Source organism: Rattus norvegicus, chromosome 11 (genome assembly GCF_021556685.1).
Source record: "Rattus norvegicus strain SHRSP/BbbUtx chromosome 11, alternate assembly SHRSP_T2T, whole genome shotgun sequence".
Lineage (NCBI taxonomy): Eukaryota > Metazoa > Chordata > Mammalia > Rodentia > Muridae > Rattus > Rattus norvegicus.
In genome coordinates this window covers 88,552,884-88,841,241 of record NC_141544.1, presented here as the reverse complement: position 1 = coordinate 88,841,241, position 288,358 = coordinate 88,552,884, and the positions used below count along the sequence as shown (strand labels likewise).

The 288,358-nt window shown below is 39.8% G+C and overlaps 1 protein-coding gene, 1 long non-coding RNA gene and 1 pseudogene across 12 annotated transcripts; 2 read left to right on the top strand and 1 right to left on the bottom strand.

Annotated features, from left to right (window-relative positions):
* Window positions 1-60,206: 60,206 nt before the first annotated feature.
* Window positions 60,207-60,845, top strand: Rtraf-ps1 (RNA transcription, translation and transport factor, pseudogene 1; annotated as a pseudogene).
* A 10,925-nt stretch (window positions 60,846-71,770) lies between these two features.
* On the top strand, window positions 71,771-281,795 carry Tp63 (tumor protein p63). 11 transcript variants are annotated; one of them, NM_019221.4, is given in 14 exon segments: window positions 71,771-71,979; window positions 145,307-145,435; window positions 146,172-146,304; window positions 207,519-207,773; window positions 251,587-251,773; window positions 253,488-253,603; window positions 254,932-255,041; window positions 255,708-255,844; window positions 257,769-257,851; window positions 260,475-260,611; window positions 272,202-272,359; window positions 274,599-274,743; window positions 275,975-276,068; window positions 278,718-281,795. In NM_019221.4, coding segments are annotated over 14 exon segments (2,043 nt in total). In that variant the 5' UTR covers window positions 71,771-71,917; the 3' UTR covers window positions 279,015-281,795.
* Window positions 155,947-185,406, bottom strand: LOC148002663 (uncharacterized). Its single transcript, XR_015633589.1, has 4 exons — window positions 185,196-185,406; window positions 166,310-166,435; window positions 160,528-160,588; window positions 155,947-158,853 (listed from the first exon to the last, which is right to left on the bottom strand). It is a non-coding gene; the product is annotated as an uncharacterized LOC148002663 (long non-coding RNA).
* Window positions 281,796-288,358: the final 6,563 nt, after the last annotated feature.

Below are 288,358 nucleotides of genomic sequence, written 5' to 3'. Positions count from 1 at the left end.
CTTCTTGTGGGAATGAAGTGGCACGCATTCTCTGGAGTGATCTTCAGAGGCGTCCCACTCGTCTCTTGACCTCACTGTTCCACTTCAAGTACTTAAAATAGTACTTAAGAGTGTGTGGAAACAGCTAAATGGATGCTCGCCATATTTTCCTTTTTTATTGGATGTTTTTATTTACATTTCAAATGTTATACCCTTTTCCAGTTTCCTATCCATTAAACCCCCATCCCATCCCTTTCCCCCTTCTTCTATGAGGCTGTTCCCCCAAAACCACCCACCCCTTCCTGTCTCCCTGCCCTGATATCATTTTCTTTATAATATTGAGGCAGTTAAATATGTTGTATACCTAACAGAATTGAATTGGGTAGACTATATGTATGTGTGTGTACGTATGTATGTATATATGCACAATACTAAGCAACCACAAAAAAAGCATCCTAAATCATCATGAAATGCCTTTAATCATATGAAATAATGGTGTGAAAAATGGTAGAATAGAAACTATATTATCTCACCAGATGTGTATGTATGGGTATGTGTATGTACGTATATGTAGATATATATGTATGTACATACATATCCTCTAACCATGGCAACATCAGCTATGTATATGTATATGCATGTACATATACACATAAACATGCATATATACATGCATATGTTTATACATATATACATGTATATGGATGTACATGTATCATTGATAAGATCTTGAAGAATATAATGCTAACGAATATTGTTTCTAGTATTTTAAATGTTTTTGCTCATTTGCATCCCCTTATTCCATACCGAGTGCTCCTTAACCTGCACAGTAGAATTTGAAAGAACAGCAGAGATGGACTCAGTGCTTTGTGAGTTCCACAGCAAAGCGACTCAAAGACTCAGGAGGACACAGATTTTCTGGAATTGCTGTTTCTTTGCTTAGAGAAGATTTGGAAGCAGCTCAACAGGATAAGAATAAGGAGTAGGCTCTCCTGGAGGGAGGTGAATTTCTTGTGTTTGCATTTTTCCTGCCAATTCAAAACTCCAGCAGCCTGCAGGTGGCTGCTCCCTTCTGCCTTGACATGGAAATGAGGAGGGACTTACTCACTTGACTGCTGCTGGGTTTGCTTTCACAAGGGTGTCTTGCACATGCCACCTCACTCCCACTAGAAGAACTGCTGTGACTGGAAACCTCTGTGGAAGCTGTATTTTAACATAAGAACATTGGCTTTGTCAGGCTGTGGAAGTCAGGGGCAAGACCACAGCTTCTCATTTTACCTTGCCTTTCAGAAGGCTTGGGATATCCTGGCCTCTAGAACTTAATCTTCTTATTTGGCATCTTTGTGGGAAAGGTTCAAATCTTCTGACTTCCAAGGTGGAATTTTGACTTTGACACTGTCTCGTATTTCATTATGTCCATGCCTCTGCCTCTGAGAATTTCCTAAAGAAGCTTCCAGCCTTCTGCCTTCAAAGCCACTGCCAACACAGTGGCTATTTCTGGGGTTCAGGGATTGAATCTTGCTGCATGGCAAAATGAGGAGGCTTCTTTTACATTCAGATTTAGGTGTAAAGATTTGGCTGGACTGTACTCTCTACTATGAATAAGACCATCATTCTTCCTTCAAGTGACTACTGACAAAGGCATTATTCAAGGCAATCCCCCCAAGTCTCAATCTGACCACCTATCACCAACTCCAAATGAGCCGAGGACTGTGACGAGAATACAAACAGGAACTAGGTTGCTGATAGCAGAGCCTACAGATGGTAGCGTCTGAGTAACCATGACTGAGTGTAAAGTCTGGAAATGGGGGTATATATGCATTATAACACACATAGAGTGTCAGGAATGACTATAGTTTACAACATTGAGACTGCAGTATCATCCAAGTCTCCATATTTTTACATAAACCCCATGTAGTATAAAATGGTAAGTACTGTAGCAATGGTACAAAACAAGACTTCATACCCAGTGAACATAGATTTATGTGTAATGTAAATGTTAAGAAGACAGATAGACTTCATATATTGAAAGGTTTGTAGAAGGCTATTTCACAAAAGACAATCTAAACTGGAAAAGGGAATATACTTCAATTTTGCTTGAAACTAGAAATCATAAGAGGTTTCTACAAAGTCTAGGTGAGTATTTTCGGGGGAATCTGGGGCCTGGGATACTTTTAACAAGCGAGACCATGGCCCAGCAAGACCATTCTTCTGTCACCATCTGATGGTCACCAAACACATCAGAGCACAGCCAATTTTCAGGTAGATGCCTTATCAGTTAATAGGTCCAGTTAATGGTTTTTGTATTATTTCCTTTGCCAGACTCCATATCCTTATCTTTAAAATATAAATTAAAAAGCAAAATTCTTGACTCAGTTATTTGGTGGGAGGTGAAAAATACTGAAATGTTTTATATTTTAAATTTTGTTTAAATAGAATAGATATTTATTTTTGACACTTACCTTTCTCTCTTTACTGCAAAGTCTTTAAGTCAATAGTTGAGCAAAAGCTAAAGACTGTGTTTTAGAAGCTCCTCAAACCTTGGCAGCACCAGCAAGGAAGTCATTGGCTGACACTGTCTATCAAATACTCCTATGAAAATAAGCCATGGCTTCAATGTTAAAGATCACTCTTGACTTGAGCTCCTACACCTCAGAGGCCCATAAAATTCCATCCCACACATCTAAGAGCAACACACTGAGGAAAAATTTCCATAAATTCTCTGCATGGCTTTTTTTCAGAAAGCATGTCTTAAGAGACTCCTGTTGCCTCCCTCACTTCCTCTCTTGCCTTTATACACATACACATGCAGAGATAACCCATAACCTGTGCTGTTATGACAGATATCATCCGTTTCCTCTTCTAATCAGCTCTCTGTCATCACTTGGCAGACCGTATCAGCATGTTCTGTGATTTCCAGATCTGGTTGGTCCATGAGTGGCTCCAACATGAAGTCAGAATTCAGTGAAAGAGGAGTGAAGTTCTTACGTCTTTGGTTCTTTAGCTCTTGCTAATACATAGCCCCAAGCTCACTGGCTCTTTCTTAAAGTAGCTGCTCTGAAAGTCCCAGCTTTCCCAGGTTCATGTTGTTTCTCTCCCCTAATCTATATTCCCACATTGCATATATATTTGTGTATTTCTATTCCCTCTATATGTACACAAACTATGGAAAAACTAAACTGAATTGTCCTGCTTTCAATGGGACAGCTGTACACTGTTGAAATATTGCTTAAATAGTGGCATGAGCTAAAAAGCAATAACAACAAAAACTGGATTTGTATCATGTAAATATTCATGTTTCTGTCTATAATATGCCATGAGGCTGTCTCCATTAAGGCTTCTGTCTTCCATACCTAAAATAAAGTGGAAGTTTTTGATTGGGCTCCCTTCAACAGCCACCATCTGAAGGTCATAATAATAAAAGGTACCAAAAAGTCCTGTAGACATGCAAGGTTTTGCCAGGATGATCGTTTGCTACAATTTGCATACCTGTGCTTGTCACTGTCATTTCATCAACTGGGACTTTGGCATCTGTGCAGGTGAGAAAGCTTTTGATGTTTGAGTTACTTTGTGATTCCTGGTGGGCGGTGTTTTTGATCACTGCTGTTTTATTTGGAAATGGTATTCACATTAAATTTAGAAATGCCTGATTGTTGGCCTCTGTTGTCCAAATCTGCATGGTTTCAAAAAGGAAACACAGCTTTCTGTTCTCCTAGACAACATCTATTGTCATTCATCAATCAATCAACTGGCTGTCTTGGAACACTTACTGTCACTCACACTGATGCCCGCTTCTCAGTTACCACTGTTTTGACTCTTGGTAGGCAAAGAAAAGCACTCTGTGAAAAGGCAATGACAGGGAAGGCTTGTCCATGGCAGTCCTGATTTGAAGGCATCAGTGATGCTGTCGGCATCCTTCAAAGCAGGGCTGTTAAGTTTGTCATGTTGCAATCCTGAATAAACTTCCCTTGCAGAAGCCTAAATCAGGAAACATGTTTTAATCTTAGGAGGAATATATCTGTTGAGCTCACGAGTAACCTATCAAGACATATTCACCAGCAAAGTTCCACTTTCCTTCCTTACAGTCAAATCTAGTGTTGTTGTTGGTTATTTTGTTTTCTGTCAAGGTTTCTGTGCTGCTTGCTAAAGAAAAGGTTAAATAAGCCATAAAGGTTATAATAGGCATGTAACACACAATACCTTGCATATCCTTGCAATCCCAGTTATCTCCTTTCACCTTAACTGTCACTGTGTGAGTCAGTTATAGTGACACTAGGCACTACATGCTGCATTGTTATAAAGTCATGAATCCTAGTGCATGAGAGGCCATTCTGCTCATCTGTACGTGTTTGCATGCACACTAGAGAGTGGTCCATGCACAGAGTGTGGACTGGCACTCTTCCCTGACTCTAGGACGGGGGAGGATACAAAGATGTCTGAGATACAAGACAGAAACAAAATGGGAAGAATTCCTCAGCCCTCTCTGAAGACATACATCGCCTCATTTCAAATAAAAGCAGTAAAGAGAAGTAAATTCAAACTCTAACTTGGCCATCTGTACACACGAGACACTATAGTACTTTTCAGTGAGAAGTTCTATGTAGTGATCCTCACTGAACAACTGGCATGAAGTTTCTTCTTCCTCAGGTAAGGCCGGTTTGTCTCTTGTGTACTTTTAATCAGTGGCATCCAGATTCATCTTCACACTGACAGTAGATCAGCCTTCCTGAGATCATGTTTGCTTAAGTGACCCGTGCTACAAAAGTTGGTCACAAAATGAAATCAAATCACTGAAGAAATTGTACAGAAATAATTACAGAACACTGTCCTCTTGTGTATGACATGGCTTTTATCATTTTGGAATGAGAGGAGACCCTCATAAAAAAGCATCAACCCAGCCCATACTTTCTTCTATGAATTTGCAGGCCACACTGTGGCATTGTCTCCCTTTATAACATCAAAGGGGAATCTATTTTATTGGTTTTCCATTCATATAGCCCCTACCCAATCTGTCCTCCCCCTGTTTCTATGAGGGTGTTCCCCCTCCCACCAATCCTCCCCTTCCTGGGACATCTAGTCTTGGCAGACCATGGGATTCTCTGCCCATTGGTGACCAACAAGGCCATTCTCTGCTACATTTGCAGCTGGAGTCATGGGTATGTCCATGTGTACTCTTTGGATGGTGGTTTATTCCCTGGGAGCTCTGGTTCTTTGGTATTATTGTTCTTATGGGGTTGCAAACCCCTTCAGCTCCTTTAATCCTTTCTCTAATTCCCCCAATGGGGACCCCGCTCTCAGTTCAATGGTTGGCGGCCAGCGTCTGCCTCTGTATTTGTCATCCTTTGGCAAAGCCTCTCAGGAGACAGCTATATCAGACTATTTATTGTTAACTTGCACTTCTTGGTATCAGCAATATTGTGTAGGTTTGGTGGCTGTATGTATATGGGCTGGATCCCCAAGTGGGGAAATCTCTGGATGACCTTTCATTCAATCTCTGCTCTAAATTTTGTCTCTGTATTTCCTTCTGTGAATACTTTTCTTCTCCCTTCTAAGAAGGATTGAGGTATTTATACTTTGGTCATCCTTCTTCTTGAGCTTCGTGTGGCCTGTGGATTGTATCATTGGGTAATCTGAGCTTTTAGGCTAATATCCACTTATCAGTGAGTGTGTACCATGTGCGGTTTGTTTTGTGTGTGTGTGTGTGTGTGTGTGTGTGTGTGTGTGTGTGTGTGTTACCTCACTCGGGATGATATTTTCTAGTTTCATCCATTTGCCTATGAATTTCATGAGGTCATTGTTTTTAATAGCTGAGTAGTACTCCATTGTGTAGATGTACCACAGTTTCTGTATCCATTCCTCTGTTGAAGGGCATCTGGGTTCTTTCCAGCTTCTGGCTACTAAAAATAAGGCTGCTATGAACATAGTAGAGCATGTGTACTTGTTATATGTTGGAACATCTTTTGGGCATAGTGGTATAACTGGGTGCTCAGGGAGTGTTATCTCCAATTTTCTGAAGAACCTCCAGATGGATTCCCAGAGTGGTTGTATCAGCTTACAATCCCACCAACAATGGAGGAGTGTGCCTCTTTCTCCACATCCTCACCAACATCTGTTGTCACCAGAGTTTTTGATCTTAGCCATGCTGACTGGTGTGAGGTGGAATCTCAGGGTTGTTTTGATTTGCATTTCCCTGATGACTAAGAATGTTGAACATTTCTTTAGGTGCTTCTCAGCCATTTGATATTCCTCAGCTGAGAATTCTTTATTTAGTTCTGTACCCCATTTTTAAATAGGATTATTTGTTTCTGTGGAGTCTGACTTCTTGAGTTCTTTGTATATATCAGATATTAGCCCTCTATCTGATGTAGGATTGGTAAAGATCTTTTCCCAATCTATTGGTTGCCGTTTTGTCCTAATGATAGTGTCCTTTGCCTTACAGAAACTTTGCAATTTTATGAAGTCCCCTTGTTGATTTTTGATTTTAGAGCATAAGCCCATTGGTGTTCTGTTCAGGAAATTTTCCCCAGTGTCCATGTGCTCGAGACTCTTCCCTACTTTTTCTTCTATCAGTATCAGTGTATCTGGTTTTATGTGGAGGTCCTTGATCTATTTGGACTATTTCTATGCCAATTTCACTTTATACACAAGATCCTAGGCTGTAAAATTCTTTAAGAAGTGAATAATTTAAAATGTTGATATAGAATAATGCATCTTAACCAATTAAAGTATTTTTTTTTGGTTCTTTTTTTTTTTTCGGAGCTGGGGACCGAACCCAGGGCCTTGTGCTTCCTAGGTAAGCGCTCTACCACTGAGCTAAATCCCCAGCCCCCAATTAAAGTATTTTTAAGAGGAATAAATTGAGTATGCTGAAAATAAGCTCAAATTTATTTATATGCTTAATTCATAAACATAGGGATGTGTGATCATATAGCATGACTCTCCTAAATAAAGAATAATGCCATAAGATAAAATAGTATTGAGGAAATGAAAAGAATATATAATTGAGAGGAGAAAATGTGTAATATTTCTAAAGATTGAAGTGGTTTCTTATTTATTTTTAAAGAATGATTTTACCATGTCACGTTACTATTGCTTTTGCAGTCTATTAGACCCAGAATTGTTAATTTAATGTCAACCATATTAGTCAATGTCAACCATATTAGTCAATTTACTAAGAACAAAAAACAAAACAAAACAAAACCCAAAAGAACAGAAACAATACGATGAACAGTTGTCAAAATATGCTTTACTATGATAGCTTACAGACAGTTTTCAAACGCCTCAAATAATGGCTGTCACCCAATGGGAAATCCAAGAATTTAATCTTTTTTTGTCCACGAGGTTGGGTGTCTCAGATAGTCTTCAACATATACTGGAATCCAGAAGAAGTAAACTCTAATGCTAGTAAAGGAATTAACTTGCCAGAAAGACACACAGAGAGAATGACAAAGAAAGAGAGAGAGAGAGAGAGAGAGAGAGAGAGAGAGAGAGAGAGAGAGAGAGCAGGCAAAGAGCAAGAACTTGCTCCTTCCATGACTTTTACATTGGCTGCCACCAGACATGTGGCCCAGATTTAAGTTAAGTCTTCCCAATCAAAAGAATACCCCTCACAGGTATACAGAGTAGTGTGGGTTTTGGTTAATACCACATATACAATCAAGTTGACAACCAAGTAGGACAACGTCAATATTTATACTATTATGAAATTTTATACTAATTTATAATTTATAATAATTTATACTATTATGACAATTTCAACCATTCCAAGTTCCTATGAATATTATTGTTCTTGTTATTTTGGCCTCTGTGTATAGCCCGTACATGGAGGGACCTAGTCTCAAAAAAATAAAATCAAACCAAAACAACAGCAAAAATACAAAGACAAAAAACAAACACACCCCAAATACACAAAACAAAAAACCCTAAAACAAACAAGCAAGCAGATATCCACAACAAACCAACCAACCAACCTAAGACGTAAGATGTAGGCTTATAAACTGCCTGACGGCCAGTGCTTCGGAACAGTGTGTTATAAAAGTTTGTTCCCCGGAGTAACATCAACCTTGTCCAGGAACTTGTACAATGTCCGCCACAACCCAGATTTTCTGGTAACATGAGGTAAGTACAAGACTCTTGCCAGGCAAGAGTGTCTACTTTAGTCTAAAGAGCAAGTGATTGCAGCAGTCCTTTGGTCTCTGTAGTGGGGCTGAAGTAGTTAGAAAGCACCAAATGGTTACACACTTGGTTTCATGATTGATTGTCTAAGCATTCTCTCAATGCTTCAGTTGAATCATACTGTGTACAACCAGTGAACAAGTGTACAACTCATCAGAGAGTTAAAATCTGACTTCTAGATACATGCTAAAATGCAGTCAGTGCAGAGGACAGACAATAAGCTGAGGTAGTTTATGACTCATACAGTAGAAAGAAGGATACCTTCACAGGAATAAATTGCATCCCCTTACCCTTCATTTTTAGGCTATTCTCTTGGTATTTGCCCTCCATGGTAACCTTTACTTACTCTCTTGATTTTCATTAGACCGAGGTCAAGCCTCACCTCCCTGGTAAAATACCTCATCCATCCTATGAAACTCCATGAAATCCCAACACAGTCATTTGTAGCAATTTCTTGTCTTGGTGTTATACCACTAATGAGTTTCTCAAGGATCGAATATATGATTCAGTTACATGATGCGTGTTAAGTGTTATAGGGCCTTTTGTAATAAGAAATGTAGAGGGATACTGATGTTGTTAAGTCTGCTATGATGAAGTCAATCAGGAATGTTCTGAATCCAATTAGTATTTCTCTGATGATCGGCACCATGTTTTACCTCTCAGATACTCTAACTCTGTCAAATAGCCCAGCCCTAACGGAAGAAAACAATTAGTTCCACATTTAAGAACAATGAAGCGTCAGTCAGCACTTTAAAGTATCGTTTTAAAGCACACTTTTGCAATCTGGCCCTTAATATCTTTCTACTCCAGATTCTGCCATGTTCCCTGAGCCATAAATTCAGGAGCTTTTCATTTGTGATTGGCTAAACTTATGCATGATAATCTTTCCAAGGAAATGAACAACTTGCTTTAGTCCTTGTACTACATAAGAGAAAGCAGGGCGCCTTGTGGGAATTTTTTAGACCCCAAAGACGGACTTAGTAATAATAATATATTTATTAAGTGACATAGAGCACTGTCAGTATTGCATAGGGCCTCAACCAGGGGACAGCCAATCTAGCCTCAATTCACTCTGCTCTGCCTTTTATGTCAAATGATCCATTAGGCTCTATAATGTGCGAGATACACAGTATGAAACTTTTAGAGGACTCCCAATCCATAAACTCAGAAAGTTATACAAGCTTAATAAAGACATCTTGACATTCCAGTGGTCTTTAGTGAAGCAAAGTGCTTCACAAAGGAACTTGCTGTGATTGTGGACCTATTCATTATTATCTGTATTCTGAGACACTTGTGAAATAATGTCAGAAGGACCCCAAAGCCATGGTAGTTGTTCATTAGGAGATTCGAAGGATACTTGAGGCTGAGAAGACTCTGAGGCCATGATGGCCTGAAGAAAACAGGATTGAACATGAGGAGGGATGGGGGGTATGGCATACTATATCAGTATGTAACCGTAACTCTTACACCATCCACCTCACCTCCACTAGTGACCTTCCCCTGGCTGCGTCTATGATAATACAGGGATCTGAAAGATGATGAAAAACCTCAAGTGTGGATTATAGATGATTTATTATTAATAATTTTTCCAATTAATTAATTAATTAATTAATTATCTTCTCATGTTATATTCTGGTCCAATCCCCAAGTCCCCACCTCTCCTGCCAGTCTCTCCCTTACAAAGACTATCCTCAATACTCTCTCCTCTTCTGCTCTAATAAAGGGGAGGGACCCTTAGGTACCATACCAACCCATCTTGACACATCACTTAAGTGTGATGACTTAAATTTTAAGTAAAAGCCCCAAATATATGATGTGTTAATCAGCAATAACCTAGAAGGCAAATCAGAAGAGAAATATTCTCAGTATATGGATCTGAGTAAAAAACATTTTTTATTTCTTTTATAGGGAAAGAAATTTGAGGAAAGGAACTAAAATGTGAGGTTAGGTAGAGGCCTGGTTAACAGCCCTTGATGTCTGCTCAAGAAAACCAGACATAAACAATATGGGGATGAATACAAATATGAATATCTTTGTGTTGAGTTCTGACATCCATTAGAAATCACTTACCACTAGACAAAATGCTGTCCGGCCAAGCAGCTTTATGAAGCATCACAGTTAGTTTTAGTTGGGGACAAAATGCACATGACTCAAGTGGCAATTCTGACTGAGCTGAAGGCTATGCATGGGCTCAACAATGGAGAAGTGTCCCGAGTCAAGCAAAGGGAAGGTCATACCTGTGATGCTGGCCAAAACAGGGTTCGTATCTCATAAAAGGGACCAATAATCTTCAGAAGCTTTATTTTCAAGCATAATTTGTTTTTTTACTTATGCATAAAAACGTATAACTAATATTTATTAGTTATTAGTGCATACCACATGGTAGTTCAATTCACATGTACACTCTACAGTGTTGAATTCAAAGTAAATGTTTCTTCTCATGTAATTTTCACTTTGTTACAGTGAAAATTACCTTTTTTTCAGACCATAACAAAATATTATGGACAGAGTAACTTATGCCCAACAAATTTATTTCCTACAAGTTTGGAAAAGAGGAAGACTATGGTGAGATTACTGACAAATTTGATGTCTGGTGAGTACCTATTTCCAGCTTAAGAAATGGCATCTTCTACTATACCCACACGATACAATAACACATGAAAGCTCTCTTGGTATCTGTCTTAGTTAGGGTTTTATTGCTGTGAACAGACACCATGATCAATGCAAGTTTTATAAACAACAACATTTAACTGGGGCTGGCTTACAGGTTCAGAGGTTCAGTCCATTATCATCAGGTGAGAGCATGGCAGCATCGAAGCATCCCGGCAGGCATGGTGCAGGAGGAGCTGAGTTCTACATCTTCATCTGAAGGAAGTCAGGAACAGACTAAGCATCCTCAGGCAGCTAGGAGGAGGGTCTCCAAGCCTATCCCACAGTGACACATTTCCTCCAACAAGGCCACACCTTTTAATAGTGCCACTCCCTGGGTCAAACATATGTAAAACATCACAGTACCATTTTATAATTTCACTAATTCAGTCCCTGTAGTATCTCCTTTCATGACCTAGTAACTTCTAGAAAGGACTCATCTTCTATACTGTAGTTTGCAGTAGCATGGTTTTAATATTTGCACATTTAGGAGACATAAAGTATCAGCACATGGCCTGCCTCTACAGTACAAACCCAAGGGGAAGTTGAAGAAAGTAACAGGGTTTGGCTCTTGTCGGTTGGTGGGTTGCTTGCTTGGTTAATTGGTAAATAAACTGCTTACTTTGCAAACATGAAGATTGAATTCAATTCGCAGGACACATACACAAGTCTGGAGTGGTCATGTGCTTCTATAATCGCAGTGTGGAGACACATGAATCTGGAGCTCCTTGGTTATACAGCCTAGCCCAATTGTCATTACACTGTTTATGTGAGACCCTGTTCCATAAACCCAAGTAGACTACACCTGAAGAACACCTAAGATTATACTATGGCCTCCAACATGCATTTGTACATATGTAACCCCCTCCGTGTACACACCAGACCATCTTTATTAAATGCATTTATTAAAGTCAAGATTATAGGACATTATAGAATCAGATATAAAGTAATTATACATACATGACACTAAAGATTAACATGATCATGATCACCAACCTAGAGTAATTATAAAGAAAAGTCAAGTCCACTCAAACCAAAGACTGAATCTGGTGCAGCACCAAGGATATTTTTATTTAACTTCTCAGTGGCCTGCCTCAGGCAGTCAAGAATTCAATGGGTGGTATCACACTAAAGTTGAGAGGTCAAGAAGTATTTTCTGTTTAGAAGTAACTAGAGTTTGGGGAACAACAGGTAAAGTGGCTGTTGAAAGTACATCTGGAAACCCCAAAACTGTTACTAATCCTGTGTGCCTTTAATGTTAATAAGAAGAGCAGCAGAACAATCTGATGAAGAAAGCTAAGGTATGCAAGATTTCATCACAATGAGCTGTGCCCAGGGCCTCTGGGAACTTTCTTTCTGTCTATCCAAGGCCCGGGTACATATCTGGAAATCAAGAACCTCAGTGCCTCAGTCACCCGTCCAGCTCCACACAGGAAATCAGGCCATTTCCTGTATTAAGAATACTTTGCTACAACAAATGCACTCAGATGTGGTATTTTAATTGCTATTAAATAGAACTACTATTTAATTAAAGCAAAGGCTAATTAATTTTCCGAGTCATTGTTTGTGCAAAAGATGCTAAATTCCACTCAAAACCAATTTAACTGAATATCTAATATTCAATTTGGTGCCTGTAGGAGGTCTCTTTTATTTTCATATCTAAATGGATAGTTTTACTAGAAATAACTTAAACTAAAATGTTTAGATTCATTAAATGCTGTCCTGGAGAGTCTTTGGACAACTCATCCAAGTTTGTTCATTCTGTAAGTGGGAAAATGAAACACAGGCAACCAGAAGCAGTTACCCAGGATCCCTCACCCATTCCTGTGCTCATCCTTCTGTTCTCAGAAACATGAGAGCTCTGTGAGTCCTATACCCAGACTACCGGAAGCAACAGAACCAGTAAAGCAGACAATTGACCAGACCAAAGTTATAGATTCACCCCTATAATCTCTTTACTATACCACGGGCCAAACTTCAAGTCCCAGGGTTTATGTGAACCTTTTGTATTGAAAAGTCATGATGTTTCTGAAACATTATGTTTCATTGATGTTAAATATTATGAAGAATTTTTTTCTACAATTGGGGAAAGGTTGACTATTGCAAAAGGTTGACCTTCAATCCTTCTGATGAGTACACTCTGTTCTAAGTGAAGTTCATCATTTCAGACTATCCCCTTTTCAGTCATGTATGGTCTCTACTTCCCAACAGAACTTTAATCTCTCAACATACTTCATAAATGGACTTTCTGGATTCAATTTAGAAACATTCTAAAAACAGCACTTCAACTATTTCTTATGAAGTCTACTCACATATTCGGTGTTTCAATATGACTACCATGATTTCCAAAGGCCCTGAAATTTGACTAATTCACAAGGATTGGAGATCTTGACTTTAACTAATGTTTCTCAAGCAATGAAGGGTGACATAGATTATAGCTAGAAAAAAAGATATTAACACATCCCAGTTTCCACGTCTCTTTAGAATAGAGACAAAAATTCAACCCAACCTTCTGTTTTACAAAAGGACAATGGTCCAGTCACTCCTGATGATATTTTTAGTTTTTTTTCCACTTTACTGAAGGTAAAGACAGGTAGGAATCATGCTTGATGGTTCTCTTTTGCATGCTCCTCTTCTGAAATGTTTTCTTGCTGTGCATTCTTAGAGTTTGTTTTGTTTTGCCCTTGGTTTTTTCTATTAAGAAAGGGTCTGGTTCTAACCCTACAAATCTGACTGAATTCTAATTTAGATTGTCACTTTTTTTTTTCTTTCTGAACTAAGGCCCTGAAGAAACCAATGATGAGCTGTTGTTAAAAGCTTCTAGAAATATCTCTATTAATCCATAAAGGAAGGGAGGCCAGTGTGTTCCTGTTGAGGCTAGCTCAGAGCCAGCATTCTCTTCTCTTGTCATGAACTCAGCCAAGGTGAAGAAACCATCCCTCTCCCGAAATGGCTGTCTCAGTGTAATGTATTCTGAACAGTGAATGAATTATAGGTTGTTCATAAACCCTGCCATGCCCTGGGGAATGAAAGGGGAGTGCCAAATTTTCCCCTTGGTACATGCGTGTCTCCAAAATGAAATGCATGCGTATTGGGCAATTGGCATGTGGAAAATGAAGGTGGGTGAAATGTGTTGATAATGGTTGCATCAAGAGTTTTATGGATTTTTCCTATACCAAGCCTCCCATGTGGTGATTTTCTGAGACTTATTTCAATAATCTCCTTGAATGTATCAGTTTTAGCCTAAAGCTCAGGGGACTCTGTTACTGCTCTGGCAGGGGAAACAGATTTTGATGAATTTCAGGGACAGCCCCAGGAGGAAGTATGACTCCCCAAAAGACCCAAGGGTGATTAATTGCAAAACCCCGGGCTGGGCATCAGAGAGTGAGTCCTGGGTCTGTCTTTAGACAAGCAGGGACAAAGTTGAGAAGGCAAGAACAGTTCTATGGAGTAGTTTAGCCTCAGATAGACACAGCTTTGTGAGGAAAACACTTATTGTGGTGGAATGAGGCTATGAAACTTGTGTTTCTGAGCAACTGTATTAGGAAAGCTTCCATGAGATGAAGCCAGGGTACACAACACTGTGTCATATAGGGATAGGGAAGCCCTCAGTTTCTTTGGCTCCTCTGAAGTAGAATGAGTGGTTTAAGCTCTTCCTTTTTCTTCCCCATGTGCAGAGATCAACGGAATCCATGTAAGCTGTTACACTAAATGGGAGAGTCTCAGACTTTCTGATCGGAAGAAGAACCTATTTGGAGTCTCAGACCCTTTCAGTCAAAAGAATCACTCAACCTTGATCCTCATTTTTCTCATTATAAATAAAAGACACTTGGTATCAACTTCAGGGTATTGCTTAGATATTTAAACACAATATACGGCACTGATTCTTTACCTGTGGGTTATGACCTCCCTTGAGGTTTTTCTATTTCAGATATCCTGCATATCAGATATTTACATTATAATTCACAGCACTAGCAAAATTAAAATTAAGAAGTTGAAACAAAAAATAATTTTATGGTGGGGGAGGGGTCACCACAACATGAGGAACTGTATTAAAAGGTCACAGCATTGGGAAGGCTGAGAACCATTGCTATAAGGGCTACTCATAAAAGAACTCTATTTTTTAATATTAATTTATTCTCTCACATATTACATCCTCACTGCAGTTTTTTCCAGTTTATCCTCTGTCTCTCTGTTCCCTACATCATCCCCTCCCATACACTCTCTTTTCCTGATATCAACCAAATGTGGTATATCAAGTTGCAATAAGATTTCTCATAGTAAGGCTGACTTAGGCAACCAAGTAGCAGGGCAAGGGTCCCAGAAGCAAGAAAAAAGTGTCAAAAGAGCCCCTATTCCCTCTATTAGGAGTCCTACAAAATCATCCAACTACACAACTATAACATATATACAGAGGGCCTATGTTAGACCAATGCAGGACTGTCAGTTTAGTCTCATTGAGTTCCTGTGGGTATAAATTAGTGAGTTGATTCTGTGAGTTTTCTTGTGGTACCCTTGATCCCTCTATCCTCTTCAATCCTTTTTCTCCCTCCTCCCCAGGATTCTTCAAGCTCCACCTAATGTCTGGCTATGCACCTTTACATTCATTTCCATCAGTTACTGAGTGAAGCCTCTTGATGACAATTCTGTTGGGCACCAATCTATGAGCAAAGCAGAATATAATAAGGCATAATTTTATTTATTTGTTTATTTATTTATTTTTAAAATTTAATTTTATATTTTCGTCAATCCTGTTTGATTCTATCATAGGTCTCTGGGTCATTTGGCCTCTGATTTCAAACCTGGTGCAATTGAAACTCACAGGAATCTACTGGTGAGTAACCTTAGCTAAAAGTCCCAGAAAAAGGGGCTACAGAGCCTGAGCTGGCCATCTTCTACAAGGCAAGACTTCCAGTAGAGGCTTTGGTACACCAACCCAGACACAAACCCTTCAACCTACAATTTGTCATGCCAGCATGATAGGTTGGGGGAAACATGGCACAGAAATTGTAGGACTGCCCAGCAATGAGTGGTCTAGCTTTGGACCCATGCTCTGAGAGGGCACAACCCCTGACATAGCATGAAAAACTCTCACAGTTCCTTCATTCTCTGACTATTTTTTGTCATGTTAGCATTTACGGATATTGAACGGTGACTGACGTCAAAGGACAGAAGACAGCAGTTCCCCCACCCTCACAGGAAGGTCTTCTCATAGAGATACATTTCCTTTCCTCTGGACCAAAGTAAGCACTGATGGACTTAATGACCAATAGCACCTCCTCAGACCATGTGCTCTTCATGAGTTATCTCATTTGGTCTCCCATAGACCTCTGTTGAATGGTATATTTGCTCACATTTTACAAGTGAAGACTCAGATTCAGTACTTACTTTCCAGGCAGACACCATTAATAGGTGAGAAAGCCTATTACTCTTAACAACAAACACCTTCTCGATGTGTTAAGTGAAGCAGTTCTGAGATTCCTAAGGATGTAATTCCCAGGAGGTGGCAAAGAGTGGTGAGTGAGGGGTGATTTAGGAAGTCTTTGTGGAGGAGAAGTTGAACTTGATTTTGAAACACATGTAGGGTTTCGGGCCAAGTAAGAATGTGCGAAGCTATTACAGACATAAGAAGTAGAATTGGCAAAATTTCATCAAGATGTAGAGCACAATAAGGAAATTGCCTCTGACAATATGTGGGAAATGTGGGACAGGAGCAGGTGTGGTATAATGTTGCCTTATATCTGTCCAACACATATTCCTGTTAGTGTGTCTGTACATGTGTCTATAAGTATGTATGGAGATGTGTGACAGAATCTATGTATGTATGTGAAAGACAAAGGTCTATCAGAATGTCTTTCTAGACTGTTCTTCATAGAGCAGAGTCTCTCACTGAATCAGTAGGTCATCTAGTAAGTTATGTTAGCTCATCAATGACCCTCAGGGACCTACCTGCTTCTATTGTGTTCCTTCTCAGTTCTGGGTTTTGTTATGTAAGAGATGTTTCCACTGAGAATGCAACACATTTTATTCAGAGCAATTTAACAGTTTTACCAAAGTCCAGCTTAATAAAACAAGGGGTTTTATTGGGTTGACTAGCAAGAGTATGGGATGAGAGATTACTTACAGGAGAAGGGACAATTCAAATCAACTACATTAGTGTAAAACCAACCCCAACAGCATAGTTGGTGACGTACAGAAGCCACAACCCTTGAGCTCTTTGCATGACTGCCAGGCAGATCTACAGGTCTAAGAACCTTCTCGCTGGAACATGGCTTATCGGGGATCCTACAGTTGTTCTGCACTGTTACAGCCTAAGGAAGGGGTCCTGCGAGTCTTGGAAAGTTCAACTGTCCAGCACATGTGCATTTGTTCACTTCCTCATTCCTAGGAGGCTCCCTCTTCCTCTTAGAGGCAGTGCAAACATTTAGGGAAAATTGTTCTCCAGCATGGCGGCAGAGTGTTCATTGTGATAATCAGGCTGTAAGTATCAGAATTCATGGGCATCCTGTTTGTTCACCAGGTACTTCCCCGACTGAGCTGTTTCCCAGATGTTAGGCTTAATATTGTTAGTAATAAATAGCTGTCCTGTTTGTTTTCAAAGCCTGGGGTTTTCCACCATGATTTGGTAGTATAGAAAATGCTGAATGAAACATATATTAAACCCAGAACTCCCAATTACCAATGACAGTGTTCTACACAACTCACACTCCTTAGATACAGATAACGAATGGGTGGAGACCCGTTAGTGTCTGACTTGGAATTCTTAAAAGGAGCCCTCATCTGCTCTCCATTTTCCCTTGAGTTTGCTTCTTGTTGGTCCTCTTCCTTCCTCCCAGCAGCCCCTTTGCCTTCATAACACTATATTTCATTATCTTATTCCTACAACTTCCCTTTCTTTAAATATTCCTCTCTTTCCTTTTCTCATAGTTCCCTATCTACATACTAACATTATGTTTCTATACTAAAATCTATATTTCTCATAGGAAAGAAAACATAATATCTAGTTACATTTATTTATTTTATGTGTGTATGTATGTATGTATGTGTGTATGTGTGTATGTGTGTATGTGTGTATGTATGTATGTATGTATGTATGTATGTATGTATGTATGTATGTATCGCACAGTGTGACGGCTTGTTTGTATGTGCTTGGCTCAGGGAATGGAGGTTTGGCCTTGTTGCAGTAGATGTGGCCTTGTTGGTCTGTCAATCTGAGTGTGGACTTAGCTGCCTGGAAGCTAGTCTTCCATAGCGGCCTTCAGATGAAGATGTAGAACTCTCAGATCCTACTGAACCATGCCTGCCTGGATGCTGCCCTGCTCCCACCTTAATGATAATAGACTGAACCTCTGAACCTGTAAGCCAGCACCAATTAAATACTGACCTTATAAGAGTTGGCTTGGTCATGGTGTCTATTCACAACAGTAAAACACTAACTAACAGTTAACTAATAGGAACTCCGCAGCATTCATGTGGAGGTCAGAGGGAAAGTTGCAGGATTTGGTTTTGTCCTTGTGCCATGCTGATCAAGTTAGACTGTCAGGCTTGGTGGCAAGTACTTTAACCTGCTAAAACATATTTCTGGTCTTCTCTCTCTCTCTCTCTCTCTCTCTCTCTCTCTCTCTCTCTCTCTCTCTGTGTGTGTGTGTGTGTGTGTGTGCATTTATGCATATTCATGTACCATTTCCCTTCCTTATTTTTCTCCTACTGACACACTTTACATTTCCTTCCTCCTTCTTGTGTCATCGTTTTGTGTGTGGCCTATTGTGCCTGAGCAAATATAAGAGGTTATTCTCTGGATTGACAGCAACTTCTCAGTGGATACACCGATGAATAAAAAAAAAAAGAGACACATCTTCATCCAACAAGTTTTAACTGCCAGTAGTTCCTCCGGAAAAGGTGGAGACTTCTGAGCCAACTGTCATCCATGATAAACTGTTGATGGGCCCAGTCTTGTAAGAGCCTTGTGCCAACAATCAGAATTGTAGTGAGTTCATGAGAGCCTCAAATCTGCCGTGTCCAGAAGGCACCTTTTGCTGCATGACTGCCTGACCTTGGTCCTTTTGGGTTTTTCCACTCTCCTGCAACAGTCCTAGAGCCTTGGAACAAATAACAGATCTGTACCATTGGAGCTGAACAATATCATATATAGTCAATTTTTGTGTCTAAGTAAGATTTCTTGTTTGAAAACTTCTGGTCTAAGGATAGACCACTTACTATTTTTTTTAAAGAAAAGGCCAAAGAAGAAAATAATTTGCTGTAAGTTATAAAATATTTTTCTTGAAAGCTCACATAGTGCTGGGGCGTCTAGTACAGAGCACTTTCTCCCATTTCAATATTTGACTTGAGATTTAGAACAAATCTCAGGATTACATCTTGTTCTGGGCTTTCTTTCCATTCATTTTCTCTTTGCTATTCTCTCCTTTCCCTTCCTTCCCCTCCCTCTCCTTTTGTGGGGGCTTTTTCACCTCTACCAAAGTACATGAATAAAAACCCAGAGGCTTAAGTCAGCTAGTTGCCCAACTGACTCTTATTATCCTTTTTATTCTAACCCTAGTTCAGCTATGTGACTTCTTTTCTCTCCTCGTCTTCTTATACCGAAGCCCCTGTAGAAAATTCCCTGACTGACTCTCTCTCAGTGGCAAGTCCTAGACAGAAGTCCAGTCTTCTAATCCTGCCTCAGCTTATTGGCCACTAGCTTTATATTGACACGTGGTGCTTCCCCACAGTACATAGGAGGTTATACCTATACTCTCCCTATGCCTTCCTTTTTCCTTGCAACCGTCCTTCCTTCATCCATCCCTCTTCCATTTTCTTCCTCCCTTTGCTTCCTTTGTCTTACAGACCCAAGGAATTGCAGTGTTCAGCAGCTTTTTGGGTTGCCCTTCACAACAAGGCTGTGTACTCATGCTCCTGTCTCCTGAGATTCCCAGTCTATTTAGTCATTCTTACTCCATAAAGTGAACCTGGTCCCTGCTGAATATTTCTCCAGTTCGCAGCACCTGTAATTTCTCGTTGCTCTCTGAGTCACTCACCCCTCTTTCCTCCTGAGCTCTTTCTAATCTAAGGTCAACATTGTCAAAGCCTCTTTCTACAGTCATACTTCTTCCCCAAGTTCACAGTGCTTGACAGCTTTATCTTGATCTGAAAGCCAAAGTCATCTGTTTGCAACCATCCTGCCAGTATGAAGTTTTTATTTGTACATTAGTTATTCATTTGTTTTTAATTTAGCCATACCATTTTGCTTTAAAAACCAACAACCAATGTCTCTAATCTGTGTTTTGTTTCTCTTCCTCTCACTTTGCCATTCTCTCTTCCTTAGTGATGAAATGCAGACATGATTATTTTTTCCTTTCATCTTTGGAAGTATACAATGTGGGGTTTTTCCTACTTGGAAAATGACCTTGGTACAAAGTATATTATCCTCTGTATGTATCTGTGATTGCTTTCTATAATTTCACCAGTTCATCTCCCAAGTTTCTTTCAAGTCATCAGTAAGTATGTAGAAAAGCTTTTATTTTAGATAATTTACAACCAAGGGAGCAAGGACAGAAATAAAAATGAGCTTCGTGAAACTGAGCTTCCCTGTCTCAGATCAGCTGTTGCCAGCTTCATGTGTTCATGATGTAATTGATAAGTCGGCCTGACGTATTGGCCCACTGGAACTAGGACCTGAAGGTAACGCTACTTTTCTACCACCCAATTTTCACTCCATCGGGACCAGCAACACTCATAAGAACAATAAGAGCAGGTGGCAATCATGTTGTGCACTCACAATTATCACTTCTCCAAACTAATTTTGAGCCTCATGTTCCTCCTCTGAGAAAAGAATTCAAGAACGTTTGAAGAAAGACTATGCCAACTTCCTTCAAATGTTACGAGGGCTCTCAAGGACTGGAAGGATGAACCTGTAGGAGAAATTACAGGGGAGTGCAACTACTCATGAGAGAGTGAGAACTCAGTCTCTGTACTAGGTATCTTGTGAGGAAGTATGTTCCTCCATGATGGCAATGGTCAGACAGAAGTTGGACATCACTTAAAGTGAGTATGAGAGCATCTGAGCCTGGTAAATGGCTAACATTGTCCAGTAATAGACTCAATAATTTGAGATTATAGAATAACAGTAAAACAAAAAAAAAACATCTTTATATGTTTTGGGCACCAGTGATCATGATATCATGAGAGCAAAATCCCAAGTTTGGAAAAAGTCCCTGATAAACTCTTTCTGATGAGGCACAGGCAAAATGGCCAGTGCTGCTTTAGCAGTAAGGTAGAATTCAGTCCTACCAAATCCTGTAGGCTGAATTCTTCCTTCCACCCCCAAATGCCAGGTGAATACAAGCGGCAGGAAACTAGGATGCCAATGTTTGATGCTAAAGATTCATTTTGGTCTTTTCTTTTCAGATGCTCCATACTTCGTTTCCCCCTCTCACTTAGTAGGTACCCAAAGTGAGACAATAGAGAACTATATTCATCGCAGAAACTCTAGCACAAAGGATGCAGCTGCTTTGTGATACCTCTCTCTCTCTCTCTCTCTCTCTCTCTCTCTCTCTCTCTCTGTTGAGGAAAACTGCACAGTGAGTCGTGCCTTAAGACCTAAAACTCAGGGGGAATTGCAGAAGTATTGCTCATTAATTGGTTTTGCAATTTTCCACACTCCCCCTGAAGACATTACTAAGAATCCCACTAATAATAACATATTTTCAAGTTAATTTGTCTTCCTTGGTGAATCAGATCACAAAGCAGATCAGCCCTCATTTATTTACATCTTCCATTCTCCTCCTAAGAGAGGGAGAGAGGGTGGAGGAAGGAAAAGGAAAAGGGAGACGGGAGAGAGAGAGAGAGAGAGAGAGAGAGAGAGAGAGAGAGAGAGAGAGAGAGAGGGAAGGAAGAAGAAGAAGAAGAAGAAGAAGAAGAAGAAGAAGAAGAAGAAGAAGAAGAAGAAGAAGAAGAAGAAGAGAGAGAAGAGAGAAGAGAGGAGAGAGGAGAGAGAGGAGAGAGAGGAGAGAGACAACTTTTTTCTCATGTTTTGAGTTTCCAACTTTGAATTGAATTTAAGGAACTTAAGGCTGAAAAGGTCCTTAAGAGTTTATCTGATTTAGGAGAAAGGATGCTTGAGAATTTGTGGTGATTCAGGGATATGTCCATTATGATGCAAATTGTGCAAAATCCTTTCCAGTGTCTTTGCTAAGATATTTGTTTCCTATCACCAATATGACTAGCACTTGCAGGTTTACACTCAGTACCCCCAAGTATACAAATGTGTGCATCAGAATTAACCTGGTCATCTGGGCAAGCCACAAATATGAGGAGCCAACCACAGACAGGCCTTTAAATTTTTTTCATAGTGTCAGATATGTAGTTACACAACAGAGGTCACCAGAAATTCCTGTGGGAGGGTATGACCATTAGATGTAAAACAAATATCGGAAAAAAGTCAAGAGGAAAGAAAAAGCTCACCTCCTCCATGGGTATTCCGAGACTGATCTCTTGAGCAAATGCCAATGGTAGTTATGTCTTCTGGTGTTTGCCATGTGCATACATGCCGCTTAACTGAAACCTTGTCATGAGTGGAAGGCCACATTGGTAGCATGCTTCTCATGTTTGTGAGCTATTGTTAGTGCAGCCAACTGGATTATAAAGGTGCTTTGTTTCAAAGATGACGTTAATTGAGGTGTCACTGCAGTGTTACAGATGGCTTATAAAAATGTTCATGAAATTGGAAAGCAGTTTCTTGAGATGTTGGCTCATCACCCACCAAACCCTTCCTATTCCATGGCTTTTTCCTTTTTCTTTTTCCTTTTGAATCTGCCTGTGAAGGGTGTACTATCCTAATATCTGTGACTAAAATCCATTGGCTTTGCACCTATTTCATTCATAACTACCTGAGGCAAATGAAACGGTCTTCTTTCATAAAGGCAGTTGCATCTACTGATAAAATAGTCTTATAATAACATAAGTTTGACTAGACGATTTATAGACATGCTGTCCACACCCATAGTTCTAGAATTATCAAACTACTGCTTAGAATGTATGCACATATACATACATACACACATGGATGTATATATGTATATATAATATATACTATATGCTTAAATATGAATGTGAATAAGATTGATACAATATCCCCAAATACCATGAAATATTGTTGTTGAAAGTAAATGCATGGATTCATCTGCTAAGAGCAATACCTGCTCTTACAGAGATCCTGGGTTCAATTCCCAGTGCCCATGTGTTAGCTCGCAATCATCTGCAACTCCACTTGTTCTGTCATCTGCAGGCATTAGGCATGCACATGGTATTCATACATATTTGTAGGTAAAATAGCTGAAAGATTAATAAAAGTGAAGTGCATAGTAAAGTAAGCCTAGACTACAAGAGATTGTTTTCACTTTGTTGATACTTCTGAAAACATAACAGGGAAATACGAATGATATAGCCATGGTAGAGATAGAGGTGATCTAAACAGGATAATAGAGTTAGTTGCAATATACATTTCTCACAAAAAAAAACCCATCAATTTGAAAGCCACTTACCTGTAAAAAGAACTTTGAAGAGCGAAAGAACCAGCTGAGTGGTGACACGCCTGTGGAATGCAGAAGTGAAAGGAGTCTAGGGTCAGAGTGACCGTCTCCTATAACCTTTCCCACTCATTCCTCAAACGTTTGCACTATAGTTCAACAAAAGACACTTTCAAGCCATAATTTCAATCTAGGTCTCCTCAAACAGCCCTGAGACTTTAGTTTCCAGGGTTGGGTCACTGAAGGTAGCACTTACAAAAAAGGAGACTGGTTGGGGAGGTCCTAGGTCACCAAGAGTGTGCCCTTAAAGGAGGTAGGAGGACACCATTATCTTTCCCTATTTCTTCTCATTGTTGACCGGCATGGGAGCAGCTTCCCACACCACATGGTTATTATAACCATGATATGCCATAGGCACCAAAGCAGTAGGGCTTTGTTATAGCAATGGAAAACCGACTTCTACATTCCAATGTAGAGAAGAAAAGTGAGCACCCATCTGGTCATGGACTCTAGTACCTGACTTGCTTCAAACACAAGTTTGATTACAGACTAGTTTCTGCAAACTTAAAGGCAAAACCAGATCATGTATACGCAGATTCTATAGCCACTCAAAAGCTAAGATATACCACAGAGCAAGGTACCATAGCAGCCATATGAACCTAAGAAGTAGACCTGCCTGCCACTGAGGATACGAGCAACAAAACTATGCATAGCATCCACGGCCATGCCCCCATAATCTTTGAATCTGCTAATTTGTCATGGGTCTCCTTTATTTATTCCCCTCTGGAAAGGCAATAAGGTAGTTACTTTTTCAAACACACAAATACACAGTAAAAGGGATAACATAAGAAGAAAATGGAATAAAATCACATAAATATGCAAAATAAGTTCCTAAAGTAGGAAGACACGTAAATGTATGGAAGAAAGGAGAAAAGAAATGGTTATCAGAAATAATTAGCAAAACAAAAATAGTAACTCCTTCTATCAATAACTATATTAATATAAATAGATTATTTTATCAAATCAAAGCTATAGATTGGCTAAATTAAAAAAGAATGAAAATAAATTCAAAGCACACTGGCTTCAACAGACTGACTCACTTTAATTTTAAAGGTGAGATGGAAGCAAAAATTACCACACAAATGGTAATCAAAAGTGAGCAAGCATGGCTATATTTCTATCAGACATCACAGAGTTTAAGCCAAATAGAATAAATAAATAACAAATAAATAAATTAAATAAAAAACCAAATAAGATAATTATATATAGGCACAAATATGTCAAATGCCTTTAAAATTAAAATTATGCATGTGAATGATATTGTGAAAGCAAAATATAATTTCGGGATGTGTCATGTGACACAGACTCACATTGATGATTTGCAGCAGCAAGACCCATGGGAGGACACTTGATGTTTGGAGAGAATAGAAATAGGACTCAAAAGATAGTGATGGATCCCTTGCATAGCTAGCATTGCAATGTTGCCTTGGTTTCCTGTCTTCACTGATCTTCACTTTGTTGAGAGAGGCATGTCAGAGAACTTCTCCTGATGTCTCTCCTGGTTCTGGTCACTCCCGCTGACTTGTGCTGATTTGCCAGAGACCTGGCTGTTTCTGCTGGATTGTGCCATCACTGCTGATTCGTGTTTCGTGTCCTGACAGGACTGAACTAGACTTCTGGAATCCTGACAATGGAGAATGGATTCCCCCCTAAAGAACAGCTTCTAAGATTGTCTTGTCCTATTTACCATCCTTTCTCATCTACCTTTGTATGGCAGGCTACAAGGGGAATCAAAGTATTTGAAAACCCTTACTAAAGTAGGTTTTGAACAATCCAAGCCAACAGGAATGTTAATATAAATGCAAAGAAGAAAACACAACAATACAGTAACAGTAAAGGAGTCCAGTAGCCTACTTCTTAAAATATTTATTGTTAGTATTTTATATGTTTAAGAGTTGCATACATGTATGTAAACCATGTGCATGTCTGCTAGTGTGGAGGACAGAGAGACTGCTGGCTCTTGTGTAACTGGAGTTACTGGGTGGGCAGTATTTTTTTGTGAGATGCCATATTGGAGCTAGGAAGTAAAGCCAGGTCTTCTTCAGAATAGCAAGTGCTCTCAACCACTATTCCATCTCTCCAGTTCTGAACAGCTTACTTTCAGTAATTAATAAGTCACCCAAAGGGTAAAATCAATGACAGGAGATTATAACATGATATACTACAAGTTTATACAACACAATAAATGCTATAACAAATATAACACAAGACATTCTAGCTAGGAGCAGCATTTACTATACTCCATGCTGCCCACTAGAAACGCCATATGTAGGCTATAAAATGAGTTTAAACAAATATAAGATTGTAATAATGTCACCAACTTTTCTACAACACCATATGAAATAATAAGGAAGAAAAATGGATATTATGGAGCTGACAAATAAGTGAAAAATTACACAATATGTTCTTCAACACTCTCAGTTGATAAAGGAGGAAATAAAAATGAAAGAATGATAAAAGATATGTATGAAAGATAATACAAAATATGTGAATGTCTGGACTACAAGAAGACCTTGTCCAATTAGTGAGACTATAGGGAAAATGTTTCCTTGGACAAAAGATGCTGGAAAAGAAACCCAACATTAAAACCCAGGGATTGAGAAAAGGACAGACATGCTAAATCCAAAACCAGTACCAGTTTCAAGTAAACTTTCAAGCCAGCACACCTATTTCATTTGATTTCTTCAAAATAATATAAAAAAAACTATTAGTAGATGCAACACAACATCCCCTTTAAGCAGATTTTTCACCATAAACGAGTGGGATTCATCACTGACAGTCGAGGATTGCTCAGCACATGGAATTAATTAATGCAATAAACAGTATTAACATACTGATGAATAGGATAATATGATAATCTCAATATCCATAAAAACAGCATTTTAGAGCACACAGCATTCTTCATAACAACCACACTGGAAGAGTTCAGCACGGAAAAACATGTAATTCAATGTAATGAAAGTCAATTGTAGAAGGCTCAGTTAAGATGGGCTAATGCTAAAAGCTTTAGACTTTTGTTCTTATATGAAGAATAAAATAAGGATTTGTATACTCATCAATTCTTTTCAGTCTAGTACTGGAAATTCCATCCATAGGTTCTCATCAATTGAGAGCAATTGGCAAGAGATGAAAATATGCTTGTGATCTAGACATAAAAACAAGTTAGGACCTCACCAAAAGTCTGTTACTATTAATTCAGTGAAATTGCAAAATAAAAAATTTAGCATGCAAAATGTTACATTTCTATATGTTAAACAATACAATAAATAATAACAATCATCTCATTCCCAATAGTATCAGAAACTACTTGACAAATGTTAGCGAGGAGGAAGCTAAAAAGCTAAACAATAAAATTCTAAAATATCAATAATAAAATTGAATGTCCTAGGTATGATGGTATATGCCCTTAATAATAGCATTCAGATCTCTGTGGTTTCAAGACCAGCCTGGCCTATATGTCCAGTTTTCAAGTCAGCTAGGGTTACTTGATGAAACATTGTCTATAGGTAAATAAACAATCAAATGAATGAATGGATGGATGGATGGATGGATGGATGGATGGATGGATGGATGGCAGTATAACTGTGCTGTCTTGTGCTGGTCTTTTTTTGTTTTTGTTTTTGTTTTGTTTTGTTTTTGTTGTTGTTATTTTTGTCACTTTGATTTCCAGAAGCTACAGTTTTCTGGGAAGGGGGAATCTTAGCTGAGAAAATGTCTCCACCAGATTGACCTGTAGGCATGTCAGTTCTTGATTTATGATTAATGTGGGAATGGCCAGTCCACTGTGGGAGGGGTCACCCTTGGGAAGGTGGTTCTTGTATAAGAAAGCAGGTTCAGCAAGCCATGGAGAGCAAGACAGTAAGCAGCACTCCTCTGTGGTTAGGCTTTGGTTCCTGCCTCTAGGTTCCTACCTGAGTTCTTGCCCTAACCTCTTTCAGTGATGGACAGTGATGTGGAGGTTTGAGGTGGAGTGAATCCTCTCTGTTCCAATTGCCTTTGGTCATGGTATTGAACCAGAACATTGTAAAGTAAACAGACTCAAGGAAGTAGGAATGCTAAAATGCTTTCACGGTGAAAGAAATGTCTAGATTCAACAGAAGCGCCATCGAATTCCAATAGCATTTTCACAGATGGACAACCATCTTTAAAATGTATATGAAGCCACACCCCTTCAACCAACCTAAGCAAGTGACTGTATTTCCTGACTTCGAGATATGCTACCCAGACCCAGAAACCAAAATCGCATTTCACTGGTGTCAAACTGAGATACAGAACAGCAATGTCAGAAATCAATAAAGGCATCAAAATGGAAAGTTGCTTTGACTCCGGTTGTGGAGATACCTAGTCATGGCTCGTTGGCTTGATGCTTTGGGCTTGACTTGCCATAGTACATCAAAGCAAGAGTATCAGTTAAGACGGTTGACCTCATAGCACAGAACCAAAAAAAGAGGAGAAAACAGAATTTCTCAATCCCTCTGATGGCAGATCCTTCATAAGCTAAGATTTTTTATCAGCCGCTAAGTTTTAAATTTAACTTTTTATAATTTTGAGAACTTCATACATGTATCAAAATGAAATACAATCATGCCTACTTCTCATACCCACCTCCAATTTCTCTTATACAACATGTGCTCCTACCAACTTTATGATTTTTTTTTGATAACTCACTAAGTTCACTCAATGCCACCCAGCCAGAGTACTCACTCTCCTTCTCATGGCTCCAAGACCATTGATAGAAGAGGAGGGAGAAAAAAACTGTAAAAGGTACACGATGGGACAGAGAGCTGTGAAAAGCTGTCTTCTGCATATGACCTTGTTGGTTACAGCACTCGCGAACTCATGATAGCTTTAGTGTCCTGCACAAGATAAGCCAGCCAAATTCCCTGCACAGGTCGGGAGGAATTTTCCATGCCCACCTTTTAACAGGCAGGTGACACCTGCACAGCCATCCCTTTCTGAGGGATGTACTTGTAGGTTCCCTTGCACCAGTCCTTATCACCCTCCCTTTTTCATTAAATGGTTTTTATTCTTTTCTATTTTTTGATTGAAGATAGATTTTTCATATATTCTGATTTTTTAAAATGTTCTGGTATTTATAATTTATTCCTATTATAGTTTTCCCTTTCCCTAACTCCTCTGAAATCTCCCCTCCTCTTTTATCTGAACCCACACCCTTTCTGTCTTTCTTTAGAGAACAAAGAGGCATCTGGAAAATAATAATAAAATAACATGAGGCGAAACAAAATCAGACAAATTAGAATGGAATGAAACAAATGAAAAGAAGAAAAAGAGCCCCTCCCCCCTAAAAAGCAAGTAGCACTGTAGACTCAGAGACACACACATTCACACACAAGAACCCCATAAAAATATAAAACCAGAAGCCATTATATATCTGAAAAGGACCTGTAAGATTAAAAACAAACAAACAAACAAACAAACAAACAAACATACTCACAAACAAAAACCATGACCGTAGTTCCATTATTAACCTCCAATTAGGCCTTCGAGATAGTTTTCTATTGGCCATCCCATGCTGAGCATGGGACCGTCCCTTCAAAGTGGTTTCTTTCCTTAGTGAGACTTGACTAGAGAAAAATAATTTTTCATTTGCCAGTGGAATCAATTGCATCTAGCTTATGAGGTAGGGGTTGGGAATGTGTCCATTTCTCTTGGGGTTGTGACCCATCTGGCCCACACCTATGTTATCCCTATGCATGCTTCTGGAGTCCCTGTGAGTTCATATGTGCATTAGTGCTGCTGTGTTTAGAGGACATATTTCCTGGTTTCCTCTATCCCATCTGGGTCTTAAATGTTTTTCTCTGTCCTCTTTCATAAGGTTCCCTGAGACTTGAGGGGAGCAATTTAAGACATCTCATTTAACTGAGTATTCTAAGTTCTCTTGCGCTCTGCCTGTTGTCTATCAGTCCCTTTTTCCCACAAACTGAAGGAGGGTGCTGCTTCTCTGATGATGGTTGATTGAGGAATTGATTTATTAGTATAGCAGAATGTCATTAGGAGATATGTTATTGCTATATATCTTAGCAAGATAATACAATTTCCTTAGGTTTTACCTAGGTCTCTGGCCTACCAAGTCTTAGGTTCTTGACAACCCATCACTGGTATGGATAGGCTCTATCTCATGGAGAAGACCTTAATTCAAATCACATGTTTGTTGGTTACTCCCATAAGCTTTGTGCCACTGTTGTAATAGTGCATGTTGCAGGGAGGTCACCACTGTGGATTGAAGGGTTTGTAGTTGGGTTGGTGCTTATACTTATTTTTGGGAGCAGGCAGAATAACTTCTAGTATCATGAACCATTGTCTGCAGGTTGGAGGACTCTAGGTAAGTACCAGTTTGATTTCTGCCTATTTAATGGGTTAGGTAGGTATTTGCTTTAGCAACATCACCCTACTATTGTTTGTAGGGAGAGACAAATATTCTTGAAAATAAACTGGGTTATTTGTGAATTTCCATAGGGCCTTTTGGCCAACAACTCTAATAGATGTAATCCATTTCCAGTACTGGAAACTTTGCTTGCTGATGAGATGTCCACTTGGGGCTCCATCTCCCCCATTCTTTGATGATTTCATTTAGATTGCCTTCAGATGTGTATTATTATGGGAAGCATCTACAGAATTAAGTTTCTATATGCCCCTCACATGGCTCTTAGCTTTAGTCATCACTCCCTGTATTCCCTTGTTTATCCCTCCTTCCCTTTTTGCTCATCCCATTCCAGTTCCCATCTTGTCCATTTATAACCATGTGTTCTATTTCCCCTTCATTATCAGATGCATTTCCCCCTCTATCTCCTTCCTTTATACCTAACCTCTGTACTTATACAGATATTAGCTATCTTATCAAAGACTTAACAGGTAATAGCCACATATAAGCAAATTTATACCATATTTTTCTTTCTAGGTCTAGGTCACCTTTCTCTCAGGAAGGTTTTTTGGTAAGTATATCTTCAGCAATTTACCCACAATATTCAGGATTTTTTTTATTAACTGCTAAGTAGTATTCCAGTGCATGAAGAACCATGTTTCTTTATCCCTTCATCCATTGATAGACATCTAGGTTGCTTCCAAATTCATGTTATTTACTGTAAATAGAGTAACAATAGAAATCGTTGAACAAGTCACTCTGTAGCGGATGGATCATCCTTTGGATATAGACCCAAGAGGGTACAGCTGGATTTTAGGGTGCATTTATTCTCAACTTCCTGAGGAACTGCACCACTGACTTCCATAGTGGCTGTACAAGTTTGCACTCCCACCAGCAATGGGAGAGTCTTTTCCTTATTCACATCCTCATCGGCATGAGCTATCATTTGTTTTATTTATCTTGGTCAGCCTGACTTAATAGCATGTAATATCAAAGTAGTTTTGATTTGCCTTTCCTTGCTGGCTAAGTATACAGAAGCATTTCCCCCTTTCAGAGTACTCTGTTTAAAAGTTCATAGCCTATTTTCATTGGATCGGCTTTTGGTTTTTGTTGTTTTTGTTGTTGTTGTTATTTTGGTGTTAAGTTTTTTGAGTTATTTAGATACTATATATATTTACCAGTTTTAGTTAATAAAAAACTTTTCTCATTCTGTAGGCTGTTGCTTTGTCCAATTGATGGTCTCTTTTGCCATATAGAAGCTTTTCTGTTTTGAGAGATTCCATTTCTGAATTGTTTCCAGTGCCTGTTCTGGCTAAGTTCTGTTCAGAACATCTTTTCCTATACTAGTGAATTCAAGACTATTCCCTGCTTTCTCTTCTATGAGGCTCATTGTTTCTAGCCTTATGTGAAGGTTTTTGATCCATTTGGATTTGAGTTTTATGCATGTAATAAGTATGGATCTAGTTCCATTCTTCTACATACAGTCAACCATTTTGATGAGCACCATTTGTTAGAGATTCTATTTTTTATAATATATATTTCTGGATTATTTATAAAAAAACAACCCGGGGCTAGAGGTGTGTGGATTTATGTCAGGTCTTCCATTATGATTCCACTGATGGGTATGTTCGTTTTGGTGCCAGTCCATTGTTGTTCTTATTACTGTAGCCTTAGCAGCCAATGCTACCTCGCTCAGTTTCCTTGTTGTTTTAATATTCAGGAATTTTTTTTTACTGTTCTTGGCTTTTTTCTTAGTTTGTTAGTTTTTTCAATAAGAAGCTGAAAATTGTTCTTTCACAATCTGTAAAGAATTGTGCTGGAATTTTGAGGATTGCATTGTATTGCATTTTGGTAAGATGCCCATTTTTATTGTCCTAATCCTTTCCTTATTCCTGCTTTTAGTGAGAAAGCTTTGAGTTTCCATTTACGTTGATGTCGCTTGTGTAGACTGGGCTTGTGTAAATTGCTTCTCTTATTCTGAGGTATAACTCTTTTTTACTCATAGTATTTTTAGTACTTTTATTGTGAGGGAGTGCTATAATTCATCAAAGGTCTTTTCTGCCTCCAATAAAAGGAGCATGCTTCTTTTTTCTTTCAATTTGTTTATATAGTGGATTACTTTATTAATTTTCTTTTTTTTTGTTTTTTTTTAACTTTTTTTTTTATTTTATTTATTTTTTTTATTAACTTGAGTATTTCTTATATACATTTCAAGTGTTATTCCCTTTCCCGGTTTCCGGGCAAAATCCCCCTCCCCCCTCCCCTTCCTTATGGGTGTTCCCCTCCCAACCCTCCCCCCATTGCCGCCCTCCCCCCATAGTCTAGTTCACTGGGGGTTCTTAGCAGGACCCAGGGCTTCCCCTTCCACTGGTGCTCTTACTAGGATATTCATTGCTACCTATGGGGTCAGAGTCCAGGGTCAGTCCATATATAGTCTTTAGGTAGTGGCTTAGTCCCTGGAAGCTCTGGTTGCTTGACATTGTTGTACTTTTGGGGTCTCGAGCCCCTTCAAGCTCTTCCAGTTCTTTCTCTGATTCCTTCAACGGGGGACCTATTCTCAGCTCAGTGGTTTGCTGCTGGCATTCGCCTCTGTATTTGCTGTATTCTGGCTGTGTCTCTCAGGAGCGATCTACATCCGGCTCCTGTCGGTCTGCACTTCTTTGCTTCATCCATCTTGTCCAATTGGGTGGCTGTATATGTATGGGCCACCTGTGGGGCAGGCTCTGAATGGGTGTTCCTTCAGTCTCTGTTTTAATCTTTGCCTCTCCCTTCCCAGCCAAGGGTATTCTTTTTCCTCATTTAAAGAAGGAGTGAAGCATTCACATTTTGATCATCCGTCTTGAGTTTCGTTTGTTCTAGGGATCTAGGGTAATTCAAGCATTTGGGCTAATAGCCACTTATCAATGAGTGCATATAATACTTTATTAATTTTCATATGTTGAATCATCCCTGAATCTCTGATCAGGGTGGATGACCTATTTGATGTGTTCTTGACTTTGCTTTACATGTATTTTGTTGAGAATTTTTCCATCTATGTTCATAAAGAAAATTGGTCTATAATTCTTTCTTTTTTTGGTTTTTCTTTGGTTTAGGTATCATAGTAATTATGGCCTCATTGGAAAGAATTGGGCAATGTCCTTTGTGTTTCTTTTTTTTTTTTTTTTTTGGTTCTTTTTTTCGGAGCTGGGGACCGAACCCAGGGCCTTGCGCTTCCTAGGTAAGCGCTCTACCACTGAGCTAAATCCCCAGCCCATCCTTTCTGTTTCTATTTTGTGGAATAATGTGAGGACAGTGGGCATTAATTCTTCTTTGAATGTCTGTAGATTGTGAAAAAAAAATATATATATGTAATTTCTTTGGATTTCCTATTCTGGTGGCATACAGGTTTTAGCTACAAACAGTTTGCCATAATGTCACTGGGTAGGAAGAAAGAACAAGCACATTTTCTTGAAAAAGCTCTTGGACCATTAGGGAGTAGTACCAATCCAAACTATGGTAATAGTTAGACAGAAGATCTGAAACTGTAAAACTGAAAGAAGAAAACTTACTAAGTTTTCTTGATAGCTTTTGTAATAAGGTTTTGGATATGAATTCAAAAACTCATCCAACAAAAATAAAAATAAACATAAGGGATAGAGGGTTTTGCATAGAAAAGGAAATAAAAGATAGATCATTTATATGACATGAAAAACACATTTCCAAGCCACATGTTTCCTGAGTTAATTACCCAAAATGCATAAAGAACACAAACAAGTTTATAGCAAGGCAACATTGCCTGACTATAATAGAGGCAAAGGCTCTAAATAGATACTTTTGGGAAGAAGACAAACAATAGGTTAATAGTTACATTAAATAGTGTAACTACATCACCAGTCACAAGGGAAATGTAATGTGAAATTGCAATAATATAGTGCTTCTAGCTGGTAGATAGAATAGCTATTATTAAAATGTAAATGATAATAAGTGTTGGTGATATTGTGAAGGTGGTAACTTTGAATACCTAAAGAGGGAAATGGAATTGTTATAAAAATTGTACAGTGTCCTAAAATATGAAAAGCAAAATTAGTATATGGTCCAGAAAAGACAACTCAGTCTGATACATAGCAATAAGAAATTAAATTGATGATTTGAAGCAATATCTGTACACTTATACTCACTGTGATATTCACACTTATGGACTCAACCTGTGTCTTTAGGAGGATAAATATATACAGAAAATTTGGTACATATAGGTAGAATGGCATGTCATCTACACTTAAGAAATAAGAAAACTTGTCATTTGTCATAATGAAGATGAACCTAGAGGAAATTATGCCAAGTGGAATAAGCCAGGCACAGAAGGACAAATGCTGTCCCATCTCATGTGCACGAGTAATGTACATTTTCATAGCTGAATGCATAGAGGCAGAGAGGATAAGGACAGTTTTCAGGTCTGACATGTTGAGGGAGAATTAAGGGAGATTGGGAAGCAATGGAGGAAGGGTACAGAAGTTTAGTCATGCAAAATGAAGATCTATGCATATATGCATGTGGTGACTGCAGTTCATAACATGTTCTGTGCTTAGAACATGCTAAATAACTAGATCTTATGTGTTCTTAATACAAGGACTCATAGTAAAAAGCTATTTCGGTAAGTTGATATACATAGTCAGTAAATTGATCATCAGGATCATTTTCTACCATATGTTTACCAGACCATACATGTTTACCAGAAACATCATGTTACATACTTTAAGTGAACGTATCACTTATTATGACTTAAGGGATTAGGTTGGAAGGAAAAGTTAGACACTCAAATATCCATAAGTAAATATGTGGTCATTACAATATGTACCAGTAAAAGTAGTATATATGTATTCTATTGTTCTATAATGGTATCAACTTAGTTTTCAATGTACCTGAAATCACTTTAGTATTTTATACTAAATATTTTACCAAAAGTATCATAGAAGTATCAGGTATAAAATATCTCTGTAGAAGTTGTTAGGTGGAAAAATCCTCTCCAAAAGGTACAGAGTTTTCTCAGTGAGAGGAATGGTTGCTTATGAGAGCTAAAGGATAAGATGTTGTTGCTAATCCCCCCACCAGTTAGGTCCACCTGGGGCACAGGCAGTCAAGTTGAATTCCATGTGGCCCCTGACCTCTGACATATGGCCCATAGCTTACCCTGCCATCCCAGAAGACTTTTGGGATCCCAGGAGCATCCAGCTTAGACAATACCACCCAATCTTCTACCTTCTTGGTCCACTTGGGGAACAGACAGCAGACATGAGTAGTTTTCTTTTCCCAGAGATTGATTGTCAGGCTCTTCCTGCCTCCCCAACTGGCATAAGGGACATCAAGCCTACAGCAGGGACAACCAGATGGCTAAAGGACAGTTTAAGAAGACAATTCCCAGAGCAATATGCCACAACCAGAGTCTAGCCATCCTGCTACAGCAAGCTCTGGATATCCTAACACAGCCAAATCACAAGAAAATTGTTCAAATCCAATCTTATAAAGATGATAGAGGCCTTCAAACAGGAAATGAACAAGTATCTTAAAGAAACACAGGGAAATACAATCGAAAAGGTGAAGGAAATGAATAAAACTGTACAGAAAACAGAAAATGAAAATAGAAGCACAAAAGAAAACATACACTGAGGAAATCCTGGAGATAGGAAACCTAGGGAAGAGAATGGGAGCAAGAGATGCATCATCACCAATGGAATCCGAGAGACTGAAGAAAGGTGTTCCTATATGCATAGAAGAAGCTTACAGAGTACCAAACAGATTTGACCGGAAAGGAAAATCCTCCTGCCACAAAATAATCAGAACATAAAATATACAGAACAAAGATAGAATATGAAAAGCTTCAGGGGAAAAAACAAAGCAACATGTAAAAGCAGTCATATCAGAATTATATCTGACTTCTCAACATAGATTCTAAAAGCCAGGAAAGCCTGGACAAATATCTTGAAGACTCAAAGAGACCATATAAATCAGCTCAGGCTACTATACCCAGCAAAACTTTCAATCATGATATATGGAGAGAAAAAGACATCCCATAACCAAGCTAAATTTAAATAATATATATCCACAAATCCAGCCCTACATAAGATTCTAGAAGGAAAACTGCAACCCAAAGAGGCTGACTACACCCAAGAAAACAGGAATAAATAAACTCACACTACCAAGCCAAAGGAAGGGAAACACACACACACACACACACACACACACACACACACACACACACACTAAAGCATCAAAATAACAATAAATAACAATTGCTGGTTATTAATAACTCTCAACATCAATAACCTTAATTCCTCAACTAAAAGAAGACACAGGCTAGAGAATGGATTCAAGAATGAGATTCTTCATTTTGCTGCTTACAAGAAACATCTCAGCAACAAGAATAGATGTTATCTCAGATCAAAGAGCTGGGAACAAGTTTTTTTTTTGAGCAGACTGACCCAAGAAGCAAGCAGGAATAGCCATTATAATATCTAATAAAATAAGCTTTCAAACAAAAGGAATCAAAAGAGATGGGGAAAGAAAAATATTCATTAAAGGAAAAATTCACCAAAAGGACATCTCAATTCTGAACATCTGTTTTATAAAAGCAAGGGCACCCACATTCATAAAGGAAGCATCATTAAAGCTTAACTTACAGATGAAATGCCACACATTAATAATGAGAAACTTCATCAAGACAGAAACTAAACAGAGAAATAATGAAGCTAACAGAGGTTATGAATCAAATAGACCTAACTAATATCTATAGAAACTTTCACCAGAACACCTTTTTCTCTGCTCCTCCCAGAACCTCTGCACCTCTTCAAAATTGACTATTTTGTCAATCAGAAAGCAAGTCTCAACACATAATAACATTGAAATATCTCCTTATATTTTTTCAAATCGCCATGGATTAAAACTGAAATTTAACTTTAGCAGAAACAACAGAAAATCTACAAACTCATGGAAATTGAGCAACAATCTGGAGAATGACCTCTGTGTCAAGGAAGAAAGAAAGAAAACAATTGAAGATGCCCTAGAATTCAAAGAAAATAAAGGGACAACATACTCAAACTTATGGGTTACAATAAAAGTAGTGCTAAGAGAAAAGTTCATAGCTCTAAGTGGCTCCTTAGAGAAACTGGAGAGATCTCACACTATTGACTTAAAAGCACATATGCAAATTCTAGAACAAAAAGAAGCAAAGACACCCAAGAGGAGTACAGAGCAGGAAATAAAACCATAACTGAAATAAGTCTATTAGAAACAAAGAGAACAATACAAAGAATTAATAAAACCAACAGCTGGTTCTTTGAGAAAAATTAATAAAATATACAAACTTTTAGCCAAACTAATTAAAAGATAAACATGGTATCCAAATCAACAAAATAAGAAATGAAAATGAGGATATTACAATGGACCTGAGAAAATTCAAAGGCTCATCTGGTCTTATTTGAAAATCCCGTAGTCCACAAAATTGGAAGATCTAAGTCAAATGGATGATTTTTTCATGATAGATATATCAAAGTTAAATCAAGATTAGGTACACTATGTAAACAGTTCTATAACCCCCAACAAATACAAACTCATTAAAATTTCCCAACCAAAAAAGCCCAATGCCGGATGGTTGTAGCACAGAATTATATAAGACTTTCAAAGAAGAGATAATACCAATACTCCTTAAACTATTCCACAAAATAGAAACAAAAGGAACACTGCCAAACTCATTCTGTGAGGCTACAGTCACCCTGATACCTAAACCACACAGAGACTTGACAAAGGAAGAGAATTTCAGACCAGTATCTCTTATGATCATTGATGTGAAACTGAATTCAAAAATACAACAAAACCATTATCCACAATGATCACATAGGCTTCATGCCAGGGATGCAGGCGGAGGTGTGTGTGCTCAGTATACAAATAACTAGCAAGATAACCCATCATATAAATGAACTGAAACAAAATACCACATAATCATCCTGTTAGATACAGAAAAGCTTTTAACAAAATCCAACACCCCTTCATGTTAACAGTCTTGTAGATGTCAGGGATACAAGGCCCATATCTAAACATACTAAAAGCAACATAGAACAAACCAATAGTTATTATCAAATTAAGTAGAGAGAAATTTAAAGAGATTCTACTAAAATCAGGAGTAACACAAGGCTTCCCACTCTCTTCATATCTATTCAACACAGTTCTTGAAGGTCTAGCTAGAGCAATAAGAAAACTAAAAGAGCCCAAGAGGATACACATTCAAAATGAAGATCTCAAATTATCACTATTTGCAAATGATATGATAGTATACTTAAGGGACCCCAAACATTCCACCAGAGCACTCCTATAGCTGATAAACACCTTAAACAAAGTGGTAAAGTGGCTGGATACAAAATTAACTAAAAAACAATAGTAGCTCTCTTTCATAAAAAACAATACACTGTCTGAGAAGGAAGTAAGGGAAACAACACATAACCATAAATAATAGTAAATTATCTTGGAATTCTAACTAAGTGAAATAACTGTATGACAAGAATTTCAAGTCTCTGAAGAAAGAAACTGAGTATGAAACCAGAAGATGAAAAGATCTCCCATGCTCATGGAGGAAAAATGGCCATCTTACTGAATGAAAGCAATCTATGGATTCAATGCAATTCCCATACAAATTCTAACACAATTCTTTATAGACCTTAAAAGAGCAATTCTCAACTTCATATAGAAAAACAAGAACAACAACAACCACAACAACAACAACAAAAACAAGATAGCTAAAACAACCCTGTACAATAAAAGAACTACTGTAGGAATTGCCATCCCTGACTTTAAAGTATACTACAGAGTAATAGTGATAAAAACTGGATTGTCCTGACCTGCAAAAGGACAGTTTGATCAATGGAATGCATCAAAGACCCTGAAATAAACCCAAATACCTGCAACACTTACTTTTTGACAAAACAAAACAAAAACAAACAAAGGTGGGGGAGTATTTTTTTTTCAATTTTATGCATCTTTTATTTAAATTATGAGTTTCACTCACTTTGATCATCTTTATTAACAGAAATCATTTCCCCTCATTGTTACAGGTCAAAAGGACACAGGGAGGTGGCAGTTAAATACTAGCTTTTTAAGTTTGCTGCTGTTAGACATTAAGAGTATTTTCAATAAATGGTGCTGGTCAAACTCGATGCCTGCGTGTAGAAGAATGCAGTTAGAGCCATATCGTCCCGCTCAAAACTCAAGTCTAGGGATCAAAGACCTCAATATAAAAACACACACATTAAACATGGCAGAAGAGAAAGTGGGAAACTGCATTGAGCACATTGCACAGGAGACAAATTCCGAAGGCACTAAGATCAACAATTAATAAATGGGACCTTGTGAAACAGAGAAGATTCCGCAAGGCTAAGAATACTATCATAAGGAGAAAATGGCAGCCTACAGAATGCAAAAAGATCTTCACCAACTCTATATCTGAAAGAGTACTGATATCCAAAATATATAAATGACTCAACAAGTTAGACATAAACAAACCAAATAAAGCAACTTTCAAAATGAGGTACAGAGCTAAACAGAATTCTCAACAGAGAAATCTCTAATGGCCAAGAAGCACTTAAAGAAATGTTCAACATCATCAGTCATCAGGGAAATGCAAATCAAAACAACTCTGAAATTCCATTCAACTCCAGAATGGCTAAGATCAAAATTTCAAGTGATAATACATGCTGGTGAGGATGTGAAGCAAGGGGATCACTCCTCTATTGCTGATGGGAATGCAAATTAGTACAACTTCGGCAATCAATTTGGTGGTTTGTCGGATAGGTGGAAACAGTTCTACCTTAAGACTCAGCTATTCCACTGTAAGTAAGGTAACCCTGACCCAGAAAAACTCACATGGTATGTGCTCATAAGTAAACATTAGCCACAAAGTACAGGGTAACTATGCTTCAATCTCTAGACCCAAAGAAACAAATTATTAATGAGGGTCCAATTGGGGAAGTGTGAATCTCACTCAGAATGGAAAATAAAATAGACATTGGATGTGGAGGGATGGAGGGAATTGTGTGACAGAGGGGTTGAGGAGGGGACCAATGATAAAGATCAGGTGTTAAGAGAGGAGGGGAAGGAAAGGGCTGAAAGAGATGAGGAAAAACAAGAGGGGCCATCTCTGGGACTAGCAGGGGACCTGGGAAGGGGAAGCTCCTGGGAGTCTATGAGGGTGTCCCAAGCTGAGATGCCTAGCACCAGGGGATATGGAGACTGAAATGGACACCTCCTGTAGCCAGTAGTGACTTCCATTAAAGAGAGGAGGGGATCTACTCACTCATAAAACCTTTGACCCAAAATGCACCCTGTATACAGCATGTGTAGGATAAAGTTGGAGCAGAGATTGAGGGGCAGTCAACCAGGGACTGGCCAAACTTGAGACCCATCCGATGAGAGAGCCAACCTCTGACACTGTTAATGATACTCTGCTATTCTTGGGGACAGGAGCCTAGCATACCTGTCTCCCAAGAAGCTTCATCCAGCAGATGGAAGCAGGCACAGAGACCACCGTTAAACATCAGGGAGAGTTGTGTAGAAGAGTTGGGGATAGGATTGAATAAGCCACAGGGGCCAATGACACCACACGAAGACCTCCAGAATCAAACAACCTGGGCTAATGGGGACTCACAGAGACAGAACCAACAAAGAGCATGTAAGTGCTAGACCTTGGTTCCCTATGCACTTGTAGCAGATGTCCACTTGATATTCATGTGGGTTCCCTAACAATTAGAGCAGGGGTTGTCTCTGACTCCTGACTCCATTGCCTGCCATTGGATCCTCTTCCCCTAGCTGGACTGACTGGTCAGGCCTCAGTGTGAGAGGATCTGCTTAGTCTTCCTGAGACTCGATGTCCATGTGTAGGGTGGTACCCAAGAGGAGCTTCCCCTTATCTGGGGAAAGGGGGAGGGATTTGGGCAGAGAGGAGGAAGGGGGTTGTGCAACTGGGATTAAAGTGAATAAATAAATAAAAATTAAAGGATGCTATTGCTATTGATTGGAAGATACAGAAAGAGCAATCTGGGTAAAACTTGAAAGATTCTTCCCTGCTGACTAGCTTTCAAAGTTCTAGCAACTGATATAAAACCTTCTAGGAGAGAAAAGCCATTAAAGGTCTTACCCAACTGTGAATCTGATGAATCATAAAACCAACCTGTTGGGCAAGATGTACCTACCCACTTGTGCAACAGTGGAAGTGCTACTATAGGGTAGCCAACCACTCTATAGTTGGATTTGAAGCCTGATCCATGGGAGATAATCTATGCTTGAACTGCAAATATAGTCAATAAGTGGTACCTAAAGAGTACATAGACCAGAATTAAAAATTTGATGCTGTTGTTTAAGTAATTGAATATGGTATAAAACTGCCTGTAAAGTATGTATGTTTGACTAATTGACAAAGCTACCCTCAGCCTCAATCTTAGGAGCATCTCTTTGCAACGAAAGACAGTGAATACAGAGCCTTAAGGCTGTCCATGATGCTGACAGTAAGTGATGTATGATGGTTCCGTGGGAAACAATACATTCAGACCACCTTTGGCAAGTATCAAAGAACATTTCAAAAGATGGAATAAGTATAAGATCTGAAGACGTGAGAAAGGGCCATGAAATGCCATTCACTAGACATGACCTGGGGATTGTCATCATGAAATCATAATAGCTCAGGCTATTGGCACTGTGCCTGCACAAAACTGACCCTGTTGATAAGCAGACATGTATGGCGTGAGTCTCTTGGGACCCTTCCCATTCCTGTTGTTCTATTTGCTATTGAGAGAGTTGGAAAGGGATGTGTTGGTGTCATCAGTTTTGTTCTCACTGCTAAGCGCATTAGACTTAAGTAGATAGGCCCCAAGTGATGATCTTGCAGACAACCTAGGTTGAATTCAATGGTCACAAAGCAAAGTAAGTAGGAATATGAGAGGTATTTATAAGAAGTATTGGAGAGGTAGACAGTGATAGGAGAGAGATACGAGAGTAAGAGAGAGATAATATAGTAATTAGTATGAACTATATGTGATTAATAAATAACTATATTTATTATTAAATAAATTAAACTAAAAAAATAAAAATATTTGTATTTGAAATTTCATACTATGAAAGTGTAACTGGCATACACTTTGCTTCTTTTTTGATAATGAAATTTATCCATTGATATATCATTTTTTACCTAGGTTGCTTAGAAACTCAGATCCAAATATGAAGTTAATTCACAGATTCATATGAAAGCTTTAATTATTATGTTCAATTAGTTCATTTTTGTTTGATAACATATTCATAATTTCCATCTAATAAACAATTCATACAAATAACCCCTTTTCTAAGCTATTTAATAGTTGGATAATTAGTTTGGAAGGTAAGTAAAATTTTTATAGAGATTATTAATAAGTCAAATTCCACAGGAATTATTAACATCTGCTTACTAATCTAACCTTGTTTAATTAACGTCTGTTTTCCACAACAGTTTTTTTCATGTTAACCTTCTTGCTGAAGACAATTTAACCATTGAAAGTATATGTTCAAGGCTAAGGTATGTGGATATGAATTTGAGGCCAGCATTGGCTGGACATCAAGACTGAGTTTCAGAAATAAATCAAATATTTGGAGGTATTTAAAATGGAATGATGCACGCATAATTCGAGATCCCCAAGTCTCAAGCAATAAAAGCACAACAAATCCTGAGCTCCAACCTTACGCTGGCATTCTTCATGGAAGGACGTTCCGGCTCGCACACTGGAGACACTACATGTGCCAAGCAGAAAGCAGCATTTCTCCAAGTGGAGCCCTACAAATAACATTCTATTGAAATGTGAGTTTAAAGTTAATGTGAGAAATACAAGCAAAAATTTATGTGAAATAGAAGGTCAGAGACTGAAGATACAACTGAAAAGCTAAGCGTCCATAAAGTCCTGTGGTCACAGAGAATGGAGCTCAACCCCTCCTAATCCTAAAGAAGCCTTCTTTAATTCTCTGATTTTCACAAAGACCCTCAACGATCAAGGCCTTGTACTAAGAGCAAGACCTCCAGGATAGAGACAAGGAAAGGGACTTCACTTGACCAAGTCTCAAAACAGCCCTTCACAGGGTTAAAGTGATGCCTCAACAGAGGATGATGGTAGCGTCATTTTACAAGCTCATTTTTTTTCAATCAAAAATAACTAAGATAAAAATTTAAAAAGACAATACATGGCAAAAGAAAGGGTGGAAGGAAATGTGTATGTGTGTAGATGAAAACAGACTTACAGGTACCCCAAATGGTAGAATTATCGGATATTAAAATTTTAATAAGGCTTATTGTTTTGAAAATATAAAGGGAAGAATAAACAATTTCAGTAGAGATGTAGAAAACTTAATGCTAGCTAGTAAGAAACATCCCAACTGAAGAAGCAAAAAACTGTAATGAAAAAAGAATTAAAAGAATGTGGGACACAATAAAAAAATTACTACCTGGCATAGGTATGGTTTGAGGAAAGAAGGAGAAAAATGCGATGCAAAGAAATATCTGAAGACATTCTGGCCAAATATTTCCCCAAACTGCTGAAAGACAATAAGTGGTAGGTTTAATAGTGCTGTAAACCTCTAGCAAACTCAATAAAAGAAATATCTGATGACCAACCATCAAAGCAAGTTCATGCAACAAAAGATTATTTCAATGGTAGGAAATCTTAACTTGCAACCCTTGAGAGAGAATGGATACTTCCTGGCCAATAATCACTTGCAGCAATACCAAAGCAAATTCTCATAAGATACCAAATCTTGTCTGCTGAGAACCTGAATTGGGCTTAACTGGACTACCAAATCCAGTAGAATAGATCCATCTAGCGTAGTTTATGGTCCACGTCATAAAATTAATAGGAATTTGGAAGAACCAGCCTCGGAAACGGTTTAAGTTACCTGAATGTTTTGGATTGAGAGCCCAAAACAAAAACACAGAACTTCTTGCATCTAGGAGATGAAACTTGGAGCCCTCAGTTTGGTTCTTGCAGAGCTCCAAGTAAAAACAAAACCCCTTTGATCTGGACATAGTGAGGCATGCTTTTAATTACAGTGCTTGGGAGACAGAGGCAAGTGGATCTCTGTGAGATGAGACCAGCCTGCTCTACACAATGAGTGTTAGAACAGCCATCACCACATTGTGAGATGCTGTCTCAAAAAACAAAACTCACTCACTCACTCACTCACTCACTCACTCACTCACTCACTAACTAACTTCACTCTTATAAAGCTTTCCCAAGGTATTCATGCAAAACTGATAAGGGACTGTTCTGGGTGTCACAAGCCTGACCATAGCGGAGTAGAAAATAAGGATAAAACAGGTTAAGCAAAGTCCACACTTACCTGAAAGTCCATCCAGTTCTCAGATCCTTGTTTGTTTTGGCTGCATTTTTTAAAGAGTTATTGATTATTATTTATGTACATTGGCTTTTTGTCTGCATAAATGTCTATGGCCTATGTGCAGGCATGGAGAACAGCATATACTTTGGAACTGGAGTCATAGACAGTTATTAGCTGTCATGTGGGTGCTGGAGTCAAACCCAGGCCCTGTGGAGTAGAAGGCAGTGCTTTTAGCTGCTGGGCTGTTTCTCTGGCCCCAATTCTCAGAATTTGCTGCCATCCAATTTTTTTTGAAATTTGCTTCAGCATTGTCTGCTGCCTCCCACATCAGTTTCTCCTATCTTTCTTTACTTTAGTCTTTGAATGTAGACCACACCTTTCCTCTGTTCTGTTGTTATGCTTTCTGTTCTTGGATCTACCTGCACGTTTCTTCTCTTTGATTAGTTTCTTGTTATTGCCAACCATTTAACAATCCTAATAACACACTGGCATCTAAGTGAGCATGGGCAGCTTAACAATACCTTTGAGCTTCATTGTCTGTAGATTTTCTCTATGGCTTTACCATGACATTGGCCTTGAGCCTACACCCTGATTTCTTAAAAACCTCTCTATTCTCAACAGTTATCCTACTGTAGAAACCAAAGGATCTGTAGAAATACACAGATCACTACACTTTGTTTTCAGAGGGAGGAACATATAAAGTTGAAAGAAGACCAACCACAGTCATAATGGTGCCTTTCAGGAAGTCAGACAGGCAGGTTCCCCCTTAGAAGATACCTTGAGGTGAAACAGATTAAGGAATTGATTAAGAAATAACCTCTAGCCAATTCAACAATGCTAATTCAAATTTTAGTTTCTGATTTGTTCAAGAAAGTTTTCTAGTCTAAGGACAAAGTACTAAATCCAATATCTATTTCTTTAGCAACTTCTTAACTATATGGTTTGAAGGTTTTTCATTTCCCTAATACTGTAAACTCTCTCTCTCTCTCTCTCTCTCTCTCTCTCTCTCTCTCTCTCTCTCTCTCTCTGTGTGTGTGTGTGTGTGTGTGTGTGTGTGTATGTGTGTGTGTGTGTGTGGTGTGTGCGTGTGTGTGTGTGTGTGTGTGTGTGTGTGTGTGTGTGTGTGTGTGTACTTACCATAGGAGGAAATCTGGTGTCCTACTCTTATCACTTTGCCTTATTCCCTTGAGAAAGTTTCTCTCACTGAACCAGGCCAATTGGTTAATTATACCCAAGGTCTTCCTGGCTTCTCCCTGATACTCCTCAGAGCTGGACTTACTGGAGTGTTGCCTTTTATATGGGTGATATGGGTTAGGACCTTATAAGTTGATAGTAAGTGCTTCTAGACACTCTGCAGCTCTACTTCAAATACACTCCCACAATTCTCTGAGACTTTTCTTTTGTTACAACCTTTTCCCTACTTCATAATGAATACTCAGCTCTTCACAAAAACATAACTGAACAGGTTGGAGAACTGCAATCAGGTTAGGTGTGGTTGAAAGATACTGTTTGATAATTGAACCTATCACTTGATAAGAAAAAAAAGAAAAAGCTTCTGGAGCTCTGACTGCAAAGAGACAGCATGGAGATCTAGTAGGCAGCTGAATGCTAAATCTACTTAGTCCCTGCAATTCATGTCTCTCTATACTCTGCCCTACTCTCCTAGATGGTCTGATTGTTAGCTCTAGGACTGTTAAAGCTTCCAACACATGTTAATGGACTTTTGAATGAATTAGCTTTTAGGGACTTCCTAAAGGTAGATTCAATAAGATGCAAAATGTTATCTGTAGAATCTGCTACTTTTGGGACCACCACAAATAACATTTTTTTTAGTTCAATACACATACAAATTTGAATGTACATAAAGAATCAAATATGCCATCTGATACAGCTGTCTTTGCTATACCAGAAGTCTAATTGATGGTCCAATCAATATAACATGTGCTGGAATTTAGGATATCTTGCATCTGTCGCCTTGTGAATAGATATTTTAATTAAAATCTTATGCTTGGGGTTGGGGATTTAGCTCAGTGGTAGAGCACTTGCCTGGCAAGCGCAAGGCCCTAGGTTCGGTCCCCAGCTCCAAAAAAAAAAAAGAAAAAAAGAAAAAAAGCTTATGCTTCATTTTCTACCTAGAGACCCACTGTTTTAATTTTTGTTACTGTGTTTGATGCTATAAGCCTTCCTGTGGTCCAAATTGACTGTCTGCTTTTAAAGATTTTGTCATTATTCTTGAACAATAATCTTATGAATAGTTAGAATGTGTAGCTTATAGAAAGTCCAAGAATTTGGAAGGTAGGAAAAAGGAACCCTTGTATTTAGAATGTATTTCCTTATTCGACTAATGGTAAAAGCCAGATACACTTATCCATTCTTGAGAATATCCAGATGTGGCTTCCCAAAAGGCAAGGACCCACATGTTAGAATGGCATGGCCCAAACTGCTTGTCTTCCTCCAGTCTCCTGCAATGGGACTACAGTAAATCACCGTTTCCATAAACAGGCACATTTGAAATTTACAGACTTCTTTAGAAACCATGAAGAAATATCAAAGCTAAAAGACATAACGAAAGATCTGGAATGTATCATGAATAGAGGGTTAGAGTTTAAGGTTAATTACCTAGCTTTAGAATGTTGCTAGAGCAACTTGTTTAGTTGAGTTAATTCTGCTTTTCCTGTTGTAGACTGTGTTCAAATTCTTATAGTGCATGTTCAGAAATGAAAGGGTCATACTGCTCAAAATCATTTCTTTGACTTCTTCGTCAGTGGCATATTGTAAATGATTGGCAGGCACACTGTAAGGAAGCTCGCAAAACTTGAAATTGCCCTGAGTGTCTCTTCAATAGTCTTATCATGATAAGATTCAATCTACCACAGAAGTCACTGTGTGTGGGATAGTAAAGAGGAGCTCATGTGACACGTTGTTGAGCTGGTTCCAGTTATAGCTCTCTTGGCACCCAAGAGGGGATTTCAGATGACACCTGGAAGCAGGGCACATGAGGAAGTGAACTTCAGTATCTACAGGTATAGCTGTTTATCCCTGCAACCATGGCAAAGTCATGTGAAGGCACACACACACACTTGTGCCTCTGTTTCAGTTAGGCTTTCCCTCATAAAATTAATGTATTTAACCATCATGCAGGAATCTGAATTAAAGTTGCATCCCAAAGAAAACTACAAATGACTTTACACTCTACATCTGCCAGATGAATGCCTTTAGAGACAAAGAACTCTTCCAGACCAGGAACAGGGAGGAATATTACATCTCACAAAAATTTGATTTTCTTTTTTCTTTTAACAGTGGGGGCGGATCATTACCAACCCCGTTTTCCTAGCCTGGGACTTGAACAAAAATTATCACTATAACAAAGGCCAGGCCCAGATCCTCTTTGCCCTAGGAAAGGATTGGCTCTATAGATAAAAGTGCATGTGCACTAGTTTTTGTCTCTTGGCTTTCTATAAATTGGAAGATGGTGGTAGGCAAAGCATGGCATTCAGAACTGTTCCCATGACTTGGCCAAACTCTAAAGAAACCTGTTTTCTTTTGCCAATTTATGCTACTTAATTTCTATTTAGAAAAAAACCCAAAACCTTAAGATGGTGGGATTCTGGATCTAAATCCATAGTGATACCTTCAATCTACCAACTGTTTCACCTCAGAGTGAACTAAGAAACTCTTAGAATCTCTTTTGTCCACTGAAAACACAGGACACAAAACTCCCCAGAATTGGAAAGATGCTTGAGGCGATGGTACAGTACATAACAGAACTAGCTTTAAAATGATAGAGACAACACGTAGTTGCACAGGAAGTTGCGTGTGACCACTGCACATGAAAAGGTGGCTGACACATATGCAACTGTGGAAGAAGAAAATGTCTAATGGATGAAAGAAGCTCAGATACTCCAGGTCTGAAACAGGGATCCCTGTTTCCCAACTGTTTCCTGGGTCTCTTTAGATGGACCGTTGAAGAGAGCATTCCCAGGCCAAAAGAGGCGGGAGGTGCTCAGAGCAAGCCTGCCATGAAATCCCTCAGATCTTTTTTTATGGGTGGGAGTTGTGAAATGCTTTTTGCATCTATAATTAGGGAATGGAGTAGAGCAGATGGCGATCGTGCAGTTATAATTAAAGTATAATGCACAGTAAAATCACCTTGTGCAGCCAATGATGCATCCAAGCCAGAAATATTAACTCTCTTTGAAAGTGCTTTAAGCTGTTTCTTTGGGCTGCAGGGAAAAGCTATTGCATCATGACACTGATCTCACATACTCTTTTTCATACCAGTTCTCTCTGCAAACTTTGGACTGTCCTATATTAAAGTAAATAACTCGTGGAGTTTCTTTAATAAGGAGCAGCATTGTTAAAACAGAGGCACGTGCTCTCTTTAAAGAGCACAGAGCTGGTGTCCTGCATTACTTATCCCCCTGGGTTATCAATTCAAGTACAACTTGTCAGCTGCACTAGCAAACTAGATCAAAGGATAGATAGCAAATGCAAAAAATCCATGGACCAATTGTTAAGCTGAAAACCAGTTATGGATTGTCATACACATACTTACTGGCTTCTATAATGGCAACTGTCCATTTTTTCTTTTTGCTAATTAAATAATAAAGCAGTGGGACCAGCATGAGGCTCTGAGAGGATGGCTATGTCTTATGCCAGCCAGCTCCTTTTCTGTGCCTGTCTTTCTCAACCTTTTGGCTAAGATCAAGTGTGAGGAGACAAAGGAGAACAACAGGCTAATCTAGGCCTTTCTATGTCCTTGTTGCTAATGCTCTTGCCTGCTCGTCTTCTTCCTCCTCCTCTCTGTCTTCCTTCTTCAACGCCTTCCACTCCTCTCTCTCCTCCTTCGAGGTTTGTATTTGACTTGTTTCCATAACTATAATTCTTATAATGATCATAAGGAGCATGGGATTTCTTCCTTTTAAGCCTCTGCTCTAATTTGCTTGTCAAAGGAGGAGAGAAATGGATGGCTCACATGGGTTCTGCTTTCCTTCTACAGAACCCGCTGGACTCTCCACAAGTGCACCAGGTGCTTTTATTGTCTTGGAATTTTATTGTCGTGGACGCTGTCACAGGTCCAAAGAATCACAGTTCTCCAGTCATAGACCTTATTTTTCTAATTCATCATATTACATGTATCTATCCCTCACCCCTTTAGTACATAAAACTCACTTTGTCCCTGAAAGAAAAAAAAATGCACACTGGCACTTGAAATCCCAGTACACTCTGGAAATGAAGTATTTTCTTTCATATTCTTTATTAGGAAAAAGAAAACACAAGTAAAAGTTGTTTTTCTTGCAATGATCAGCTCCCAATGCTAGCATTCTTCTAACATCTATTGACGCCTCATTCAAAAAGGCTGGCAGCTGAATAATAGGGTAGCAGAACACTAGAAAGAAACAAGGCCATTTTCCTCCAAGAAAGAATTTCTAGTTAAGCTGGGTGATGTCACACAGTTCAGGGGCAGAGATCTCTACTCCCCTGGGCTGTCCTTGGATGTCAATTTACCTCCCTGAGTTTCTACTTCTTCATCTGTGAAATGATGAGTAAAAACTAAGGCCTAGATGTCAAGGTGGGGAAAGGAATTAGAACTAAGAACATAATGTTTAAAATAGAGGCCTTTGCTAAGTTCAATCTTCTCTTTAGCTCTGTTGATCTAATTGCTGTCTGTTCATTCTACTAGTCCCTCATTTTTCTTCCCTCCCTTCTCCGTCTAAATCTTTACATACCCAACACATCTGAATGTCTCGTTGGAACAAATTATAAAATAAAATGAGGTCCTGATATTTCCCACACAAGTTCTGATGAATAAGGGAGAAACTTGTGGCTCTTTAAACTTCGTTTAGATACTTAACTGAAGATGATCTCTGGAGACAATGCAAACAAGGTCTTGACATTCACATCTCAAGCTGCAAGTGCTAAGGGCCAGGATTTGACTCCAAAAACATAACAATAGGTTCAGACTGTTTGAGCTGATTGAGTGGGGTGTGGTGAAATTAAGTTTGGGAAATAACAATATGTAACTATGTTGCCCAATTTGGGGGGTGGTGAGAAAATGTCCTACCACCATTATAGTGTTTAAAACTGCAAAATATTCAGATGAGTTTTATGAGATTCTTTCCCTGAAAGTAAATAACTCAAGGTTTTACACACCATTACCTAAGACTCAAGAGAAGTAAATCCTGAGCCGCTTGAGAAGGAACTGGATAGCCCTTTCTTATCTGTACATCTCCTTGGGGGTCTCATTTCCTTTTCGCTTAGTCATGAGATGACCAGATACAGAGGAAGGCTTTTCCCAGAGAGTTTCCCTAGTTATCTTAAGTTCTCCCTTCAGCGTGATACATGTATTTTGAACTGTGAACCTAAACCCTTTCTGTTGTTGTCAAAGTAATACAGAAACAGGAGGAATAATTCATATGTCATTCTGAAAAAAAATACAAGGTTGACATCATTGGGCATGGTATTCTCAATTGCCTTTGATAAATTGCAAACAGGCTGTATCATTTCTGGATATTTTTCTTGAATATCTAAATATCTGATATCTGGAGTGTAAGAGTCTGAGATGCTAATTCACCTCACAACCAATAAAGGGACCTAGGACCTGATTGTGACACCCTGCCTTCTTAGACTAAAGCAGAAAGAAGGGCATTAGCCACTGTAAGACCTAGTGACATCCATAGTCTGCAGTACACTTCATGTTCTTTTTAAAACTTCATATCAAATGTGAAAGTCTTGTGGTGTTCTCTATTCTCAGAAGAGTAAGACAGGAGGATCATAAGCTGCCGTCCATTGAGACACTGTACTACCAATCAGAGAGCCACAGTGACTAACACACTAACACAAAGCCAAAACAAATGACAACAGTCATTCAAGACACAAAGAAAATGCTCTCTCAAATTTACCATGGGAAATGGATCAGTAGGATTCAGGACCTTTTCCTAAATCAAAACCGTTTGAAAGATTTCTGGAAGCTTATTTTTGAGAGGTTAGCAAAACACAAAATGTGTATTTGTAAGACAGTATCCATTGTAACTTCTCTATTGCTACAAATAATAAATTCTCCAACTATGGGAATTTAAAAATGAAGTTTACTCCAGTAAAATGACTAAGCAGGACTTTCAAAAAATAGGCATGAAGTATTCAAAAGTAATAATCTGTTGCTAGGATACAGAGCTATTTTGTATACTTTGAACCACAAAGTTCAAAAGTAGCAAGATATATCTATAAATATAATATACATACAAATATATATATATATACAAGTATGTATATATGTATATTTGAGATAATTCATATGTCCTTTGACAAAATTCAGAAGGAAATGCTATTGGATTCTCAACATCTACTTCAGTAGCACAGTGGTTTCCATCTTGGATATATGGTTCCCAGGGCAAACACAAAGTATATTTGATGCCACAGAGAGTCTCACAAAATTCATAAAATGTTTGGTGGTGGAACTTATTCGATGGCTTGAAAATAGAACTCAGAGCTTCATCTGTTTTCAAAGAAAAGGTAATACATTTGGTGCTTCGATCAAAAGAGGATCTCGACTTATTCAATACATAAAATTCATAGATTATGATATCAAAGGCAATCACTTGACCTATTAATGAAAACCACTTATCAAGGTGATCAGATCTTAGTTACTGATTACAGAGTTTATGATGTTCTGTTTCTGTGTGGCGGCCCATATATATGTCCCTTAGATATGCGTCATGGGGATTCTTTTATGCGCCTCTTGGCAATCTTGAGGCTGGACTTGATAGAATGGCCTCAGGCTAGTGGTTCCTGCGGCTCCTGAGTACTGGCTGGAGTCTTCAGGCAGTGCCTGCCTGCCCCAAGGCCACTGCCACTTGAGTAACAGAAAGGAGTTTTCTGTGTGGAATCATGAAGATATAATAAACTGGAGTTTCTAAGCCCAGAATATCTCCTTCAATCAGAAACAGAACAGAACATTGCCATTAAATCACAATGAATCAAAGTTTTACCAAGCATAATGACCTAAAATTTATATACATCTATAGTTTGGCTGTTCAGTGAATTCATTTGCTCCCTATTTCCAAAGAAATTTAACACAACAGTAGCTTAACTACATTATCAATCACTGCCATAAATTATTGTCCCTGAGGTCTTTTTAATATTCTGTATTCAGACTTTAAGCTATGGTCTAACCAAATGTGTTTGCCAAACCACAAGCCTTCATCAACCTTTCAGAATTGTCCCTAAGCATATTAGAACACCTTTACCTAGAAACAAAGTTGTAGCACATCTACAAGAAAATAAAAAAGGACAACTGCTACTGGAGGAGTCTTTATGACTTTCTTCTGAGAGCCATTCTTCTGCTAACCCTCATGCTTAAGCCTACATTAAGATACTTTTAATAAAATCTTCAACTTGAGCCAAAATGTGTTTTAAAGATGTCCCAAATTTTCTGCCTCTTGGTCTGTTGAATAGTCTTCCTTCTGAGGTTTGAACCATTAGTACAAATTTATTCATGCATTTCTTTGTATTTGCTGGAAAGCAAGCGCTCGGTGGTTAAACTATTCCCTTAACCGAGGAGGTATTCATTTGAGAAACTATAGTTCAGGGAACAAGTGTGGTGGCTCCACGTAACTACTGCTTTTTCCTTTGCTCCTTTTCTGTATTATCTAGTTGAGATCCTGCTAGGATGGTTGATACCTCAGATTTATTATCTTTTCTGATTTAAAAACTGGGAAAAAAATCTCTGACAAAAGCACTAGTTGTAAAAGAGAAGTCACGTTGTTCTGTTTCCATTATTGCTTTAAAACTCCCTTTGGGTGTCTTTCTGTACATAAATGGCAAATACCTTTCGTGTAGCATGAGGAAAATAGCGACTCAAGTGTTCATAATTAAATGCTTTTCTCTTTTTGGAAAATGGTAATATTTAATATCTTGGCAGCTTAGTAAAGCACAAGAAAAATTCAAGGTATAATGTCACCAGTAGGATAAGCATCCTTTGTGTAGCTAATTCTTCCAAATTGAAAAAAAATCCCCTTCCTTCTCCATGCAACAGAAAAGACAGGCCACAGAAAGGCTCAGGAGTAAGTAAAACTAATGATGTTTAGAAATAATGAAACTTACAAGAAGTATGAAGCTCCTGAAACTTACATGATTTACATGGTTGCTCTTCAAGGCCATATAAATAGTAACAAAGTATGGATGGAAAGAGACTCTGCTTAGCCAAGCTGCCTCCATGCAGGTTGCCTATGCACTGTGTATACATGATGTTGGACGCCCCCCATGCACCCACTCAGCTCGCATGAGCGATCATCCAAGTAGAGTGACTTTCTCTATCCCAGCTGCTGCCGAGACCTTCAGACTCCTTTCAGTAACCCCAATAAACTCACTGATTCAGTCAGCCAGAGTTGGACAACTTCATTTCTTTGTTCTGCCATAGGTGTCCTATCTGGGATGAGTAGATGTTTGCTCATGCCTCCCAAAGTAAGGTCACTAAATCGTGTGTCAATGCCACCCACTGATGGCTTTTAACCATCTGTGTTCCTTTGGCATATATTATCCTGTGCTAATAGTACATGGGCAAGTCTACCGATCAAGGGCAACTGAGGACTTCCTTCTCTTTTGTCCTTTGTTTCACCTAGTGTAGGAAACCCAATGCATAGGTTACGTGTGAATGTAGAAGTCTAATCTCCCCTGCTTGCTTTCATCTCTGACCTTACTCCAGTCTCAGGTTAGAAACAAATAGCAGTTAATAGAACTTGACTTTCAAAACATGTGATGGGGGGGTGCGATAGTAGTCATGTCAGCAGAGGCATAGGCTAGAAATGTTACTCCAGTACTGATCTTGATGAACTAGAAGCATTCTAAATCACATGTGTTTGGGAAAGGGTAGGTCACACAGTGTCAGACAGTGAAATGCCAGCTGCAAGAGAAAGGATGTGTCATCCACCTCCTCAGATACTACCTACACGGGGACAGACAATGTAACCCATTGACAAAGCAGGTGAGGTCTTGTAGGACTTGAATTGTTGCCCAAATGCTATCACAGATGCTATCCTACCTCATCCTCCTACCCCTGTTCCTGATGTATAAGCAAGCCAAAATCTTTATTAAAAAATACGTAAATTGGATCCTGTCACACATCTGCTTAGAGCATTCCAAACTGTTTCCATTGGTCTTTGACTAAGCTCTCAGCCTGGTGTATTCTGTCTCCTGAAGAAGTTCTTCCTCTGGTGCCATCTTCCTTCAGTCACCTTGGCCCATGTGAACTCTGCTTTCAACTCATTAACCCAGCCCTGCCCTATCTGATTCCATTCTCCCATCATGCTCTTTCTCCTACTCTTCAGATGAATCCCTCTTTCTCATTGTCAAGATCACCTTTGGAGAAAGGCTGGAATGGTGGCTCAGTGGTTCAGAGTTCTTCCAGAGGTTGTGGGTTCAGTTCCCAGCACCGACATGGAAGCTTACAAGTGCCCGTAACTATAGGTCCAGGGAAGCTGATGTCCTTTTCTGGCCTGTCTGGGTACCAGGCATGCATGTGGTACACAGACAAAACTCTAATATACATAAAATAAAAATGAAAATAAAGTTATAAAAAGCTTTTCCTAGCTATTTGACAAGAAATTCTCATATTTCCTCCCTTCCCTCTCATTTCACATAATTTCTGTCTCACTCCAGGTTCTGAAAATATCATGCTGACATAATTTTATGTATTTACTTTGTCACTGACACTAAAACCTCCACATTGAATTTCTGTGTTTTTATATCTAGTTTCTGGATCCAGCCACCCTGCTTCCTGTCTTAGCCACTGACAGCATATTCATGCCATTGGTCACTGTTAGGACTATGTTGATTTTATTACTTTGGGAGATATTTTTCTTCCTCACAAAGTACATGACCGGATTCACTATTTATAGTTTCTAGAAGATGTTTTTTCTGTTGTATTGATCCACCCTGAGAAGTCCCAAACTCCTGCTGGACATTTGACACCTCCATACACATGCTAAGGCAGTCCAGGCACAGACAAGTCTAACCTTCCAAGAGATAACCACCAGCTCCTGATAGCCGCAGTGGTCTGTGCCTGCAGCCGAGTCTGGTGTTCTAGGAGCTGGAGTGAGAGTCTCAGACCAGCTTTTTGTCATTCTAGTGAACTAATGTGATATGGTTCATATCATATATGGATATGACAGTAAACTAGTCAGCATCAATCAAGGTCCCTCTGGTCTGGGATGGCTCTAGATGAAATAATGTCAGTTTATAATTCTTATGAATACTTACAACAGCGGTGCTACCTCAACCTCCTTACCTCAGCTAAGGTTATTTCTGATGCCTCTTTACCTCTGGATAATACAATTTTTAGGGTTTTTTTGTTTTTGTTTTGTTTTTTGCTTGTTTGGTTTTTGAAACAATCTTGTTTATCTCAGACTCACTGTTTAGCCGAGAGTGATCTTGAGCATATGGTTCTCCTGCCTCTACTTCCCAAGTACTAGGATGATAGGCATGTGACACCACATCTCATTTATGGGATGTACAAGATCAATCCCCAAGATTCATATATGCTATGTAAGTACTTTCCACCCTAAACTACATCCTGTGCCCATAATTTGAGCTTTGATTGCTATCCTGTCTTATAATTTAGATTATGATACCGAGTCACAGAGCAGCAGGACAAAGAAAACAATTATTCCATTGAACTCTTCCCAAAATAACTTAGTACAAACACAAGTAACCCCCTTGTAACATTGTCCTACTGAGATACTCCATGGGAGTTACATGGTTATATCCTTACTCACTGTAACAAGTAAAACTCTCAGAGAGTATAAATCAGTGGCAGGGCACTTGCCTATCATATACAAAGCCATGAATTCAATCCCCAGTACTGATAAGTAGATAAATATTAAAAAGATAAATCCAGGAATGCCCAAACTGCCATACACGTAGTTGGTCATCTTTGGTAGAAGCGTATAGAAGAGCTTTCTCCATCTACTTCATTTGAATTTGGGTAGACAGTGGAATAGGATTCCTGGTGAACTTGATTGCATAGCGGACACATGGGTGACTGCCCAAGCACCTGGCTCTGGTCCTGACAGGCTCAGTCAATCTGGGTATACTATTTGTCTTTTGGTTGACTGACACTGTAGCATCATTATTGTTCAGAAGAACTAAAGTAACTTCTGGTGATGTGCATTTCCACACATTTACTGCTTCACAATCAACTTTTCAGTGTCACCACAAACAGCTTAAACAGAAGACTACATTTTTTGGTATATATTGCTTGGTGTGCCAAGGTCTATATCTTGACTATGCCAATGGGTTTCCTTTGGCTCCATGCTGTTTCTTTTGCCACACTGCACCTGAATCAAACTCTCACTTCACATTTGATCCAGAATGCAATAAATAGCAATTGGTTATGCCATCTCCAGAGGTCAGATGCTAGGCTCTATTTCCTTAATACTGCTAATGCAGGATTCAAGGGTCCCTTTTCCTCCTCCTTCAGGAGGCATATTCTACAAAGTCCTATAGCACGAATTTCTAAAGGTTTTATTAAAGTTCCAGGTTCTGAATCTTCTTAAGGAGTTATCTTCTTTTCAGTGGTTCTCAACCCCTTTGGGGATTTAATTACCCTTTCACAGGAGTCTCCTAAGACCATTGGAAAACACAAATACATCATGATTTATAACAGTATCAAAATTACAGCTTTGAAGTAGTAACAAAAATAATTTTATGGTTAAGGTCAGCACATCATGAAGACTGTATTAAAGGGTCAGAGCATCAGGAAGTTTGAAAACCACAACTCTGTCCTTTGAAGAAAATAGACCTATAGATGTCTTATTGAAACTTCAGGCATAAAAAAACATCTATTTTTCATTATGAGTGATCAGCATGCTGTTGGTGTGAAGTAACATCAGTACATATGGTGTGCCATCCTGTGGGTTGAATGAGCAACTCAGATATTTTGAATGTGTAATATAACAAAGAAGAGAGGAGTTCACATAACCCTCAGGTAAAACTATAAATAAGTTCTGTTACACAATCCCACATGAGTGTGAATTAGTTATGATCTTCCTTTATTGTAAGATTAAACAAAATTGCATTCCTCAAGTCAATGGCTACATAAATTTGAAAACTTGTCAGTCTTCTCTGTCAAATTAGAGAACAACAACAACAACAACAAAAAACAAAAAACAGACCAAACAAAACAAAACAACAAAACTATTCCTCACAGAAGTTTTACTCAGCTTTGGTATTATTGAACTGCCGAGGTGGAAATATAAAACCCTATATACGATCCATCTGATGTATTTGGGGGTCAACAGAGGCATAACAAGGATGCTTTCTGTGCATCTTTTCTACCTTCCTCAGCTATTGTTATGGAAGAGCTAATATCTACCATCACTAGAATATGGTATTGCTTTTCAACTCTAGAGGATTACAAGTGGGGACAAATAAAGAGGTTTCTGCATGGTCTCTTCCTATCTGAAAGCTCTTACTTTAAAAACCAAGATTGTAGTGTGGCATTAACACTGCTAATTTTACTATTCTAACAGGATACTTGGAAACCAGAAAATGACCACTGGGTGGGTCTCTAGATATAGTGAACTAGTTAGACTTTAATCAACATTCTTTTTATTGTGTAGCCACATCGTCTTCGACTCCCAAGGAAGCCCTTTCTTGCCTTAGACCCTCTGTATTCGATGTCATACTTCAAGTAAATGCTATAAACAAGTATAATGACATAATTTGCATTTACAGAAAATGTAAAGCACCTCGTTTACGGATTTCATTTTAAATATTTCAAGACATTGAATATGGAGCCATTTATGTATTAAAAATAGTTTTTAAGAATAGATCCCAGTGCATATCTCTGAGTATCCTTACATATAGATTTCTTTAGAGAAGTCTTGATCAATCATTATGGCATACATTTGTAGAGCACAAATGTATGCCCTACTGAAACCCTCCAACTTAAGCAAGCTATAAGCTTACTTAAAGCATTATGAGGGAGTTTTGGGAAAATATTTTTGTAATATAGTTTTACTGTTCCTGGTGTGAACTTTGTGGTTGAGATCATTGTTTTGCAATGTCAAGTAAAAAATGCCTGCTACACATTTATTACACATTTATTTTCCTTTTTCTAGAGATCAAGAGAATACTTTTTTTTTTAGATTGTGGGTCTAAAAGAATGGGCTTAGGCCAAGAATTGAAGCAAGAAATTGTGTGTTTATTTTTATTCTACATCTCACGGCCTCACATAGTCCACTTTCTTCTATCTGGCATTACATGTTAAGATGGAGTCTTTACTGATAATCATTTATGATATCTTTAAGAATGACGTGTCTTGGCTGGACATGTCTACAACCCCTTGTGGGTCAAACCCATTGGCTGCATCTCTCACCTTTCTTGCTTGTCACTATTATAATTATAGCTTTCTGCTCTCTGGCAGCTAAAGACTATCATTTAATCCTTACCGTTTGAGAGTAGAAATGTGCAACTCCTATGGATAGATAGGAAGAAGCCCCACTTTGATCATGTCTCATATCATTGGGCCTGACCTAAAGGAAAGAGGTAATACTGAAGGTCTTAGTGATACTGCGACTCTACCTTCTGTATTCCTGATGGCTTTGATGGCCCACCCTTCTGACATCCTCCCTACTCCCGTTGGATCTCTTGGCTTCACAGATCAATTTTGGAATGTTCAGTTCACCTCGTTTCTTTATTGCTCTTTTTCTATCTTCTATCAAAACTCACGAAATTCATCTTTACTCAAAATTGGTTACCATCTCCTTTAGACTTCTTTGAGCAAGGTATCTGGACAGTTGACTTGACCTGTCCATGACTGTCCTTACCAGGGTCTTGGAGCCCATGAGAAAATGTACTCAAGTCAGTGAGGTGTATATACTCCTTATTTTCCAGTCCCTTCTGTGAAGTAACCTCAGGATGCAACTTTTGTGATTTTCATATCTTCAATTGGTACATGCTACTAAATACTGCCAACTCCTTAGGTTACTTTGATTCCCTTTATTCTGACTAAATCTCTCTCTCTCTCTATCTCTCTCTCTCTGTCTGTCTCTCTCTCTGTCTCTGTCTCTCTCTCACTCTCTCTGTCTGTCTCTCTGTCTGTCTCTCTCTATCTCTCTGTCTCTGTCTCTATCTCTGTCTCTCTGTCTCTCTCTTTCTGTCTGTCTGTCTCTGTCTGTCTGTCTTTCTCTCTGTCTCTCTCTGTGTCTCTCTCTCTCACACACACACAAACACACACACACACACACACACACACACACAGAGAGAGAGAGAGAGAGAGAGAGAGAGAGAGAGACTCGTTCACTCTTTGTTCTTTTGTAATTTAACTTTAGGTAGGAGGCTAGGACCCAATGGAGGAAACAAAGACACTCGTGGTGTGGATATCCACTGCAGTATTCAGAGATACTTCTGCAGTACCCTTCAGCCTGAGGAAGTCTTAGTTACCACAAGGGCAGAGTGATCCTCTAACAATCTCTGAGAGTTAGGAGATTCTATTCTAAACAAACAAGTACCATTGGAGTCTACTCAACTCTCCCTTTATTTCAGAGTAACAGGTGTGCTCTGCACTGAGCTCACACGTCTCTGTGACTTTAAACACTAGGTACTCAGCCTGCAGCTTCATTTTGTTTGGTTTTGTGAAGAGGCTCTTGACTCTTCGTAAGTGACGAAGAGACCATTTGTCCACTATACTCCAACTTTTAATTGCATACTAGACATATAGGAATACTTGGTCTCTCTCTCTCTCTCTCTCTCTCTCTCTCTCTCTCTCTCTCTCTCTCTCCCCCCTACACCTTCGTAATAACCCCACAACCCTATTGTTTTACCTGTGTCTGAACTTAGACCTTATGAGAGTCTACCTCTTCAATAGATGTCTTCCAAGTCAATACCAGTAAAATACACAGCAATTATGCTCTCCACTTCAACTAGATCTAGGTTCTATCTATATTCTATATACCTCAATAAACAGTCTACATTTTTTGGAGACAGGGTCTTACCTTGGTGATTTATAATTTACTATGTAGAGATCCAGGATGCTAGCATGATTGGAGGTTGGTGGTGGGTGGTCTGTCTTTGAACGCAAGGTCATGGCGTTAGAATACCACAACCCCTTGGCTGACTTCAATTGCAAAGACGATTGCTTAGCTTGAAGATCAGAATATTAGACACTACAAAACCGAAGAAAGGTTAACTTGAGAAGCAACCACAGCAGTGACTGGCCCATGGTCTTCTAATCTCAGACATGTTGATTGTCTTTTCAAGATTCAGAATGAGCAAGAAGCAGTTGCCTGGCTTCTTGTTTTAGCTGCTGGACTTGAATATGGAGCTTATGCTGAAAACCACAAGGAGTTAGTACCTGATAACAGGAGAAATACTGAAAATGCAGCTGAAAGAGCAGAGCCAGTGATCAACCAGGACGTAAATGATGCAGATATTAAGGCTGAGGTAATGACTCTGGCTAACTTCTTTTAGATTTGGTGTCGTAATGATTGCTTGTTAATGCTTAAGGCAATTCACAAATTGGTTCAAGATGTAGTTTCTAAGGCAAATTGAACAAGAGAGGGCTTGCCTCTTGCTTTAGACAATGATATTCTTCCTTTGGCATGGGGAATGTGATTCTTAATGAAGCTGTTCAGATTCTGTAGTTCTTGCATATAGAAGAGCTCAGGGAGCTACAAACAAAACATAATAAAGCCATAAGAGTCATCAGATAATTGTAGTTGATCCAAAGGCCACAGAGTGGAGGAAGTTGGAAGACAAATACTTCAGGGTTTCAGCTTCTTACCTGGTTAGGATGGTGCATCCCATCCCGGCGTGTGTTTGGAAATCAAATATCACATTATAAGAAAGGAATATGAGGAAATGTTCTAGAGATTTGCCACCACTGCTTTTCCCCCTTTAATAAAATGTGTGGAAAGTAGAAAGCAGACAGCAAAAGCCAAACCAAACAAAAACAATAAAACAAAACAAAACAAAAAAACAGGAAGAAACTTGGCAGTTATTCCTGTAAACAAGACCCAACCTGGGGTCATTGCATGGGATCCCTGTAAGGATGCCCTGAGAATCATTTCCACCCCACAGAAGTGGTTTATCAGTCCACCCACCTCCGCGTCTTTGAACAGTGTGCACAGCCCAATTTCAAAATAAGCAGAGTTAACATTCTTGACTCTCAGCCCAAATGTGGGTGCTCACTATGAGCTCATGCCTTCATTTGGAGGCTGGTATTTGTGGGGCTTAGGGTATTGTAGGATCTGTGGATCAGAAAAAGACATGTGCTAGATCCATTTATTAGGGCCCTAAGATGTGAAATGTATATGGAAGCATTTGGAACCTTGCCAGGGGCATGGCAGTGTAGTGGTGATGTTAGGGAAACAGCTGTACTTGAGTTCAGATTCCAGCTCCATTGCTATCTGGGGGGAACAGAATAATTAATGCACACTCCCCAGCCTTTCCATCCCACTTTTCAAGTGGTGACAGTATCCCCAGGGGTTCTTAGCATTCCCTTTAGTAGGCAATGAACATACAGTATTTAGTAAATGACACTGTTTTTGTTTACCTTTATTTTGCAAATATAAAAGAACTGTATACTATCAGGACTACCATGGCCATTTAATTAATATTATTTTCCTGAGTAAATGGTCTTAAGTCTGGGTTTATTATAGGTCAGGATTACTGATGGTTATTAGAGGATATGCTTTTGAGATTGATTCCTACTCTGATTCTTGGTTTTCTCAAGCGAAAGGGAATTGATTCTCCCGCTTGTCTTGGCCACAACTTCACTAAGAGTCACAAGGGTAAAATGAGCTAACATCCTCGAGAGTATCCTGTAAAATATAAACTACAGTAGAGTGTTTTATTATTTTAAAATTATTCTGCTTTCTAGAAATTTTATGTCTCTTTATGTTACCTATCTCTAAATTCTTTTAAACTTTGAATACAAGTAATTTTCAAAAATAGGAATTTATAAATGTTTCTTGTCCTTTGTTATTTTGATTTACTTATTTACATCTCAAATGTTGTCCCCTACCACTGTCCCCACTTCCAACCTTCTTATCCCATCCCTCTCCCCTTTGCCTCTGAGAGGCTAACCTGCACCACCCCCCTAACCAATCTGCCTTCTCTAGGGTATCAAGTCTCTATAGGATTAGGTAAATTCTCTCCCACTAGGGCAATATAAGTCAGTCAGTCCTCTGCTCATATGTGGGGGGAAGGGTGCTAAGACCAGCCCCTGCATGCTCTTTGGTTCCTGTATTAGCCTCCGGGAGCTCCAGAGTCCAGTTTAGTTTACACTGTTAGTTTTTCTATGGGGTTGCCATCTCCCTCAGCTCCTTCTACCCTTCCCCTAACTCTTCCCCCATAGGGGTCCCCGAACTTAGTTAATAGCTGGCTGTAAGTATGTGCATCTGTCTCAGTCAGCTGCTGGTAGAGCCTCTTAGAGGACAGTCATGCTAGGCTCCTGTCTGTCCAACATAGCATTAGTAATAGTGTTAGGGTTTGGTGCCCACCTATGGGATAGATCTCAAGTTGGCCCAGTTACTGGTGAGCCATTCCTTCAGTCTCTGTTTTTTTGTTTTGTTTTGTTTCGTTTTTGTACCTGCATTTCTTTTAGATAAGAACAATTCCGGGTCAAAATTTTGAAGATTGGTTGGTGATCCCATCCCTCTACTGTGGGCCCTGCCTAACTACTAGAGGGGGGCTCTTCAAATTCCATCTCTGTGTTGTTGGGCATTTCAATGAAGGTCACCAACCTTGAGTTCTGGGCTGCTCTCACATCCCAGGTCTCTAGGACTTTCTAGATGTTCCCTCCCCTCCCAAACCCAAGCCCTGGCAACTGCATGTTTCCATTAATTCTCTTGGTCCTCTGGCCTTCTCTGCTCTCTGCCCCATATCTGATCCTACCCCCCTCTTCCCCTCTTCTCTCCCACTCAGGTCCCTCCTTCCATCTGCCTCTGGTGATTATCCCCCTTCTGAGTGAGACTGAAGCATCCTTATTTGGACTTTCCTTCTTGTTTAATTTCTTATGGTCTGTGGATTGTAGCCTGGCTATTCTGTACTTTGTGGCTAATGTCCACATATCAGTGAATACATAGCATGCATGCTTTCCGAGTCTGAGTTATCTCAATATAATATTTTCTAGTTCCATCATTTTGGCTGCCGAATGCATGATGTCCCCATTTTTAATAGCTGAATAGTATTCCACTGTGTAAATGAACCACATTTTCTATATCCATTCTTCAATTGAGGGATATCTGGTTTGCTTCCAGTTTCTGGCTATTGTGAATAAGGTTCCTATGAATATAGTGGAGCATTTGTCCTTGTGGTATGGTGGGCCATCTTTTGGGTATATGTCTAGGAGCAATATGGCTGAGTCTTCAAGTAGAACTATTTCCAATTTTCTGAGGAACCACCAGATTGATTTCTAGAGGGGTCATAACAGTTTGCAATCCCACCCAAAATGGGGAAATAGTCCTCTTTCTCCACGTCCTTGCCAGCAGATGCTGTCACTTGAGTTTTTGATCTTAGCCATTATGATTGGTGTAAGGCGAAATCTCGGAGTCTTCTTGATTTACATTTCCCTGATGACTAAGAATGTTGAACATTTCTCTAAGTGCTTCTTGGACATTCGAGACTCCTCAGTTGAGAATACTCTGTTGAGCTCTGTACCCATTCAATTAAGTTATTTAGTTTGTTGGTGTCTAACTTTGAGTTCTTTATATATTTTGGATATTAGCCCGCTATCAGATGTAGGGCTAGTGAAGATCTTTTCCTAATCTGTAGGCTGCTGATTTATCCTATTGACAGTTTCCTTTGTCTTCCAGAAACTTTTCAGTTTCATGAGGTCATATTTATCAGTTGTTGATCTTAGATCCTGAGTTGTTGGTGTTCTCTTCAGGACTTGTCCCTTTTTTGATAGTTGTCTCTATAGACACATATTGTTTGACAGGACTCCATATACTCGAGACATAATATTACCATGGGCTTCGTAATATACAGATTGTAGCTTATATCTATCTTTCTTCTGGGTAGAAATCACAGCCTTGATGATTCTTCCCCAACCCCCATGCACGCCAAGAACAATACTGAAGCAGCAGGTATAAATGAATGTCCATCTGGAGTGAAGACTTGCCCTGGTGGTCTCTTGGTCTCACAAAGACAATTAAGATTTCTGCATTCTCTTCCTAGCAAACATCTTCATACCTCATAAGTACCTGTCAGGTACCATTTGGCCCAGAAAAAAATTCCAGCAGGCCAAGTGGCCATCATTAAATCAGAGGACGGTGCCATAGCTGTCCCTCCTTATTTGCTCACTCTTAAGGATTTACTTATTTTTAATTTATATGCGTTGCTGTTATGCCTACATGTATGTCTGTATGAGGGCATTGGATCCCTTAGAACTGCAGATACAGACAATAGTAAGTTGCTATGTGGATGCCGGAAACTCAACCAAGACCCTCTGGAAGAGCACACTAGTGATCTTAATCATTTCACTGAGACATCTCTCTCTGGCCCTTTTCAATTGTTTTTTCTTTCATGAACATCTATTAGGACAAAATTTTGTGAGGGAGATGTACCACAAATGCAGTGACAAAAACAGGAGCACCACATACAACATTTGGATAGTTTATCTCTGTGTAAATGGGACATGGAGAATACCAACTTAGTAAGGTATTAAGCTCCGTTCTTTTGGCTACAAAGCTTAACATATATAAAGGGGGGAAAGTCCTTCTCGGGTGCTTTGGGAGACACTTAGACACAAGATTGGCTCTTAGTGATCTGGCTGATATTAGCAGCTTCTAACACATTGATGCATAATAAAGGAGACCTTTAAGAAGTGTTTATGAACTGGCTGTTAAGTAAATGAGCACTCAGTCTGAGAGAATCACTTAAGAACACTGAAATTCATGTCATGTCGTGCAAACTGATAAATATGTTAGACTCAGAAACTAGACGTTTAAGCTCCTTGCTTACACAAAAGGAATGATCCCTTTCAAAGTCTTTCGACCAGATTCATTCTCTCTCTCTCTCTCTCTCTCTCTCTCTCTCTCTCTCTCTCTCTCTCAATCTCTCTCTCTCTCTCTACTTGTCTATGTGTATGCACATGTGTTTGGAGGCTTAGGCATCACTACCATAAGTGCTGTTCATCCCCACCCCTACTCCTCCTTTTTATACTGGATCTCTGGCCTTAAACTCACCCAGTAGACTAGGCTGGCTGCCAGTGAGCCCTACAGATCATCTTGACTCCATCTCTCTCTTATCGGGGTTAGAAACGTCTACATCCATGCTCAACCTTTTACCTTGGTTCTGAGGACCAAACTCAGGACTTCATTACTACCTGACTGAGACATGCAGGCTATAGGCCTGCAATCAGATTTTGCCTAGCCTAGCAAATGCTATACATAACAAAAGCCTAATATATTACTTTGATACAAAGTCTTGTAAAACCTACTTAGGAGATCACAAATTCAAGGCAACATACAGACATGTTGAATATTTCAGAAGAAATTCTCTGATTTTCTTTTATGTTTTTTACCTTTGATGTTTATGCTGAGTTGATTTAAGTACTTACCTATGCATATTTTTATTTTTTCAAATATGATATGCAAAATTATATAGACTGTTTACTGCCTTAATCATTTTTACATGTACAGTTCAGTAGAGCTAAATATAGACACAGTGTCATGTAACTGATCTCAAGGTTTTCATCTTGCAAAACTGAAACCCAATACATGTTAATCAACCACTTCCAAACCACCCCTCCTCCCCAGACTCTGGTAACACCGCAAATGTATTTTGTAATCTCTAAGCATTTTATAATCTCATTTATGTAAGGCAGTGACTTTATATCAGTATATACACACATGGATCAAACATATAAATAGACTTTTAAGAAGTTAATAGCCATAGAGTCTTGGACTCCTGAAGTTGAAAAGAATCTTTCATAAGCTTTTCTTCTATTGTGGCAACTAGAAATTTGACAGACAAACCTAATGTTTGTGACTCCTCACAGGTTTCTCTGTCTATGTCAATCCAAATTAAGATAATCTCTATTTCACGTATTCTTCTCAAAACACTATATCATGTATAATATATGTATAGTTGTTTATTTTTATTATACATACATATATTGATTCATATAATACACATATACTGAATATATGTGTATTAGATAGAAAGATAAATATACATATATGATAATAGAAAACATTTCGAGCTGTAAGTAAATATTGAAGTCACTGATTTTCCTGTACCATTTCGTAGTCCTGATAAAGTAGCCCTCAGATGTCCCTGCCAATCCCTAAAGTGAACACCAGCCTGAGCCTACAGTGACAGCACACAGCACGCTGGAGGAACATGGTCAGCAGCGACTCATTACTCGAGGATGAAATGTAGTATTTAACTATTCACAAGCAAAACTGAAAGCCACTTGAATGGGTCTTTTTGACCACAATCTAAAATGCAGCCTCTTCAAATTGCCCTTGTGTGACTCTTCAAACCCATCCCCTGCCCCTTCTCAGGGTCATGTGGCTGGAGAGGTGAAGATGTGAAAACAGAGTAGAAAGCGACAAATATTTCGCAAGTTCAGATCACACAGAAATATATGATATTATAAATAAACCAGAGGGGAATTTCCCGAGGTCTTGGAAGTTACTGTGAAAGTTTTAAAATGGTCTACTGCTCAAAGCTTTAAATTTGGAGAAAATTCACTGGAGGGATTTTAAAAGCCACACAATTCATGACGGAAGTGGTGTATTGAACCTTGCTTTCATACTGTTTCTGCCAAATCAAGTAAGTGAATCTACTCAGGAGAAAATATCCACAAAAACTAAACTAAGCAACTGGCCTGTCATCTTTCCAAATAACCGTGTCGTGAAGCAACTGAAGGACCTGTTCTCAGTGAGAAAAAGACTAAACAGGGAAATGCGTGAATCAGGATTTTCTGTCACTACGCAGGCATAATTGGCTCAACAGGCAACTTGAAATGGACGCAGAGTAGATATTTTATGGATGTGCATTTTGTGGTTTCTATGGCTGAAGTGTGATTATGTAAGAGATTTCTTCCTTTGGGAAACACAGTGAAACGTGTAGAGGAAAGGCACATCTTGCTTTGGATCTAACAGATGCTTCCGGAAAACAAATCTGGGCAGTACCAAATAAGGACTTCCTGTGTTTCTTTATTTATCTTCCACTCACGTGGACTTTAAGCAAAGGACCGGTGGGAGGGAAGAGCATCCCCCACACAGCTGTTCGGGTATGTCTGGAAGAGAAGCCCACCCACATTGCTTTTGGACACTGGGTGTGACTTCGAGGGTATCAGGTTTGTCTGTTAGGGAACCTGCCAATCTCTTCCCTGCCTAATTGGCTTCTGTGTTTCCTTGCATTCCCCTGAGTCAAAACATCCCCATTTATTGGGATAGACCCCAGAAATGCTTTCTCTTCTAAATAGACCCCAGTCATTAGTTTAGCTATAAATATTTCCATGCAATGGATTGTAGGGCCTGTAAGAAGCTCAAGGTCAGATCAAGAGACCATAGCTATTAGTAATGTATATGCTTCTTCAGTGAATTAGCATTTCCTCATTATCAGCACACATGGATTCTGGTTGTACCTTTACTCTACTCAGATGTCAGCACCTTGCGTTCCATATTCCTTATAATTATTAGAGTCTGATATCTAAGTAGAATAAAAGGAGAACCAGAACTTACGTATACTGATAGTAAGTCCCTCTTCCAAGGCAAGCTTTAGTTTGTCCCTCAATAAGTAGAGACTGTGGTCTGAATGAATTTGGTGCTAAAGAATGTTAAACTCAACTGTTGCTTTGTGGTGTGTGACATTTGGTACGTTGGCCACCTTATATTCTAGAAGGTTCCATTTTGATCCCCATAATCTGAAGTGGTATAGGTCATATTGAACTGTCTAGTAGGATAGAGGCTTAGATCCAGTTGCTCTGAACTCAGCTTCTCTGATAAACAGTGACTACAATCACAAACTACCATGGCTGGGGGAACACACAAGGTCATAAGCTGCTCGTAGTAACATCTGTTTTACACCACCCTACACTTAGAGTTCTTTCCTCAAGTGGTAGAACTCTTTTCCTTTTTTTAATGAGATTCACAATCAAGGCACTAAGGTGTGGTAGAAAGAATTGTTTGACCTGAGGGGGCAGGAATGTGGGCCTGCTTGTTAGCATCTTGGTGAATCGGGTGGGAGCCAAAGGTATGACAACAGGCAAATGGAGTTAGGTGATGAATCTTAAAGCCAGTGGTCCAGAGAATCATTTCCTTCTACTAGGCCTCACCTCCCAAAGGCCCTAAGACCTCTCAAAATGTGTCTTCAAACACATGAGCCTGTGAGCGACAATTTATACCACAGCAGTTGAATGTAATGGTTTAGGATAGGAGATAAAAGTCAGTTCCTGTTATCTAAAGGCACAAGGGAGTCGTGTGATTTTTGAAGGTCACACAGATGAGGTTTGAAAACACCTATGGTGATAAACAAAATATGATCCGAAGCGGAAGAATAATGATAAAAGTTTGCAGCCTAGGCCAGAAAGTGCATAGTTATTAGTTGTTGTGCGATAAACATCGTAGATTTCAGAGAGAATTTCTGTGCTGAATGTCTGAGGCAGGCTGGGCACATTCTTGGCTGCTTGAAGTGGAGAAGGAAGGCATATTTCTTCCTGGGACATTATGTCAAGAACTGTACATATAAAACATTGCCATTTCTCTGAAGTTTTTAATTCTGGCTTCATATGAATCAAGTACATTCACAAGCATCTTTCAGACTTGTAGGTTGGAAAAGTCCTTTGTATACATGTAAGCGACTGCACTATGCATTCTAAGAGACTAAAACTCTCAGAATGCTTTCCAACTGTATCTCAAAAACAAATGTATGCATTGAGGAAGTAACTGGAGTGTCTAGAAGTGGTGAAATCCAGTTATGAAGAGGTATAGTGATTGCAGGGTAATCGCCACTCATGTTCCCAGGTCACATATGTTCATACGCTATGATGTCTTTTGTGATCCTGAGGAGTTTGCTTTTCTCCTCTAAGTCAAGTTAACTGTTTATTCCCACTAAGTAGTAGGAACCAATATCCTGTATAATTATTTCTGTAAAATCAAGTCCCCTGATAATCTGCCTTCGGTACCCAAACCAATATATTATTTTTTATAATAACTGTTGATGTAATGGCATATGCTGTAAATTAGTTTAAACTTAAACCTTTTAAATTAAGTTCTACTTAATTTAACTTTTAAATGAAAATATGCATGAAGAGTGCTTGAGAATTGATTATGTGGACTTCTATGACTTTGGAGCATGATGTAAAATACTTTCACAAGTTCTTTCTTCCTTTCAGCAAGCATTTAATTATAAATACCAGAGGAGAGGTGAGCATAGATCTTACCACTTCAGATCTGGTCCTTGGGCCAACCACCGTGGCATGGTCATGACAGGATTAGAAATGTAACCTCCCCCATCAACCCACCAAAAAAACAAAACAAAACAAAACAAAAATAGCAATAACAAAAATGGGCAATCATCAAGCAGAAAAGGAGAAAAGAATCTTCCAGCTTTGTACTTAGAATTCATGGTCCATTGAAGGAACAGGGAAAGGTTCCGTAGAATTTACTTCAGGACTGTGAAGGAAAGGAAAATGGTGAACTTTGAGACTGAGGAGCTAGGCAGGAAGCAGATGCACTTTCTGTGAAAGATTTTGAACTTCATAATAGAAGTGATGGAGAGTGGGAAAGAAAAGAAATGTAACCTCAAACCCCTCTCTGGAAATAAAGAACCAGATTCTGCATGGACAAGAATTCCAAGTGACTCTCGGGTTTATGAAAATGTAAGACACTCTCCATGTGAAACCATAGTCCCAGTTCTTAATTTTTCACGACTGAGGACTGAACCCAGGACCTTTTGTATACTAAACATGTGCTTTGCCACAAACTCTACCCTTATTCTTGTGTTTTTGGGGACAGCTTAGGCTGCCTGTGTCTAGGAGAGCATCCTTCCTGTGCCTCAGGAGGTTCCTCTTACAACTGGAAGCAGGCAGGTCCTGTGGAATGAAACTCCTCCAAGGCCATAGCTACAGGACATTAGTTATTCTCAATTTAAGAACTTTGCAATCGGGTCATCTGTATTTGCTCAGAGAAGAAAGTCAAACACTTCAATTCCAATGAAGCAAATCTATAATTAATTAGTGAAATGATCTTTGCTTCAAGCTTCACATTTTTTAGAAAAAGCTCTCTGATTTGGCTGGGGCTCAGGCCCCCATGTGTGTGAGTTTCACAATTCACAGATGTTAGACACGCTCAGTCTGAGGAAAGGAAGAGAATGTCAAGTTTTAAATAGCTTCTCCCTGGCTAGAACAACAAATAAAACATCTTTATGAACACATTTTGAACCAGAATTTCTTACAAGAAAATGTCAGATTTCTCTTCAGCTTGTCTCACAACTTTGACATTTTCTGATGTCACTAGTTTGCAGGTGTCTATGACTACGGCATGAATGGAGATATGTACTTAGCATGTCAGCGACATTTGGGCACACGGCTCTATTTCCCTCTTGGACTCTATTCTAATTTAGCTTCTGAATCATATTTCATTCAATTTCTAAATCCACAGAACCAGGATTGGTTTACGGCCTACATTCAGAAAGGAAACAAATTCATCATCATGGAGACTTTGCCTGATAATATATTAATTCTTCACTATATAAACAAATGCCAGATTTTAGAGTAGAGTAAGTCAAGGGAGACTAAGAGCAACTAAAAGTGAGACGTAAGAGAATAAGACAGACTGATAGAGTTTGAGGTCAACTTTATTTTTCCCATTGACGGGCTATCTGAAATAATTCTAAATAAATATCCAAATAATAAAACAATTAAGAAGCATTATGAAAGAAAACATTAACGTATTAACTCCTATTTTAATATCACATTAAAATACTATAACTTACATCTGTATGGATAAAAATCACCACAGGCTATTTTTTTTTAATTTGGAGAAGAAAATATTTCTAAATACATAGGCATTCTCTCTCTCTCTCTCTCTCTCTCTCTCTCTCTCTCTCTCTCTCTCTCTCTCTCTCTCTCTCTCTCGTCGAAACCAAGAGTGAGTTCTAGGTTAAATATAATCAAGGAATTTCCCTGTCTTTGCTATTTGAGATTGTGACCACAACAGGCGGTTGGCTGAAAGGGAGGCTGAAGGGGGGTTGGGAGGGGAAGAAGAGGGGGAAAAAATACTCTCCTAAGCGTCTCTGCCAAACAGTCTAGCCACAGCAGCACTGACAGGAGCTCTCAAATCAAATCAGAATACAGATACAAGGAGATGTTATTCAGTTGGAACAAGGGGGACATTTATTAACTCAGTGACAAGTCCTGGCTCCCGTGATTAAACTCTGATGCCATTCATGCCAGCACCCAATCACGGACAAGACCAGAAGTTCAGAGATGCCTACAAATTGCCAACAAGTGTGGCCACTCTATGTCAAGGGCTCTAAAACTGTGGCAGAGAGGAAGAACAGCTTTACAGAGGATGCCCAGCTGGTAAGAGCTGACTGTTTATGATGCTCCGGTCACTTGAAGACGCTGATTGGCTGAAAGGAAGAAATGCTCCGCCTCTTAGCAAATCTGTGTAAAGGGGGGAAGTGTCTAAACTTCTATGTCTGATGGCATTTGACCCTATTGCTTTCAGCCTCCTGGCTATATACCTAGATATTCTCAGGTGTATATGTATATTTTATAGAATTGTTCCCCATCTGTTGGTATCAAAGAGAGTTGAAGGAAATGAATTTTGAAACTTCACGGTGTGCTACCCTACAGTACTGCCCTGACCCTTACATCCAGCGGTGAGTTTAAATCAGACCTGACGTCTGTCAAAACTGAACTGGTGTGCCTGTGTATTCTGAGTGTTTCTGCTGTTTACTAAAGAAGCCCTCCTTGTTTAGTGGGCATAATGATACTACTTTGGACTTTGTGTGGACTTAAAGTGGTTTATAGACATCTTTTCTACAGTTACCTTATACTTTATTGAGTTACTAAGTGACAAAGTTTGAAGGCATCCATTTTTAAAAATTTGTCACACTACTGGACGAGAGAGAGAGAGAGAGAGAGAGAGAGAGAGAGAGAGAGAGAGAGAGAGAGAGAAGATGAGATAGGAGTTGGGAGATGTAGGTTGGAGGAGGGGGGGATGAGATTAATCATTATCAGAGAATTAATTAAAACGGTACTTAAAATATGTCACACCATTTTAAGATGTTAAAAAGTATTAAAATGTACCAGTTGCCATGCTCAGTCCCCACCCACCCAAGAAAAAAGAAATTTCATTGGGCAGGGATATAATAATGTATTGAGCAATCTTCAAGTCAACGAACACTGGAAATTTTGATTTATATCTTAAAACTAGATAGCCATTGTTATGTGCAACAGATTGTGGCTTGTCATTTTAGCTCTAAAGAATATTTTCTTTTTGATTTGTTTCAAAACAAACATCATCTTTTGACAAATACGACTTCTAAAACCTGTGATGAAACTGGATTTTTTTTTTTGTGTTTGTAGAAAAATATTTACCTAGCACTGAGAAGGAATATTAGCGAGAGTTCACAATAGTGTGCCTCTGTCAGGGGAAGAGACTGTTTCAAATTAGAGTTTGCTATTTTTAAACTGGTAAATGAAATCTGAAGAGTGTTTCCCGTGTAAAGTTATGGGAAACATTCACACCACACAAAGCACTGTGATGTTGTTAATTTAATGGCATGAGATTTGAAGGTGGAATTTGGTACTTTGTAAGACTTATGAGAGAGATCTAGAGTGTTGAAAACGGCAGGGTGAGAAAGGGGTTAAACTGACGCTTGCCACCTGTGCCTGTTGGAGGCTCACACTAAAATCTGAGTCCCAGTGCTGGGCAGGACCGGGTTACCATAGCATTGCCTTGGATTGTGAAAGGCTATTTATTTCTATCAGTATAATTCACCCTCTTGTCGGGATGACTCTTTCTCTTTTTGTGAGGTTTTCTGGTTGGAAAAACAGAAGAGAAAAGATACATGAAATGGGGAATACAGAAAGAGAAGATAGACTACAACCTCAAAGGAGAGAGACCCAGCCAGAGACAGAGAGATTGTTAATATCTCCCAGGTTGAAATGTGAAATGTAAATAGTCTCTTAACTCCTCAGTTGTTTTCTCTACAAGCATCAGTCTTAGCAAAAACAAATGGACCCAGAATCTATCTTCTCGGATGACCTAAACATTAAATTTATCTGGAGCTGGAGACAGGAATGACAACAAAGCAGAATGCCCAACTTTGAGTTCTCAAAGACCGTCCAGCAATCAGAGAAATCACTCATTCCATTCAGTAGCTTCTAGACTCATGTATCTAAGAACGGAGCTGTGAGTCAGCAGTCGCCTTTACCATGTTCCCTCCTGGGCCTCTTCTGAAGGCTGTGCTGGATTCAGAGTATGGACTAGTGAGCCCCTTCCCTCCTTCACACATCCTTCTGCAGGCATGTGTGCTGGTGGGTGGGGCACATCCATACATACAAGCAAAGAAATGGTTTTTCATGTATCCCTAAAGACCTGTCGCACATGGTTAAACAGAACCTAAGTTCTCAGAACACTGAGAGATTCAAAATAATCAAAGTCTCTTTAAACGATTTGAAATTTTAGAGTGCCTTTATTTCAATAGCTTTCCCAACTTGGGAGAAGGCGCAAGAATGTGTATAGAGCTGTGAGACTCGATTGACACAGTCTTGGAAGATTTATAAGAATATTTTTCTTAGGCTAAAATGTTTCCTCATTTATTATAAAAACAACCATAAAATAACATAGAAAGGACTATGTATACTAAGCCTCCTCTTGTAAGGTATATGTGTACAAAAGTTTATGAGAATACATGTGTGGTGGATCATGCTTGTAATCCCAGCACTCAAGAGGCTGAGGCAGGAGGATTGCATATTCTGGGCCAGCTACAGAGATCCTGTCTGAGAAGAAAAAAATTCCATTGCGTTCATTATTGAAATCTGATTAACTCTATAACACTTACGTATTTGATATTCAATGAGTCCTTAAATATCTTAACTTTTACACTAGATTAGTTTCCCACAGGTTACTCTTCTTAATGAATAAACAAGGAAGTGAAATGTTACAGGGGTGAGAGGAAATGGGGGAGGGGAAAATAAAATAAAACTATATTGCATGAATATGTTTCTTCAATAAAAAGAAGAAAACTGTATATGAACACAAGAGCCCAGCACTGCTCGCTTCGCTGTCCAATGGGTGAATAGTGTGAGTTGATTATTCTAAGCAGACAACTCTGGTAGTTCTCAGTTTACAGAATCTATTTTAAGAAAGACCAAATTTAATCATTCCACAATCATCGTCATCTACATACTTACACTTGTCTTTCCTGACCTTGTCTTTGAGAGAAGCTCAAAGAAGACTTTAGTTGTTAGTGTTGTATTAAAGAAGGACAGGATAGGTTGATATTTTTCACACTCTGCTATGATAACTCATGAATTTCCTTTTCTTATATAGAATAGAGTCAACAGCATGTATTATGGCTAACTGATGAATACTAATGCCAGCCAAAAAGGGACAGTTGAAATATACATTTCAAAGTAACCTATACTATAATCTATAGTACTTTGAAGTATAAAGATTTCACCCACTTTTTCTTTCCTTCCACCTGAACATATTGACATATTATGGATGTGATTGTGTTCTGAATCAATACTAATTTACTTCAGTCTTTGCAAAAGCTCTTCAGAAAAGAAGAAAGGCATTTATGTCCATGCAGCTTTGTGTTTGGCGAAATTCGCAATTACACAAAACAAGAAAGGATGGCTAAAAGTTACAAACTCCGTCATTCGATTCCCAATCCAATTCTAACAAAGATAATAGAGCAAGAATAAATGGTGCAAAATCAGCAAAGAAGTCAGTGGGTTAATTTCCTAATAAACAAAGCGTATGCACAGTAAGTCTATTTGCTCTATTTAGCCAAATACTCAAAGCAAATGTAGTAATCAATATGTAAACTCAAAGTTGATATTTATGATATAAATTGTGTCCTTTACACGAGTTTCTCTTAGCATCTGGTTTGCTAAGCACACTTTGAATCCATTCTGGGATGCATTCGATTCTTTTGAAATACCATTTCAAAATATAAGCCTGTGAAAAATTAAAATAAATAAAAAGATGTCATTTTGAAATAATGTGATAATTGAAGTAAAAAAACTAAAAGTGGATAACATTACAATGTGATCCATTTATACAATATTTATATTCTTTCTGTCAGCCTCTCTTTAAAGGCAGTTCATGGTGCTGGAACATCAATAGACTGTTTCTCATATAAGTGAGTTTTTGGTTTATTTGTTTGTTTTTGCTTAAAGGTCGGTTTTGTTAACTCTGCTTTATTAATAGATCGTAAGTGGAAGGGTGGTGACAGAACACATACAGAGGAAGACCATTTCTTTTGTGTGAGAAAACTCACATAAAAAGCAGAAACATGTCTCACACGGCCATCATCATCTGGTCTGTTCCCGCACTGGCACCCTTCTTACTCTGTGACCAGGAAAGCTGGCTTCCAAGGATGGCACTGACCGTTCCTCTGCCCTCTGCTTTTGTATTGATGTCAGATAATGGGAACATCAGGAAGAGAGTCAGCTCACCGAGAGTGAACTTAGACTATACTTTCTCTGGTGGACTTCTTGTCGAGCTTCCTACTAAGGCATGCAGGCCTAGTAAGAAGAGCTTCCCACAGACTCACGTTTTGAAGCAACTGCCGTCGCCTTTTTCTTTAATGTTCCCTATAATGAGCACTTGTAGACATTGCTAATTCCAAGGAGTCACAACAGTGCCATTATTTCTAATTACAGCTAGAATTAAAAACACAGATTAAAAACTCTTTGTGTGTTAGGAAGACTGCCTAAATAAATAGTACATAATACAATTTCTAGTGTTGGATAACAAATGTATGTGTATCTTTTGATGGGGAAATCAGACTTGGGCTTCTCTAATGACTATGTTTATCTTGCTGACGGTCTGTAAGAAGTACAACACATCGAAGTGAGCTCATATTGTCCACGTTCAGTTCTTATACGAAGCGAGCCCTAGGACAGGAACAAATAGATTACATCCCTTCAATTAAAGGAATATCAACTTAGAATTTATCTATATGGCCTAATATACACATCAGGTGTAATCATGAAGTACTTCAGGTTCCTAACCCAATGCTAATATAATTCTCTGTGTTACTTCTGGCACATTTGAATGTTCTGGGGACATGGAAATTTATCAACAAAGTGCATGAAAGATCTGGTTCACAGTTTCACCTTTAAGAGCATCTTATTATATGATTGTCATGAATTTCTTAAGCTGACACCTCTAATCTATAGTTCGCACATAAGCCACTTCGACTTGAAAATGCACCTCCTTCCTGCTCGGCTCTCTTCTGCTTTTTTGTGTCTAGTGAGCTAGACTGCTCTTGTCCCACAAACATGTGTGTTTTCACCGTGGACACTATTCAATGTACAGTAACAAACAAGGACATTCTACTTTACATACCATTCTCCTCCTTATCGTGTGTAAATTAAAACAAGAATCATTACAGGTCTCAACATTGTCTCATCTCTCTGAAGGTTTACACTTTAGAATTAAGTACTACGGACCTTAAAGGGGCTGAGTTGCCCGTCCCCAGCAACACACTAGCAAAGACAAGATGGAAATGTAAAAAGCTCCCATTCAAATTCAAGGCTCCGGATCAAAAATCACATTTATCAATAACAAGGTCATATTATTAGATTCATATAAGACCTTATAAGACTGGTCTCTCAGTGTATCTGATCCACTTGGAAGGTGGCAGTATGATGGCATCTATAAGAAGCTACATCTTATGTGAATAGACTATATTATATGACCAAAGGGAATAAGACAGCTACTAATTAAGGATTCCAATTAGCCAACTTTGAAAGAGAGCCTAATTTGGATTACCTATGGGCATACAGTGTGATCATGAGAGTCTTTAAAGTAGAAAAGTGAAAGTGATACAATATGAAAAAGATAACATAGCACAGCTACCTTACGGCTTTGAAGATGGATGAGTCATGGGGCAAGATAGACGGGCAGCTTCTGCAGGCTAGAAACATAAAGAAACAAATTCTTCTGCAGAGGGGACTGAGCTCTGCCAACACTGTGGATTTCAGCCGATATATAAGGCTTCTGACCCCCCAAACTAGAACATATAAAATTTGTGTTGCTTTCCAGCACTAAGTTTGGGGTAACTCGTTACAACAGCTGTAAGAAATGAATCTACCAACTGCCAGATATTTATCCTCAAAAAATAGAAACAAAAAAACAAACAAACAAAAAAACCTTTGTCTTGGTTTGGTATATTTGACCAATAAGTAGTCAGTCTCCTTATGTCAGTGTTTATGCTGCAGAGTCGGGGAGGTAGAAGCTAAATGAGATGCGTCCCATTCCCAGATTTCGGGGTACCTGTGTGGAAACAGCACAAGAATAACCTCGTTATTCTTGCATTATTAATAACAACAGTTAAACATGTGCTTAAGGGCAGATGAGTGGCTGTCGGGGGTCAGAACTGGAAGCAGCCATCTGAGAGAACCACCAAACTGGAGTAGTGACTTTTGTTAACCGTGTTGGTTAAGAGTTCCCAATTTGTTTTATGTGAAGTCAGAATTGACTTTTTGACAGTACCATTGTCTGAGGCCCCCATGTAGATTCAGGAGACATGGGGATGTTATATGCTTACTTCTAATTTTCCCAAGTATGGAGAGAAACGTCCCATCCATAATTGGTGGCTGTGATGGCTAGGTTTGGCTGGAGTCTTGAAATTGGTTAATATGCCAAAATGATTTGACTTGCCTAGTTATCGGGTCACCCTTGAAGTCACAGCTCTAGCGCTTCCTGTGTTCTGAGGCTCCTCACTCGTTTGAGATTTGAGATAGAGAAATTGAGCAAGCATTAAAGGAATGCAAAATCGGAATTTCTATCAAGTACTTCAGATGCCTCTCTTGTTTGCGCACCACGACCTTAGTGAAAGAACCTGAGACCCAGTTCCCCCTGAAGATGCATATAGCCTGGGATAAATCTTCCCCGAGCAGTACTGCATGGTCTTACTTTACTTAAAAGGCAAAAATGGATGTAAGATTAAAGTGACTATTGCAGTCTGTGAGGCAGGACAAGAAAGCAGAGTTTCTGATTAGCTGTTTTGAAGCTCAAATTTGTCTCGACAGGGCTTCCAGCTCCTTTAAAGGGTTCACAAGGATAGTCCTCCAGCAACAGTGATGGATGGATAAAGCACTGTAATTATGATCAAAGGCCACCAGCTCCTGCCTGGGTAATTACGCATTTCCCGGCTTCTGAGAGTCACTTTGTTCCATTCAAAAGAAGATGAGAAACGGACACAAGTGATGTGTGCTTATTGGTTAGTCAAGGTTTTGGAAATGACAGTTATTAAATTTTTTTTACCTTAAGCCATAAGAATTGGGGTAATAATTTAGATGGGAAAAACTAATTATGATTTCATTCTAATGTTTACTGGTATTATTTACCTTCTCCATTCTCAGTTATCTCTCTTTTTAATTATAAATTTGACTTTCTGAAGATGAGACCTGAAGCCAGTAATGCTGAGAAACAAGAATCTGAGGACCCACGTTTTCCTGCCACTTTCAAATCTCCATTACCTCTTGGAATTTTTATTTCAAATGACCAAATACAATTTGCCAGGTCCAACAGCAAACTCCCATTCTCAAATTCCATTAACTCGTTGCATCTCTTATAATTGAAGGCAAAATTAGTGGCACTAAAATAGTAAGTCTGAGAAAGCCTCTTAAGTCAAGAACTATGGAAGAGAAAGAAGCGTGATAATTTAATCGGCCCCATATTTACCCACAGTAGTTTTTTAACATAAGCTTCTTATTACATGTTTAATAACATGGGGTGCAATAAATGATCAAACAATACAAATTGATCATGAAGGAACATTGCGATACAGATATTAGTTTTTAATACTACATAGTGTGCTGCACCTGTAATTTGTTGATTATTTTTAATTAGCTTGGAATTTCATCAGTGTGGTCAGGTTTTAGACCATCATTTAAAATAGCAAATGTAAAATCCTTTATTTTAAAATAAGCATTGGCATTTCTTTCTTCTCATCTTATCCTAGTTCACAGATACTTTTCTATTTTCCTGACCAAGTTGAACAGTGTCATGTACTTCTTAATTACAAGTTAGAGTATACAAATAAGTTTTCAGAGAGAGGCCCTGCTTTCTTCCAGTTTTTCTAGGACATTGTGCCCATCTCTTAATATGAAAACAGTAAGAAGCATGGTTCTTTTTATAACTTGTTTTTCTTCAGCCAATGAATGAAAATGCATTATCTGATAGTATTTCTTTTTTTCCAACTAAACTGTTAGCAACCACAAGACTGCTAGTAAAAATGAAGAATGAATAACATCTTGACTGAAGAATCTAAATGAATGAATTGTTGTGGTTGAGTGTGCTTTTCTTTTGTATCCTATAGAGGCTGTTGTGAGTTCTGTTGTGATTTCTCATTACCTAGGGTTATGAATAAATGGCTTGCCGTCAGTTGGGACTGACATATACACTGACACTATCCAGTATTGTACAGTTAGAGTGAAAACCTCCTGTGCTTCTCTGCCGTTGAGTACTTCTGGTAGATGAGGTCTTACTTAAGTTTTATATATATATAAATACCTTAAACTTTAATACTTAATACTTAAATACTTTAAGATATATATATACATACATGCATACACACACATATATAGATATAGATATACCTTAAACTCTACAAAAGAGAAGACTAAAACCTTTTCTATTTGCCCTCATTTCTCCTTTATGACCTTTGCTTAAGTTAATGATTTTTTTAAAATTACTTTGATGATACAAGAAGTATATTAAATAGCTTATAATGTCATAATAATGTTTAATCAGTTCAAGCTCTAATTTGCAAATATAAAACTGCACCCATTTCTTAAGCTAAAGAAAAGAATTATAAGAACATATCAAAACTAAAAATGGAGAAATGAAACTAAAATAATTATATGTTCTTTGGTTTTTATAAAGGATTTTTTTCAACTCTGGATTGCTAACTACATTTTCAAGGAGATTTGTAAATAATAAATATTTAAGTGGGCTGATAAACCTTGTGAGGTTGTAAGAAATGGAACGAAGGAAACACAAGATACCATGAACACCTCAATTTCATTACAAAGTACAAAGGTATTTAATAATGTTTAGTAAGTATGTAGTAAGTGCTAGATTCATAAAATAGGAAGACTTTAAGAGCTCAGAATCTTATTTCTTATTGATTAGAAACATTACGAATACTTTCTACTTGGTAGTTAACTTTACACTTCTAATTTAAGATCCTGCCTCAGGATCCTTCCTATCAATGCAGCTTGATACTTTTATTGTTATTATTTTATAACATTACTACTGATTTAAATTTTATTATATATTTTGATTTTACTCACAATGTAACCTGCTTAGGGTAGACCAGTTGGACATATATATGTATTCTCCTGATCTCTACTACTTTATATTTTGTGTGGTCAGTGCTCCTGCCTAACTTTTCCTCTAGACTCTACTTACCCAAGGCCTGGTGGAGTCCCAGACTTGTCTATTCACTTAAAGATGGAGGCATGTTTTCAGTGTGCTGGTAACAGCTAGATGTGTGAGGAATCGGTATGGTGTACAAATGAGATCTCTTGGAGCTGGAGAAGCAAGAGAGCTGTTTTTAAAAAGTATTTCAGGATGATCATCAAATGAAGGAAATTGTAGTTCGAAAGACTTGGATGAATCCACTGTGAAATGGGAAAGAGGCTGAGTAGGGTTGACTTGTCTATATAAACTTATGACAGTTACCTGAAAATCTAATAACTCTTCTATCTTTTGAGAGGAGATAGACTTTTAAGATTGCTCCGCACAGTGCTAGGAATTGAAACCAGGACCTTGTGCATGCTGGGTAAGCACTCTAATACTAAGCTGGAGGACGTGGCCCACACCCCCAGAGACTATGAATTTTAAGGAATAATTTTCACTTAATACCACAGAGCCAAAATTGAGGGAAATTATTTCTGCCTAGAGAATAAAAGTTTTTATCTGAATAAGAGAGACCTCCCACACAGGGCTTCAATTTTCAAAGCCAGGAATTACTTAGTTTGGAAGCATGGGGCTGATTACATTAGAGGCCCTTCTTTTAATTGATTTTAATGCAATAATTTTTCTCCCTATCAATCCCCAAATCCTTACTTCAGCCTCTGAAATATGCTGAGTTCTACATACTCTAAACCCTATCAGGTTAATTTCACTCCCCCATTTTCTCCTTATCAATATGCTGTCCCCCCCCCCAGTATAATAATTTAACTGAGCCCAACAACCAGAAAAAAGTGGTTTCAGGTTTATTCCAGAAAAACTGCACGTTTTCTGGATCTCACAAATCACATTCTCGTACTGAAGCTTATGGCAAAATAAGAAACTTTAAAAAGCATTTTTCTGTGTTGAGGCTTTTTTCCCTTTTCAAACTTTTTCTTCTGATAACACCCCCCCAACACTTTTTAACCATTCTACTGCTTCTTCAGCTCCAAAGGTCTTATCCCTATTCCATTCCTACTACTGTAAGATCCAGCTTTTCCGGCAACCCGGAAAAACACCTTCATCTCAATGAAACAGACAAGGCTGGACTCCTCCCCAGGTGATGGATGAGTAAAGTATAGAGGGAAAGTTAGGGAGGCTTTCAAATCAATTAAAATAATAAGAACGGTGTGCTTTGCGGGAAGAGAACATGTTGCCCCAAGACTTGGGATCCTTATAGCGTATTCTGGACATTAAATACAGCCAAGCTGATATGAGCCTTTAGAGGCAAAATTGTATTCCTTTCCAACAGCTTTGCATACACACTGAACATAGGTGTTCTTATGGAAGGGAAACCTGAATTACTTTTAGTTTGAATTTCTTTCATGGACAGTGAGGTTGAACGTTTTATCATGGAGTTATCCCCCACCCGTGTTCTGTCTTTCACAATGTGTTATTTCATCCTTCTGCTTCTGGTGCATTATTTGATTTCTTGTTATTTGGTTATTTTAGTTCATTGAATGTGCTAGGTATTAATCTTCTGGTAGATATATAGATATCAAAGATTTCCTCATAGGCTATAGATTAACTCTTTACTAAATAAACTATGTTTTGAGAGAAGCTTTTTATTTTACAAAATCCCATTTGTCAATTTCTGCCTTCACTTTCTAAGCAACAAGAACTCGATTCAAAAAAAATGCAGACTTGCATATTACTTTAGTATTAAATCACTTTGCCTCAAGTGTATATTAGATATACAAGTTTTCTACTGTGGGAAGCATCTCTTACTTATAAAATCATATCAATTTCAAATAAGGATACTTTGTCTCCCTTTTTTTTTTGTCAATTTGTATCCCTTTTATTTTCCTCTCAGGGGGTATGGCTTTTAGCTAAGACCTCAAGGACCATACTGATTAGAAATAAAGGGAGAAGATACTCAGAATTATTCCAGATTTTAGTGAAAATATTCAGCTTTCTACCACTTATTATAATTTTGGTTAGAGTTGTGCTGTGTAAAGTCTGTAGGTTGGGACTATTTCCATGAAGGTATGCTGGTTTTGCTAATAGCTTTTCCTAAATCTGGTAAAGTGTTAAGCAATTACTGTCTTTTAGTCCACTTGTATGACAGAACATTTATTGAATTACACATATACTGGTATCTTTGGAATGAAGAGTGTTGCATTGGGTGAATTATCTTTTGGATGCATTCTTGAATTTAGCTTAAAAGTCTTTTATTAAGAATATTTGCCTTCATATGCATAAAATAAATCAATAATTTTCATCTTGTGTGTGACTTTCTATACTTTTGAAACCAAGGCTTCACAAAGGAGTTCAGTAGTCTTCCAATATCCTTATTTTATGGAATAGTCTGAAAAGAATTCGTGTTGTTACCTCTTTACATGTCTGGGCCTGCGCCTTTTAGCAGATTATTATTATCACCGCTTCAAGAATCTTGCCTGTTTTAGATCTCTTTAAGTTGTTTTTCTCATGATGGTTTAATTTTGATATGCATCTAGAAACTCAAACATTTCTTTTAGACTTTCCAGCTTAGTGGAATCAAAGATTTTAAGGTATGTCCTCATGGTTTTCTGAATTCCACTGGTATGGATTATGTTTCCCCTGTGCCACTAATTTGGTTGAGCCTTCCCTTTTTAGGAGTTTGGCTAAGGGCCTGTATGTCTTTTGAAAACACAGCAGCAACAACAACAATGACAAAAACCAGGCCTTTGTTTTGTTGATTCTTTGTATTGTTTTGTTCTTGTCTGTTTGTTTCTATTACATCAATTTTGGTCCTGAAATTAATTATTTCTTTCCATCTACTAATTAAGGTTTTGGTTTGTCTTTGTTTTCCCAATGCCTTAGAATATGGAGTTATTATTTGAGATACCTCAGATTTTTTAGTAAAGGGGCTTATGGTTATAAACACCCCTCGTGGCTCTATTCTCATAATATTTCATATGTTTGGGGTTGTTGTGTTTTCATTTTCATTGAACTCTAGGAGTCTGTGTTTATTTACTTCTTGATTTCTTTGACTTTTTCGTCACTGAGTGGCATCTTGTTGAATCTCCTATGTGACGTATGAATCTGCTATATAATTGTCCTACAGAACATAAATTATTTCAGTTTTCCTGTATTTAAGGTTTATGCTGCACATGGTTATATGATCTGTTTTACAAAATGTCAAATGAGTTACTGAGAAGAATGTGTTTCTTGAGTGTTTGGCTGAAATGTCCTATAGGTGTCTGATAGGTCCATTTGATCTATGATATAATTTATCTCAAATGTGCCACTATTTTTCTTCTGTTTTTACCTTGTTGTTAGTAGTGGTTAGGAATCCGGGCACTGAGATAAGCCAATACGATTATGGAGAATTAATCTCTGCCTTTACATATAGCCATCATTACTTTAGGAAGCAGGAACCCTCGTGTTCAGTGCTTATATGTTTAAAATCATAATATCTTCTTACTGTGTTGTTTCTTCCGTAATGGTCACTAGTGAATTTGCACAAAGTGAAGTTTATCAGGTACTAGGAGAAGACATCTGCTGAGCTCCTGGTTCCACGCACTGCGATACCATTTGTATTTTTTATTCTCAGCCTACATCCCTCTTTCTTGATGTGGTATGTTGCTCAGAGAAAATGCATGGAGGCACTCTGTTTTTAAAAATTATCTGCTGGTCTATGTCTATTGATTGGTACGTTGAGATAATTAATATTCTGGGTTAGTAATGAAAAATATATATTAGTTTCTATTATTTTCCCGATTCTATAGTGTTTGGTATTTTCTTTTTTTTTTCTTTTCCTTAACTGCTCTTCTAATATTGATTATTAGTTCCTGTATTCTCCTGGGTGTGGTTCTCTCTGACTGAAGTTTCCCTTCAAGGATTGTCTTTTGAGCTGTCTTAGTAACGAAAAATTTCTCCAACCTCTTTTTAGCATGGAAACAGGTTGTCTTTCTTTAATTGGGACAGGCAGTTTTTCTCTATACAGTGGTGTAGATTGGTAAGTACTATCTTTCAGAGTATGAACTATAACTTCCCAAGTCGCACTGGCTTTTAAAGTTTCTGTTAAGATATCAACTGTTATTCTGGTGAGCTTGCCTTTGTATGTGACTTGATGTTACTCCTGTATCTGTCAATATGTTTTTTTTGTTTGGTATATTTAGCATTTTTAATTATAATATAATATGAGGAAATTATTTTCCAGTCTTAACTGTTTAGTTGCATTGGAATGACTTTTTTTTATTTTTCTACCATTGTTCCCTCAGGCATTTTTTTACCCATGACATATTGCTGCATATCACATTAAAATAACAAATGTAAAATGTAAGAAAGTTGGGCCCTGATCTATTGACATTAGTTTCTGCATAATAACAAAAATAAATCTTGTGAAATATAGTTTAACATGGAAGTGAGAAAGGTGAATGAATCTGTTTTTGAGATTAGACATGGTATCTTGGTGTTTATTTATTTATTTATTTGTTTATTTATTTATTTTTGGTATAGTTAGGTTGCCACATCAAAATAAGTAGTAAGAGTATAGTAGGAATGTTGAACACTGGGGAAAGCTTGAGTTCGAAATGGGCTTCTCCAGTCACAAGGGAATGCCATGGTTGTCACTGCCCAAATAATGTTATTCAGTTTTAACCACTGATAATCTTGAAATGAAACTGCCAGGCTAAGTAACTAATGTGACTTTGACAGAATCATCTTATAGATTCCTTTGCTGAATAGAGGCAGTGTGTACATAATAGTCTTTATCTGAAGCTTTCTCACCTTCAAGAACTCAAAGAGCTCTGACAAATAGATTCCAATTTCTTTGCTACCCTTCAGGTGGGTATTATCACACACACAATGGTAATGACTGTGACCCAGACAGTAACATCAAGGTTTGAGTCCTTCAGTTTAAGGTGTTAGACTCACAATGGCTTTCCTGTTATTCCTGTCTTTGCTTTGCTGAGTCAAGTCTTAAAACTGTAGGCTTCACTGAAACACCAGGTATTTCTAAAATTGTGAAAAATCTGTGTGAAGGTAATACATATTTTACGTTTCTGATTTTGATGAGGAACAGTTTTCCAAAGTTATTAACAAAAGCCATACGTTAGTAACTTTACCTGGAGACAGCCCAACTCAGCAGGCCTTCCTATGGTACACATGTTACACACTATGGTCTAGAGGCCTTGGACCATTTTCTTGGAAAACCTTTGAAAACACTATATAACTTATTCTTATGGGCACGGGGGATATCTCTCTGGAATTTTAACACCTTTCATTTCATTTACATCATCTTCCAATCTAGCTGGTCATTGTGTATTATGATGTCTATCTCAGGAGGCCCTTTTAAGGGACAAAATCTGATTCCAAATAATACTGGCTGAATATGGCACAATGCAAATATGTCTGACAGCTATGTATTTTGATCTTGTTCACTGATCTAACTAGAGCTGATACTCTGAAGCAGGCCATAGCCTTACATATACAAACTGGATCTGCAGTAGAGACCCTATAATCTGAATCTACGGCCTTTTTGGTATTGTTCTACCATGACTGGTTATCAATATTTCCATTAACTCAACTAGCACTTCCTTCTTTTTGCTGGATTAATATATTTGCAGACTTGATCCTAGATATGAACTGTTGTCATTCTGTCTCTTTGATGTCTTAGTCAGATCCACAAAGAATCACTTAAAAAGGACAACCAATCTTATCGTTGGTCCTAAGTTACCATAATTATATATATCATCATGATGAGCTCTCTTCTAAAATCTTCATTAAATTCTAATCCACAAAACTGCTTAATTTAGACTGACAGAATCAGAACAAGATATTTTTTCTTTAAAGTCACGTCACTGTCCACCACTCTACTTTTGCATCACAGCACTCCAGCGTTCGGAATGTTTCTGTTTCCCCGCCATGAAACTATACCTTTTGGCCTTGTATGCCAGCCAAGCTTTTGTAAGCTCTAATAATGAAACAAAACTCTTTCCAGGTTTAATATCTTTTTAGTTTTGTTTTGTTTTGTCCAAGCATGTTTAGTTTCTTGTTTGTTGTTCTAAAATCTTTTATTGTTGTTGCTCTAATATCTTTATATTTTTATGGGACTAGATATCAGTAACTTCTTATGCTTTGTCATTTTGCCACCAGAACATTTTGTTAAGGAGAAGCATCTCAAGCTTTTCCTGTAGTTCTTTGTGCTTGAGAGAGAAATTCTTGAATTTCAATGATTCTTCCAAAAGGGTGGAAGAGATTAAAGACTCGAACCAGTGGCTCCTCTGCTGCGTGTTTATGCTCTTCAGAGTAAATGCTATCTACCCAGTCATCCTATTGAGTTGTGACAGAATTTTGTTCCTATTAGCTAAAACTGGGAAATTGTGTCCTATTTTCCAGTAACATATTTTAAGTATGAAACTTAGAGTTAACTCCTAAACTATGGAAAATAAATACTTGGCTAAAATAATATTAACATTATATTTCTTTATAGTCTTCCTTCCAAACACTCAAAATGACAGGTGATGTGGCAAAATGAAAAATACAGATTAGTAAACTGAAATGGATGTGAAAGAGAATAGTGTGTTTTCTTCTATGTGTTATAGTTCAATAAAATCAGTTTAATTTTAGCTTAAATAAATATTTTGTTCTCTGGCTTTGCTGTTAGAGTGCTAACAATTTTGTCTCACTATGCCAAAAATTCAATAAAAGATAGAAGCTATAAAAACTTTTAATTTATTTTAAAAAATATCTCTGCATAAATTCATTTCGAAAATGCTTTTTGGTAGAAGAGATACACTATTGATTACCTTGCGTTTCTTGGGTATTCCAATGTCATAAAAGGTATGTTCTAGAAATCTCTTAGTATCAGTAAAACAAGTTAAATAAATGATCAGCAGAGTAAACTGAAAGATAGGGTGCGCCACAGTCTTTCCTGTATCTACTGCTGACCTTTGACTTAGAAATCTTGTGACTTCCTGTAAACCAAAATATCCTTCCCTGGGCTTTCCATACAACATCCCTGGGCTCAATCCCTCTCTCCCAAGACAGACCATCCTACTTCTCACTGTCATGCCCTCAGTGAATTCCATGTTCATCTTCGCCAGCTGGAAGGGATTTTAATCTAAGAGTCAGTGTGAAGGAGCCAGATTTTAGCTTTCACATTTTATTTGTAATGCTTGAGTGGGGAGATCATGTATGCATTCTTGTGGTTCTAAAAGCTATAATCCATTAGTCTCTTCTGTAGTGATATCAGTCCCTGCATAAGAACAGGAGACAATGCTTAGTGTCCCACAGGTTTGGGACACTGAAAAGGATGTTTCTGATTCTCTTTTAAGTACTTTTAGCTTATAGGAACAAAGTGTAAATGGATGCAGTGTAAAAATCTTTGGAAGTCATTTAGAGACAGTAGCAGTTTAGCCTCCAGGTTGTTCTTCTCTGTCTTACAAAAAGAAACAAGTAGAAAAATAATCATCAGCTTTTCTTAGACCCAGCAACTACCGACTTTTGTATTTGAAGTATTCATTATTTGGAGCCAAAGTTAGTGCCTCTGACTAATGTTTGCAAATATAAGTATCTGTATTTGAAAACTTCTTTCCAGCTCTGTTTCACAGTAACCCTAGTTAAAAGTGGAGTCCAGAAGGTGTGCAAAGCAGCTGTGAAACACAGAGTTCATACTACCTTCATCCTGGTTCATCAACAGAGGATATCCCCGAAGAGTAGATTTAGAGAAATACAATCCCAGCACATCGTAGAGGCCACAACCTGAACTTCTAGTGTTGATGTTATCCTCTGAAGTCATAGAGCCCAGCTGCATTAGAATGAGCTAAGTGTCTTTACCAGGCCTGGGTATTTTATTTTATTCTTTCTTTCACCCATAACTTACTTCAATAATAAGATTCCTGTATTTTTCAAATACAATATTAGATTCTTTGGCTATAAAAACAAACATTAGTGATCATCTTTTGAATGTCTTGTTTGTTTACAGCTTAATTCATCTTCAGAACAGTTAAATGACCTAAAACAAAGATTCAACTAAAGGAGAGGTCAAGACACAGGCTAACACTCTGTATAGCTTTGAACTTCAAACTTACTTAGACCTAACTAACTTCTAAGACTTCTCTACCCTACCATAACATTTGGCCTTAGAAGATATAGGGTTGAGGGCATGTAAACAGCAACCATGGTCAAGTACTCAGAATTACTGGTCATGCAGCCTGACACCAATTATTGAAGGATGATGTCATTAATAGGCCCTTTTAAAGTTAGACTTATGAAATGCGCAACCCTCATTATTCTTTTTCCTTTCATTCCTTCTCAATCTCTCTCTTTCTTTCTTTTTCTCCCACTTTTTCTCTCTTTCTCTCTCCAAAACCAGTTTTGAAAGATAAAAATCATTGACCAATAATGAAAAATTCTGATCCTATGTCTTACTGACAATGCCATTTTTTCATATAAATTTCCTCTCTCGTGTTCAAGTTTTAATAAAATACAATAAGAAGAACATTTATTCCTTATTTTTATTTCATGAAATAATTTGACAATTCTAGGTTGTTTAGTTTTTATTTAAACATTAAGTATACCAATATTTCATGGCCTTTTATAGTGAATGCGATGTATTTATTTTTCCAATGCCTAAAGAAACTTTAATCCTTTACATGTGTATATAGCTTAAAAATATACATTTCTCTAGAGCAGAAGGGGTTAACTGGTGGAGATACAGGTGCTCTGGTGCTAGGATATGTAGCTTAGCACTACAGTTCAAAATCAGTTTTGAAATCTAGTCATTATTTTAAAAATAAGCTATATTTGACTTAAAATAATAAAACAAAGTATTTATAATCCAAACTTATGTCTTTTATACTCTGCATTCAATGATAACATTTTCATGATTTAAAATTGGCCACGGTTGGGATATTTATAAGCTAGATGCTTGCAAATGACACAATTCAGAGATCTTTCCCCTAGGGATGAAGTTGTTAAGGGTGACCTCCAGAAAAGGAGAACACAATGGGTGTTGATCTGTGAGAACTACCCACAGCCTGCCTTGGTTGGAGGCTATTGCCTTCCATTTATGATTAGAAGGCTGATTCTGTACTGGTCCGGTTTGAGCTTGGGATACTGTGTGTGAACTCTCAAGTGGGGTACAGTCTCAGTAATTGAAAGGTGAAGCAAATGTCCTGTGACAGCCATTGTAATTTTTGGGTTTTTGCAACTGGCAGGCCTTCCTGAGGAACAAAGTCAACATGCTGAGGATGGTGGAGGAGGAAGCTGAAAAGAAAGAACTCGGGCTCCTGGTCATGCGACTGAATTAACTAACTCTAGAATCACACTTCAGGCATTTTGTCATGTGAAAGACATATTTTAAAGCCACATTTAATTGGGGTGTATATTTCTTGTAGCTGAAGGTAACCTGACTAATATCCCAATTACCCTTTTATAGATAAAAGTCAGATAATTTCTACAGCCAGGGCAGTTAGGAAAGTTCACATAAGGTCTTATTAGCACTTCTATTTTCAAAGCTGCTCTTTTATTTTTAATCTTAAGTACAACTTTGAATTAATTATAGCTTCCAGTATATGAAAGTGTTATTTGAACCTAAGTCCTTTATGTGAAATGCAACTAGAAAGGAACTCTTTAAAGAGTATGAACAATCTGACTGTGTGTTCATATAATTATGGACACTGAAGACCATGTTGAATACTTAATATAGAACATAAAATAAATAGAACTCTCTTTAGCAGAGGAAGTTATGCTACAATTCGGCCTTGGAAATGTGTGCAGAGTCCATTAATTTTGGAGGTTGTTAATACCATATTTATAAAATATATCATCAGTAAGTATATATCCAGTTAGAAACAGATGAGTCACATTTAATTAAACATTATCACTATAATTCCTTGGAAATTCTAGAAGTTATAGAAGCAATGTAAAATACCTTAATATATTATTATCATACGATTCTTTAACACAGAAACGTCACGCTGTTGAGGAGAAAGAGTCATGGACTGCAAGTCCATGACCCTGAAGAGTGTTACAGGAGGCTTACAGCAACTAGGTCAAAAACAGTAACTGTTGGTGCTATTCTTGAGGAACTGAGAACTGTGGGGGAGATGATTGTTGCAAACATGAGGTTGTACATTCTAGCAAAATATACAACATTTGAAGTGTTCAAAGTCAACCTCCATCCTGAATTTAAGTACTATTCTAATGATAAGAGGCAAGAAAATATAGGTGAGGCTGGTTATATATCATACATTATCATGTGTATTAATAACATATAATATAGGTGAGAGAGATGGATATATATCACTGAACAACATTCATATATATGAATATATATACATATGAGTGTATATATATGTATATATGCATATAACAACAATGAATAAAAGGTGTCATGAATTTGAAAGGTAACAGGAAGGGGTGTATAGGTTGGCTTGGATGAATGAAATGGGAATTAAAATGATGTAACTATATTATGATCAAAAAATTAATATATGTATCATATATATATTCATATATATGAATATTGTTCAATGATTAAGTAAACTATAAAAATAGCATGATATTAGCTGATATATTGGCTCATTTGGCTGATGAGATGCTAGCTCACAGACGAAAAACTTCTTGGTACAACTGAATTATGAATTGTTCTGTGTTAATGAAACCTAGATGGGACCCTTCCCAATGACATGAGCATGGTACCATCTTTGGTCTCTGTAAAGTGTTTTCATGTACCCACATCTTCAAAAAATCATGTACATTTGCAAAGACAGGGATTCACTGTGTTTGAAGGACAATAGAGGGATATATGTTTATGACCATAATTTAATTAGTCATTTAATATTGGACTCAATTATTTTAGAAGCTGTTTTTACATCTTGCAGAAGATTCTGAATCTTAAAAATAAGGCAACCTAGGGGTGAGTCTCAAGATTATTTCCAACATCCTGACTAAGTTCCCTAAGCTGTGAGAAAGAAAGTCAGAATACACACAGAGCTCAACATAAACACTAACGTTACTTCAAAAAATGAGAACTTCATTGGGACACGTTAGCATTACTGCAGGGTGCTAAATTTTCTTGGCTATCTTTAACATGGGGAGCACCAACTCCTCTTGTGGAAATTCTCAAAGGCAAGCTTTAAGCTTTAATGATTACCTGTAGCATGGCCCTCACTCTAGAACCAGAGTCAGCAAACCATGGCCTGTGGGTCAAAACTAGACAGACACCTGGTGTTTTGGTAATTAAAGCTTTATTAGAGCATACTCATGCCCATTCATTTATGAACTGTCTACACAGTGTTTGGCACTGCAAAGACAGAGCAGGGAGATGCAAGGGTGTATATGGATAGAAGAATACAAAATATTTCTTACGACTCTTTAGAGAAAATAAAACAAACATGCTGGCCTCTGCTCAATTATAAGGTCCTGATCTTCTTCAGGACTCTGCTGAATGCTTGGGCATACTAAATTTTTCTACTCTGGCTGCATTGGAACATCATGGTCTCCCAGAACTGTGGAATCTTGTCTCTATTTTCTCAAGTCTCTAATGTATGCTTATTATTTGATTCTAATATTTTTTTCTTTTCTTTTTTTTTTTTTCCGGAGCTGGGGACCGAACCCAGGGCCTTGCACTTGCTAGGCAAGCGCTCTACCGCTGAGCTAAATCCCCAACCCCTGATTCTAATATTTTTTTCTTGTGATCAGCAAGTTCAGCTCATATAAAGACACTTAACTTGAATCAGTTAAGACCTTAGGACAAACTCTGGCTATGGTAACTCACTGTATATGGGTGCTACGAACCAAAATCTGTTCCTGGAAGAGCAACACATGCTCTTAACTACTGAGCATTTTCTCAGTCTTGTGTTTTGAAAGCTAACATGAAAAATACATGTTATTGTCAAATATTCATTTAATGTTCATTAACGATTGATTACATTCTGGGCTATAAAAGCTTCACTATACTTGCAAATATTGAAATCATAAAAATTATGTTCTTTGACAAAATGCTCTATGTTATACAGTAGAATGATGTGATTTTTTTAAAGCTCCCCAAATATTTGGACTGTAACAATAGTTTTATAAATAATGTGGATGAAGAAAGAAATCATGAAAGAAAATATGTTGAAGAAACAGAAGATGGAAGGGGACAGATATTTGAGGGTGTGGCCCATATAACAGTGAGGACAGGGCCATGTTAAATATCTGTACAAGGAAAAGGAAGGCTTGTAAAAAGTTGTAAATTCTGACATTAGAATACTGCTAAGAGCAAATTAAGGATTCAATAAGCAAAATAAGCAAAATTAAATGATAAGGAAAATGGATGTTAGAGAAATCAAACAATCAGTGTCTGAGCTTTTAAGTAGAATTAAGAAAATTGGTTAAAACTAATTAATGGGAAAAATATAAAATTGAGCATCAGGGTAAGAGTAGAACTAATATGAACTACATATAATACTGACAGAACATATCAGCCAGATGATAATTCTGTGACATCATGAAAACCTTTATGTCATGAAAGCAAACAATCTACATAAAATAGGCACTCATGAAAAGGTAACTTACAAAATACAACTTACCAAAAGTCACACAGAGAAGTAAAAGTTAGAATTATGGGGCTGGGGGTTTAGCTCAGTGGTAGAGCGCTTGCCTAGCAAGCGCAAGGCCCTGGGTTCGGTCCCCAGCTCCGAAAAAAGAAAAAAGAAAAAAGAAAAAAAATTATCTAAATTTACTAAATGCATTTATTTCTTAATAAAACCTTTTGACCCAGAAAACATCAGGCCCCGATACATTAGTACTTCTATTGGAAACCTTAATCAAGAACTGGCGTGTCAAGTTTATGTGAATCGTTTCAAAATATACAAGAAAGAACATTCACCAACTCATTTTCGTAAGCCAGTGAGGCCCCGATTCCAAAAGTAGCGTGCTATTCCTTCTTGCTTTCTCCTGCTGTGTATAACCACTGGGGCCAGAAGCCCGTTGGAGAGGGAAGGGTTTAGTTTAGATTATCTGGGGAAATCAGGCAGGAGCTCTAGGAAGCAACCCGGGGCAGAGACCATAGTGGAGAGCTGCTCCTTGGATCGTTCCTCAGGGTTTGCTCAGCTCGCTTTCTAATATCTGTCAGGACAACCAGCCTAGGAGGAGGACCACCCACAGCAGGCTGGACTCTCCAGCATCAATTACTGACCAAGGAAGTTGTAGAGGAAAAGGTTTATTTCAGCTTACAGGCCCCAGTCCCAGTCAACCCTAGAGGGGAGTCAGGAACTTGAGGCAGGAAATTGCAACTCCAGGAAGAAAAACTGCTTGCTGGCTTGTTCCTCATAGCTTGCTCATGGGTAGGACCCATAGTGAGCTGAAGTCTCCCACATTAGTCATTAATTAAGAAAATACTCTTGTAGATTTGCCTATAAGCCGATTCCTCTGCACAGATATGTAGAGGTTGTGTCAAGGAGACAAACACACACACGCACACACGCACACACAGACACACACAGACTTGAGAACCAGAACTGGTAGATGAGGTGGGTCTGGAAAGTATGATGGTCAAGAGGGCAACTTTCAGGAACTGGCTTTACCATGTGACTTTGGAGATCAAACCCAGCTTGCTGCCCTTGAAGGCAGAAGTCTAACATCTGACAAAGTCCCTGGTCTCACTGCCTCCTTCTTTTACTTAGAGGTTAGGGAGTCTCCTGGAACTTGAGCTCTTTCTGCCTCTTTGCCTCGGAAGTGCTGAGATTACAGGCTTTTACCACCGTGCCCAGATCATATCACACAATTTAAGGCAGGATGCGTTCACTGCCTGTTAGCCACTTTGAAGGAATAGAAATCGAATGTCTTTCCACAGTCACTTTTCTCCAACATTTCTGGAGCCATGAATATACTCATCCAAAACAACTCCTATGATTTGATTCTAAATGTCCCCACGTGCTCGTGTATTTGAATAATCCAGTTGGTGGCATTCTTTTGGGAGGTTTGGGGACATGGGGTCTAACTGACAGGCATATGCCACTGAGGACAGATCACTGAGGGTTACAGCCTTGTCTCAGGCTTCCAGTGCAGTCTCTGTCCCGTGGTCTATCAAACAGTGAGATGTAACAGCTGCCACCTCTCACTACCCCAGCCCCCAACACACACAATGAAATCATTCTGCTTGCCTGCCCCACTATTCTATGAAACAAATAAAACCGACGATAACCTACTGCTGTCAGATATTTTGTGACAGAAAATTGAAAAGTAACTGAAAATGGAAAATGATAAGAAAAAGTCATTTTTGAAGGCTAACTGATAACATGTGTGTTGACTGAATCTTTGCCCCACTTCTGCCCATTCCTCCATTTCTGACTGTTAACATTTTTATCTTCCTTCCCTCACAGTGGAGCTCAACCTTCCTAATGCTGGGACCCTCAGATACAGTTCCTCGGGTTTTGGTGACCCCCAGTGATAAAATTCTTTCCTTGCACTTCATAATTGTAAATTTGCTACGATCATGAATTGTAATGTTGATATCCACCATGTAGGCTATGTGATATGCAACCCTGAGTTAGCATCTTTATTTCCCAACTTTCTGCACATTGTTTCAAGTTCTGAGTCCTTTTTAATGGTGGCTAACATATTTATAACAATATGTGCATAGCGTCTTTCTCATTGATTCTCCCCTAATGGACAGAGACTTATCTTGATTCCATAGCTATTGATAGGTACTGAATACCAGAGCGCAGAAGTCCCCACAGATGCATCTGTGGTTCCTTTTTACTTTGCATACATAACCAGACCTCAGTTGCTAGACCTCCATCCCATGCTAGTTTAATGTGTCACTTCTTGGGGCACCTCCGCCCTGGTGTCCAGAATGGCTGTCATAATTTACATCTCCCTGTGTGCAGGCCTTCTCTTTTTTACATATCTTTTCCAAAATTTACTATTGTGCATTTTCCCTGTTAGGCTGTCAGCTGGGTGAGGAGATTTTGGTTAAGGAACACTTGTAAATTTTCTACTGAGAAATGTTTATTTAAGACCTGTGTCCATATTTTCAACCAGTTATTTTTTTCATTTCATTTTGTTTTGTTCTTTGCTATTGAATTATTTTACCCGAGTGTGTGATGTGGTGTGTGTGTGTGTGTGTGTGTGTGTGTGTGTGTGTGTGTGTGTGTGCATTTGTTCATTTGTATGAGTGTGGTCGAGCATAAGGATGTGTCAGAGGACAACTGGAGATGTTGGTTTTCACCTTTCTCCATGTGGCACAGCATCTGTTGTTTGTCACTGCAGTACATGACAGGCTAGCTGTTCCACGGGCCTGTGAACATGGCATGGCATGGCAATGGCATATTATCTCCTCCCAACTCCCCATAAGAGCACTGGGATTGGAGACGCAGCATCTTATGCCAAGCTTTTATATTATGAGAATTCAAACTCAGGTCCTCATCCTTGCATAGCAAGCACTTACCCACTGAGCCATCTCCCCAGACTGAATTGGCATAATGTCCCACTGTGGGTTAAAAATGCAGGAAGGCCCCAGCCATGCTCCTTAAAAATGCAAAGAAATAAAAGAAGCTTGAATCTGAAAGGAATAAATAAAACCATTTATTTTTTTAAGATATTTTAAGATATTAGCATTATGCTAATAATTCCAAAGATATTTAAAAAATAAGTAAATATAGTGAGAACTTGATATTTTGGAGTAGAATTACATAAATGCTGCAAAAAATCTAGTGAAACAAATATAAGATCATGAAAGGCATAATACCCGTGACCAAGAGAAGAGCATTTGATAGTAGACTATCTTCTGATGATACAAATGTCGACACATTCGTTAGAGAGGGAAAGCTCTTCAACCTAATAAAGACTCATAATTATGCAAGTACGTGCACTTTTTACGTGACATGTTGGCGACCCATTGAAATCTTTTTCTTTAAGATTGGAACCGGAGAAGGAGGACAACCTTTCTAGGTCTATTTGAATTTTCTTCTCCATCCTTCAGATGTCTCTGCATTCCTCTGCCGATTAAGAATTTGATCATCATGTACATCAGTGAGCATCTCATAGGTCGTGAACTTGAATTTATTTCAGCTTCCTCTGGACAGCCATGTTTTCTTCATGAATAAGAACTATTCTATGTTTTTAAATTTTATTTTTATGTGTTTTTTTTAATGTGCATTGGCATCTTTCCTGAAGGTACGTCTGTGTGAGAGTGTTGGATTCCCTTGAAGTAGAGTGACAAAGATTAGTAGGCTGCCTTGTGGATGCTGGGTAATAAACCCAGGTCCTCTGGAAAAGGCGCTAGCAGTCTTAACTGCTGAGACGTCCCTCAAGCTTTGAACTGTCCTGTCTGTAAATAAAAAAAAAAATGATTTCTTTGCTTCTGTCTTAGGACTTTAGGATTCATGCTCCGGCTGCATCTGGGTTTCTATTCTGCTGAAGAGTTTTTGTCCATAACAAACTCGTTGACATTCTCATTTTATGGTCATGTGTGGTATTTTTTTTAATGTGCTCTTGTATTTACTTTTTTAAAGTTCTACTGAGAATTTTTAACTCATTTTAAGCAGTACATATCTATCCGTCCTCTTTCCCCCTCCTCCTCTCTCGCCGTCTCTCCCTTCCCTCCTCCCACCCTTCCTTCATCAGATGCTGGCATATTGTTGGATTCCTTACATGGTATCAAGTTTTGGGATGGTTTATGAGCCCTGGAATTCTTATGGGTGGATATACTGTTGCATAAGTAAGCCCCTCTTACGTATAAAGTTTATGCATTATCTTTAGCTAGAAAATCGTTTTACTATTCAGTCTAGCCAGGGAGTGTAAATAGGCAGGTATACACAGTTCTGTGTTGGGCTTGTTACTGAGATCTTCAGTAGATGTGCCTGATGCTTGTGTGATGAAAGGACCAGGCTTGTTATGGTGTCTACAGGCATTCTGCTAGATTCTGACTTTTCACTGGCAGATCTAGAGGCTTAGACCCCACAGCAAGGCTTCTATCTTAGTTTTATAATGCCTGGCCTGGAGCTTTGGTCCACTGGAGAGGACTGGTGATGTCTGTGAATATGTGCTATACTGAGGCATGAGTTCAAGGGCATTCAGCCTACAGTTAGTCCTCTAGCATAACTTGTATAGCCAACATAGTACCAATTAGGATTGGAACCTCTCTTTCAAGAGCCCATGTTCTAAGATCCAGGAGCTATGTAAACCTAGGATGTGTTAGGACAGGTCTAATACTTAGGTCCCCAAACCAATTGAAGATTCCCTTTCCCTTATGTGCATGGTAGAACTTTCCACAATGGCCTGCCTGTGTCTGACAAATGGGTGACACTGGTATTGATGAAATTCCCCTTCTGCGCTCTCAGGTGCCTTGTTCTAGATTTGTTCTGCATTTAGCTGCTATACTCCCTTACCTGGATCTTTTTCTCTCTTGGAAAATGCTTTTCTATGTGAATAGCTGTTTGCATTGTGAAAGAGTGAGACCTGGACTCTCCTGTTTTGGCACTTTGCTGATGTTATGTTTATTAACATGAATTTTAAAGTTTGTAATTAGGTAAGAAAATACTAAATATTTGGTAAGAAATACTTTTTTATTTTGTTCCTAGAATTTTAGGGTTTAAAAGAGAACAGGAGAAATAAATGGCCTAGAAAACAACTGAAAAGGAAAAGTGAGATATCTGCTTATTGGATAGTAAAACATATTACATTTTATGATAATAAAAATTATAAAGTAGTCTGAGTACAAGAATAGATAATCCCCCAAATTGGTGAGATACCATAGGAACCCAAAGAGTGAATTCTTAACCTTGGTGCTGCCTGAGGGCTGAGGAGGGATAATTAGTGCTCAGTGTCAATGAGAAGAAAAAAACCAAAGGAAGAAAATAAAGCCTAGTAGCTCTGTGTAGACTTTTATCAAACTTGAAATGTTCACTAAGCAGAAAGAGAAATGGGCAAGCCATAAAAATGAGACCAATAGGTTTGGTTTGCAAAATTCTCTCTGCCTCCTGTAGATTATGGATTATTAAAATTCTCTATATATTAATTAATGCTGGAAATTAATATGGCAACAATTATTCCTTAACTAGCTCCCCCTCCCCAAATCAGAGACTTTTAGTATTTCAAAGTCTTAGGTCTTCCTTAGCTAGGCAGACTCACAGCAAGCTCATCTAAGTTAATCCCATCCAGCCAGGTGGACAGCTAGACTTCCCAGGTCTGTAGCCATGTCTGTCTTCTCTCACAACTCCAAGCAAAAGGCATTTTCTCTTTCTTCTTCCCCATATTCCATTCTCCCTCTCAAAAAGTCCCACCCTTCACTTCCTGGAGGCTAATTGGCCATCATTGTTTTTATTAAAGCCAATCAAAGAATGCCTTAGGATGGTGAGGACAGATAGAAACACATGTTCACACAATGTACCCAAACAGCCTAGAATTTGAAATAATACCATCATGTAGAAATTAAAAAGCATACTGGAAAAATATCTCAGTCCATGATAGAGGGCCAATATGTTCCAACATATATTTGAACACACCAATGTAAAGCATAAGATCTCAGGTCCCAAGAAAATTCACAAAGACCCTTAATGAGTAATTCCTCCAAGAAAGAATGCAGTTGTCAAAAGCATATACAGAACACTCAATTTTGCCAATAATTGAAGAGAGCAAAATTAAAAGCAACCTGTCATTTTCTGATAGATAAATTGGTACCTTTATTTTCTCTTTGTACTGTTAATAGCCACTGCTGTGTAGAGTTATAGAATTTTAAATTGTTACATCATCCCAAATAGAAATAGGGTGGTAACATTTTGCAAAAGGAAAAACATTCACTCATGGGGTGAGGGATGAACTTTCTTGGCACATACCCAGCCTTGAGTTGCTCCTCCCCCAACAAATTGATTGTTTAGAAGTTTTATTTCCTGGAATCTGCCTTAAAGATGGGAAATGGTTTAGACTGTTTGCGGTGTTGTTCACGGAAGCATTATTTATAAAGACAAGGACGACCCAAGAAAATCAATGTTAAAGTAACATCTGTGGCTTTTAGTCAACCCGTTTGACTCTTCTACTCTGAAATCTCCTATTCAAAATATCCGCAGACAACAATCCTACCTTTGTGCAGATGGTCTCTACTTGGAAGTGGCCCTTTACTCCCTTACCTCAAGATGAAGAACCTGAAACTATGTCCTGCTTTGACTAAGCCTCTTTAAAGGAGTAAGCTGGAGTCTTTGCAAGCCTGGAGACTGAATGACCCTTCGGTAAATGATACTATGGCGCAATTAAATTCACCACATTAGGCCCTTTCCATGTACCATTTTCCATTTTAGCTTCGCAAAAATATAGTCCCTACTGTCCAGATGTGAACATTGAATTAACATTTTAATTGCCTATGTAGATTGTCTTAGTCAGGGTTTGTATTCCTGCACAAAGCATCATGACCAAGAAGCAAGTTCAGAGGAAAGAGTTTATTCACTCTTCCACATTGCTGTTCATCACCAAAGGAAGTCAGGACAGGAACTCACACAGGGCAGGAACCTGGAGTCAGGAGCTAATACAGAGGCCATGGAGGGGTCCTGCTTACTGGATTGCTTCCCTGGCTTGCTCAGCTTGCTTTCTTATAGAACGCAGGGCTACCAGACCAGGGTTAGCACCACCGAACCATGATCACTCATTGAGAAAATGTCTTACAGCTACATCTCATGGAGACATTTCCTCAAGGGAGGCTCCTTTGTATCAAGTTGACACACAAAATCAGCCAGTATACTAGTAAATGGTAAATATGAAATATTAGGCCAGATTTGTATTAGTCTATGAATAAAACACTTAATGATCACAAGGATAGTGCCTAAAAGAAGAACAGTGCCTAACTTGTATTAGAAGACCCTGTGCTAGAGTCAGCAGTGTTTTATATGTATCTCCTCAGGTAAGCCTAGCAACAATTCCATGAGGAAGACACCATTACTCTCCCCATGCACAAAGAGGAGACAGGTATGGAACCCCTGTATAAGACACCCAAGGCCTAAGTCCTATAAGTGTTAGAGAACAAATGAAGCCATAACAATTATTCTTTTTCTGACATGTGGCACCTTCACGGCAGATGTGATGGTTTTGTAGCATGTTATAACATGTACTTCATTTATTCATTCCTTTTTGGAAACAAACCTTTGTTAGCCCAGTTGCTGAAGTACAAGATACCAGAGCAGCAGACACACAGTAGGCATCAGGAACAAATGCCATTTCTAAAACCCAAGGGCTCTATTTCTTTCTGAGTTTCCGGTGAGTCAGTCCCAGCCCCTATCGTATTCCACACATTGAATGTCTCACTACAGAGCAGAAAGATCTGCGTTTCCAGACAAAGCCAACATGATGACCTCACCTGCTGTTCCTTTGTTGGGCACTGGTCTCCTCTTTAGGCTTACACATGACGTCATTGTGGTAGCCTGCCAGCCTGACCCCTGCTCACTGCTTTTGAATTTGTAGAATTTCTCTCTTGAATGACCCGGAGTACCAACAGCTCAGCACCTGTTCTCAACGTGGTAGAGGGTACAGTGCTCTCACCAGAAGGGTATCTGCAGAATGCAGACATGTTACCTAGGATGAAAAATGGGCCACACAACGTTTTACATTCAAAACTGGAAGGTTCGATTGCATCTCAGTCATTTATAGCCTCAGCAATCGCCTGGAGACAGTTGGAGGAAATATCACTATGACGACAATATGGGTGTAACCAACAAACAAAAATACACGGCATCACAGAGACCGTGTAAAGTTTGTGTTACTTGATTTCCCAGAAGAAACTTTTCTTGCATCCTTTATTCTTTTCTGCAATAAGTCAGTATTCGCTCGAGAACTCCAGTAGGCCAGGTGCTGTCTTATATGCAGAAATAGTGAGTTCATCTTGATAAGTTCATTGTATCAAAATACTTATGATCCTACCGGGAGAAGAGATGATGGATTCCAAAGCATGTAATAAATATTGTAATGACCAGATAGACAGAATACTCTGAGGGTGAAGCTTATAGAGGTACTGATTCTACATTGCAAAGGTTTAAGAACTTAGAAAGAGAATATTAGAAATGAACCATTTCATGCAGATATAGTGATGTGAACAAAGCAGACTATTTGAGAACTGTGGGTCCACTAATGTGTCTGGAAGTAAGGGTAAAATGTGAGACAAGATTAAACTGGCATCATATGTATGAAGTATTAAACTATGAATTTCTTGGTATTCACTATTATCTCCTTTCAGGAAGAAAAAATCTATACGTGTATGTAAAAAAAAAACTTAATAATGCTAATTATGAGAAGGATAGAGGCATAGATAAAAGTGTAACTCATGTTCCACACTGTAATTTGTGCCTTTTACATTTTTACATATATTTTCTGAGAGAGAGAGAGAGAGAGAGAGAGAGAGAGAGAGAGAGAGAGGGAGGGAGAGAGAGAGAGAGAGAGAGAGAGAGAGAGAGAACTAGACAAACAAATGTGACATAGACTAATATAGTAAACAAAAGCATGACACCAAAAGTGTGACAGATCCCAGGGAAAGTAGAAACAGGAATATCCAAATGGGCTCAGGTGAAAATTCTGACATTTCCCCCTAAACATATGTCATTATTTTAGATGTGGCCAATTAAAAAACTAACAGAATCAGCAGTTGATTATCCCATTACTTAGGACCCTTTTTAAAGGTGAGTAGATTATAAGGAAATGAACAGAGGAATGGTTGGATGGGAGGTGTTCATGCTTAGAAGAGTTGATATTGGAAAGACCCAGTCAATGAGCAAGAGATAACTGATTTTCAGTTTCTTTGTAGGATTAACTTCTTGTTTTTGCCTCACTCTGTTTTGAAAAGTTCCCCAATTTTCTTTTTCGGTCATCAAGAAGGAATGTTCTTGATATTTGCTCTTGCCCCAGGTTTTGTTCCCTCAGGCCTGACTTCCAGGTTCCCTGGCTCCCCAGGCTTCCTGGATCACACACTCTCTTTCCTAAGGCCAGGCTGGTTTCTTAGCTCCTTTGCAATCCTGTAGGAGTTGCTCTGCCAGAGTGCCCACTTCCTATGAACTCCTATGGAGTATGGGTGTCTTACAGACTTCTACAACTGGCTTACAGTCAGTCTCCATAAACATGTATTCAATGGAAGAAAAGAAGGGTAGGAAGGAAAATACAGGAAAAGAAAGTGCTTTCTCAGATAGCTTTTCTACAGAATAGGAAATATGGTGCAAATGTTTTAAGCTATACCTTTGCATTCACCTCATCCTTAAAGGGCAGAAAGTGGACTCAACCTTCAAATAGTTCAGTGGTTCTCACTCTTCATAATGCTAAGAACCCTGAGTATAGTTCTTATTATTGCAGTGTCTCCCAAACATAAACTTATTTTTGTTTCTACTTCATAGTAATTCTGCTACTGTTATGAATCATAACATAAAAACCAGATGTATTAGAGAAACCCTGTGAAAAGGTCATTCATCCCCAAAGGGATCAAGACCCACAAGTTGAGAACTGCTGAAATATTTGTTCTTCAGAAAGCCTGACACCAGAGTTTACTGACTTTCTAGATAAGAGGGCACAACATATGTGAAAAATATTGCTGAGAAGTTTACTCAGGGGAAGAGTTGAGTTGGGTTTTTAAGTAGTGAAAGGGAAGGTACAAGGACAATAGAACAATAAAGAAGTTTGTGTATGAATGTGAGCACAGTTGAGCTGTGTCTCTTGCATATGGTCAGGAAGGAGTTCGGATCAGTAAAATCTGGAGTGCTAGAATCTTGCAAAGAGGAAGCAGTGATCCTTTATGGGTGTAATTTACTTGGACTCAACCTTTATGAAACAATGGAGAGTTCCTATTTCCAAGGCTAGTGTTCACACAAGAGCAAAGCTTTTCTTGGACTAGTACAAGTGTTTTCTTTCAAAGATGTGAAAGTTAAACAAAGAGTTCAAAAGCTCTTGCCTGATCTGATCAATCTAATTCCTGTATCAGAAATCAACTCCTAGTTTATCACTGACTCCAGTCTGTTGCATGAGTGAATGACCACCTCCCGGATAGCCCCCTGGATGAAGTCTTTATGTATTTTCTACTTATACTTGTAAAAGAAATGCATATTTTAAACGAAGGTCACAATGTCTCTTCTGAGAAATACTGATTCATAATTATTGATGCTATTATAGAATAGCAAAGAAATCTGTTAGTGAGGTCACTATGAGGAAACCCCTGAATGAGATGCCCTTTGATTGGCATCTAATGCTAAAATCATACTAGAGACAAACCCTGAGTTTTGTGCTCCTGCTACCCCTAGCTTCTTCACCACAAACATCTTAAGACCAGTCTTTGACCAGCAGTGCTTGTGAATGTAGCATACATGTAAAACAATACAAGTTTAAAAACTCAATGAGGATGAAAAACAGTTGGATATCTACTAAGAAGGGTCATTAACAAGGCAAGATTCTGATGAGGTTCTGTACTTCTTTTTTGTTTCAAAGAAACCCTTATTATCTCTAGAGAAGCCAAATAAATCAAAACAAACAAACAACAAAAAATCTCCACTGTCAGTTTGCCTCATGTGCTATATAGTTCAGTAATTCCAATGGAGTTAAGGCAAGGCAGTTATTCCAAAGATATAGCAAGGAAGCTCAGTCAGGCTATTTAACTAGATCAGAGAGCTTCTCTCCTCAAACAGAAGCAGTTCCAGAAACAGCCACATCTCCTGTTGGGGTGAGCCAGCCTCACCTCAAAGTACAATGGTATAGGTTGGAATGAAAGGAATTAGTTACCAGGGCTTCCTTCGTGTCTGGCAAAATGGGTATTGATGCCACTGATCACCTTTCCATAACCTCAAAGACATTGTCTACATGTTCCAGTATGACTCTAACCATGACAAGTTCAATGGCACAGTCAAGGCTGAGAATGGGAAGCTCACCTCCATCTTCCAGAAGCAAGATCCTGCGAATATCAAATGGGCTGATGGTGGTGCCAAGTGTGTTTTGGAGTCTATTGATCTCTTTACCACTGTAGAGAAGACCAGAGTCCACTTGAAAGGTCGAACCAAAGGTGTCATTATCTCAGTCCCTCCGCTGATGCCCCCATGTTTGTGATGGGCATGAACTATGAAAAGTATGACAGTTCACTGAAGATTATCAGCAATGCTTCCTGAAAAATCAACTGCTTAGTCTCTGTGGCCAAGGTCAACCATGACAGCATTGGCATTGAGGAAAGATTCATGACCACAGTCCATGCTATCACTGCCACCCAGAAGACTGTGGTTGGCCCCTCTGATATGATGACCAGGAGACATTATCTCTCCATCCGCTGGTGCTACCTAGGCTGTGGGCAAGATCATCTGAGAGTTGAACAGAGAGCTCACTGGCATGGCCTTCCATGTTCCTTGCCCCAATGTGTTTGTTGTGGATCTGACATGCCACCTGGAGAAAGCTGCTGAATATAGCCACGTCAGAAAGGTAGTGAATCAGGCTTCAGCCAGCCCACTGAAGAGTATCGTGGGCTACACTGAAGACCCGATTGTCTCCTGGGACTTTAACAGTAACAAGCACTCTTCTACCTTTGATACTGGGGCTGGTATTACACTTGACAACTTTGCAAATCTCATTTCCAGCTATGACAATGTATATGCCTATAGCAACAGGGTGGTGGACGTCATGGCCTCTGTGGCCTCCAAGGAATAAGAAGCTGGACCACCTACTGCAACAAGGACATGAAAGAGAGAGAGAGAGAGAGAGAGAGAGAGAGAGAGAGAGAGAGAGAGAGAGAGAGAGAGAGTTGCTGAGGAGTCCTTGTCCCAAGACACTGAGCATCTCCTTTGAATTTTCAGCTCAGAACCCCTGAATAAGGAGAGGGTTTTAAGGAGCCCTAATCTTTTGAATACCATCAATAAAGTTACTAACTGCATCCCAGAAAGGAAAACTAAAAATCAGGAGAGCTGTATTTCAAGAGGGATCTTTGAGTTAAGAAAGCTGCACTAAGCCTTATTTATAATAGCCAGAAGCTAGAAAGAACCCAGATGCCCTTCAACAGAGGAATGGATACAGAAAATGTGGTACATCTACACAATGGAATATTACTCAGCTATCAAAAACAATGACTTTATGAAATTCGTAGGCAAATGGTTGGAACTGGAAAATATCATCCTGAGTAAGGTAACCCAATCACAGAAAAACACACATGGTATGTACTCATTGATAAGTGGCTATTAGCCCAAATGCTTGAATTACCCTAGATGCCTAGAACAAATGAAACTCAAGACGGATGATCAAAATGTGAATGCTTCACTCTTTCTTTAAAAGGGGAGCAAGAATACCCTTGGCAGGGAATAGAGAGACAAAGATTAAAACAGACACAGAAGGAACACCCATTCAGAGCCTGCCTCACATGTGGCCCATACATATACAGCCATCCAATTAGACAAGATGGATGAAGCAAAGAAGTGCAGGCCGACAGGAGCCGGATGTAGATAGCTCCTGAGAGACACAGCCAGAATACAGCAAACACAGGGGCGTGTGCCAGCAGCAAACCACTGAACTGAGAACAGGACCCCCGTTGAAGGAATCAGAGAAAGAACTGGAAGAGTTTGAAGGGGCTCGAGACCCCATATGAACAACAATGCCAAGCAACCAGAGCTTCCAGGGACTAAGCCACTACCTAAAGACTATACATGGACTGACCCTGGACTCTGACCTCATAGGTAGCAATGAATATCCTAGTAAGAGCACCAGTGGAAGGGGAAGCCCTGGGTCCTGCTAAGACTGAACCCCCAGTGAACTAGATTGTTGGGGAGAGGGCGGCAATGGGGGGAGGATGGGGAGGGGAACACCGATAAGAAAGGGGAGTGGGGAGGGGGATGTTTGCCCGGAAACCGGGAAAGGGAATAACACTCAAAATGTATATAAGAAACACTCAAGTTAATAAAAAAAAAAGAAAGAAAGAAAGAAAGAAAGAAAGAAAGAAAGAAAGAAAGAAAGAAAGAAAGAAAGAAAGAAAGAAAGAAAGCTGCACTAAAAGTAAAGTCTTCGGAATCAGAATCCTACTGAGCCTGTCCATGTCCCCTCTCTCACAGACACATGTGGGCAGTGAGTAACTTGAGACCTTAAAGAAGATATAATTTGACCCAGTCTTCCACTGTCAGGTCCCAAACTTCATTGCTACAGGCAAAAGTGAGTAGAGGCTGTGATTCTTCCCTAAGATCTGGCAGATTTATTCCAGTGCTTTTGTGCCTGGGGAAAGGTCCTCCAGGACAAACAGATGCTTCTTCCTTAAGAGGATGCAGTTCACCAGCACTTCTGACACTTGACAGCCTTGGCCACCCCGCCCCTGTCCTGAAAACAGCTGTTCCTTGTCCTCCGGCTCTGAAACTACTTCCTGCCTCATTCTCTTTCAGAATCTCTGAGACCTTATCAGTGTGCTTTACTGCAAGAAGAGATGTGACTGCTGATAGGGTTCAGGCCTCAAAGGTTTATGGCCAGTGGCCTTGGGAAGGAAACTGATGGAAAACCTGATAGCCAAAGAATTACAGTGTGTGCATCCTCACATGCTATGCCCTAGGACTTAGTCCTGAGCGCTAGGCTCTCCTGCCTATGTAGGTGTGTTGAGTAGGAGAGTTCCGCTTCAAAAAAGTCAGTCTACTTCTGACTGCTTATTGCAGAGGCTGACATTGAATTACACATCTTACTCTTCCTTGACTTAAGAATCTTCATACACCAGAGCTAATGGGTGTTGACTGACAATCTGCTTCTCGCTCGCTTTTAACTACAGACACTAAGTGTTAAATAGTGGAATAGATCCTTTAAATCACAACACCAGGCATCTCACTTGGCCAAGAACATGCATGAAGTAATATCAACCTGTTCTGCAACAAAAATTCTCTATCTGCACTTGTTCTGTCAATAATTCCTAGGTGTTTGTGGATCAGATGTGTGTGGTGACATCCCCAAAGTGTACGCCAGTTGGGTACATCCTGGGACCTGAGTTAATTTAAATCCTTTTCTGGGTCTCAGATTGTTCATCTCTAACTCAGAAGAGGGGGTTAGGAAAGATCCTTTTATGGTTTTCTGCAGTTTGAATGTTCTTAAAAAATATATTCCCCTAATGAAAATTGTGTTCGCTGTATCAAGCAGAGACATAGCTGTAGATTTGCAAATGGCTGGAAATTATAGTTTCTTCATGCGTGCGTCTTAGTCACCATCTGTAAGAGGAAAGCATGCCTCTCACTGAGAAGGCTGAGTATCCGTCCTGCCTCCCCAGTGTGCAGAGCGGCAGTCATTTCTGCTTGGGGCATCTCCCTGTGTGCTGCTGCCCTTGTCCTCTGGGCTTTTATTGCCATTTGCTGTATAAACAAGTCGATGTCTCAATTAGATGTCTGAGAAACAATGCAGCACTGTACCAAGAACAGAACCATTTGAATAGGTCATTACATCACCTAGCCGGACATGCTTGGATTCAAGGTGGCACAGAGTGTGGGCAGTTAAGGTTACCTTGGATAATGACTGAGCTTAAAGTATGGGATCTCCAACCCTTCCTTTTCTGCCTCATCTCACGCACGTTACGCTGTTAGTATTGGCTTTGAAAGCAGCTGTTGTCTCACCGTGGACTAACTCCAAGGCTTATCATCTAATGGGGGTGTAGTAGCAGTGACTACCTCATGAGCTCCCCTGAATTCCTTTCTGCATGAGCACCATCTTGTAGGGACCTCTACAAACGCATAATGCTTTGGGAAGATGGATTTTGCATTTTGTTTGTGTGCTTATGTGTTTTCCTTTGCACATTGACATCACTGTTTCTCTTTCTGGTTTGTTTCTTTGTCCCTTCTTTCCCTTCCAGGTCCTTTCATCATTTCTCCCTCATCATCGTTCCTCCTCTTCCTCTCCTTCCGTTCCATTTCAATGAAGGTTTCACTTTGGAAAGGGGCGTGATGTACCTTGTCACTCAATAGACTCTGACCAGGCTGTAAGAGTGGAATCAGAGCTGGAAACCCAGCCATGCAGAAGACACTTGTCACCTCAGAGCAGCGGAGGCAGAGGCAGCAAGGCAATTCGGAGAGTGTAGACTGAGATTCCATCTCAGAGTAGAATGCATCTTTGAGAGGGACTGGCCTATGACCTGGCTTTGAAGCAGCAGAACCTTCATTTTAAATGAATATATAATGTAATATCTTTTGGGGTTCAATAACCCATTCTTTCCTCTTTTCATCCTATTTCCTTACTTTCTTTTAACTCAATCAGAGGGAATGGTCAATCCTTCCTTTAAGACAGCAGTTATGGGTTAATACTCCAAAGGAGACATTACAGAGTAGTTAATGATATCTTTTTATTTATTGGTATATATGTAGGGTGATTGCGTGCATGCGTGCGTGCATACATGTGTGCGTGTGTGCGTGCGTGTGTGTGTGTGTGTGTGTGTGTGTGTGTGTGTGTGATGTGAATGCTTGTTATGTGTATGAATGCCAACATGGGCATGGCAAGGTACATGTTGGGATGTCAGAGGACAACCTTCAGGGTCTCTCTGTAGCTACATAACCCAGGCTGGCTGGCCCATGAACTTCTACACATTCTTCTGACTTCACACTCCTCTTCTCACAGGGATGTGTGGGGATTAGAGATGTCATTGTATTCAGCTTCTATGGGAGTTCTGGCAATCCAAACTCAGGCCTTCCGACTTGCAAAGCAATCACTTTTATACACAGAACCATCTCACCAGCTATCTTGTTACATTTTCAAAGCTTGATATGTCTGACTTTCCAAGCCAGCTGTACTCTTTAATGAGCTATGAGACCATATACTGATTACTCTTTCATTTTCTGTATCTATAAAGAGGCTAATAATAGATTGCGTTCTTTGAGGACTAAGTATGCTAATGTATGTGATGTTCTTAAAAGAGTATCAGCATGTAGTAAATTATATAAATGTTATTATTTATAGCTTCATATTTCTTTGTACTTTATTTTTTACAGTGCAATAAAAGTCTACTGATTTTCATTGAAATTATCACTTAAAGTAGTTTTTAGACATAAATGAATACTTATTTCCATTTTTACTTAGAGGACCATCATATTATGAAATGTAAAGTAGCAGCTACCATGCCTATCTCACATAAATTATATCAGAATAAAGAGGAATGACTGATACACACAGTGATGAGTTCCTCTTGATTGCCAAGTTGACCGGAATGAAAAATAGCTCTATTAAGAAAGCTTACCTCTGTGTATGTTTGCGAGCACACTTGTAAGAGCAGCCATACTTGGTGGGCAGCAGCATGTCATAGGCAAGGTGCCCAGACATAGAAAGGGAGAGAGCTCATCAGCACAGACATTCTCACTCTGCTTCCTGGACAAAGCAATGTGAGCTGCCTTGCATCATGATGCCATGCTTACCATATAGCTGTAAGCACACAACAGTACAATGGACATCATGACCCCTGCTTACACAGAGCCTACTCTTGTGAATATGAGAAGCCAGTAGTGCTGTCAACTCTTCATGTAACACGATAAGCCTCTCCTCTAGCCAAAGCGAGCCCAGTTACTTCCTCATTTTAAGACTCCAGTAACCCCTCGGAGCTGCTCTTAATCCATTTATTTTGCTGATGAAAATCCTAAGACCATTTCAAATTTGCTTTGTATTACCAAATCAACCAGTCACCTTCTACGTGTTAGTATGCTACCTGGTACAATATTTTATTAATTTTCTGTAAACAGTTTGAATTAAAAATCAAAATAATAAGTTCATACCTGGAGCTGAGTACTTAACTGCTTGCTAGGGCATATGTTTGGTATGTCTGAGGCTCTGGGTTCAGTGACAAGGAAGAGAGACATATCCTTACTATTTTGTGTTCGAGTTAGAGATGCACCAAGAGGCAAGATTCAGATGACTCTAATGTATTGGAGTTTAATACAAGTACTATCAGTTTATTATTAATTGTCAAATGTCTCTACAAAGTTAAAAGGCAAAGAGTCCAGAATGAATTAACATTAAGAAAATCAGACTCACCTGTACTCAATAAATTGATAGCTGGTACAAAATGAGAGCACGAATGTATGTATAAAAAAACAAGACCCCAGCATTTGTGAAACTGTAATAATGAGTGTTCTGATATCAAACTATTCATAGCAACTTTGATTTTTGTTGAAAGTAGTTTCTGTATTATTTTGAATTAATTATTTCTTGGACTTAAAAAGTATAAAGGAAGCCTTCCCATTTAAATAGTAACATGATATTGCTAGTAATTATTTACACGAACGTTTACCAACTCAGACTTTTAGTTACTAAAGTTAGGTAGGCTTTGACTCCGTTTTGTTTGAGAAACAAAGCTTATGTGTGGTGGTGAGGATTCACTTGTCCGATTGGATTGCAGCACTGGTAGATAAATTATCCTGTACATTTTAGAGGCCTTCACCGTTTAATCTGCGTTGGACACTTGAAGTGCCTGCAGAGAGCCTGGTAATTGGTGAATCCATGGGTTGTGCAATAGCTGGAGGGGAAATGCCTTCCCAGAGGCTTCGAAGTAGGATTCTTTTGATTTTTTTTTTTAATTGAGGTTGTTAAATCATGCTGGTAAGGCAGCCTGTGCTGAGCAGGAAGAGTAACAGGATGGGTTGCTTTCTTTTCATATGGCCCCATGTGGAGTAACTCAAATATGAAAATATGGTGCCTTTCTTTGGAGATGTAGTTCAACTGGTCTTTACTGAATGTCTCTCTATGAAGAAGGCCAATATTACTGCCTCATCTGGGTTCTCACCATAGTACTGTCTCCTAAGCACTAATTGTTGGCCCAGAATATATTTAAGAAACAGAAAAAAAACATGGCGAAAGAAAACACAGCACAGAGCATATTTCCAACTGAAGTTCAGTAACTCCAAAATCAGATAGGTAGATAGACAGACGCCGTACAAGAATGTGCCACTGACATTCAAAACCATGGACTCCTGGACCTGGGCAGTTATGGTACAGTAAGTTGACAATGCCTCTGACAGGAGCCTAGCCTGGCTGTCCTCTGAGAGGCTGTACCAGGAGCTGACTGAGACAGCTGCAGGTATATGTAAGGCCAAGCACTGAACAGAGGTTGGAGACCGGTATGGAAGACTTAGGGGAAGAATTGAAGGAACTGAAGGGGATGGCAACCCCACAGGAAGACCAACAGTGTCAACTAACAGAGATCCCTGGGAGCTCTGAGCCAGGAACTAAAAAGCATACATGGGCTGGTCCCTATCCTTTCTCCCCCAACACATTTGTAGCAGAGGACTGCTTTGACCTCAGTGGGAGAGGATGTGTCTAATCCTGTAGAGACTTAATGCCCCAGGGAATGTGGAGGGTTTGAGATGAGGTGAGGTAGGGTGTGGGGGTTGGGGAACACCCTCTCAGAGGCAAAGGGGAGGACGGAGGAGGTAAAGAACTCTGGAGGGGTGGACCAGGAAGGGGGTAGGATAACATTTGGAATTTAAATAAATAAATAATTAAAAACTATACATCACAATGTGAAAAGTAAATATTGGACTGTTGGTACAAACTGAAAGCAATATTATTGTGAAAAATAAAAATAAAAACTATATTTGGAAACTGAAATAAAAAAAAAAACAGATGTCAATCTCTCCTTACATGTTCAGGTGAAATCTTCCATTTTTATCCTGTACTGACATGTGCTCTACCAGAGAGAAGTGAGGTGCAGAACTAGAAACAGGTGGCTAGATGTTTGGGTCCCTACTTCTTAAAGTTGAGATTGTGAGCTCCTCTAAATTCTCAGAATTCTCCATGGGTAAATTTTGGAATGATTAAAATGAGGGTAAATCAAAATATTCTGTGCTGGGAACATAGGAAGCCTTGGTCATATCCATCTCTGTCAAATCTTGACAGACACTTCACAGAAATGCTGTCAATATGTAAGATTAATATGTAATATGTAATATGTCTGATTATTATGACCTGTGCAAACAGGAACTTTGTGGCCTATGAGGGACTTCCATGCTTCCTAAAACAAAATATTTTAAAAGTAAAGAATTAGAATTATCTTTAATAACAAGATAAACGTAGAGACTATTCTCTTTTCACATTAGCTGATAGAAGTCACATAACTAAGTTCTTATTATTAATAACTTTAAGTCTAACTCCCTTTCTCTCCTGCTACCAGCCTGCTACTCCAGCAAGTTTTCCAAACTTTCTAGAACCCTGTTCCTAAGTAGGAAAAGGAGAAGGCGCATTATACCGACCTTGTAGTCAGTGTCAATATTAACCAATCAAGTATTGATGGAGCCTTTCGAGGCAAGCATACAATAAGTCTTAGTCAATGATGTTGCTAGCTCTTCTTATTGGCCATCATTATAATTTTTACAGTTTTTCTTAGATCACATTCCAAGAAAACCATTGACTTCAGAGTTGTCTGCCCAATTTGTAATCTTTAATACCCAAAAATGTTTTTAAAAAATCTATTTCTGTCAGGCTATGAGGCTTGTAGAGATTCCTCTGTGGGAATTCTGGAGTGCCACAATAGATGGAAAAAATTACGGAGGAAATGGAAGTGAGACATAAACGTCATGAGTAAGAAGCCAGAGGAACTGCCTGAGCATTCAAAACCCTCCTTCAAGAGCCTAGAGGTGAGGATGCTGGAGAGCAGAGTTGAAGGGAGGCCAGAGTGAGATGTTCTTTTAAAGCTTGAAAGACATTGGAGCCAGATGCAGAGCTAAGCCCCAAGGGCAAAGAAGGAGAGCTAGACCTGCAATTGCCCACGTTGAACTCTATCCCCCATTTCTAGTCTTAACGCAGCTTTGGCTGGGTGACGCCTTGTTCTGTGTTCTGCTTTGTACAAGCAGGATGATAACGCATGCCACATGTTGCTTCCAGGAAGGCTGGTTGGAGGTACTTCTCGATTGGAGGTAACATTGCTTTGATTCATTTTTTCTAGCTTTTATTTCTTTTCCCAGGTAAATGAAGACATACCCCACCCTCCATACACAGCATATTCTTAGCAAGCTGAGTTTGTAGCTTTTACGGAAGTCTGGAATTTCCAAAGGCATGTGTATTACCTCCAATCGCCTAAGACATCCTTTATAAAGAACAATGGATTCACTCTGGGGGCCATTTTGACTATTAGTCCCACTGTAGGGTTCTTGGTTCTGGAGTGAACTGCATCAGTGGCTTAGTGACTAAGCTTCTAGGTAGCTTTTGCTGTTTTGGAAATATCTTGGGGTGGGGGGGGTTGTTCCATATTTTAGTTGAATGTGACCCATCAGACAGAAATGACAGGGGATATTTATTGAATTAATCTCAACTTTCCAAAGTTAATTTGAAACCAGCTTTCCTTTAAAGCTCAAATGATTGAGACTTGAAATTCTTGGTGGTAACCGTGGTAGATGTTCTCTGCAACTTCAAGGCTTTAAGGAGGGTTTTACTTGCCCTCACGGATTCCCCCTCCATTGTTTCTTGACCAGTTTGGGGTGACGTTGATTGGTAAGTCACCTCTTCCCTGAGGCCTGGAATTCTTCCCTCATTCAAAGACTAAGAATCTCAGTTCATTATTCAAAGTATTCTCTGCCTGGTTCTCAAGGCTACCAGCCAAGGATTTGATGGGTAAGGCATGTGCCACAAGAAAGAAGTGTGAGCCTTTCCATGGGGCAAGCCCTGCAGCTGGTTGCCATAGCTACTGGACTGTTTTAAACACGGCGATGAAGCAAGAAGGAGGACAAGAGAGAAAATCTTGCCTCTATTATTTGAAAGCTAATCTTTGGAATTAGTAGCGCTTTCGGTGTTCTCTTCCACAAAGTGACTGAAACGAATTCTACCTTGGACTATTGTTAACAGTGTAAGAAATGATACCTGTTGAAGAGCAAGAAACTAAAGCATACACTATCAGCAGGCAGCATGCGTTGACCATTGTGCTACATGCACAGTTCACATCCATTCATACCTCTAGAGTAGATGCCATCATCACTTCCAATTTGAGGGGAAACTTAGGTTAGGTGAACTCTTACTCCCAGACCGCTGGTGAGGGCTACAGCAGAAGTAGCATACCAGCATCCATAACCTGCATCCAGAAACTCAGCTTGCTGGTGTGGAGTTTTGGATGTCAGACCAAAGTCTGCCCACAGGAACAGTAAAAGAAGATGCAAATAGCTGCCAGTGAGGCTGAGGCACGAGTAAAGGAATGGAGATGTGCCTGAAAGAAGAGAGAGAGGCAGAGACCTTGAGGATTTTCAAAAAAGTAGCTCTCATACTCCGGGATCTTTGTACTGACTCAGAGAATGGCTGTGAGGCACACCAACACTCAATAGGTGTGCGAATCATTGCCAGGGCTTCGTGAAGGAATTTAGAGCATTGCCCTTCCTGTAATGAGAAGAAACCAGAGCTCAGAAGTGGTTAAGACTGACTTATCCAGAGCCACACTTTCTGAGCGGTCAAGCACAAGTCCCTTATACACTGGCCAACTGCTTTTGTCCCCCCAAGATCTCTAAGAATACCTCACTCACTGGATGGTACCTGACACCATCTCACATATGAATTCAAAGACTTTCCTGGTCCCTGTCCCAGAGAACAGTGAGTTCACATATGGATCACCAACCTACAGGGAAGCAATTCTACTCTTTATCCACATTTTATGTTCCCAGTAGCCTACTTGTCTATCTAAAATAATTGATAGAAATGGAAATATCAGAAAGCCCAGGTATATTAGAAATATCATACATATATGGACAGTATTTGGCAGGACATTTATTTAGGGAAATATATCTAAGGTGGAATAGTTGTATATGTCTGCATGGGTGTGCATGCATGTGTGTTTGCACTTATGAGAGGCTGCATATGTGTTGTGTATTTGTGTGTGTGTGTGTGTGTGTGTGTGTGTGTGTACGTATGTGTTTATAAGATTCTGTGTGTGTTCTGCTCATACTCAAAGGGTGTTAAGGGCATATTGATGCACGCTATTTTTCATGCAAGAATGTTCTTTTTTGGGCTGGGGATTTAGCTCAGTGGTAGAGCGCTTGCCTAGGAAGCGCAAGGGCCTGGGTTCGGTCCCCAGCTCCGAAAAAAAAGAACCAAAAAAAAAAAAAAGAATGTTCTTTTTTTCTTGTTCTCCACACAATATTGAATTACCTTTTCAACCTCCGGTTTCCACTGCTTCCCTTGCGAAGCCACCCATAGCTTACAAAGTAGTTCCCCAGCTTTCTAGACAGCCTACCACTCAGATAACATCTCCTTATTGTTCAGAGCTCGGTTTAAATGTCACCATCTCAGGGAAACATACTTTGATACGAGGTTTAGGCCCCTAATAGATGCTGTCTTTGTCCCTTCTATTTTTCTCTTCATGCACTTGTCACAGTTCCACGATGGTAATTGCTATGCTTGACTGACGTGAAATCTGTCTCCCTCAAGCTGAAGAAAAGACAAGACTCTTTGTCCAAGCTTTCTTTACTCGGGGCCTAGTGCAGCACAAAGCCAACCTTGGTTATATTCCTGCACTGACTGAGCAGCTGTCGCTATGAGCTCTGTGCGGCTCTCACACTGCTGAAATGTCTGCTGAATTCCGCTCTTTTAGAGTTTAGCAAACTGTTGGCAAACTTGGAGGTGCCAGAAAAAAAAAGTTCGAATGAGTAAAAAGTGTAAAATCTCTCACCCATGGAAGTTTTGTAAATTCTAATAAATCCAGTCAGCCAGCTAGAAAGATTCATATTTTCTTATCACTTCTTTCTCCTCGAGAGGCAGAATATAAATTCCCAGAAATGTAGTGCTCCATATTTATAAAATGTTATGACTTTAAAATTATGTCTACTCAGTCATATAACTTCCCTCACGTATTGTCCAGACACACATAATGTTTCTTTACACACTATCATCCTTCACTCAATGTCTGGGGAAAGATATTCCAGTGCCCTAGTATTATGAGAAGACAGGAGGTGTAGACATAAAAGGTTGGAGCTTCCTGAGAATGACTTACCTTCTCAGCAACTTCTTCTAGAATGATCCTTCAGGAAAATTGAGAATCTGCTTCCCTATGTGTTAAGTAGTTTTAAAATGAAATCTACCTCAGAGAGTAAACAGAAACGGTCACTAGAATAGCATAGAGTAGTTTTCAGTGTGTGTTAAGTTTGAACAGAAACCAACAACAAAGAGGATTTTGTTATTTCAGGGTCTCAATAAAATATTCTCACAATAGCACAACTCTTACTAATGAAAGGATTTATGGCTGGGAGACCGCTCATCAGAAGACCATGTCCACAGAAGGCAAAAGGCTATACTTCAATTTCCAATACCCATAAATAGCCACATAAACAAATAAGATAAAATATTACTATGGGCTTTTTCATACTGTGATGAAAGAAAAGCAGAAGCTATGACATAGATTTGTAAGTCTTGACCAACATTAAAGTGTTACTTTCTGCATGCATTAATCAAAATTGCACTAAAAATCTCATTTTTCCTTGAATTAATTACATACCACAAAATCTTAATTTTAAGTATAGATATAAAGACTATATGAATGGCATAATCACTTCCAGTTGGATTCCTATATCTGGAAACAGCCATCCATGCATGGCTGGGAATGGGACAGAGAGGATAAAGAAACCAGGGACTTCTGTTTATCGCTGACACTGGGCTCTTGGACATTGCATCTTCCGATGGGGAGACAGTTATCTGGGCTATGACATCTGTCCTTTACTTTGCTTGACCGCTTTTGCTTCCAGTGCAGACTAGGACTGCATCTAGTGGACTAAATTGTCTACTAGAAAGCGGACAACTTAAATGAGTACATGCAGATGCTATTCATGACGTCAGTGGCTAAAGAAACACAGGTGAATTAGACAAGATGCACACTGAAGCCCCTTGACCTCTGGGAACCCAAGAACCTAACAATTTGATTTTTGACAAAACATTTGAATTGTGTAGCAATGTTTGTGAAAAAGAGTTATATTCCTACCCAAACTATACACATTCTGATTCAGTGTGTCTGGGGCACAGCCCTTGCACTGGTAATAGTTGCTTTGGCCTTCCAGGTGATTCTAATAGAAGAATTAAATAATTACGCACAGTAGATAAATAATTATGTCATTTCTCACCCACAGCCCTTTTTCTGTCTGTGCCATGGAAATTTGAAGGTTGACACTTTAAGTGCCTACTATAGTTGGGAAAATGGTTAGAAATATGTAAACTTACATGTAGATTTAAAAGAAAGTCATATACCATACCGTATCCAATTTCATAGAAATGTCTTTCTGGATGTTTCTTCTTTTTCCAATTGAAAAAAGTCAGGTTTTTTTCCTCTTTAGGCCACTTGGTGGATGATATGTAATGCATGCTATTCTGGTACATGGAATTGTATCTTGGTTCCTAGCTATCCTGCTTGCCAACCATGGGCATGGCTCACATTCCCATGTGAAGGTAGAAACTGAGGGGGGCAGTAAAAGGTGCAGTGTCCTTAAACACGTGCTCATTGCAGGATACAATTCTCCTTGGAAGAAGCATTGTCTCGTGGGTGTAATCGGTATGTAGCCTTTAGTTCCCAACTGATAGAAGAGACCACCAGTTCACACCTGAAAGGAGAGCTGACCCCCTGTCCTCAGAAATTGATCATGTTAAGAAGAACATAGTTGTCCCCTGTGGATTGGGAAGCAGTTCTCTAACAGAAGCTGGAATACTTCATGGCAGTGGAAGAGCCCAGATAGTGATCAAAACTGACTGCCATTTGATCCACTTTCTGTAAAGGCACCATCTTCTTCCCCCTTACCCACACAACATCTTAGCTACTGAGAAAGCCTCAAGTCTCCATGCCAAACTATAAAATGCCATGAATGGCTTTTCTTTCCTCTCAGCACCCCCAACCCCATGCTTTCTCCTATACCTACTATCACACAAAGGAACCATAATAAAAAAGCATTAATCCTTTGCAGAACACAAAAGAAATCAAAATAATAGTGGACAAAGCTTGTCCTTGTAGCCTGCTCATAATTATATTGTTTTGTTCTGCTGTGGTCCGTAATTTGTTGTGTTCTGAACATGACTTCTGTCTTTCGCCTGTGGTTTCTCTGTCTCTCCAGTCAATCAGCTCCCATAGTCACTAGATCCTATATACCTAGCTAGGTTGAAAAAAAAGACAAAAAAAAAACAAACAAACAAACAAAAAAAAAACAAAAAACAAAAAAAAAAGACACAACAGAAAGACAAGCTCTGAAGCCACAAGGCCATGTGCTATGAGCAACTTTGCTGGGTACCAACAGCCAGACAGGAACTTGGAATATTCTTAAACTCAGCAGTGCTCACTCCGAAACCCTTACCCACAAATGGAAGTCACCACACACCCAGAAGGAAAGATCTCAGTTGAACTGCTTAATGTGCTCTCTGGGAATAGAACCCTTCATATGTGTAACTGTCCCTTTTATTCTTCAAATCACAGTTCTTGAAGTAGCTCTCTTGCTAGGTCTTTCATAGGACATTGACAGTACTTATCCATATTAAACGTTTTAACTTTACTGACAATTATTACGAACATTGATTGCATTTTAGAAGTATGTAATCATATGTAATAGATATACCACATTAGCTAAAAAGGTAGCTTTTTTAAAAAAAAAAAAAAAAACCTACTTTCTCATTCAGGCATATTAAACACTTCTATTTACCTGTTTCTCTCCAAAGCAAGATGCTGTCATGCTGTGTATCTGTAATCAGAGACAGAAAAAAAGGGCACATTGCTTAAGTGCATTACAAGTACATTTTCTGAATTTACCAGTGCGATCATTTTAATCCTACATTTAATATCATCTTGTATGGATTTATCTGAATATATTAAGCCAGTATTCTAAAATCAATATTTGATGTTCAGTCTCAGAGAGTTAAATCCATTTTGTTATTGTTAATACATATATAGCCATCTAAGTACAAATGTATACTTTGTGGTTTTTAAAGATTTGCTTTTGTAGATAATCCCACGTTTGCTGTGTCAGAGGATAAAAATGTATTTATAACTATATAATAATGACATTTTTGCTCTTTTACATATTTTATAACATTTCATTTAGCAAGAAATTAGCTCGTTATCCTAGGAAATAATTGCCTTTGAATTAACATATAAATATTAATATTAATACCTTAAGTACCAGAATCATTATCATAATAAATTTAAAATCAGGAAGAAAAACTTAGAACCTATATTTAAAATTTTAAAATGGTCTCGTATCAAAGAAAGGAGTGAAGTCAGTTGATTAGGCGAGCCATGTTTATTAGGAAAAAGGATGGGTTCTAGCAATAGCTTATCTTGACTCCAAGTTGACAGTTAAACCACAAAATTTCCATGTGTCCCAGCTTTTCAGCTGCCAATCAGTTTAGCAATATGAAATTATGGCCCAGAAGATTCTTTCAATGAAAGACCAAGGAAGTCTTTCAGCTTGTTTTTTTTTTTTTATTCATAAAGGAGTAGCTCTGAAAGTCATCATGGCATTGCTCTTGGCTTCCAATCAATGTTATGTTGTTTTCCTGGTACCTCTATGTGAATTTCACATCACACTGCTTTATAATAGCCACTGTGAATTATCTGGTGTGTATGCACAATTGCTGTGTTAAAATGTTTAATAGTACAAACATTGGTGATAATTATCTGTGGGTTGTTTAATATTTGTGTCTTAGGCGATAAGTTTCTTCCGTGTATTGTTTTGTTCATTCCTAAAAGCCATTGCGAAATATTCTGCCAAGCTGATATTACCAGTCTCCAGTTTTGTAAATAAAATTGTTGCTTTTGAGGACCTGGAGGTGCTACTCATGAAGGGAGCCCTCATAGAGTAGGGGGCTCCCTCCTAGACCACCTCAGATTAGACACAAATCATATTCAAAAACCTGTCTTCATAGTGAGATCTTGTATTAAGCAGGGAAGAAAAGTTAAAATATCTGCTGTCTGATGGAGGGAAAAAACCCAGCAGCAAATGACCTTGTGGGTGTAATTTTTAAGAGGTGAAAAGGTGGTGGTGGGGGAGAGATCTGTGTTAAAATAGGCTCGAATGCCTATTCGATTGGGTAAGTTAATAGTTGAGCCAAAGAAGGCTTTGGATTGCTGGACTTCAAAACTTTAATGGCTGGACCTTGGCTCTCAACCTCAGGAGGAAGAAATGGCCAAGCAAAGGAATAGACGTTGGTGGCTAGCTTCAGGGATGGAATCTAATGGTTTCTTAGCAAAGCAGAGGAGGTGAGAGACAGAGAGAGGGAAGGGAAGGCCAGGCAGAGCCACGCAAACTGCTCAGAGTACCTTCAACTCCTGTGCTTTGTAAGCTATCGATGGAAAGCCTAGGTCTGTTCGATTCCAGGTTTCATTTTCTCGTCTTTCTGGTGGCAAAGAATTATATGTAGAAATCAGAAATCACCAGTTGGGTGGAATGCACACATGAAAATGGGAAATACCTACATGACTGGTATTTTTAAAGAAGGACCAGACCAACTAGGTAGCTAGAGAGATGGACATTTGTAGACCTCACAGTTTTCATCAGAGGAAGCATATTCCACTGACACCTCGATATTGAACCTCCAGCTTCCACGGCGGGGAGAAAACTAGTTTCTGTTGGGTTTATCAACCAGTCTATCATATTGTTTAAATTATAGCTACAGCAAACAGATATAACTACCATTATCTTTCTCTTAATGGCAAGGTATCTACCCTGGAAACTCTTCACTGATCTGGGGAAAGCGTCAGATCAAAATCAATAGCAACTCTTTTTCGTGTCTCCTCAATGTGCCTATCTATACAACCTTCCTTTGATCCTTCCTGAAACCTATTTTATGGTTAGCAAATATTCACGCTCTTTTTCCTGCATGGAGGGTTGTGGGTCTCTGCTACAATATTCTTGATCATGTGATCTAGTTTAGCGAGTGAGATGTTAGTAGAAAGAGAAGAAGCAGAACTGTGTCTTCAGGCTAATTTTACCTCCCTTGACTTCGAATTTCCATCTTAGAAAAGACCCTTGGTGAGCTAAATTGACCACATCCTGTTGTTCCAAGAAGAAGCCCAACGTACAGCAGATTCTTAGATGTGCAAAGTAAAATTTTGTTCCTCTGTGTTCCTTATATTTGAGTTACATATTGGGTTTTGTATGGAAGCAATATCATTTTAATATATGATCAGTATACTAAATTCTATTCTGTCATATCGATTTACCTGTAATATTTGCATCAGATTGTACAACTAACCTTTCCTTCAGTATAGGTTGTTAGATTTGGGAAGAACCTTCCATGTTGACTCTCCCCTAAGTATTTCCTATATCCTGGAGCTTAATTTGAAGATGCATTAAAAAGTTTCAAAAATAAATACATAAGAAGGGCTTATGTAAGCGTACTCTTGATTCAAAAATAAATTTTAACTGTTTTTTAATTCAGGTTTCTAATATTAATATTAGCTATAATACAGATGATGTTTGCTCAACTAATACACTTTCTGGCTGCACGGGAACAAAGCACACAGAAGCGTCTATCTACGAATAAATCCCAGAGTTTCATAAGGTAAAAAAGACCCGTGCTCCTTGCAGTGGGCTCTGGTTTAGTCGTCCTGTTACACTGTGTTTTATCCTGTCTCAAAGGCATCCATGGCTGTTTTCATGTTTTTCCTCTTTGTTTTCTGAGCTGCCAAGTTGCTTTCCTGATCTGGATCAACAGATTGGAAAATAGACTTAAGGCAGGCGTGACAATATCTAGTGCTTGGGAAGTGTTTACCAACATTGACTTCAAATGACTGTGTACTATCTTTCCACTTCACATTTGGAGCAAACATTTTTTTTTTTTTTGCCAGTTGTCGTTCTCATGAGGAATATATCCACTTACAGGAAACAACCTGTTGTTTTGAACAAAAATATACAAGAAGGCACAATCTATCTTTTTAATTTTTTCCTTTTGTCAGCTAAAGCTTGATTTTTTTTTGTTACTGTTCTGTCATCCATATGCTTTATTCTGAAACGTAAACTCTGATGGCGTACAATAGCATTCGATGTGGGCGGTAAATTTCACCTCTGTCCCAAATAACTTCCGCTTTACAGGTAAAATCTCAAAAGTGTGGCATGCCCGCATTTCTAGCAACACATAAGAAACCCAGAAAATATGTTGGCTTATCATAGCAAACAAGTCATGGATGGACGCACGTGTAAATGAAGTGTCCTAAGTTTTATTTAGAGTGATTGGTTGTGTGGGGTAGATGCCTGTGTCATGTCATGGTGTCTGTAGGGAGGCCACAGGAAAATGTGGGGCATTTAGCTCTCTTCCTTCACCATGTGGAACCTGAGGATTGATCAGGCCTAGTGCCAAGGGTCTTTGCCTCTAAGCCATCTTGCCAGCTCTGTAAGTGTACTTGAATAGAATAACCAGAGGCTTATATTCTCTAGGAACCTGGTGCTCTGAAAATCAGGATCCCCTTACTGAAACCTTCATTGTTTACTATTCCTTCAGGCTCTATAGACTAGAAAAAAAAAAAGAAACAGAAGGAGAACTTTCTAATTCCATAATTCTTACATATAATTCCGCCTTATAGATATGTTCATAACCACAGACAGCTCATGTTGGACCTTCTAGTAGAAAGCTTTACATTGTATGTAAGTGACTTTAGCAGGTCAATGTTTTTGTCTACGGTTCCTATAGAAAGCAATCTGCATGCACCCTCGGAATAAGTTACTATAACCTGCCCATGTAGTTATATAGACTTCACCTTTCCATTTAAGATCTAATAGCTTGCTGCATGATGTATGTGTTTTATGTTAACGTTTATATTTATGTCAACAGAAACATATTTCCTAAATATTTAAGGCAATAATTAATCTTACTTTGATTGAAAAGAAGAGGAATCAGTCTTATTTATTTCTGAGCTGGGATCTTGCTATGTAGCTCAGATTGGCCTAAACTTGTCCCCTTTGCTCTGAGACTCCCGAATGCTAAAATTACAAGTATGAGGAGTCATGCTCCTTTAAAAAACTATGTATAGGCTTGTGTGTCTGAGGCCAGCAGAAGCATCAGAATGCCTAGAGCTGGACTTACAGATATTTATGAGCTGCTGGACAAACCTCGATCCTCTAGAATCATAAGTTTTCTTCAACAGCTGAGCCATCTCTCCAGCCCCACTGGTTCTTAGGAAGGGTTGTGAAGAAAATGTCTGTGTGCTTTCTTTGAGAAATACAGACGCTTTTAAAAGCATGTTTTCCCGAATGAATGTTTCTCTGGATTATCGTTCTCTCCTCTGAGTTATAATTCTAAAATGGACACACTTAAGAGAGGAGGAGGTGCCTGTGTGAGCTATTTTCCAGAGGAACAGCTACTTTAAGGAATGGCATACCAAGTACTGTGGTTCTCTTTTAGGTGCAGGTCTTACAATTTAGCCTTGTTCTCACTTCCTTTCTCACATATATGTATCTGTAAATGTGTTGAGTCACTTGACACAAAGACAAAATAAGATAGTTACTTAGTAATAGATGTCCCCTAAAATACCCCACATGTTATAGGACATCCAGTTATCGAGTATTTGTCCTACTTTTCAAGGTAAGCTTTTCTTTCTTCTTTTCTTTTTCCTTTCCTTTCTTTTTCTCTTTTCTTTTTGAAAAGTAGATTTAGAATATACACTTGTTTCATAGAGATCTGTGTTAGGGGAAGGGCTAACTGACAAGAGAAAATACACCCTGAGTATCCTTGCATGTAGATTTGGGGTGGTTACTATCTCTATGTTATTAAAGGAATGAAGTAACTCGTTTGAATTCTGAGACCAATTCATGACCAAGCTAGGATCTGAATCAAGCTACAAACTTCAGCTGAACAGGACCCCAGAAAAGTTTCTCAGCTTTCAATCTGCTGCTGTGGAAACTACTGTTTGCAGCTATAATAGGAAAGGGTGGAGCTAATTTAATTAAGATAAATGATTTATAACATTAACCAAAGAGCATCCTTTTTAGCTCCTTGCAATGTTTCCATTTCACTTTTAGCTGCTGGTTTGTATCATTTCTTATTTTATCTTCCTGGTCCATCCAACTGTAGTTCTGGGACTTGCAAAAATATACTTGCTAAAGATGAGTGTAAGGGCAAGGCGTACTTCCGCCTTTGCCTGGTTTTTTTATGTGATTGACTGAAATGTTCAGAGTGCCTGGTTCTCCTTGGGCTGCAGGAAGGTAAAGGAAGGAGGGTGGCTTGACAGAGTTAGGGAAATTCCAGAGGATGGGGGTTGCCAGATTTCTGGCTGGCTCTGAATTGCCAAGCTCCACCTCCTGCTCTCTGTGCACAGCTGTGGGCTTCATTAAATTGTGATGTCTACAAATCACATCTGCGTTAAACTGCAGAGCAGGGGGAATTCCTGAAGGCGGGCTGATGCCAAGTTCCTGGAGTTTTAACAGCACTCTGATCAGACTGCCTGCTTCTCCTCGGAAACTATAAATAAGTCCAATATTAAGAGTGTTTTCATCAATTGTTGTGTCTACCCATTCACTGGGAGAGTTTGAAATATGTATGAAGACCAATGACTGTGCCCCTCTCTACTGCACTGCGGTGTATGTCACGTGTCATCAGATAATAGAATTGATAGAGCTAATGATCATTCCATGGGGTGAAGAACATCACTTAATCCTAGAAACACAGGTTTGTTTTGTTTTTTTCTCGCCCCGATTTGATTTTCAAAAATGGTCCTGTGGAATTTAGGACCAAGGATCTAGTTTCTTCTCTGCTTGGGCAGGGTAATTCAACCAGCATGTGCATTTTATTCATCATATGGAGGATTTCTATGTGCAAGGGCTGCATTAATAGTGTCAGGAGAAGTGAGACAAGACTGATGGTCATGAGCAGAGGCAGGGGGATGCCCGCTATGAAGAGGATATCCTCGAGTTGACATAGGGATGCAGTGGCTATTATAAAATAAGGCTGCTGTGAACATACTGAACCACGTGTCCTTGTTATATGTTGGAACATTTTTTGGGTATATGCCCAGTAGTGGTATAGCTGGGTCCTCAGGTAGTACTATGTCAGATTTTCTGAGGAACCTTCAGACTATTTTCCAGAGTGGTTGTGCCAGCTTGCAATCCCACCAACAATGGAGGAGTGTTCCTCTTTCTCCACATCCTTGGCAGCATCTGCTGTCACCTGAGTTTTTGATCTTAGCCATCTGACTGGTGCGAGGTGGAATCTCAGGGTTGTTTTGATTTGCATTTCCCTGATGACTAAGGATGTTGAACATTTCTTTAGGTGCTTCTCAGCCATTCGGTATTCCTCAGCTGAGAATTCTCTGTTTAGCTCTGTTTCCCATTTTTAATGGGGTTATTAGGTTCTCTGGAGTCTAACTTTTTGAGTTCTTTGTATATATTAGATATTGGCCCTCTGTCAGATGTAAGATTGGTAAAGATCTTTTCCCAATCTGTTGGTGGCCATTTTGTCCTATTGACAGTGTCCTTTGCTGTATAGAAGCTTTGTAATTTTATGAGGTTCCCATTTGTCTTTTGTTGATCTAAGAGCATAGCATAAGCCATTGGTGTTCTGTTCGGGAAATTTTCCCCTGTGCCCATGTGTTCGAGGCTCTTCCCCATTTTCTCTTCTATTAGTTTCAGTGTATCTGCTTTTATGTGGAGGTCCTTGATACACTTGAGATTTGTACAAGGAGGTAAGACTGGATCTATTTGCATTCTTCTTCATGCTGACCTCTAGTTTAACAAGCACCATTTGTTGACAATGCTGTCTTTTTTCCACTGGATGGTTTTAGCTCCTTTGTCAAAGATCAAGTGACCATAAGTGTATGGGTTCATTTCTGGGTCTTCAATTCTATTCTATTGCTCTACCTGCCTGTCTCTGTACGAATACAATGAAGTTTTTATCACTATTACTCTGTAATACAGCTTGAGGTCAGTCAGAAACTGGAAAGAACTCAGATGTCCTTCAGTGGAGGAATGGATGCAGAAAATGTGGTAAATTTACACAATGGTGTACTGCTCAGCTATTAAAAACAATGACTTCATGAAATACTTAGGCAAATGGAAGGAATTAGAAAATATCATTCCGAGTGAGGTAACCCAGTCACAAAAGAACAGATATAGTATGCACTCACTGATAAGTGGATAATTAGCCCAAAAGCTCAGAATACCAAAGATACAATCAACAGATCATATAAAACTCAAGAAGAAGGGAGACCAAAGTGTGGATGCTTCAGTCCTTAGAAGGGCAGACAAAATACTCCAGGGAGAAAATATGAAGACAAAGTGTGGAGCAGAGACTGAAGGAAAGTCCATCCAGAGACTGACCCACTTGGGCATCCATCCCATATACAGACACCAAACCCAGACACTATTTTAGATGCCAAGAAGTGTTTGCTGACAGGAGCCTGATATAACTGTCTCCTGAGGCTCTGCCAGAGCCTGACAAATACAGAGGTGAATGCTCATAGCCAACCATTGAACTGAGCATAGTGTCCCCAATAGAGGAGTTAAGAGAAAGGACTGAAGGAGTTGATGGCGTTTGCAACCCATAGGAAGAACAACAATATCAACCAACCAGACCCCCAGAGCTCCCAGGGACCTTTAGCCAAGCAAAGATTACATATGGAGGGACCCAGGGGTCCAGTCACATGTGTAGGAGAGGATGGCCTTGTCAGACATCAATGGGAGAAGAGGTCCTTGGTCCTGTGTAGGCTCAATGCCCCAGTGTAGTGGAATGCCAGGGCAGAGAGGCAGGAGTGCGTGGATGGGTGGGGCAGCACCCTCATAAAAGCAGTGGGAGGGAGGGTGGCATAGGGTGTTTCTGGAGGAGAAACCAGGAATGGGGGTAACATTTGAAACATAAATAAAGAAAATATCCAACAATAAAAGGATGCAGGAGAGAGAGAGAGAGAGAGAGAGAGAGAGAGAGAGAGAGAGAGAGAGAGAGAGAGAGTGAATCACTCCTGATAGGAGAGAAGGAGAGAAGGTTCAAAAAGGAAATAACCATGGGTCCAGGCTTTGAAAGATGGGTAGTTGAAAAGAACTATATATGGGGACTGCAGGAGAAGATGAAACAGAGGTACCAAGAAAAAAGATGTTCTACAGACCGTTGAAAATGTGTGTTCCTCGTGTTGAAATTGTGCTGTGATCACTAGACATCCACCATTCTTTCACTTGTAAAATTTAAAAAAGTAAATAGCTTGCTTCCCTCCCATTGGGTATATCTTTGGTGACATTGGCTAGATTCTTACACTGATTTTGAAAAATGGAAGTGAGAGCCAGGTGGTTGGAAGCTCTCCTGATGGTGCTGGTGGGTGGACATGGAAGAGTGGTTTCAGAAGAACCATAGACATGAGAATCCATAGGTAATGGGAGAATCAATGAAGAGAGAGTGTCTGGAGGGTCTGCCCCCTCTGGAGAGTTTTAGGAAGCAGTATGGAAAAGGAAAACAGAGTAGTTCAAACCGGCATGTTTTATTCAGCACATACCCTCCACAAACACCATCATAGGCAGTGGCAGTTCCTGGGGCACAGCATGCTTCCTCTGTTTCAAGCTACGAGGAAGGCCAGCATATAAATATACAAGTACTGTGTGAAACAAAATCCAGTATGAGCCCCACAGTAGTGTAGAGAAAGATCTATTTTTTGACTGGAAAGGAACAAGAAATATTCTTGGAACACTCTAAAGTCAGATGAGACTTAACCAAGTTATTGCTGCTCATCTTCTGCCATGCAGAGCACTGTCACAAAATACAGCAAGGCAATTTTCCTTCTCTCAGTTTTGGAACATGGGAAGACTGAGGTCAAAATCATAGAATAGCCTGGTTAGCAATATCCTTTTTTAGATGGCAGTTTTCTGACATGTCCTCACAGTGGAGAGACAAGGCAGCTCTTTGCAACCTCTTTTTGAGAGTACACCACACGCGTGCGCGCGCGCACACACACACACACACACACACACAGACACACACACACTCAAACATATACACATCCACACATACATGCAGTAGTACACACATCATGCAATAGTGCTCTGTCTCCATGATTTCATTACGTCCCCAAAGCCCACCCTCATCACACCATCAGCTTGGATGTTAGATTTCAGAATATAAATTTAGAGGGGCATCGACATTCAGACCACACTAATAATTAAATGGGGAAGGTTGTTTTTAGTTGAAGGAGAGACTGAACTACTACTTCACAAATGAAGGTAAGGATAGGAGTAAGAGTTCCTGACGAGCTCAGATTAGTTCTTCAAGTGTCTGCACAGTAACACCGACAGGTTTGGATTTCCAATTTAATAAAGAAACATCTCAAGCACAGGGTTGCTCTGAATAGGCTTACGTAAATGCTGGTTGTCAGGGGGTTGGCTCTTTGTATCTTTAAGCTCAATAAAGAGATAGCTTTGCCACAGGATAGAGTATGTGAGGATCAGACATCCTGGGCATGGAACTTAAGGATCAGCTATGAACTGAGATGAGCAAAGCTGACCGTACGTGCTTCTCCAGCAAGCTTCCCTTCATCTCCCCTTTGGGCCACATAGAGATGTCTATTAGTCCCGTGTTCCTGATACTCACCACACTGCCTAGCAAGTAATGGCTATTCAGTAAATGTTTCGATGAATAATCAGATGAAAAACCAAGTTGTTTCAATAATGGGATGAACCTGTTTTAGTGCTTGAGTCATCCACACACAGCAGGAGAGAAAGCCAAACTTTGATGGCTTCCCTTTGATTATACAATTCTTGATAAATAATGAGTTTCCTTCAAGATCACTTTACCCAATCTTTGGGGAACTGCGTTAAACATCCTGATTGTTCTGATCTGGGTTTCACTTTCAGAAACTGAATCTTCACACCTCCCTAATTTATTTGCTCTTTGAGGTGTGAAGAAAAAAAATCAGTAAGTGAAGCTTGAAGACTAATAATTTTTAAACACCTTTGCCAAAAAAAATTGTTTTCTTACAAATGCTACAGTTGAATAATTGAATCACAAATTAACATTTATAACTACTAGTCTCAATCAATTACCCCCCAACAGTTTACTGAGTATATATTTTCTGGAATTTTTTATACTTTTTGTAATTTTAATTTTTATTGTTAAGTGATTGATTATGAAATGTTAGGCATTTACAGATATGTACATATATACATATATATATATATATTATATAGTGTCAAGCAAGCCAATAATGTAATTATCAGTTATGCTATTTTGATTGTTTGGGTGTGTGTGTGTGTGTGTGTGTGTGTGTGTGTGTGTACTCAAATGCATATATATGGTTGGGAGGCTACATGTTTTAGGTATGCGTACATGTATATGGAAGTCAGACTCAACCATTGCTCAGTTTCTTTCCATCTTCTTTCTTAAGATAGACTCTCATTAGTCTAAAGCTTGCCAAGTAGAGCAGGCTGGCTGCCCATGGAGTGCCTTCACATATTTCTATGTCCCATAGATCTGGGATTAGTAATGTATACCACTATACTTAGATATTTTGTACAGCTTCTGGGGATCAAATTGGTTCTCACGCTTAGTCAGCAAACACTTTACCAACTGAGATATCACTAAAGGTTCCATTCCAACTCTTAATCTTTTATAACATTGAAAATTGGTGGTTAGCACTAGGCAAACCAGGGGAACCCAAAAGAGAATGGAGGGAGGATTCTGGGAGCCAGAGGGGTTGAAGACGCCGTGAGTACATGTCCCACAGAATCAAACAAGTAGGGCTCATAGGGGCTCACAGAGAGTGACAATCACAGAAGCAGTCTGAATCTGAACTAGGTTCCATGTTCATTATGGTTGCATAGCTTGGTGTTCTTGTGTGACTCCTAAAAGCAGGAATGGAGGTGTCTTTGAGTCCTTTGCTTGCTCTTGGGACCCTTTCCCTCCTACTGAGTTGCCTTAGTCAGCCTTGTTATGAGAGTTTGCCTCTTCTTATTGTAATTTTTAGGCCAAGTTTTAGGCCTGGGAGGCCTGCTTCTATCTATCTATCTATCTATCTATCTATCTATCTATCTATCATCTATCTATCATCTATCCATTCATTTACTTATTTTGGAGAAATGGAGGGGCGGTGGTTCTAAGGTAGCAGGGAGATAGAGGGGATCTGGGAGGAGTAAAGCTAGGGGAAACTAGTCAGGATGTAATGTATGTAAAGAATTAAATAAAAAAAGAAAAGAAAATTTGAAATTAGATAATATCAGATCAATTAGACATCTTTTCTCATTTGTTAATGATGATAAAGGTGGTCAAAGTTTGGTTTTATATGGTTTTCAAGGCATAATTTTTGCATATTAATAGTTCCTGGTTAACATAAATATGTGTGAAACCTAACAACATTTTAGATAAGTTTGGGCTTCCAAATCTGCAAATTACATGCATTACCACCTTGTTATGATGTGAAGGTGAATTAAGGGCACCAGAGAACCAGTATTGTATTAGAACCAGTATTGCGACACTGATGTTGTAGCATGTTACATCACGGAACATCTGGAGAAGATGCTGTTCCAATGATTTCTGCCTTTAAGCTTCACCTTCAGCTATCTTGACTTGTGACCTGTGGGAAGGTGATCATGTGCTCAGAACTCCTTCCTAATGCTGGTGCTGTCTTTGTCCTGAAAGCTGCCAAGACTTTGGGAAAGGGTTGGGATCGTCCCAGAAGCAGTTCCTTCAAGTGGTCCTGTCTCACTGGCCATGCATAGAAGATAGAAGAGAACAATCCAGGAATATTAACACCACATGAACAGGAGAGAAATAACGTTTGGTAAAAGTTTGTTAAGAAGTGCTTATAGTCCACTGCCTGGAGATTTTCTCTCGGCACATCTTTGAGATGTTTGACAAAGAGTTGAGTCTGAACAGCTTCTCTCTCCAGAACTCCCTTGCTGGGATGCACCTGTCTTAAGAGAGTTCTCTTGGTGGGACAACATTCCTACTTATTTTCACAGCTTCCAAGGATCTCTGAAAACTTAGAACTCCCTGACTTCTTGGGAGAAGTTGAAAAAGTCAGATAAATGACTAACAAAGTCTAGCACTAACACATACATGAGTATGATGGTGGGACAGGGCTAGAGTTACAGCACTTATGTTTTGTAATTGAGTTTTACACTTGATCTTAATCAAAATACTGAGACATGACTAAGTGCAGTGCAATCTAAGTGTGAAAGATGATGGCTGTGAACATTTTTCTGATCTTCTGCGGGATGAAGATCTTGGGAATGGCTTACCTGTTTCGCTATGAAAGGACTGTTTTTCTTCTTGGAGGAAATACATTTTGATAAACACAAGACCTATTAGGTGTATTCACGTCAGCAAACTGTGAGTATAATTGCACACTGGTCTTAATACCAAAGGCCTCTGCATAGTTAGAACCAGGCCACAGCTAGTGAGTCTGGAACCACAACTGTGGTTTGTGGGACAGCTACCACGATCTATAAATCTGATACTAGAAATTAGAGAAGCTAGTCCTGTGACCAAGTGAAAACACAATAAAGATTTCTCTAGTCCCAAATGGTAACAAGAAAAGTGGCAGTCCCCAAGCACCAGAGGGAGTGACCTGTCCACAGAAACCAGAATCAGGGCTGTTTTTTATGGAAGTGAGTGGACTTGTTCTTCAGGAATCTAGGTCGCTTCTGACCCGCACAGCTTTCTGTCACCCCTAGAAGGATGTCATCTGTTTACAGACTGACCCGCAGCCATCTGAGAAGCTGAACTCTGTCCTCAATGAATTCCAGGTCTACCCTACATCCCAGTGATGTCATGGACCTGCCTTTCCTAGCCCTTATGGCTACTTTTACATCTACTTATCAGCAATCTTTTTATACTATGAAATACCATTTATTAGCATTATAGCACACCAACCGGCCCACATATCTAATCCCTCCTTTATACTTTAAACCATTCTATGAATGTTATGCTTCTATTTTAGAGCTAATATATTTCTTTGAAAGTCTGACTACAAATATGTTTCGTTTTCTTGCCCCATCCATGGCTGTCACAGCTTCTAACCCGTGGCTCCCTAAGCAAGGAGCAGTTTCTGGAGCTATAAGTTTGTGGACCCTTGTTTAAGACAGCCTTCCATTCTTCAGCAAATTTGCTCTGACGGTCTTTTTATATGGTACTACGTGTCTAGTTTTTTTTTCCCATAAAGTAAAAAAGCAACAAAAACAACCACAACACCTTTCTCGAAATGTAGATAAATGCCTTTAATACTGAAACGCTTTGAACTGTGGAGAGCCCTTGACTGGAACGAGCGTGTCACATTACTGGGATTGCATTTATGCTGTGGGGGGCGGGGGGGAGACCTTTTGGGATGTTCCTGTGTTCTATGTCTGGAGACTACTAGAGACTCATACAATGCTTTTCTTTCTTTTGTTCTTTCTCCTTCCCATTCAGCCAGACATGATACATTCCTCACTGCTTCAGAAAGTTCTGATCCAAATCACCACTCCCCAGCATACAAACCCCACCAATTTCTCATATTATCCCCACCGGTTTTCTCAGAGCCCTAATGTCAGTTGAAGGACATTAAGCTAAACTTCCCCTTACTAAGTGTGTCCTTCATCTGGTCTCTCCTTTGTTCTCCAATACAGAAGTCAAAGGATCTTGATCACTGGAAGACTATCAAAACCCATAAACACCCCTGGCTTTAACTTTTTATACCATCGAATACTGTCTTTATTATCACTGTTGGCTTTTGTTAATTTATTTGCAAGTAGGGGGAAAAAGCATTCATGTGCAGTTTGCATGGCTGAGAGGTCGCACTGTTTCCAGTCTCATGTGGGCAGTGCCTCTCTCAGGCTTGTAGACCTCCCCACCTGAACCTCTTCACAGAGGCAAGCAAACAGAAAGTTCTCCGCAGCTGAGGTTTTCACAGTTAATTACCCAGTGTGCGTCAGTGGGCGGCTGAAAGGAGAGGATGGAGTGCACAGCTCAGGCTCCTTGAGCCCATTCATAAACTCGTCTGCAGAAGGTGAGATACCCCAAACTGAAAAAGGAGCTGCGGTCACAAGGAATTGTCATTGCTGTGCCCTGGAAGGTTTTCGTGGAGACTCAGGTTTTGCTCACAAAACAGGAGCGCTAGCTCTCGGTAGAGCAGGCAAGGGGAAAACCTTGCCAGGCTTTTGTCCAGCAGGTGTTAGGAATTGCCTGTTGTTAGCAGATCAGAAACAGCTTTTGGAATAGTGAGGGATGATGGGTTGTAGGCCTTAAAATATCAGAATAATGGAATAGGGAAGAGATGGCCGTTGTTTACTAATCCTATAACCTTTACACGAGGCGATGTCCTTTAACGAGGCACAGGGATTCCCATGATCCTCGCGTCAGCCGGAGCACACTGAGACAGAAAACGTGGTCTGGCACTGTCCAGGGTGGTGCCTAGATAGGAACTTGAGGCAGTCCCCATGAGCAGCCAGAGGTTGGTGGGAAGAGGATAAAGACAGGGCAGTGCTGTGACAGGCCTTAGACATTCAATTATGACTTCTTTTCTTCAAGCTGCTTCTGTGCGGCTGAGAAGCTTGTGTGTGTCTATTTCACATGCCCAGAGTCCCCTCTCCAGAGGAAGGTTGGCCCACCTGCCAGACTGATTCTGGTCTGATTCCCTCTGTTTGAAATCACCACAGCTGAGGAACAATGCTTCTCAACCATCCCGCATCCTAGCACTGCTTGAGGAATGCCAAACTTGTAAATAAGATCCTTTCCCCCAGATTCCACTCTTCAAAACACGGACTTATTGGATCAGGGTCAGGCTCTTTTATGCATCCTAAGTGTTGTAAGGTATTGCTCAGTTTGAGAAATGAGGGGTAAGGAAAGCCTGAGAGGTTCTGCCTAGAGTGGGATAATGGCAAAAGGCAGAAGGTAAGAAGAACAGGCAGAAGAGAATACTAGGGATGAATTAGTGGTGGGGTGTCTGTTGCTAAAGAGAGGAAAGGAGCCTGCCAGAGGCCGGTGAGCTCCAGGGATCATGGTGGTTCCAGTCAGCTCAGGTAAAATCAGTGTGGGAGGCAGGCAAAATTAAACCAGCAGAGGTTACAGTGAACTCCATGAAGACAAATCAACCCCCTCTCTAGGCTATGGGTATATGACATGTTTGTTTCTCTCAGCAAGAAGGGATGACAAGGTGAAATGACTCCAAAAGGAGTCCTTTGAATTGACTGATGAAGATAGCAATGATATTAATTAATAGGGTAATGTGTGTGTGTGCGTTTGTGTGTGTACGTGTGTATGTCTGTGTGGCTGTGTATGTATGTGAATATGTGTGTCTTTATGTGTGTATGATTGTATGTGAGTGTGTATGTGTGTGTGACTGAATATGTGTGTGAGTATGTGTGTTTGAGTGAGTATGTGTGTATGATTGTGTGTGAGTGTGTGCATGGTTGTGTGTATATGTGTGAACATGTGTGTATGTGACTGTGTGAGTATGTGTATGATCATGTGTGTATATGTATGTGTGTGTATGATTGTATATATATGTGTGTGTGTATGTATGATTGTGTGTGTGACTGTGTATGTATGATTGTATGTGTGTTTGTGTGTGGTTGTGTGAATGAGTGTGTATATGTGTGTGTTTATGACTGTGTGAGTGTATGTATGAATGTAAGTGTATAATATGTGTTTATGTATGTGTGTTTATGATTGTGTGTGTGTGAGTGTACGAGTATGTGTGTTTATGTGTATGACTGTGTGTGTATATGTGTGTGTTTACGTGTGTATGTATATGTGTGTATGTGTGTGTGAGTGACTGTGTGTGTATGATTGAGTGTGTGAGTGTGTTAGTGTGTGTATATCTGCAGGAACCATTGGATTCTAGTCGACCTGATAGCACAGTAGAATGAACCCTAGAGTCTCCAGACCAGGGATCTTGGAATCCAACTTATGTCGCGCACTCACTCCTATCACTGAAGATGAGCTTGATGCCCAGAGGACAGAGACACTTGCCCAAGCCCCCAACCAGTGACAGCCTCCATGAGGGCAGTAAGGGTAGGCATGCAGCTGACCTGTGTCTAAGCCTCTACGTGGCCCATGACTGGAGGAGTCAGCAGCGTTTGTGAGCCCTGGGCCACAGGCTAGCTCACTCAGTTTGAATCTGTCCCAATCATGATGCAGGTATCCTTATATGAAAGTTGCTCAGCTGAGCATGACATCATTTCTTCAACTTAAGGTGGGGATTAGAACAGTGAAATGTTATCATAGTGTGTTGCAATGATCAAACTAGTACAGCCAAAAATATTTAGAAGATGCTTAGCGTGCAGCTCTTACTATGCACCACTGTAACTGGTCTACTCTGTTACTCCGTGTAGTGCTAAATTGGTGTCTGAGCACTGGGGCTTAGCCCAGTGGTGGAGCACTTGCTTAGTCGTGCCTGAGGTTCAGGGTTCAATCCCTAGTGCTGCCAGAGCATTTGGAAAGTGCTGAGCGAATATGGCTGTGACACACTGCCTACTTTGGAATAGACATTTAGAGAAAACTTAATTTTTATCAAGGCAGTCTGAACTTGTCTGAATTTTTGCTGACTCCTCAAGCTATGAGCTTTTGTTTTTTACAATGTTTCTAAGTATTGTTTGTTTGTTTATCTATTGTTACAAATCATTTCAGAGCTGAGTTACATTCGTGATGCAGCTCCGGTCCCATTTCTCCTTTTTATTTCCTGAAAAGGTGTTGCTAAATTGCTCACGACGCCCTTGAACCTCAGGCCCTCCTGCCTTCAACCTGCCTGTCAGGCCTGTGAGCCAGGTCAGGCTTACAGTAATCACTGGCATTAGAATGCTACAAGGGGAAGGACAAAACACTGGCTTTTACCATACTCTCAGTGGTTCTCTTTACCTTTGAAATGTGAAGCTCCCTGCTTCTTACTGAAAAGGCTAAGTACCCTCTTAGCTTAGGGTTGGGCCCTTCCTAGCTCATGAAGACCAAAGTCTCCCTGACTCACACAGTTAGTAAGTGATGAGAATGGCAGTCGAGGGACTCTGAAACCGTGTCCTAGAAAACAGCATCCTCATTCTCCGGATTCACATGACCTGGCACACAGCGTCATCTGTAAGATTGAGAATGTTGGTATCTGCCTCAAAGGATATTATGAAATTGATCAATGTTCTCTGGGTAAATTGTGGGCACCTTTTTATTTTATTTTATTTTATTTTTTTTTGGTTCTTTTTTTTCGGAGCTGGGGACCGAACCCAGGGCCTTGTGCTTCCTAGGTAAGCGCTCTACCACTGAGCTAAATCCCCAGCCCCATGGGCACCTTTTTAATGGGAGCACTGAGATGTTAGCTGCTCTTTAGGCTCTAGCTCCTGGCACTGATGCTTGCGGCCCACTGATCAAATGTGACAAGAATTTGCACAGAGAATAGTTTGACCCCTATTCTCTGTCAGCTACTTCACTGAAAAGTACAACCAGAAACACTAACATCTCCAATGGTCAATCCCTGAATCCTACTAAAACTTCTACAGCATAAGGTATCATTCTAACCAGGAAAGAAAAGAAAAACCCACTAATGACTTAGTGACAATGACAAAGAATATCCCCAGTCCTAAATGAATGAGGACAAAGAGGGAACTAAGTCCATGACTGCAGGCTCTGAGCTAGGAAGGCTGGTCATCGCATAGGTGCATAGTTTGAGAGAGAACGGCAGCAAGTGAGATGACATTAAAGAGAAGTGTTAATGGGTATGGTATACAAGGGGAGTTATAGAGAGGGAATAGACGTTATCTTCAAGGTAGAAGCATCAACGACAGGAAGGGAAGCCAAAATGGGAAAGTTAGAGGCTATGAAACGTGAGAGAAGAAAGGGGTGCTCTCTTAAAATTAACAGTTTCCAAATTGTCCTTTGGTGTACAGAACTAAAAAAACATGTAGGGTTGGGGTACACAGGGAAGGGTCATGAAAGAAGGGAATGAGAAGAAATGCCTTAAGGAAGCTTGTGTTAGGAAAGGGCAAGTCTTCTGAAAGGAAAAGGCAGCCACCAGCTATGATGAATGACTGACTAGAGGAGAAATGGACATATGGGGGATTCTTCCTAATATTAATCACTTTGGTTACGTGTAGGAGGAATCCCTTCAATTATGAAGCTCCATAAATCAGGATAAGTTGAAATAAATTGGGGCATAGGACATGCTATAATTGCTGTTCTAGTTTTGTTCTAGTGTTCTAGTTTTGTTTGGTAAGAGTAAAGCTGATGTGGGATTCTGATTCAGAGTAAATGATGTGTTAAATTCTCATCTTGATGTCATGACTGAACACCTGACAGAGACAAGAGGTGACTGATTTGGCACTTAGTCTCAGTGTATCAATCATTCGAATCAGAATCCTATGGAAGAAGGTCATGGAGTTGCCATTTTCTCTAAAGCTACTTGGCATTGTACCCTGGTAACAGGAGCATCTGAGACTGGCTTTTCTTCTTGGTGGGCAGGACTAGGTATACAGGACTGGGATGATGGCTCAGCAGATGATAGGCCTGGTTGAGCAAGTGGCATATAGGAAGACTAATAAATGCCCAGAACGTACATGTCAGGTGAAAGTTACAGCCTGGATGTATATCGTCCCAGCTCCTAGGTCACAGGAACAGAGAATGTGACTAGACTAGGCATTACCTACGCACTCCAGGTTCACAGAGAGGAACTGTGTTAAAGCACAAGGTGAAGAACTATTGGGGAAGACCACCACCATCAGACTTGAGCCTCCACACACATGTAGATACACATACCCATACACTACACACATATAACTACATACATATGAACAGGTATACACATATATGTATAGCACATACACATAGAATAAATAACTATACAGAAAAAAAGCAAGATTTAGCTCTAGGACATACTGAAGTAACCTACTCCTTTCACCTATGTCCCACTTCATACTTTACATTGACTCTCAATAAAGCAATTATATTACAAATCATATATATATATATATAACTTTATGTATATAAAATATATTAACCCATTGGATTGACCAGAGGCCTCCTGAAGACTCTTCAGACATACTATCTCAGCCACACTTCGAGATATCTTTCACTAATCCCCTAAGTGTTTATTAAGCCGCTCAGGTGACAATCAAAAGTCACCATCACAAATGGCGTGAGAAGAGACACATGGTCATTGTTTGACATGATGATAGAGAAACATTGCCCTCTAAGGAAGCAAATATGTTTATGGGACTTACTTAGAGTAGCTTAGCTCAAAGAGACTGATTTTGTGCAATCCTAAGGATAAATTTATTCATTTGGGGCCTTTAGAGTCTGGTGGGTAGAGTAAAGAGACAATGCCCCAGAAGGCTTCAAGGTATTCTTTGGCCTCCTTAAAGCTAAATATTAATAATTACTATCATTAATATTCATAGTGCTATTATGATCATAACAGAGGAACTCAAAGATTTTATTTTAAACTCAAAGGGTTTATGATTAAAAAACGTAAAAGGAATTCTGTGATCTCAAATGCTTAAGAGGCCAACCAGAAGGCTATCTTACAGAAGATCTAGAGAGGTTGGTAAGAAACTATCAACCAATAATTTAATGAATTGGATGGGTGGATGGATGGATGGATGGATAGATAGATAGATAGATAGATAGCTAGATAGATAGATAGATAGATAGATGATACATAGATATTAGAATGAGAAGTCAACCTAAGAATTTGATCAACTTTTACCTGAGAGTTGGGGAGACTCCCCAAGAATTTGAGTGATCAAAATCTCTTGAGTAGTAAAGAAGGTGACTGCATTTTTGTAGACTCCCATTCCTCACCATGCTTTCTCCCACTGATGCTGAGGCCTTTGGAATGATGCTGAGGCCTTTGGAATACTCTCAGGGCAGAGCTCCATCCAGAGACCCTCTCCGTGCATTTGAATGTCAACTCCTGCTGGTGATGTCACAGGGTTTATAAACTTGGCTTCCCTGTATTTATAAAAAACTTAGGAACCAAACTGGAAAATAAATTTATTTACTACATAACCAGACTTGGAACAGAAAGGTTATAGATTTCTCTGTATCCAGATATATTTCATTTTTTTTATGTAAGAAGACAAAACAACCCATAAGGAAGGGGAGGGGGGAGGGGGATGTTTGCCCGGAAACCGGGAAAGGGAATAACACTCGAAATGTATATAAGAAATACTCAAGTTAATAAAGGAAACTTATTACAAAAAAAAAAGAAGACAAAACAAGACCAGAAAATACATATCTAATAGATTCTGAAAGAGGACCTGAACTCAAGATTCTCCCTGTGCTCTGTTACAGACACAGGGACTTTTGTTTTGTTTGTGCCTAAAAACAAGCTGAGAAAAGATGGAGTTCAAGTTCTTCTCCTAAACCCCTTGAAAGTAATAATTCTGATTTTATTGGCAGTGAAATTCCACCCACACTGTGCCTGGCAGAGTTCTTTATCTCCAGGTCCATTTCTCTGAAGGGTTTGGACTGTTCTTATCTTTTCTTGGTAGGCCAGCTTCAGCTCAGACTCCTCTGAGCCTATTAAATATACCTTGATTGTAGTCTGATAGATGACAGAGGTTATATTTCTTCCACCAGGACTTCTGTGTTGGGTCTTGGATGGCAGTTACTGTGGCATCAAGAGACTACAAGTGGGCCAACAATCTAGAAATATTATTCACTTATCATTACTACTTTTCAATACTATTTCATGTCCATCTTGCTGGCAAGCTTATTGTGATAAGGAATGCTTATTATGATAAAATAGATTCATTATGTTTTTAAAAACATTAATGATAATATCCTAAATATTAAAGTTCCATGATTCCAAAGTTTTATGGGGAATGAAAACTAGGCATTATATGTGTAATTTAGTAAGGCATGACTTTGAAGCAACACAATCTCGCATTAAGTCCCAGTTTTATCATTTACTGCCTGAGTGAACTAGAATAACCTGCTTCTCCTCTCTGAGGCTACAGGGCCTCTGCAAAACTGGAAAAGCAGGCCCCATACACAGTGCACCTTAATCCACACCAAGGCTCTGCTGCCAACCAGCAGACAAGCAGAGCTTAAACCCAAAGGAACGACCTGTGTTGGTTTTTCTGCCCCTCAGAAGGTCATAGTCCAGTGGGGAAATTAGAAATTTGTGTACAAAATGCTGTGATAAAGGGTAAAAATGGGGAAAATTTAGTTACTTTATTAATCACATCTATGGGAAAAACTTCTGAAAAAGCAATATGACTTATTCATTCATTAACTCTTCAGCCTGGCTTTCCACAGCCTGGAGTCTCAGTATATGGTTGCCCATCAAACATTTCTCCAAGACATTCTCCAAGGAATGTTCATTCCTTCAGAGGGATGGCACTGAATTCACAGAGAATTTTATCTTTTAAGCCATTCTACCATATTTCAAGAACACTGATGATAGATAGCAAAACAATTAAGGAGAGATGGGTGTTCAATATTTATTGTAGTGTATTTAGTAATTTAGTGTGATTCATTTTTCAACTTATTTCATAATGATTAGTTCGAATGATAGCTGGGAAGTGATTAAGCTTGGAAAGTCCCAGGAGTTTAACCTCCTGCTTTCAAAAGCCCACAGAGCAGCACAGTGATAGATCTTGAGGAAGCTGATGCTGTAGGAACCTCACCTGTCCTGTGACATTATTGAGGGGAGATGAACCTGACAGACTACACATCCTTCATAGCCAGGACTTGGCATCAGCACATCCTTCACCCTATGTCAGTTCCAGTGTGATTCTAGCTGGAGAGGAGGGTCCTGGAAGAGCTGCTCGTCTTCCCAATAAAGTCATTGAGACCTGGTCAAGAGTGCTTAGAGTCAGAAAACCTGGCAGCAGCAATTAGTTTCCAGCTTCTTACTAAACATTATCTTTTCTGGTTGCTGAATTAGGGCCTATTTGTATATAATCAAGAAAATTTCTATCTTCAAATATACATTTCTATATGTTATAAAGGGAAATATGGTACTTTGTTTTTAAAATGATTTCCCACTTTTTATACTATTGGGGAGATGATAAGTACGGTGTTGCTAAAACACCAGAGGGTGTCCCAGGGATGGTTAAGACTTAGTGGCTCATGGACTAATTTATTTTTAAAAACAGTGAGGAAAGAGCCAAATTAGAGCCTAACAGGGCTGGCCTGGTTGTTGTTTGGTCTGGTGTTTTAGTCCAGCCTTTCCATCTGGTAAATGAGTAGTGTCAAGTTAGAAGTGGTGCCTTCTACAGGGGCAGGAAAGCAAAAGCACATGGTGTTTTCCAGTAACTTCCACAAAGAAAAGTGTTCTTTAATGAATTAATATAAAGGGTAAAGGATAGTTTTTTAGGGGAAAAAGCAGCAAACTCTAAAAGAAAAAACAGAAGGAACAAAACCTTCAGATTTCCAGTGCTTGGGTGTGACTCAGTTGACAAAGACCTTTGAAGGGAGCCATTGTGGCATGAGTAATTGATACTGAGATTCACCCATAGGCAAAGACTTGAAAGATAGGTAAGACTCTCTTCACCCTTCCTGCCCTGTGGTCCTGGATGACCTCTCCATTCCCCTCCTCTATAGTCTTTTGCACTCTGATCTACAGAATAAGACAACTCTCTTTATAGAGGAGATAATTGAACATGTCATAATGTAAACCTTGACCTCCTTCCCTTTCCTCTCTCTTCCCCTCCCCTCTTCTCACCATCCTTTCTTTTTCCTCCCCTCCATCTCCCTTTCCTTCTCATTTCCTCCTCTCCCTTTGGACATCAATATTTCACCAGGTCTACATTACTAAATTTATGTCTCTATTAGAGGTAAGAAATCCACACAGTTTAAGGCAAAATTTATTTAACAAAGTAAAGCAAAGGACAGCATATTCTAGAAGCTATGACTAGAGCCACATGTTGGAAGGGAGGAGTATGTGTTAAAGGATGCAGGTGCCACCCCACTGGTTCTGCATTATATAATTTAAAGAAATGTCTATGAATATGTATTATATAGGTGACATAGGAATGTCTATGAATATGTATGATACAGGTTACTAATAGAAAGTGACACTTCTCTCAAATTATGCAGGGTTAGAGAAATGGATACTGCTTTTTGAGTTTGTCTTTTTCTTTCTTAATAAGTGTGTGTGTGTGTGTGTGTGTGTGTGTGTGTGTGTCTCCATGTGTCCCCATATCATGTGTCCACAGAGCCCAGGAGAGGCCATCAAATCCACTGGAACTGGAGTTACAGGTGATGTATACCAGCAGACAAAAATGGAAGAGAGCTGGAGTCCTCTGAAAGCATGTTTGTAAGCACTTAGCCATATCTGCAACTCCATATTAGTGTATTCATGTCCAGGTTCAATTACAAAGTTCACCGCTAGCAAATGGTAGGGGAATATAGAGTCAAACTACATTACAAACGATACTATGATGTTTGAGGGGTGTTGTTGTTGTTGCTGCTGCTGCTGTTGTTTAATTTAGATAGCTTATTAGTGTATATATGTGGTAGTTGGGTAAATCCCTTGGCAGCTTAGTTTCTGATGCACTAGGAAGACGCTAACTACAGCTTCGCGAGTGTTTAGCAATAAGAAGCATTCTCAACATTGGAGGAAATGCCTCTGAGGATCTAGACTGTGGTTTTTCTTGGTTTCCTTACGTTTGTCTCCTGACCTACCCAGGCTCACATTTACCAGACTGTGATGATTTGTAAACAGTTTAGCGTTTGAATTTGATAAATATTTTGTCTTCTTCCTGTTGTCTGTTATAGCCTGCTCACCACAATGTGCTAAGCAACCATGTTAAGTCTTTCCACTAGGCAATCTCCAGACATATTGGTAAAATATATATTCTGATTATATGCTTCAGATTGGTTAGCATTGTGGAGGTAGATACACTGTTCTAAACAGTGAAAAACATGTAGACTTAAGGACATGCGTACACACACACACACACACACACACACACACTTGTGACACTGAGGATTTTGGAAAAGATTTGTGAACCTTATTGTATAATATTTATTGTAATTAGTTATAGACCTATAATTATCTTGAAGTAAAAAAATGTAGTTGATTTAAAATGGCTTATAAAGGAACTATTGAAATGGCTCATTGGTCCCGAGCCGTCCATACTGCAGTTTGTGTCCCAGTAACCATTACTGGAAGCTCACATTGACCTGTAAGTCCCTCTCCAAGAGATTCAGTTCTCCGTTCTGTTTCCAGCTCATACCTGCAGTCATGGACATATACCTCACAAATGCTCATGTGTGATCACATGATTACAATGAAAATTTAAATCGTTAATGAATAACTTACAAAAAATTAGCTTTCAGTTTAAGTCCTAGCGCCCCTGCTCCTTTGGACATGGCATGCAAGTTTCGCATCCTCACTGATTGCACAGCCCAGCATTCTGGATACATTTAATACATAGAATTAACATAGAGCTGCATTAAATAATTTCACCTAGTCATTGTCTACCTCAGCATTTCATATTCAACTGCAGCCCAAACTGGAAGAGATAGACTACTGGTTGACCTTGCTACTCTATCTTCTTTGCACATCAGCTCCTCCTGCTCTGGTTAATTCTCCTGTCAGCCACTTATCTCTTTCTATGGTCACGCAAAACCTACATCTCATTTTATCAAGCTGTTTATACATGTTCATTATGGATTTGTTTTGCTCTCTTCTCCATCATGACCTCCCAGAGCAGTGAGACAGTCAGACTCACTTTTTATTTCTAATAGCCATTTGCTTCATTATTTCTATAGGTTTAACCTGATCAAATAAATGAGTTGATGAGGTAGTTTGGTAATCATTTGTTAATAAACGCAGTGCTGTGCTCTGTTACCCTGTAAATAAAACATAGAATAAACATTTGAAAGGGGAAAGAGAAGATTGTCCTTGTACGCTATTAACTTGACTCTTTCTTATATGAATATCAATGTTTTAAGAGCATAACTAATTTCATTCTGAGGTAAAATTAGCCTACTGATCATTATAGCAAATCACTACCCAGATTATCTAGGCAGATAATGTTCAGACTTGGAGAATAGATCAACTGAGAAAGCTTGAATTTCACTCTAGATAAACAGATGAAAGTTGAATTGAAAAAAAAGAAAATATACTTGGGGACTGAGCAGCAAGATGAACAAATTGAGGTGGCATTAATTGGCCCAGTACCCTGGTGTTTGTTTATCCTTTAGTTAACTGGAATTCTAACTCTAATTAAGCACCACCTCCACACACCATGGTAAGCAACTAGTGATTAAACAAAGAAAGCCATAAGTCCAGCAGCTTGCGTTTATTGTCCTGGAGTGCTATGCTGAAATTGTAGTCATGTGAGAAGTTATTAATCTGAGGGTGAAATTTTAGTTCTCTGAAATCACTTCTGTGTTTCAATGCCCCTTCTTACCTGCTGGAGGCAGAATGGGCAGATAATCAGTTGAGGCACTTATAAAATAGGTTTAATGATAGGTCGGTCGGAGTTGCCCTCAGACTTAATGAAGGGGTGTTTATTTTCTTTTTGAAATCTGTGCTATGTTGGAAAGTTTAAGCACAGCATACAATAACAATGCTATTAATTAAGAGAGATGAATTTGATTTTTTTAAAAAAAGACTTGATTGTCTAGCAGTGGAACCTCTGTCTTATTTTATTTAGGACAGAATGCAGCCCATGATGTTCTCTTAAAAAAAAAATCATCAATTGCGAAACTTAGAAACTGTGCTATGTATGTCTGTATGACTTTATAGACTCATTGGTGTTTTCCAGATAGTTTCTGTTTTGATGTAATTAGCAGGGTCACAATTACAGAAACTATAATCTTAGCTTCATTTTTTTTGTCCTTTTAAGTTTCATAGAAACCCCATCTCATTTCTCCTGGAAAGAAAGTTATTACCGGTCCGCCATGTCGCAGAGCACCCAGACAAGTGAGTTCCTCAGCCCAGAGGTGTTCCAGCATATCTGGGATTTTCTGGAACAGTAAGTATCAAATAATCAAGAAGTGTACCATAACTGCTTAAAAATAAGTAAAACCAAATGGCTAAAATATAATTTACTACAGAATATGTCTAGATCTGTTTCTAAAAAGTTACAGATTTGGAAAGTTATTGCCTCCAATAATAACTGTGCATTGAAAATAGTTTTCTTTCTTTATAGTCTTCAAACCAAAAGATAATCATTACTGCAAAGTAATATTACTGTAGATATTCTGAATGCCCCTACCAACAATCCCAAACATCTTCATGTGTCTAGTGTCTGTCACTCAATAGTCAATACTATTCTCGCTTAAAGACTTATATTCTAAGAAGGTGAACCACCCCACATTACTAGTTGCTTTAATGTTTCTATAAGAAATATTGTTTAATCAAAAATAGATTTTAGTCAGCACGAAGATAAAAAAGGGAACATTAGTATGTTTACTGCCTACTACTGAACTCATAGAAGCTGAACGAAGCACCCTCCCCTTTGTACCCATGTTAGCCTGCAGGTCATGCAACGGAGATCATGGCTCCTACTTGAGAAATAGGATTTAGTTTGATCTTCCTCAGATTTTTGCATACGGTAAACAGTTGAGTCAAGATTCAAACTGGGGCTTCTGATCCTAAACAAGGCTTTGACAACCTTGAAGCAGAAAGTATCCATTGATACTAGTCAGTTAAACGTGCTGTAGTCTCTTCCAATGGGTAATCCATACCTTCTTCCCTCCGTGTGTTAGGCCTATATGCTCAGTACAGCCCATCGACTTGAACTTTGTGGACGAACCATCAGAAAATGGTGCAACAAACAAGATTGAGATTAGCATGGATTGTATCCGCATGCAAGACTCAGACCTCAGTGACCCCATGTGGGTGAGTGCCATGAGCTCCCTCTTCCTGTATGGGTGAGGCTATTCACAAATCAAAGTACATGACTCTGATTGGACAACACCATTGTGGGGGAGAGCTAATACAGTCCACTGGGAAAGGATTTTAGCTGGGTTTTTGTAGATTCCGGGTCTTTCTCAGCTTCCCACAGTGGGTAGAGACAGAAGGTGGAAATGATTTTACCTTGTGGTGTTTGTTTGTTTGTTTGTTTGTTTGTTTTTTCTGAGGTGTTCTTCATGTTAAGCCTAAATTAGAGAAGGTGATTTCAATAAAGTTTCCATATTTGTAGACAAGCAGACACTGGATCGAATTCTGCTCAGATCCTTCTAGTGTTGTGTTCTATGCACATAATCAGGAAGTAAAGCACAAAGAGACACATGGTGCATAAACTGTACTTTCTGGACATTCCCACAGTGTCCCTCATGTTAGGATGCTAGGTCTGCTACCTCTTTATTAAATGGTGAAACTGTACTGGTGACTTCCACCTCTGGCTAGGTCAGGAGTATTGCTGTTAATTTGAAACAGGTCCTGTACAAAGGAAAACACTCAGGTAATTCCAAACAATGATGAACCTGCCTTATGGAAGTTGTGTGTTCTGGTACTCAAGAGATTTTCTATTCCAACTCTTGGCTGCATAGGAATAGAAAAAGTTAGGAAGTGTAAAATCACACCCTTTAAATCCCAGTCTCTGTCACTATTGTAGTTCACACTGATGTACGTGGTTTCCTACTGTTCCAGAATGTTCCATTGTTTCCTTTTGTTGTTGAAAACATTCTCTTCCAAATTATCATTTCCAAGTTTTTCTACCCTCTATTCAATTCTTATCTGTCCCTCACTGCCCGCTTTGCCCTGCTTTCTCTTGGGTCCTTTCTCTGTAACTAGCTCCACACGCCCTGGCACTAAACACCATCCATCTGAAGCAACCTTGGGGAAAAGCTGTATTAAAGTCTGCATTACACAGCACCATACTCGTTTACTTCTCTGCCTTTTCAGGAATAAGGAGCTACGTGTTTGTCATTTGAGTGCTCAAGAGCACAAAGCAGGGGTTCAGGAAGAATGCACGGTGGGCTTTTACCTGAGAGAAAATATAAAAACAAGCCCAATAATGCACTTGGAGACTGGTGTGTTGGAACTCAAGGGAAGGAAAGAGAATGAATTCAATTAAATAAAGACATTTACTGTCCTCTAGATCCCCTGCTTTAACTGAAAAGAATTTACAATTGTCATAAATTATAGTTGAGTATGAATTGTCAACTTCTATATTGGTTTCGTGCCAATACCTTCTTATCTTTATCTCTATATACACATATTTGGATACGAATGGCAGTTACAAAGATGGGGCCAAATTATAGCAGGCATCATCAGCAGGCCTGGCAAAACAGTGAGTTGGTGCACGATGCCAGTAATTAGTGTTGTGCTCTGTAAATTAGAAAGTAGAGACTCTAAGATGCCTAGCCCCACTCAACTGCTGTACGGCTGTGTGGGGCTTTCCATGCTGTGTAGCAGACGTTCTTGTTTCCATTACAGGTTAATTGCTAAATACTTTCTAAAGTCTACACATAAATTATTCTCCCCATCAATACAGTATTTTAATAACTTGGGAATTCAGCCAATTCTTTTCTCACTGCACAAGAAATACAACTCTATAATGGGCATGAAGAGGCATGGCAGATTCTTAAGGACAGAAATTTAGAAATTCATCCTATGGTTTCCTGATTTTTGATATGGCTAAGAAATGGAATCATGGTGTTTTCTTCTGGTTATTAACAAAAAAAAATTAAAGTGCTGATGTTAAACTAGGTTCTATTAAATTGTAGATTCTGCATGTCTTTTAAATTAGAATATGTTTTCTAATTATAAAATTAGATTTGAAAATTAGTTCTGTTGAGATAGTTAATGAGAGTGAATAAAATATCTCAAAAATTCATATTTTAATCTATTTTTCAGGTGCCTTAATGGTCCTTGATTCTGTTGTTTGATATATTGCTATATTTCTCAGATTTGTATTACTTTGGATCTGTGTAAGCACATCTTAATATGTTTTAAATATGAATTAAATATTAACAGTTACACATTCTCCTCAGTGATGGATGCTAGCCAAACAAGTATTTTACATGTATTTATTTTTTATCTTTCACATTAAATTAGATTTCTCTAAGGAAACTGACTGGTAATTATCTAAAATGCTCTGTATTTTTAAATCCTTACTGATTCATCTCAGATACACATGAGAAGTCTTCAGCTCTACATTATTAAAAGACTAATATCTAAGTTGTATGCATGTATATATGCATATGTGTGTGTGTGTGTGTGTGTGTGTGTGTGTGTGTGTGTGTGTGAGAGAGAGAGAGAGAGAGAGAGAGAGAGAGAGAGAGAGAGAGAGAGAAAGAAATTTGGTAAAGACATAGACCATACCACCTGTCTTAGCACCTATCATATTACCCTATATATGATACTGATTTACATAAAACTTTCATCATGTGTATGGATACAGACATATTTAGTGTCTTGCTTCTTACGATGCAGATGAGGAAATCAATGGTCCTTTCCTTGAGAAAACCATGAAATATCATTAAAAGCAAATCAGGAAAAAATTGTTCTTAAATTACTGAGAAGTATGTATATTCTTATAAAAACATTACAAAATAATGATTTATTCAAACTAAGAAATTATAGCAATATGTTACAGAAAAGGTGATTTTGTGATTAGGCTTTGGAAATTGAATAAAATTGATTAAATGGGAGGAAAAAAATGTAATTCACATTTGGAAAACTGGTATCATCAAAGCATAGCTTGAAGAATATCAGAAATTTGAAGAGATAAGGTTGAACTTTTCAACTACTAAAAATATATATGAGAAACAATTGAACATTAAAAACTAGAGCGTTTAGGGCTTGAGAGATGACTCAGCTATTAAAAGCATAGATGCTTTACCAAAGGATTGAGATTATGTTCCCAGCACAGACCCTGACTGAAATTAAAAGGTTCCACTGTAGCAGTTTCCAACCTGTGGGTTGAAACCCACTTGGGAGTTATATGTCAAATACCTACAGATCAGATATTTACATTAAGATTCATAACAGTAGGGCTAGAGGAATGACTCGGCGGTAGAGTACTGACTGATCTTCCAGACATCCTGAGTTCAATTCCCAGCAACCACATGGTGGCTCACAACCATCTGTAATGGGCATCCAATGCCCTCTTCTGGTGTGTCTGAAGACAGTGACACTATACCCACACACACGAAATAAATAAATAATTTTTTTAAAAGATTCAAGTAGCAAAACTACAGTTATGAAGTAGCAATGAAGTAATTTTATGGCTGGGGGTCACCACACCAGGAAGAGCATGTATCCAAGGGTTGCAGCATTGGTAATGTTGAAAACCACTGCTCTAAAGAATGATATTCTTTTTTGCATATTTGGTAGAACTTAACAATAAAATCATGTAGGCCTTTTCAGAAGCTTGACATTAAATTTCTTCGTGAGACTATTCATGTTATTTATCTTGAACAAGTCTGGACAAAATATAGTTTTTGAGAAAATGATTAACTGAATCATAGTTGCTGCGCCCATACACATAGAATTGTTGAAATATTGTTTATATTCTATTAATCCCAGCAAGATATAGAATTACATATCCATTTATTAGGTTGGAAACTTTCAATACCAGAGACTTACTGATTTTGTTCAACTTTCAGTAGAACACCTCACATTTTACTTCAACTTTTTTTTTATATTAGTTTTCTCTGGCCAACCTCATATTTTCTGGCTTGCATTTCTACCTTCAGTGCCTTTGGTTTTATTTTGCAAGCCCCCCTCCCCTTATGTTTTTTCCTGAACTTTCTTTTCTCTTTCTCCATCTCTTCCTGATCTATCTCTTCCTCTATTTCTCTTCTCCTTGTCTTCATCCTCAGTTTTCTTATTTGTAGTTTTATTCCTCTTCCTCTTCCACCTGCTTCTCTTTTTTCTTTCTTACCAACAGCCATCACTTTATCAAAGTGTTAATGTCTAAGCTGCCTCAATAGAAATTTGTATCATTGGGTTGATTATTTCCCTTGTTTTCCTCCGGAGATTTTAACATGACAACAATAAATTTCCCAGTGGATACTGCTTTAGCTGCATCTAGAGACATTGATGTGCTTAATGTGTTTCTCAGTTACCGATTAGTTTTAAATACGTGTACATTCTGGGGGGACTTCAAATTTGATCCATTCGTGTTTAGAGTAAGGCTCTGAAACGTAAGACAGGAGCTCTGCTTTTGTTGTGTGGGAAGTTCTCTAGTAGCAATTGGATCCAGCTGGTTTTTGGAACTATAGAGTCCCACATCCTTCTGGTTTTTTGTCTCCTGTTTCATTGTCTACAGTGTTGACATTTTCAAGCAATAATTATGGATCTTTCTCCTTTGTCAAATACTCATGTGTTTTCTACATATGTATTGGGAACATGATAATCTAAGATTCGTAATATTCATGGTGACTTGACCATGAATTGTGGAATCCTTCTATTAATTTCTGCTAGTGTATTTTGTCAGTCTACTTTGTCTTGAGCAATAATTCAGTGAACTGAAATTTCTAGTTATTTGCTTTTTACCTGAGGAGTCTTTCCTTCATCGTCTTTCTTATCATTGTATTTGAAATCAGTTTCTCTTAATAATATGCAATTGGATTACTTACATGCATTATGACAATCTGTGCCCTTTTTGCTGTGCACACCATTTATATGTAATAGAAGATGTGTTCTCTTGACTGTGGTTGTTTTATTTGTTCATCCCATCATTCCTGTTCCGTTTATTTGGCCTTTTTAGAATACTTGACCTCTTTGTTCTAAACGTTTTAATTTACCTATTTTGTCTTTAGTTGTCTTTGCAGAGTGTAGTGGTCCTCTAAGAATCTCAGTTTTATATGTTGTCATCCACGTAGAAGTAACATAGAAAAGGACGTAGAATGGAATATGCAGTCTCTTAGCCTCTTCGCACGATAGGCGCACATCACCAGACACTGACTGTTACCGCAGAAACTGGCAGATTTCACTTTCACCTCCCTAAGCAGTGAATTCAAAAGAAGATGGGCTAGTTTTGAGTAGAGTTCTTTACAGCTCTGGTGCTCTTGCTTAGGGGAAAACTATAATTCTCATTGAATTCTCATTTCTCTAAGAAAATGATAGAACTTAACTTACTATCTGTCAGGTACCAGAATGTTTTTTTTTAAAGGTAAACAACACCTATGCTTTTAAGCAGAGCAGGAAGACAGCCTAAACTCTCATTCAGACTCCTGAATCTATGGGAATTTCTAAATTACACTTGAATTTTTGTCTTTCTCCTCTGCCTCAGCTTGCCAGTGCACATGCGCACATGAATACATTCCCATGGAATGCAATTTGAACCACAGGAACATTATAATATTAGAGAATCAAGTCTGTACAGCTTTTGGTATATATGCTGTTTTAAGTCTTCCTCTGCCAAGTTTTACTATTTAAATATATATTAAGTTTACACCCTCTGAAAAAAGAAACCTATTTTGAAGTTGCTCAAAGAAATTACCCTGAGTAACTTAAGTCAGACCGGAGTTAGAACCTTACACACATGCCCTATCCTGGCTTCAAAAAGTTCTGATGAACGAGGCAAGAAATAATCATTCGTCATTTGCTATGTGCCCTTGTCTCCAGGCTTCTAAGATGTGCGTTTTCTGCTGACTAAGCCTTGCACCATTTCTTCTCTTCACTTTCTTGGCTTCCAGGAGAACTCTACAGTCTTTCCCACATGATTCCCACTCCTATCCTTTGATACCTACCTCTTCCCTACAATACCTACACTCTAGCCTGGTCATTTAGGTAACTGATTCAATTAGTGTGATTAGATTTGCTTAAAATCTTTCAAAACTGTTCAATGAATACCTTGCTACATAGGACTTCATGATTTACCTTTTGTTGCTAAATTGTATCATGGGATCTGTAATAAAAAACAACAGGTGTTGGCTTTGTCTTCAGAGCTCCCCAGAGACTCCAGTAGCATGTATCCATAAACATTCCTTTCCTCATTTGTATAGAAAAGTCTAATAACAGATGTCTTTACCCAGGAAAATTGTGCTAATTTTCTTCCTTCAGAGTTCCTTACATGTAAAAATATAGAACCAATCACTTGCTATTATTTTTTTGTGGTCACTTGTCTACTTTGCATATAAGCTCTTTAAATACAGTACATAGGTTGTGCTTTAAAAATAATAGTAATAAATTTATCTACTTCTAAAATCATCAATTTAAGAACTTTATATACTCCCAAAAGCATGTATGTCCCATGTCATGATAATACATATGAACATTGAAATTTTTTCTACTCTTCTTTTTAGATGAAAAATATATTTTGAGTCAAGTCATGATTTTTTCCTTTTGTTGAAAATATTTTTTCTAATGTAATATATTCTGACTAGTCTTCCCTCCTACTTCTTGAGTTCCTCATCATATCACCCATCCAGATTCACCCCCTTTCTCTATTTCATTAGAAAACAAGCAGGCTTCTAAAGAATATTTATAATTTTTAAAAAAGATATAACAAAAGTTAAACCATCAGAATTGAACAAAACAAGCAAACCGGAGGAAAGCAGTCTAAAAGAAGGCACAGGGACCTATTTGTTTGCACACTCAGAAATCTCATAGGAACATTGAATGGGAAGTCATAATATAAGTGCAAAGAACTGGTAAGGTAAAGAAAGATGAAAAATATATGAATAAGATCATATTAAAATAAAGAATAATAAGATAAAATTTTACGAAACAAAAAGGAAAAGTCCTGACATGACTTGAGACAAGCTACAACCAATGGTGCCATTGAGTTCATTTTTCATTGACCATTTATAGTTGGGCATGAAACTTGCCCTTTAGAGTAGTTTGCTCCTCCAGTCAGACTCTCTAGGAGAAAACTCACTTTTAATGTGTAAGTGGTTATCATTTGGAGATTACTTTGGGTGTTAGGTTAGGTATAGAAGCTTAGAAGTGCATGTGTCATATCTCCTGTCAACCCTAGGATGCCATCCAGTCCAGACCCTTGCAGGCCCTGAACTTGCTGCCTCAGCCTCTGTGAGTTCAATATGTGTGTCAATCCTGTTGATTGAGAGGGCCTTGTTTTCTTAATGACTTTTATCTCCTCTGGATCTTATACCATCTCTGCCCCTTTTTCTGTGGGGTTTCCTGAGCCCCAAAGCAAAAGATTTGATGGGGACATATATTTAAGGCTGAGGATATGGAGGTCTCTCATTCTCTGTATAATATCTGGCTGTGGGTCTCTGTGTTTCTTCCCATCTGCTACAGGAAGAGGTTTTTCTGATGGCTGAGCAAAGCCCCGATCCATAAGTATAGTATTATGTCATTAGGAGTCATTGTATTGGTACTTCAATTCTATTCCATTGATCAACATGTCTGCTTTTATGTCAATACCATACTGTTTTTATTAATGTAGTAATACTGTTTTAATACTGTAGTTTTATTACTTTGTAGTACAACTTGAAACAAGGACAGGTGGTACATCCCGTAATTCATTTATTGTTCAGGACTATTTAGTTTCATTTGTTTTGTTTGTTTCATTTGTTTGTTTCCACATGAAGTTGCAAATAGTTATTTTAAGATCGGTGAAGAATGTGTTAGAATTTGGTCATAATTGCATTGAATTTGTAGGTTGTTTTTGATAAGATGGGCATTTTTACTATATTAATCCTACTGATCCATGAGCATGGGTGATCCTTCCATCTTCTGATATTATCTTCAATTTCATTCTTCAATGTCTGAAAGTCTTTATCATGTAATTTTTTCACTAGCTTGGTTAGAGTTACCACAAGGTATTTTATAATATTTGAGACCATTTTGAAAGATACTATTTCCCTGATCTTTTTTTCCTCTCTGTCTGCATTTGTGTACAGGAGGGCTATTGACTGAACTTCAAGTCTCTTGCAAATGTTTTATTAAATATGTTTGTGTCTATGTTCATAAAGGAAATTGTTCTATAATTCTCATTCTTTGTTGAGTCTTTATGTCACCTGAGTATCAGTGTAACTGTGTCATTAAAAATAATTGAACCATAGTCCATAGTCCTTCATGGTTTTTTTTGTTTGTTTTGATTCATTTTTTAAATGAAATAATTTAAAAAGTATTGACTTTAACTCTTCTTTGAAAGCCTGATAGAATTTTATGCTAAAAGTATAAGGCCTTGTCCATGGGCTTTGATTTTGTTTTTGTTCGTCGTTTGTCTTATTTTCTCCACCCATTGTGATTGAAAATTTTACAGGATATAGTAGTCTGGTCTGGCATCTGTAGGCTCTTAGAGAAAGTAGAACATCCAACAAGGCCTGTCTGGCTTTTAGAGCGTCCTTTGAGAGCTTAGGGTTATTCTAATGGGTCTGTGAACACATGTTACTTGGTCTCTTTCTCTTGCAGCTTTTAATATTCTGTTTTGTGCATTTAATATTTTGAATATTATGTACCAAGGGGAATTTATTTTTCTGTCCAGTCTATTTGGTGTTCTGTGTGTTTCTTGTACCTTGGATAGCTATCTCCTTCCTTAGATTAGAGAAATTGTATTCTATTTTTTCTGTGCCTTTATCTGTATTTCTTCTTCCTGTATTCCTATTATTCTTAGAATTTTTCATAGTATCACAGATTTCCTGGATGTTTTGTGTCAGAATATTTTTTTTTTAGATTTAGCACTTTCTTTGATTGAAGTATCCATTTTTTTCTATCATGCCTGAGATTCTCTTCTCCATATTTTGTATACTATTGGTGAGGCTGATTCACCTATCCAAGTTTCTTGATTTTTCATTTCCAGATTTCTTTCATTTTGGATTTTCCTTGATTCTATTTCTATTTTCAGGTCTTGCTCAATATTCTGGAATTGCTTTCACTATGGGTGTTATCACTGAATTTTAAAAAGGGTTTATTTCATTTTAGGAACCTTTATCATATTCATAAAGGCAATTTTAAGGTGTTTTCTTATGCTTCAGCTGTTTTGTAGTTCTCAGGACTTACTATGGTGGGGTTGTTGGGTTCTAGTGCAAACACACTGTCCTAGCTGTTATTGATTGTTATATTTTTATGCTGGAGTCTGGGCATCTAGGTTTGCAAAGATTGTAATTCTTGCTGATGTCTGGTATTGTTTTGTTGAGTGAGTATTTTGGCTCCTTGGTTTCTGTTGCCCTCTTTGGTTCTAGGGAGAGTGTTGTGGCCATGTGCTGCCTGGTTGGAAATTCTTCTGGTATTCTGATAGGTATGCTCACTGGTGTTCCAGATAGAATGTGCTCTTGCTTCCCTAGATGGAGAATTATAAATAAGTTTTATAAAACCCTCTTTTATTTTTCTGTTATAGATCTTTTTACTTCTCCTGACACACATACGCGCGCACACACACACACACACACACACACACACACACACACGCACGCACGCACGCACATACACACACTTAATTACTATAATACTGATTGTTCAGACTTAACTACATTATAACTTTTCTGTTGGTAGAATCTTTTAGAAAATATTTAGATATGGATGTTCTCTTATGATAGATACTTAGGTACATAATTACTAGGTAAAATCATCTACAAAATGGGCTTGTTTCCTGGAATTTTTTCTTTTTTTATTGTTGCTCTCTGTTTATATTTCAGTTAGTTGTGCAGGAGTGCTTACAAACTGGACATCATTTTGGTGATACAGTATCTTCTGGGGAAAAAATACAAATATCTGTAGGAGACTGAAGTGTCCGGTGATTTGCGCACCATGCTGGAGTGTCTCCTTTAGTAGCACCTTTCTTTTCCGCCAAGTTATCTGTAGAATTCATAAGGATAGATATTTTAGCTGAAAGGAATAAGTCCTTTCAGAAACTGGAGCAGTTAATCAATGCAGGAGCAGACTGTCTGTGACAAGGACAGGATGGAAAATCCATGGTAGAAAAGCATGTATAGTGTACAGCCTTCATCCTGGGCACAGGATGTCATTTTCTCCTTTCCCTCCAGCACTTCTTAACTTTCCTGAAGAAGCTCTAGTTATCTACTCAGCTGGTGGGATGTAGAATTCATTCTGCGACTATAATTGAAATGTGGCAGCAAGGAAGCATTTCACTAAACAAAAAAAGCACCCTCGCCATTCCTATGAGTCTGTGTGTAATCTCCTTTGCTACTTATGGGGACGGTCACTGTACATTTAGTTTAGACGGAATTCAGACGTCTCCGACAGCAGACTGTTTTTCTCTTTTCTTCTTTGTATGACCCAGCCAATGGGAAGACATCACTTTGTTCAGGAGTGCCAAGGGAGCGACTTTACCTTAAACACACATATGCATTTCAACCTTGAACAAACAGGCTGCTTAATAAAATAAGGGCAAGGGTTTTCTTTTCTTTCTTTCTTCTCTAGAAATTCACAAATATCACTTGACAGCTGACGGCTCTTCCCGTACAAAAGAGGCTGTTTGCTTTTTGCTTTGGTGTTTGGGTAAACTGCAGCCCACACTGGCAGAGAATGTATCGCCTAGGGGAAGGTGTTTGCAGTCCCGGTGTTTAATCTGAAAAGAAACCCTTTTCCTTCTCTCCCTCTGCAGAGGGAGGGTTGGAAATGATAGCCCCAGGGGAATAGTTTCCGTGACACCTGTCTGGGGGGGTAACCTCAGCAAAGTTACTTAAGACACTGTGCTCAGTGTGTCTGGATTCACAGTGAAGAAGTTGAAAAGGACAGATAAACAGACAGGGATTTCAGCAGACGTGGGAAAGCTGATGGTAACCTTGCATTGTCTTAAAAATGTTAGCAGCCTGCTGACTCGCAAAGAAAAATACTGGCTTTCCTTCCACCAGGAAATATAGTTTCAACCTGAAAAGCTTGGAAAACGCTTAAGAGATTAAGGGAACTTGGGAAGTGCTCTAGCGGCTGTTAACCTTTCTACAGTGATAGTAACTAACTAACGTGCTTTTCCTACAGAAATAGGCCGGTTCAGTCAGTGTGTAGTGACTTCTGTTGCTCCAGGGACGGTCTTCACCACGTACTGTAAGTTAATAGTGTTTCCTGGCAGTGAGCGGTTTAGTGGTCCAGTATCAGGCTGATACCTGTCACTATGCTGAGTCTGCGAAATAACTGAATAAATGGTAATAAAAAATGTCTTCTTCCAAGGAATCTCCAAGTTCTGAGGGGAGGGACTTCTCCAAACAGCCCTTGTTGAGGAAAGAGCTGAGAAGAGCAGGGAAACTCTACATGTGACACCATCAGGAATTCCGATAAGCTTGTTTCTATTGGAAAGCTGAAGAAATGTTGCTATTTAAAGGAATATTAAAAGAATATTCCTGGAGATGGGAGTGACTCAAGACCAGGATTTAGCTCAAGTACATCAAACCCTGAACGTAAGGCAATGAGTAGCAGTGCATAGAAAGAATGGAAATACATGAGTCACCTGGTGACTCAGTTGACAATTTGGAGCTTTTCCTGGAAGGGGAGGGATATAGCTCAGTTGGTAGGACCCTTGCGTAGAATGCACAGTTCTGGGCTCACGCATGAGCACTTCATCACAGAACAGGAAAGCAGTTGCCTGGAAACTGAAGCACAAAGACCACCATGGGGCCTTTAATGAGAAGCCCCTCTTAAGTGCATCTGAGAAATCAACGAAATCCACCCAAAAATCTACAAGCCAGGAAAAGAATGTAACAATGGACAAATAGCCGAGACGGGTGAGTGTAAGAGAAGAGTTATGTCTGTGAACCGCGTCCTTGCTCAGCTGGGCATCAACAGCTAGAAGAAGGCTGGACAGCTGTAAGGAGACTGCACATGCCTGCCTCCTGTGTGCCCTCTCTGGGTCTTTGCGAAGAAGAACCAGTGTTGGGGCCACTGACCCAGTCTGCCTTTGCAATTAGTCCCTCGTCATCTCGCCCATATTCACTGAGGATAGACTACTCAGGCAGCAACAGGGATAAAAGTAAATGTTCCTTTAGTTCTCTTAGTTTCAATATCATAAGAGAAATAATTATGCATCTCACTAACTATGATACAAGAACCATGTTGGTGGAGTGCTAGGAATGAGAGGTAAAATGAAGCTAAGGAAAACCAATGATTGAAGGCATTATTTCTGATCAGAAGGGCCACAGAGACCTCTCCAGGGCAAAAGGAAAGCCGTAGATGTGCATGACAGTCATGCCTTCTGTGTGCACTGTACACACCTGGAGAGAACTGTTCTAGTGTCCGCCGCTCCCTTGATGCTCCACTTCCCTTGAGGACTCCAGGTGCCCACCAGAAGTAGCCTGCCTGCCACTCCATGAGTGTGTTGCCTCTTTGGTCTGTTAAACATATTCTTTGTGTTTAGAAGAGATGTATGGTTCTCTTCTGTAAAAAAAAAAAAAAATCAAAACAGCAACAATAGCAAAAAGGAACAGGTCCAGCTTCTTTGCACGTACTCACCATCCTGCCAAGAAGCTGAGCGCACTTAATGGATATTACTTAAGTCATTTCTTGCCACACCTTCTTAAATCAGTGGAAAGTGAGCAGGTATTTTTCATGTGCGACTGTGGTGCCCCTGTGCTGCAGGATAGCGAAACAGAAACTACATTAGGAATAAAATCACGATTTTCTTTCCTCTTCAACCTTGCCACTCGCTTCTCTTCAAACCAGAACTAGATGGCCTTGTAAAACGTGGCTTGGTAAAGTGACCTGTTCCTTAGCTATTTGGGCGTGGTAGCCCATTATTTGGGGGTAGATGGAGCTTTACTGGGGCAATCCAGTTGCAGTGATGGCTACACTAGGGGAAAGGAATGAGTTAAAGACATGCACCACACCATTAGAAACAGAGACAGCTCCAGTGTTTGAAACTGACCTAACAGGGAAAGCTCGGGAGGGTTTGGAAAACCCATCCTTTTTGTGAATAGTTGATAAAAGAACCAAGCAGCCCAATATGCTATCTCTGTCTTCCTCGAAATAAAAGATACATCATATTTAAGATTGAGCTCTTAGGCAGTTGCCTGCCATAAGAAACATTTTCAGTTTGAGGCTCTCTCATATAAAGCATGTTTAAAAGCATACAGACCTCTGTAGTAGTCAAATTTGGGTAAGAAACTCTGGCCTAGGAGTCATAAGTCTTGGGTTCTAGACTCCACCCTGCTGACACTGATGGTTGTCTGTGGATGAACACCCTTCACTTTTCCCTCAGGATTTAATTTCCTTAGGGGTAAGTCAGATCACATGTTCCAGCTGCATCATACCCATTTCTCTCTCATTGGTGACAGCTACGTTTGCCATTTCTTTGCTTCTGATTTCTTTGTGACTGGGACACCTCCAGTGAGGTAATGTGGGCATGGCAGAACCTAGATGAACCACTGCTAAAACAAAACCTCTTCTAAGTAACACCTGCATGGCCTGAAAATCTAGAGATTTTTGAATAACATCTTGTTATTTTTCCAATGGTGGGGATGGGGTGTGTGTGAGTGTTTCAAAAACCTAAAATAAAAGTCACTTTTTCTATCTGAGAAAATGCCTAGTTCCCAGTCTGTCTTCAGCGAGGGTATGGTGGGCAGCAACAGATTGCCTTAGTAAAGATTAGTCATAAAGTGAGTCCTGTCTGGAGTGGTGGAAAAGAGAGGTAGGTACATTCTGTGGCTCTCCACTCCCTCACTGAAGCTGCCTCTATCTCCCTGGCCAGCCCCAGGCAGTGTTCCTTCCAAACAAGGACCTGCCTAACCAGTTCATTGGAATGTCTTTCTACAGACTATCTCCTCATTCAGATTTCTTCTGAAATTGAAACACTCTAAAGGCATAAATCACGTTGCTGTTTTAAGTAGTAAACGACGCACTCAACTATCTGCTGCCATTGCTTTCCCTTTGAGTGCACAGACCTAGCCACAAAAGGAAAGAACAAAGGGAAAGCAATTAAGCCCACGCTGCCTTCTTCCGTTCATTCAGAGGCAACTTTTTTCTGGGTTGCATTTGTTCTAGGGGTGACAGGATTAAGCCTTTTTGTTGTAACTTTCCTTCTATTGCACACCCTTCTCTGTCCTTCCCGCTGCACCCTACAGCTGCCTTTATGAATTTATTTACTGTAAGTTTTCTTCGCTGGTTGATGCCTTTGGGTCAGCAAATGATACAGTGTGAAGCAAAAGATCTAAATTACAGTCATCCTACACCAAGCCACGCAAAAGTATGTAAAAAATGTTTTACTCTGATAAGCATCATGCCTGTGAACCCCAATGCTTCCAAACTCACCTTCGGTGACCAATGGCCTCTGAGGCCATAGCTGAAGAATTGGTGTGCATTTTATTTGGTTCTACAAAAAAAAAAAAAAAAAAAAAAAAGATCATCTTGAGCAGTATTGGCTGAGATCATTTTATTTTTAAATATATATTTATTTATTTTAATTATTATTATTATTCTTTAATCAGTTTATACAGTCCAGTTGTTAGGCCCCTCCTGGTCTGCCCTCCCACAGTTCCTCATCCTATCACCCTTCCCCCAACTCCTACCCCCATATCCCATCCCACCAGACCTCCCCACTCCCTGGGGCCTCTCCTTGGGTCTCTGAAGGGTTAGGTGTGTGTCTTCTCTCACTCAGGCAGAGCAGGCAGTTCTCCTCTGTATATGTGTCCAGGGCCTCATATCAGCTAATGTATGCTGCTTGGTTGGTGGCTCAGTGTCTGAGAGATTTCCGGCAACCAGGTTAGTTGAGACTGCTGGTCTTCCTATGGCTTCTTCCTTAGCTTCAAGATGATATCATTTTCTTATCCTGATTGTGTGCAGTTTCTAACCCAAGTAGAGATGGTTTGTGTTTTTTATATTCAGGGAAGTGGGAGTTGGGGTGGGGATCTTGCAGGGGACCCAGGTTCAGTTCCTAGTACTCATGTGGTGGTTCATAGCCATCTAGAACTCTAGTTTTGGGGAATCCAATCTCTGAGTCTAGCCTTCATAGGTCCCAAGCATATACAGTACACATGCACAGTGCAAGCGAAACATGATACACATAAAATAAAATGAATCACATCCATCTTCTCTAAAAGGAGAAAGTATGTTGATTTCTTGGCTTGTGCAGTAGAAATTGTAGTTCAGTCTTATGTAAGCTGCATTGATAGATTGTTCCAATTGAAACCTGAACATGGATGAACTAAGGCATTGTCTTTGCTGAATTTCGCTTTTCGAATATCTTCAGAGTCTCCTGAGTTGACGTGAAGTCTGGTGTTGGTTCTATAATCTCTCTTGCAGAGCCATAATGCCAACTGTACCCATCAAGAAGATCAGCTCATGGCTGACAAACCAGACATATTAGTCTGTGTCGCATAGATTACAAGTTGCTTTACTGACTGAGGGCCCGTGGAAACAAAACTTTGCTGGCTGACTAGAAAAGTACGTTTAGATATTAGCGTCCTTGAAAGCAGATTGCGGTACATGAAGCAAGCTACAGAAGCTATGTTCTGAGTATAAAATCTCTAAGCATTTAACTGTGTGAACTGAGCCCTGGGGACTGACACATATCACTAACTCACTCCAATTTTGCTTTGTCACTAAAGGATTAATATTCAAATCTAGATGATAGGTTTTCTAAAGAACTGTATGGAAATGTGAAAATACTATAGTATGTTGATATATCAATGGAATTACATACTATTTCAATATTAGATATTGATTTTAAATATTAAGTAGTTTGGGCTCTGTGTTGAAATACCCTGGGTAGAATAGTAACTAACTATGAGTTTTAGAATTTTTTTGTCTGTGAGCTTATATGGTCATGTATACGCCACCAGCATCTGTCAAAGTCAGGCAACAAATGGCAGGAGTCAATCCTTTCCTTCTGCTATGTGGGCTTAGGGGATTGAACTCAGAAGTAGAGGTATGTTTACACAGATGGATGGAGAAGTTCCATTGTAAATTCAGCACAAAAACTAGTTAACGTGGCTTCTGGAGACCTGTCTAGTCCTGATCTTCTGCTTCCAAGTTATATGACATCAGATAAATTATGTAATCATCCCATGTATCTTCCTCATTTGTAAAGTGGGGATCACAATAATGCTCCCTCTTGGGCTGGAATATCAAATCAGAACATGTATGGAAAGTGCTGGGAATTATACTAACATCAGAAATGTCTAACACAGGTTCTCTGTTTATATTCTGTGGTTATTTATGCAAACCGTCCTTGTATGTAAGTATCATGCATGCACTATATGCATATGAGTTTGTGAGTCCCTGAATGCCTGAATGCAGAGGCCAGAGGATGGCATGAGTGTTTCTTTATCATCATGTACCTTGTTGCATTGAAACAGGGTCTCTTGCTAGGTAAACCTGGCCTTAGGTAGGCAGCCAGTCAGCTGAGGGGATCCACTTGACCACATGTCTCAATGCTGGGATGGACAGGCAAGTACAGCCACGGCCAGCTTGGTTCGTGTGTGCGAGGGGTTTGAACTCAAGTCCTCCTGCTTACACAGCAAATGCCCTTACTCACTGGACCATCTCCCCACCTTTGCAGATATGTATTTTTAAAAGTATCTAGTGTTACTATTTTAATTCATTTTATTATCTCCTAAATCTTCGGTTCTGGTAATGATCAAGTTGAATAACAGTGTAGAAAGTTATTTTTGGGTAAAAGGAATGAATATTTTTCCTTAAGTTTATTGCTAATGAGTCTGTTCGAGATTATTGGGCTTTAGAAGTCATTGACACACATCTGAGTGTGATTGGTTTGTGAGAAGGATGAACGATTGTGGGCCCCTGAAATGTAAGGGCTACGTTGTTCTTATTTTTCTTGCTCTTGATTGAACATTACTTCAAAAAATAATTTTTGGTTGGATACTGGTAGAGCAGTCTTTAATCCCAGGACTTGGGAGGCAGAAGCAGTCAGATCTTTGAGTTTGAGGCCAGGCTGGTCTACAGAACAAGCTCCAGGACAGACAGGGCTACACAGAGAAACCCTGTCTTGAAAACCCAAAAATACTAATACTAATTAATACTAATAGCCTTTGTCCGTAGTTAGCCCAATAGATAACACCAATCTTGTCTCTGATTAATAAAATGGTTGTAATTAATAAGCATGTGTAGGTAGTTTCTAAGCACTGCAAGAGCTTCATAAAAAAAAATGCAACTTTTAAATGATGGTGCACATTTGAACTTCAAAAGGCTCTCTAAGGGGCTTAGCCAGGCTAACATTGCCTCAGAATCTCTTGGGGCCTTAATTCAGTGCAAATATGATATGAACATAAATGGTCTTTAGTTGAATGTTACTTTTTTTTTCTGATAACCCTCCTAGTTAGATTCCTCAGTTTGGCAGAAAGCATTTTTCACAGGATGAAAATTGGTCCCCATTGACAGTATCTCAATGATGAATCACAGATTGATTCATGATTTGCAGCAGATTGCTCAAACCTCCAGAACATGGAAATATTACAAATCCCAATACCTAGCAGTGTTCAGCCAATGTCTGATGAGTGGTTTGGGTTAGAGGGTTCATTACCACCAAAATTTGTTAGCTCGTTCAGTAAAGTGGTACACGTCAAGTCTTGGTGATGTCTCACATTATTTGGAGTTTTTCTCTTCTGTTCTCTTTTGTTACTGATTCCTGCCATTGAGGCATGAACTCAGGACTTCACACATCTATAAAAGCATATCATATTCTGTTGACTGTACTGCTCCTGCCCCAGATTTTCCTAATGTAAGTTTTAATGAGCATGTGAGCATGTGTGACTTCAGTGATGGCTTTTGTCCACCTCAGTAGATGTTATGCCATCCGCATATGCTAGCTCCTGCTTTTCTCTTCAGTCAGACTATGGAGACACATTTAAAATGCTTCTTGGACAGCTATTGAGCCATTCGTAATATAACCAAGCAGCAGAAGGATGGCCATGTGGGGCTTATCAAAAGGCATTGTGCCTAAAAGGCTGTTCCTTTTTCTTTTTGATTTTCCCTTTTTAAGACCACTTTTCTGCAAATCTATGCAAATTTAAAGTGTCCAGTCCAAGTCAGCATTGCCACAAGATTGTTAGGCAAGACGAAAAGTTTAATGTTGCAAGGTTTTTTTCCTTGAAATTGTGAGTCACTTCCACTGCAGAAATTATGTAAGATGTCAGAAATTTTCATTGGAACAAACCAAAGTTAATTGCAGCCAAGAGTTTTAAGTGAGATATAGTCATAAAGAACACAGAAATATTTCATGTTTATATAACTGTGTGTTTTAAAATATTATTTTATATCTATTACCATCTTTGATACAATGTATACTCTAAGCGCATAGTAACTATGTCTTCCCCTCTTTCTCCTCCTCCTCCTCACTAGGACCTAAGGCATGCTAGATTAATATACTATAACTAAGTCATATTCTCAGCCATAATTTTCACTTTTTATTTTGAGGCAGAATCTGAATAAATTGTCCAGGTTGTTCTTGAATTTCCATTCATTCTGCCTCCACTTCCACTTTTGTTGGGACTACACTCATACATTACCAAGCTACCTGAAGTTTTCGTTCAATAAAATGTTGCAAAAGTCATTTAATTCCATGCAGTGTGTATTTATTTTAGTATTTATGTGCTATTAGTAGAAATGTGAGTGTTGTCCTGGAGCCCCCAACTTAAAATATTAAGATTTCAAAAATATGATGCTTTATAATATGTCGTACTATATTACATACTGGCAATGTTAATAATGAAACAAAGAAAACAGGGCAGAAGTCTTTTGAGATCAGTAAGTTAGTTGGTCTTGAAACTTTCACTTTTATAATTATTGATCTGATTGGTATTTTCTTTAATAATGTTACATATTTATATGGAGCTTCTCGGTAGAAGACCAGTACATAAAGACCAGTGCATAAAGATTTCTTTGGCTGATCTCTTGCTTATCTACAAAATCCAGATTTTCCTTTAGCCATGGTGGAAATGTCTAGGCATTGTCTGTGCTGTGAATCAGGTCAGCTCCCAACAACTTTCAGGAAGTTTGTGAATTCGTTAGCTTCTTCCTATGGAGAATTCCCTGCCTAATATTTGTCTGCCTGCTTGATAGTTTTAGTAGGATTGATAGGCAGCATGTCGGAAACCCTGTTGTTTGAGTATGGCACTGATAGATGCAGCTCGCGTTTACGTGTCTGATTGTAAGGGTTTGCAAGCATTCCTTTGATGTAGCAGAAACAGCTAATGATGTTAGTTAAGTAAACCAACTATATTATAATAGGTCTGGGTGTTCATTGAGACATTTAGCTAATCTACTTCTGGTCCCTGACCCAAACTTACAGCTTCCCAAGCAGAACACCTATTTTGAGTTTACTGGAAAGTCAGGCCATATAAGCTAACCCTCTCTCTCAGGATGACAATGCCAGGACGGACGGTGAAGATTACCTGGCTGCTGAAGTCTTTTTTACTAATAAAGACACACATGCACAGTAAAGCAAGGGTCCAGCCCAAGAATACACAGCCAACTGATGGATGAGCCCGCCAGATGTTCAGATCCCTGACACGAGGATGTATGTAGCCTTTAAAAGTATGCATCTCTGTTTTATTTCTTGAAACGAACCCTCATTTAGCACTAATACTACCAGTCATTTTTGGTGAATATTCAATGCGGAGTTTGGTGACTAGACTGCTGTGCTTCATGGCAAAGTGGAATGAATCTCTTCTTTATTTTCAAGACGTGGGCTGTAATAGCTACTTTCTATACTTGACCGTAAGACTACCTCATCCCACAGCCTTGGTGGTAAAATGAATTAGTTTTACACAAGTCTGCTCCTTCAAGAAGGCTAAGCAGGGCATCAAATCCTCCCTTTGTAGTAAGACAGGCTGCCTAAGACATGATTGATACTGCAAACAGAAGTGGACTTCCAGGGGAGAATAAGCAGATAAGTGGGTAATACGTAGATAATAGTTTGGGTTTGTACTCCAGAGTCTTTAACTGAGTAGTTGAAGCTTTTGCTGCATCTTAAAGCATTGAGGCTCCTCAGGTAAAGGGAGAGCTTAGTCTTTGCTCATTCTCAGCTCCTGGTTTCCCTGCTTTAAAAAGGAGGACAAAATGTTCCAAAACCTACCAGTGGTGACTTTTTTTCTTTCTCTGAGAAGCTATGTCTGTCAGAAGATGAAGCAATACCTCTGAAAGTTATTTTGATCTTGATGTAATGTTTTTCTATATGCACTTTTCTCCACAGTGTATAACTCTGGAAAAAAATCAAACAAGCAAAACCCCTCAGTGTTAGCAAGTAACACATCCTGTACTTTATTTAATCCTTCCTGGTTGTGTCAGAATCATTCCCTCTAAGTAATTCTCATTCTTGCACTGGTTTATTTTTTTCACTTCCCCCAACTTTTCCTTGTAAATCATATTTTAGGTCAGTCCTTAGACAGTAACTCTGTCAGACAGCTTTAAGCTACTGGGGCTGCAAGAAACCATGGCAAGAGAAGCTGTATTAGCAGGGTTGACGGACCTCATTTGAGATGCTGGAGTCTCTTAATTTTGTACACATCTTGGAAACTCAGACAATCTGGATACATTCCCAAACCAACTGTTATTTCCTTATAGGTAGACTAGGGCTCACAAATCAGAGTTCAACTCCCAGGAAAATTAGAGAACTCAGCCAGACCCACAGGCTGTCAGGTTATTTGAAAAGTTTCCTCCTTATTTAACAGGGAAAATGATTTTCTGGATGCTAAGACACTGAACATCAACACTGTGACACTGACATTGAAAATGCTGCTTTCTTATCATGTCCATTTATGACGTTGTGTTTTGTTAACTCTGGTGAGCGAGTGTACAGGTGACTGTGTCTGTACCTGGGTAATTATAGAACTCTTTGGGTTAGAGAAGATCTCAAAGGTCACCAGATCTAACATCCCCAGCATCCTGGCTTTTAACTCTGTAATTACTGTATAGAAGCTTCTGCCTTCTAATTCTCTTAGAGGGAAGGAAGGGGAAAATGTCATCCAGTTCATTCTCTCTGATCACAGGATAAATGTCAAGCTAGAGAAGAGGTGTAGTCAATAAAATGTTGGTTGCACAAGTGTGAAGACCTGAGCTTGATCCGCATAACCCACCTACAAAACTGGGAGTGGTGGCATGTGCTAGTGACCAGTGTTGGGAGCCTGAAGACAGGAGGATTTTTGAGGCTTGCCAGATAGCCAGTGTAGCCTGACTTGTGAGCCACAGGCCAATGAGAGACCCTGCCTCATACAGAAAGTGCTTAAGAATGAATGAAATCTGATGTTGTCCTCTAGTGTTCACATATACATGTACACGTGTATACATGCATTACACTAACCATATATGAATATGCACACACAGAGAAAAGAAAGTACATCACTAAGTACAAATAAACAAATAACATTAAAAAACTCATGTGTGGCTAGATGCTCAGGTTTTGTTTTAAAGCAAACTGTTGACTTTTAATAATAATTTCTTTAAAGCCTAATCTTCAGAAGCAAGGCTACAGTTCAGCTACAGAATTGGTGAACTACTGAAACTGTCCCTAGAACTGCAAATTCTAAAAAAATAAACCAACTAACCACCACCACCACAACCACCACCACCACCACCACCTCCACCATCACCACCACCAAACTAACAACAACCAAAAAAAACCCACAAAAAGCAAAGCACATATTTTTATACTCGACAGAATATTTAATAATTATAGATTCTAGATAATAAACAGTAAGTCTGCAAGTTACTCATTGTAGCCGAATTCATTTTTTATTCATTTTTTGGCAACAAGTTCTCTGCTGGTCACAAATGAGGATGACCTTGAATTTTTGATCCCTACAACTCCCGCAATTACAACATGCCCCGCTGTAACTGTTTTATGCCTGCAGTGCTGGGTATGAAATTCAGTGACTCACGCATGCTAGGCAGATACTCACTCGGCTCCTTGAGCTCGATCCTTCGCCCATATTTCTTTCATGTGGCAATTGCTCATAGGTGAGATAAAAGAATATAGGAAAGAAATTGTGGCTGTTTTGCATGGGGGACAAGCGTGCAATAAGGAAGACGTAAATCCTGTCCATTGCTCTTTGGAAACGTCAATATATGACTGTGAATTCTAGTCTTCTATAGCTTTCTTTTCAGTTTAGAAGTGGTAAAATAATCTCCCTTGGCAACACCCAGAGGTGATTTAGGTAGTGGTGTCCTCTCTTCATAAACAAGAACACAAACTTTCCACTAACACAGGTCTTATGGATTTCAAGGAAGTTCTTAAACTCTACTCAAAATAGGCATGTTTGAAATACAGACTGGGGTACAGAGTCCTCCTGTGTCACCCCATTCGTCTACTTGTTTTCTATCATTTTGATTTTTATTTCATAGTGCTCCTTGCTTCTAGTTCTTTTTTTCTTTTCTCTTATTTCAATTTTCTGAAAAGAATGTTACTCTCTGATAACTTTCTGTATGAATTCATGGTATTTAGATCCTATCCAGACACAACTTCCCTTCCCAAGTCTTTTCCACATTGCTGTCCTGACTTCATGGCTTTTCCCTCTTTCTCCCTCATTTGTTTGTGAATAAATGGTTTTCAACACGCTTCTGTACTTTTATACTTCTTTGTCTCTTAGAAGGCTCTAGTCTTCATTGTTTACTTCCTTCTAATTCTCCATTTCTTTTTTTTTATTTTTTTATTTTTTTTATTAACTTGAGTATTTCTTATATACATTTCGAGTGTTATTCCCTTTCCAGGTTTCCGGGCAAACATCCCCCTCCCCCCTCCCCTTCCTTATGGGTGTTCCCCTCCCAACCCTCCCCCCATTGCCGCCCTCCCCCCATAGACTAGTTCACTGGGGGTTCAGTCTTAGCAGGACCCAGGGCTTCCCCTTCCACTGGTGCTCTTACTAGGATATTCATTGCTACCTATGGGGTCAGAGTCCAGGGTCAGTCCATGTATAGTCTTTAGGTAGTGGCTTAGTCCCTGGAAGCTCTGGTTGCTTGGCATTGTTGTACTTTTGGGGTCTCGAGCCCCTTCAAGCTCTTCCAGTTCTTTCTCTGATTCCTTCAATAGGGGACCTATTCTCAGTTCAGTGGTTTGCTGCTGGCATTCGCCTCTATATTTGCTGTATTCTGGCTGTGTCTCTCAGGAGCGATCTACATCCGGCTCCTGTCGGTCTGCACTTCTTTGCTTCATCCATCTTGTCTAATTGGGTGGCTGTATATGTATGGGCCACATGTGGGGCAGGCTCTGAATGGGTGTTCCTTCAGTCTCTGTTTTAATCTTTGCCTCTCCCTTCCCTGCCAAGGGTATTCTTTTTCCTCATTTAAAGAAGGAGTGAAGCATTCACATTTTGATCATCCGTCTTGAGTTTCGTTTGTTCTAGGGATCTAGGGTAATTCAAGCATTTGGGCTAATAGCCACTTATCAATGAGTGCATACCATGTATGTCTTTCTGTGATTGGGTTAGCTCACTCAGGATGATATTTTCCAGTTCCAGCCATTTGCCTACGAATTTCATAAACTCGTTGTTTTTGATAGCTGAGTAATATTCCATTGTGTAGATGTACCACATTTTCTGTATCCATTCCTCTGTTGAAGGGCATCTGGGTTCTTTCCATTTTCTGGCTATTATAAATAAGGCTGCGATGAACATAGTGGAGCACGTGTCTCTTTTATATGTTGAGGCATCTTTTGGGTATATGCCCAAGAGAGGTATAGCTGGATCCTCAGGCAGTTCAATGTCCAATTTTCTGAGGAATCTCCAGACTGATTTCCAGAATGGTTTTACCAGTCTGCAATCCCACCAACAATGGAGGAGTGTTCCTCTTTCTCCACATCCTTGCCAGCATCTGCTGTCACCTGAGTTTTTGATCTTAGCCAATCGCACTGGTGTGAGGTGAAATCTCAGGGTTGTTTTGATTTGCATTTCCCTTATGACTAAAGATGTTGAACATTTCTTTAGGTGTTTCTCAGCCATTCGGCATTCCTCAGCTGTGAATTCTTTGTTTAGCTCTGAACCCCATTTTTTAATAGGGTTATTTGTTTCCCTGCGGTCTAACTTCTTGAGTTCTTTGTATATTTTGGATATAAGGCCTCTATCTGTTGTAGGATTGGTAAAGATCTTTTCCCAATCTGTTGGTTGCCGTTTTGTCCTAACCACAGTGTCCTTTGCCTTACAGAAGCTTTGCAGTTTTATGAGATCCCATTTGTCGATTCTTGATCTTAGAGCATAAGCCATTGGTGTTTTGTTCAGGAAATTTTTTCCAGTGCCCATGTGTTCCAGATGCTTCCCTAGTTTTTCTTCTATTAGTTTGAGTGTGTCTGGTTTGATGTGGAGGTCCTTGATCCACTTGGACTTAAGCTTTGTACAGGGTGATAAGCATGGATCAATCTGCATTCTTCTACATGTTGACCTCCAGTTGAACCAGCACCATTTGCTGAAAATGCTATCTTTTTTCCATTGGATGGTTTTGGCTCCTTTGTCAAAAATCAAGTGACCATAGGTGTGTGGGGTCATTTCTGGGTCATTGGAATAGACCAATTCTATTCCATTGGTCTATCTGTCTGTCTCTGTACCAATACCATGCAGTTTTTATCACTATTGCTCTGTAATACTGCTTGAGTTCAGGGATAGTGATTCCCCCTGAAGTCCTTTTATTGTTGAGGATAGCTTTAGCTATCCTGGGTTTTTTGTTATTCCAGATGAATTTGCAAATTGTTCTGTCTAACTCTTTGAAGAATTGGATTGGTATTTTGATGGGGATTGCATTGAATCTGTAGATTGCTTTTGGTAAAATGGCCATTTTTACTATATTAATCCTGCCAATCCATGAGCATGGGAGATCTTTCCATCTTCTGAGGTCTTCTTCAATTTCTTTTCTCAGTGTCTTGAAGTTCTTATTGTACAGATCTTTTACTTGCTTGGTTAAAGTCACACCGAGGTATTTTATATTATTTGGGTCTATTATGAAGGGTGTCGTTTCCCTAATTTCTTCTCGGCTTGTTTCTCTTTTGTATAGAGGAAGGCAACTGATTTATTTGAGATAATTTTATACCCAGCAACTTTGCTGAAGTTGTTTATCAGCTTTAGTAGTTCTCTGGTGGAACTTTTGGGATCACTTAAATATACTATCATGTCATCTGCAAATAGTGATATTTTGACCTCTTCTTTTCCGATCTGTATCCCCTTGATCTCCTTTTGTTGTCTGACTGCTCTGGCTAGAACTTCAAGAACTATATTGAATAAGTAGGGAGAGAGTGGGCAGCCTTGTCTAGTCCCTGATTTTAGTGGGATTGCTTCAAGTTTCTCTCCATTTAGTTTAATGTTAGCAACTGGTTTGCTGTATATGGCTTTTCCTATGTTTAGGTATGGGCCTTGAATTCCTATTCTTTCCAGGACTTTTATCATGAAGGGGTGTTGAATTTTGTCAAATGCTTTCTCAGCATCTAATGAAATGATCATGTGGTTCTGTTCTTTCAGTTTGTTTATATAATGGATCACGTTGATGGTTTTCCGTATATTAAACCATCCCTGCATGCCTGGGATGAAGCATACTTGATCATGGTGGATGATTGTTTTGATGTGCTCTTGAATTCGGTTTGCCAGAATTTTATTGAGTATTTTTGTGTCGATATTCATAAGGGAAATTGGTCTGAAGTTCTCTTTCTTTGTTGTGTCTTTGTGTGGTTTAGGTATAAGAGTAATTGTGGCTTCGTAGAAGGAATTCGGTAGGGCTCCATCTGTTTCAATTTTGTGGAATAGTTTGGATAGTATTGGTATGAGGTCTTCTATGAAGGTTTGATAGAATTCTGCACTAAACCCGTCTGGACCTGGGCTCTTTTTGGTTGGGAGACCTTTAATGACTGCTTCTATTTCCTTAGGAGTTATGGGGTTGTTTAACTGGTTTATCTGTTCCTGATTTAACTTCGATACCTGGTATCTGTCTAGGAAATTTCCATTTCCTAAAGATTTTCAAGTTTTGTTGAATATAGGTTTTTATAGTAAGATCTGATGATTTTTTGAATTTCCTCTGAATCTGTAGTTATGTCTCCCTTTTCATTTCTGATTTTGTTAATTTGGACGCACTCTCTGTGTCCTCTCGTTAGTCTGGCTAAGGGTTTATCTATCTTGTTGATTTTCTCAAAGAACCAACTTTTGGTTCTGTTGATTCTTTCTATCGTCCTTTTTGTTTCTACTTGGTTGATTTCAGCTCTGAGTTTGATTATTTCCTGCCTTCTACTCCTCCTGGGTGTATTTGCTTCTTTTTGTTCTAGAGCTTTTAGGTGTGCTGTCAAGCTGCGGACATATGCTCTTTCCTGTTTCTTTCTGCAGGCACTCAGCGATATGAGTTTTCCTCTTAGCACAGCTTTCATTGTGTCCCATAAGTTTGGGTATGTTGTACCTTCATTTTCATTAAATTCTAAAAAGTTTTTAATTTCTTTCTTTATTTCTTCCTTGACCAGGTTATCATTGAGTAGAGCATTGTTCAATTTCCACGTATATGTGGGCATTCTTCCCTTATTGTTATTGAAGACCAGTTTTAGGCCGTGGTGGTCCGATAGCACGCATGGGATTATCTCTATCTTTCTGTACCTGTTGAGGCCCGTTTTTTGACCAATTATATGGTCAATTTTGGAGAAAGTACCATGAGGAGCTGAGAAGAAGGTATATCCTTTTGCTTTAGGATAGAATGTTCTATAAATATCCATTAAGTCCATTTGGCTCATGACTTCTCTTAGTCTGTCGACATCACTGTTTAATTTCTGTTTCCATGATCTGTCCATTGATGAGAGTGGGGTGTTGAAATCTCCCACTATTATTGTGTGAGGTGCAATGTGTGTTTTGAGCTTTAGTAAGGTTTCTTTTACGTATGTAGGTGCCCTTGTATTTGGGGCATAGATATTTAGGATTGAGAGTTCATCTTGGTGGATTTTTCCTTTGATGAATATGAAGTGTCCTTCCTTATCTTTTTTGATGACTTTTAGTTGGAAATTGATTTTATTTGATATTAGAATGGCTACTCCAGCTTGCTTCTTCTGACCATTTGCTTGGAATGTTGTTTTCCAGCATTTCACTCTGAGGTAGTGTCTGTCTTTGTCTCTGAGGTGTGTTTCCTGTAGGCAGCAGAATGCAGGGTCCTCGTTGCGTATCCAGTTTGTTAATCTATGTCTTTTTATTGGGGAGTTGAGGCCATTGATATTGAGAGATATTAAGGAATAGTGATTATTGCTTCCCGTTATATTCATATTAGGAAGTGAGGTTATGTTTGTGTGCTTTCATTCTCTTTGTTTTGTTGCCAAGACGATTAGTTTCTTGCTTCTTCTAGGGTATAGCTTGCCTCCTTATGTTGGGCTTTACCATTTATTATCCTTTGTAGTGCTGGATTTGTAGAAAGATATTGTGTACATTTGGTTTTGTCATGGAATATCTTGGTTTCTCCATCAATGTTAATTGAGAGTTTTGCTGGATACAGTAACCTGGGCTGGCATTTGTGTTCTCTTAGGGTCTGTATGACATCAGTCCAGGATCTTCTGGCCTTCATAGTTTCTGGTGAGAAGTCTGGTGTGATTCTGATAGGTCTGCCTTTATATGTTACTTGACCTTTTTCCCTTACTGCTTTTAATATTCTTTCTTTATTTTGTGCGTTTGGTGTTTTGACTATTATGTGACGGGAGATGTTTCTTTTCTGGTCCAATCTATTTGGAGTTCTGTAGGCTTCTTGTATGTCTATGGGTATCTCTTTTTAGGTTAGGGAAGTTTTCTTCTATGATTTTGTTGAAGATATTTACTGGTCCTTTGAGCTGGGAGTCTTCACTCTCTTCTATACCTATTATCCTTAGGTTTGATCTTCTCATTGAGTCCTGGATTTCCTGTATGTTTTTGACCAGTAGCTTTTTCTGCTTTACATTATCTTTGACAGTTGAGTCAATGATTTCTATGGAATCTTCTGCTCCCGAGATTCTCTCTTCCATCTCTTGTATTCTGTTGGTGAAGCTTGTATCTACAGCTCCTTGTCTCTTCTTTTGGTTTTCTATATCCAGGGTTGTTTCCATGTGTTCTTTCTTGATTGCTTCTATTTCCATTTTTAATTCCTTCAACTGTTTGATTGTGTTTTCCTGGAATTCTTTCAGGGATTTTTGTGTCTCCTCTCTATGGGCTTCTACTTGTTTATTTATGTTTTCCTGGAATTCTTTCAGGGATTTTTGTGTCTCCTCTCTATGGGCTTCTACTTGTTTATTTATGTTTTCCTGGAATTCTTTCAGGCATTTTTTCGATTCCTCTCTGTAGGCTTCTACTTGTTCTCTAAGGGAGTTCTTCACGTCTTTCTTGAAGTCCTCCAGCATCATGATCAAAAATGATTTTGAAACTAGATCTTGCTTTTCTGGTGTGTTTGGATATTCCATGTTTGTTTTGATGGGAGAATTGGGCTCCGATGGTGCCATGTAGTCTTGGTTTCTGTTGCTTGGGTTCCTGCACTTGCCTCTCGCCATCAGATTATCTCTAGTGTTACTTTGTTCTGCTATTTCTGACAGTGGCTAGACTGTCCTATAAGCCTGTGTGACAGGAGTGCTGTAGACCTGTTTTCCTTTCTTTCAGTCAGTTATGGGGACAGAGTGTTCTGCTTTCGGGCGTGTAGTTTTTCCTCTCTACAGGTCTTCAGCTGTTCCTGTGGGCCTGTGTCTTGAGTTCACCAGGCAGCTTTCTTGCAGCAGAAAATTTGGTCTTACCTGTGGTCCCGAGGCTCAAGTTCGCTCGTGGGGTGCTGCCCACGGGCTCTCTGCAGCGGCAGCAACCAGGAAGACCTGTGCCGCCCCTTCCGGGAGCTTCAGTGCACCAGGGTTCCAGATGGTCTTTGGCTTTTTCCTCTGGCGTCCGAGATGTGTGTGCAGGGAGCAGTCTCTTCTGGTTTCCCAGGCTTGTCTGCCTCTCTGTAGGTTTAGCTCTCCCTCCCACGGGATTTGGGTGCAGAGAACTGTTTATCCGGTCTGTGTCCTTCAGGGTCCGGAGGTGTCTCTGGCAGGGGTCCTGCCGCTCCTGGGCCCTCCCCCACGGGAGCCCAGAGGCCTTATACAGTTTCCTCCTGGGCCAGGGATGTGGGCAGGGGTGAGCAGTGTTGGTGGTCTCTTCCGCTCTGCAGCCTCAGGAGTGCCCACCTGACCAGGCGGTTGGGTCTCTCTCTCACGGGGTCTAATTCTCCATTTCTTAATTCCCACATTTCTTGTATCTTTTATAAGCTCCATGCTTAGAACAACAACAACAAAAAAAAAAGTTTCATCCAACCTAAGTAAAGCTGTCTTGTACATTAGTGAACTTAATAAAAACCTGTCCTGGGCATTAAATCTTAATATATTTTTACAGCAGAATTCAAAGCAGGTGAATTGGATGGATGAGAAGGCAGTGTGGACAATACATAGAATTCCACATATAGAAATGCTTGTATAATGTTTCTTTTAGTTGATTGCTGCAGTAAAAATATGAAAGCAGCGGAACTGTTCCTGTGTGTACCCTGGCGGTCTCCCTACCTTGCTAGTTCCGGCTCCAGCCAGCCATTGGAACTATGGCTAATTTATCTCCGAGTACTATCTCTCCCACTGGCTCTCTGCTAGTCATGAACTCTCTGGTTTCAGTCACCTGGTAAAATCAAGACTCAACAAACTATAATCCAACAATCAGATTTACATGTTACATTCTCAATCCACAATACATCCACACAAGAAACTTACAACCAAGTAATAAGGATATAAACTGCCCAACTAGATAAGATATAATTTGCCCATCTAGACATACAAAATCCTGTACACATCCATTCTTTAAGAATAGTCATAACAACCTGTAAATGTGCAGAGAGGACTTTTAACATCTGCCTCCATGTTCTCTTGGCTGCTCCCATCCCTCACTCTGGTCTCTAAAACTTTTTCCCCACCCATCCTTCCTTCTCATCCAATGACAGGCCTCATTCTATCATGTACCTGCCTTCACCTGCATAATGAGATCAACCTAAAATTGATGTCACAGGTGATGTGACTCGTCTGGGATATGATATGCAAACAGGCCATGTGAGACTAACACAGAGTTACAAACATCAAGACCAATCACTTCCTTGCTTTGCACTGGCCACCTGGAAGCAAAATAGCTCGGTTGTGTCTACAGCCCTCAAGCATACAATGCCTTCTAGTTCCTGCCGTATAGAAATTTGGGATCACCATCATTACCACTATCCGCCATTTCTTTTCACCTTTCCTCTCATCTTTTGTCTTTGGAATTTTACATTTCCTCTGAGAAACAATGTAAGAGTCCTTCCTCAACTTGCCATTCTTTTCAGAAATAAAAAAGGTAGATATCCTGGGTGCTGAAGTATCATCATAACTATATCCAATTAGAGTCCCAGGGAATGTAATAACCAGCATTGGTGAAGGAGCATTTGATGGACTACTAATGGCTCATTCCTCCTGCCTTCACAGATGAGTACTGATGAAGAAATGGATCCTCGTTTAGATTTTAAATTTTACCCTGAGAATAAATTCTTCCCCCACCCTCTTCTGGAGTAGCCTCTTCCAAGGCCACAGATCTGTCAAGGGTGGTTTAAAAGTATCTTTTATGTCTAGGGCAATGGAGTTGTACTCTGTAATTGGTCACACGGGTCAGTCTTTACAAGGCATAGCATTCACCAGTGCAGAAAGGCATCCTGTACTCTTGTTTGCTGAGGGTCATAGGGCAAATGCTGTTGTGACAGTTGGGTGGACTTGGCCCACTTCTTTGTGGAGGGTGAGAAGGAGATGAGTTGCTATTGATCTGTGTGATGGTAGCAGCTGAAGGCGAGCCCTCAGATCATGTGGTCTTCCTGATAGACTTTCAATCCACATAAAGATTTTCTACTGAAATGAGGAGTTATAAAATCAGTCATAGGGAAGAAAGGTGACTCTAGCATGTGTTTTCTTGCAGGGATTTTAAGCCACCAAGTCTCAGTGAGCTTAAAGTTACCTCATGTGTTATACATGGTGAACTCAAACCGACTATAGGCTTACTCCGGTATTGCCTTCCTACATGATCATCTCTGTCCTATGAGCCCCAGGGCTCAATAACTCCACCTTCTTGTTTAGAAGCATTTTTGATGCTTTGATTTAGGGATGACCTTCTCAGTCCTTCCCTCTTTATCTCCCGACTGGGAACCAGTCACACCTCCTCCCTGTTTCATCGAACTGTGGCTTGTGACTTAACGCTAACTTGTCCTTTAGTTATCATCTTGCATGGTTACCATCCTGACCTTGTATTCGTGTGTTCATGTTTTTATGTAGAAATCTTTACTGGATGGGATAGTTTTAGGACCAACACTAAAACATATTGTTGCTTAGATCTTTTCAGAGACCATATTCAGGAAAATATGCAGGCATCATTCAGAAGGCATTATGCAATGCAGTGTGCAAATGTATGTTTGAGATGAAATAACATGATCTCTAATTGATAGTCTGTAAGACTCCTTTAAGACTTACTGTCTTCAGTGTATGTATGGTTTGATGTTATGTTCCAATTCAATCAACTAACTTTAAACCTTGACTGCCATTTTTTATCTGTTTCCTATTAACAAGGGAAAGGGAGTTAAAGGTTACATTGGCAGTTTGCCACACAGGAAGAACCAACGTATTTTGACTTGTTTCACTCTATAGTGACCGTGGAGATCAAACAGGGAGCATGGCCTGTGTGGTACTTGAGGATCAAGTACCAGAACTTCACCTGCTTGAGTGCCAAACTATTGGCCCCGGCAAACAACTACTATAGTTGCCAAATTAAGAAGTATAAAAAGGACCTTCTGGGGATTAAGGCAGAGGAGAAGATGCTGACTGTGTCTTCTAAGTATATGCTCTGCCTGAAGTATCAGTGAACTGATTTTGGTACAATCCTCCAAGCCCAGGCTGCAGCAGCTGTCCTGTTAAGTGTACCCTGGGACATTGCAGCTTGAGACCCTTATTCCACATAGGGTCTGAGTGAACAAAAGTCTGCACGGGTAAAAAGCAAGTGTACCCTGGGACATTGCAGCTTGAGACCCTTATTCCACATAGGGTCTGAGTGAACAAAAGTCTGCACGGGTAAAAAGCAAGTGTACCCTGGGACATTGCAGCTTGAGACCCTTATTCCACATAGGGTCTGACTGAACAAAAGTCTGCACGGGTAAAAAGCAAGTGTACCCTGGGACATTGCAGCTTGAGACCCTTATTCCACATAGGGTCTGAGTGAACAAAAGTCTGCACGGGTAGAAAGCAAGTGTACCCTGGGACATTGCAGCTTGAGACCCTTATTCCACATAGGGTCTGAGTGAACAAAAGTCTGCACGGGTAAAAAGCAAGGATTACAAAAATGGGAGTAGCAGATTATAATATCAATAATCCTGCCACTGTCCACTTAGCAACTAAACTCTAAATCATGACCAACTGTAACTTTTCTATTCTGTTTGTCTATCTCTCTGTCTCTCTGTCTCCCTGTCTCCATATCTATCTATCTATCTATCTATCTATCTATCTATCTATCTATCTATCTATCTATCTATCTATCCATCTATCTATCTATCCATCTATCTATCTATCTATCTATCTATCTATCTATCTATCTATCTATCTATCCATCCATCTATCTATCTATCTATCCATCCATCCATCCATCCATCCATCTATCTATCTATCCATCTATCTATCTATCCATCTATCTATCCATCTATCTATCTATCTATCTATCTATCCATCCATCCATCCATCCATCCATCTATCTATCTATCTATCCATCTATCTATCTATCCATCTATCTATCCATCTATCTATCTATCTATCTATCCATCCATCCATCTATCTATCTATCTATCTATCTATCTATCTATCTATCTATCTATCCATCCATCCATCCATCTATCGATCCATCTATCTATCTATCTATCTATCTATCTATCTATCTATCTATCTATCTATCTATCTATGCATCTTTCTTTATCTCTTCCTAGAGCTAGGAATAACAACCAGGTTCTTGCGTGCAAGGCAAGTGCTATATCATAAACCCTAGTGTTCTCTTATTTTTCATTTTGCTAGACCAAACATGTGTGTGTGAATGTATGCGTGTATATATTTGTGTTTACATGTATGAGCATGTATATGTGTACTTGTGTGCATTTATATGCATATATGTGTGCAAGAACACACACTTGCACAGCCATATGGGTTTTTAGATTATGCACACTGAAACCTTGCTTTTTCATGTGTGTTCTTTTATGATTTGAACACTACCAGAATATTTAAACTATTTCACAATTCTTATAATTACTTAGAATTTCACAATTCTTATAATTTATAATTTCATTTCATTTATTTATCTTTCAGTTTGGGTAAATTCCTCATTATTTTCGGTGTTTTGTTTGTTTGTCTGGTTGGATGTCATGCAACTGGGGCCTCATACAGGCTAAGCATCCATGGTTCTACTGAACAAGTTTCCCATTGCCGTCTAACATGAGTGAGCCTGAAAGACATTTCAGTATTTTCTAGAAGTTCCATATATTCTTCAGAGGCGGGACTTCTCTTGTTGCCTTTTAAAATCTCTTTCTGACAGAATTTTCCAGCTAAAGATGGATGCAGATAATGTTTTCTTACAAAATCAAAATAGCGTCCTCCACAGGCTGGAAGATCTGGCTCTGTCGCCCAGTCGCAGAGGCACACCCTGCTTGGTTGCACCACTTTTTAATTGAGTGGCGAATCAGGACGGGAGAGCTGGAAATAAGTCAATTCACGGTGTTAACAGTAGAAAGCTCAGGAGAGCAATCTTCAGCAAGGGACACATGGCTGAAAGGACCCGACAGACTACTGGAGTCCATTGTGTCCACAGGGCCTCTCAGTTTCCCTCGCAGACCATGCAAACAAAATGTTACTTTTTCTGAGGCTGCATTCCTGCACACTGTTGGCACGCGTGCAGGGCAGTAATCTCTTGGGTAATGAGCACTTGGTGCCGCACAAAGTGAGTCTGTGGGGATGGAGCCAGCGAATGTGAGTCCGGAGCTCAGCTCTAAGTGTAATTTATGTGTGAACTTCATTATGCGTTTAATCCCTGCGCAAGCATTTCCTTATTTGGGAACTGAAGCAAAGGAAGGCAAGCTTGCTTTACACCCCAGAGCTCTCCTGCGCACAGACTGTGCTGATTGCACTCTCAAGATGCAGGGGCTACAGAGCTGACTGAGGCATGGCCACTGCGCTCAAGTGCTTCCTTGTTATAGAATTCATAAACACATGGAGCGAGGTTCCGAGATGAGATGTGCAATAACACGAATTGAGCAAGAAATTAGCGACCGACTACCTAGAGGAAATACAGAACCATAAATAAATAACATACACACAGCACTATGTAGCAAAGAGCAAGTTTTGAAAGCATGTGAATTTTCCTTTTGGAGAAAACTATAGAACCAGCCAAAAGATTATGAAACATAATATATGTGTGTTGTAAGGCACAAGGTAAAATAAAATCCTAAGGCAATTATTACAAATCTCTAAGCTACTATGTCCCTCTTCATCAGTTAAAGAAGCTTTTCCCATATGTACTCAAATGGCACTATCCTAGAGAGGGAATTGATCACAAGATTATTATTAAAACCCCTTCATATATGAACGTTCAGTCTCCTTTTATGAAAAGAATGCTAGTAGCTAATTTCAAATCTGACGTTATGGACCCCAATGGTCCTTAGTAGATGTAACAAATGCTTTAGTATGTTCCACATGTGGGAAAGGCAACAGTGTACTATGACATCATGTTGTATTTATTTAAGGTTTTTTCTTCCTCCCATGTTCTACTGCCAAAAATGGAGCATGAGGCAACCCGATGCCGGGTGTATGGAAGGATATCCTCCTTTTGCTGCTCCTCAGTTCTAGAAAGTGCCATGGTTTGCCATACCTAAGTCACTTCAGTTCCGGCAGAGGCAGAAGAGTCAATTATCTTATATCCACTGAGGCCTCCAGTTGTCATTTCCTGAGCATTTCAACTCTCTTTAGTTGACCTTATTTGGGGGTATGTTTTCTAGTAAAACGCTGATTTGGGCCACAATATCCATGGCTGTACACTTAATACTGAGGAAGTAAAGCTGTCAGGACTGTACAGAGAATTACTGACTGCAGAAATGCCCTAGGACTTAGCCATTTACTGGCTTCACTTGCAGAGAGTCAGAGAGCTGACGGGCGATACCAAAGGCAGGTAGAAAAATCACTGAGTAGACTATCAAGCCTGTTTATGTGCACAAGCATTAAGTGCTTAGCATCTTGAGGTGGTACAACCCTGAGTGGCCAGAGCAGACCGCAGGTGGAAAGGAGGTAGCAAGGGCTGTGATTCAAAGGTACTGTGGGCTTTATATAGGAAAGCAGGGTCTTTCAAATTTCTTCCAAGGTGTAAAGCTGTCACTTCTCCTTTAACCTGGAGCAAAGGAGAATCCATTTAAGGAAATAAAAGTGAAACCTGAAGTCGCCAGGCCTTAAGTTGAATGGAAATTGACTGCCCCACAATTTCCTTAAGGGAGGAAATCCAGAAAAGACAAATGCCTTACATTGAATCTTGTCTGTTTTCATCAATAATAAACTTTATGTCATGGTCAAATAGACAAAAATAATTCCCAAAACTCAGGAATCCTAGTCACATCCAGGGTCAACCTGTGACAACAGAGTTTCCAGGACAGATTGAAAACTGAGGTGTCGAAGGGAAGCATTGTACTTGGCACAGCCACAAAAGCCAGATCACTGTCCTATATTCAGGGTCTGGGGCCAGAGATCTTTTATGTACAGTTGTTACAGGTAGGAGGAGTCAACTCTTTCCATTTTAGAAAGAAAGGCATGTTAACCTCTAGTATCGCATGGAGATACAGTTCAGTAGAGCTAGAAAGCAACATGATTTATTTTGTGATCTTCTTGAACGAGTATTTCTCACCTGTTCATTAAAAGGGACAAGCTTAAAGCCATGTAGGCCCCCGACCCTGATCACTGACTGTGACTGCAGAGTACTTTCCCTCCCTGCCTGTTGGGATTTTTGATGCCTGGACCACTTAGTGTGGTGGCGGGCGTCTCTACACATACTGTGCCATCAAATCAGAAGGCTAAGATAAGGACAGAGATATAATTATTCCTCAGACTATTGAAACTTTAAGACATTGTAATGTTTGAAAGTGAGAAGTTGAGGATGTAGCAAAACATGGAGCTATGGACATGAATAAATAAGAATGATAGTTATATTTTGTAGAACCTATCATGTAACTTCTGATGTAGAGCTGGCTAGGAGAGTTAAATATAATATAGGATACAAATTTGACTTTTAAGGGGGAAGTATTAAAAATGTTAAATAAACATAGCCGGAATTTGATGTGAGCTGGTTTGATGTGAAGACCTGCTATTTGTAAATCAAACCAGTGGGTGTGGAGTGAACCTGTTTATTTTAATGAGTAATACCAAGTTCCAAAAGGAGGAAGTTACTCACTTATATAATATAATGAATTAATGTTGTAGCTTTTCTATTCTGGTATCACATTAGATTTCTGAAAAACTCTCGAGTTGGACAACCTAAAAAGGCAGACTTCTTACTTGAGATCTTGGTAATCAGAGGGTTCAGTTCACTGTTAGTTGGCCCTGTTGCTTTCTGTTTTGTGTTGAGGTGAACCATCTTAGCCTGAGCAAGTGTGGGAGGAAATGGCACTACACCCTTTAACACCTATGTCTTCAACTAAGCTCTGCTGCTAAAGCTCCAGGCCCTGAACCACGCCATCAGCCAGGGGCTAAACCTCCACCACATGAGCACTGGGGAGTGCGTGAGATCGAAGGGGGAGAATGGTCTAAACAGAAGCGATAATGCATACAGTGTGGGGAGCAATGGGTGGTAGCTATTGGCTTTTGGAATAGTGTGTATATATATATATATATATATATATATATATATATATATATATATATGTGTGTGTGTGTGTGTGTGTGTGTGTGTGTGTGTGTGTGTGTGTGTGTGTGTGTGCACATACCACAGTGAGTACATGGAGCTCATAGGATAACCTTGGCTAGCAGGCCTCACTTTTCAACTTGTTTGAGAAAAGACCCCTTTGCTATGTGTTGCTTTGTACATCTGGATAGCTGGCCTGAAAGATGCTTTGAGGATTCTCTGGTCTTTACCTCCCATGTCACAATAAGAAAACTGTAATTACAGACATGTGCTAGTGCACTTGACTTTACATGGGTTCTGGAGATTACAAATCAGCTCCTGCTTACACGCCAAGCACTTTGCCCTATGAACTATGTTTCTACCTATGCAATGTTATCTGTTGGTTGAATTATTGAATTTATGCTGCTATGCTTTTACCAAATAGCATATTATATTGCTTTAAGGCCATTGCATGAACAAACATAACTTTAATATTTAAGATAATACATACATTTTATGAATCTTATATACTTATATGTAATTTGTCCTTCTGGTATAGTTTATATCAAAATTTTAACAAGGGATGCTCTAGGTTCTAAAAAATGTGATTACATTTTATTCTGTGTACTCTTATTTCATATATCATAAAATGATATGTTCATAATATCAATAAGTAGTGCAAATGTTAAATCCCAAGAAGTCATTTTATTTATACAGTGTTCAGAATCCTTATGTCCATTTCTAATCAAAGGAGAAGTAACATTATTATTGATCAATTTTTAACGTTAATATCATTATAAATAACAAGAGCTTACAGATTTAATCAGAGGTGTTGGAGGGCAAGCATAGGCTATTTTCAGAGCATTTGAAGGAGAAATCCTTGATGGACTTGGTGGCTCATGCCCATAATCCTAGCTCCTCTAAAGCTGAGAGAAGGACAATTGCAAAGCCAAGGCCTAGTGTGTACATTACCCTGACCTCATGGCAAATAGATAAATAAACAACGGAATGTAGAGGATTAGTGGAGGTTGAAACACAATCTCACCAGCAAGCAAATAATCTATGGTAAAAGTAGAGTTGCCCATTTCATTGTTAAAGGTAGAAAGGATATCTTACAGTGTTGTGATGGGGAGAGTCTTCTGAGTATGTTTTGGGACTATGGAAATTAGGATGATACCATATCCATTCAGTTACTTAGGCCAGAACATTTGCCCCAGTATTTTTAACTGTGTGACTATGTACCAAGAAAATGGCCAAAATGCTGCGCTAATTAACAAAAGTAATATTGTATCTCATGTTAATTTTTTGCTGTCCATAAACACAGGAGAATACCAATGTTAACAATAATTGTGAGTGATATGCTTATAGTTGGCTTTTAAACATTAGAGTTTTCAGGTTTTGCTTCTAATTATCAGATTACCCTTTAGTCTAATTTTCTATCATAATGAAGAATTATATGAAAGATGATTATATCGCTCCATTTCTACATCTATTGAGTTGGACTGTTTTGGAGACCTTCAAAAGCCAAGCATTATCTAAAAGCAGGGATGTGATGTGGTTAAAACTCGGCTATTATTATAATCACAGAGTGGACTGAATCACAGAGTCTGCTGAATGAACTGCAGACTGCTCTGTCCATGGCACTGGAGGAAGGTGAAACAGAGAATTAGAGGAGATAGGAAGCTGTAGCCTAATCATCCATCAGAGTTGCATGTAGATCTGGGGGGTGAAAATACTCAGAATTTCACTGTCACCGCAATGTCTTCATTTATGAAGCAGCACCAGTGTACTTCTAAGTCATCATTTTCATGAGAATTAAATAATTATATTTGGAAACATACATGACCCAGAAGAAGTTCAAAGACAGGCAGACAGAAAGATGAGGGAGGGGAGGAGGGTGGGAGGGAGGGAGGGGGAGAGAGAGAGAGAAAGAGAGAGAGAGAGAGAGAGAGAGAGAGAGAGAGACCGAATGCTCTCTACTATTTTAACTTTTACAATAACACGTATACAGAACCTTCTATCTTGAACACAACCATCAGATTTGGACAGAATGTCCTGCCCCATCTGTGTTAGAAGGCATCCCCACCTTTCAGAGCCTACCTGCTGACCCTAAGCAGGTGTGGCCTTATATCTTGATTCTGAATGCAGCTTTGGACCAAAGAGGGAGTTGATCAGGTGACTTCGCAGTTTATAAAAATGTTCATCATTATCCCTAGTGCCGGCACAGAGGGAAGGAAATCAGTTAGCCAAGGGAAGATCGGAGTTTGAAGAGTTACTCTGTGTTCTCTGTCAGTTACCCTTCAATTTGGATGGTAACTGACATTTAAAGATGTGGCTGATTTGGTTTGCAGCAGCTCGGAAAGTCCCTACAGCCCTGAGCTTCCCCTGTGCTCTAAAAACCCCAATCTCTTTTTGGACTCTCACCGCTTTATCAAGCTGGCAAGGTTCCCTCTCCACAAATGATTATTAAGGATTTGAGATGTTGAGCTTAGATTGGAGTCATTATTTTTCCTCTCTATTTTAATGAACTACTGTGCTGTGATTTTTCTGGGAACAGATTTCCACAAAATAAGTGTTTATTTCATAATAAGCTTTGGGAAAAGAGTCTCTGTTCGACTCGCTTTTTCTTTCTTCTAGAAGAAAACTGAAACACAGGCATTTATATATATTACATGTGATAGGCGTGACAATACTTTCTAACTTCAAATGCATTGTTTAATGAAAGAGTATGCAATACTTGTATTGAAAGGTAGAATTTTACAACAGTTAATTGACACCATATAATGTAAGATTTTACTTCAACTAGGAGATTCAAGAAGCACCCTGAAGAGAGAGTTAAAAGACTATCAAAACAAACACATGCATCAGGTGAACATTGAATACAGGTTAATGGGAACCAGATAGAGAGATGACGGAGTGCCCAATGAAGAAGCAGACAGAGAAGAGGAGTAGGACAGAAGGGAACAGAAAGGGTCTCTGTATAATGGGCACAGTAGGGAGGACAAATGCCCCAGCAAATGAACATGGGACCAACCTGCAATGGGTTCAAAGTGTTTTCTAAATAGTTGTTTATCCTATTGGAATTGTGGTACCCTGTGAGTGCCCCCTTACTTGCTCTAGGAAAGGTAAAGAAAGGATAACTGCAGGTCCTAGGAGAGAGAACACATTGCAATTTTTCCCTTTTGCTGCCTCCTCGCCCAGATACCTTTTAGTTAAGACATAGAAAGATAACTAAATGTAAAACTAGATACACAGTCTTTCTTAGAGTTTTAAGCATTGCAATTAAAAACAAACGAAGAAGTTGCCAATTCTTGGTTTTCTTTGGTAAATAAATAATCCCAAGTACTCGTAATCTTGGCTTCTAATCTCCCTTGTCTTCTAAGTCAAGAAAATGAATTTCTTTAGGAGGACCACTATGAAGTGTAAGACTGAGTTCCACAAAGCCTATGATTTTCCCTTCTATTGCGTTGACCCCAGCCATAGGACAGACTTACTGTTTATCCACAAACCCTGCTTGAATGTCTCATTTTCTAGAGATCTTTCTGTGCCGTGTTGTTCCCTAGCCAACTCTGCATGGCCTGGGTTCAAATCCTTCCGAACCGTTGTCCCAAGAAAAGCAGAATGCATGAAACTGTTACTTTTCCATAAGCTCTCAGCTTGATTAAGCACATGGTTCTTACATCCAGGATGCTAATTCTGAAACCAAACACTAGCAGATAGACTTTAATTAGCACTTTGAGGAATGTTTATGTTAAATTCAAATCGATCTGAATAGTTAGCTAATTTTTCTTCATGGAAATATCCTAAAGCAAAAATAAAGAAATAATATGCGTTTTAATTCCCAATTCCTGGCTTCCTTTTGCTCTGTGCCCTTTAAGTATTTACAACTCTTCATGGCTTAACTTCATCATTTGTACAATGCAGAGATAAACAAACTGAGGGACAGCTATCAAAGCAAAGTGAGGGAACTCTGTGTAGCACTTCTCCTAATCCTAGGCAAAGACACAGACTTCCCTCTTTGTAAAGGTCTTTAGGAATCCTGAGCTCTGACACACTGTCATTTCCCAAATGAGGAGTCTGCATCAGGCCTGGTTGAGTAACTTGCCCCTAGGACATGGAGCTGGCTAAAGCCTGAACTGGAAACATAACTCTAGTCTCTAAATCCCCTGCCCAGGCTCTTTTCCTCAGCTACCCAAAGTTCTAAACTAGCCATGGCCCTTCGCTCTTAGATTCCTGTCTAAAATCTTGGTCCATGCATGACTAAGACCACAGAATGATCTGTTTGCGTGATTAACACATAGAAAGAAAGAGACTTTTCACCCCCAAGTCCTACTGGGAATCTTTTAACATCATTTAAAAAAATGTTTGTTTAACCTGTGATTGTTTTGTATATAATTAATAATAGCTCAGTTAAAGGATTCAAATTATTGTACTGTCAAATTAGTATAAAAATTAATGTAATAACAGATTTACTTTAAAATAGCCATTCTCAAGGAAAAATTCATTTGAGATTAAATGATAGGTTGAATAAAATTTCTTTCTTGAGCCTGAAGCTTCTGGGGGATCCAATACTGGCTTTCAAAACACACTTGGGATCATCCAACCTTTATATTAGCTCTTAACCTGTCATGGGGAATAAATTGGGAAGGCGTGGATTGAATGATTCTACTACATTTTTAGCACCCCCACCTAGGTTTTGTTTGGTTTACGTAGGTAGTAAGACGCGTAATTTCTCCTCATACTTAAGTGAGGAAGTAAATGGTTTTTATGATATAATTTTGTAGTATTTAAAAACCTCATATTCTTGAATATTTGAGATTAAATTATATATAGGAGATTTTTCTTTCCAGGAAAAAGGAAAGGGAGAGGGGGGCTTCACAATTAACAATCATTCCTGGGTCTTTAAAATAACCTTTACCCTAATGACCACTTCATCCTTTTCCTGAATGACATTTGGAAATACAAAGTGGATTTAGACAGAAGGCAAAACCAAATTCATAAATATATTACAAATGTTAATTCTAGTATTTTTATAGTAAACTATTATGAGCACTAGATTTTTTCTGATTTTTTTAAACTCCTAAATTTTAAAAGAAATCTAATATTCACTCTTACTAATCTCAGTTAGTTATAACTTTAGGTACAGTAGAGAAAACTGTGTTTTGGATTCAGGGAGGTTAATGTTCAGATACAAGGCTGGCTGGATTTGAAGCCCTAGGTAATAATAACGACAGAGCGTGTAAGAAATTATGTCAGAATTTGGGCACACTCCGTCTTCACTAAGTCTAAGAAGAGAAGAAAGTCTATAAGAATATTTTTATGTGTTTATGCAAATCCATGTACTTTGATCAAAGATAACCCTTTTAGTCATTTAAATAGAAACATGACAGAAAATAATCAATATTCAATTTTGTTATACATTCATAATAAGTATCTTTAGAGCCTTAATAGAAACTGAATATGGAATATACTAGAGAAAAGAAATATACAAATAGAGGAGGGGATTTTGGAGCCTGGCTATGCTTCCCAGGGCTTCTACTTAACTGCATGTTGTTTTATACAGGATGTTTGTTTTATAAGTCTAGCCAGACTGATGATTTCAATTGCTTCTGAAACATATTTTGAGCAGGCAAGTGGCTTACAGTGCTTGACGTGAATCTGCTGGTATATGCATGATAAGAATAAAGCGAATACTTGGGCTGACAGGCAGTCTCTTTTGGAGTTCTATATTGAGACAACCAACACACACGTAATTTTTCCCTAACCTCTAACTTTGTGAAGTAATTCTTAAAAATCCCAAAGGCAGCGGGGAAAAAGTCTTCCAAAACTTTCGCACAACTTCTCCTTCTCAACTGGAAAGTGTAGTAACCACTTCAGGTCCCGCCTCCCTCCCTTCTGCGTGTCTGGTGGGGGTGGTAAGTTTGTTGGGGGGGGGGGAGATTTTGTTTTGTTTTTAGGACAGAGTGCACTTTCTTATGAAAGAGACAGGGAAAGTTTTACCTGTCTGTCTTCTGCTCTCTCTCTCTTTCTCTCTCTTTTTTTTTCTCTTTTCTTTTAAAGATTGGTGATAAGGAATTCTAACTACTTAATGAGATGGGAGAGGCCTCACTCCATTGGAGTAGAGGAGCCCAGGTGGAAGTTGATGGATTGGACAGGTAAAGTGAAGAGTCCCGCCCCTCATGCCTATAGTTGGGTATATATTAGGGAACCTTAAAGTATGTACAGAGAGAGAAAGAGAGAGGCACCTGAGTTCTGTTATCTTCGTAGAAGATTCCCAGCGGCAGGCTCTCAGAGGGGGTGGGGGGCTGGCAAAGCCCTGGAAGCAGAGAAGAGGAGAGCAGCCTTGGCCAGTCTCACTGCTAACATGTTGTACCTGGAAAGCAATGCCCAGACTCAATTTAGTGAGGTAAGGCTTTAAGATTTGAGCCCTCTGCGTAGAGACGCTTTGCTTCACTTCTTCTTTTAAATAAAAACAAACATAGTTGTGGTTCTAGTGACCCGACGTAAACCTGTCTGCAAGTGGCGTGTGGGAATCCTCTTTTCTGAGTGAATGTTTTCTGTAGTGACTGTAGGAATTTCTTTTATTTTCTTTGCGTGTCAGGTGAAACAGTAGGAGCAAAAGGGAAAACAAAAATTCCTGGGTGACATTATGTATTCGAAGAAACACAATATTCAGGATTTTACAAAATTGCTTTTCTTGTAAGAAGAGCAGCGGAAGTAGACAGCATTCTGCTAGAAACTTTGAGTGTGTGAATGTAGCAGTGAGACACATTCATTGATTGCGTATTAACTCTTTCATTCAGTTCTCCAGGCTTCATGCTAAAAGGAAATTTTTTTTTTCAAACTAATGAAGTAGGCTTGTTTAAAGCTAGCTCTTTTAGATGCATCAGTCCCGGGAGCTCATTTAAATATAGAGATCCTCCAGTACTGTCCGCACTGTGAGGTGACTGAGGTAGAAGTTTACTGTGGTGGAAGTTACTTCAGAATAGTATGCTATTAACAATTTGTGTGTGTGTGTGTGTGTGTGTGTGCGTGTGTGTGTGTGTGTGTGTGTGTGTGCACGAAAGTGAGCATCAGAGCGTACAAGATGTTAAGGTTTGGCAGTCCTCTGCTCTCTTCTTAGCAAGTTTGATTTAGCGATTTTAATCACTGGGCACAGGGATGAGGGGGAAGTAAACCGCTGGTCAGACTGGAGGGCTCTGAGGATGTTCCCTGAGGCCCGCAAGGCCTAACAATGATATTGGTTTACATTCCTAGGAAGACGCAGCTGTGTTGACACTGATCTGATTGGGAGGGTGCAGGGGCTGGCTGTCCAGAAAGAGTCCAGTCTTTCCTTTCTGATGGGAAGACCCGTAGGTGAATGCTCGGTTAAAGGAGGCTGGGGTGCGGGGATCCAGCTCCTTAATAGTCCAAACAAATCCTAGCAACCAGCACACACTGCAAGAGGAAGAGAAGCAAAGGGCAGTAGAGCAGGGCCAGAGCTGTGTGACTGACCATGCTGTTGTCTAGACGCCTGAACTGTGCAAATATAACAGGGGAAATATCAAGTTATCTCAAGGAGGAAAAGGAAGTGCCTGCTTTCCTTTAAAACAGACAGGCAGGCAGGCTTGCCTGTCCTTGCTAGAGAAACTTGAGTTTCTTGTTTTGCTCTCCTGTTGAAAGGGAGCTTATAATGTTAGCAAACAATTTTAAAGAAATGCTATAAGTTGTATGTGCGTCCGGCTTTTTCCGCTGCGTCCGATGTTGCTCAGTTTCCATAATTAAGAAAACGGTCGGTCTGTCCATCTAATTCCATGTGTATTTGTAGGCTGTTTTTGCGCGGTGAGTTTTAAGTGTCTAGGGGGTAGCTCTCTGTGAGGGAAGCAAAGTTCGTTCTGAGATATGGGTGAGGGTATTACAAACCTGGTGTCAAGGTACAAAGAAATGATCGTCTTAAAAATTTTTTTATCAGAAAAGCCATTTTTAAAAAACATGGCAACGGTATATATCTGCGGGAAAACTGCCTTTCATAGAAACAGTCATTTTTATGTGCAGGAATATGGCAACCTTATCATGAAGGAAATACCTCTACGCAGGCTTTTCAGCTGCTAGACAGAGACTAGCGAGGGTTCTGGAGACTGCTGGGCCAGCTGCTGGAACACTCCTGAGTTGCGTAGAAGACAGCTACCAAAGAACATGGCTGAACTTCCTGTTGTCTGAATCACTTTCCTCACTTGCTTCATGGCTTTCCTAGTCTCCCATCAGTGTATGCATTATGTCGTAACTTCATGGCCAGCTTCTGTTATAACCAGCCTCCTTGTCTGTGTGGGCTTCTCATTAATATCTGGTGCTGCCTCTATGTATACAAAATATTTGGGTCCTCATGCTTCTCTAACTATGGAGTTTTAATAAAGAAGAATGGCCCTTTGATAGTCTTGTTTATCTGTACCCACCAATATAGAAATAGTAAGAATTATTAAACCTGGACAGGTTGGGGAATATAAAGGAATATAGAGCAAGTATTATTTATAACTATAATGTACTCTCTGGCTTAACATATTGTTTTAAACTTAACTTACTGAGAATTTGAGTTGATAATCCAAAAATTAGTAAAGAGGTAGTATGTTCCCTCTCTATCCTCTCTTCAGTTTTCCAGTTATTTCCCTGCAGCTGAGCTGATTCAGGGAAGGTGCTAATGAGCAGGAAGGGCCCAGAAGGAGGATATGGGTAAGAAGTGACAGGTAGGGCTTAAAGTCTGCCTTTGTGTGACAATGGAGAAGTACCAAGCCTGCACTGGGACCTAGTGCCAAGCTTGTAACCATCCCAGACTCAGATAGACAGTGTCACAAGAAAGGAATTTCTTCACAGACCAAACTCTACTCTCTAAAACAATAACACAAAAAGAATGAAAAAAACAAAACAAAACAAAACAAACCCTAGACTTATGCCCTCCTAACCCTCATTACAATACTGCATCAATATTTGTGTGTGTGTGTGTGTGTATGTGTGTGTGTGTGTGTGTGTGTGTGTGTGTGTGTAGAGGCTCATGTGTATGTGTGTGGTGTATGTGTGTGCCTGTGCATGCGTGGGGTGTGTGTGTGTGTGTGTGTGTGTGTGTGTGTGTGTGTGATGTGTGTAGGCTCATGTGTATGTGTGTGGTGTATGTGTGCCTGTGTATATGTGTGGGGTGTGTGTGTGTGTGTGTGTGTGTGTGTGTACGTGTGCACGCACACCTGAGAAAGATAGATAGAGAGAAAGAGAGAGAGAGAGAGAGAGAGAGAGAGAGAGAAGAGAGGAAAAGAAATGAGGAGAGAGAAGCTTCGTTTCAAAAAGAGATCTTTGCTGAAACATCCCAAGTTTGGAGAGGGAAAAGGACATTTTTGTGAATTGATACTAAACAGAATCCAAGACTCGAAATTCCATTTTACTACTCAGAGTTTACTGTTTCTCATTTTGGACGAGAGTGTTCTATGTATACAACTAGGCACTACTTGCTACCATTGTTGCGCGGCACTCTGTGGAGCAACTGTACACACTTTGAAGAGGACTGTTGTAACTGACGTAGCTGCCCAGAGAGCTTTCTGTGAAACACTTGAGCAATGCTTCGGGAAAAGTACTGCAGCCTCAGTGAGGGCTCCTGCAGGTCAGGCCACTACTCACGCAACTACCTCAGGGCCTGCATGGTCCGCACAGCTTTCCCTATCTCTGTCCTTTCAGCGGGCTGCATTTTAAGTGGGAGACAGTGTTCTTCTTCCTTGTTAATAAATGCCAGTCCTAAGGATTTTCATGCAGGCCTTTAGATGAGGGACCTTCTCAGGCAAAGCACAGTGGCAGGCCGCAGCAGTAGACTGACTCTGGGTGTCAGCCACATAGTCACTCTCCACGAGGCTGCCTTGCCCTACCTGTTTTCCAATTGGGTGCCCTCAAGCCCAGAAGGGACTGGGAGAAAGAGATCTTAGATGGCAGATCATAGATCATACTTTCCTTGCTACTATTGGAAAAGAGATGGGCTGATAAACACTTATCCTTTATCTAGATAAGGGAAAGCTTGCTTGGTTTGTTGTTTTTTTAGGAGAGCAGTGACCCTCCACAGGGGTGTTGGGGGCAGAAGTATGAATGAATGTTATCCACAGCAGCCCAGTAGGACTGTCTGTTCTTTCCTCAGACTGCATTCATTTCTTGAGCATAAATCTGCCACAGACTTTCTTAGGTTTGAACATAGAGGATTTAGAATGAATTCGGTACTCTGCCCTGTTAAGGAAGTAAGGGTCTGTGATCATGAGACTTGGTTTAGCAAGGATTTGAGTGAAAAGGTTAAGAAGTATGTTGCCTCAAGTGCACACTGGCTTTCTTTGGTGCACGCTTATTGCTTAGAAGAGAGGAACATAGGTTAAAAATATCTTATCTCGAGGATACCAAGTCAAACTTTTTGCTTTGTGGTTGAAGAGTTTTCAAGTTTTATTACATATTGATAGTAAAAAAAAAATAGAGACAGCACTAGTGATCAAAAGAGAACTCAGTTAAAAAAGAAAATCTTTTCATAATTGCTGTAAACTTTACTTGTTTTCAAGATGGCAATGTTTTCTAAACCTAGTGGACTATCCCTCCCCTTTGATACCTGATGATGGACAAAGGTGTTCTCTATCATCCAATGCTAATTTTAATGGTGCTTATAGAGAGTATCCAACAGGGTAGGGGGTTTGGGGGCTAGAACACAATATCTTGGAATGTCAAAAGGAAAGGCAGTTGTGCCAGAAGTTCATCTGACTCACAACAGAGTCTTCATCGTGGTAGGGAAGCGTGAGCAACATGCAAAGTATCAGCACAGAGTGAAAACCCCTGCGAGGACGATCAGGAAATTACAAATGCATCTGCTGGATACAGCTTGGAAGGACACACAGAATTCTCTGAGTCTAGACATACAGGAAGAAAGGAAGGAAGGAAGGAAGGAAGGAAGGAAGGAAGGAAGGAAGGAAGGAAGGAAGGAAGGAAGGAAGATTTCTAGGGGACGTGGCAAAACACAGAAGGCACACGAGTTGGGTGCTGGCTGACATGCTCAGAAATGTCATATAGTGCAATGGAATAGAAAGTATGGAGTCAAAAGGATATAAGGTTAAAAATATTAAGGGGCTAAGCAAGGTCCATGCTACTGAGAGGAGAGTGTATTGACAGTGCCGATGGCAAATCAGGGGTGAGCTCTGAGCAGAGCAGTGTGCGATCAGAACTCTACGTGAGAGCTCATAGGGAGGAAAAAATAAATGGCTTAGCCATGGACTATATGGAAATAAAAAAGGCATTTCTTGCACTCACCATCCATCACCTGCCAGTTCTGCCCAGTTCCACTGCACATTGCTTCACCAGTTGGAACAGTAGGAAGGAAGCCTTCTCAGGTCTCAGTCAACTCAGGTACTCTCTGCCCAAAGCTCTCTTCAATAGCTGTGGTTCCTGTCAAGCTGAATTGGGAATACTTAAGTCTTGTTTCACTCTGTTTATATCTGCTGTTCCAGCAGAATTATTAATAGTACTCCTTTTCATTTGTAAAAGTGTTCTAGTTGGTACACAAGTTATTTGGTTGCTCTAAAAGTGGACTCTATTCTTTTCATATTTTTCCCTAAATAAACTATTCCCAAATAAGAAGTGATATATAGATCAAACATCAGCCATAATCTATAAAGATCCTTTTTCCCATTAAAATGAACACTTCTGTATGACACAATAAGCCTTGAAAACTAAGTTTAGACACATGGACTGTTCTTGAAAGGGAGGCAGAAGTGAGTAAGTAGCAGCCACAGACCTTTGAGAATTTGCCAGCCTAGGTAGGACAGAATGTGCTCATAAATGATTCCAACTTAAAACTAGCCTGAGAGTCACACTGTAGTTTCTGAGAGAGAGAGAGAGAGAGAGAGAGAGAGAGAGAGAGGGAGAGAGAGAGACAGAGACAGAGAGACAGAGACAGAGACACAGAGAGACAGAGACAAAGACAGAGAGACAGGGAGGAGAGAGAACATGAATTATTTGTGATTATTTGTGAAAAATATTTCACATATTAGAGCTTCTACAATTCAGCAAATAATGGAGTGGAGGGAATGAGTGTGCAAAGAACATAGGTATAAAATCAAACTGTAAGAGAGAATAGAAGCAGATCAAGGCATACTGATTTGTAAAGAGAATATATTGATTTATATACTTCTGCGCATTAACAATGAAGGGCTTTCACAGAAACAGTGAGAGAACCGCAAGGGCTTCTATGCTCTGAAACATGAATTCTGTTCACAAATTTGAGATTCATAACTTTGATGACATGCTCTGGGGTTTTGCTAAGGGGCACATTACAGCAAGAGAGAAGAATTAGCCCACAAGATGACTTGAAGTGAAAGACATTGCAGATCACTTAGTTCCATAAGATTGTGTTCTAGGGACAAACTTCAGATGGTTTTGTTTGTTAGGAATTAATTATATTTCCTAGTCATCATAGGTCCAGGATAATAAAACCTTCTATTCTGGACACTGCTCTTAATAATAATTGCAGTTCTGGAGATAAATATGGAAGACACAAATCCATCTGTGAGATTTGCTCAACATGAGAATTCTAGTTGGAATGTTTTAGAACAAATTCAGGTGGCAATACCACCCCCCACACACACACCACCACCACCAAGTTAAGAAAAACATAAGAAACACATTTAGGCTTTAATTTCTCACATAAAGCATCTCACCCATGACATTTTAAATTTCGATTGGGGGGAAGAGGTAGCATCTGAAAAGTCACGTTGGGAAGAGACCTCTCTTTGTCTGTAATACTGAACTTAACTTCCACAATCCCCCATCACTCTATTTCCCCAAGGAAGAGCAGCAGGCACCTGAGAACAGAAGTGTAGAACAGCAAGATTAGTAGGACAGGCCATGGGTGGCTAGATGCTGACGGGGGATTTGATGACTTTATATAAAGACAAAGTCAAGTTTGGTGTGATGTGAACCTGTAACCCCAGAATTCTTGAGGCAGAGACAGGAGCATTGCAGCAAATTCAAGGCTACCCCAGGCTACACTGCAAGTTCCAGCAAGTTAGAGTCCATTTAAAAAGAAAATCAAAATGAAATAGATAAAAATCAAGGCAAGTGGAGTACATGGATAGAAACGAGGGCTGAGCTCCATGATCAGTGGAGGGACACCCCAGCTTGCCTCGCTTCCCTTTCTCTTCCTTCCCTGCCCCTGTCCCTCCGTGATACCAAACATATTCAGAAAGTGCACAGCCTTGTCATCCTTTTAACCCTGCAGACTTTAGGGCACACAGCAGAGTTTCACAAAGTGTCACCTGCCATCTAGTCTCCTTTGAAGAAATAATTGAACGAAATGTCTGCTAAGGTCTTCACAAAGACACTGTCTTATAATTTACACTTGGTTTTCTTATGTGATCTGGAAGTGTCCTACTTAAAACAACATTCCTCTTCATTTTCTTTCAAGACACTGGGACTTTGTTCAACTATTTTTAAAGAAAGGGTTTCTCCACGTAGTCCTGGCTGTCCTGGAACTCACTCTGTAGATCAGGCTGGCCTTGAACTCAGAGAGTCTCCTGCCTCTGCCTTCGGTGTGCTGGAATTAAAGGTATGCAGGACTACCTCCCTCAGCCATGGCGCTTCTCAATTCTAAATGTATTTGATGTTGTACTGGGACTAACTCATGTGCCCTAATTTTGAAATGAAGTCCTTCAAGAAGTTTCTTCCATGAAGACAAAGTGAGATTTCATGACCGTAGGTTTAAACTGAGATGGCCTCCCCAGACAAATATCTATTTGTCAATTGAAAATTGAGCAGCTGGTGGAAAGGGAAACACACATTGATTATGGGAAGGGGAATAAACGAAATATTTTTGGAAAGAAATTGACATTTCATTCAAAATGTTTCTTAAGTGACCAACAAAATGGTGAGGGGAAAAATATTTATAAAAACTGTAGTGGGTGGCCAGAGGGAAAGAGTTGTGATCAACCCTCCTCAACCACTCTGGAAACACTACAAAGGAAAGAGTTCCCTGTTCTTATTGGGTGCAGAAGCCACTAATAGGTGCAGTTAGGATAATACCTCTGTGAGAATTGCCACCCCCAAAGAGAGCTTGCTTTAGACAGGACTCTGCACCAGCCTTCTCTTTCTTCCTTTCAAGCTTGCGTAAAACCCCCACAGGGGCCATTTCCAACCCAGGCAGTGATCTTTCTCAGGCTGCTTCTTTCTCAGATCACAGAGACAATGGGGAATATGCTCTGTTTACTCAAATCAGTCTGGATTAGTGTCAGTCTATTGATGGAATCAGAATTAAAAGGAAAACCATTACCCCTCACAAAGGGCAACAACATCAGATGCTTGGGGAATGGCTTGACTACTTTTAAACAGACTATGGGAGACACTTAACAGACTATAGTAGAGGACAGTCACAGAGAGACACATGGCAAGACCAGGTGAGGGTAATACGATTGATTTTTCTAAGCATTGTGCATGGGAAATTATCTCAGCAGGCAGTGTCCCTGCACTTAAATGGCCAACATCTTGACTGAGGAGGTGGAGGAAGAGACTTGTTTGCTTGCTTGCTTTCTGTACCTCAACCCTCCCTCACAGGTCCATCTATTTATCTTCAGTTGGAATCCTTTGTAGTCATTAAGGCTCTCTGGGGGAACGACTCTACCCATGAAGTTTCTCAAGCTGGCATTCAGAATAAGATTTCCATCCTCTGAACCTGTGTGTACCATGTGTGTTTCCTCTGTCACTAGCTCACATCTCTCAAACGATAGGGAGTGGGGTCTTTGCTTCTGAGTCCTCTGAAGGGCTACTGAATAGTGTGTTCTCTGAATGGTTTGGATGGCCATCTCCTGCTCTGCTTCCAACTGGTAGCTTCAGATAGCAATGTGACTTTTGGTATCACATGAAAATAAGACGATTTTTAAATAGCAGGCAAAAATAATATGAACATGCAAGGTTTGCCCTTGGTATAACACGGTTTTCCCTGATGTCTGATAGGCTGTTTGGTTGACATTGGGTTTCCTGCAGCATGATGAGTTTTACTCAAATCTGTTAAAATGTCAAGTGACATGAAAGGTTTTTGAAAAGATGGATCAGTTTAAGAATGGGTTGTACTGGGAACAGGTAAACAGGGCAAAGTAAATGCTACTTTCATATAATTGATTGCCTATGAGGGCAGAGAATGTGTGTGGTTAAAAAGGAAAGAGAGAGAGATTAGATTTTTATCTCGTATTGCAGTTAAAGTGTTTACTTGCTTCCATACTGATTGCTTGATTCAGTCTGTCCCCTTTGTGTCTCAGGCTGATCACCGGAGGCATGGTAGTGTAATCTGGGTGAATGAGCTTTGTGACTGGTAAACACCCTCTTCTGATTGGCTTCCGTGCTCTGAGAAATCCTAAGTCCTTTTGCTTAAACATGTCATCTAAGCCTTTTCCCTCAAAGACACCCACTGTGGAGCTGGCTAAAAAAGGGCCACTTCTCGGAGGTAAATAAAGGGAGATGAGGAGTTAAGTGCCTTCAGGAGTGAGGCCTGCCTTCACCAGAGCTGCTAACCTCAGTTTTGTTTTGCAGTGAGAAGTGACAGGTTACAGGAGGACCCCAACGTCCAAGCTACTTCACACCATCTAATTACAAAGTGTAGTAAGGCATCGAAAGCGTTACCTCAGATGAAATGAAATATGTAGCAATCTGCCAGGCAGCTGACAAGCAAAAGTAAATTAGAGGGCTAGGGCCGAGACCAGCAGCAGACCCCAAATTTGATCCCTGGAGCTGAGCGTCGAAGACATGGAAACAAAACTAAAATGAGAATGTGTGGCCTTGAGCTCCTCATTTTTTAGTGGCAAGACCCGGGACTATACTCCTTGCTCTGTGCTCCAATACACACCTTGCACGTAAAGGCTGATGGATGGGCCTCTGAGTATGTGGTACAAAGCCCGAAAGAAGGTCATAAGTTAGATCATTTCCAAGAAACAGTTTATAAGTTTGATACGCCAAAGTCTTAGGTCCTCACAACATACCTTTGTAATTCCTTAATCACATCACTCTTCTAAAACAGAGTGTTGGCTAACTGGACAGAAAATCCTACAATTCAGAAAGGGCTGGGCCAAGTCCGTGGCCTATCCATTAGAAACTAAAGGCCTCTCTAAGCTTTTATTCCAAAGGAACCTATGTTTGTCTGAAACTGTCTTTAGTAGGAAGACAAGACTCAAAATGGAGACTCTTGTGGCTGACCTACATGCGTTGAAACAAGGGTCTAGACCATCAGGTGGAAAAAAAATCTCTGCCTTGGCACAAAAGTGAGTATGTGTTCATTTTCAGGAAGTAGAGGCTCCTTAGTAAGCTCCTCAGGTAGGTGTGAGCTACCAGGCATTACTCACTGCATGTGAGTGACAATTCTGGCTCCTCTGCTATGGGTTCCCACCAATGCTGAAGCTCAAAGAACAATTCCCATCTACAGAGAGTGTAAGCAACACAAAGCAGAGGTCATGGAGATTATAGGAGATGCCCTATGTTCTCCGCTGACAGACGGGTGCCGAGATGAATGCAGAGCTGCGTCAGGATAAGCCAACATTGCTTTGTTACCTTAGAAGAAGGAAGAGACTTTCGGAATGTGATTTGTAGCCTTACACTTGTTTCTGAGAGAACAGATTCCTGACATCTACCGTGCCACAGACATTTCTCCAAATAATAGGGATTTGTCACTCTCTGCAACACATATAATCTCCCATGAATTTATCATCTGTCAGAGTAGAGCAATGTTTACAATATTTACTTACTGCAGTTACAATGATAATTATGTAGTACCAAGAGGAAGGGTTATGAAAATGGGATGGAAAGGCGAACTCATCTGTCTGGGCAGTGAGAGGGTGTGTGTGCAGAGGACGTGGAAACAGAAAGTTGATTAATGAACCAAGAGTTCACTTTTGAAAAGTTGAAAGGAGGGACATTTGCCAAAGGGAAGTTGTAATGACGACCTCTCTGGTCAGTTTAAAGATGGGGCCATTTTCTTAAGAGACTAGGAATCTTCTCATGGGGCTTACCACCCAGAGTGCCATGAAGAGATGTGCGCTATTCTTTTCCATGGAAGCTCCGAAGAGCTAGGGCTATATTTGTAATTATGGATTAAATAGAGGAATCCTGAGAACAGGGAATGGCTTATTTGGCAGGGTGGAAGCATTCAGCTATCTGAAAAGACCACATTCCTTGAATGCAAATTTTAGATGAATATTCCAGGTGGACACTGACAGGTTCACAGAATGGAGTCCAATGAGAAGATTTGCTTCTCTAGTGAATCTAGCATTACACTGTGGCTCTTAATGTAACATTGAGCGAATTATTTTTTCCCATGATCTCTAGTGCCTTCATCTTTGAAATAAATATATAATGTGAATGTCTATGAGGACACATGGGCACCAACAGTGCAAAGCACTTGAATATTATGAGGCCCAAGCTGAAGACCCGGTAGGAGTGTTAACATCAATAATAGCTAATATCTTTCCACAGAGAGGCTTGTGTATGAGCGCTATACATATATCGCATTTTAGGGTTTACTTTGGCCAGTTATTACTATTTATTGAAGTCGGCATCTTCTGAGTCATGTCAACATGAGCCACACATTTACCACAATGTATCAGCCCTCCTGTTTTGTGTCATGACATTGGATGTGGATTAAGCAGATGAACTGAGAATTGTTGATGAGCTCTGCAGTCACTGGATTGTATTTTCCATGGAGATGGCCTAATTCTCCCTGAAGATCTTCATTAGTGTGCACTGTCTTACCCCAACATTACCATTATTATACATAAATAGAGCAAGCAAAATATTCAGTTAATCTGGACTGATGATGCCTTTCTAGAGCAAAATAAAATAATGGCCATAAACATACTTCTGCTTGTACTTTAATAAGTAGCAGACAGGTTGAACAAACTGAAACTCTGAGTTTCTCTCTCTAATATGTGTCAAGAATTACAAAACTAATTAAAAGTAGATTTCTACTGTCTATCAAACCTTCATTTTCTTGGTGCATAATGGTGTCAGACTTGAGATTCCTCATGATTTGTCTCTGTAGTGATTACCAGGGTGCATACTTACCAAAGTCCTTGTGTTAAAATTTCATTCTCCTAACTGAACTTTATATGAACTTTATATATTTCTCTTTAGCTAGATTTAGGTCAAGTTTTATTATCTTCAATGTACTTTGCTTTTTCTACCTTTTAAAATTCTCTGTCTAGTTTTTGTTGATGTGTTTGTCCCCTTGACGAGCAAACTTAATCCATTTGTCTGACCTGATTGTTTGATCTCTCATATGTCATAGAATTTGGACTCTCCAAGATTCTTGAAACTTTATGATAAAATATACAAGTTGGTACTTGGCCTATGCTTTAGGCTTGTTCTCACTTAAATACTTTATTCTTACATTTTGTTTATTATATGAATGGATATGTTTCATTTTCAGTGACTCATTTTTTAATAATCATGTAGCAACCAAGAAAGTAAAATATCTTATGCTTAATAAAAAATGCTTTTCAGAAAAGGGGCCAGGACCTCCGTGGTTAAGGTAGAAAGATGTTGATCTAGTTCAACATTCTACTGTAAATATCTTCTTGACCTGAAACAGAATGCTTTCAGTTAATTATGTTCAATTCTAGCATAAAACAAACCATCTTTTTCTCAAGTGGGACAGGTGGTGGAAGGTTGAAAAATGGCAAGCATTTTCCCTTAGGCTGTGTTTGTTGAAAGGCACTATCCTGCTAATATTATTGGATCAAAATGGAGTGTTGTGTGCTAACGAGTGAGGAAGGGAATGAAGGCTTTAAGAAGCCAAGGTCATGAAGAAACTGTTTTCTTTTCCCAAGACGGCTGTAGAAGGCTCACAAAGACTCCTTGAAGCCTGAGGCAAACGATTATATCCGCTGAGGAAACTAGCTATGCCACGGAGACAGAGTTTTTTATATTTATTTATTTAGGGCTTGTCCAGGTAAATCTTAACAAAGACAAAAATGATGATTCCATGCACCTGTTTTGAAAGTAGGATCATAGCATCAGTTTAAAATTGCTTCACAGGGGTCTAATAGAATGTGAGAACTGGTACACCTTCCCATTGTCTTCGTGGTCTGATGCAGAATCTCAGTCCAAAGGAGGCTGGGGTCAAATTCGCTCACCTTCCTCACCCAGGGGACGAGCACATTGCTGGTAGTGTCAAGACTTAAGCCCATGCTGCCAGGTCTGAGAGTTCTGTTACACTTCTAAAATCCAAACAGAAATATGAGAAGCACTGAAGAGGTCTAATCCCTTTACCCAACAGTCATTCAAGAGCCAAAAATATTTTTTCCAAATGAAATATGTTGGTTATTTTTTTCCATGTGATCTCAAAGTACCTAGCATAGATGGCAATATCTAAGAGAAAGAGATTAGGATATTTGCCTTCTACAGGTAAATTATGGAACAAGATTTGTTTTCTGATTTTTGTTTTTATTTTTTGGTTTTTTTTTCCACACACAACTTTTACTTAAGCCCCATTTGCCAGGCAATGTTTAAATGACTTGTTTTGATACTTTATTGGTGTTAATTTTTCTAGGAAGGTGATATATGTTGAGCTTCAAGTGACTATAAATTCTGGGTTTTAAGACAGACTTTGCTCATAGCAACCTATTGAAACATTACTGAGCTCGTGTGGAGGGAATTCGGGTCTATAACATGTTCAAAATCTAAAATGGTCGCTGAAGAAAGAAAAATAAAATGAAGCTCTAGGGGCTGTATTCTTAAGACATTTTCACAGATCAGACATAGAAAAACCGAGTTTGATGCAGTCCTAATCCTGGACATTAAAGTTGACGTTTAGTAGGACATGGATCAGAATCTGTTGACAACTGGAGATGCAGACCTTACAAGGAACTTCTCTTCTCTGTGGTAATTAACAGTTGTACATGTTCTTTGCCTATGACCAAAGCCAACAGATTTTCAGTCATGGGAATCCCTAGTTCTGTAACAACCCTATCTGTGTTCCCCAGCATTCATAAGGTGTTCTGTGACACCTCAGAGGGTAGTATACTCTTGTGAGCACCAGGTGCTTCACCTTGCAGTGTGAAGATGAGTTCATTTATGACGAATGTGAATATGCTTCGGGGAAAGCATGGTGATACTTCGGGTGCTGTCAAGGAATGCTCTATTTCCAAGTAGCTTCTACAGTATATAAAGCAACTGGCTAAAGTCAGAGGAAATCAACTATTTTACATATTAGGAGTACATCAGGTAGCAGACAAATTGTGCCCACTTTCGTCTTCATATTATCTGAAAAGAAGGCTGCCTCTTTTTTTTTTTTTTTTACAACATTGACCTCCATTTTTTCTGCATGTGTGTACAGTATCTTAGGGATATTCTGAGATCACGTAACTTTATCATTAGAAAGAGAATCTCTCCTCTATATTTCATTTTTATTATTATAATTATTTTGTCCAGATCTGAGGACTGAACCCAGGACCTTACACTTGCTAGGCAAGCACTCTACCACTGAGCTAATCCCCAACCCCTATATGTCCTTTTCAATCCCATGACACTCTTTGTTACTTAAAAAAAAATGGCAAGGCAATGCTTGTGTTTGATGCACAAATGTCATCTCCTAGTCCTTGTCAGCATTAATAATCAATTAGCATTCCAGCATAACTCACTTCTCCACTGTGTGTTCATGGGATTACCAAGAGGAAAGAAGGGGACAGTATTGTTTCTTCCTCTCCACCTGCTTCCCTTTGCTGGAAAACAATTCTTCTATGGCCTACCCAGTTTCAAATAATGATGGTTCATGCTAGGATTAAACACAGTTAAGACACTCCATTTGAGAGCTACAAGGAACATCTTCATAATACTACTGGGTATCACTTAACTTCCTAATATCAGGCATTAAAAAGGCTTCAAAATGGATGAAGAGGCCCTGAGTTTTCATCTTGCATTAAGCACTAGAATTTATTTTCCTGTCCTGTCTGGGGAATCCTTGCAATTCTGAGCACTGTTGGTTGGTCATTGATCAGTCAATGTATGCAGACACTCCTCCAGTAAAAGAAAGAAACAAGTGAGACTTCTTAAATAGCAGGGCTTTCAAAAGCAATTTGACTAGAGCTATTTCCCGTGGCTTTTTACTTACTGATTTCTAATTTACTTACTGATTTCCAACAATCTGGGAAATGTGTCCAAGGATTTGTACATATACATGTTTACCATTATCCCATGCGTGTTCATTTCTCTTTATAGATGTTAGAAAAAAAAATCAAAGACATGGTGTTTGTTGTCATCTAAGCCCATAATTAGAAGTATCGAATTTATAATTTGTAAAAACTGAGACAATTGAATATACTATTGGTTCTTAATTTTTAAGCATAATTTGTGATAAATTTAAATTATTTCAATTTTCCACTTTTTATTGCTGGATAACAAATAGAATTTACATAATCCTGAGTACTCTAGTTTTGTGTTATATATATGTATATATATTGAGGAATTAGTAGGAACAAATCATTCTGTTTCTAATCTAGGATTTTACTGAGCCGCATAGAACTTAAGAACATGGCATCAGAAGCAGGTCAGTCAGCAGTCACTGTGCTCTCCGTGACTTTGGGAAGACAGTTTCTTCTTTGGTATCAAGTGTGTTCAGCCTTGCAGCCAGGGCAGGGCCTGCCTTTGAGATGCCTCTGTAAATGGCATTTTACTTTTTCTTCAGTCCTCGGAGAACTGATGTGTTTGCTTACTGGCTTTTAAAACTTGGCCCCCAACTTTTTTCTTTATATGTATTGGGGTGGAGGGGGGAAATTCAAAGGGCCGGTGTCTCTTTGTTCTTATCCAAGCCCACAATTAGTTGATGTTTCTGCTGTGTAGCTGGAGGGGGAGGGAGGGGTGGGCCAGCAGTCTTTTACAGCCTACGAGAAAGTGTTCTGCTAGCTTCTTTGTCCTTTTTGTCAGGGACCACTGCCTCCCTAATTGTCCTGCTCTAGGGAAGCACGCGCCCTTGCCAGCATTATCTGATTCCTACAGGACTTTCAAGAGTACTTTGTATACTGACCCTTAAGGAAACACAAATAAGATTTCTTCAATCCCCTTCCCAAGCTGTGGCCTCCGGCTGGCTACCTAAGAGCTTTAGTTTAGCAACGTGTAGTAGACACCTTTGTACCTGCCTCTGTTTTTTTTTTTCTACCCAAGGTGTCTACCTGTAGTTTAGCCACACCTGTCTGGAAGGGAGGTCGAGGGTGAAGGGTAGGTAGGAGAGGGATAGGAACTGTAAAAGTCAGAAGGGAGAGAAGACAAGACAAACAGCTGCACTTGTCAACATGGGGATAAGTGTAAATAGATTAATAGTTATTTACAGAGCAAATGGGAGGTGGCATTCAGCAGGGAATGTGACTGTCTGAATGGAATGGGATGGGTGTGCGGTTGTGGGCATTCGGCAGATGCTCTCTGGACTGAGTGGAATGACTGAGCCTGTTTATCTCCTCCCGAGACAGAGTTAAGATGGATAAAACATGCCATTAAAGTTTAAAATGAAAAGCAAAATTCAAGCCTCCACTTCTCTCTCTTCCTCCCCTCATTTCTTCTTTCCTTCCTTCCCTCCTTCCTTCCTTCTGTCTTTCTTTCTTTCTTTCCTTCCTTCCCTCCTTCCTCCCTCCCTCCCTCCCTTCTTTCCTTCTTTCCTTCCTTCTTTCTTTCCTTCCTTCCTTCTTTCCTTTCTCCCTTCCTTCTTTCTTTCCTTCCTTCCTTCTTTCCTTTCTCCCTTCCTTCTGTCTTTCCTTCCTTCTTTCTTTCCTTCCTTCTTTCCTTTCTCCCTTCCTTCTTTCTTTCCTTTCTTCCTTTCTTCTTTTTTTTTCTTTTTAAAATCTTTTCTGTTCTTCATGATTTTCCACAGCCTGGATCTCTCAGGATTATATTTCTATCAAAACTCTAGTCTCCTTACCTCCTTTTAAAAATATGTACCAGCAGGAATCCTTCTCTTCCTGTCATTAGCTGGAGGAGAAAACAAGGCTATTGCAGCTAAGACAAACTGAACTATAAGCTGGTGAACATTCTGGAAACAGGCTCACTGTGACTCTGGTTAAGGGACAACTGACAGCCCCTGTCAGCAGACTTGAGGCAGTTTCAGAATTTCTAGTCTGTCTGGGGGGGGGGGGTGCTTTGAGTAAATTATTTTCCCTTCTCTGATAATGAGAAAGTTATTTTTCAGGTAAATGGGCAGATTTTGATTTATTTCATATTCATCTCACTGCAAATATGAAGTATTTCTAAATTATGTCTACCACCATGTTTGTTTGTTTGGTTGGTTTTTTTTTTTTTTTGAGAGGGTTTCTCTGAGGATCCCTGGCTATCCTGTCACTCTCTCTGTAGACCAGGCTGGCCTCCAACTCATAGGATCCGCTCAACCCTGTCTCACTAATGCTGGGATTAAAGGCATGTGCCACCGTGCCCGGTTCCACCATAGAACTTTATCTCTAGGTAACACATGCAGAGTACAGATTCCTTAAGATTAGACCTGGGTGACATGCTAGTGTTGTGTGGTAGCTTGCAATGCAAATGGTAAAGCTTACTGTGGTGGTTCAGGCCCACCGGACCCAGTTCCTTAGTAGAATAAGACAGGAGGATGGCTGAAGTCAAGAGTTTGAGTCTTATCTGAGAAAAAGGCAAAAAAAAAACCCACCATCTCAGAAAAGAAAGTCTACAGTGGCATTTCACGGACCACCCTAGTCATTTCAAACTCGTCCCCAGGGTGGTCGGCTGTCACATGATTTAGATTTAGTGCTAAAAAGAAGTTTTGCCTTATGTGTATAAACATTTGATACTTAATTCTCATAAATCTATCAATTGCTCATTTTTCTTATGAATATTGTAGCAACATGAGAGCTACAGCTAGGCACAATGGCTGCTGCTGCTGCTACTTCAATTTCGTTGTCGTCGTCTTCTTCTTCTTCTTCTTCTTCTTCTTCTTCTTCTTCTTCTTCTTCTTCTTCTTCTTCTCCTCCTCCTCCTCCTCCTCCTCCTCCTCCTCCTCCTTCTTCTACTACTACTACCTCCTCTTCTTCCCCCTCTTTTTTCTTCCATTTCCTCCATTTCCCCTTCTTTTCCCTTCCTCCTCTCCTTTCTCTTCCTCTTCTTTCTCCTCCTCCTCCTCTTCTTCTTTTTTCTTCTATAAGCAATAATACAGACAGCATTTATTTAAAGTAATTTCTCAGCAGTACCATGCCCTGCTGTGTCTGTTTTGAGTAAGTGTGTACTCTAGTTTCCAAGAATCACACAGTTGCACTGGGTGCTACCTTGTACCACACAGATGGGTAACTTGACTTGGTACATGACGTCTTTGGGACACTGTGCCCAAATTTTCACAAAGCATACCAAATAATGCCAATTTTATTGAGCAATGAACTGTAGCTTACATGACTAATGGTGCGCTGTCTGGTATCTTCACAGCCACAGTACACGAACCTGGGGCTCCTGAACGGCATGGACCAGCAGATTCAGAACGGCTCCTCATCTACCAGCCCCTATAACACAGACCATGCACAGAACAGCGTGACGGCACCCTCGCCCTATGCACAGCCCAGCTCAACCTTCGATGCCCTTTCTCCATCCCCTGCCATTCCCTCCAACACAGATTACCCAGGCCCACACAGCTTCGATGTGTCCTTCCAGCAGTCAAGCACCGCCAAGTCAGCTACCTGGACGGTAAGAGAGTCTTACTCCAAGCCCAAGGATGGTCTTCACCATGTCCCAGGATTTCTCCCTCTTCCAAGATCAAATATTACTTATCCTATGAGGAAATAAGTCATTGTTGAATATTGAACAGTTATCCAGAGTTTAGATGATAGTCAGCACAAAAGCTTTGCCTAGTCTGGCAACCAAATGTACCGGTTTTGACCAGTGCAGTGATTTTCAGTCTGTTTGTTCCTGACTGCTGCACCCTCTCAGGAGGTGCTTTGTATGCAGTTTCAGGAATATGGAAAGTGTTGGGACAATGAGAAGCATCACTGTCCTAGAATATAGACAGTTTCCAGGGTGTGCTGTGAAGGATGACAGTGTGTTAAGAAGAGAGTAAAAGATCGGGGTTGGGGATTTAGCTCAGAGGTAGAGCGCTTGCCTAGCAAACGCAAGGCCCTGGGTTTGGCCCCCAGCTCCGACAAAAGAAAAAGAAAAAAAAAAGGAAAACAAGAAGAGAGTAACAAATAAAATGGAATAATTTAAGGCAATAAACATCACTTCCTAAGACCAATATGCTCATGCATTTAGAGGCTACAGCATGGATCATCATTTGTTGATATATGATATATAATATATATACACGTATCATATATATTCATTTAAAATGCTTTCCCGGGCTGGAGAGATGGCTCAGCCGTTAAAGGCTAGGCTCACAACCAAAAATAAAATGCTTTCCCCTCTCCCCATCAAAAAAAATCTCTACAACTCTTCAGGACCCTGAGTTAGTGCAAAGGGATTCTGATTTTAAATATTGGAGAAACCAACTTTCCATGTTTCCTGGCTATAGCTTTTCTAATGCTTATGCATCCATTCCTGTCTCCAAGATAAAAAATAAACAGATGCAGGGACAGGGGGTGCAAGTAATCACAGCTACTCTTGAAGCTCAAGGCGGAGAGTTGCCATTTACCTCCATTCCTGACAACTCAGAGAGACCCAGAGTCAAAGAAAAAAGATACCCAAAGGTACTGTCTGCTGTTAAAGACCGGCCATGCATGTGAGGCCCTAGGGGAAAAATAGAATATGTATCTCACTTCTCAGTTTACAATGTACTACAGAATAACATAAATACCAGTCACATATAAAGGGAGAAACCTGCAGAGCTGGTTTAAACTGTTTTCACCAGAGGATGCTAAACATAGCAGCATGCATATTTACCAGATAATTTACTGTTTTTGAAAATCCTTATAAATATCATTATTTTATTGAAATATTGTTTTTACAGCTTGGCTAGTTCTTTGCCACTTCAGCAAGTCCTACTCTCAGAAAGTATCTCTCTCTGCTTTACCTTCTAGAGCAGTGGTTCTCAACGTATGGGTTGTGAATTCATTGGGGGTCAAAGGATGCTTTCGTGGGTGTTGCATATCAGATATTTACATTAAAATTTACAATAATAGCAAAATTAGAGTTGTGAAAGTAGCAACAAAAAATTTTATGGTTGCGGGGTCATCACAACCTGAGGTACTGTATTAAAGGGTTGCGGCATTAGGAACAGTGAGAACCACTGTTATAGATGGTACCGAGTTGACTGTCTTCTTTCACCTGACACAGCATCCATGGTGTTTATGGATAGCCCACATTTCTTGCATATTCTGGCATCATCTTGTATCTAGTCCTTCCTTTCCCCCTCGCGTTTTAGTAGCAGATAGCATGATTTTGTATCGCTCACCTACTGTGAGAAAAGCTAGAGAACATGCAGAATGACCCAAATGATACACTTACAGTTTGTAGGGCTGGGTGTTTTAACTTCTGCCTCCTCAATGGAGTGTGCCATTGCGCTTTCTGGCTTTTCAATGAGGATGTCCCTAAACTGTCTACAAAATAAATTTACTTCAGTGTTCTCTTTCCATGGTTTGAGAAGGCGCTCTGTTACAGCTCATATTTCAGCTATGAATGCAAGTGCCAGGTTACATTTTCATCTTCCCTCCACGTCTTGCTTGTCAATTCCATCACGATCTTTTATCTCACTGGTATTTACAATCCTGAAGATGGATGCAGAAGTTGAATAGATTTCCCAATGTGCTGAGTTTCTCAGTAATGTTCTGCTGTCTGCCATGACAGCATCCTCTCCCACAAAGACAAGTTAATGTAGGATGGGAAGTCGAGGATGGTACTCACAATGCTCAGGATCACCCTTAGTTGATCAGTTACTGAGTCCTGAGTCCACATGTCTAAGGAGATAAAGGGTATATAGAGACGATCAAAGAAATACTGATTCCCTTCTAAAGTCATGTAAGAAGCGTGAAAATGAAGCTTGATGCATGTAGAATAGACCAAGCTTCCTCCTCTCTCTTTCTCGCAACACTTCTTCTCCAAAACCTAAAGACCTACTTATATTTTTTACCCAAAGCCAACCCATCTACGATGAAGAATCTTCTCTCAAAGATACAAATTTTCTCACAAAAGTCTTGAGATATACTGCTTTAATATAGGTTAGGCAGGAAGAAAATGATTTGTAAATATATGCTGATAAAATAGCCTTGATGTGAAAGCAATATCAGAAGTCCAAGGTTGGGAGTGGAGGGAATAGAGTTATTTTGGTTTCAATGTTCTGGTTAAGAGCCAGAAAGCTTGGATCGTTGTATAATTGTCAGTGTGGCCTAAACCAAGTCAGATGAGTCATCTGGAGTTTCATAGTTGGGTGCTTTGGTGAGGACAAAGATGGTGATAGTTACTGTTGTCAGAGGTGAAGTGGCAGGACAGAAAGCTTAGAGCAGACAGGGTTCTCACCAAGCATATTGCCTTCATGGAGAAGTGGAGCTTGCCAGGCAGTTTGACATCTCTTGGATGGCTTGCAGTTGTCTACAATCTCTATAGAATGAGGGTCCCACTAGTGTATCACAACTAGCTATAGTTTTATCAAATTTATTTATTTATTTACTCTCAAGCCACCTTATTTCAAAACTACTGGCATTTCTTCAAAATATCGGTCACTGGATTCCTTATTCAAGTAACTGTAACAATCACCTATGAAGACAGTGTTTCTCGATTAGGAATGTTTATGCTTTGATCACAGCAGCACCTAATTGTATACATATTCTTAAATTCATATATAGGCTTTGCATTTTAAAGAAAAGTTGCTTAAGTATCTTAGTGGTGCCTGGTAACTAAGTATTTTCCCTCCAGCTTTAAAATATGAAGCATCGACAAATCGATAAAGTAAGTCATGCCCCAGGCCCTGACTCCAGAGAGTAAAGTCTATATGTTCTCTAGACTGCCACTTTTTCTAACAAAAGGTAGACACATGCCAGAGTAGGCCTAACCCCCTACAGGGTTGGTCTCTAATATCCCAATGCCCCTGTGTCCTGTAGAACTGGCCTCTAATATGCTGATGTCCAACAGATTGATGGGTATTTTGTGCTGTATTACATAGCATTTACTTCCCAGGTATCTTTGCATTTAAAGCAATTTAAACAAGATGCTACATCTTGGGTTTTCCCTCAAACTGGAAGTAACTGAAGTAGCTGCTTAGTCCTTCTGGTGACATTATAGGAAGAAGTTTGGTTTGGTTTAGTTTGGTTTGTTTCTTTAGCCACTGTATCATCTGTCATCATGATGTTCTTTCTCCAGAGTATTCTGGTTTTACTCTCTGCAATAGTGTCAGCATATAATAAGATGCTTGGAGACCAGGAATATGTACCAATCACATTTCTGCTCTAAGTAGCTAGAGTGACTATTGCTCTAGTTCTGGAAAGGTACATGTTTTGAATCTCTTCCAACAAATTAAGCAAACTGACAAGGTTTCTCTACCCTAGTTTATACACACACACACACACACACACACACACACACACACACACACACACACTCACTCACTCACTCACTCACCCTCTCAACTAGAACTTTAAGGTTTGGTTTTAGACCTTCTTTCCATAATTAGATTGACACTAGTTAGAGAGGCCTGTTACTTAATAATCTATGAATGGTTCAATGGTTTACCAGAGACTTATCATCCACAAGACATTGGAAACAAAGCACTTAAAAGTCATCAATAAAGGCAAGCACAGATTTCATCTCTGTGACCTACTGTTATAAGTTGGACTTGCTCATAGACTAGCCCTCTTGGAATCTGACTTTGTTTGTTTGTTTGTTTGTTTACCTCCACTTGTTTTTATTTTTTTATTTTTATTTTTTGGGAACCTTACTTTCTTTGTATATATACATAGATGTCAACACTTTGTTCTAAAGAATGTCTCATGAGTAAATGTATCTATTAGTTATAGGCTAGCCACAAACACACACTTGTTCATCATTTCCAATTTATCTGAGTCTGAAGTTGTCAGTTGAATTTGAGTCTTTCTGTATTGCTAACTTACGGTAGCTTTGCTGAAGGTACAGTTACATAACAGGAAATAATTTCTTTAAAGTCCCCATTAACTTTTGAAATGATTTTGAGTTATTAACATCCTTACTTCATTCACTAAGGACTACAATAGTATCCCCTACCTGAGTACACAGGTATAGGACATAGCACAGTAACAGGTTTTCCTGAACACAAGTTGCTATTGGTTTTCTTGTTTCTTCAGCATGCTCAAGTTCATGTAGGCTCGCCTTACCAACACAGGCATGGACACTTTCTATTTATAAAACATAGTGATTTAACACACTTCTTTACCATCTTTAATCTGCTTTTATATAGTAGGATGGTGTTTCTTTCTTCCCTGTGTGGCCAAGGAAGCAATGTAAGTTACTTTCTGGAGAGTTTGCCTTTGACTTTCAATCAAACATTAATGGATATCACCAAAACACTTGGTAGCTAGTTCCACATATGGAGCAAGCCATATGTACAGATCAGAATGCTAGATAACTATTAAACAGAACCTTGGGTACTGGTGTGAAGTGTTTCATTGGTGCAAAGAGGAGAACAGAGAATAGTGGGAAAGAAGCCTGCAGCTTAAGGCCAGGGTTTTGTTTGTTTGTTTTCTACTGGACTGCAGCAAGGAAGTTGCTTTCCACAGATCTAGGCTGGCTCTGAATATTGACCTCGGCCATACACCTTTGCTAGCCGTGGCATTATTCATTTATTCAGTCACTTATTTAGCAGCCCATGACATAAGTAGATTGAATTCTCTGTGAACACCTTCAGGTTAGGTCTTCTCTATTTTTCTTTTGAAAAATACTGAACTGTATTCAGACTAAGATCATGACATTGCTCTTGGGATGAAAAAATCATTTGGGTTCTTGTATTTTTTTTTCTTTTTATAAATCTCAAAGACTTGTTAGGTAGAAACTCTATCCTAGATGGGATAAACATGGGGAACATGGTAGGTCCTAAACAAATATAGGGAAACCTGTTTGTAGTTAGTTTTGAGCCATATCCTCCAGTTCTGAGACTTATTGTGAGCTTTCCATGAACAGGGCCTTTCTACTTTGGCCCATGGTTTGCAGACAGCCTTCGTCCTTTGCTTTTCTTAATCATACCAGGTTCCAGCCATGTTCAGAGCTTTGGAGAATCTGCCTGGAGCCAGCGGAGAGATTAGGGAGATGTAGTTTGAAAAGGGAACAACTCGTTCCCTGGCGAGTTCCATTGATCCTAGCAATTGAGTCTCTGTCTCACAGACAGCCAAGCAGGCTGTGATGGGTGCCTGTGGCCCACTCCCTGTCATCAGGTTACCTGTAATGTAAGACTTTCAGAGACAGGCTGCCAGCTCTGCCGAAATCAAATGCAAGGCAGCCGATTGCATGGCCCTGTGGAATTCAGACTCTTATGGCTAGCCCATCAAAGGACATGATAAACTTCTCCATGTTGCCTATGATTTGCAGATTCTTCTCATAGAGAAAATATTTCTGGGCTCAAGCTTTGGCTCAGTGATGAAGTTTAGTTTTAGCCTACACTAAATTCCAGGTTCAATTTCTCACAAGCTCTGTCTCTGTCTCTCTGCTTCTCGCTATCTGTCTCTTTCTCTCTCTCTCTCTCTCTCTCTCTCTCTCTCTCTCTCTCTCTCTCTCTCTCTCTGTCTCTCTGCCTTTTTTATATCTTTGTCTATGTCTTTCTTTTATACATATAAACACACACACAGACACACACACATACACACAGACACACACACAGACACGCACACCACAGACACAGAGACACACACACAGACACACACACTTTAAGCCTTAATTTGGCCTTAGTAGATTCTCACAATTAAGTGACAGTTAGATTTTATAGCTGAAGGACAGGAGAGAAATTGGTAGCCTATAACAAAGATATTTTTAGTTCTTGGCATAGTTGTTCTGTAAATTACCGGAGATACATATAAACACATCTTTCTGTACATCAAACACACTAATGAGTTACCCAAGCTATTTCTTAGAACACAGAGTACTAAGTAAGAATGCCTCAAATAACATGCTTGGTGACTCTCAGAGATGGTTAAAGTGACTGCCTTTGGGGTTTGGATTTACACACATCCCTGAACAAGCATGCTACAGAAGAAATGTTCCCCAATCCAGAACATAATTACTCAGCCATCTAGCTAAATCCGAGTTCATCTAATCTGATGTTTATCACTCACCCACTTTTTTCTGATGATTTCTAGACTGAAGCAAGGAGTTTCTTTCACAACAATTAATGGTGGTTTATTGTGTATGAGTATAGTGACGACCATTGATCCAACAGAAATATTTTTTTTCTTTTCTTTTTTTCGGAGCTGGGGACCGAACCCAGGGCCTTGCACTTGCTAGGCAAGCTCTCTACCACTGAGCTAAATCCCCAACCCCAGAAATAATTTCTAAATTATTACTTTTACACTACAAAAAGAATCCATGTTGTTCCCTGTCTCTCTTATTCTTTCTTTTCTTTTCATCCCTAAATCTCCACCCATTCTTCCTCATCTTCTCTATGCTTCTTCTTCCTGTCAATCTCCTTCTTTCTTAGTTATCACTTGTAGTGGCCAACCGAGTTTCGCAGGTATCACACACTAGTAAAAGAGTGTGTCGTTTCTCTATTTCCTTGGAATGGTGGGCTAATGTGGAGAAAATCTTGATGCTACTAGTGTAGGCATTTTCAAGATCAGAAGTCAGACCCCTGAGGCTTCCAATTCAACAGACAACTTGACTAATGGTGGGCTATGCTAGCGAAGAGAGCTCAGAGATGCTAGTGCAAGCAAACCTACTGCAAATCCTGCATGGAAATGGGTTGACCATGCATGTCTGCAAGATCCCCTGCCTTATAGTCCCAGCCACTTGTCTTAAGGGAAGCCGGGCCTGTTATTAAATAACGCAAGAAAGACTAGTGACTCTGATTTTCATGTAACACCTCCAGATCTTTAAATGATAGCAATATCTTCTTTTAAAATGAAGTAAAATACTATAAGACAAAAATAATAGGCTAAGTTTTCATCCTGTCCAATGTATTGACAGAGACAAGTGAAGGTTATTTGAAGTTTGAATAAAATAACCGTAGTCCTCTAAGGTAGAAAGTTTCAGTTAGTATCAGCTATGTTTCGTTAAGTAGTAATTCATTGTCCCCTTCTCAGGAAATAGACATTGAAATCTTGTTACATGTAACCAAGCAGTACATTGACAATGCATACTTGATTATTTTTTTTCTTATAGAATCTATCCTTTCAGCCTTCTCATATCTCCAAAATTTTATCGTATAAGATCTCTGATGTTAGGCAGTGTTCTATGCTTGATTAAAGAATTTTACGTGTTTCTGCTCTTATCATTAGAGAATTTATGGAATTCTGTGCCTCAACTCTAAAATCAGCCAAAGCTGTAATCAGAAGTGGGCAGTGAGGTTTAACGGGCTTCAAATCAATTTTCTCAGCTTACTCACTGATAGTTTATTTTTAATTGGCACATACAGCATCTTCTGGAAGAAAGATCACTGAAAATTGATGCATAAACAGGGAATAATACCAGAAGAATTTTTTTAATGACTCAAGAAAAACATACTATATCATTAAGGTCACTAGAAATCCCTTAAAATGAATGTGTATTCATAATCAAGCCTGGAGGATGCGCCTTTTACTGTGGGATATTTGCTCTTGGTACTTTCCCATCTGTGCGCTTTGCACATTCTTGTTCCCGTCAGCTCCTGGTGAAGCATCTCCACCAAGTACACAGTTTCTCCCCTACCTCCCGTCCACCTCCTGAAGGGCATGCATACATTTCTCCGGAAAGATATTCACGAGCCGGCCCTCATAGGGTGATTTAAAGCAACTGCATTAAAGAAGCCTCATGAACTTATGCCAACAACAATCAACATATTTGCGTTGATTGCTTCCTATACCCCATCACTTCTTTGCTCCTTTTACGTTTTGTGGGGTTTTCTTCTTTGTTTAATGATTTTATTTGAAGTGGCCAACTGAGATTTACAAATGTCACACGTCCCTGGGTATCCCACCTTTCTACCTTCCTGGAGTGGTAGATGCATGAAGACGAGAAAATGTAACTTTTCTACCAGCACCTCTGTTCTTTCTGCGTCACAGAAGAAATGTTCGTAGACTAGGATGGTAGCTCTTAGACTCTTTAAGTCTTGTGATGTGTCCTATACATGGGGTGGTTTTCAGAACATGGAGTCCTGTAATTAGGCACAATGGTACCCAATGAGAATAATTTTAGTTGGTGTCTTTCCCGTGGTTTTTAATAATGTCCTTAACCCTATCATCAAACTGAAATTCAAAATAAAATTTAAAGTAGCTCAAGAACCTATACTTAATTTTTTTTGAAAGATCAAGCATTTATGTATTTATTTTTATATGTGTATGTGTGTGGGCATGTATGACACAGTCTGGGACTCTTCCTTCAGAAACAGAGGGAGCCATCTCATTTACTTTGAATTTATGTTAAAGGTTCATATGAACAACAACAACACTTGCCCCTTCATTGTGTCAGGAGAAACTGAGTCTCCATAAATATTCTGTAGACTATTCTGTAGACTTAATGCTGAGAATGCTTAATCTCAAATCCCCCAGTCAAACAGGTTCTTCTTCCTTTGGTACTTTTTAGAGCTTACTTTTTTCCTCTTCTTGGGCCTTTTTTTTTTTTTTTTTTTTTTTTTTTTAGCAAATAAGTAGAACAGGGATCACCAGAAGGCTCCTCACTGACTCTGAATATCCCCTTGAGTAAAGCGTGGCTCTCAGCAGTCAGCGGTGGGGTACTAATAAGCAAGAGGCATGGGGGCAGGTGGTTTTGCTTCTGCCCATCTGTTAAATGGGTATTATAATATTTCCTTGGCAAGATGGCTTTGGGGTGTAATTAAGGTTTATGAACTGCTTTGAGAGCCTGGGAGATTCTGTTCTCAAAACATAGCATGTTATTACCTCATCCTGGATTTCTGTTGCTTAGATTTATCTTCTCGAACTACATCACTCCCCCATGTTTACGATTCAGGGAGTTTTTCTGAGGTTTTCCAACACAGTTACAAGGACATGAAATGACAAACTATGCATGTTTAAGTGCTTGGGAATAAATGTTGACTGAAAAATATATACTTTAAAAAAATATTAGGGACTAAACCACTACCCAAAGACTATACATGGACTGACTCATGGCTCCAACTGCATATGTAGCAGAGGATGGCCTTGTTGGCCACCAGTGGAAGGGGAAGCCCTTGGTCCTGCCAAGTCTGGACCCCCCCCTCCCGTGTAGGGGAATGTTGGGGGGCGTAGATGGGGAGAGGAATACACTTATAGAAGAAGGGAAGGGAGATGGGATAGGGGGCTTACGTCTGGAAAACCATGAAAGGGAATAACATTTGAAATGTAAATTAAAAATATCCAATACAAGAAAAAAAGTAGATTAGCGAAAAATTATTTTTATTTTATGCATATTGGTGTTTTGCCTATATGACGTTTGCCGGTGGAGACCAGAAGAGAGCACAGATTCCTCTGGAACTAGAGTTACTGAAGGTTGCAAGTTACCATGTGGGTGCTGGGAACTGAACCTGGGTCCTCTGGAAGAGCAGGCAGCACTCTTGACCACTGGGCTATCTCTCCATCCCAGTATATACTAATTTATAATTCCTTTTAAAAACATATTTAACTGAATACAACTCTGAAAAGCAGTAGGATGAATTCATGTCGATTGCACTTTGCTAACTCGAGGTGGAGTTCTATCTTGTTCTTTAAGGCTGCTTCATTTAATTTCCCTCATATCTTATATATTAATTTGGGAAATATTTGTAAATACGAAGCCCTAAAATTAATGTAAATTGCCTCTACTCTGTTCTTCTATTTTGTACTCTTGAGAAAAATCATATTTCTCACTCAAACAATGTCATAATTATGGATTATAGTTCTGGCCAAGCAATCACCATCAAATAAATAGCATATGTGATTAACCATTTATCATAAAAGCAAAGTAATTACCGCTCTAAACACCTATGCTCACATAAAATAGCAAAAGGATTTTCAGCCCTAGAGTCTGCTTAACTATCTCATATTCCTTGTCAGATGTGTTAAGTTTAACTTGTAACAAAATTAGAAGTCATTTTTTAATTTAACTTCCCTGTAGCTAGCTTTAGCATAGTAAACATTTTAATTATTATTTTGATGTTGTGGAATTTTTATACACTTGTTAGAGTAATTTAAAATGCCTATTTCCTGAACATTATTTTCAAAAAGTTTAGATTTTTATATAGAATGTAGAGTGGACTTGTTTTTTTAATTATATTTCTAAGGGTTTTACATATAAGGAAGACCATTTGTCTTATTGAGTTTGAAAATATATTGGAATGTATTGGTGTGGGTCTTTACTCTCCCGCCTGACACCCTATTTCCCAAATGAGAGCAGTTTTTAAAAAGATGAGAAAGGCTTGAGATACGGAGAGACTTCTAGTCCTTTGCCTTCTAGTCCCTTGACCAGAGGGTAAAGTCAAAGGCTAGGGTATGCATTAGACTTAAGGCTTATTTTTACACACTATATTGGACTATACTTACCTTTTTAGGCTTTCTATACAAACTCTGGAACCAGCAGACAAGACTTCTGGGAGATGTTGGAGTGGTTTATGCGTAGCTAAGAGTATTAACCCACAGAGTAGAGGGAATCTGGGAGAACTATTCCTATGCACTGACAGTTGAAACAGTGCATAGAGAAGTTACCCATGGTGTGTACAGCAACTGTCCCTTTCAAGCTAATCCACACCGCAAAGCACATTTCTTTCTTCATTGCCTCTCCTGATACCCGGACAGTGTAGACATTGCACAAGTGTAAATAAATGCCAGCTGTTTTCAAGTGTCTTAGTATAACTCCATTTCCTCTGAATGAAGGGAGATAGTTGATAAGTAACTGTTTTTTTTTTGGTTCTTTTTTTTTTTTTTTTTCCGGAGCTGGGGACCGAACCCAGGGCCTTGCGCTTCCTAGGCAAGCGCTCTACCACTGAGCTAAATCCCCAACCCCATGTAACTGTTTTTTAATATTGCCCAAGTCAATCTTTTCAAAATATGGTTGCCAGCTTCTAAGAATTATCACAAGATAACTTTGGTCTTTCTTAATCTCCTATTCTTCTCTCTCATGGTAACAGATTGTCTCTAACTTTTGCCAATCTTCAAACTTAAAGTCTAATCATTTATATGTAGATACAACAAAAGCACATTTCGGAGATGTTTATATTCTGTGTCTGAGAATCATCATTTAGCTTAATGAACATTCATCCATCACTTATTAATTTTGCTAAAGTTCTATAGACACTGACAAGGTCTAGATACAGGGATTAAGCTCACTCAGTACCACAACCAAAAGGAATGATAGGCTTCACATTTAATTTTCTACTCACAAATGGGAAGCCATTTTTGTAAGCATCTACAATGTACTGATAATTCAGAATGGACATCTTACCCAGCAACCATCATTTTAAGCTACAATGCTTTTTTGCTATACAAGGAAGGGAAACATAGGTGTTAATCTTTAATGTAGAAATACTGGAGCAGCAGTATATGTGGAACCCTATTCTTCCTACTAGGCTCCCTTGACCCAACCCACTGTACCAAACCCATTGTGGGGCAGATGGCAGGTAGGTGGTACCTGTTAGACAGTGTGGGCTGTAAAAGAAGTGTAAGGGGGACTGTTTTTGTGAAGAATGGTATAGTCGCCAAAGATCGTCCTTGCCTGTGATGGCAGAGATCACACAAAGCAGGACAAACAGCATCAGCAGCAGTAGCGAGCACCAGCTAGTACTTTCAAAGCCTCAACTTTATGACATCGAAGAAGCAACTGCAGACAGCAACATAAAAAATAAGCCTGAAAATACGCAGGGGCTTCAGTGTTCAATGGTGAGAGTAGGAGAGGACAGAAAGCTTTTATAAAATATAAACCTGAAGGACACGAAGCCAGCAGAGGACACCATCTGGCCCAGGTCTCCAGGAAAAGTAGAACAAAAAGTCTCCCATCCACTTTGGACAGAAGTTAGCTGTGAGCAGGAACACACTTAGTTCCTTAAATAAATCTTTAGTAGTCTTTTCTGTGTTCAATGATCTTTCATAAAACCCTTCTACATTTCACTGTTTCGAAGCTTGCTTTAACTGGTATCGCCCCTTTGGATAGTACACAAATGTGGTCTTACTAGCAGGGGCCTTCCGGGTTTTAATATTCCTCTCTTCCCTGAACTCCCACCCAAGAACAGTGATTATCTCAGGCAGCCTGGGTTTAGCAGTATGGCTGGGACAGGGGAAGGGCACCATCTCACTAGAAACTTGTAAGTCAAGCCTTTGACAAAAGTGTAAAAAACTCACATTGTGTTTGTTAGTTGATGTTTGCTAAGACACGGTAGCAGCTTTAATGGTATATGTTTATGATGTGCACTTCTAATTTGAGGAAGAGATGGAGATGAATTCAAACGGAATGTGCAAAATCAACCTAATTGCTTTCCATCTTTAATTGCTGCATTTGGCAGTCTATTATGTGTCTTTGCATTCAGATCTGAGGACACACTTCTTATGTCTTTCACTTTTCTTCCTGGGAGAGTTGATTGAGCTATTTGGGGGAAGAAAAAGACTGGGAATAGAGAGGGCATATTCTACCTTTTTTTTCCCCCTAGCAAGTCTGTTCCCTTTTGAGAAATGAATTTCTTTCAAAATATTGTTCAGCGAGCCTTAATGAAGAAACATGTGATCCTATCTACTTCTCTAATTTAACGATATATTTTCCTAATTTGCCTTGAAATTTTCAAGAAGAAGGTCTCAATCAGCATCAGCTTGAATTTAGAGAAAGCAGATTTGCAATCAAAGGTTTGAGACCCTTTGTTCATGAGATGTCACAGGGTTTAATTCTGGTCGCTAGTTCAATGCTACAATTCATTGGTATGAATTGTGCTGGGGCAGTGTTTTAATATGCTCTGTAGGCTGGCCATAAGCCAGTGGCCATCCTGCTTCAGCCTTCAACTTAGCTAAAATTATGGGGGTGAGGGTGAGGGATTGCCACCTCGAGCAGAACTTCTTTTCTGATAACGTCTGGATATTGTTCCACTAATTCAGAACATAGCCTGATTTGATAGGATTTTTATTTGAAGTAAGGAGTCAGACTGCTTGTCTTCGAGTATCCAAGGACTCCAGTAGCTTCTCTCTTCTAGAGTTGGTGAGAATACTCATAAAAAGAAGCAATGGCCAGAGCTACACTGTTGTCCGTTTGTCCCTGGAATGAGATGAAGTGGGGACAAAAGAAGCTTTGGGACAAAGTAAACTAGGAAAGGGGGAGTTAGAATGAGTGTATTTTTCCCTGGGTACTGCCCACACTGTAATATGAGCAGACAGAGAGTTTATATCCTGCTAAAGCTTGCTTAGAAGCATTCCCAAGCTAACAGATTTTCTTTTAAAAAATGGCTTAAGAATTTGTTTTGAAGTTGTCAGTTGAGCATATGGCTGTAGGGCATGGACTCAGTCCTAATTTGTTACTTTCATAATGTGTTTGACATTGGAATTTAGACTTCAGAAACTGAAAATGGAATGCTTTGAATGAAGTGCTTTTCATAAACTCTTGATTTAAAATTTAAAAAAAAAATTATGTTCCCTGGAGATTTAAAGTGGAGCATCGGACAGCAAACAGCCTACTGCTTGAAACTCTGAGAGGTTCTTGCGGTCTCTCTGTGTCTGGCAAGACTGCAAATTTAAAATATTGTATTTGGTACACCCTTTCCTCTTCTTGCAAACAAGAATGTTGGTGTTTTAATAAGGTCAGAAGGTTCCTGAGAAGGCAAGGAAGTTAAGGAACAGAATTCTGCTTGTTAGGTAGGCAAAGCCAGGACCAAATTCCACCTTTATCTATTTGGCCTATGGAAGACTCTCTCTTCCAAGCTTCATCTTCCCCAATACGGGGATGATATTATCCGATTTTAATAGACTGAATATAGAGTATATGTTGCAGCTTCTGCTGAGTGCTGGGTATTGGCAGGAAGGATTATAGAGTTGGAGTTAGAATTTAGGCTCGACTTGCCAACTCTGGCTCTCGCTGGGATCTGTGTTGGGATGGTAATGCCATGGACCAGTTCTCACTTCTCTCATGAAGCTATCCACCATGGATGATGGAAGGAGTAAGCATTTGGGTTATTCTGGAAGCAGAGTGTGGACCACCTATGTTAGATCACAGGGGCTGTGTGCTTTCCTCTAGACAGTGCTATTCCACCAGAAGCCATGCTCAAGCACAGAAAAACTGCATAAGTGAGGGTAAGATGGTGTGTCAGAGCCTCTGAAAAATGTCCACAGGCAGTGTGCTGAGCATCATGGGTACAAGATTCCTTGGAACCATGGGATGATTATGCTCAGATCATATTCAAAGCAGATTAATTTAGTTCTGTGTTGATATTGTTGGAAGGGACAACTATGAAAGGCAACAGTTACACAAACACATAGTGGTGGGGCCCAGTGGTCCCTGTGTCATAGCTCACTCCTATGGTAAGAGAGGTGGGAGAAGGAAGGAACAAAATGCCAAAGTCACTGTTTCTAAGCCTGGGCAGAAAGGGAAGGAAGAATAACAGAGTCAGAGAAGGCGCTCGTGTGCTAACTGCCTCCATGGAGCAGTTGTTATAGCCATGGTGAGCGGTCGAGCTCCAGCTAAGATCCAGGGAAATTGCTTTGCCCTCTTAGTGCCTCAGTTTCCTCACCTTTAAAATGAGGGTAATGATAATTACCCCTGGGGTTTTCACGAGGATCACAGGAGATAATGAGGTCTAAGTGGTTTAGAAACTAGGAAGTTGGTGTCCATGTGAACTGTGGCCTCTGCCCTGAGAGGGGAGAGGCTGTAGGTCAAAGTGGCTACTTCATAACTTTTGAACTGAACCTCACATGCTTCATCTGGGGCGTAAGTATGAGGTGCTGCTTGAATTCAGTGATTCTTGTTCAATTTATTTCAAAACTTTCTAAGATACTTTCTTCTGTTCCTACTTTTAAGAGAAAGAAAATCCTGCTAGATATCCCAACCTTGACTCCCTCCGGCCTTGTCCTTTCTAAGGAAAAACCTGAGTAGTCTAAACGGTAGAGTTCCTGCTTTTCTCCTAGAATCATTGGAATGGAAGACGGTGGAAGGTAGGGGCCCTGCAAGAGGACTCGCCTAGGTGGGGTATCCTGTGGAGAGCCTTGGTCTGTTGGTTTCTTCACATGGACAGCTGTCCTTATTGCCAGTGTGTTCACAGTATTTGACCTCCAACCTTAACAACAATGTCTAGGTCACAGACATATATCTGTTGGAGACCAACTATCCCCTAGAGCCCGAGAGAGGGGAGAGGCTCAGTAAAATTCTCACAACTGAATCATGGCCATGAGCTAATGTCTCCGGATTTATGAGTCAGCGCTGGCCCAGGCATTGGTTTTGTAGGTATTTTAAAAAGTAAAGCACAGAGGACACTGGTTAGACTCCTCTATTGTCCTTGGCTTGTAGAGGGCTAAAGAAAATCTCCCTGTCACTAGAGAGTGACATCCTAAAGATTAGATGTTCAGTTCCTGTTTCTCTGTTGAGACATAAAAAAGCCAGAGTCTCTTTGGTAGTAAATAAAAGTAGTAGTAATAAATTCTGTGATTTAGGTGGTGTGTGTGTGTGTGTGTGTGTGTGTGTGTGTGTGTGTGTGTCTTCAGGCAAAGTGGGTGAAATGATGTGTTTGGGAGATGAATGTTCTTGTACTAGGCAAGACATAGCTTGCAGGAGAACATCTGGAGCCGACCCATTCTGTATGGGATGGGGCCAAGACGTGTTTATGCCTAAGCGCCTGTTAGAACACGCCTAATCTTAAAATGATTTATAAGGTTTTAGAGGATTCCCCTGCACATATTATTTCCTTATATAACCAGCATATGTACTGGCAGCTTCATTAAAAAATACAAAGCAACGGTGGTTATCCATATGAAACAGAATTGAGGTGTTTAGAATCAGACGGCTATTAAACGTTAGGGAGGCATCCAACTGAATTGATAGCATCAGTATGAAATTATGAATTATAATATTATGAAACATGAGATGAATGCCTAGTTCATAAATATATTAATCAGCAGAATACAACACATATGTTGTACTTTCCTAGTTTTAGAATAGTCATGAGTGATATTTTGTAGAATGAAAAACTACCTGGATCGTTTGCTCTCGAATGCACTTAAGTATTGCTGAAAACTTGATTTAAAACACTATATACGTCAGGATGAGTGAGAGAAATCAGTGCAAGGGAGGGTGTTTGAACTATGGTCACATCCACTAAGCAGTGGCAATTTTAATTGTACCTACCTTCCAGGTTCTTTGGTTTTTGTTTTTGTTTTGTTTTTTCTGTGTTTTTATTTTTTTTTTCAGATAAGGAAATAACATGTGGGAATATAATGGGAAGTCTTCTTGGCTTCTTAAATAGACATTTTGTGTATTTTTTTTAGGTGCATGACAGTCCTCAGCACACAATCTCTGGAGTATAGGAGACTTTGGTGATCGCCCTGTAGCAAATACATAGTGTTCCTGTGGAAGCATGCCTTTCTTCATTGCTTCTACTGCCCTTCTGCTCTGCTCTGCCCTGTCATTTTCAGCTGGCTCCTGGCTGCTTTCTGTCATGATAGAAATAGCTTAACAAGGAAAACAAAAAGAAAGGAAGAATGGAAGGAAAGAAGGAAGGAGGAAGGAAGGAAGGAGGTGGGAAGGAAGAAAGAAAGGAAGGAGGGAAGGAAGGAAGAAAAAAAGAAGGGTGAAGAAAATACTAAGGAAGTTTAAAATGAAGTAGTTCTGAGACAATTCATTCCAACTTTGTCCTGGCAAGTTAGCATAATTATATTTTCCTCACTCCAATCTTTCTGTACTGTCTGAGTTACCTGCAGGCGTTACAAGCACCAATGGCAATTTTTGTCCTCTTCCTTGGAGATTTTTGGAAGTATTGTGTCACTTAAATGAATCTGAGCTTATTACATTTGGGGAACCTCTTAGAAAAGATTGTATCCACACACTGAATTGATGTTTTATTTATATCCACTTTAAAGACAATCCTACAAATACCAAAATATTTAAATATGGGTCACTCTCGGAAATATCTGCACATATTTTTCAGTTAGATTTTATTTCCTGTCACTCCAAAATGCATGCAGTTTTATTTCAAGAAAATGAATAAAGCATAGTATGGACAGAAGTCTAGTGACGTCCAGGTAAAAGGGAAGTGCCCTAAAAAAAAAGGCGAAAAGTAATTTTTGTCAACAACTTTTAAAAATAATGCTGTATACAGATCTCCAATCTTGACCCATGACCTGGGAAGACCTTAAAAGGTTTGTTTACTGTTTTCAAAATTGTATCTTCTTAGAAATTTCAAAATTTATTAGCCCTCAGACTGGACTGCCCAAGTAGACATCTGAATGATCCTCAAAAGATTCGTCGAATTAGCCCCTTCTATTCTTTGATATGAGCACATGAGCAAAGTTGGATGTCCCATTTTCCTAGTTCACAACTGATATTACTGTTGAGCAGAATTATTAGTTATAAAGAACATTTCCCGGGGGCCAAAAGGTATACTTGAAAGTGAAAAAGCACACAGATAGAATAGCCTGCAAGTGACCAGACCATGCTCTAATTCAACTTCTATTTCTGACAGACAGAAGTAATCTCCCGTCAAGGTTATGGAGAGTTCACTGTAGGAAACCTATAGTCCAGGGCCTGCCCACTGAGTATGTCCCTGACAAATCGCCTAGTTATGAGAGTTTGATGCTGTAGGGTAATCATATTAATACATAAGTTAGCCCTACCTTCTTCAAAGGGCTCACAGTCAATCATGGAGAACTGATAAAGCTAGCTATAATTCAGTGTGACAGGAGCTCTAATCTGTCCGGAATGTCCTTCTTCCCACTACCCTTTGTCTTCCAGGCAGACTCCTGCTTATCCACTTAAACTCACCAGAAGTATTAACTGTAGACAAACGCTTTCCATTCCACTCCCCCACATGCATACTAAGGAGGATGGAAAGAGCGGTTCTATCTGGTCGCTGTATCTCGGTCCTGGTGTACTCAACAAGTCTCTACATTTAGTTGCTATTTCTTGTCTGAACAAACAATGATGAAAATACTAATTTATCTAGTTTTCGGGAGAATCCAATATTTACTGTTGGATCTTGAAAAGATGTACAGGACATTAGGGCATTAAAATAAAAAAGGCTTTCCAGTTAGAGGGCAAATAGAGACATGGAGACACGAATGCATCTTATACACCAAAGACTAGGGAAAAGTTGCATATATGTGGATCACAGTGCAGCAAAGAATATGAGGCTGGGAAGAAGTCCTTAGAGGTAGAATAATAAGGAATTGCAGTCATGGAATACCATCTCAAAGGACTAAGATCTATCTTGCAAGCCTGGGGAAAACAATAATTGGTGAAGACGACATATCCTATTGTAGGAAGATGACTCAGGGTATCTGCTTGGAGGTTGGAAGACTGAGACGAACCTGGAAGGAGGTTATACAAATTCAGACCATGACAAGAGCAAGAAGTGCTGAGTGTAGGAGAGGGTGGAATTGTAGTTTGTATTTCAGAAACAGAGACCTCCTTCCACATGAGGGTTTTGGCTCCTATTAGTGTAGTGTTTCTTTGGCGTATTTCAGAATTCCGTCTTGCCAGGACCATGGAAGCAAACAGGAGGAATGATAGATTCCTCAAATGTTTGGCATTTCTACATTTTGATTAACCGTGGCTGTCTATGCTATTTCTTGGTGTGTACAGGGCCCAAAAGTATATATAGTTGGCTAAATAAAGTCAGACTGTGTACCTGTGGCTTCAATGCCCTTGGAATTATTTGAGAAGTAGTAGGGTTCATGAAAGAAGGAAGAAGAACAATATTGTAAAGAGAGCCAGGCCTATTCTACCAGCCAGAGCTTCAGTTTTCTTAGTTTGGAAAGGAATATATTAGACTAAAGATTTTGGCCTTCTTTCTAGGTTTTACCTTAGTTGGAATAAGCACTTTTCATGAAAACACTGTCTCTAACTCTGATTTTAAAAAGATAAAAGCAAGACTTTCTTAGTTTTAGGCTTTGTGAAAACAAAGCACATGCTATCACATAGCCACACCATTTTCAAAATCAGCAATGGCGAATGCATTTATTCTCTGGCCCGCCATCATTGATGGTTCTTTTACCTAAATTGTAAAAATCTCCTTTTCTATGTTATGAACAAAGAGAACCCATGGCTGTCTTACAAAGAGCATTTACTACTCTCTTTGTTACTTCTACTCAGAGAGAGAGAGAGAGAGAGAGAGAGAGAGAGAGAGAGAGAGAGAGGAGAGAGAGAGACAGCAAGACAGCGAGACAGCGAGACAGCGAGACAGAGACAGAGAGACAGGGAAAGAGAGAGGGTGGGAAGGAGGGAGAGGGGGGGGGAGGAGAGGGCAGGCAGGCAAGAAAGAAGGAAGGAAAGAAGGAAGGAAGACAGGCAAGAAAGAAGGAAGGAAGGAAAGAGGGAAAGAAGGAAAGAAGGAAAGAAGGAAAGAAGGAAAGAAAAGGATTCAGAATTTTTATCAGGTACAGTGTTACTGAAGTGAGTTATGGAGCTGGACCCAGAGAGACCTCTAAGATAAGGAACCAAGTACCAACAGAGAAGATTCAGAAAGTTAAACAAATGCCATCCTGCTTTAGCACCCGGAATGTGCCATTTTAGGGTGTTTGCGGCAGAGTCTACTGCAATTCCTAGTAACTGCAATGGAGTCAGAACAGTAAGTATGCACTGTGTGATTCAGATTACAGATACAAGCTAGACTCTCCAGCTGCCAACTTCCCTGTTACGGGAAAGACCACGAGAGCCCAAGAAGAGCCCCCTGTGTTACTGGAAAGTTAAACAGAGTATTTGGGAAAGATTCTTTGAAAATTTCTTTCACTTCTAACTAAATTCAGCAACAAAGATTCTAAATCATTCTTAAGTTCTTGTGAAATATTTGCCCTTTTAACTCTTTAGATTTCAAGTCAACTTGTAACCTTAATTTCTTGCATATATTATTTTTCTGGAGTATATGTGAACTGACCTCCCAGATATCTCTCACCCACCATGTGGTAATATGTGTTATTCATTTAAAGCATTATTGAAGGTTAACCCCACTGTCATCCTTCCTTTCCTTAGGCTTTGGGAAAAGTCAGCTGCCATTTCCTAGGAGGAAAATTGGGTAGGAGGCAGAGGGAGAGGGCTTGTTAGTAGTGATTATAAATACATGTATTATTAGTGAGGAAAACTTTCAGCTGTGTAAAAGATATATACAGTGAGAGAAAGAAGAAGAGAGAGGAGGGCAAAAGACAAGTACAGTAAGAGAAAAAGGAAGAGAGGGCATAACCTATATGGTTTTTGTTGGTTTTGCTTTTCGAGATAGGATCTTCTCATGTAGCTGAGTCTTGCCTTGAAGTACATCCTCTTGCCTTGCCTTATAGAACTGAGCAATCAGCATGTGCCACCATGCTCAGGGACGTGTGTGTAATCTTGTTGCTGCTGCTATTTTTTTTATTGTTCCTATCACTTGAGTAAAAGATGGATGAAAAAGATCTCTATTTAGAAATTTAGTATTTTGTCCATGGACTGACCCTGGACTCTGACCCCATAGGTAGCAATGAATATCCTAGTAAGAGCACCAGTGGAAGGGGAAGCCCTGGGTCCTGCTAAGACTGAACCCCCAGTGAACTAGACTATGGGGGGAGGGCGGCAATGGGGGGAGGGTTGAGAGGGGAACACCCATAAGGAAGGGGAGGGGGGAGGGGGATGTTTGTCCGTAAACCGGGAAAGGGAATAACACTTGAAATGTATATAAGAAATACTCAAGTTAATAAAAAAAAAAAGAAAGAAGTAAAAAAAAAAAAAAAAGAAAAGAAATTTAGTATTTTGTCACCAAGAACAACTGAAAGCCTAGTGGCATAATAAAAGAAAATATATTATATAAAATCCAGAATAGTTAAATTGTAGAGTTTTGCAAGGTCTAAAATGTGTGAAAAAAAGAAAAAAAATAAACAAAACACCCAAAAGTTTTTGCCCCAGACTTTCATAAAGGAATAGACTAGCAGAGTTTATGTAGCTCAAGCTTCCAGTGCCCTGTGTTTTCCCTCCTGTACCAGGGGCCAGCAACTCTGACAGGGAACAACCCTGGGAGCATCATTACAAAAGTGTAAATCCTGTGATTTGGATGTGGAGGAGAAGAGAGTTGTTTAGATCTGTTGCCCAGTTTTCATGGGTCCCAAGAACGTTCTGTGCCTTTTAGTATTTCCAATTGAATTGATCATTCTCTATCCAACTGACTGGTAAAAGTATAAGTATTGATATTAAATAAGCAAAAAATCACTTGGATTTTCTTTATTGCATTGCTTTTAAGTAATTGTTTTATTTGTATATTTTATGATAATGTTTTTATTAATTATTTAAATTTTTCATATAATTATTTTGGTCCTATAGAACATCCCCAACTCTTCCGCAATCTACCCCACTTCCTTGTTCGTTCAAGTTTGCTTTTTAAAAATTAAGTCCAAGTCGTGTGTCCTAACTACTCTTGGGCGTCAGGCCTGCCCTGGAGCATGCTCAACATGCCAGGGGTATCATTCTTAAAACAAATTCTCTCTTTCAAATCATTGCCCAAAGACTCCTCAGCTCACACTGTGACTTTAGATCCACTGTCCCCTCCTCCATGCTGGCATTTTGTCTGACTTGAGCTTGCTTAGGGTCTTCCTCATGTAGACTGCCACTGTCATTGTTAGCTTTCTTTCCACTCCATGGCATCATCTGACTGTTAAACACTCTGAGAATTGAAGACCCAGAAGCAAACCCACATACCTATGGTCACTTGATCTTTGACAAAGGAGCTAAAACCATCCAGTTGAAAAAAGACAGCATTTTCAATAAATGGTGCTGGTTCAACTGGTGGTCTACATGGAGAAGAATGCAAATTGATCCATTCTTATCGTGATGTACAAAGCTCAAGTCCAAGTAGATCAAGGACCTCCATATAAAACCAGATACACTGACTCTAATAGAATAGAAAGTGGGGAAGAATCTCTAATACTTGGACACAGGGAAAAACTTTCTGAACAGAACACAAATGGCTTATGCTTTAAGAGCAACAATCGACAAATGGGGCACTGTCAGTAGGACATTGTCACTCTACTGTTGAGTGTATGCAGCCTTCCATGCACAGGTAGAGTGTCAGTTCAATTCCATAGGCCACAGGAGTCTGGTTTTCTTACCAGGCATGTATTTTGCATTGAGGTGCGAGTTTGTTTCCAACAGATACTACTTGAACCCCCACCCCATACTGCCAATCTTACTTCATTATTGTATGAGTGCTGTAGTAACAGAAAAGGCCTCTGGCTGGAAAGCAATGGGTTTCTGTTTACAACATATTGGGTCAGCATTGTAACTTCTGGCCTGCAGTTCATTGTGCTGTAAGAGCTATCATGGTGAGAATGTTCTTTTGTCCCGTTGGATTTTCCTGGTAACTGGCTGACAGAAAACAGGAAGGTTGTTTGAGACCTTTCTGCTCAGGGTTCAGTTACAGTCAGGCAACTTCATGTACTAAAAGATGGGGAGTCCTTGGAGTCAAACTCCTAAATTCAAGAATGTAGCTCAGGACCAGCTCAGTAGGCAAAGTAACCTCAGTACAGAATGAGTATAAAGCTGTCTCTCATTGGCCTGAACCAAATATTTCAGTATCAGCATAGCTAGAAAAGCTAAGAGAGTAAGACCTTTCCCCCCCTCTATTTCCTAATGAGATTCACACAGCATGGATTTGACTTCTAGCAGACAACTCACACGCACACACTCTCTCTCTCTCTCTCTCTCTCTGTACCTGTACCTGTACCTGTACCTGTACCTGTACCTGTACCTGTACCTGTACCTGTACCTGTACCTGTACCTACCTGTTAATAGACTCAGGGGTATACAGCTTATAGGCAACTCTGAAATTTGGATGATGACGACACAACTGTAATCATCACTTGCTGAACATGGAGGCAGAGACTCCATAATGCACCTCACATTGCTGTGACTGGCTCCTGCAAAACATCTCCAAGATAGGGAAAGTAGTGTCCCCAGTTCGCAGGGATACTTACCCTCTATGCCCTAAAGTTACTAGGGAAATACAGAGCTATGCTGAAGTCCAAGGGTGCATGGCCTTGGAGGTGCTACACTTCTGCTAGCATTCCAACTTCCATCATTTTGCATCTACTAACTGCTGTGGAGATCCATTTATGCTTCTCCAGTGTCTATCATGAGCTAAGGAGGTCAGGAGTAGAGTCTACACCAGATCTTCTGAGGGTGACTCTTTTACCCCGTTCCTTTACTTTGTCTCAAAACCCTGGGGTTAAGAAGTAACATGAGGTCCCCTATCATCTAAGGTGTTACTGCTACTTTCTTAATTTTCTTACAGTTAAAGTGTTCCACCTAAAAGCAGTTAGCTGTGGTGGAGAAGAATAGGAGTCAGGAGAGTGATCATATTAGGAAGGAAATGGAGGAGAGACAATGACATACATTGGATCATGCCAGGCTCATCCCCAGTATGAAAAACCACCACACAGTCAGCTCAAAAGCTGCCATGTGTGTTTGTGAGTGAGTTCAGCTTTATGTAAGTACAGCACCTCAATGGCCAGTTGACACTTCCTACCCGAGAAACACGAAGCACTGTTAACAGCAGAAGTCCCAGGTCTGTCTGGCAGAGGCATTTGCCCTGTAGTGCCCTGCTTATGGGTTGAGAACAAACTCCAGAAAACCCTGAAATCTGTTCACGTTGACAAAATAGATCTAAGAGTAAACTCTTAACTCCCATTTCCTCCCTCCTTGGAGGTAGCCCACCCTACAATTAATCTTTCATCATGGTAGCAATTCTCTCTCTCTCCTCTCTCTGATTCAGAAGGAAAACACATATTATATAGGGAATATATTTGCATAAAGATGGCTCTTAAAAACATGTGCTGTTGTTGATAATTATTTATGAAAGAAAATAAAAAAAAAAGTCATACCTCTCCACCACTGCATGTGAAAGTGGAAGCCTTAACTAGCAAGGAACAGCTTTTGTATATGGGTATGTCTTCACATGAAGAATGACTGAGTTCAGAGGAGAAATTTTTATTTTGAAAGATATTTAACAAAGATAATTGCTATTAAGACAGATTGGTCCCAATGTACCTAGCAATGCATGTACTAGTAAAATCAAGGAAAATAGTGATTCGTGCGTGCGTGCGTGCGTGCGTGTGTGTGTGTGCGCGCGCGTGCGCGCAATCGTCTGCCTGTATGTGTGAGTGTGTGTGCACGTGTGCCTGTGTGTGTGTGTTGTACATAAAGCTGAGTCTGAAGGCAGAGAGACATGACGCTGCTTGTCAGGTATGAGAGAGACAAGACCAGAGGCGCCGGGAAGCTTGACTACCGTGGAGTGTTCAGTTGAGACTTGTCTTTGCCCCATGGCCTGCAGCGTTTACGTAGAAATTGGGGATGCTTTTACCTGTTCCAAAGCCTTACCTGATCAGACTTGCCCAGGTTGGAGTTTGGGAAAAAAAGTGTTTGAAGTAAACAGGAAAATTACTCACTGAGGTGATGTGCTTTACTGGCTCTGGCAAAGCTTTGATTTTTTTTTTTTTTTCCTTTTCAGTTTTGGGAGGAGAGACTAGGGGGGATGTCATTAAGGCACTGCTTGGAAAACAGAGTTTTGTGTTTGACCTCTGCAACTCGAAGGGGGGGGGACTGCCTTTAAAACATTTAAGCGTATGAGTTTGTCCCTTGTTCTAAAAAAGAATAACTCTGGAATTTCCCGTGAGGAATTTTGATAGAAAATTATGGGGAAAAAATGAGCGCTTCTACTGTGTGCTCTTTGTATTGTGCTGTTTGCGTGACCATGGTGCTGTTTCTACAGAACAAACCCTTCCTAGCCGGTGGGCAGCAAGTTTCTCAGCCTGTAGGTCACACTCTTGTAGGTGCTGATTAAGACCATGAACTTGTACATTTGTGCACTGGAAAAGAGACACACAGCTCACTAAATTTGTGCAAAAACAAAAAAACAAGAATGCTACAAAACAAAAGGGGTGAGAGTAAGGTTTAAGTTTTGAAGGTGTTGCAAAACAGCAAAAGGAATATTCCTTTGATTCAGGAATAATACCTTGTACTTCGTTTTGTTCTGTTTTTTTTCCTGGCATCCGTATTGGAAAGGAATCTGGTGGCCAGTAAGCTAACTCAAAGGGAAGAATCACCTGTGGTATGGTATTCCCAGCTCTGGTGCCTTGGGCATCAAGAACATAACAATAGAGCTCCAGTCTGGTCTTCCTGTGTGTGCAGTCCCTGACTTACCAGGGCTTCTTGCCTGCATTAGGGCAAAACTGGATTCAGACCATGACGAGACACTCTATACCTGAGTAAAGAAAGGTTCAGATCCTTGATCTGAGGTACCTGCCACTGGGTCAGTATTGGAAGCCCCTCGGAAGACCTGACCTCTGGGGTTGCATGGAAAATTGTCAATTCCCTAGGGTGGTCACATTTTGCCCTTTGTCTGCCCATATACCACATTAAGGAAATCTCAACATTGATCCTTTTCTGTTTAAGATATAGGACAGTGGATTGTATACGTACAACTTAGGAAGCCAAGGAGCAGCCATTTTTTTTTTTTTTTTGGTTCTTTTTTTCGGAGCTGGGGACCGAACCCAGGGCCTTGCGCTTCCTAGGTAAGTGCTCTACCACTGAGCTAAATCCCCAGCCCCAGGAGCAGCCATTTTAAGAGTAAAAGTTTCTTCCATCCATTGGAGAATCCACGGGGTTGGAGGAGTGAGAAGTGAAATCGCTTGCCAGACACTTGAGAGTGCTACACAAAGTACCTATTTAGAAGGTAGAACTCTTCTAGCAATGGGAAAGGGTCTTCTTTTTTCTCTCCTTATGATAGATAGACATCTTGCCAGTATTAGTCCCACAGTCCATATCTTGTCCCACGATCTAGACAGTCCTTGGGCCCTTGCTGATTGAGTTTGCTGACTTGTTCTCAGCGTGTCTGTGGCACAGCAAGCCCTCCTTACAGCTGCCACGGATCCAGCTGTTGCAAATAGTTCCCAGTGCTTCTAGACATTTTTCTCTCAACACTCTAACATAAAAAGATCCGGGTAACACATCTCTCAGTCTAGCTGGTAGAAGGCCCATTGCTGGTGACTGACTGTACATTGACTTCTAAGCCTGTCACCCTTTGGTCAATGTTTTGTTTTAGGCTCCATCCTGACGTACCAAAGACCATCACGTTCCGTTTATAAAATGCCTTAGAGTTTCAAAACACACACAAAATTGGCCATGCTGAATCCCTGTCACAACCCTGCTCTGCCGGCAGGCATTTCCCTCATTTCTTAAAGAAAGAGTTATGTAACCTATGCATCAGAGCAGGGCGAGCAGCTCCACCCGTGTGAGCACTATGTCCTTCACAGGGTGCTGGCCTTCCACTTAAGCACTGTGCCCTGCAGCCAGAGGCAGCATTTCACTGTGGTTACAAAATGAGCTTTGTATTGCTTTCTTGCTTTATATGTGAGTCTTTAGATACCTTACAGTCCCTCTATGCTATGCAGCCTCCCAGCTCCCCTCCTTTCTAGGAAATAATATTGGTAAGATATTGTGCTGAATGCAAACGATGGGTCTATGGAGTTCCTTAAACCTCAATTCAATACAAGTCATCGAAGTATGAGGTCATTTCTCTCTGTACTGGCTAGTATTGGAAGATTAGACAAATGAAATTTCAAGCCAAAGAACAGATTTCACATAGATAATGAAAATGTATCTTGTATTAGTATATGACATACAGTATATGATAATTATGCTAAGCTAGTTATTTGTTGTATTTTTTAGTTAAGCTCTAACTGGGCTATGGGATTTTCTGACAGCCATACTCCCATCTCAGACAACAACTCTTAAGTGGAACTTAGTTTCTCCCCCGCTTCCATTCCTTAGTTTAGCACTAGTGAGCATGCGACTTTGACTCACACTGAGAGCTCCATTCATTCCCTGGGGCCTCCTTCAGTCTTCCTTCCTTCTTCCTCTATCCAGAAGCTTCTTAACATTTCCCGTTTCCTTCCTTTTCTTCCTCCTTTTCTTTGTTGCCTCTTCCCTTTCTCCTTTCTTTTCCCTGTTCCCTCTCAAAGCTGGTCATGTGCAATCCTCCAGCCGTAGATTCCCCAACAGCTGGGATGTCAGCCACATATTATCATGCTCAACTCCGCACGGGGTGACTCCTGTTTCTAGCTTACTTTGTTGTTTTCCTTATTATTTCTGGAGTAGTTGGATATACTTTTAACTCCATGGTATAGCCAGGACAGCCGTGTTGTGTTTTTAGCTTCGAGCTAACTGGAATATGGAGTTTAGAAAGAATGCAGACGAAGTGGGCAAGACGAAGCATGTCTCCATCTCAGATGAACTGGAAAGAAAGAGGAAGTAACATGATGATTAGCTGCTGAGAGATGTCGCAGGTAAAGGACAGTGTGTAAAGTCTTTCTCTTCCCCCTCCTCCCTGACCTTTCAGACACTTACATAATACAGGTCTACATAGTACCTAATTAACAGTAAGGTTCTTCCCACGTGTGGCATTTCAATTGGCTTACCAGTTTTTTCCTTTCTTTCTCTGCTTTTTTTAATGTCCAGATTCATCCCGTGAACCTATCACTCTAGTCAGAATAGTGGCTAGACCTAAATCAAAATAAATCTCTAGGAATTTGGTTTGCAAATGTGTAATGGCACTGCCTTCTGACCTAGCAGTGCCAATGTGATGAGACTGAAGTTTGTTCCCCATCAACAGAACTTCCTCCTATGGTTCACCCTGGGTCAAGCACTGTGTGGTCAATATGGCAAAAACCACTCTCCTTCCACACTTCCAGGTGGCCTCAGTGACAACATAATCTGTACCTTAGATAGAAGGTCCAGATTCAGCTCTGCATGAATTTAGCAAAAGTCACCCAGGGTAACATCCCATGCTGTGTCTTGGCCAGGTCAGGGTCAGAGATGTTTAGCTAGAGAAAGGTGGGTAGATCTTAGTTTTGTGAAAGTCTGGAGACTTCCTCTAAAGTGCCGTCTTGGTTCTCTTCAATGGCAAATGAGAAGTTTCTGCATCTCAGACCTAACTGTGGAGCCCCTGTACAGTCTGATGGGTTGTCAAAGCCACAGTACTGCACATCTGTTGCTTCTGTTCAGTAGGTGTTAGCAGAGTGTATTCTGCACACCAAGCATGCCTCCAGTTGTCTAGTCTGCCTTTAGATCCTTTTAGCATACTGTGGGGTGGAGGTGGAGCTGGGGGGAGATAAACATTGAAGTTCATTAAAAGGTATGGACCTTAATTTTTTTTTACGTTCTTGCAGCAATCCTCAAGCATGTAGTTGTCTACCTCAAATTCAGGATATGGATGAAAATCTGAAATTAGCCACCGAACCCTTATAGGAGTTAATCTGATTTTCCCCCTGAATTTAGACAGAGAATGTTCTTGATTTATTGAAAACAGCTGACAGGCAGGAAAAGCCAAGAGGGAGGAAGAAGTGTGGCAATATAGAAGGCCAAACACACAAGCTTAGGGTTCAGAGGCATGTGTTAAAGTTCTCCAATGCTATAACCATGAGACATGCCAACAGTTCTCATGTCTTCTCAAAACCTTCTTAGATTTGGAGCTATGAAAACACTTGGGATTCCAGTTCTATCACACTGGGTCTCATCATCAATTACACTTATAACTTATTTCTGGTTTATCTCACAAATAAGAAAACATGTTGGTTTCTGTTTTCCAAAAGGTAGGGGAAAGATTTACATTAGCAGGTAGACAGTAACTTGATTTCAGCAGGGAACCTATAAGTGAATGTGGACAATGGCTTTGCCGCTGTGTGGTGTGCTTGTGTGGTATAAAGGTGTATATATAGTTAATGGATTCAAGTCTGAATTTCTACCCTTACTCTGTTTTAAGCAAAGTATCTATTTAAACCTCTACTTCCCAGAGATAAACAAACAGGAGATTGAAATAATCTATAAACTGGTGAGTGATGGCAGTTTTTGTGGTCACCAGCTATGTGCCTTAGCTTTCATATCCTTGGTAACAATCACATATTTCCTCTCATCTAATGGTCTTACCCAGCTTCCTGGTTAAAAAAAAATACCCCACAGACACCAGTAAATGACCATGACTGGCTCCCTTTAGAGTAGGTGTATGGACAGAACTTCAAAGAAGGATCATTTCTCCAAGGCAATATAAAAGTGTGATGAGAGCAGTAACATTTTGTCAGAAATGCCTGGGCTCTAACGCAAGAAGAGAGCCATAGATGCCCCCAGTGCCAAATGGTTTTTCAACCCGTTCCTATTCCGAAGTGTATGGTTCTCATTAGGAGGTAGAAATTGAGCAATCATTTACCATGAGGCATTTTAGAAAAGGATGCGTATGTCTGTGTAAGCAGAGAGATCTATTATAAACATGGAAGGATAGGGAGGGAAGCCCACCACTACAGACGTGAGGCTTTGTCTTGGAGTAGGCAAAAGACACTGCCCTGTAGCAATGTGTGACCTGAGTCCCAGGAAGATCTTAATGAGTACGAGTGGCTTTCTTGATAAACTAAGATCAGGCTGAGGAAAGAGAAGGGGCAAAATTTGAGGGTTATTTGAGGTCACAAAGGAGCATTAGAGATTCTTGGGAATATCAGAGTTAGCTTGAGGGAGAGGGAGGACACTTTCTCCATCTAAGGGCAAGTGATGGCTAAGTGCAGAGCAATCTCCTAGATCAGTGGTGCCCAACTGCTGTGACCCTTTAATACAGTTTCTCATGCTGTGGGACCCCCCACCCCCGCCAACCACAACATTATTTCATTGCTACTTCACAGCCACTGCCTTTGCTACTGTCAGGAAACGTAATGTAAATATCAGAGGTTCAAGATACCTGACATGTGGCCTCTGAAGGGATCTTGATCCACAGGTTGAGAACCACTGTCCTAGACGGGTGTGCAGCTTGTGCTTGGAAGAGAAGTGGTGTGATTGACAGAGATGGTGTGATAGAGGAGGAGATTGGGAGAGGGAGGCAGGGACAGAGGGACAGAGAGGGACAGAGAGAGAGAGAGAGAGAGAGAGAGAGAGGAAGAGAGGAAGAGAGAGAGGGAGGAGAGAGAGAGAGAGAGAGAGAGAGAGAGAGAGAGAGAGAGAGAGAGAGCGCACTATACAGCTTCCTAATCTGCCTCTCCACCCTGGCTTTCCAGACAGCATCAGCCTGAGGAGTTGCAGGTGTGTTTTGCAGGAGACGATTGTTAAGATTGCAAATGAGAAGTCTTGGATTCTAAATTCTAACTTACCCCTTATGTGATTGTTTCTCTGAGCCTCTCACATTTTAGAGAATTAAGTGAAATTGACCCGGTGGGGGTGAGAAATAAAGTTTTTTCCCCCTCACTACCCCAGAGTAGAAGAACTACGATGTGTCTATAGAAACCTCCTTCTCCCCCTCACTCTGAGGAATATCTGGGATTGTTTTATTGAGGAAAACTGTTCGCAAATGTTCGGTCAGTACTGAGAAGAAGGTCTCTCCGAAGCTTCCTTTCAGCCCCTTACAGGTTATTAAAGTGTGTGAACATTTACCTGCTCACATGGCAGGCAATTCACCTCTCGCTAGCCTTCTGGCCTGGCCGAACGTGGCTTTAGGTAATGCGTGAAAGCAGGCTAAATATGCATTGAGCCCCCGAAAACAAATGCCTCCCACGGTCAGCTTTAAGAAGATGACTCTGACTGTATCCGTGGCCAAGTCTGGCCAACATGGAAACACTGACTGTTGAGACTAGATGGAGGCCATTTCACTCTGCTGAAAAGAGAATGTTGCAAAATCACCCAGCAAGTATGTCAAACCTTTCTTAACGGGCTTTCCGAACTCATATCCTTAGGCTAGGAGGAGGCTGGCAGGCGCCGTCCCAGCCCCTGCCCAAGGATGGTGCCAATATGCTTGGCTCCAACTGGGAAGGCAGAGCTGTCTCCCCATTGGTGGGTGCCCCCCAGACCTCTATAGATTTGGCTGTGACCTCCAGTCAAGTCCCAGGGAACGCTCCTCTCACCGGAAGTGCTACTGCAGAATACATATCCAGTGTCCCCTGATCCCCACCTGCCAGGCAGGGTGGACCCACTGGTTGGTCTTCGGAGTAGGTAGAAAGCAGACAGCCCACCTGCTTAATATCTGCATCTGCGGGTGAGGCCGGGGAAGAATGCGCCGCTCCCAGCCTCGGCTCAGGTAATTAATCCCCACAACTGACAGGTGGCAACAGGCTGCCCTTTGGCTGGGGCTGTCAGGAAAAGTGCTGGAAGGAAAGATTTTTTTTTTCAGACTATCAAGAGCACAATTCGTACATGTCTGGCAGCTAGACTACTGTGGCAGGAAGAGAGGTGGGGAGAAGGGAATCCTTGCCAGGTGGCTGTGGGGCCTGTGTGGGGATTTGCTCCAGCCTGACCCTTCCTATAGTTCCAGTAGAGTATGGTGGCCTGAGATCTGCCTATAAGCTCACTTCCAAAGTCTGTCTTCTTTGCTGTAGATAGAGTTTGAAAGTACAACAACTCATACATTACTTAAGAAGTTGGGATCCAAAGTGATCTTGCCCATATGATTCAGCAAGTCAGTGGGAAGGTAGAGACTTTGCGCTCTTGACTTCCTGTTCCTAATTCCAGAAAGGAAAAGAGAAAAGTATGGCTTGAATCACCTGAGACCATAAGTAGTTGCTTCTTGATGGATTTGTTTGTTTTTGTTTTTGTTTTCTTTGTGGGCCTGGGAGGGCGAGTTTAAGAAAGGCTTTCTCTGTGTAGCCTTGACTGTCGTCCTGGAACTCACTCTGGTAGACCTGGTTTACCCCAAACTTACAGAGATTCACCTGTCTCTGCCTCCACTTCTGGAATTAAAGGTGTATGCCACCACTGATGAATCCCAGCACTCCGGATTCCGTGAGTTTGAGGCCAACCTGGTCTATAGAGTGATTCCAAGAACATCTAGGGCTGCATAGATATTTGGGGTTTTAACAAACTTCTGATACTTACTCCCTCTTTGTTCCTTTTCCTTCTGGTATTTTGGTAAACTGTGCACCATGAAACACTCAACATCTTTAATTTTGTTTAGACCGTTAAAATTTATTCCTGGATATGTATGTTGTACTGTTTCTCCAGTGGGTTTTTAGGGAATGTAACCCATAGTTTAATGTATGTTAGCTCATACTCTCTTGTTATTCAATATGTTCTTCTCAGATCAAGCCTGTTTGTCTCTCTGAACGCAGTTCCTTTGTATGTTAGGAAACAAAATGTTAAGATTAATTTCCCAAAACTCCCTGATGATAACTTATAGCTCATCATGCATGTACCTTTCTTGTATCTCATTCTTCTGTGAGGATATCTCTGCTATTGTGACAAATGCCAGCTCTTTATTTTGTCCTCCCTCAACCCTGCATGTGTTGTGTGGCTTTTTTTGTATTAATTTCAATTATGATTTTATCACATTCTTACCATTATAAAGGCCAATTAAATATGGCTGTTCTCAAGGATATAGGTTTAAAAGGGGGAAACTAATTGGTCACTGAGTGCTTCAAGATCGCACCAAAACAGTTGAAGACAGCCTTCAAATTGGACTATTAAGGGCTCATGTATGAGCATGGCTGTGGCTGTTTCTGACACTGCCTGTTTTTCTTGTGGTAAGCTTTGGGGTATTTGAGGCACTAGCGAACACATTTACATTTGACCTCTTGCGTTCTTTTGGGTCTTTTCAAAGGGGAACCATGAACCAGAAGTTCATCTTACATTTCCTCTTAGTGAAGGGGAGTTATCCTTTGGGTTATTTGTAAATTCTGATGATTTTCTTTCTTAATTTTAAATCATCCCAAATCTACTCATAGCACGTGGAATAAAATAATCTCTTTATTGATGCTTTTAGTTATGCATTAGATTTCTTCCCCTTTTTATCAGACACAGATATGTTCTCTGGGTGGGTGATTTGCTCCAAATGTTATTAAGGCAAGGTTACATTTTTTGTGTAGGTTGCCTCCAATGGGTCATGATATATGTGATATTACATTCAAAGAGAATATTAGAATATGTCCTTGTAGTAAAATACCACGGCAGATGTAGGTTGATCTAGAATGAAGACTCTAGGATAGTTTGGACATTGCACATTTGCTCCATTAAGAAGAAGAAACATGGCCAAGTGGGTTATACACTTATTGGTTAATCCTTGCACGGAATTCATTCCACCTATATTGTATTTTTTCCTAAAAATAAGAAAAGAGTTAATTTATCATTTGTTTTGTGTTGTTTGGTTGTAGTGGGAGGGAAGGTCTGAGCTGTATCTGCAGAAAGGGAGCTGCTAAGAGTACATGCAGGTGTGTGCTGAGATTAGCTGGCATCTCCATGTGAAACTGAATTACCAGTCTAGCAGCCAAGAGTGTGTAATATAGAATGTCACTGAGGCAGGTGCTGGCAGTGGGGTCCTCACCACCGGAATGCCTTTCTGGCCCTCCCTTCTATTTGCAACATATTATTAAGCAAAGGAGCTGAATCTGCCCTTGTTTCACCAAATCCCTTGGAATAATTTTATTTGAACATGATATTTGGCTTTAAGCAGATCTTCTCTCTATATGCCAAACCTGTCCCCCTCTTTCCCAAAACAAAACAAAACTTCTGCAAAGCTTCCTTTTCGATGTGGTCGGGGATATTGTATAGCATGAGAGAATTTAACTCAGTCACCAGCTATCCAGCTCTCTGCTTCCCAGGCCACTGAAGAAATAATTTTTCATGTTGATATTTAAATTCTAATGATTGCCTATGGGGAATTTGGTTGAGCCCTAATGTGAAATTAGGCTTTTCATTCTTGGCCAAGAGCTGATGCGTCTTTAGAACGAACAGAAATTAGAATCACATATGCCGACACGTACATCTGTATGCATGCTGTTTCCTAGTCTTTTTGTGTGTCTAGAGTGATTTTTGCCAGCATTTTATCTCATGTTTAAAGGTCACCGGAGCAGTGTGACCCTGAAAACAATGTTTCTCTGAGGTTCCTCACCAATGATAACAAATTCAAAGTAAAGTAGCCTCTGACAGCCCTGTCCAAACCATAGCCTACCGAAAATTATAATGTCCTTAAAATATTACACTATTATTTTAAAAACATTTTGTAACCACTTGTACAGGTCTCAGGCATGAGTTTTGTACATGAGGTTATATTGCCCCAGTGTCAGAAAGTTGTTGTGCATGGGGTGGTAAGATAGCTCAGTGGGTAAAGACATCCCCCGCTTAAATTCTGACCTACATTAGTCCCCTAAATCCATGCTAAGGAGAAAGGAGAAAACTAACCCCAAAAGGTTGTCCTCTGACTTGCACGTGTATAATGTAGCACAATGAACTAAGTCCATCCACACATCATAAACACAATATAATAATAAGATTTGGACATTCCTGCAAGATCATCTCAATAAGGACCCTCACTTTTCCATCTGGGCGATTAATTCAAAATCTCGGGGAATTATGGAGTTTTCTGCACCTGCATAGGTTGTCACATGTTCTTGACTTCTTTGGAGAAGTCAATTATTTTTACCTTTCGGATCCAAATTGTTTCAAATGTCCGTTCAACCTTTCCCCCTATCTTCTCCGTCATAGCATTTGGTTGCCTGGTTTCACGTTAAGGCTCTCCTAGAGAGCTACGCCTTCACTTGCTGCCTCACCTAAGTATGCAAAAGGATCAGCAGAAAGCAGCTGACTCATCCCAAGAGCCCGGGAGTAGCTTGTTCAGCGAGCGGTAGACATTTTATGTTACAGTTACTTTTGACTCCAGTTTGAAAATGGGCTTACATTTAGGGAATAAGAGTGCGATTCCCAGAAAAGGCAAGAGCAGGTACGTGCCACCAAAACAAATGTCAGTATCCTTGGAGACCTTCTGAAAGTTGATGATGTTTCTAAAATATGATCTCTTAGCAACCTGCTAGCTTCTGTGGTCATGTGCTTTTGTAACTCTGTGTTGATTTAAATTCACTGTTATCAAACAGCAGTTCAACCCTGGGCCTCTATTCTAAAGCTGGGTGGTACTCACTGAGGACCAATGGTCTGCAAGCCAAAGTCTGCCTGCCAAGGTCTTCTCTTAGGAGCTTCCTCTTCTCATGTTTAAATCCAGTAGCTAGACCCAATGATCTAATCGTCTCGCTTAAGACTTCCAGAGCTGACTCCCGAAGAAAACCTTAGAAAAGTTATCTGAAGCTCAAAGTGTCTTGAAATAGGGTGTCTGAGTGGTGGAGACAGAATTGGGGTCTGACCTTAAAGATGCCACACTGCTTTTCCTATGGAAACTCTGTAACACGAATATGGTATGTAAATCCCTTGCAAAAATGGGGACATCTGAATCTACTTCCTGATGGCCTAGGTTAGCCTTGGAATGCCTTCATACCTTCCAAATGGAATGCTCCGTCATTTGTCATTTGTACTTTTGCTATATTTGTCCTTCTCTCAGAACTTGTATTAAAGTTGTAGAACTAATTTAGTGCCCATGTTTCCTTTAAGCCAACTCCTTGACGGAAAAGGGCATCGCTACAAGACTGTCACTGGTGTAGAGAATGTGTTTAATATATATTTTTTGAATTAATAGATGAGCATTACCTCTCTGGCTATTTTATATCTGAAAATTAAAGGGAGAAGAAGGTTTGGACAAAACACTATAATATTTCCTCCGGGCTCTGGCATATTCTGTGTTCTGTGGCTTCTAAAATCATAGGTCTGTCATAATTTTACAGGGTAATGATTCTCATCCTACCTTTACAGAAGGAAAATATAAATTAGGGAGCTAGAGACTTAGCTCACTGAAAAGTACAAGTCACTGGATTTTATCCTCAGCACACAGACACATATACACACACATAACATATATATATATATATAGTATATAATATAAATAATAACATAATATAAATCTTAACATATTAACATATCTATAATTAATTTAATAATATATAGTGTGTGTTAATCATTTTAGCTATAACTGTGACTAAATGCCAGAAACATTTTTAAAAAGGAGAGATTAATCCATGGTTTCAGAGGTTGCCCTCATTACAGCAGGTAGTGCTGTAGAACCTCTCGCACTGTTGTGGGCAGGGAACAGCAGATAGATGATAGGAAATGGCCTGGGTGAGACACAGCCCCAGTGACCTACTTCTTACAAATGGATCCTGCCTTGCACAGTGCGACATCTCCCAATGGTCTCTTCAAGTGCCTCAGCACATTAAGCTTTCTTTAGACCAGAGCCTTCTTATTCTAATGGTGTTTAGCAATGTCCTCTCAAGCAGCTGAGGTATGAGTGACTAATCCAGAAATTTCTTAATCAAGTCAAATCAACAATTAAAATTAAGCATCATAATTAAGATTTGTGGTTGCTTATTTTTTGGACAGAGTCCTTGTATATCCCAGTCGGGTCTTAAACTTGCCACCCACCTGCTTCTACTTCCTCAGAGTCGGAAATAGAATTGTTTATCACTTAGCTCAGCCAGAAACTGTAAACATTAAGAACAGAAAAGGCAAGTGACTTAAGATACCCATGTAGCTTCCAACATTTTATCGTTTTATGTTGCTTCACGTTTTTCACAAAGTACCACTTTATACAGTAAAGGTTTCCCCTTCTATATCATATCATATCTGGTTCTCCTCTCCCCTTTCCATTGCTAACTGAATGAGCAATGCTTACGTATAGGAGCATGGAAGGATCTGCTTGAATAAGTAGTGATTACTGGGACGAGGACTAGGTTTCCAGATGCATTTTAATCAGCTCCGTGGACACGTTTGCTCATGGCTTGAATGTAGGTGGGTTGGGGGGAGGAAAATGCAGTCAGAGAAGGTAGATAAGAAAATGTTCTCATTGGGAGATTGTAAAGAAAAGGTTGATACCCAACAGCAGCTATTCAGACTGTAAGGATCAAGAACCAAAACTGGGGCAGTGAAAGAAGGGAGAAGGTGGATAGATGGGAAATGATGTTTGGGCTGTGCACAGTACAGTCCTCTTGTGTCCTTCATAAAAGGAACGCACAGAGCATCAGGAAATGTTAGCTATAAGAAAAGATGCTTGCAAAAACAATGTCACTTGCTTATGTCTCCTCTTTCTAATTTTAAGCTGAATGCATGAGCTGGCTTTAACATAGGGCTCCTGATCCTCAGTAATCAACCAAGACCTGGCTCAGCCTATGGGGTCAGCGACAAATAGAGGAGAGGTAGGTTTAATTCTAGTTGAATAAAATAAAATAACATAAGGCAGCACTGGAGTTAAGAAAGCCTTCTTGTGAAAGAGAAAAGGATCCAGTTCCAAAGCCAGGAAACAGACTCTTGTCTGACAAACAATTCTGGGCAACAATTACTGGATTAGAAGTCAAAAGACCAGCTTTAAGTCCTGCCTCTTCTGTTTATCCCATGTCTGTATGCAGTCGTGCAAGCTTTCACAAATAGAAAAACATAAAAGGAGACAGCAACATTAGCTCTGACTCTATCTTAGTGTATTCTTGGATGACAGTAAATACAAATTCTGAGTCAGAATTGGTTGGGTAAACCAAGCATTAACTAAATAGAATCAATGTAAAGAGTAAAAGAAAATATCTTAGGAACTCCAAAATAAGTATTTAGTAGAAGTATTTCTACTGGCTTCAGTAGAAATGAATAAAATATAGGCACTAAACCATTGGAGGAAAAATAATAAAGACAGGCCAACAGTCTGTTAAACAAGATGTAATGGTATAAGAAAGACATTATTTGAAATGCAGAAGAGTGAGATCAGTATGTGAGATAGAATACCACAGAACTCACTGTGGGAACCTTACCCACAGTAGAGAGCACAGAAGAGAGGCTTCTCAAACAAATACAAACAAAAGGAAGAGATCTTCTCATGTCTTGAGACAGACAATGAGGTGTGGATGAGAAAGAATAGTTGATGTTAATAAATGAGATAGAATAAAAACAGAAGATTTATCACCATGTTTTTAAGTTAAGACATAGGCATAGTACATTAAATCAGAGATTGTTTTCTATGTTTAAGTTTATTTAAATGTTCATGTACAAAAAAAAGTAAAAGAAAAGAAAAGAAAAGGAAAAAAAAAAAGATCTCTCAAAGCCTAGCGGCAGGTCTCGCTGGCCTAGAGAATTATCCTTTGGTATAAGTAAGACTCTCTTTGCAGTTGACATGACTTAAACTGCTAGAACTAGTAAGTAAAGTTAGCAGGGTCCTGCAGGGTCAACACAGAAAAAATAAGTTATTTAAGCATAAATTCATCTCTCTACAATAAGTTGTATAGATAATTTACCCCAGTAGAGACAACTGGAGATTGGGAAATGGTAAGCAGCAGAAGCCCATTGCTAGATAAAATAGAATATGATATTTGCTAAGCCATTCACAGTTTTCAAAATTATCACTATAGGACATAGTGTAATATTCTTCCCATTTGGGTAGAATTCCACAAAGGTGAAGCTGTAGTGAGCCAAAAGCACACAGACAATTTCTTGGGGCCAGGAGCTGGGGGACAGGGTAGTAACAGAGGCAAAGATTCTTTGGGAACAGATGGGAGCTATTCTTTATATGGAATGTGACTGATTATTTAACTCTCTACTCTTTCCGAAAGTCACCAATTAAACAGTTTAAAACTGCTACAATTTACAGAAAGTGGTAAAGCTGACTGAAGCAAAAGACATCTATGTGGAAAAAATTTTTCAATGAATAAATTAGGCTTTGGAGTTCAGAAACATCAAACCAGAGTGGAAGATCAAATTAGAGATTAATTTTGGAAATCCCAGAAACAAAGAATCGTATTGAAAACACTGTGCTCAAACTGCAGTCTTTGCTGACATGAATCACCAAGGTGTTTAAAAATATTGACATAAATCCACTTCCCAATTTTGCTATCTCGTACAAATGTGGGAAGTAGGGAGAGACAAGAAGTCTGTGTGCTAAGGGATAAAGGAGGAGGCTAAGCTTATTAATGCATGATGGGTTAGCGAGACTGAGTGTAGAACCAGAAAGTCCTATGGAAATCAAAGTGCCATCAGAACTCATTTGCGTGTAGTGAAGGAAACAGAGGGACAGAGTCTTCCCTTTGCGAAGGAGGGTCATCCTGGCAAGCCTCTGCATTCCTACTCTTTCTGTTCTGTGAGCCTGGGGGTTAAACCAGATGCAGTCAACACAACCCAGTTGGGTCCTGGTCGAATAGTGTGATTTAGTCAGTAGGAAACTCTCAGCAGCAGCACTGGAGACCAGGGAAAGGTAGCATCCCAGATGCAGGGCTATCTGGAGATGTCCGTATTGCCCTGGCAACACAAAGAGGAGAGCAGATTGCTCCAGATGGGGAGATGCACACTTGAATTGTGAGGATGAACAGATGATGTACAGATGATGGGCTTAAAGAGCTGGGTTGGAGAGTTTGGATCAGAAGCTGGAGAGATTGCAGGAGGGATGGCTTGGAGGCTTCGTGTGTGGTTAAGAGGACGTGTTGCTCTTGTAGCGGACCTGGACATTGGTTCTCAAAACCTTCATGGCATCACAACCCTCTGTAGCTCCTTTCAGGGGAATCGAACTGAGGGCTTCTTCTGAATTCTGCAGGTGGTACACTCTACACATAGAAAGATAAAAAAGGAAAGGAATGAAGGAAGAGAGGAGAAAGAAGAAAAAGAAGAGAGAGAGGCAGAGGGAGACGGAGAGGGAGACGGAGACGGAGAGGGAGACGGAGAGGGAGAGGGAGACGGAGAGGGAGAGGGAGACGGAGAGGGAGAGGGAGACAGACAAAGTATTAGGCTGATGAAAACCCAGTAGGAAAGACCTGGACTATAGGAAGATGAGAATTAGGTAGGACATATTACGAAAGTCCTTAAAGAATCCTTAGCAAGCCACGTTAGAAGGGAATTGGTTACCCTTGCATTCCTCAGAGCCAGATGTCCAACAGTACTGACAGCCCAGGTAGCCTTCCTCCTAGCCCAGTGTCTTTTCAAAACTTGCTTTCTTTGTGCAAGTACAAGTCAATGAAAAATAACCTCTATGTTATTATCAGAAAATGACCCTTTTGAGTTCCAGGATAATGACACTGACAATTGTAATGTAAACATTTGAAAGTCATGTATGATGCAGCCCATTAGAAACAAGTAAAAGTATGTTTTCCCCCTTTCACACAAAAGTAGAAAGATGATCTGCGGTTAAAGGAAAGGGACGTGGAGCTATGCAAGGCCTATGTATCCTCAGGCTAAGCTTTTCTTTGCCTTACATTTCTTATCTATTAAATAGATGAGGAGGAGGAGGAGGATGATGATGGTGATGATAGAGGTCTATTATCTCTTATCTGCAATTCTGAATTCAAATAGCTCTAAAAACCAAACATGGTTTTCATTTGTTTTTATTTTCTAAATTTTTAGGGCAATCATCTCTTGATTAAATCCAACCCAAATTCAGAGGCTCAGAAGTCACTCCCTGGTCAGTGCGGATGCTGACAGTTTCTGCAGAGATGTTGGCATAGGTCCTGGAGGGTAGGCCTTATTCCTTGTGGCCGATGGTGTTCATGATAAACACTTTCTGAACTTTCTTCCCTTTGTAAGACCTAAAGAGCTCTGGATACTGAATCCTCTGGCTCTAGGGCCTCGGATAAGAGACCAGTAATCCCTTCCTCAAAGTTTGAGAAAAGATTCACTTTCTAATAACAGTACTCATTATTGAAAGTCAGAAGCCAGATTGCCAACCTAGAATCCCAAGGGTCTGTGCTTGAGGAAGCCTTAACTCTGCCCTGCCTGCCTGTCTGCCTGCCTTCCCTCCCTCCTCTTCTTCCCTCCCTCCTACCTTCCTTCTTTCCTTTCTTTCTCTTTCTTTTTTGAGGGTTTTGGTTTGGTTTTTGGTTTTTGGTTTAAACAATTGTATTATATATCCCAGGCCAGCTACAAACTCCTATGTACTCCAGAATGACTTTAAAGTCTTGATCTGCCTACCTGAGACTTCACATTCAGTTTCTATGGTGTTATGGAGTAAAACCAGGCAAGCAACTAACTCACTTGGACTCTAGCCCCTGAGTTTTTTTTATTATTTTTTGGCCACTTTTGTCTTTGTAGTTCGGTTTATAGTATACTAATTACTGCAGTGGATTGTCTCTCTTAGGATCCTGTCCTGTTCTGACTATTTTTTTTTTTTTTTTTTGGTTCTTTTTTTCGGAGCTGGGGATTGAACCCAGGGCCTTGCGCTTCCTAGGCAAGCGCTCTACCACTGAGCTAAATCCCCAACCCCCTGTTCTGACTATTTATTCTTCTATTTTACAGTCCTTGCTTGTAAAGAGACTTTGGCTGACAGATTTATTTATTTTTCCTGTTTTCTAAAGCTTGTTTTGTTTTCTGCAACACACGAAAGGATTACATAAAGTATTTCTTGCAACTAAAGCACAAATAGATATGCTAACTTCTTTGGCACTCCCCATGGACATGAGTTCCTAATATGCCCTAATACAATGTTTCTGTAAAGTCATCATTTAAGAACACAAGAGCAAAATCATTCATCTACATTTCACTCAGCATTTCCCAAGAAGAAACTTATTTCTGTGGTTGGTATTTTTTGGCACACTTCCTTGACTTCGAGCTATGAAAAACCTTCTTACTGTGTTTAATCCCTGACCTGTGGGCATGAAGGATTGATTTCGCAATACCATCCCAGCCCTAAGAAATTTTAACTGAAAGTTTCATATGCCGAAATGGTCGGAAAAAAATGAAGTGTTATTTAAGTAAATACTCTGTTTCAAAAGGAAGCAACACAGCATGTTTAAATGGGATTTTTTTTTTTTTAAGTAGGTGTTGTCCTTGAGTCAGTTTAGGGCTGGGTCATACTAAAAAAAAAAAAAAAAAAAAGGAATCTCTTTGTGGTTCGGGCTCTGTCCTTCTGTGTCTTTCTCTCTGGGAGGATGGTGCTGCCAGCATAGGCCCGCAACCTGCGGCCCTGTTTACCCTTGTTTGGCTATGTGTTACTAGGTGTCCACTCTTGGCTATGATTTCTAGTGCCTGGGTGGTTTTACCTCAGCACTAGAGTCAACAGGAATGCAGCCACAAGACATTGGCCCAGGGAGCCAGGGTGATAAGGTTTAACGTGCAAAGGGAATCAGAAAAGACAGCTTCTACTCTTGATTCCAAGGTAGCAAGAGGAGGCAATGCAGGATAGGGCTTTCCCTCTTAGATCGTTGGCATTTTCACCATAGTCTACCAGTTCTAAACCAGCTCATCCTGAGAGGATGTACCCTCCCTGAAGAAAACTGAATACTAAGGAAAGACTTACATGTGACTAGACAGATCTGGACAGCTGTACCAGCCTCCTTCAGAACCATGAGTAGCTACTTCCTAATCCATTGGCCATTTGGGGGAGAAGGCCAAGTGCTTCCTTCTGGTTTCTGTGTGTGGTCTCTCTCACAGCAGAACCACACAGTAAGTCCAGAACTTAGCAGGAGCTCTTGTGGTGCAGCGTTTAGCTATGGATCTCAGACAAAAATCTCCTCAGTTTTTGCCAGATACCCCATCTTAAAAACAAGTTCCATAAACTCTAATTCCTACGAATCTCTTATATAGACAAGGGAAATTATAGTCATCAACTTGAAACATTGTTTCCTGTTTATTTATAGGGTCCTCGTGAAGTTGTTCATGGGGGCTATTATGTTCAATGATAATTTTATCCTAGAATTTCACAGTGTTTTCATCATATTCATTTCCCCTCCCCCAACTCCTCCAAGATGATCTACCCAACTTCCTATTCATTCTCTCTCTCTCTCTCTCTCTCTCTCTCTCTCTCTCTCTCTCTCTTCCAGTAAATCCAATTTGTACAGTCCAAATGCACTTGAGTGTGCAGCCTACTCTGCAGCCCACCTACCAGAGGCCTCAACCTTAAAGAAAACTGACTCTTGTCCAACACCCACCTTGGATCTTTTGACATGTATTACTTTTAAACCCTTTGAAGTTAAATCTCCTCGTCCTAAAGATAAGAAAAAGGCCAGGCATTGTGATACCAAGTTTTATGCCCAGCATTTGGAAGATAGAGTCAGACAGCTCTCTGTGAGTTTCAAGCTAGTTCGTCAGTGCTATACAGTGAGATCTTGTTTAAACAAACAACAACAAAATACCAGACACACATACCACACACACACACACACACACACACACACACACACACACACAAAGAGAGAGAGACAGAGAGAGAGAGACAGAGAGAGAGAGAGAAATAGCATAAATATACTCTATTTTGGAAACAAAATTTTATTTAAAGTGGCAAGAATTATCAATTTGATTAATAAATACAGTTTTCTATTATAAAGTTGCCACATGCCACACTTGTACCAGCCAGAACTTAGCATGTGGCTAGAAGGGCTTTCAAAAGTGGTCGTGTTTTTCTTCTTCCGGCTTGAAGTAGCATCTTCTCATATTGGTTCTCTCTCTCTTCCTGCGGCTCCCTCTCCTCTTTACGCAGTATTCCACCGAACTGAAGAAGCTCTACTGCCAGATTGCAAAGACCTGCCCCATCCAGATCAAGGTGATGACCCCACCCCCACAGGGCGCCGTCATTCGTGCCATGCCTGTCTACAAGAAAGCCGAGCATGTCACCGAGGTTGTGAAACGATGTCCTAACCACGAGCTGAGCCGCGAGTTCAATGAGGGTAAGAACAGCGGGGTTCTGGGATTCTGTTATTCTCCAATCAAGCTCTTTGATGGTAACGAGGCTGGTTCTGATTTCCGGCTAAAAATAATGGTAAATAAATTCATGGCTTTCACGGTAATTGAACTACTTATTAATTTCTTTTTCCAAATGGAAGGATATAAAGCATGGGGGTTGGTATGTCTATCACAGCCTTTGGCTTGGATGCCTTTTCCAGAGCCATCTTTCAAGTTTAGAAGAATTGGAGGCTGGGGAAGACCAAAAGAAGGAGCGTGAAAGAATTGATGTAATGAACAAATGGAAAAGCAAAGGGAAGGGAAAAAAGAGAATAAAAATTGAGAAGTCAAACAATGGATAAATTAAAAGAGAAAGCCAATGGGTAATGGAAAGAAAGGCAGATGTCTGAGAGGGGTCTTACGGACACCTTTAAGTTCTGTGTCTGTGTGTCATCTAAACCAAATCCAACAGCAGTGTTACAGAAGAGGGGAGAGCCTCCAAGGGTTAGAATAGGTTTTGCACATTTCCATGAAGGGGACAAAAACAAAGAACACTAGAAGCATAAAGGAATCCTCACAGTGTTGGAAATGCAGGAAGGGTTGGGAGTTAAAATGATTCCCAGAAAATTCTGAAAGCATAAGTATTGGGAAGTAGTTGGAGGTGTGAATCTAGGACACTGACGAGACTGCATGAACTTTTCATGGGGAAGAGAGAATAAAGATTTTAAAGGTAAAAATGCAACCAAACATCTCTGACCAATTCACACATTAATTTTCTAGTTTTGTCTGCACTGTCCTCATGTTTGTGTCTTGCTTTGCACGTAACAGTATACCATAAAGAATATCAGACTTCATCCTCGGTTTGCGTAAATGTCAGAGTTCCATCAAAATGACAATATTTTTGGAGGTTTCCTTAATTTTTCACACAATATTGTTTTGATCAAAATAAACAGTGCTATAGCGGATACGTTGGTATTCTTAGACTCTCAGTTTTATCGAATAGTTTTCATAGACTGGAATTTCATAGCCAAAGGGTAAAGACACCTTTATGGCCCCTAAGTCTCAAAACACTTTCTTTTGGAATATTGCCAAATTTCACAATTTTCAGACTGTGCCTGGGCTTTTGTAAAACCTGCCTCTCTCTCTTCTTGTCTCTCACCTGGGCTTCTTTGAACACAGTGAAGCCAGAAAATGTCTTATCTTTATAACTAAAGCTGGGTCTAAAGGTGGATAGGAGAAAACAATAAAGGTAAGCAGTGCTCACTATCTCCTGGGATTCAGCTTGTCTTGTCTCAGTGGTGGGGCCTGAACCCAGGGCCCCATGTCTGGTGGGCGTGTGTTTTATCACTGTGTGATACGCTCAGCCAATTTCTTCTACTTCTCATTTAGTATTTTTGCCAAAGTCTTGGTCCATTTTGCAAGGAAACTAGGGGAATTCTATTCAATGGGTGATGTCAGAGCCTTGAGCAGCAGAGCACGGACCTATCACTTAGACACGGATCATCAATAAAGCTCTTTGTGTTGCTGTGAAGTATCTGGTGTCATCCATGGTAGACACTGGCCATGCCACACGGGGTGTCTTTGCTCAAGGATGTGGGTTTCCTTTATGACACTGGGTGGCTTCTTAGTCCACTGTCATTTGTTTCCATGCTGTTTCATTTTGTCCTCTTGATTACTAGGGTGTGTAAACTGACTGGTCTGTTCTTTCCTGACCCACAGGACAGATTGCCCCTCCCAGTCATCTGATTCGAGTAGAAGGGAACAGCCATGCCCAGTATGTAGAAGATCCTATCACAGGAAGGCAGAGCGTGCTGGTCCCTTATGAGCCACCACAGGTAAGCAGGCAAACAGGGCCGAGGCAGACCTGCAGCTGGGCTAGCAGGGCAGAGGACAGAGCACGCATTTGCTAACATGTGGGAATCTAGCACTTATCACTGTGCTTACCCTTGTCACCAAATACTTGCAAAATATTTTTTTTAAATATCTCTTGTTCCCATGTCACCCCCTTAACGATACTAAAGGTGGGACTGGAGAGATGGCTCAGCAGTTCAGAGAACTTGCTCCTTTTCCGAAGGGCCTTGGTTCTGTTTCCAACCCCATCCCAGCACAGATGGTTCCTCACAACTGCCTGCAACTCCAGTTTCAGAGGACATGCTGTCCTCTGCCCTGTGGGGACGCCACACATATTGCACACATATCATGCAAAATGCCCAAACACATAAAAAAGTGAATAAACCTCTTTCTAAAATCTTGAATTTAAAAAGCACAGAATTAGCTTAGTAATGGGGCTCTCTCACCATGCTGCCCTCCTCAAAGCAGAAAATGATGCTTGCGAGGCAGTTTTATATGAAGCACGGTTTTCTCTAGATGACGGGGAATTGATAGTACATGTAAACCATGTTAGATGTGGTGGTTTTTTTTTTTTTATAGTAGATTGTAAATGGGAGAAGCGACAACACATTGTTTAGCTGAAGTTTGCCTGAACAGATGGTACATTTACAAACATGTGTATGAGGCAGAATAGACCGATGGAGCATATACAGTAGTCACAAGACTGCAGGAGTAACAAAGCTGGTCCGCTGGTGCTGCCTAGCTCGCTATGGGCTCTTTGGCATGTGACTCACCGTCTCTGGGCTTCACAGGCCTTGTGTATAAAATGAACAATTTAGATGATTTAATTCTGTGGGTGTTCTAGCTCTAGGATCTGCCTCATGAAAATGTACGTTCAAACTTATATAATACTGTTTTATCTTCAAAAAGAAAATATCCCTGGAGAATTGCTGCTAATTTGGACACTTTAACAAAACAAAACAAAACAAACAAACAAAAAAACCAAACAAACAAAAAATCCCCTCTCCTTTTCCAGAGAGATCTGTGTGGTATAGACTAAAGTGAGTAATTTGAGAGAGGTTGTGAAAGAAGCAGGGTCAAAGAGCAGCGAGCCAGTGTCCTTCCTGTGTTAGAAACATTAGTTTGAAGCTTTCTAGAAAGCAAGACAAAGAGAGCTCTCCAGGGGATTTTACCATATCCCTTCCTAGAAGGAAACATTTGCCATTTGAAGCGGAGTTCTAGAGGGCAGAGCTGAGGGCAAAAGCATCAGGGCAGGCCATGTCACATGTTATAGCATATGTGGACACGCATGTTTCTTCTTCTCCTGCCTCAGGTTGGCACTGAATTCACAACAGTCCTGTACAATTTCATGTGCAACAGCAGCTGTGTCGGAGGAATGAACCGCCGTCCAATTTTAATCATCGTTACTCTGGAAACCAGAGAGTAAGTGACTGGGAGCAAACCGAACTCATAAACAGCCAGAGGTTGAGGACCAAGTAGAATCCTTTTTTTTTCCCCCACTACCTTTGCTGTAGAAAGAAAAGCCCCAGATTTAGTGCCTTGAGCTGCAAATCCACTGTAAACACAAAAAGATCTGAGAAAGTGGAGACAGGGAAGGGGGAGGGGATCAGAGGAGGGGGCCCAAAAATGCCAAGAGGGGCATGCTAGTCACTTCAGACCGAAATTCTTGACGTTTGACTGGAATTGTTTCGGATAGACGGTGTTTGTTTTCGCGTGGCCCCAAGGCATTTAACAGTTTCCTTGAGCAGTCTGAGTTGCTGGAGGGGGATTTTATCCAAGGACATCCCCTGGCTTAACTCAAGTTTCCTTCAAAATATGTAGCTAAATACAGCTGTTCAGCTAATGGCTTGGAGGTTCTTTGCAAAAGAAATGGAATGTTCTTTATTCACATTGCTTGTGGCACACAAACACTTTCCTGTTCTGCCTGGCGCTTTTGGGTGCTTGCTCTGAACAGCTATGCTGAAGGATGTGTGTGGGGGCAGGGGTGGCGGTGCGCGGAAGATGGTCAGCATAAGGGAAATTAGTGGGAGAACTCCAGGGGACTGTAACACCAGTCACTTTAACCTGTTATTCTTCACTAATTTCCAGTGGGCAAGTCCTGGGCCGACGTTGCTTTGAGGCCCGGATCTGCGCTTGCCCAGGAAGAGATCGGAAGGCCGATGAAGACAGCATCAGAAAGCAGCAAGTATCAGACAGCGCAAAGAACGGCGATGGTACGAAGCGCCGTAAGTAGATGTAGAGGCCAGATGGGGCAGGGTAGAGTCGTCTCCAGATGTAGGACTCTGCAGATAATATTAGGAGGGCTGCGTGAGGAAATGCGTGGTCACAGGTCACAGAGCAAGTAGGAGTATGGCTAGCAGAAGCGGACCCACTACAGTTTGCCTAAGCCACATCCTTCATCGGAGATCTCACTGTAAGATTCCCCAGAACCTGACTTCCACGGCAACAGCACCACAGCCACACCTTCTCAGGCTCGCTGCAGGCTTGTTGCATCAGAAACATCCAGTGTTTTGTTTTGTAGGCCCTCCACCTGGGTCAAATGGTACCTAAAGCTCCGGGCATCCATTTACCTTTCAGCTCTTAAGCATGAGGCTAAAATGGTACCTGCTCTCCTAGGATCTCTAAGGAGCGGTACCCTCCGAGAACACATTTCCTTAGGCATAGTCCAGGGATGCACAGATGTGCTCTCACTGAGCCTTGCGGTCACAGTGTTGAACAGAATGAGGTCTCATATTCTTTATCGTCTTTTCTAAAACTTGGATTCTAATTAATTAAATATTAGTGGGGGTATTTCGTGAAACGCAAAGTACAAAATTATAGAAACAGAGACGTTCCCGCCGGAAAAGGTTTGAGTGACCCATGGCCTATGCCTCCACCTCAGACACTCCACAGGGTCCTGAGGGCCATCTGGCTATAGCTACAAAACTCTGTCCCATGTGAGCTGCTGGTTTGTTCAGAAATATTATTTTAGAAAGCACCATGCATTAACACAAACCTAGTGATACCACAAGTTTGTTTGGATTTAAAAAGAAAGAAAGAAAAAAAAAGATTCCACTCCCTACCCCAGCCCGACCTGGAAATCTGAATCAGGCTGGAGGCATTGACCTCAACATCAACTCTCTCCCTTCAGTGGTCCATGCTCTGGAATTTAAGGCATAAACCGCCATGCACAATTTTCAACAGGTATTTTGAAGCTTATGCCTTCTTTGATGACAAGGCCCTAATCTTATAATCTATTAGTATTCCGATGAATTGAAACTTGAATTGTTCTTTACAGGAGACCCTACCACCACTGACTTCCAACTGCTGAATGTGATATGCTTTTGTGATAGATTCCGTCTGACCCCTGACAATTCCTCATACAGCTCAAATGTGTCCTACGTACATATCCACATTCTAACTTCCCTTTTGCAGCACTCATCCTACCTCGACTCCCCTATCCCTAGGGATTTGATGAATTATAGCAAGAACCGAATATCTGAATTTGGTGGGAAGATCATTCTCACACCCTGGATCCTGATTAATTAGAAATTCTAATTTAAAAATCTTAGTGATTTATCACTTGTTAATTCTGATATTTCCCGTTTTACTATTACCAACCCAATTCCTGTACCATGCACTTAACTCTTTCGGAAATGAAGACTCTAAAACATACATTTTTTTAAATTAATTAATTAATTTGTTTATTTAGATCTCAAATGCTTCTCCCCTTCCTGCTCCCTTCCTCACCGAGTCCCTTCCCCCATTTCCCCTTCCTGTCTCCTCTGAGAGGGTGGGATCCCCCCATCATGTCATATAAAGTCTCTGACAGATTAGGCACATCCTCTCCCACGGAAACATTTTCAAAAGCAAAAATACCAGCTTTTCTTTTCCTTAACAGCTTTTCATAGACACACGCAGGTAGTGAGCATGTAGTCAGAATGCCCCTTCGTAGCCTAGATTCGCCTTTTTGTAATAGCCTTTTCTAGCTCTCTTCAACCTTCTTATATAAAAGCAATTAGCATCAATTAGATGGTACTTAGCACAATCATCCTTCATCTCACAGGTTGCTAGGCTGTTCGTATTTAGTATGTACCCTTAAATATCAGACTCAATACATCACTGCTTCAGTAACTCCCCAGGATGAAGCTCGTGTCTTCCTTCCTCCAGCTTTCCGTCAGAATACCCACGGAATCCAGATGACTTCCATCAAGAAACGGAGATCCCCAGATGATGAGCTGCTGTACCTACCAGTGAGTCATCCCCAGATTCTCACGGGTGCTCCATTTAGCCTGCCTTGAATGCGCATTTATTAGCCAGTCATCACCCAGTTACCTGGAGCAAGAGGGAAAGAACTCTCACACACTGGAGCTAGAACAACAAAGGAACCTAGAGGACAACTTAGATGGTGTAGGTTGCGAGCTTGTGAACAACAGCCGCATATTTCTCCCAGTGCTGAAAGCTGCAAGTCCAAGGTCAAGTTGCCCCTGGTCAGGTTCTGATGAGGGCCTTCTTCTGAAATGCTGCCGTCATCCATGTATTGTCTTTCACCAGGCAAAAACCTCTCTGGCAATCGTTTAAAACCACCCTCATCTCATCCACATGGCTCTACTCTCACAGCTTAAATGAGCCCCTAATACTTTGGAATGTAGGAGAGTAACGTATGAAACATAGACAAGGAAATACATTCATTCCTAGTGGCAGAACGATGTATAAAATAAAGCAAAGAGATTTTCCTTTGCAAAACCAGAAGCTATCCTGTCCCTTTGGAACCTATTTATATTTTAAGATCATCTACTTCCTCTCCCATTCTGTCAAAGCTACCCTCATAATAGGACATTTTTTTTCAATCAAATATTTAAAGTTAATTCCTATGTTGTTATTTGTGAGGAATAGAACTTTTGGAGACAGCTTTGCCATTCCTAAATTTTTGTCACACTTGAATCACAGAGTTGGTACTCCAGCAATTAGCTAGTCACCTTCTGGGGTGATATTCACCTTCTGGGGTATACCGTGGCTATCTGTTGCATGTCAACCACATGTAACAAGCAGTCAGTTTAGAGCAATCAGCATCTCCTTCCTTTAAGCATTAATCACTTCTATGTGCCGGGAACACTTGTCTTCTCTTAGGGAGTGTCACAAAGGAAGCTAAGCAAGGCAGAATCCACAGTCCTGTGTGAAGAGCCAGGAGGCTTGGCCCAGTTCTTACATAAGACGATCCTTTGCTTGCACAGGGTCACGGATGAACTCACTTTACTAGGCTATGGTTAGAGTTTGTTGAGTTCTTACTACCCTGGGTCTTTGCCGTCTGTACCGCCCATTGCTCTTCTTCTCAGACTTTGTGAAATATTGGTGACCAGTGCAACCCAGGTGCCCTCCAAGCTGACAGAGGTGGCAGTGCCAGGAATAGTGGCTGCGCTAGTGCCCTGGGATTGGAGCTTAGGTCGCTCAGCAGGTTTGGGCGTGCATGCTTCCTTCTCGGCCTTCCCAGCCCTGGCCCCCAGGGAAATCTAACAGGGAATCAGTTGAGACTCTCCGTCTCCTTTCTAAAGCTCCATATAGAAACTAAATTGTGGCCTTCAGGTGAAACGTTGCTCCTGCTATACTATATTTTACAGAAATCCCAGTGTGTGCCCAAAGGAGTGACTATGATGAACTAAAGCTAAAAGCAATGAAAAAGTAAACAAAATGGAGCTTATAGTATTTAAAAAACAAATAAACAATGAAATCGATTCATGCTGTGTGACCAGTAGGCTGGATCTCGAGCAATTCCCATTGCTCGAGAGGGATGTAGTAGTTTTTACCATCAAAGCATTTACCTTCTCCTGAGGACATAGTTCCAAGGTAACGAAATCCACAGAAGAGCGAGGCTAAGGAAGCACAAGAGAAGGAACAAGCTTGGAGAGGAAAGGCTCTAATTTACGGTGGGCTTCTTGGAGAAAGAGAAGAGAGCAAAGCTAACAACAGCAGCAGAGAATCTGGGCATGGTCCACCTTTTGTCCTCAGGCCAATGATTAGGTACAGCACACAGGTGCCTAAGGTCCAGATTATGTTGAACACTTACTCCTAGGGCCTCTACAGTTCTCCCGTGGGCTGCTGGCTTCATCCTAATCCAGCCTTCTCTTCCTTTTTAAAGCTTTAAAGAAGCTATCTTAAAAAGAGAGACACACTTCATTCCTCCTGAGACCCTTTGTCATTCCAAAGACAGTGTATTTTTCATGATTGTTATGTTTTATAAAATTGTAGCTGAAACTGAGTCATTGTTCTTAAGAGAAAGGTAGTACTGACCTCCTATTAATCTCTGGTCCCGGGGTGTCCATAGATGGATGGACAGCCTTGTTTTGTACATGTTTTGTTTAAAGGTGTCTTATTTAATATGTGATGTATGTAGGTTCATCTATTCTGAACTCACAGTCAACAGCATGCTAACTCATTTTTAGATAAGGTTTGTCTAATATAAGCATCTTCCCTGAATGGCACAGCACTGCCTCCCTCTTCCCCTACAGAGGCAGTGAGGGGTATTTTTGTTTTGAGCCCATTTAAGGCAACAAAGTAATCAACAGAAAACACAACAGTAGAATGAACTATATGGCAGTACGTTCAACTAAAAAAGAATATAAGTTCACAGCATGAGAACTGAAAGAGGGGCAGAACCTCTCCTTGTTCTCCGTCAGCTGGGAACATGCAGTTGACTGATCATATCTCTGCCTGTGTGGCTACAACTGACCGAAATGGACCAGCTCCGTTGACACTCACGTTACAAATATGGATTCGTGAGGAGGTGCATTTAACCACACAGAATCCTCCAATGAGAGTTGGCTGCCCGTCGGCGCCTCTGCAGCTCCTCATCTCCTCTGTTTTCCGGCTTCCCCGTAGGTGAGAGGCCGTGAGACTTATGAAATGCTGCTCAAGATCAAGGAGTCGCTCGAGCTCATGCAGTATCTCCCTCAGCACACGATCGAGACGTACAGGCAGCAGCAGCAGCAGCAGCACCAACACCTACTTCAGAAACAGTGAGTGTGCCCCCGTCCTCTCAGAAGGCATGAACGAGCGTGACTGTCTGTCTTCATCAGCAGTAGGTTAACGGCAGACTCCATGAGGCTACATAACAGTTTAGACAAGCTGGTTTGACTCTTTGTCCCGTTTTCACTTCCTGCGTGTCTTGTAAACTGTCTCTGGGGGAGTTTCATTTGTGTTCTATTGAGCCCCAGACTCATACTAATACTTACTAATGCTCTATTCTAATAAACTTCCACTCATCGCAGAGGATTGGCACATGTATCTCCTAGGGTATACCCCATCCCATTTGGGTACCACCTTAGATACAGAATACCAAGGAGACAAGGATTCTGAAACCTAGCCCTGTTCCTTGAAGGCTGTCCCAGGGCAGAGCACAGGAATAGCAGGTTTCTAAGTCTTAGCACCTTTGCTCTAGACTGTCTTCCAGCAAGAAACTTTCAAACAAATGGGAAAGACTTTGCAACCCTATTAGCATATGCATACAATCTATTCATATGTTAAGTTTTACTCTCCTACTTGAAGCTCTGATGATGTTAATTGTTTTGTGACTAACAAGAAGAGAATAGCTCTTCTGAAAGGAGGGCAGATTGGCCAATCAGAGCCCTGTTTATTCTTAGCTTTTGGTGCTTAGTACAATCTCTTGGGAGTTTAATACATTGTATATTAGACAGGTGTTGCCAGAGAGTCTCAGTAGATAAACGTCTATACTACAATTTAGATCCACTTGAGAAATTTCAAACACTCAACATTTCACCTTAAAAAGAAATGATATCAAAAACTACCTTGACTGAGAAAAGAGTGTTTTGTTTTTTTTTTAAGATACAGTGGTAATTTATTCTAATAGTCATAAGCTTCGACTAAAGATAGTGTTTAAAATAGAAATGCAAATAAATGGTCAATGATGGTTATTTTCAGATAACTCTTCTTTTTTAATCAACACCAACTTTGCTAAAGGAGTCTAGACTGCATCTCTAATAGTCACAGGCAACTTCTGAGTCATGAGGAGCAGAAGATTCAGAAGTGAGCATGCCCTTTTTTCAGCTCAAAGCTGTTGAGCATTGAAGATCCTTTTTGACGAGAAAAGTTCTTATAACATCTAACATAAAAGTTTTGCAACTGGTAGCTACCATTTGTACTGAAAGCCAGTCATAAAAAGTAAATTGAGTGGTTTCTTGGGAACATCAGAACACACAGAATTCTCACTGCTGATCATAGGGATTCTTTTCCATATCTGACATCAACATTTGTTAGTATATTCAAGTATAGAATTGAGTTAGTTCACACAAAAGGGACCGGAGGAAAACAAAGTTGAAACATAGAAGACTGGGGGGAAGAGTTGTGAAGGAATTCCATCCTCAGAGAAGTAGGTCATAAATCACCTTCTGTTCCTTCTCACAAACTTCTGCCAACAGAACACCAGTAGGATTACATTATGTGTTAATGTGTTGTGTTGAGCTAGTTCTGAGACTTCAGCTCTGGACTTGGTTGTTCTGGTCAATGGAAAGAACTGTCTAGCATAGGGACTGGTAAGCATCTTCGTTTTCCTGTGAACTGTGAGAATTACTTATTTTAGGTATCTTGGTACATATGATCTCTTATAACTGGTCAGTTTTATGATTGTATCAGAACACTAGTAGATACTAAATGAATGACGGTGTCTGTCACATAAATACCTTATTATAGAAACTGAACCTTGTATTTTATATCATTTCCTCATATCATGATTGCTCTCTCCTCCATTTTTAAAAGTGGACAACCATTGGAAGCTCAGGAGCCACGTTATACAGCTTGCCAACCACTCTTGCAGATAAATATGTAGTTCGCCTTCTAGTGTTCATTAAAATGAAATTTCTGTTTGCTAGGCCCATCGGAAAGCTAATACGTATATTCTAGAGAGAATATAAAATGTTCTGAAGTCAGTATCTGACAGCAGCCTTTAACTTAGAACTCTTTTTCTCCTGTGAAATCTAAACATTTCTGCTTAGATATCAAATGTTCATGGTGTTACAACCCCTTTATTAGAGCACATTAAAAGACTTGACCTTAAAATGGAGATAAGAATATAGCTCCTTTTTCCAATAGTTTAGTTTGACTTCCAAACTTTTAAAATACTAAGAAAGCTTTGCAGGTTTCAGGATTGTATAAATTTATGTGGCCATATAAGGAAGTTGGGTAAATTAAAGGAGAAAAGAAACAATCTATTGTATTTGTTTTACAGCCTTAATGAATAAACTGGCTTAATTCTGGTCAGGGGCTCATACTCTCTGTGTTGGTAGAAGGAATGAGTAGATGAAAATACAGAACTTGTATCTCTGTCAGGAATTTTCCACAGGTAGCTGATTGATTGGCTTGAATTGCTCCAAGGGGAACTATTACTATTACTATTATCTATTCTTCATGGAGTAATCTATTCTACCTGAGAAGAAAATGTATGGCTAAGGAGGTTGTGTTAGCAAAATACAAATTTTTAGGGACTCATTTAGAGTCGCTAAAAGTGAATAGTGTGGGTTTAGCTGCATAGCTCCCTGGATGTTCATTTGAATCAATCGTGTGCATGAGTCTGAGTTGGTGTCTCACAGCTGTGATAGCTTGTGCATGGACAGCTAACAGACTGCAAAATGAGACCTTAGCAAAATGCAGATGTTTCCTACAATTATGCCTTTATACCATTACATGTACGCAGCTCCCTGATGATGGACATGAACCCATGCAAGTTCTCCAGTTGCTACAGCCTTTGGCTGAGATTGTCTTTCTCAGTTCTTTTGTTTTCATGCAAATCTCCGAGAGAAGAAATAAGTAGACAAAGAAAAATGGAAATCTAATTTCCTGGCAATCATTTGAAAAGAATAAATCAACTTAGAGAGTGCCTATAATAGCCTGTGATTTCCTTTCTACAACATCGTACCAATTTTATACTGGTACAGAGTCAAAAAATTGTTTTTAAGAATAGAATGAAAATTGGTGGGAAAACAATATACTTCCTACATGGTGACAGTAATATATTTTCAGTCTAATTACTTGTTTAATTTGCCCATTCTGTGCTTTCTCTCTGCTTGCCTTTCACTTGTGCATGGGTTTGTTTGTTTGTTTGTTTGTTTGTTTATTTATAACCCTTCATAGTTACCTTCATGATCACAGGCTATATGGAGGCTAGATATTTAAATTTAGATGTTTAAATTGAGTTGCTATGATTCAAGTCATTACAGACAGATGAAGGCTTTACACTGTTTAAGAAGAAATTATATTTTCACTAGCATGTCCATACAGGTACAACTCTAGACAGTTATGTTTATTAAAGCTGGACTCTAATAGGAAGACAAATTGGATCCAACTATTATTATTATTATTATTATTATTATTATTATTATATTTAAATTTCACTCTCTAGTTGTTCCATAGTTTTTACTGATACAGTGAAGTTATTTGGCGTCTGTTTTAGCAATCCTTAATTTTTAGATTAAAGACCCATGTAGCTTGTATTTTTATTTGTTTGTTTTCCCCTGTAATTCACCCTTTTTTGCCCCTTCTGTCCTCAGATCAGTGTGACTTTCTTATACTTTCTCCCAACCGTTGGTTTTCTCTGGAAAACTACATTTTGTTTTCTACGGCATAGCTTCTATTTACTTAGAATACACCCCATGACACCCCGAGACGCCCTTCTCCAGTATGTCTTGATCACAGCTCCATAGTGAAAAAAGCCAGAGGGTGCTGGGTGAGCAGCGTCTTCAAGACTGCTTCTAGCCCCTCACACCTTGCTGGGAAACCAAGCAAGCCCACAGAGCAGCTGAGGCTAGACCACCTTTAGAACCAAAGCTCTTTGCCAGTCTCATCCACTCCATCCTTAATTAAGCAATTGAGGCAATACAGGGACACTGCAGATGGTGGCCAGTGGTGCAGCCAGTGCCCCTTCCCATGGTGCTGCGGTGACCAGCTCGTTGATCTTCATTGTTCTCTCAGTTTAAAGGCATTTCTTTACTGAGACTGTCTCCCCACGTCGGTTTCATGAAGGTAAGGAGACAGTGATTTCAAGATTATTAATGAAACATAGGAAAGAGAGTGTAAAGGACACAGATATCCAAACTGATATGAATCCAAACCACACTTCTCAGTTAGATTGTAAGGGCACCCATTTCCAGGAAGTCTTCAGTACTTGCCAGCTCTGTAGACTTGAGAAGACCAGCAACACCATGCAACCTGGCAATGTCATGGCGCTCCTCCCGACAACGATAATCAGAGTTGACACAGTGCTACTTTTGAACTTCACAGCAAGATTATTACATTTATGGCATGTATTTCAGGACAGAGGTTTACTAGCTCTGAATTAGTGAAGGAGAAAAACCTTAAAGGTTCATTAAATTCTATTCAATCACTTCTCCAAATGAGCATATCTCCTTGTAGAACTGGCCTTGCTTCTAGGTCCGGAAGTTTGAACCCAGAGGGTGTATATAATCCTGCCTTCACCGGAGCACTGATCTGATCAGTTTGTGTTGACTATTTGAGACTTCGATATCAGAGACACTCCATCCAGGCTTTAACCTTCCAAGCAAAGAAAACTAAAAGCTGAAGCTCTCTTAGTAATAACTTGCTTCCCCCATGGTGTGCATGCAGGCAAATTTCATTATGAAGATACCAATTCTTGCTGATACACTAGACTGTGGATTGAGGGGGGAAAGTGCCTTTGTTCCTTTGAAGGTGCAAAACAAAAAGGATTCCAAAAGCCAGTCTGGGAAACAGTTCTCAAACAGTTCAGCGGGTTGCACAACCTTGAGCCAAATAAAAGGGCTTTTTCTTGGCAACCCATGGCATAATTGATTTCTTAATTATGCAAAAGTTGCTTTCATAAGTTTGATATATGCATTTATAGGCCAAGTTTGTGACTGAGAGGATTAAGGTATTTACCACCTCGATCTGGGCACACACAAAATGCTCATTAATAGTTCTTTCCAGATGCATGATGACGCAGCTCCTAATACTGATAAGATCATATTTCTTCAGACTTCAGAGTTTGGCTAGACAGAGCAGTAATGAGGTATAATAATTGGGTCTGTGACATTTTTACAGAGGATCAAAGTTTATTCTTGTTTTTGCATTTCCTTTGTCAATTAATTGAGTCCAGTATCCCCATGCCACACCCTATACTGAATACTGGACCTGCCTGTCACCATAATCCTCAAGTGAGTCACCTTATGTTAAGAAATAGAGATGACTGAGCCCCCAACTAACTCTTATATGGAACCTGGGAGAGTGTATTTTGAAAAATATGATTCTGATGTAGAGTGCTGATTAGCCGCCCTTGCTTTGTCTTGCATCTTCTTTACATAACTTGAGAATAGAATATTCTGGATGGTTTTAAAAGGAGGATTTTTAAACTAAAGGATTTTTAAAAGAAATGGCTTTTCAGATGCTCTGCTCCATCTGCACTATGATCATGAAGGTAGGAGAAGGGTGTGTTTCTGTGCTCATTTGATGTGGATTTGTGAGTCCTAAGCCTTCATTCTCTTTCTCTGGTTCCTCTCTACAGTCTCCTTTCAGCCTGCTTCAGGAATGAGCTTGTGGAGTCCCGGAGAGAAGCTCCGACACAGTCTGACGTCTTCTTTAGACATTCCAACCCCCCAAACCACTCAGTGTACCCATAGATCCCCGTCTCTGTGTTTGAGCTCGTGTGTTTGTTGTGTTTCCGTGTGTGTTTTGTGTGTACGCACACGTGTGTACATGTTTCCAGCCCTCACAAACAGGACTTGAAGACATTTTGGCTCAGAGACCCAGCTGCTCAAAGGCACACATCCACTAGTGAGAGAATCTTTGAAGGGACTCAAAATTTTGCAAAGGAAAGATGCTTTCTGCACATTCTGTATCTTTAGACCCTGCCTTGGATGGACAGGAACTGTGACTGTGCTTGTCTGTGAGCTTTCTACTGTTTTCCCAGGAGGGAGGGGGACCCACTGGGAAAGAGACATTACAATGTTTATTGGAACCCTTTTGTGTTACCTTCTGTTGTGTTTCTAAAACTCATAATAAAGCTTTTGAGCAGGTCTCAAACTTAAGATGTATTTTTAAGAAAATGAGGAAAAAACTTCTGTCATTGTCTGTGCCTAAGCAAGTTGTGTTGACCGAGTGACTTGGGCCTTTTGAATGCTGACATTCTCTTCCTACATAAGGAGAAAGTTGACTTAGGCTCTACCAGGTCTGATCTTTGCCACTGTATGTTAACATCTGCTATGATAGCCTTCCTTGCATCGGGTCCTACTCCCCCATACTGTTGTCTAGGTGCCAAGACTGGTAAGCTACTTTTGCGGTGTTAATACGAGATGAAACTACCCTAGAAATATTGCCCCAGGTAACTGCTTACCATGATTCAATGGTGGGAGAGTTCAAAGTCTCCTCACCAAATCTATGATTAACGGGTTTAATTGGAGCTGCTGGTCCTCAACCTGCCTACCATAAAACCAACTGGAATCCTCATTACTGTCCATGTGCATAATCTGGGAGAGCTCCTCTCTGAGGAAATGATGTCTAAGCACAGAAGTATTAAAATCAATATGCCTAGCCTACAAATTACAGGCAGAGAACTAAACAGGTTCTCTTTCCTTTTAAAATAGTTTCCCAAAAGAACTGACCGAATCCCTGTTTCTTTCTTCAACATCCCTGACCCCTCCTGTGCCAACCAGGTCACCAGTTCTTCATTCTCTGTCACCAGCACAACAATTTCTTGTGATCGAGGCTGCTGCTTTGTGGATGTGTGGTTTTAATTTTCAATAAACTTTTGCATCTTGGTTTATCTTGTAGTTTTTGTTTCGGTCTCTCTTGCTTCCCCCAAGTAGAGTATATTCTCAGAACTTAAGGGCTGCAAGTGCTATATGTGGATCTATGAAAGAAGAGAGAAAAGGCAGTCACTGTGGCCCTCTTCATATTTTATTTGAAATTTTATTTAAGATACTATATCCCAGGTTATCGGTCTGAAAGTTAGTTTACAATGCATTAACGAACCTCACACAGATTTTAGCCCTGTGACGGATTATATCTTAGGGTGCCAAAAGACATCTGAACAAGTCTTCAGTTTTGTTTTAAAGCACCAAATTTACTAAATTAAGTTTAAGCTAAGTCCCATTTTCTTAGATAATTAGGTTTATGTGCCATAGACTTTGGAAAATATTTGGCCAGAAATCTACAGTGGGACCAACATCCAAAGCTTCTGTTTTGGTTTAAATTTTTGTGTGTTCTGACCCTTGTATCATTGTAATCAATATTTCAAAGGAAGTTTTTTTTTATGCAACAAAGCATGTAACAGATAAAAACTTAATACAGAAAATCTTGAAATGAGATTAAAGTGGATTAGTAAATGAAGATGCCCTTGCTATAGTTCAGCTAGTAAGTTTGAGCTGCAAGTACTTGGGGAAAGTACTTAGATTTTTGGCATTCCTGTCAGAAATATTTTCTGCTTTAGCCTATTGTTATGTAAATTTCTCATGTACTCATCATAGCCTTTATATATATGTTTATATTATGATGATTAAAATATTATGGTTGGCCTTTTAAAGAACTCTTGGTGCCCTTGGTCTTTGGAAGCAAGGTTAGCCAACATTCAGGCCACAGAGAGGTGGGCTATTAGGAAATACTAAGAAGAGGTATAATTTTTTTCTACATTGTTTTTTAACCTTCTTCATATTCAGGGTATCATTCCTCTTCAAAATTCCTTTTCCATTTCCAGATTCAGCATTCTAGAAATGGCTTGGAAAATACATTTGTCCAATGTGTCACCAAATTTCAGTTAAGAGTTTTAACTAGTATATTTGAAAAGAATTAAATCTAGCAAAAGGATCAAGTGTGCTTCTGCAAAGCCATGGACATAACCTGGAACTTATCACAAAGATTGCCTCTCCTGCCACAGCCATGAGAGGTAAAATCAAGTTGTCTAATTTCTAATTCCAGATCATTTAAAGGAACATCTTATTTTCAGCAGAGAATACAGAAGTTTATGGGTTTAGAGTTAAGACCTAAGAATGGCAGACTGGGAACAAACAAAGTTGGTGGTTGAGAATTCAAAAGCATGTTTAAGGACCTAGGTTCAATCTGCACCACTGAAAACCAAAAGGAAGAAAACAATAACAACAACAATGACGATAACAACAACAACAACAGTAACAGCAACAGCAGCAGCAGCAACAATGTCACTTGGCTTTTCTAATAATACTTTCCCTCAAGACTAGAACCATGGGAGTCTTACCTGTTTGTATCTCTATGATACTCAGTTCGTAGCAAACTTTAATAAGCATCTATAGAAATGCCCTCACGTGGAAACTGTATTACATTTTTCTGCAGAGAATATTTGTCCTTTGTTTGGGGTGAATGACAAGGACAGAGGGGACAAGTAAGGAAATCAATCAAAATGGCATAGCTTCTGTTTTCATTTTCATTTTGGTCTGCAAAATTTGGGGGACTGTTTACTGAAGGACCATGGCATTGCACTCACTATGGCCAAGGAGTAGACTATTTTTCAGGACCTTTGAATGGGCTGTGACTTTATTCAGGATCACACTTTTTCCTAAGTGTGTGAGGGCTTCCCATTCTAGAGACTGGGGAGTTAGTAATGATCACAGTGCTGTGACCTTTGTCTTTGTATCTTAAAACTCACATTTGTGTTTTAGTGGGTGCCTTCAAGATCTGTGACCCTTTCAACCTCGTCCCAAATCATTTTTATACTTATTCAAGTAGGAATCTTTGTCAACTTTGTTCACTTCTTCCTATAACTTCATATGTTGGTACCCTCCATTCCTGTTATCAGATACTAGAGTGTATATCGACTATTTGAGGCCATAAAGGAAGAAGAAAGATTCTAAGGTGTTTATAGGAAACCAGACAAGGTTGAGGACTCTCCCATGATCTCCTTCAGACTTCACAGACGCCCCTGCAGAGCCTGAGGTTTGCCAGAGGAAAATGAGACTCAGGTGATACCTGCATCAAATCCAGATACTTCATACGTTCAGATCACATATAGAATATAGCAAATATTTTGATAGGCTCCAAAATTTGCATTCCTTATCTGCTCATTGTTCCTGACCTCTCTTCCTAAAATTAAATTGATTATTGTGAAAAATAATAGAGTAGCTAATAAGGTAGGGAAAAACAAAACAAAACAAAACAGTGACCACAGATGCAATCAAGGTTTCACAGCATGTAGAAAACAGCAGTAGACTGTGAAAGTCCACAGACAAAAGTAAAGTTTGTCAGTGTATTTTTATCTTCATGATTGTGGTTGTTAATGGTTAAAACTCTAATTATAGAGTTTGACTGTGTGTTCAACTGCTTGATGGAGAATATTCTGAATCCGGAATGTGAAGGACTATCTTATATAGTCATATATCATATATCATATTATCATATATCATCATAGCTACCTTCTCCTTGCCTAAGGGAGGGGTAGAAGCAGTAGCTGCTAGCACCACTCCCCACTACCTTTCTCTGTGTTTCCCTGGACTGAGATATGGACTTAGAAATGCTTCTAGGTTGGTCTGAATGTGCTGACTGCCCACTAGGTTCCTACACATTGGGGTATGGAGTTAGAATGTCTTGGTAGCCGATAAATTCCTGTTAGGTGGTGGTTGCTCTTTGCCTACCTTGGCTTTTCATATTTACTTTACTACTTTAATAATTTCTTGATCCTGTATTCTTGTCATCCACCATCATATTATTTTCTAGGGGCATGTCACAAAATCAAGAGAAAAGAAAGGAAACAAAATGGGCTTGGTGCCAGGAAACTCATTTCTGTCCTTAACACATTCAATTGGCAACAGATACTAGGCATTTGAGCATATTATTCTTAGGGTTTCATATTTACTTCTTTTTCAAATGATAATAGTAATTTATCGAGCATGTGCTTCTATGTTGTGGCATGAAATACTCCAGAGGAATGGCAATCTCGCAAACATGGGTGGAAAACAGCCAGGCACCCTGCAGAGTTATGTAACCAGGAGGATTTATTATATGATGCCTGACTGTACTACGTAGGAAAGGCCAAGGAAAATCAATGTTAAAACCTTGTTATAAAATGGAGTAGCTTTCCACAGTCATTCTAATTCATGCAAACAACTATGGTGTGTAGTGTTTGTTTTACCCTGGCCAGTGTTCATCACTGATAGAAAGCAGGCTGCCTGTTTTCAGCAACTGTGGGGAATTTGGTTCATCTTCAAAACCCACCTAAAGGACACGTACTTACTTACTGTAAATATTTGTCAAACATCACATTGCATTTGTTTGTAACGTGCAGTTATTAATATGCCTCATACACACATATGGAACCAAAACTCACATGCGAATTTAAACTTGTCTATTATTTTTTTAAAAAGGGAATATGGGTATTATAGAAAGAAGGCAAATCAGAGCAAAACAAAACATCTAGTTTGATGAATTCTGAAAGAGAACTTTTCCCACAACAGGTCAGACATATACTCAAAGCCAAATCTTCACCTATTTCTCAAATGCTCTGTTCTCTACAGTTGGTCCTCATTATCTCCTTTCTAGTTTCAATTTCAGCCCTAGAAGGAAGGATTTTTATCCCTGTAGAACCATTACTCTGTCACATCTTAAAAATAAAAAACATTAGATTTTTTTTATTTCCTGCTACTAACAGTGTAGAACATGCTGCAAGCATGCCCAGCTGTGTCTATAGTTACATAGCTACATTTTTATGTAAGTACTATATTTACACACACACACGCACTCACACACACACACGCACTCACACACACATATACACATACACACACACTCACATACACACGCACTCACACACACATACACATACACACACACTCACATAGGCACTCACACACTCACATACACACATACATACACGCACTCACACACACATACACATACACACACATATACACACACATGCACACACATACACATACACATACACACACACACACACACACACACACACACACACACAGGACTTGTAGAAATTCATTCCCACAGTGGCTTGGGTTCTAAGGTTCTCCTATATAGAATAGTTGTTCACATGGCCTGTGTCCGCATGGCTCCTGTATAGTTGAGGAAGGGTGTTTATACCTCGGGGCTTGCTGTGAGAGAGTAGGGTATGGTGTCAAATGCTTTCGATGACCGACTTTTTCAGTTATGTGTTGTGTACCCCAAATGGCTTGGAAATCTGTAAATGGAAGGCCTCGGTTGGAAAGAAGTCTAGTGTCTTTCTGTACTTTATCAGCCTGTGTGCTTTGCTGGCTTCTTTCTCTCCTTGCTGGTTTTTAAGACTTATTTAGTTGAAACTCAAGAGAGAGAAGATGGAAGGAACAATAGGAAAAAAAAAAAAGAAGTGTGTAAATTTTCCCTCTCATAAATGAGATATTAAGTACTCTACTATATACAAGCTAGAAAATAGTGATTTTGTGATAGCTTTGGAGTCCCTTCCAGAAGGGAGAGGCTGGCACGGCTGATAAACGAGTCTAGGCTATAAAATGAGTATTTGGCTCAGGCATAGTTCTAATGCAGGACCTGTTGAAAGAGACTGGTCCTGCTTTTCGGTGTCCCGTGTTGACCATCACTCCGTGTTTGTATTCCTAGGACCTCGATGCAGTCTCAGTCTTCATACGGTAACAGCTCACCACCTCTGAACAAAATGAACAGCATGAACAAGCTGCCGTCTGTGAGCCAGCTTATCAACCCACAGCAGCGCAACGCCCTGACTCCCACCACCATGCCTGAGGGCATGGGAGCCAACAGTAAGCACACCTCCCTTCAGCTGCCAAAGAATGAACAGGGCTAAGACAGGAGAAGAGTGCTTTAGGCTGGCAAGGACACTCTCCCCTAAGCTAAGGACTGCAGACAGGGTACCTTGTAGGTAGAGGAGCCCAGAATTTGATGACTTGGCTTTCACGAATAACCCTTCATTTTTGAGTTTTGGGGTTTCATCACAAAATACCCTAGTACAGGGAGATGTGAGGTTAGTAGGGATAAGGATCACTGAGACAAGAACAGTTCACTCCTACCAGCCTGGATGGCAGTACACCTCTGGCCTCCTCTGACACCATCTTAAAAATGTGTCGGCCATATGGGAAGTAGCGTGGTGTGCTAGACTGAAAGTGTCAGAAAATTGATTCTTATCTGGATTCTTGCAAAATTATCTGTGCAACAGCAAGCAAGTCAGTCCTCTGCTCATATGCTATGTCTCTAAAATGATCTTTTCACGGAGTTAGCATTTATGTATCTCTGGCTTTATGGCTTTACTTCATTTCACACACAGTCATAAGCAGGGAATCGATCTCTAAAATGGTTTCTCCTTTTCTCTTGCACACACAAGAATTCTTCATAGTAACTAAATGTGGGAATAGAAGACAGTGAAAAAACTGGATCTAAATAAGTGGGCAAAATTTGTACAAAGATCTTCTAGGAACAGGTTTACCTGATCTATTGTGAGTCTAGCAAAGGGACAGAGACTTGAATGAAGCAAAGAATAGTAAGGACCCAGGATTAATGGCATTTTCAGGGATGGAGAGAATGGAACACTATTTAGGTCCTAGAATCTCCACTGGATGAAAAACCTAGGAACTACCATCTGGTCCTTCAAAGTCCCTATTTGTTGTGACCTTTTGATTTCCTTTTCCCTGGAAAGCACAGTCTATGTAAAAGAAGCTAAGTGAGTCTGAGATCTTCTGTTGTCCAGCAGACCGAGTTCATTTTCAGCGTAATAGCTTGACAACAGACACTTTACCACAGGGATTTATAACAGATATCATGGTGATAACACACCCAAGGTCCCAGGCCTGACAGTGAAAGGAGACATTCGGTTCTATTTTCTTTTATGTGAACAAACCTCTCACCTTGTTCTAGGGGCAAGAGAGTAGTAATAGTAACCACATTTTACATTTAGACAACATTTCACTCACTTTTGTTTAATTCATAGTGCACACCTCTCCTCTGATGTACCCAGGCAAGTCTGAGGGGAGCCTATGAAATGTCATAGGGCTGTGTTTTGCAGCTGACTTCCTCACTGCAGGAGTCAGAGGTCCCTCCGACACCCCTACCCCCAGACCATGCTTCTAATTACTAAAGTAGAAACAAATTATATTCTTATTTTCTCGATATATTATTTTCTGCTTTTTTAACTAGAAAGAAAATTTATTTCACAAATTTTATTAGTCCCAAGTTTTGGGAGGGGGCAGCTGAGTTGGAGGTGGGGTGTCAGTGAAGGCTTGAAGCTGATGGTTTTGAAAACTGTCCAAAGCGTTTGATGAAATTGGAAAGCAGCTATGCCCGCCACTATTACCACCAACGCCGCACGCGTTTGATGAAGTTGGTGAAGTCAGGTGTAATATACAACAGAGTTTGAATCCTGAATTTGTTTATTTTCTTATTAGGCATAAAGTTTCCAGAATAATACTGTAACAAGTCATCTTGTTTTGAAATAGATCTCCTTCATGGATGTATTTCACAGTTTTCTCAGTATAAGCACATCTCACTGTACAAGGAAGTCATCCTGCCTGTGGGGGATAGAAACAGAGACTCGATCTCTATGCTCTAGGAGAGAAGTGTAGTGAGAGAAACCAAACAACCCACTCTGGCCAGTGGAAGGAGAAACATATCAACTTAGCAGAAAAGAACAATTAGAAGAAAAGAAACATGGGAAGAGAGTCCTAGGAGAATAAGGGTTCAGAAATCTGTAATTAATTTTGAATTCTGATTCTATTCTGCTCAACTAGGTATAGAATGCATGAAGGTATATAGAGGAATTAGTTCAGTCTTTCCCTCAAACAACAACTACCACCACCACCACCACCAGCACCCCCTCACCCCCAACCCCACCACCACCACCACCACCACCACCACCACCACCACCACCACCACCACAACAACAACAAAAACCCACAGGTTTTTGGTAATATTCAACAGGATAGAGAGTACACTGGGAGGCTGGGGCATGATAGTTTAGTAATCCTTTCTGTTCCTCCTGCTTCTGTTCAGTTCCTATGATGGGCACTCACATGCCAATGGCTGGAGACATGAATGGACTCAGCCCCACCCAAGCTCTTCCTCCTCCACTCTCCATGCCCTCCACCTCCCACTGCACCCCCCCACCTCCGTACCCAACAGACTGCAGCATTGTCAGGTGAGTGCACAGCATGTGACCCTGGGGTCCATCCTAATCGTTTATGGGTGGAGGGTAGACACTGGCAAGACTGATGAAGTAGTTGAGAAGAGAGAATGCTGCCTTGTGACTTAAGGAAGATGAGCCTGATTGGTACAGCGGTCAGCATAGCTCTCTTAGGAACTCCTACGACCAGTGTAGTGAAAGTGGAAACATGCACACAGGTTTCAGACCTGTGTCTTGGTCTTCATGTATCCCCTTCTACTCCCTTCTGTTCTGACAGGTCATTTGTGGCCCCTGAATTGGTGCTCAGGGCTGGGTTTCCCCAGAGGGATGTAAACTGGCTCTGCTGCTCCCTTTCTTGCTCTCTAGGCCTCACAGCTCTCAGCCACCATGGGACCATAATTTTGGAGTTGGATGTCTATAAAAAGTTTTAATATTAGCAAAAAAATGTGAGATTTGAAGAAGCCTCCACTACTCTGCTAGGAAATGAGGACACTCTAGGACAGGGGGTTTCATGTGGACAGAAGATAGCAAAGTCTGGAAGGTGTGTCTCACAGATGTACATGCAGCTCCACATTTCATGTTTAATGTGTGTCTTCAGTTTCAAGGGGAGCTTTATCCCTTTGGCTGACGGTAGGGTATGTTTTGCTCATGTGCAACGTTAGCAAAAGAGACAGTGTAGTACATGGCCCAGATCTGCAGAAATTGGCCCTGGGATGGTAGTGACATGACCAGTCGCAGGCCAGCATTACAAAGATGATAATCTCTGTTTTAAAGGCACAAATCAAGAAGTATCAATGATAGTCTAGAGTCTTAGCCTACAGGATTTTCACTATCTAAAACATCCTCAAGAATCCCTCAAACACAAAAGAGCAAGAATCGAGATTCCAAGTCTTATGTGATCCTGAAGGCAAGCGCATTGAGGGCCTGACCACCAAACCTCCACACATACCCACTGCAATGGCTCCTGGTGTATTTGTTCAAAACCTCCAGGTACCCCAAATCACCAGCTGAAAAATCGCCACCTCCCAGAACACTTATACTTGATTTGTTGTCAGTTTACCTAAAGTTTGAGTTTCTAGCAATCCTCAAACCTCAGCTTCAAGGCCCGTACACACTTCATTTGCTGCCAGTCTCTTATGCAGGGCATCCAAGGGCAAAATGTTGGGTTTTCCTTTATCTCGCCAATGCAGTTGGGGTGAACTCTCTTTTTCTGTTTCCTCCTTCCTCTTCCCTCCTCCCTCTGCAGTTTCTTAGCAAGGTTGGGCTGTTCATCATGTCTGGACTATTTCACGACCCAGGGGCTGACCACCATCTATCAGATTGAGCATTACTCCATGGATGTAAGTAAACTGTTAGACCTTTCTCTTGAGTATAATTTCTTTATTTTTCTCCCTCTGGTACATACGCCTTGTAGTTCCATCTAGGATAGATTTAAAATTTGTTTTGGTCATGCTTCTAATCCTCCACTCTAATGGAACCCATAATCCTGTCAGACACATTCCCCAGGTCAGAAGCTCAGAAATCAATATGCCTGATCCTTCGGCTGTGGCCCATTGCACACAAGTGTATGCAAATTGAGAGACAGAATATTTAATTCCTATGATTGAAAAATTTTAATCTCTAGACAGGTGACCAAAAACCAAACTCCTGGGAGGCTGAAGCAGGAAGATCACTTCGGCCCAGAAGTTTGAGACCTGCTCGGGCAACACAATGAGACTTACTCAGAGATTGGTTAAAAATGTCCTTGTTAGAGCATCAGGCAGGAGAGCAGAAAAGACATAATGTGATTCTCCCTGAAGCAAACAGATGACAAAATTGTCATTGGCCATAGCACATTAATGGCAGAACCAGGAGAAGCCTTTGACACTGTTCACTGGGCTTTTTCATCTCTTCTTAAATTAAGGGTTTTAAGGGTGAGTTCACTCTTCTTTTCACTGCTGACTCTTCATTCATTTGTAATTCTGTCACCCCTGCTCCGTGCCCTATCACAGGGAATGATTACTAGCCACGAGTTCAAGTCCTGGGCACAGATATTAGTAGCAATGAAATCTGAGGCTGTTATTCTGCCCCTCAGGCCCTCTGTTAATCCAACTGAGTTAGAAATCGCTCCTTTCTGACTCTGATCTTCTCTGAAACAAACTGCATGTGCTGAAACTTTCTCTTGCTTCCCACCCCATATCTTGAACTTCTGCATATGTGGGAGCTACTTCTCTGCCCCTTGCAGCAATCTGATCCTCCTCCTCCCTCTTCTGCCCCTCCCCCTCCACCCCCCTTTCTCTCTCTTTCTCCGGTTCTCTTTGGCATTTCTAGCTTCCAGATGGTACTTTGGACTGCTGGGAGGAGCTCATCTCTGCCTCTGCTGTTGCTTCTGTAGTGGGGACTCCTTCCCCTCCTTGAGCACCGATGCTAGCCGTGTCCCTGAAGCACGAGAAGGCTCCAGCCCCAGAGGGATTAGTGTACACCATGATACACTACACCCAGCCCTCACAGTCTAGAAGTTACCCCCGTGCTTCCTTGGTAGAGCACATCATAGGTAGCAACTGCAGAGAAAGCTTAAGATGTTCTGACGGGACCAAGGTGACGTCAAAATCACCTCTCTCCACTGAGGAAAACAGAGTGGCCCTGTATTTGAGAAGCGCCTGTAGTGGGGTCCTGTGTGGCGCAATGAGAAGGCTACCCCTTCCCTATGCCTTTATGTAGAATGTATTACTTGTGGACTTACCGCGCATGGGGCATAGCAGGATTCTCCTACCTCCTTTCACATGCAGAAGTGCTTTCCACAAATTGTGAATGGGGGTGAGACCATAAGAGTAATCTCATTCTCATTTGGGCTCATTCAGTTTCAGAAGTAAACAGGATGTAAGAAGCAAAAGATCATGCTAACTTAATCAACTTGTGGATTGTCTTCTTAACGGTATTTTCGTCTACTACAGAAGTTAAAGTAGCTGTGGTTTCCTGAAAACCCATAGAATGGGACAATATTACAGCATTGTCGTAGAAACTATTCGGTTTTCTCATCTGTTCCTCAGTATTTTCCTGCTCATTTCCAGAAACAGATACCTTGTGTGTCTTTGCAGCTCTCAGTTATTGTAGTGTGCCTTTGCCTTTCTGGGAGAGAAATGAGAAGACATTGGGTATCTTCAGATGTAAAGCTGAATTCATGATGTGATGATAAACATTATACTGTGTGCCTTATTAGCTATATAATACCACCATACCACACATGTCTATGAGCCCATAGTATGTAGAATGTAAAGAAATAACTGTATCCAAAGCATACAAGTAGGAAACTAAGACCACATTGCCATCTGCCAAGCTGCTTTCTGCCTGCTGCACTGTTTCATTAAATGGAGACACAGAAAAACTAATGGCAATAGATCCAAGACATGCACACACCTCCTTAAGATCGACCCTACTGGGAAGGCCTCTTGTTCCTCCTGAAGTGCATGGCTATAACTTAGATATAACTGTGTGCATTTGATGCTTTTTTATTTATACCATGAAACCTTTTGCTCTTTAGGACACTTTCAGGCTCAAAAGCTAATCCTGAGTTTACGGCATATTTACCTTGTTACAAAACTGCAAGGCTTGTTAACATAAGCTTCAGTTTTGCTCTCCCTAAAATAGGTATAATAATATCCAGCACTAATTTCAGGATTCAATAGGGCTATGAAAATAATCAGTTTGGAAACTCAATCCCCATTAGAAAACTTTCCTTCTTCCTGCACTGTCAGTGACATCCCACTAGTCCCAGTCCATAGATTTGACTCACAGAGACGTACAGTTCTCCTTGAGACTGTTGGCCTCCCGTTTAACTACTTCTGCACTATTTTACACGCAGATAAACTGAGGCCAATGGAGAACAAGTGTATTGTTATTAGTGATAATGATTTCAAATCATTTAAGCCAAAACAACAAAGAATAAAACAGCACGAGCTAGAAATCCAGGTGTCTGCCTTCTAACGCCTGGTCTCCTTCCCATTGCTCAGGATTTGGCAAGTCTGAAGATCCCTGAGCAGTTCCGACATGCCATCTGGAAGGGGATCCTGGACCACAGGCAGCTGCATGACTTCTCCTCACCTCCGCATCTCCTGAGAACCCCCAGTGGTGCCTCTACAGTCAGTGTGGGCTCCAGTGAGACCCGTGGAGAACGTGTGATTGATGCCGTGCGCTTTACTCTCCGCCAGACCATCTCTTTCCCACCCCGTGATGAGTGGAACGATTTCAACTTTGACATGGATTCCCGTCGCAACAAGCAGCAGCGCATCAAAGAGGAAGGAGAATGAACGTCCGTCGCCGGGTTCTTCCTGTTTTCTTCCTCCTCCCAGCTCCCACAGGGCACGCCTGCTTGATCCTCAAAGCCTTCTCGCTAGCTCTCCTCCTCCTCCTTCTCAGTCTGGTTTCTAAAGGGATGGAGAATTAAGAGGCTACCTGTTACCTAAAGTCTGACCTGTCACCTGATTCTGATCCTGGCTTTAAGCCTTCAATACTCTTGCTTGCAAGATGCGTTGACATTGCTAGATAGACGTTAGCAGAGAAGCAGTGGGTCTCTCTAAGCACTGGAGATCGCTCATTGACTTTTATAAAGCATTTTCAGCCTTATAGTCTAAGACTATATATATAAATATATAAATATACAATATATATTTCGGGTGGGGGTATTGAGTATTGTTTAAATGTAATTTAATGGAAATCGAGTTGCACTTATCAACCTTCTTTGGAATTTGCTTGTTTTGGTTGGCTGATCTGTACCCCTTTCTCAGGGGTATCATGTATGGTGACAGATATTTAGAGTTGAATGGTCTATGTGAGTAACAGTGATATATAGGTCCTCTCCTTTCTTTGGATGATTGCCGTTTAGCACATCAAACCTGTGGATGCGTCCAGTCTGTTTACCATTGCTCCTTATGAGGTAAAACTGCATATACTGTCAGTCTATTTTATGTTACTGGTGTCCATTCCAGTTAGGCTGGTTCACTCTGTGGCCATTCCAAGCAAAATTTTATGTTTGCTTTGTCACACACTAGAAGACAGGGCATCATCTCTTGCTTTTGTTTGAGAATGAGGAGTACTTTTTTTTTTTCTGGAAAATCTTAAATGGTCCAAATCAGCCATTCCAAATGGCTGATGAAATGTAGCCAATATAGCAGTTAGCTCTCTAAAATTTAAGACCCAACACCCTCGTATTTATTAGTAAAACAAAAATGAAACATTTGCTGTCATTAGAGTAGCCTTAAAATTAAATTTCAATACCAGATTGACTGAGTAAACTATGCATTCAATGTTGTTGTGAGAATTGGGGCTAATTAGTCAGGATGATTGGAATTTGTGTAGTTTTTTATGGTGAGTTGCAATATCTATTTAGGAAGGTTCAGGAATAATAAGAATGACTCAGAAATACTCAATCTCCGTGACAACAGAAAGCAATCTCACCAAACTCTGAATTTAAACCCCTTTTGAAACATGGAGTGAGGCTTGGGAAATGTACCTTTTAAAGACTTTCCTATCTATAAGACACTGCATGCAGGGGCAAGTTTAATCTCTCATCAAGGTGGAAAATAAGAATAGTAGCTCGGAAACTACAAACTTGCTAGTGTAGCTTTCACATGGCATGAGCTCAACTATTGTTATTTTCCTCTTTATCATCAAAGCTCCATTGCTGTAGAAAGCAGAGGTGAAGACCCAGTTTTCCACCTGACACTTTCCGGGCAAGGCATAGACCAAGAACTGTCTACAAAACCAGGGCAAAGCTCTTCAGTGAAGCTGTTTAATTCACATGGAGAAACACTTGTTTCCCACTTTGGGAAAGCATGCAACAGTGTTCCCCCTAGATGTTTTGGAAACATTTTGAGTCAAATATATTTTTCCCAGACTAAACCAGGCTAATGAGCTCTACAATCCTCCTGCACATTTTGGTAAAGGGCTGTCATTGCACAGGAGCTCCCATTTTTATCTTAAAGTGCAAATGGGCTAATACGCCTACGAAATGTAATGTATGGGTTTTGCCAGAAAATAGTATATTGTGTACACGTGTCTGTGTGTGAGTGTGAGAGTGTGTGTGTGTGTGTGTGTGTGTGTGTGTGTGTGTGTGAAATTGCATACTATGCTGGTTTTGTTTGTTACTCTTTCTCTTGGGGATAGTTGGGTTTTCCAGAACCACAGACGAAACTTTTTTTTGTTGCTGTTTTTATATTTTTGCAGAAACACCATTTAGTGAGAATTCAATGTCAAATTAGACATGACACCTTAATTGTAAGAAGGGGGGAGAGGGAAAGTTGGTTTTTTTTAATTTTTTAAAATTTTGTATACTAAAGAGAATGAGTCCTTAATTTCAACATTCTGTTGCATTTAAATAATGATAAGCATCATTAACTTCTGTAACAACTTCCCAGCTTGGCAAATTCAATGCATGGAGAACAAAGCTGGGCCTTAGCCATGTTAGGGAGAAAAATGGCTTCTTGGGGGTTGTGAGCATTTGGGTTGCTTTAGCACCGTTGAGGTGGCACAGGGGACTCCTGAGGCATTTCAGCACTACTTACGTAGCACTAGGGACTCGGAAATTCCTGTACTGTAGCTAATGATTTTGGCGTTCGCCATTAGCAGTAGATAGGCCGTTTCTCTCCTCACACCAGTGTTAAGCGTGTGAGTAGCCAGAGCTGTGGGGAAGAGCATGGAGAACAGACGTCTGCTGGATGCCTCTCACCGGAGAATGAGATTCCTTCGCGTGGTGGTGAAGTAGGATAGGAAGCAGGAGTCTCCTTGTTAGTCCAGTTAGCTATTGTTTTCTTGATATTCCCCCCCAAAACATTGACTATGAGAGATATGTGGGGCTTTTTTATTTTTATAATTGTACAAAATTAAACAAATATGAAATGTTTTATATACTTTATTAATGTTTTTTTTCAAAAGGTACTTTCTTATAGACATGATCCTTTTTTTACAGGTTCAGTTGCTTGTCCCTTGGTATTTTTGTGTTATGGGCTATGGTGAGCCTGAGGCAAATCTATAAGCCATTTTTGTTTGCCAGGACATGCAATAAAATTTAAAAATAAATGAAAATACACTGAGAAATTGTGTTCCTCTGTGAGTATGTATCTGTGTGTTCATCCTTCTGACCTCTGGCCTTGTTTCTCTTACAATGGGAAGAGAAAAATACTTCAGTTGAGGCCAAACAGAGTTTGCTGTCCAACTGGAGATTAGACTGCCACGTTTCTGAATTTTATTTTTGCATATTCATTTATTTATCAAAAATATTTTTATTTAATATATTCTGATCATGGTTTTCTGCCCCTCGTCGACTTTCAGACCTCCTCTATCCAACTCCACAATTTCATACCATTCCCTCTCTTTAGAAAACAGGCCAAAATATGCAGAGCAAACAGGCACACAAAACACTCATTAAAACACAAAAATAGAAACCATAACCTATAAGCAAAAGACGTGTAAGGTAAAAAACAAAATCACAGACAAAGCCCCGTGAGACCAAAAATCTACCAAAATGCCAGTGAGCTTGTATTGTGTTGGCAGTCTTGTGCTAGGCATGGGGTTTGTCCTTAAGTGTGGTTCCTATAAGCCAGTGAATCTTTATGGTAGAAAATAAAATCTTCCTTCGCCAGAGGTTGTCAATGGGAGATGGCTTCTTGTTAAGGATGGGAGATCATGTCTCTCATCCCCTCTCAGTGCTGGGACCAGTATCTGGCTTGGACATGTGTAGTCCTTGTACATGCTGCTACAGTGTATCTGAGTTCATAAGAGCATCAGTCCTGTTGTGTGTAGAAGGCACTCTTTTCTTGATGTCTTCCACCCCACTGCCCTTAAAATCTTTCTGCCTCCTCTTCCCTGAGCTCTGAGGCAAGAGGTTTGTTTGTTGGAGTACCGGTGTTCTGAGGTCTCTCACTCTTTGAACATTGTCCAGTTCTGAGTCTCTGTATTTTTCCCTACCTCCTATGGGAGGAAGCGTCTCTAATGATGGCTGAGCAAGCATGTGTGTGCTATTGTCATACATGACCATCCCATGATGGTTATAAATACCCTCCTCAACACTGAAGGAATAAAGTGCAGATCACCCTGGGTGTGTGGGAGACACACTGTACATAGTAGCCTCTGAATAAAACCAGGCCTTTCCATTAGATACATAAATCAATAAAATAAATGATTTCTTAAAAATGGTCTAATAATTTTTGATAAAGGCAAACCTTTATCCTCTTGTAGACTGACCTAGGCTGGCATTAAACCTAAAATATAGCAAGAATTTTGTAGAATATCCAGTATATATGAGAAGAACCTAGAATATACTAAAATTGGTCATGCCAATGAATGAAATTACATGGTGAAAATGGAAACATATAACCAAGAAAGTTGAATCTTACATTATTTATTGAAAAGTGGTGACAGTTTCTCTAAAACAAAGTGAATGGTTTGTTTGCACCCATGTCAGGGAGAGAATACTCAGCTGTGCAAATGACTTGTCAATATTCACCAGAGAACACCAAACTCCTGGTCTCTTTGTTTTGTTGGAAAGTTATAGGTGTGTACAATAGAACCAAATGTATTTTCTTTTAATAGTCAGAGGCTCTCTAAACCATTTTATAAACCCAAAGTAGATATGAAAGGTTAATGGTCTTATTTCTTCATATCTTGAGAAATTTTCTTTCATGATTTGTCATTCTCCTTATTGATTCTAATTATCCTCCTCTTCCTCCAAAAGCCAAAACCATGTTTTTCCATCTTTTATTTTGAGATTGTAATATGACATCATTTCTTCCTTCCTCCTTTCTCTTTCCAAACCCTACCACATACCTCTTCTTTCTCTCTTTAAAACTCATGGCCTCTTTGTTCATAAGTCTCACCACCACAATCTTTATAAATAAAAGAATGAGATCACTCCAGACTGTGCCATTGAACGTGCTAGCCACTGGCCATGTGCTACCATGGAGCCCTTAAATTGGGCTCCTCCAAGATCATGAATGGACCATACACATGCAGTTTCAGAGATGTGAATAAAATGAATGGAAAATCATTGCTCTTTATTTAGTGTTGATCACATGTTGACAAGATTCTATCTTGAGTTGAATTTCTTTAATTTTAAAAATTTCCCTTTTAGATGACTTCACACATTATTATGGCCGTCTTGTATTCACCAGCCTACAAAATGACCCAATAAGATTACAGAAGGACAATGACACAAATACATATTTACATACATTCAATAGTTTTATACAGTATTACCTATAAATGGTCAGGAAGGTTTGGAGGGATACAAAGTATCATTGCTGATATCCAAATAATATTTTCTTTCTATGATGGCCCAAACATTAAAATAGTAAAAAGATAGTTCAGGCTTGTTAATCTAGAAGACAAACAAACATGATGATGAAATTAATCATAAAAATGAATCCACAGACTGTCTTTATCCATGATGTCGGAAAATTAGTGTCTTGAGCACAAAGTTCAATAGATAAGCACTCTGGGTCTATGGATAAAAATGACGACTTCATTTAGGGAGTTATTTGACAAGAAGAATTTAACCAGGTTAACAGTTTTGCAACAAAACTTTGGTCATCCTAAGAAGGAATGTGGTAATATTCTCCCATCTTTAGTGATTTCTGGGGACCAATATTCTGACATATTTACAAGTGCCCGGAACTAACAAAAGGCACAAGGACACGGGAGACAAGGGCACGGGAGAAAAGCAGTTAATGGGAAACTCAACTTTGAAACAGAAGATCTAATTAGTGTTTGCAAATGTGAAATGTAGAGACTTTTGAAAGCAAAGGACATGGACCTCTCTTTTCCAAATAATTAAGATCTGTGAATTGCTCCTAAATAATTTTGTAATTTTAGATTTTCATGATGCAAATATAAGGTGTACAGTCATAAGTGACAGTAATAACAGTCAGATGAAAGGAAATTCCTATTCTTTAGGCATGTTGTATGCCAGCTCACAGGCAGTTTAGTTCATTAAGATCAAGAAAATGAAAAATAATAAGTTGATATTTCAGTTTGTTTTCTACTTCTCTTTAGACTTTCTATTCCATTTATAAAATTACGAAAACGTGTAAAAGCCAGAAGACCAGGAAATCTGCCGTGAAGTTGTGTCTCCAAGAAATGATAGGGATGGCCTCAGCTCTCGTACCTCAGCAGTATGGCCTTTAAAATACACTTGAACGCATGCAGCACCTACATAGTGAACTAGGGGCAACTCAAGGATGCTGAGAGTCAGCAAATTCGTCTTCCTCAGAGGAGAATCCTTGAATGGGCTATCTAATACCAATTGATCAGCCCTGAAGTCATATAGATTTAAGCAACACTAGATGGGTTCAGCTGCTTGTACTTATCTGTTTATGCATGTTTGTATATGTGTCTGTGTATAGATACATAAAGTACAGATGGAGCAGTGACACTAAAGCCATCATGAACTTGAGAAAGAGCAAGGGGGAGGGACTGAAGAGAGCAAAGAGAGGGAAATGATGTCATTCTATATTACCATTTTAAAACATTACTAAAATATGAAAAATAGTGACTGTTAAAGCCTGAATATAATGAATCATAAGAACTTCCGATATCACAGCATGAATCATAAAGTTTGAATAAGTCAGTTAGACCTATCGAAAATTCCCACAGGATATAGGTGATACAAGGCTGTAACTTAGCTTTAAGTGATGTGCTTGCTGTAGCTAATATGACAATACATTAATCCTAGATGGGGTGCAGGCATTCTTGTTAGAGAGGTAAAATTATGCACTAAAAGATCACATAACAACAGTGGTACACGCTAGACCTGGAGAGTACAGTCGGACTCTTGAGTTGAACATCCAGAAACTAACATATATGGCTCTCAATCTCCCTTCCAATGTCCTTCTCATCCACATCTACTGTTGTGACCAATCAGATGAATCAGAGTCCCACAGGGAATTCTGAACTCAGTGTATATTTTAAGCATTGGAAACTCATTTCTTCTTAAGAGAAACTTGCCACAGAAAGCGAGTGTCACACGGGTATAGTTCAGAAGCGTGCAGTTCATCAGTTTAGAGCAGTGTTTTTAGAGTCACGTTGGGTGTGTCTTTGAAATTTATGAGGTTTGTAACTCCTCACACTAAGTCCAACTCTGTTTTTGTGCCAAGTGGGTGGCAAGTACTGGCAAGTAAACTTCCCTTTCATGGTTTTTACCAGAATTCTCAACCTAGGACCTCAGAGCACCAGCATTTTGTAATGCAAATAAAACTCAGCTATAGAGAGACAGGGAACAGGAAGTACTTTCAAGTCGAGAGGGCTGAGATCCGAAATAACAGGAAATGAAAGATACAGGAAGCACATGGCTCACCTGAGATTTGCTCTATGACCCAGGAACACAAGCACTTATGTCTCGGACAAACTGGGATGATTTTATGCAACGCGTGATTTCTAATCACTGGCTGCCTTATATTGGTTGATCACTGTGCACTTCTGTGTTTCAGCTAAGTTCCCACCAGCTGATCTAACAGTCCTCCAACTTATTATTGCCTTTGTGATACTCCTCCATCTCATTAATAATTGAAACCTATAGAAAGCATGTGAAAGCACTTTCAACACTTGGAATGCTGAATGGAGAAGTCTAAAAAGAATGAATAAAAGCAAAACAAAGTAGAGAAGACCTATTGCCAGATCCTGGGCTGCGAAATGAACAGAGAACTCAGTCATGTTATTTCCTGGGGCTTCCTGCCAAAAACACTTTGGAAATGATTAGAAACTTTGTACTCAAAATTGTGGAAATTGAAGTGTCATTGGGCTCCAACACATTTGGTATATTAGTACAAAGGCTGACATTTTGTAAACATCCACAAGAGAGATCAAAAAAAGATTGTGTACAACTTATTCTCCACTATCTTTGAGATAAGGGCAACTCTATGTTCATTGTTTTTACTTTTTGCTTTCTCCAGTCCATTAAATAATTGTGAGCCTAATTTACTTACTTCTAAACAGCACAGAGTCAGTAAACTCTATTGAAATTTGCCAGGAATTATTACATTTTCCTGATTCCCTTCTTTCTCTCTGTAGAAGAAGAGAGCCATGCTATATTCCATTCTCTCTGTAGAAGAAGACACCCATGCTATATTCCATTCTCTCCTCATGCCTGAAGTTCCCATCTTAGCTGGCGGTGCTCTGTGGTGGATTTGATGACATATTTGTCTATCACCATGTCTCAAACCTGACCTTGGAGATAACTGCATGTCACCTCCTCCTTATAAATGGCCACCCTCAGGTCCATGACACCTTCAAGAGTGACGTGTAAGGCAAAAAGCTATCTCTAAGCCTGGTCTCACCAAAGTTCACCAAATGGTACCATGCTGTTCAGTGGCTGCCTAGTGTGCCGTCAGCATTGAGCAATCAGTGGGAGTTCTGTCTGCTCAGAGAGTGCCTAGCTTCTTCCCTAGGATAATATCCTATTCATCAGAGAGCAGCTTGGCTGCCTTTCACTCTGTCTTTCATCTCCTTTGCCTCATTACTTCGTGTCCTGCAGTACAATACCACAGTCTTTGCTCATCATCACAGACTCTGTAACACTTTGACCTCCCTCGGTGAGGGTGGCAGGAGAGTGAATGCCTGGTCTCTCCCATGATCGTAATGCATTCTTTCCCTCCCTGGGGAAAAGGTCTCTTCTGTCTCTTGGCTGAAAGATGATTTTCCTCCAGACTGCCCTCCAATTATTTCCAGTGTGCTTGCATAATACCAATCTCTATCCCCATGTTGAATGGAATGGGTGTCTTCATGGTGAGGAAATCAGGGATGATACATACTGGCAAGTGTGAGAAAATGAACATAGATTGATCTAAGCAAAAGATTGGTGCATATGTGGTGTCACATGGTCTTGGTTCTCTTTGCATTTCCTGTCAAAAACATGACTCAGCTTCTTCTGAAACTGTGCAATGCATTTTGGGAATTTGACATTAAGCAAAACACAGCTCTACAGTTATACAAAGACAAACCTAGAAAGAATTTAGGGATCATTCTCATTGCATGGAGTAGGAAACTGAGCTCTGGGAAGGAATGGGAAGGTACAGAGTTTCACATGAAAAGGATTTTCAAATGATTCATAGTAAACCAGTTGACTTGTATCTTCAATTCCACTTTAATTCAACCTCTGCCCTGACCTGTCCTTGTCTTAAGCCTCTCTTCCAGGCCACAGCTCTTCCCTTGCTATTCTCTCTTAGTGGGACTTTGGAGTACGAGTGTTTGCCTACTGCTGGCTCATGTCCACTCTCATGCTGGTTTTAGCCATAGACATTTATGTTCAGGAAGCACTCTAGGACTCACAATACGGAATTACTTGTAGATTTCACAGTCTTATTATATGCGTTGCCTCCTGATGACTCTGCCAGTTGGTTTAATTTTTTTCTTCTGTTTCTAAATGCAAAACAGAATGTTCATTTGTGGTACCTGAAGAAATAATGGGCAACATTCTAGACTGCACCTGTACAAAACAAACACTGTGTGAGTGAGTGTGTGAGTGAATGAGTGAGTGAGTGGGTGAGTGAGTGAGTGTGTGAGTGAATGAGTGAGTGTGTGAGTGAGTGTGTGAGTGAGTGAGTGTGTGAGTGAATGAGTGAGTGAGTGAGTGAGTGAGTGAGTGGCTGGGTGTGTGTGAGAGCAA

Excerpts from the sequence above, each read along its gene's own strand:
- Tp63 (XM_087575454.1), top strand. The coding sequence starts at position 71,918 with ATGAATTTTGAAACTTCACGGTGTGCTACCCTACAGTACTGCCCTGAC. Across the intron at positions 71,980-145,306 it reads CCTGACCCTTACATCCAGCG|TTTCATAGAAACCCCATCTC; the intron begins GTGAGTTTAAAT and ends TGTCCTTTTAAG. Across the intron at positions 145,436-146,171 it reads ATCTGGGATTTTCTGGAACA|GCCTATATGCTCAGTACAGC; the intron begins GTAAGTATCAAA and ends TCCGTGTGTTAG.